The sequence below is a fragment of the Hyperoodon ampullatus genome, assembly GCF_949752795.1.
Source record: "Hyperoodon ampullatus genome assembly, chromosome: 19".
NCBI lineage: Eukaryota > Metazoa > Chordata > Mammalia > Artiodactyla > Ziphiidae > Hyperoodon > Hyperoodon ampullatus.
The window spans coordinates 33,697,147-33,985,504 of NC_136932.1; the positions used below are offsets into that span (position 1 = coordinate 33,697,147).

Below are 288,358 nucleotides of genomic sequence, written 5' to 3' on the forward strand. Positions count from 1 at the left end.
CTTAATGAACTGTGCCAGTCATTAAGGAAATGCCGCTGAAACCTTATTACTCTTGGCGATCTTTCACTCATTAGCCAGCGAGCCAAGCAAATGTCCTCATTTATCGTTGCTTCCAACCTCCAGGTCCAGCCAGGCACTTCGAGATCCCATCAGCCTTCCCATCCACCCTGCTGAGAAAACACAGTCGGGCAAATGCTCAAGAAACATAAAGAGATGTTAATATTGTACCCAATAACAGTGAGCAAACCTGCAAGACAATGATTACACATCCGTTTCCTGACTCTGGTCTCTTTCCCCGACCCTCCGTGGAATAAGTAATTAGAGGCGGGGTCACGTGATCCACAGCCAACGTGAGGGATGCTTTTGGATTTCCCAGAGGTGAACTCTTCAAAAAGTGCACACGCTGTTTTTGTTGATGCGATCAAATATCCCTTTTGAGTTGTATCTGTTTGAGTTTTGGCAGGAGGGTGGGCCGTGATCTAAAACGAAGCTGAGATCTCATTATTGCGATCCACTTGTACGAATAAGACCTCATCCTTGACACTGCACGCGGTGACCCCAGAGATAATATCAAGGCAAAGATGCAGGATGTCACAGATATCCCCCCAGGAAGCAGAAGCTAGAGACACCCTAACCACTACGACATCCAGGAAGAATCCTCTCTGAAGTGATCCAGGCGAGATAACGTCCAAATTCTTGAATTCATTTCAGCCTTTGGGGAAAAAAGATGCATTTAAAAAGAAAACCTAATTACACTCATTGCCAACAAATCAAAGTTAGATCAAGAACCAGCTAGGTTTTCCTTTTGTTCCTTCAACCACTTCTGTTGCTTCTTATGAAACCACATCAGACAAATGCAATCCCCACTGAATAAACAGAAGTGGAATTACATCAGGCAAATGAAAACAGCAAACGCTAATTCTGAAAACTCACATTAGGTCACTTTGGCTTCATTCTCTGCCTCTTTATGTAAAGCAAACAAACTCCTTCTTTTGTTTGCTCTATGCTGTGATTAGATGCTGCTGGTTTGCTGTGTCAAAAGGAACCTGGTGATCATGCACGTAAACTTTGCATTTGGGATTTAAGCTACTTTGCCATAGCAAGTCAACTATTCCCTTCTTTCCATTTGCCCAGCTGAGTCCCTACTGGCCATGAGGACCAACTAGAAAAATGAGAAAGCAATGGGGCAGGGGAGATGTACCAGAGTAACAGGTCACTGCAGTGGAGCCTTGTGGAGCCCCTCTCCTGTGGACCAGACCTTAACACGGATGATTCCAGGAAATGACACATTGCAGGGAAGCCAGGTCTATGTCAACCCAAGCCTGCGGGGGAGCCAAGGGTTGAGAGCAAAGCAGGGGGAGAGTTAGGGCTGGCATGGGCCTCTGGGGTGAAATACCCTCCATGCTTGGCTTTTCCAAGTCTTCAAACCTCCTTTCTAGAACCTCATGAACCAGCAGGATTGGTACCGCCTGGGAGTTTGTTGGAAGTGCAGACTCTTGGGCCCTACCTCCGACCTATAAGCCAGAATCTGCATTCTGAGAATATGATCCTTGTACACATTAAAGTTGAAGACACACGGTCTAGAACGTGGCTGAATAAACAAAACGCTAGCCCTGTGCCTCTAGGGGGAAAAAAAGTATAGAAAGGAAGAGATGATGGGCAAAATACGCCAATAGAGTGTGTATTAAAGAATATGTAGGGAGAGAAAAGAGATCCAAATATAGAATTCACCCCCACCTGATGGGACACTGGTTGCCTTTTCAAATCTGCTGTGTAATTGGTTTTTTTCCGATTTACAACTACAACACACACCATCAATCACCACTCGACTTTCACTTACCATCCCTGGTCCAGGTTCCTGGAAACCCCCCAGGTACCTGGCCTCCCCTCTGCAGGCTCTTCCCTCGCTAATGTCTCTAACAAACCACCTGCAACTCAGTCTTCCTTACATGTCTCTGACTGTCATCATCCCTAGGTTCTCTTCCTAGGCCTGCCGTGGCTGCCTATTAAACACGGCAGGCTGAACTCACATGTTTATCTTCTCTTGTCTCTGGAAACTTCATTTCATGGAACAGAAGGATTAAAAAAAAAAGGCACAAACCTACAAGGACAAAATAAGCACGAGAGGACACTTCAGCATAAAAAGAAAAATATTCCATAAGTTTTTGGAAGGCAGAAAGCAGAGAAAGGGTAACTGATTTAAACGTCATTCTGTTGGCTTTGGAGGGGACACCAACTCAATAAAGGCTGATGTACCCCAGTTGGGCTAAGTCTCAAATTTTTTAATATATGAAAATGGGATACCTTTGATAAACAGAAGATTAACTTGAGGAAGAGGAGGAGAGAAAGGAGGGGGGAGAGAAGAAGAATCTGTATCCTTCTGAAGAATCTGACAGAAATATTCTCTGTCCTAAGGAATGAATTCTAGGTCTGGGCCAGACAGAAAAATGATCTGGAACTTCCATCTGTGCCCTCCAGACACTCATGGAAATGCTCCACAGAACATAAAGACACAGGGAAAACACTGGTTTCCCAGGGCCAGCCATGGGAAAGAAGACTTTGTCCATATGTGATACTGCAAGAAACTCTGATGAACAAAGTACAAACAGAATAGGATAAAAGGTGTGCTACCTTCTATAGCTGGCTTCTGGGTCCTTGACATTTGAAAGAGCAATGCTTGAGAAGAAAGAGAAGGGCGAGCCTCACCCACTCATTCATGCCCGCCATGATGGCTTTCTGTTGGCGGTGTTGGCTAAACCCCCAGTATGGGGGTGCGGTCAAGCTTTCCTCCACTGCCCGAGGGGTTCCGCAGTCCTGTCAAATCCTATGTTGGAAAGGGCCTACTGTATCACACAGGGAACTCTACTCAGTATTCTGTAATAACCTATATGGGAAAAGAATCTGAAAAGGAATGAATGTACATATATGTATAACTGAATCACTTTGCTGTACACCTGAAACTAACACAACACTGTAAATCAACTATACTCCAATACAATTTTTTTTTTTAATTCCTATGTTGGAGAAGTTTCTCAATGTTTTCAACACAGGGACAACTGTGTCCCCCAGTTTCCAGCATGGATTTGGAAGGTCCCCCTGTTTGGTCATTTCTCTTACAATTTAGAAGGTGTGGTAGAGGTCAGGGGAGTGTGTTAACATCACTACCCAAAGCTGCAAGTCTTGTAGGTAACTTCCCACCCACCAAATTTGGTCAATCACCTGGGCTTTAGAGTTCAACAAAAATGTGTTGGAATCCCAGCTTCCCCACTTGCTACTCTTAGGAAGTCACCTCAGCTCTCTACACATCAGTTTCTTCTTCTGTAAAATGGGAGACATGATAATATCAACCTCCCAGGTTGTCAGGACAAAGAGAGCTAGGATGCATAAAGCACAAGAAAGGCAACCCCCAAAAAAGTATTATAACTAAAACAAGTGACATTTCATTAAAAAGAGAATCATTTATCAAGGATTCACACCAATGAATGGATAAAGAAGATGTGGTACATTATACAATGGAATACTACTCAGCCATAAAAAAGAATTAAATCATGCCATTTGCAGAAACAAGGATGGACCTAGAGATTTTCATACCAAGTGAAGTAAGTCAGACAGAGAAAGACAAATATCATAGGATATTGCTTATATGTGGAATCTAAAATAGGACACAAATGAACTCATCTATGAAACAGAAACAGACTCACGTACATAGAGAACAGACTTGTGGTTGTCAAGGGGGACGGTGGGTGGGGGAGGGATGGAGTGGGAGGTTTGGATTAGCAGATGCAAACTAGTATAGATAGAATGGATAAACAACAAGGTCTTACTGTAGAGCACAAGGAACTATATTCAATATATTGTGATAAACCATAATGGAAAAGAATATAAAAAACAATGTATGAATATATATATATATATATATATATATATATATATATATATATATATATAGTGGCATCACTTTGCTGTACAACAGAAATTAACACAACAGTGTAAATCAACTATACTTCAATTAAAAAAAAAAAGATTTCACACCTTCTGGGGCCAGGAACTCTACAACGTGCCCAGTTTTCTCTCATGCACAGTTATCCTGTCTCTGTTTGGGCAGATGTCTCTACCGACCTTTATCTCTAAATTTCTCTGAAAATGTCCCTTTTGAAATGGTTTACACCCCTTTGTCACTGGTTTACGTCCTTCTCAGCCTGCAGGATTCACCTGCACAGCATTGGTCCGAGCTTCACCGGTCAAAAAAGATGTCTCTGATAGGATTAGGAAATGCCCCACTCTGACTGAAATATCAGCCTTGGTCTACTACTCCAGCCCAGACTTAAAAAGAATTTCCCAAGGGAGAGGACCTTGAGCATCCAAGGCCAATGAGCATCTGAAAAGAGAAAAGCAAGAGCGGTCACGTGCCCAAGACCCCGTGTGGAAACCGGCACGCAGATGAAGAGCCTTGACCTTTCACCATACCGTGCCCCTGCAGGAGGGCGGTCCAACAGCCACCTTCACAAAGGATGCTGGAAACAAGACCAACCGTGCTTTCAGGCTGCGCATCTCAGGTTTCAATGCACTTTCTCATCTCATTTTCGCCTCCCACAGGCTCTGAGAAGTCATTTGGGCAGGTGCTATGCCCATTTTACTGATGAGAAATTGAGGCTGAGAAAGATCAGATGACTTGTGTAAGATCCTACAGCCAGTAAAGAGCAGAGCAGAGACTAAAAAGTAGAGGCTCTGATGCAAATCCCAGTGCCCTTTCCTGCTGTTCCCATGAAGGATGATGATGGTGGGAAAGACCAGATGCAGATGATGGGAAACTCAGCTCCGGGATTTTGATCAGCGTTGCAGTGGATGGAGAAAGGATTGCTCCTTCCCACCTGGCTGGGGCAGACTCCCCTCGTGACAAGGGCACTGGTGAGATGAACACTGTGAAGAGGGTACCCAGGCAGTGGTCCCTGGAGGCGTGTGGAGGTAGAAAGGCACCTGCCTGGCTGCAGTGGCTCACGTTGGAACTCCTTTAAATATGAGGATGGACTCAAGCACCTCAGGCCATATGGAACTCGTGATCCTAGGAGCTCATTTGAGTTGAGAATTAAGAGGTTAAGGAAGGCTTTGAATGATGATATGGTCAATTGATCCAAACTGGATGATTAAGAAGGGAGCCAGGACTAGGAGGGCTTTTCCCCTTGTATTTGGGGATGATGCCGAGAGGAGGAACTAAACACTAATCCTCAGATGGCTTGATGGGAGCTGAGCCAGAGAGAAGATCATTTTTGTGGTTTTGATAAATAATCCCCTGGGAACGACAGAAAATGCTTTGGTGTTGGGACAGTCTGACATCAGTGAGAGAACCCCAACCCTTCTTTTCTTCCATTCCTACTTTTGAGTCTTACAGCTTTTGGAACTGATTCATTTCTGACTAATTTAAAAAAAAAAAGACAAACAGAAAAATGTGGCTTCCGCGAGTCACACTTCCAACAAGCTGAGCTAACCCCAAAGCATTTATGGTTTGGGTCCTTCTCAAGGTCTTCACCTCCAATAAAGACAGTTTCATTTTTTTTTGAGATAATCTAGTATAAATTCCTTTGCACCAGGGAGATTCTTCTGCATTGATTTTTTTTTTTTAAATCAAAGGACAATTGGGAAGCAAAAGGTGGAGAGGGGATGAGATAAAGTTGCAGGAGCTGAGCAAGTAGTTATCCATGCAAGGCGAACAAAATAGGGACGGTCCTGAGAAAAGAGGCCGTCCCCCTCATTATGTGCCTCAGTGATAAAAGTGAATGGAAAGTTTCAGTTAACTCGATGGAAAATTAAAAGTGAATGGAAAGGGCTTCCCTGGTGGCCCAGTGGTTAAGAATCTGCCTGCCAGTGCAGGGGGCACTGGTTCGACCCCTGGTCCAGGATGATCCCACATGCCATGGAGCAACTAAGCCCGTGCGCCACAATGACGGAGCCTGCACTCTAAAGCCCGCGAGCCACAACTACTGAGCCCGCGTGCCACAACCACTGAAGCCCGCGTGCCTAGAGCCCGTGCTCCGCCACAAGAGAAGCCACGGCAATGAGAGGCGCGTGCACCGTAACAAAGAGTAGCCCCCGCTCACCGCAACTACAGAAAGCCCGGGTGCAGAAAGGAAGGCCCAATGCAGCAAAAGTAAATAAGTAAAATAAATAAATTTATTTTTTAAAATGTATATTCTAAAAAAAGAAAAGTGAATGGAAAGAAGGAAGCCAAACAGAGATCTAGGAGAACAGGACAAAAGGGGGAAATTAAAAGTACCTTGGAGAAGAAAGGGGTCAAAATTTGAATCATTCCAATGGGCAACACCAAAACCCACAGAGAAGGACTCTGGGTATAATTAACAGAGAAACTACCAGCAGATTAAGGAATGGGGGGGTCCTAGAGACTGGGGTTGCCAGGCACTCTCCCCCAGATAACGAAGTACACAGTGATCCAGCATGTGAATGAGTCCAGACTCACCTGCCCACCATCTCCCCCATCACCATCTTGTACATTCTTTTTCCCAAATTATCTCCCTATTAAGAATGTCTGACACACACCACGCAGGATCCCTGGATGGTCACATCTCTAAAATAAACAATGGAGAGGAAGGCTCCCACGATACCGCTCGGTGCTAATCACCACAGGTTTTCCTGGTCCTTGTTACTTGCTATCAGCAGCCACTGAGCTGAGTCCCGTTTGGCCCAGTTAATCCCTGCCTTGACAGGAGGAAGATTTCCCAAGTAAAAGCTGTAAATCTTTGCTGCTCCCCCTCCAGACTTCCAGCTCATTAGAGCAGTTAGAGATGCACGGAGCTGGTGATCACAGACCATCAGCCACATGTCCAACAGTGCGATCCAGGCACCATCTAACCACCCCCCTGGCAGGGGAGGGGTGGTGCTTCCCTTCCTGGGATTCCAAGACCCAGAGACGGTCAAGGGATGCTCTGGGTCATGTAGCTCAGGCAAGACGAAGGGTGGGTGGAACTCTGCAAAAGACAGAGACATTCTTAAGAATTCAATGGTCCACCCTCCTTCCTGATGGAAAGGGACCAAGACACAAGACATCTTTAGAGGCCCAGAAACTGATTCTGAATCCCCAAAGTGGGAGAAGAGGAAATCTCTTGTGATTTGTTGATAGAAGACACAGCTGCTTGTTTCACTGCTCTATTTCCCAGTCACCCAGGATGCAAATCTTGGAGCCCTCTCTCAACTCCTCCCGTGGCTCTTTCTCCCTTGCCAATGCCTATAAACTCTTACTTGGTGACATCAGCCACTCTCCCAACCCCAGCGTCCCAGCCTCGGTTCCACATCATCACCTCTGATTGGAACTGGTGCCACTGCTTTCTGACTGGCCTCCCTTCCACTACCCACCACCACCATCCTTCATGCTGACCTCTTCCTAAGGCAAAGCTTTCTTCCCTTCCCAGTTAATCTTGAGAGCAGTGGCTTCTCTTCACCTGTTTGTAAAATCTAAACACTTTATTCTGGCATCGAAGGCTGTCCATAATCTGGCCTCACGTATATTTCCACGATGCTGCCCATAGCTCTCCTTCAGATACACTTCACCACAGGCTGATAATCGGCCTCCGTTCCCTGCACTTACACCAGGCTTCCCTGCCCCTGTGTCTCTGCCCTGCTTTGCTCTCCACCTGGAGCTGTCTGTCCAGTCTGGTAACCCCAGGTCACATGGGGTTATCATGCCCCCAAAATGTAGTCTGAATTGAGGTGCGCTGGAAGGGAAAACACACACCAGGTCCTGGAGATGTCTTAGGAAAGAAAGAAAAGAAAATCTCTTTTATAATTGAATTGAGATGTACTATAAGATTTCAAAGGCTTAACACAAAAAATAAGAATGTGAAATACCCCACAAATCATTTTTAAATGAATTACATGTTGAAATAATAATATTTTCGATATATTGGGCTAAATAACACAAATTATTACATTTAATTTTACCTAGTTTCCTTGACTTTTTAACTCAGCTACTAGAAATGTTTAAATTCCTTACTTGGCTCTCTTGTGTGGCTCACACTGTATTTGTACTTGGCGGTGCTGATCTGGAAGGACCATCCTCCCTGGCTGCATGTGTGCATCCCACCCATTCTTCAAAGCCCAGATTGAACCTCTTATCCATTAAGTCTTGCATGACCCACAGAAGCTAGAATTGATCTTTCCTCCTCTGAAATTCCAAAAGACTTATCTGTTATCTTATCAATCTCTACCTTGTAAGTTACAATTATTTCTGTCTATAATTCCCTGTAATATACCACAAGCCCCCCAAAGGCCAGAGCCATTTCTGATTCACATCCCAGTTTCAGTGCAGCTTGGTGATTAAGAGCACATGTTTCTACATCAGACAAACTCAGGTTTGATACTGACTCTGTGATTCATCGGCTGTGTGATGTTGGCTATGTTACTTAACCTCTCTGGACCTTGTTTGCACATTAAAAAGTGAGAATACTAACAATGACTGTTTTACATGGTTGTAGTGTGGTGAGGATTAAATGAAATAATATAGATAGAGCGTTTAGCCTGGTGCCTGGCACCAAACATCTTTAAAGAAAATGGCAGTAGTTACTATTAGTAATAATTAATTATTTAATTAATAATTTACTTAATTATAATAATTAAATTAAAATAAATTTAAAAATTAAAAAACATTTAATTGATTGTTTAATTAATAATTAATTAAATATTATAATTAATTAATAATTATAATATTAATAATAACTACTAATTATTAGTAGTAGTTATTATTATTAGTAGTAGTTAGTAGTTATTATTACCCCTTGTATTAGGGTTCTCCAGAGAAATATAACCGTAGAATCAATAGGATGCATATCTGTGCATATGTATATATAAATATAAATATTTACTTATATTAATTTATATTTATATATAAATTTTTATATACAAATTTTATTTATATATTTATATATAAAATATGTATTTATATATAAATATATATAATTTATATATAATATGTATTTTATATATAAATATATATAATTATATATAAACTATGTATTTATATATAAATATATATAATTATATATAAATACATATAAATATATGTTTATATATAATTTATATATAAAATATATAAATATATGTTTATACATAATTTATATATAAATTTTGTTTATGTATACTATATATAAATATATATAAATATATGTTTATATATAATTTATATATAAATTTTATTTATATATTTACATATAATATATATATAATTTTATATATACATTTTATTTATATATTTATATATAAAAGAGAGAGAAAGAGAGAGGGTGAAAGATTTATGTTAAGGAATCAGCTCATAAGGAATCAGCTCATACAATTTTGGATATTGCCATGTGTGAAATCTGTAAGGAAGGCTGGCTGGCTGGAAATTCAAGTAAGAGTTGACATGGCAGTCTTGAGGAGAATTTCTTCTTCTTCAGGAAACCTCAGTCTTTGCTTTTAAGGCCTTCGACTGATTAGATGAGGCCCACCCACATTATAGAGGGTAATCTGCTTTACTCAAAGTCCACCAATTTAAGTATTAATCACATCTAAAAAAAAAAAAAACCCCTTCAGAACATCATCTAGATTGGTGTTTGACCAAACACCTGGGCACCGTAGCCTTGCTAAATTAACCATCATGCCCATGATAGAACACACTCTGTGCTTCTCCAAGATGTTAATGAGGGTTTGTTATTCTGGCACCTCAGACCCTTAGATCAGAGACCCAAGTCCATTAATTTGCTTCTTCCCAGTCCTCAGACAAGCTATTCAGGAGGTTAGTCAATCAACAAACACTGCATTTACTGAGCACCTACAAAGTACCGCCAACTGCTCTACATGATGGGGACAGAGAGCTGAGGCAGGCAGTGTCCTTGACCTCAAGGAGCTTACGTCCCAGGGGATGAAGGCAGATAGCACACAGGCAAACCAGCAAATGAGACACTTTCAGGTTCTGAAAAGTGCAATGACGGACATAAAACAGTGAAAGTGAACAAGTTGGGAGACTATTCAAGAGGTGGTCACTTTACTAAGTGACCAAGGAGGTTCCCTCTGAGGATGTTCTTTGACTTGAGCCTGAATGCAAAGAAGCAACACAGCACTGGGACACAGAGCCCCACGAGGCACAGGGACAGAACGGTCCCTTTGCTCCTGAGGCAGGTGTATCACGACATCCAAGAGGTCAAAATAGCTCATGACACTCCTGCCAGCTCCTGACATCTCCCCAGGGCCACCTGCTGATGCTGCAAACGCTTCCAGAGCTTCTGGGAAACTGGAACATCACCCCACATGCACAGACAGACACTCTCTTCTCTCTGCTTATCCCCATATGTGCTTCTCAATAGAAACAATCCCTTCCTGGGAAATAAACCCAAAGCGCACACACAGCAGACACCACCCAGGGAGAGGTGCTCGGAGGCAAAGCCAAAACTCTACCAGTTTGTTTCTCCCCAGTTACCAAGCTCATCCTTTTCACATAATGAGGGAGACGGCAGAAGAGACCTTGATAAGCCACTCACCTGAAAAGAATCTGAAAAAGAACAGATACACATGTATAACTGAGTCACTTTTCTGTACGCCTGAAACTAACACAACATTGTAAATCAACTATGCTCTAACGTAAAATAAAAATTAAAGAAAAAACAAAAAAACCTCACCACCCCCCCACACACACCTCCCTGCGCCCCCTGCACTCCAGGCTCCTTTCCAGCGAGGTTGTATCACCAGACTGTCTGCAAACATGCCTCCAGTTGATGAGTTCTAACGATCGAATCGGCACTTCTGCTTGCATTCTCAATTAATCCCAACAGCCTCTGAAGCCTAGGGAGCAAAATAACCCCAGCTGTCTGAATCGTTTTCCTTGGAAATGATAGAAACCCAACTTAAATTAGTGGAAACCTGAAAATATGTTGCCTCCATGCTGAAAAATCCAAAGATGGAACCTGATAGATCAGGCAAGGCTCATCTGGGGTTTCAAAGGAGGACTCCAGGAATTTGTGAATTTCTATTGCTTTCCTTTGTGTTGGCTACATTGATAGGACTATCTCCAAAAAAGTAGCAGAAGAGGTCACTGCAGCCCTAAGTTTGCATTGGCCAAACAGCTGGCAGCCCAAACAAATAATAATAATGTCTCTTTTCTTAAAAGTTCCTGCAAAATTCTTATAGCTGATTCTCATCAGGCAGGACTGGGTCCCATGACGATTCTGGAGAAAGGACAGGGTCAACCTCCCCAGGACCACACGACCTGAAAATGGGGAAGGGTGCTTTCCCCAGAGGGATACTGATAGATTTATTTTTAAATGTATTTATCATCCCCCTCAAGACAAAGAGGAAGATTGACTGGCATGATTCCCATACCAGGGACCGCAGAAAGGACTGCAGCTAATATCTTAAGACGTTTCACTACACATATTTTTTTAAACCCTCAATTCTTCCATCTGGAGCCTCTGTTGGACACACACCCTCTTGGCTTCCCATTCCCCTGGGTACCTGCACACATCTGAGTTCTGAAAATCACTACCAGCCGTAAGCAGAGGATTTTAAACGCTGGCTCCAGGGAGGGGCTGGGAGCGAGGCAGCGGGGCAAGAAGAATTAGCCTCTTTACAGGTCCTAAACTAAGGCACCCAAACTCAAACTTCTCTTATACCATTCCCAAATATTTCTTCTGCAAAACAGTATTCTTTTATGACGTGACAAGGAGAAAAGTTCCATGATCAAATAAGGTTTGAAAAAGAACACGTTATATCCTCCTTCTTGGAGACTCCCCAAAACTCTGGGAAGTTCGTCAAAGAGGAACCAGTTGAACTCTTTTGATGCAATGTTTATCAAATTACCCTGTCCTCGGGATACTTTTTATAAATGACAAATATTAACATCTTCAGAACAAAATAATACATATCGGGAAATACTGGCCTGGGGGAGTTTTACCAAGGCCATGGACTTCTATCTTGGCAAGCCATCAATCAAGTTTGAGAGTAGAATAAAGCTCTCTTGTAGATTCACGTTCTCAAAAGAATTATCTCCCAGGTACCCTTTCTCAGAAAGCCATTGGAGGGTACAAACCACTAAACAAGGGAGTAACCCTGGAAACAGGAAGACATGGACACAGGAATCAGGGAATTAAACTCATAGAAGAGGAACCCCCAGGATGACAGCTGTACATCGTCTAGACAGGGGCAGATCAGATGCTTCCTGGGGAGTGTGCTCAGGAAGATGAAATTGCTGGAATCCTTGAAGCAGTCTCCACTATCTTAGGAGGAAAGTTAGAATATTAGAAAAGTTTGAAATGGAAATAAGTACAAAGAAGTAAAATGTTATAAATATATACACTGATTAACTTCAGAGAAAGGAAACATTGTAAAGAGAAAGAGAATATTGGTCAAATTAGGATGTAGGTTTTAGATACGTATGTACGGAGAGGGGGCAGATTGTAATAAGGGCTTCATCCCTCCTGGTACCCGTGCCCTTTGCCCTGTAACTTTATAGTTGTCCCGTAACCCCATCGTGGGCCAAATGACCTGACCTGCCTCTTGATCTTGGGATCAATCAACCACATGGCTTGCTTTGGCCAGCGAGATGTTAGCAGAAGCTTCAGATGGGCTTTCTCTCTTGTACCTCTGCCATCTCCATGAGAAGATGCCCACGGTAGCCCATATGGGATGAGAGTCTAGCTGTCCCATTGGCTCAGGTCACCCAGCTGAATCCAGCCCAGATGAGCCAACGCCAGTCAACATCCAGACACACAAGAAAGCTTAGTCTAGGTTGGCCCAGCCTCCCTGACCTAATCATCTAAACCTTGCAGTTGAGAGAGAAATAGATGATTTTTGCTTTATGCCACTGAGGTTTTATGGTTGTAGGTGTATATGTGTGGTGTGTTATGTAGTATTTTGTGGCCAAAGATAAGTAACACGTGGAACATGGGTCTGGAGAAGGGGTTGTCTGATGATGGTGGTAGAAGGAAAAAGAGGGCAACAAACCTTATCTTCCAGAGTCAATCGTGGTGCCTAAAACTTTAAAGAAGAAAGAGGAGGGTGAGGAAGACGAACAGGAGAAAAGAAGTTCAGACAGCTTTGCTTTTTTTTTTTTTTTTTTTTTTTGGCAGTACACGGGCCTCTCACTGGAATCCTTGAAGTGAGAGGAAAAAAAGGAAAGAAGGAAAAGAGAGGAAGAAGATTAATTCAGGAGGCCTCCCATCCGGAAGAAAGAGGATTAAACAAATGAAATGAGGAAATTAACAGAGAAATATTAGAAGAAAATCGTGCGGATCTGAAAAGAGTACCCCAAGTCTCCGGACAGGAGGGGTTTACAGAGGTCTGAGCTGGGCTCCTCCCTCACAAGGCCCTGTACTGGGGGTGTGGGGATGGTCACTGTGCACTGTGTGTGCATTCAAGATCAGGGGATTTCACCACTGCGTTCCCATCTTCTGATCTGAGAGGGTTTCCATTCAGCAGAACAAATCACAGCACCACTGGTTGGCTGCAGTGTGGTCGGCAAAGAGGAAAAACAAACCTGCTTATTTTCCTTCAGGAGGTAAGCCTCTGTCCTTGGACAAAAACCTAAGGATGAGCAACATTTTTTACCTGACGGTGATGCTGCAGGGGGGCTGGAGGGAGGAAACCAGTGGCAAGGGAGGCATTCTCCTGCCTTCTGAGTACCCAAGAGACTGCAAGACAGGGGACAGGAGGAAGGGCGACCCCCTTTTTCCCTACTGGAGAGAGGAAACACAACTGCAGGGCAGCCGGGGTCTTCACCTCGAGAACTACCTCGTCCAAACTAGACTTTACCCCCAACGTCGCAAAAGTTTATATTTTCACTCATGAAGTGTCACTCTCATCTCTGTATGCGTGTGGCCCCCTAATTAAAATCAGACCCCAAGCTGTGTTTAAGCAGTGATGAAAATATTCCCCACTATATACAGGATTCTTGGGACCGAGAATAATTCAGGAAACCAAATATGTGTGTGAAGATGAATGAACAAGGATATTCATCGCCTCATTACTTAGAAGGAAGAAAACTGGAGGCGTCCTAAACTTTTGGCGATATGGAAACAGTTAAATAACTTATAGTATATTTGTATGATACATTATAGCCGTTTAGAATTATTGATCCTGAAGAATGTTTAATGGCATGGGAAACTGTTCATAGAATCATATTGGATGGAAAAAGTAGTATAAAAATATACACAATACAATTCCAATTTGGCAAAAAAAAAGGGAAAAATGTGTTTATATATATGCATGTGTGTGTGTGCATTTATACACACATGTATGCTCTTATATGTGTCTATAAGGAAATACTCTTAAAATGGTAACTGTATTTTTGTCTCTGTGGTGAGATTGTGGACATATTATTTATTATTTATACGTTTCCTAATCTTCTAAATTTTCTGCAAAGACTCTCTATCGTTTTTATGATTGGAGAAACAAATCATCATAAAAGATATGAAACCCCTATTCTGCCAAGGATCAGATTCTCTTCTCTTAATATGCGCTGAAAATAACAGGTCTCACCCTGAGGCTCAAGTGTCTCTGAAATATACTACCTCAGACTTCCTTCCTGCTCCCCATTCTAGGGAAAACCTAAATGAAGACAATAGGAGAAGAATCAAACAGGGCTGCCACCCCAAGGGCTCATTCCCATCCAGATGGAGCCTTGAGGGCACAGAGGGAGAACAGAGGCCATATACCTATTTCCACTGGACTTTTAAGTTTCACACACTGGGTACCTTTCTCTCACCTACCTGGATGCCCAAGATGCTGTATTCATGTTCTTCTCCTGTGGAGTCCACCTACGCAGCCCTCTGGCTAACGTTACCTGCAAGTAACAAGTGATCCTGAGAAAAAGTTACAGCATGAAAGCAACTTGGCGGTGCTGCAAGTTTCATTAATATTCTTGGGGAAAAAGGAACTTGTTCTGCAATTCACTGAAGCCTGTGGTCTTTCAGGAGGGCTGACTAGAATTTGATCACTTGAAAAGCTTTCTGCAGCTCTGCATCTCCACCCCAAAATCACATACCAGCCCCTGGCAAACATCTGTGCCCCAAGGAATGATCTAGTGGCCACCCACATGGACTTGGCTTGTCACTTTGATTGATCCCAACTGGCTACTTGGAGACAGAAAAGGGGGTGTTCCATAGCTGGGCTGTGGCCATTACCAATGATTCACGTTCACTGTCATGAAGCAGGATTGGATACTGCAGAGTGATAGCTGCGTGCATGGTAAGGAGAATCCAGGTCCAAACTCCACTCTAAGTGATGCATTACCTGGGATGGAGAAGTAGGGGTCGGCAGCATGGCTGGAACAAAGACGCAGAGCAAACAAAAAACAAGCCAACAAACAAAGAGCTTTTTGTATTGTAATGTAAGCAGCCAATCTGTCTTTATTCAAAGACAACATGATCATCTATACATAAAATTCAATGAAACGGACAAAAAGCTACTAAACTAATACATGCAGGATACAAGCTCAATATATAAAAATCAATTGTGTTTCTATATATTAGCCATGAGCAATCAAAAGTGAAATTAAAAATGCATCCTTTAAAACATCATCAAAAAATATGAAATACATCAGGATAAATCTGACAAAATAAGTGCGAGAAGTTTATACCGAAAACTGCTTGCCGAGATAAATAAAAGAAGACCTAAGTAAATGAAGAGGTGTCTTGTTAAGAGGTCAACTTTCCCCAAATGGAGCTATAGATTTAACACAATCCCAAGAAAAATCCCAGCAGATGTTTTTCTAGAAATTGACAGATTCTAAAATTCTACAGAAATACTGAGGACCTAGAGTAGCCAAAACAACTCTGAGAAAGAAGAACAAAGTCAGAGAACTACCCGATATCAAGATTTAGTATAAAACCATACTTGTCAAGACAGTGTGGTATTGACAACCAGATAGACAAATAGAATGGAGTCCAGAGGTAAGCCCATCTGTATACAGAAAATTGATTTTCAACAAAGTTGCAAAGGCAATTCAGTGGGAAAAGAATAGTCCTTACAACAAATGGTTCTGGAACAACTGGACATATGCAAAACAATTTCAATCCATTCCTTATGCCATGTGTAAAATTTTACTCAAAATGGATCACAGATCTAATTGTAATATCCCAAACTATAAAATTTCCAAAAAACAGCGTAAGAGAAAATTTTTGCAAACACGGGTTAATAATCCTACAGTGAATAACTTGGTACATAGTATTTTGTATTGTTGGGTGTGTGTCTCAAGGGTCAATTCCTAGAAGTAGTATTGCTGGATTGAAGGGTAACCAGCTATGTAGTCGTTTTGTTAGATATTTTGCTAAATTCCCCACCGTAGACATCATACCATTTTGCATTCCCACCAGCAATATATCCGAATAACTCACTTGGATTTTCCTGTTAATGCAGATGGCTGGGCTCCACCCTCAGAAACTTATTTTCAAACAGTTTGGGGTGAGGCCAAATCATCAGTAGTTATTAAAAACTCACGGGTGATTTTGTTGCACAAGCAAAATTGAACACAAAGGACTTAAGTCCAATGTGCAGAAGAGGCAGAGAAGGAAAAGGAGACCTTGAAGAGGAGACAGAGATGATACACACACAGAGAAATGATGGGAAAAGAGAGAGCAGCGTGTCAGAGAAGACCAAGGACAAGAATAGACAAGAATAGTCAGGAGATCAAATATCCGTGACATTGTGATTTATCATAAGAAATATACATTTGGTCTCAGTCCCAGTTTCTGGCACAGAGCACTTAAAACACTTGGAATTGCCTAAGATGAGAGCTATAAAGGTGTCTTTCATTATGTTAATGAGGTGACTTTTGGAAAGCACCTAAGGCTTGGGGCTGGTTGCCAAGGGAATCAACCAAGTGATTTTAGAGGGTCCGAACCTTCAGTCCCACCCACAACCTCCAGGGAGAGTGGAGCGGCTAAAGATGGAGTTCAGCCATCAATGGCGGTGATGTAATCAATTATGCCTTGCCTGTGTAATATAGCCTCCATAAAAACCCAAAAGCACAGAGTTCAGAGAGATCCTGGGCGCTCTGCATCCTTTCCCCACACCTGGCCCTGTGCACCTCTTCCATCTGGCTGTTCCTGAGTTATAGCCTTTTATAACAAACCAGTAATCCAGTAAGTAAAATGTTTCTTTGAGTTCTCTGAGCCGCTGCACAAATTAGTTACACCCAAGGAGGGCGTCACTGGAACTTCCTATCTGCGGCCTGTTGGTCAGAAGCCCAGATGACAACCTGGGTTTGTAATGGATGTCCGAAGGGGATTGGGGACAGTCCTGTGGGACTGAGCCCTTAACTGTGGAATCTGATGCTATTTCCAGGTAAGTAGGTCAGAATCGAGTTTAAATGAAGGACACCCAGCCGGTGTCCAAGAATTGCTTGGTGGTGTTGCGGGGGGAAAGCCCACACATTAGTATTGGGTGCAGAGTCTTAACGTCACTGAGAAGTTAAGTAGAATGGGTATAAAAAATTGTTCATGGGATCTAATCTCATGCGGGCTCTTACGGGTCTTGTAAGAGTTGTCCTCGTGGGGGGATGGGGATGGGAGCCAGGTTGAAGTGAGTTGAGGATTGTGTGGGAGGTTAGCCAATCGAGACAGTAAGATCAGAAAACTAATAGAATCTAGGGGTGAGAGCATCTTTTTAATAGAAGGGAACTTAAAAAAAAATGTTTACAAGGGGAGGCAACTGATGAGCTTGAGAAGAAGACACTGGCTCTTCAGGAGAAATAAAAGACAATCTATAGTATAATGTTCCCAAGAAAGAGGAAGAGGATGGGGTCTAAGACACACTTGAGTTGGTTTTCATCAGGAAAAGAAACAGCCCCTCGATGTAACAGGCAAGAAGGAAGACCAGACAGGTACAAACGCAGTTAGGTTGGTCTGGTATATAGCAGGATTTTCAAGGGTTTGATAGCAGGGTTGTTGAGGGATTCTTATTTAATAGTGTCTGTTCTCTGTGAGATACAAAATAAGGGGGTCTGCTGAGAGATTTTGGGGAGGTGGGGAAGCTGGGCAGTCGAGGAGGCTGGAGAAGGTTTGGATTAGCCCCTACAGAGAGTCAGACTATAAGCCGACCAGAGACATCTGAAAGATTGTCCGGCATTTAAGGTTAATGATCATGAATATACGATGGTACAATCCGCCCTGTTGTGTTTTTTTCCAGCTGCTCAAACACAGGAAGAGAGAAAGTGTAGAGTGGATTTCTCTGGGATTGGAGGTCAGCCAGATGGGGTATGACAGAAGCCCAAAGGGGCTGGGAGCTTAGGGGATTGGCAGTAGGGTCGCTGAAATAATGGCCCTGACATCTAAGCGGGATAGATAGCAACATGAAAGAAGGAGAGGATAGAAGGAGAGGGAAGATGGAAGATAAAGGAGCTGGAGGTCACAGTGAGATCAAGCATGACTTTAGTGGTTTTCATTAAAAAGCTGAGCTGGGAATGGTGGAAGTTGTGGTCAGAAAAGGGACCCTTGCATTAACAATATTGGAGGTGATGGTAAGATCCAGGGGGACAACAAGTCACAGAAGTCCCCGGAGAGAAGATTAAAGACCAAAGACGTCAGTGTGTTAGATGAGTAGGTTTGATACGTGGTATTTGTTTTCGCTGTCCTTTCCTTTAGTCATTTGGGAAGTATGCATCCTGTTTTTATCTCAACTAGTTCTTATTTTGAGGTTTAAAAACTACATCCCGGAACCTATATTTCACCAGTTATCTTTATTAAGAATAAAATAATATCCCCCTGGGGAACAATGAGGAAATTCTATTTTCTTCTATCATTCTATCTCTTGGCTTTTGTTTTTGTATGACAACACATTAGACCCGAATTATTATTATAATTAGAACAGGATCCTTTTTCAAGAGTTGCTTGTCACACTTCCATTCTGCTTTGTAATCAAATATAGAAAGCAATCATTGGAACTAAATTTTCTCTGTGCCTGTTTCACGGGTCACTGCCATGACTATCACGTTCTAGAGCTCTGTATTTTGATTTATTTCACCTTCAGCTAAACCAAGTCTTCGAGGAACTTTGTTCAGGTTCTGAGGGTGAGCTGCACATCTAAGAATGTTCAGTGGTTCAGTTATTATATACATACATTATATTATTATATATCTAATATATTGAATATAGTTCCCTGTGCTATACAGTAGGTCCTTGCTGTTTATCTATTTCATATACAGTAGTGTGTATCTGTTAATCCCAAATTCCCAATCCATCCCTCCTGTGGTCCTTTCCCTTTTGGTAACCACATGTTTGTTTTCTATGCCTGTGAGTCTGTTTCTGTTTTGTAAATAAGTTCATTTGTATCATTCTATTGATACTTTAACATATTGGCTTTTAAAGTCTCTACGTAGAAACATCTTAAAAATATGTTCACACTTTGGGTCGTCCCATTGCACAACTTACCCAGTGCCCAGCACCTGGGAAATGATCAATACACATGTGTTAAACAGAGTTATTGTATTAACTGTGGAAAAATTAAAGAGGAGGAATAGCTCCTCCTTGTATCCTAGACAGTTCTGCATTTTTAGAAGGAATTGATGGAATTTGTAGGAGACATTGAGTTGGAGGAACAAAATTTTTAAAAGGTAAAACACTGAGTTTTATTGAAAGAAAAATATCCATTCCCCTATTTCTTTCTTTTTTTTTTTTTGGTACCCCAGGTGGGACTAGAACCCACCATTCCCCTATTTCTTATTGAGAAGAGTATCCTTGTATTCAATTCTGAAGTTGAGAATTCAGGGAACAAAGAGAATGAGTTTGAGGGTTTTTAAGGTCAGGAAACAGCTCAGTAGACATGCCTCCCCTGCCGTCCACACAGCTCAGAGCAAGTTAACATCCCTGGATCTTTATTTCTTTATCTGTAAGTGAGGAATAACAATACCTGGATGAAAGAATGTTGGAATTTCTAATGGGATTGTGGATAAGTGTAAGAAATGGTGCACACGTCTGGGCGCCCCCAGCACTGGCCCAGCAGCTCTGGGGACACCAGCCTCTAGGACCACCGCCTCCATCTGCATCCTCCATGGCTCGTGACTCAGAGCATCATCTCCTGGGCTCTGCTCATCCCTCTCTCTTCTCACGACAGACCTGACATACCAACCACGAAGCTCTTTCTCGCAGACGCTCCAGCACACCCGTCCCTGCTGGGAACCCCTGGTAGCCTCAGCCCCTACTGACCCAGGGATGCACTGGAGCCATGACCATCTGTTTGCAATGCTCTGTCACTGGCAGAGTGACCCCAAGACTCAGACCACCGTGTTCGTGCTCACTTCTCTCACCCAATCTGTGAAAATACAAGCATCCCTGTTCTCCAACAAGCCGTCTCTGAGCAGAGGACCCAGCGAGGTGGGGAAGTCCTCTCTGGATGTGCAGAATGACTTTTCAGGCATGGAGAGAATAAACCTATGTGACCTAGAGATCACCATGCCCATTAATGTCAAATCAAGTCCAAACTCAACACAACTGCTTTGTTATTTGACCGCTATCAAAACAGCAGTATTTTATTGTCAATTACTAAAGTAATATAACATTACAAAACATTTGGAATAAAGAGAATAAAAATACTACAAATTTCAAAAAACAAACAAAACAAAAGGCAGTTGTGAAATCATCGACTCCCTGGCAGTGGTCCTTTAAGAGACATTTCCAAAAATAACCAAAGTAAACAAGGAATCCAGAAAACTGTGGTCTCTTTGCCCTCTGGCCTTCCCAGGAGACATTCTCAAATGCCTCTACTGTTGCCTTATGCCCCCAAGGGTAGGGCTATTTATTGCACCCCCACACTCAAATAGAGGTTCAATTAAAAATCAGGATCTGGCAGCAACCACCTGTTTTCTTGTCAGACACATTGTAAATTGCATAAAAACTATTTTGGTACAACTTACAAAGTTGGAAATAAAAACACACTCGTGGGGCAATTTGTCTGCTATGGCACTAGGAAGTCTGGATGCCTGGGCTCCTGGTCAGAAGCTGGAAAGTGGCCAATAAAGGGGATACATTTGCGGGTAGAACACATGTAGCAGTGACCACCAACAGCTAGGTGTGGGTGGAGAAACGCATTCTCCCTCCCCTGGGTAATGTGTCGGGATGAAATGGATAGTATATTTAAACTATTTAGCACAGAGCCTGGCACACTGTATTTTAATAGGAGGGGGGAGAGGGGTTGGGGCGATACTGACACTTGTAGTAATAATAGAAGTCATCCTCATGGCAGTCCTAATAGTAATGTCTTGAACTGGAGTCAGGAAAACGTAGAGCCATATCTCTACCACGAATAATCTGTCCAATTCCTCTTCCCAGCGTCCAGGAAGGCTCAGTAAAGACACAGAAAAGCAGATCAAAAACAGGGTAGGGTGCTCATTACTAGCAATCCAGCAATATCTGGAAGCAGCCAGAAGTAGGCAGAACCAAAGGGAAAAGTTCGATTTCAGGACCTATGGGTGGAGAAAGATGAATCCACTGTCTAGTTACGGGCCCCCTTTAAAGTTTCCCTCAGGGAAGAATAGACAAGAAAGTTCTCAAAGATAAGATGCTGGGTTTTCCAGATATTCATTTCACACATGTTACAGAAATTGAAATTTAAATGACGTGGTATCTGGACAGCAATAGACAAGCAGATAAATGAAATTAAGAGGGAAGTCTAGAAATATATCCAAATACATTTGGGAAGTTAGTATCTGATAAAGGTGGCACTTCAGATCACTGAGGAAAAAAAGGTTATAAAATAAGTCATGCTGGGAAAAAAGGAGTAGCCATCTGGAAAAAGAAATAAATGTAGGTGTCTAACTCATACCTTGTCATAAAAGTAAATTACAGATGAACAAACATATGAAATATGTAAAATGAATTCATAAGAGTACTAAAATAAAAATGAGACTCTTTTTTTTATAGAATGAATAAGCTCTTCCTAAAAATATCTCATAAAACCCAGAAGCCATTAAAAAATTACTAGTAAACTTGACTACCCCAAGAAAAGCCTGAATGACAAAATATCAAAACAAAACAGAAACATAGAAAGCCTAAAGAAAAATGTCAAACTAGGAAAAACGTATTTGCAGGTCAGAGCACAGAGGGCTGAGTTGCAGGATATATAAAAGGTTCTGGCAAAGCAATAAAAAAAAAATTTGCAAACATGTAAACAGACTCTTCACAGAATACAAAATAAAGATGCTCTGAAATATACCAGAAGAAGTTTAATGTCACTTATGATAAGAGAACTAAAATTATGAGATACCATTTTTATACCTCTCAAATTGGACATTGGAAACAAATTTAAAGGCATTTGGTTAAGTAATAAAAAAAGATATATAGTTAAGTAATAAAAGTAATAATGGAATATAAAATATTGCCACTTATAGGGAAACACACATTGATAGGCTTGTAAATTCATAAAATATTCTTGAAAGTATTAACAAGAAATGGGTGCCTTTGGCTGTCTCTCAGAAGCGGAAATGGATGGTATATAGGGGGCAGAGACGAAGAAAGACATACTTTTCATTCTATGCTCTTTTGTACCTTTGGGATGCTGTATGTGTGGGTAATGCCTATTTGTAAAATTCAGTAAAATAATATGTAAATCAGAGGGAGGGAGCTGAAAACAAAACCTTCCACCAATCCTGTCCCATCTAGTCTCAACCAATTTCTTTTAATTCCTCAGAAGCGTTAGTCTCTACATCTGTGCATCCTGGTCCTTTTTCCAGAATACCCGCTGTTCTCCCCACCATCAGTCACTCTCGTACCTCACTCCCTCCACCTCCATCCCTTCCCCACCTCCCCTGTCCGCTCTGTGCCACAGGGGTCTGACTCCTATGGCTGCATCTTCAGACCCTGTGGTCCTTGGGTTTCCCGCTGGTCGTATCAATGGAAAACACTGCCAGAGACTGAAAGGTAAAAGATGAGAGATGTTGGGATATTTTTTCCCCATCCTTCCCTGTATAGGTGTGATGGTTCTAGAAGAGTCTGTATCCGTCCTTCTAGGGCAGTTTCTTAACCTAGGATCTATGGACCCCCACCAAGAGAAACATGAATAGAATTCTCAAGGCTTGTGATCTTGGAAGGGAAAAAAATTACACCATTTTTTTCATTAACTTCGAACTGAAATTTAGCATTTCCTTCAGTTCTGAGTTTAGGTGACTGACCTTAGTCATATCAGTGGATAATATTGTTTAGTAGTCTTAATTCTGCCACCCACCTAAATTACATATATTTTTGTAGTTAATTACAGTGGTTGCAAATATCTCCAAATATTGCTAATTGTCTTCACAACCTTCAGATTATGGTGTTATTAATATGCCTCTTAATTTTATTTAACGCGGTAGTGACGAGGTTTACAATGAAGATCTGACAGATATGGTTTCTAAAATATTTTCAATAATTTTATTTCAGTATAATAGGTTTTCTTTGTAATTAGGATTATTCCTGAGGAGGGATCATCAGTTTCACCAGGCCACCTAAGGGGCACGTGATGCACAAAGGTTAAGAACTTCTGCCTAAAAGATCTGAATAGACGTTTCTCCAAAGAAGATATACAAATGTCCAATACGCTCACACACGCACACAACCTTGCCATTATTTGTCACTAGGGAAATGCAAATTAATACCACAATGAGATACCACCTCATGCTCCGTATAATCAAAAAGTTAGATAATAAGTTGTGTTATAAAGGATGTAAAGAAATTGGCATCCTCTTACATTTCTGCTGGGAATGTAGAATGGTGTAGTTCCTTTGGGAAACAGCTTAATACTTCCTCGAAAGGTTAAACACAGAGTTATCATATGAACCAGAAATTCTGCTCCTAGTTATATCCCCAGGAAAAAATGAAAACTTATGTCCACACAGGTCCTTGCATGTAAATGTGCATAACATCTTTATTCATACCAGCCCAGGGAATATTATTTAATAATAAAAAGGAATGATGGTTGCACAACAATGTGAATGTGCGTGATGCTACTGAATTACATATTTTTAAATGGTTAGTATGGTAAATTCTATGTTATGTGTATTTTCCCACAATTCAAAATATTTTTAAAAAATAAGTAAAATCAAAATCAACTTTTTTCCCAGGGAACTATATTCAATATCCTGTGATAAACCATAATGGAAAAGAAAATGAAAGAGAATGTATATATATGTATATATATATGTATAATTGAATCACTTTGCTGTACAGTAGAAATTAACACAACATCAACTATACTTCAATAAAATACATTTTTTTAAAAAATCAGCTTTTCCAAAATTAGCCTGATTCCTTAACCTGGGCTATCTGGATCCAGTCTAGAGGTTAGTTCAATATTTCCTGCCCAACTTCCTTTTTACCACTAGGAAAGGAGAGGAAATAAAAACAACATGCCTACTTTGCCCCCTACCCTTCTTCATTAAATATTCCCAGAATTCTTGGTTTAGGGGTCTTCAGAATTTATCTCCCATGGGTTCTGAAGGCCAGGACTTTCCAACATCATAGCTAAATGTATTTGGTAGTGTAAAGAAAGGTCTGAAGTTTAATTCTGAGACCCCAAGCAAAACTTGTAAGATAGACTTCCAATTCTGTCCACAAGGTAATTAGAATATAACTGTGATACATGCAAGATGAGTTACTTGGAACTCAGTTTTCACCTGGACTTTTGTTTTATTTATTTATTTTTAAATATTTATTTATTTATCTGGTTGCACTGGGTCTTAGTTACGGCAGGCGGGCTCCTTAGTTGTGGCATGCAAACTCTTAGTTGCGTCATGCCTGTGGGATGTAGTTCCCTGACCAGGGATCAAACCTGTGGCCCCTGCATCAAGAACACAGAGTCTTAACCACTGCACCACTAAGGAAGTCCCTCATCTGGACTTTTAGACAAAAGGACAAAAGCCAGAAGGAATCGTGGCAAAGCTGTGTTGAACATATTATTTTTCTAATTTTATTATTCTTGATTAAAAATTATTTATTCTCAATTAATAGGTGAGGAAACCAAGTCACAAAGAGGTTAAGGAACCTACCTCAAATCACACAGCCTAATAAGTGGCAAAGCTAGGATTTGAACCCAGGTAGTTTGGTTGTAGAATTTGTGCTCTAAACCACAGTGACACGAAGTAGCTAGACTTCAAACATTTTTATGTTGGTCTGTGAGAAGATAAGGTGTTGATATCAGGTTGTAAGTCTATTCAGTGTTTCCTTCATTGAGAAAGTCTTGCTATGCAAGCATATCAGCTGAGCTAAACAGTGTGCTTCATTTTCTAGCTGATTTACATTCTGGTGCAGGCTCTGGATCTCCTTGGGAACTAATAGCAAACAGTTCTAGACCAACACTCGTTGGCAGGTCACGAGCAAGTAGCACTGCTGAAGCACTATGCTATGCTGCCTTCCAAGCTACCTCTCCTATAAGAGCCAACATCCACATTTCTTCTGTAAGACCAGGATTGTTAGCCAGAGATGTTAGGAGAACTCAGTACAGGTCAAACACTATCAAAGGGTACCCCGATTACAAAGAAAATCTTAAAAGGATGAAAGGACTTCCAAGTCCCATCTCACCCACCCAAGCAGCATTTGATATCTGTAAGATATAGATGCCCCCATAGGAACAAATCCTTTCCAGATGGATGTACAAAGAGGCATCTTCCAGAGTGACAGCTGGAGCCCTTTGTAATTTAGCTTAGCTTTGAACCCACTCTTGTAGGATGCAAAATAAGCCAAATTATGGTTCCTATCTCAGAAAGAGATAAGACTTCAAGATTTGTCTTTTCTTTTATATGGATGACCTGCAGCTATAGCCGGAGAAGAGTGCTCAATTACAAAGCACACTTGAAACAGAATCCTGTTTCAATCGGTCAATTACTATGGAATTTGGACTGGATAAGTGCAATTTCAAGTGCCCAATGTGGAAATGTAAGGAACTGCAAACACATGCAACACTTTGATGCAACTGAAAATTGGGACCTGAAGTTCCCAGGGAGGGCCTTATAAAGGTAGAAACTGCAACAATTTCCCTAGGGAAGCACCAGAAAAATCCAGTAAGTCATCATGAAATCTTGTAAAGAATCAGGCTAATTCTGAAGATTCAACTCCCCACCTCCCAATACATGCTGAGAGGGTACAGTTTGGTGGCCAGATGTGGGCTCCAGGTTAATTTCTGGCTCTGCTGCTTATAGATCTGTGAGCAATACACTACTTATCTCTTGTGCTTCTGTTTCTTAATCTGCAGTGATGTCTGCCTAATAAAGATCTGATGAGGATTAGCTAAAATGCCAAGCAGAGGACCTAGAACAGAGTAAGCACTCCGTTAGGGCTGACCCTTATTATCAGTGCATAGATCACTCCCATTTTAGCTTTGGCACTTTAAATTTGGGCAAGTGTGCAGCTTTTGGAAGCCTCCATTTCTTCATGGTAGAATGGTGGTAATGGAATCTTCCATCCTCCACCTCCTATTGGGTTGTTGAAGGATTAAAAGAGACAATACAGGCTTCCCTGGTGGCGCAGTGGTTGAGAGTCCTCCTGCCGATGCAGGGGACACGGTTTCGTGCCCCGGTCCGGGAAGATCCCACATGCCGCGGAGCGGCTGGGCCCGTGAGCCACGGCCGCTGAGCCTGCACGTCCGCAACGGGAGAGGCCACAACAGTGAGAGGCCCGGTACAGCAAAAAAGAAAAAAAAAAAAAAAAAAAGACAATACAAGTAACCTCCATTATAATACAATACCTGGCATTTAACAAGAGCTTGGTAAGTGGTAACTGCTATAACCATTACAACAACTACCATCAACTCCACCATCACCACCATCTCTATCATCACCATCATCACCACCACCTCCATCTCCACCACCATCACCACCAACATCACTAGCACGTGATTACACAATCATTATTTTGTTATCACCACAAAGCCTAATATCTGCCCTGTGGGCAGCCCTTATTCTCATAATAGCAGTTCGCTTCCTCTCTACTCCCTTCCGGGCTCAACTTTCTGCAGAATATTTGAGAGAAAGAGATTCTTGTCTTACATCCACTGTCATGCAGATCCTTGTTGTTTTCTGCTGCACTCAACATGCACATGTAGGGGGGCACACTAGGGGGCCCCAGGCAACACTGTGTCCTCCCCAAGGCTCTGCTTATGGGTCTGTGCTTATCTCTACCTTTCACCATGAATGCCACTCCCAGGCATCTAGTTTCCTAATGCAGCATGAGGCACTAGAAAAAGCATGGTCTTTAAAGTCAGGCCAGGGTTCAGACCTTGACCTTGACTCTGGCTATATGACCTCAGGCAAGTCAGTTTACCATCCTGACTTTCAGGTTCTTCATTAGTAAAAATATGGTTTATAATATTTACTCCACAGGAGGTAGGAGTCGTGAGGGGTAGATGAGGTCATGAATATAAAGTTCTCAGGACACTATTTAGCAGCAAGTAGGTGCTGAATACATGACAGTTTCACTCCTTCCTTTCCTGTCTCTGTTACTTGCCCAGTCCATGAAGCCATGAAAACTTTAAGAAATGTCAGAACCTCCTGGAGATCTTGTTAAGATCTGGATTTCCATGTCCCACTCCCCAGAACTTCCAAGCAGATAGGCCTGGGATGAACCGTGAGAATCTGCCTTTCTAACAAGTGCTCCCCCAAGGATACTGTCTCTGTAGGTCCCAGGACCACACGTGGAAAAACACTGCTGTAAAGGAACAGCAAAAAGAAAAAATTACTAACTGAATGTTGAAGATAAAGCACGATTACACATCCATAAATTTTGTATTTTAAAAAATATATGAGACATTCAACCCACCAGCTTTTTTTTTAAAGAAAGAAAAGGTAATAAAACATCTCAATAAATGACACAAAGAGTTGTTGAACCTCAGAGCTTAGCACCACGTCTAGTGCAAAATCGGTACCAGCGTGTTGAATGGATGAATGAATGAATTCCAGTTCTGCCACCGACAAGCTATGTGACCTGGGGCAAGTTTTCTCATCCATCACATAAAATAAAAATACCTACCTTAGAGCCCTGCTGTGAGAACCAAAATTTAAAAAGGATCTATAAAAACATCAAGTATATAGTCCCCAGTACTTGATCGGCACTCAATAAATTGTGTTCTGTCGCTCTGGCAGCTTTTCTACTCTGATGTTTACACACAGCCCTGCTCACATGTACCTAGGAAATACTGAGAACCTTGGCATCCATCCTGAATGAAGTGGAATGTTAGAAAATGAACAATTCACTGAAGTCTTGCAGTAACAATCAGCCAACCAACTGATGGGTTTGGGAAGCCCACCCACACACCTCCTCCCAGGGCTACCCTTTCATCCACACCCCCAGCAGGTGGAAACCTCACCTGCTTTTCCCAGACACCAGGCCTCCTTTCCAAGAACCACTAAATCAAAGGCAAGGTGAAAATCACTGTCATTAAATGAGGGAAGAAAAAATACTTGGACTGAGGTTCTTTCAGGGGAAAACAATATTAAAATATTCTCTGAAATGTTTCCATGCTATTAATAAAAGGAAAAAACTCCCTCACCATCTTTATTACCAAAGCAAACTCCCTTTAATCTATTCCTTTGTTCATTTCTGATTTTCAGCAATTCACATCTCCCTAACGAAATCTAATTTCCATAAATGCTTTACAGAATTCAAAGAGGGCAGATCGTTGAATCTTCTTAATAGGATTAATAAATGCTGAGAGGGTGTAACACAAAATTAATGGGGAAATTTAATAATTCTCCTATTGGAATTTCCTTTGCATTTAGTTCCCGGGGGGAGAATGTTAGTATGTACTTCCTGTAGACGACTTTGTTTAATGGAAACTTTGCAGAAACGAGAATTAGGCCTTTGGTGAACAGGGATCCTTAATTTAATTTGTTTTTACTGCCAGAACATGGGGAGTGACTCATAGCGTATCGCACCAGCAGGCAGCCTGTTAGAATTCAGTTTTGTTGTGATCACTAGGGTGATGACTTCTCCAGGGCCCAGTGTTGGGAGAACAGCATGGTGTAGTTATTCCAGGAATCATAAATGTCATTTAAAAAGTCCTAGAGGAGCAGTCGCATCACAGAGCGGCCTTATAAACATGGGATGCCAGTCGCTCTTCACATACTTATGGCACATACCTTCACATACCTGTAACGTTCTGGGGGAGGGGAGGAGAGACAAGAAGGGGGGATGGGAGCCCTTGCTTTTATTTGGATTTTTTTTCCCTTAAAGTCAGTCTCCAGTTTAAAACAAAATAAAAACGCTTTGTTGCTAATTCTTGGTTTGCTTTCCCCATTTTGACTCTGTTGCTCCCACCTCCGCCATGGGTAGCCGTCTACCTAGAGAGAACCCAAAAAGGTAGGGCTTGAAAGGAAAATGCTTCTCCTAGGTATACATATGCACCCAAGGAATTGAAAACAGGGAATGGACCAGATATTCTCGTGTGCCAATATTCATAACAGCATTTACGATAGAAAAAAGGGGAAGCAACTCAAGTATCCATTGACGGATGAATGGATAAACCAAACGGGGTGGATTCGTGCCATGGAGTATTACTCAACTGTAAAAAGGAATGAAGCTCTGACACCTGCTCCCACATGGATGAACCTTGAAGACATTGTGCCCGGTGAAATAAACCAGACACACAGGGACAGGTATTATATGATGCCACTCATATGAGGTCCCCAGAATAGGCAAGTTCATCAGACAAAGAGTAGAATGGAAGTTACCAGGCACTGGGAGGGAGACAGAATGGGGAGTTATCCCTTAATGGTCACAGAGTTTCTGTTGGAGGGGGTGAAAAATTTTTGGAACTAGACAGTGGTGACAGTTGCACAACACTGTGAATTTAAATAACACCGCTGAATTAGACTCCTAAAAATGGTTAAAATGGTCAGTTTTGGGGCTTTCCTGGTGGCCCAGTGGTTGAGACTCCGCCTTCCAATGCAGGGTGTGTGGATTCGATCCCTGGTCGGGGAGCTAAGATCCCACATGCCTCGTGGCCAAAGAGCCAACACATAAAACAGAGGCAATATTGTAACAAATTCAATAACGACTTTAAAAGCGGTCCACATCACAAAAGTCTTTTTTAAAAATGGTCAATTTTATGTTATGTATTATGTTATATATTTTATGACAATAAAAAAATACCCCCCAAAATAAGGGAAACTGGACTTCAGGACTCTTTCTTCTACTTTTCCCTCTCTCTTTTCTACCCTACCCTGTTTCTCCCCTCCTCTCCAGTGTGTCTCTCACCTTCCCATACTGTCCTTAAATAAGGGGAGGGGAGGGGAAGTGCCTGCTCATAGTAGATGCTCAATAAATGGTCTTTCCTCCCATCCATCACCCTGTGTGGGGGGGTGAGAGTGGGGTGACACAGGTTTGCTGTCTGTTCCTTCTTCTATCTTGTTGATTTTATTTTTTTCATTCAAATAAAGGTGTTTAAAATTACTTTTACTGACAGGGAGCCTGGTTCTTCCAGAACCCATTCTTGGCCTACACTGAGATGTACTCATGACACAGTCAGTGTTGGGAGCAGGTTTTTAAAATAGCCACTTGTCAAGAGGATAATTTTATTGTATTTAGAACTCAGTTCACAAGAAACAGCAGCAGAAAGCCAAGAGAAAAGCGACTCATTTCATCCCCAGACCCAAAGACAGATCAATTGTCTAATTGGCAATTATCACCACAGGGGTCCTGAGACTGAGATGGGGCCTCCACCTGCCTCATGCAGACACCTGTCACAGAGATACAAGTTTCTGTAGCTCTTAAGCTTGAGGAGTTAGTGTAAACCGTTAGCAACGAAAACTACGGTTTTCCCCGCACATTTGCAAAAAGCAGCATCATATAAACTCTCACACCTAAAAGAGAGAGTTGAATCCCAGAAACGAAGGATTTTGATTTGCACATGGAGAGCTGTGAAGTTTCCCCCCTAGATTCAAGATTATAATACAATTTGTGCGAACAGTTAGGGTTAGAAAGGCACCAAATTGTACCTAGATGCTTTTTTGATAGTTTACTCTCAGTTTTCTTACAGGGAGGAAATAATCCTAAAATACAGGTTTGATTGGAGTTTTGTTTTTGCGGTTCGCGGGCCTCTCACCGTTGCGGCCTCTCCCATTGCGGAGCACAGGCTCCGGACGCGCAGGGTCAGCGGCCATGGCTCACGGGCCCAGCCGCTCCGCGGCATGTGGGATCCTCCCGGACCGGGGCACGAACCCGTGTCCCCTGCATCGGCAGGCGGACTCTCAATCACTGCGCCACCAGGGAAGCCCTGGAGTTATTTTTACCTGCCTCTTGCTCACCCCCAAAATTCAAAGTGGATCATAACATAATTTGGATAGAGGGATAGACTCGGGAGATTTTTTCTTTTCTTTCTTTTCCCAATTTGGTGTGGCTATTTTCTTTCACGATGAAAAAGCATTCCTATGATGTATAATATGTTTTTGAATGTTGCTAAGATGAGCTGTATTTAATAAAATGTTCTATTTCCAACTGTAGACTCGCAGTGAAAAAGCCAGCTCTGATCTGTTTGTCAGATCATCACGCAATGCTTATTATTTAACCACTGACAAATGGCATGGCTCCATCTTATTCCTGGTGGTAGTTTGTGCCTACATTTTAAGGAAATGAACCAAGAGTTTCTTGGGCAATGAGCTTAGGAGAGTGCACCCATAAAATAAGGACAACAAACACATACATCGCTGTTTTTACAGGGCTGACTTAAGACCTTTAGAGAGCCTAGACTCTTAAAAAGGTTACCGCAGCCTCCATCCCTTTGTGATTCAAAATACAATAAAAACAATAGTAAACTGCACTTACTGCTATTATTATTGCGGCAGATTGTTTGCATTGCCTGGGCTTTCCCGGGATTAAATGGCACACTTTGGAAGCCCACATCAGAGCTAAGCCCACCCAGGTGCTAAAATGAGGGGCTATGGTTCCCACTGCTAAGCCTGCCTTGAAAGAAAACACTAAACCAGGGGCGATTGATCCAGTATTTCGATCATCTCACATGACTAATTGGATCAACCATTTTAATGGAACTGTCTCATCCATCCAAGCAGCCAGTCAATTAAATCTAACCATCAGCTTAACTGAACCCCCTGCCCCGCCCCCATGGAACAGACCAAATATCTGAACACAGGGAATTCACAAGTTGTTTTCACGTCAGGTACACATGGCCTTAATGACAGAGTTGGACTCGTGCCACTGCTGAGTTCATCGACTATACAGCAATCACTCCCGGATATGTGGTCCCCCACCTTCTTTCAAACAAAATAACATCAGCTCAGAATCCATCGGTCCAGTGGCCAAAGAGTGCCTTGGCCTAAGGCTCCCAGCTTCTGAAATGTCTTTGTACAAATTCTGCCAAGATGTACTTTAGAGGACAGACACCTACCTACTCAGTAAATTATAGCTCCTACAAGCACTTACATGCATATCAGAGCTTGGCAATGTGACGATACATTCCAGAAAATTCACAACACCCTCAAGTAGAAATACGCCAGCCTGTTTTTCCCATAAGTATACTTGCCTGAGTCCTCATTTTTTTATTTATTTATTTTTTTTTTTTGCTTTATCACAAATTTAATCAGTTATATGTATACATATGTTCCCATATCCCCTCCCTTTTGCGTCTCCCTCCCACCCTCCCTATCCCACCCCTCCAGGCGGTCACAAAGCACCGAGCTGATCTCCCTGTGCTATGCGGCTGCTTCCCACTAGCTATGTACCTTACGTTTGGTAGTGTATATATGTCCATGCCTCTCTTTCACTTTGTCACAGCTTACCCTTCCCCCTCCCCATATCCTCAAGTCCATTCTCTAGTAGGTCTGTGTCTTTATTCCTGTCTTACCCCTATGTTCTTCATGACCTTTTTTTTTTCTTAAATTCCATATATATGTGTCAGCATACAGTATTTGTCTTTCTCTTTCTGACTTACTTCACTCTGTATGACAGACTCTAGGTCCATCCACCTCATTACAAATAGTTCAATTTCATTTCTTTTTATGGCTGAGTAATATTCCATTGTATGTATGTGCCACATCTTCTTTACCCATTCATCCGATGATGGACACTTAGGTTGTTTCCATCTCCGGGCTATTGTAAATAGGGCTGCTATGAACATTTTGGTACATGTCTCTTTTTGAATTATGGTTTTCTCAGGGTATATGCCCAGTAGTGGGATTGCAGGGTCATATGGTAGTTCTATTTGTAGTTTTTTAAGGAACCTCCATACCGTTCTCCATAGTGGCTGTACCAATTCACATTCCCACCAGCAGTGCAAGAGTGTTCCCTTTTTTCCACACCCTCTCCAGCATTTATTGTTTCTAGATTTTTTGATGATGGCCATTCTGGCCTGAGTCCTCATTTTTTATTCCCAAACTATGGTCACCTCAGTACAGAAAGGATCCAAGTCTTTGGTGCCTTTAGTAGTCCCCTCCTGGGCACATATGAGGTCCCAAGTGCCCATTAAAGGGGGTTAAAGGGCTCTCATGATTGGCTGGAGTGTGTAAATTGATATAACTTCTACAGCTGGCAACTGAGTGAAATCTTTCAGAATCACAAACACATATACCCTTTGTCCAGAAAGTTCAGTTCCCAGAATTTGTCCCACAGATACACGTACTCTCAAATTTATGGCATCACCTAGATATGTGATTAGTCATTACAGCTTTATTCAACCAGCAGAAGATTGGAAACTACCTAAATGTCCATCCATAGGTGACTGGTAAAATACATTATTGTAAGTCTATACAATATGCAGCCACAACAAACGAGTAAACTTTGTATGGATTGATAAGGAACAGTCTACCAGATATTATATGAATTTTTTAAAAGTCAAGGTGAAAGCAATATATATAGCTTGCTTCCATTCATTTACTTTTTCAAATTTTTCAAATTTTTCAAATATTTTTGTTTTTATTTTTTTTAATTAAGGTGAAAACAATATATATTGCATGCTTCCACTCATTTATTTTTTCAATTTTTTAATTTATTTTTTATTTTTTTACCCATTCATTTATTTTTTAAAGGAAAAATCTATGCATTTGCTTTTTTTTACACTTGTTTGTGTATAACATAGCTCACTTTTAGCTGAAAAAATTAATTTTCTTTCTTACTAAAAATACAACATTTTGTGATGGTATATAATATTGAATGATAGCCCTATTTCAATTACTAAAATATTAATATTTGTTTTATTCATTTATGTATTAATTTAGGTGAAATATGCAACAGCTAGTTATTTAGTGGAAAAAATTTTAAACAAGCCTCGTCAATTCTGGAAGATGTGTAGATAATCTTAAGACTAATAGGTACCAGCGGTGACTTTGGGAATGTTTCTCTGGAACTGGACAAAATTCCCTATATTTTTCTCCCTCTTCTACTCTAAAATGAATGTGATAAAGCTGAGTACACTTAGTGGATCCCTCTTCTAAGAATACACATATTTGCTTTAACATGAATACTTAATATCTGAAAGCATATCATCGTTCATTCATTCAACAAGTATTTATTAAGATCCCACTGATGCCAGATGCTGAGAAAGCAGCAGGAAACAAACAAGGTCCTGGATGCCATGAGGTCAGAGTCCATGAACACAATATACAGTCAGTCCTCTGGGTTCATGGATTCCACATTTGCAGGTTCAACCAAACTCAGATGGAAAATATTCAGAAAAAAAATTTTCCAGAAAGTTCCAAAAAGCAAAGCTTGAATTTGCCTTGTACCGGCAACTATTTACATAGCATTGTATTTACAACTATTTACACAGCATTTACATTATATTAGGTATTATAAGTAATCTAGAGATGATTTAAAGTATATGGTAGGATGTGAGTAGGTTATATGCAAATATTAAGCCATTTTTTATAAGGGACTTGAGCACCCCTGAGTTTAGGTCTCCGTTGGGGGGGTCCTGGGACCAATCACCCTCAGATAGCAAGGGGTGGCTGTAACAGTCACAAAGTGGTAAGTGCTATGAAGAAAAATAAAATGCATGCTTCTGAGTCACGGGCATCCAACGTTTTCTCCTTTCTGCCTTAGAAAGTACAAAAAGGAGAGAAGGAAACTGAGTCACTGGCCATTCAATGACACTAAAATAAACCACACTGAGCACTGGTCATGATAAATTCTTGAGGGGCTGGGGAGGAGTCTGGGTTTTCAACACAACAGACTCTTCCCAGTGGAATGTTGGGTGAATTCTGTCCATCACCTAGCTGGAGATGGACGATGGCTATCTGTGGTCCAGGACAGACATTTAGAGATGAATAAAACCAACAGAAAGTCCTTAGCAGTCTGAATATAGTCTTTGAGATTTAAACATGTACTAATTCTGACCTTCAGGAATCTGGTGAGAATGACAGTAGGAGTGAGCAGAGGCCTTCTTCCCAGACCCGGAACCTGGGACATCCAGAAGGAATAGCACTATAAAGTGTGGCTACTGGGAAATTTAACAAACAAAACAAAAACCTGGTAAAAGAGAGACCCAAAATATCACTGTCATATCTGGGTGATCTACCCTGCGGGCAGGTACAAAGAGATTGTCTGTGTCACATTGCACACAGCAACAGCCTCAGAGCAGCGCTATCGCACTCCACCACCACATCTAACCTCTGAGAGTGGTGCAAAGTTTTTCTGCACACGCTTTCCCTCTTTCCCCCTCATTTTTAGGGTCAGTCTGTACCTGCGATGTCAGGTCACAGAACCATAGGAAGCACTGCCCGTCCGCCTCTTTAGCTTTTATTTCATCTTAGTTCTATGGTAACTTGAGGTTGAAAGCTCTACTCCAGCCCTGATGTCACCACCTCCAACCATTTCAGTTCTCTTTGCTCATCTTCCAGAACATTCCGCAGTAAAGGATTGTCTTAAAGACGCTGCCCCTTTGCCTCTAGCATAAAGGCTTGCGGTCAAAGATCTGATGATAATCGAGTTCCCTTTGAGTCCCTGGCTGCTTTTACCTCTTGTCCAGAGGATCTCTTTTCTTTTTTTTAAATCCAAAACATTTACTCGAGTATGTGTTGGTGTTGCTCATCCCGGGTTGATACTCTCAGGGACACGGTCGATTTCAATATGTAGTTTCCAACCTTGTCATATTTCAGGAAAGTTCTCTTGCATTATAGTTCCCAGCTCTGTGCCACCATATTGCTTTTCTCTTTGGAGATCCCTGTTGTGCTGGTGTCAGATGCCATGGCTGCAAACCTTGAGTTTCACACCTCCAAACACAGCCCCTGCTCTCTCTCTCTGTCTCTCTGTCTCTCTCTCTCCATCTTCCAGGCTCTTATTGACTGCAGCTCTCACTTTCCAGTTTCCTCCCTCCCTCCCTGCTCTCTCTCTACTTTGGGATTTTTGTCTCCTCTTCCCTAAAAGGACCATAAACTCCTTAAAACCTCGCCCACCATCTTATCCATCTTTTCTGTAGCCCCCAAATCTGTCCTCAACCACACAGCTCTGAGATCCTTGTAGATAGCCATCAGATATTCTTGTAATTGAATCAAATAACCTCTTTGCCCTGAGGTCCCTCTGATTGGCTCCTGGGAGATTGTAATCATCTGCTTCTTGAGTGAAGTAGAGGGTGTGATAGAGATCTGAAAGCGGAAAATGCCTTTAAATTTCCAATAGGTGGTTGGGTGTCATACCACCAGCTGTCCCCTCCCTGGGGGTCTTGCCTAATCTGCTGTCAGAATCCTGGATGAAATGCATAGGCTTTTTCCACTGGGTTTGAGTGTTTGGTTGAAAAAGTAGTGCACAGCTTCATATATCATTATTAACAAGGAAGAAAGGCCATTAAAATTTTTACTTATACTTGCTGGGTTTGTGGTCATTTGGGTGCAATACACCTTGCCTCTCTTATATGCTTACTTTGTTTAATAACATTGTTCTCAGAACTGAGTGATTCCTGATTCTATTTTTTACAAAGTAAGTCATTTTCATATACTATATTGAAAACAGTCCCTTATTTTGTCTTTGACTGATATTGTGTTGGTGTACCCTAGATAATTAAAGTAATATTTAAAGTCTTGTTTTTCATCAATTAGATTTAAATAACTTTTTATCTTTTCTCATTTCTAATCAAATTAGATTATTCTTATCATCGTTTTCCAAAATCATTTGTAAACTAAACAGAGTTTTCAAATGTTTTTGCTGGCAGGGCCTCTGCCAAAACATTTTCAAAAACCATTTATTAAGAAGAACTTTCATTGTATGTTTACATAATCACAAAGAATAACACTTCCAGCTCTTTGTATTTTATGAACATTTGTAAATACAATGGTTATGTCACTCTTAAAAAGTTTTTTCTTCAATAGATCATTCTAATAAATACTCAGCAGTCTAATAAATACTAAGGTCAGGGATCATAGGATGAGCTTATTAAACCCCTAGAGTCTGGAACTTGATTGCCTGAATACCAATCCTGCTCTACAACTAACTGCAATTTTAGGAAGTTTTTAACCCCTCTATCCTCTGTTTCTTTATTTGCAAGATAGCATTTTTATAAAATGAAATTAGCTAATACACTCAATAACCGGGTGCCTTCCACAAAGCAAGCCCTCGGAAGAAATCAGAATCTACTATTAGAGTAAGCCCTCTTTGAAACAGACAGCCTTCAACCTCCACACAGTATACTCTGCAGCCCTGTGTTTGCATTCTTTAGACTTTGTTTTGTTTTGTTTTAATTTTTATTGCAGCATAGTTGATGTACAATGTTGTGCTAGTTTCAGGTGTACAGCAAAGTGAATCAGTTATACATACACATCTATCCACTCTTTTTTAGATTATTTCCCCATATAGGTCATTACATAGTATTGAGTAAAGGTCCTTGTGCTATACAGTAGGTCCTTATTAGCTATTTATTTTATGTATAGTAGTGTGTATATGTCAATCCCAATCTCCCAGTTTATGCCTCCCCCCCCCCAGGAAACCATAAGATTGTTTTCTACATCTGTGACTCTATTTCTGTTTTGTAGATAAGTTTGCATTTGTACCATTTTTTTAGATTCCACACATATGCAATATACGATATTTGTCCTTCTCTGTCTGACTGACTTCATTCTGTATGACAACCTCTAGGTCCATCCATGTTGCTGAGGACTTTGTTGATAGCTTAAATTAACTTGAATAAAGAATTGGAACGCCATTGACACGGGGCTTTGGGATGTGAATGCTTGTACTACACCTGAACTTCCACAAAGATAAACGCAACTCTGTAACATTCCATCTTGTTCCATCAGAAGAAGAACAGTAGGTCCAGACTAGTCTTCAGAATGAGGAGTCCTTCCGGTTTAGAGGAGGCATAAAGACAATGAAGTCCCATTAATTCTGAAACCTTCCTGGCCCAGGATGGTGGGCTTCTCACCACAGAAATGTCAAGAGAATACATGCCTGAAATACTGGTTTTGTTGTTTAAATCAATAGACATTCAACAAAGCCTCGTCGATAGTAATGCTGGGCTGTTTCTTCTGAAAATGCATTTAGACAAATGATCCCTCTCAAGGGCAAGAACTCCGTTTATATTTCCCCTCTCCTGATCAAATTTGCTCAGGGACGTGGAAATCCTGATGTTATCCTCTTGCAAACACACTCAAATCAAACCATCCTGGTGCTGTCAGATAGGGGCTCATAAAAGCAGGTTGTCAAAATCGGTGGGTCAGTTAAGGTGAGTGAAAGAACTCAGTGACAAAAAGACAAATACAGATGATTCCACTTATATGAGGGACCCGGAAGAGTCCAATTCACGGAGACGGCTTCCCTGGTGGCGCAGTGGTTGGGAGTCCGCCTGCTGATGCAGGGGACACGGGTTCGTGCCCCAGTCCGGGAAGATCCCACACGCCGCGGAGCGGCTGGGCCCGTGAGCCATGGCCGCTGAGCCTGCGCGTCCGGAGCCTGTGCTCCGCAACGGGAGAGGCCACAACAGTGAGAGGCCCGCGTACCGCAAAAAAAAAAAAAAAAAAAAGGTTAAAATGGTCCATTCTGTGTTATGTGAAAACACTGGAACTCCATTCTGTCTCTGCTAACATCGAATGCATTCCAAGGTTCAAGCCTGAAAATGGTAGAGGAGGTTGGTGTGGGTTTAACTTTCTTCCAGGAGGTTGAGCTCAGTTCTCCTGACCCAGTACCTTATTCCTCAGCCAGATCCCAGGTTTCACGGTGAGTGGAAGACTGGGGCCCTGGCACGTGGCGTGTGCATGTGCATGTGTGTGTGTGTGTGCATGTGCGTGTGTGTGTATTAAGGGGCTGGATGAGTGTTACACAACTGAACAGAGAAGAGATAAACACTTCAACACAGGGCCAAGGAGACTACACTGCAGGTCAGAGGTGATAGAACAGCATCGGGCAACCAGACCCGGTGGAGACAAGCTTCTGGAAGACAATTAGACAAAATCCATTATTATTTTTAAAACATGAAGATTCCATATCTACCAACTCCACCTCTAAGAATTAGTAGTCAGGAAGAAAATATAAATATGTAATATATCTAACACTTCAGGCACAAGAATGGTGGCTGGAGAATTTTTATAATAGCAAAGCCATAGGAAACCAGGTACATTTGCAACAGTTGGGTTTGGTTAAAATAAATTTTGATGTAGCCATAGGATGTGATACCAACCACCCGTTTTGCATTTGTATTTATATTTATATAAGAATGTTTAACGGTATAGAAAAATATTTATGCCATATTGTTACACAAATGAGGCAGATTATATAATAGCTTGTTTAATATAATTCCATTTTTAAAAAGGTATATAAGTAGATAATTACATAGAGAGAGATATAGGTATTTATTGGAAAGCACAAATAGCAAACTATTAATGAGTTGTTTTGTGGATGAGGAGGTTACTGGTGATTTTAATTGTCATATAGTTGCTTTAGTTAATTTTCTACTATAGGCCTGATACTTTTGAAGAGCAAAAATAATTTTTTAAACAAATAAAGGAGGTGCATACTACATATATGTGTTTAGTATGCATTTAAATTTTCGGCCAAGCAGTGTTTTATTTAACACAGTCGTTCTCAATGGACTGCTCGCACACCCGGATATCCCAGAGACAACTTTCAGGAAGTCTGTGAAATCCAAACTATTCTCCAAATCCCCAGACACTAAGCTGTTATTTGCCTTTTTCACTGTGATGACCATTGCACTGATGGTGCAAAAGCAAGGGGGGGTAAACCTGCTGGAGCCCCGGGGCAGTGGTCAAATTTGACTTAGTAAACATTGTATTGTTCACTGCCAACACAGTGAAACAAGGCAGTGTTGCTTAAGAGTGTCCTTGATAAGGGCTTCCCTGGCGGCGCAGTGGTTAAGAATCCACCTGCCAATGCAGGGGACACGGGTTTGAGCCCTGGTCCGGGAAGATCCCACATGCCGCGGAGCGACTAAGCCCGTGTGCCACAACTACTGAGCCTGAGCTCTGGAGCCCACGAGCCACAACTACTGAGCCCACGTTCCACAAGTACTGAAGCCCGCACACCTAGAGCCCGTGCTCTGCAACAAAAGAAGCCACCGAAATGAGACGCCCATGCACCGCAATGAAGAGTAGCCCCCGCTCGCTGCAACTTGAGAAAGCCTGCATGCAACAACGAAGACCCAGCACAGCCCAAAATAAATAAATTAAAAATCAAAATTTGTAAAAAAGAAAAAAGAAAAGTGTCTGTGATAAAACAGTAACAGTGATTAATTTTATTAAGTCCTGACTGATCCTTGAAAGCCTGGGTTTTTCATATTCTGTGTAACAAAATGGCAAGTACAGAAAAACACTTCTGCTGGGTCCTAAAGGACAACAGCCATCTCCAAGGAAAGTACCTGGGCAGTTGCTTGAGTTGCACACTGAACTAATTCTCTCCCCTCCCCCCGCACCTCTGTGGAATTCGTTATTACTTGAGAAATGATAAGCTATAGTGGTTCAGACTTGGGTATTTAGCAGACATGTTCTTTAAAATGAACAAAGTGAGTCTGTCACTTCAAGGAAAACAATTGACAGTGTCAGTTCCCGATGATAAAGCAAAGGTTTCAATTGAAAATTAGAATGTTAGAAGATGTGTATCTGTAACAGTGAACTTGACAGTGTTGCAATATTTTAAAGATTTTTCTGATGATGTCAGCTGTGATATTAGTTAATGCGACTGTTTTATACTGTATTAAAAATGAATTATTTTTTGGAAGATCTGCATAACTCACTGAACCAATATCTTCTGAATGACCCATGCACACTATTTTAAGAATCGTGCATTGGTTAAAGATCCATTCAAAGTGCAAGCCAGGCTAATAAATTTTAATGCAACAGGTCACAAAAAGTTCATTGATATGATTTCAGATTCCACATTGTAACTAACCATAAGAAACTACTAAACAGTATGGCAGTTCCTCAGGATATTAAAAATAGAATCACTGTACAATCCAGCAATTCTACTTCTGGGTATATACCCAAGAGAATCAAAAGCAGAGACTCGAAGATATATCTGTGCACCCATGTTCACAGCAGCATGATCCACAATAGTCAAAAGGTGGAAGCAACCCAAGTGTCCATTAACAGATGAATACATAAAGAAAATGTGGTCTAAACATACAATGGAATATTATTCAGCCTTGAAGGAGATTCTGACACCTGCTCCAACATGGATGAACCTTGAGGACACAGTGCTCAGTGTAAGCCAGACAGAGAAGGACACAGACTGTATGAGCCCACTTATGTGAGTTACCTGGAGCGGCCAAATTCATAGAGATAGAAAATAGAATGGTGGTTTCTACGGGCTGGTGGCGGAAAGGGTGGGGGGCGAAATGGGGAGTTATTATTTAATGGGGCCAAAATTTCAGTTTTCCAAGATGAAAAGAGTTACATAGAGGGATGGTTGATGGTTGCACAACCATGTGAATGTACTTAATGCCTCTGAACTGTACACTTAAAAATGGTTAAAACCTTAACAGGGAAGGAAGGAAGGAAGGAAGAAAAGGAGGGAGGGAGGGAGGGAGGAAGGGAGGAAGGGAGGGAGGGAGGGAGGGAGGGAGAAAAAAGAGAAGAAAAAATAAACTACAATTTGTCAGGTTTGAGTATTGCATCAAAGAAAACTATCCACAATTATCTGAAAGGCTATTAAAATGCTCCTCCCTTTTCAACCATATACGTGTATGAGGTCAGATTTTCTTTATACACTTCAACCAAAACAACATATTGCAACAAACTGAATGCAGAAGCAGATACGAAATGTAGCCGTCCTCTTTAACAAGCCAGACATAAACGTGAATTGCAAAAATGTAAAGTAATACCACTCTTCTCACTATATATTTTTTGTTTTGGAAACTGTAGTTATTGTCCACAAAAAATGTGTTATTTATGTTAACATGTAATGCTTGCATTGTGGCTATTATTTGAATGAGTTAATAATACATGTTTAATATGTTTCTGTTTTAACTTCTAATATGATAAATATCCATACATATAACCCACATAAATAAAAGCACTTTGTGGGCTTCGATAATTTTCAAGTGTGGTTCTGAACCCCAAAGAATCATGGGTTTAGCACACAGTAAATGCTCATTAAACATTTGTCGATCGGCACTGCCTTGTCTACTCCTTGTTGGGAATTGAGTAAGAAGTCAGGGTGTCTAGGTCTCTACACTAATGGATACAGTACATCTGGGGGGAAACCTGTGGAGCTGCTCTCACACCCAGGATCCCTTCCCCAGGCACCTGTTAGAAGTCTGCTGCGTCCTGGTGCCCATCAAACACACAGATCCTAGGCTCATAACAACCATTTGCCAAAAGTGTTATCAAACAATACTGCACATAACTGAGCGTCTGAAAGAACGTGTCCCGGGGTGTGTTTAAAAGAAACGTTACAAGTTAAGATAATAGATGATCCTGTAAAACACGAATCAACATCGTCCGAAGGTTGCTAGCCCTCAAATTACAAACTCGGCAGACAGATAACGTGTGGTTCCATGATGGTCCACTGAGTCCTCTCCTGGATTGCTTTATCCAGATTTTTGCTGCCTTAGTTGTTGTTGGAATTCGTATTGCATTGCATTATAATCCTGGAGTTGCACAAAGGGGTGATGAATACCAAAAAAAAAAAAAATCCCTCATTACTTGAGATGCATTCCTGAGTTTTACAAAAAAAACCACCCAGACAGAAGGGCTGGAAATGGGGCTGCCAGAGGAAGGGCATTCCTGCCTCTTTTGATCAATGAAATTGATGGCACGATCGTTAGGGGAGTTATAGAGATGAGGACTTTCCAGGCTGACTCTTGCCTGCCCCTGTGAGTGGAACGCTGAGTTTGCTCCATGGCTGAGCACACACACTTGGGTTTTGTACCACCCACCCTGGGAGCGCCTCCTGTGTCCCTTGGTACCCACCGTGGCCATGAGAGCTGCCTGGAATATCTCCCACTGCCTACACCCTGACTCCCTACCTTTGACCTCTGCCTGGCCATTGGGAGCCCCCTTCACCAGAGTGAGGGTGAGCCAGGGAGGTATCCGCTCCCAGGAAACCCTCAACCCCTGGCTGGCAAGACTTGCCAGGTAAATAGCTCTGTTCTCCTTCCTCTTGGGTGGGGCAACTCTGGAGTGTGCTCTGTACTGTCTCCTGGGGGTCCCCAGAGACACTGAGCACTGGTGCCCACCGTGGGAATCTGCTCAATAGTGCATCCTGACTATTGTTTTCCTTCCACATCTCAAGTGCCCTCCTCCCATCTGGTGTTTCCTAGGATCACCTCCCAAATAAATTACTTGCACAAAACTTTCGCCTGGGGAACTGCTTCTGAGAAACCCAAGCTAGGGCGCGATTTAAAGTGCACGTCATAGAGAACAGACCTGTGGTTACCAAGGGGGAGAGGGGTGTGGGAGGGCTGGACTAGGAGTTCGGGGTTAGGAGATGCAAACTATTATATATAGGATGGATAAACAACAAGGTCCTACTGTGTACCACAGGGAACTGTATTCAATATCCTGTGATAAACCATGATGGAAAAGAATGTATGTATTACTGAATCACTTTTCCATGCAGCAGAAATTAACACAACATTGTAAATCAACTATACTTCAATAAAAGAAATTTTAAAAAAAGAAGCACATGTCAAAAGTTGAGTCTTCAGTTAACTTATATTTTTCTTTCCCTGGTTCCCCTTCGATTTGGCTGAACATGGATGAGCATCTCTCACACACTGAGACCCCAGCTCCCGGCACCCGGCATCTTTTCTCAGGAAGAATCATACTGGTCCTAAAATATGGCGTGGCCTGGACAAGAAGCAGTAAAGCTCATTCTTTCCCAAATCAACCTCAGCGCCCTGCCTCTGCCCCGCATTCCTCCCTGCCAGCTGCTTTCAGTTTTCTGCACCTACAGGGTCCCCAGGCAGAACTCAGGGAGGGCTGCTTCTCACCAGGGTGGAGGGGGACAAAGTTCAGCTGGGATGGGCAGACAGTGGCCTCAGCCAGCAGCCTTCCCCATGGGGTGACTGTGTACCCAGCCGGCCCACCGGGCTCTGCAGCCCAGCCACTCTCCCGGTGACCGCGTGTTTGCATGGGCCTTGCCCCCAGCTCTCTGTGTATCCTTGATCTCAGTTTGCTTTTCTGGCCCCTGACCCCTCCGTCAGCCCAAACTTCAAGTGTTATCAGGCTCTTTTGTCCTCATCTCCGCTCTGTCCTGATCGCCTCAACTGGCTGTCAACACCACACAAACGCAGAAGGACAGGACATTTCATGTGGTCAATTGAGTGGTTAACAAGAAAAGAAGTTGCTTTTTTTATTTTTTTTTAAAGCAAGTAACTTGTTTAACTTGCATTGGTCAACCATTTGACCTAATCGACTCATTGGTTCCAACGGTCAAGCTGATAGAATTGGGTAAATAAATGGGAAAGAGCAGAAGGGTTCAAGGCCTCCGTCCTCCCCTCCTGATCTGAGAGTGAGAAAAATTGCTACCAAAGAAACGGAGTTTCCAAGATCATGTTGTCAACAGGCCATTTTTATTTCATGAAAGAGAGTCGTGTTTGGGGAAACACACCTTCGTCTTCTCTGGGGTTTTAAAAACACTCTGTAAACCTCTTCTAGAAAGCAAAAGCAAATTTCTCCTGAAGGCTTCCATGCTTTGGGTGGTATGTTAGGTCTTTAAAAATTATCTCAGTGAGGAAATAAATAGGTCATCCTGAAACCACCTCTAAAGTCGTGGTTTTAAAAAACCATCAAAGAAAAATATAATCACAGTAGAGGGCAAAAAGTGGAGGAAAAGTCCAGAATTCCATTGGCCACGTGCATATGTGCACATATGTACACACTTTCCCATATAGACTCACAAACAAGGCTTACACATCAGTGATCCAAAAAAATTGGGACTTAATCTCCAAAAAGGAAAAATAGAAGATTTTACTTTCATTGTAAAATTCCTTTTACAATGAAAGTAAAGGCATCTAAAAGCTCTGAATACACAACCAGATTGATTATTTTGACAGAACAGATTCATCAATGTAATTGAAGAGTTGAGTAATTTTTTAAAAAACTTACACCCATATTTCAATTTTTCTGGAAGGCAATTTGACAACATTTATTAGAAACCTTAAAAATATTCATTCTCTTTGACAGAGAAATTGCAAGTTTAGAAATCTATACCAAGAAATTTTCAAAAATTCAGACACAGGTTAATCCTCCAGATATTCACTGCAGTATTGATTAAAGTAACACAGACCTAGAAGCAAATTACATTCCAATAGTAAAATTGGACATAAAAGCAAATTATGATATATTCATGCTATAGAATATCATTTGGCCATCAGAATTATCATGCTGAAAAAATTGTAATAATGCTCCAAAAATAGTGTTAAATAAAAATAGGATGTTACTGCACAGTTGGTATAATTTCAACTAAATATATGAGAAATACACACACATGTGATCTTGACATTCACAGATGACACATCTATGATGTTCACAGGCACGGGAGGTCTGGAAATTTTGTGTTTCCCCAACTTTACAGAGAACAGAACATTTCTAGTAAAATGGGCCTACTCATGGGTTGGTTGGCGAGACTCATTCACTCAGTTAGTATGTGATTCAATCCTGCACTTCTGTAGTTTTACAACTCACTGCATGCAATGCATTTTCAGGAATATCCAAGGATAAGGGAAACTAAATATTAAATTGATGACTCAAGGACTTAGCAAATACATGTGAATAAAAAGGATTGGAGGGAAATTACCCTTAAACAAGGCATTTTTCTTGAGAGTGTTATTATTTATAATATATATAACATATTTAATTGCTATTATTTATGATAAATAAAATATATAAAATCACTATGCTTACTTATAATAAATATATATACTATATAATAAATATATATACTATATAAATAAATATATAGACTATATATAATAATCACTGTGCATATATACTATATATGTTTCTTTATTGTCTCTAGTAAACTTATATCATTCCTATAATTAGAAAATAAATAATGTTTTTAAACGTATCCACGTGTAAACCATTCCATCATAACTGCTCAGCCAGTCCAATCAGAGCAATCTAGCCACAATCAGGCTGCCAGAACCACCAAAAGTTCCAGCATGAGTTTCTCACCTGGTATCCTGCATAACTCTCAGGATGATGACAAAAATTGATAAGAATTACAACACCAAATTTCAAACTTTTCTTATAGTATATAAATAAATACTCAAGAAATTGTATACTCAGACTCCATTTATTTGGAATTTGAAATAATCTTCATCCCCAGATGGGGTCAGTCACCCCATGAAGCACTTATCCTAAACTCTTATAGGCATTTATTACAATTATAACCAGAATTTGTGTTTGTCTAGTGTCTGTCCTCCCCGCCCCCAAAAATGAGAGCAGAGAGTTTTGTGTTTTGTGCATTGCTGTATTCCTAGCAGGAAGACGAGGTGGCACAGCAGACACTGCCAGTGGGTGACCCCACATCACCAGGGCCCAGGTTCCTGCAAGCTGACAGCTCCCCATCTCAAGAAACTGCTTCTTTTTATTTAGGAGTTTGCTGGAGGTATGCAAACAAATTAATGCCCCCAGGGGTAACTCTCAACCAATGAGGGGTGGGGATAAAAGCCCCACCCTCCTGGCCTGTACATGGACATTTCTTTCTCGGGTGCCCACAGCATGACTGAGCCCCGCCTTTCACTGCATGCCCCTCCCCCACTCCCACTTCTGGGGGTGACCTCACAGATAAACCACCTGCACCGCATCCTTGCCTCAGGCTCTGCTCTGAAGTGAGCCCAGTGGAGACACTTGGCTCATAGTAGGCTTTCAGTAAATATTTGTTGAATAGATGGATGAGCAAATAAATTCTCACTGTGCCTGGTTTGGGATTAACAGTGTCTGGAAAATCCTTTTCTCCCAAAGAGTGTGAAATTATTAATATAAACAAGCCTGTGGCAAAAAGAATCAATACAAAGAAATTAAAGGACAAAATTGCCTCTCATTTTCATAGAATGATTTGATGCTATGTATAAGTTATTTGTATTACTAAATAACGCAGTTCCCCCCAAAATCCAGGCCATAGTATTGTAGCCATATTTTTCCTGGTGACGGAAATAACCATTTCAACCAGGAAGAAAGCCACCATTTTCAAAGGACTACAGTAGTCCAGTACATTTTTGATCTCTCTCCTTTCTGAGCAAAGAAAGGTCATGGATTAAACTAAATTTGGGGTAGAAATCACATAGGTCATTTTTGACTAGTTACACGTCATTAGGAAAATACCTTCAGCACCACTTTTCATGAGCCTCCTAGATTTCAACATCTGTGAACAGCTGGACAAGCCGGCTGAGCTGGGATCCGTTCTTATATGGCCAAATGTAAACAATCACTGGGACACTGATTAATTTCTCAAGACTCAAAAATAATTAAGGTAACAATAATCTCTCACTCACACACTCCCCCATTTTTACAACCATTTAGTGGGGAGGCGGTGGAGATCAACCATGAAATTCTGTTCCCGTTACTGCCCTGTAGCTTGTAACAGGGTGCACCCTTGAGATTCATTAGGAGAAAAGATCCTTGTGTTAGCCTGTACCTACAAGCTGGGAGCCAAACATGCATACAAACCCGGGGGGGGGGGATTTCCCTATGTGAACTTACACAGGAGAATATTTAAGGGTAGATACCCCAAAGAATTGAAAGCAGGGACTCAGATATTTCACTCCCGTGTTCATAGTGGCCAAAATGTGGAAGCTATCCTAGTGTCCACCGACAGATGAATGAATCAACAAAATGTGGTCCATACACACAATGGAATACTATTCTGCCAATGAAAGAAGAAGATTTTAACTTGCTTCAACATGGATAAACTTGGAGGATGGGTGTTAAGCGAGGTAAGCTAGTCACAAAAGGACACATACTGTATGATTCCACTTTACAAGGTCCCTAGAGGAGTCCAAACCATAGAGACAGAAAGTAGGATGGAGGTTTGCCAAGGGCCAGGGGAGAAGGGGATGGGGAATTAGTGTTTAATGGGGACAGAGTTTCAGTTTAGGAAGATGAAAAAAGTTCTGGAGATGGATGGTGGTGATGGTTGCACAACAATGTGAATGAATTTAATACCCCTGAACATACACTTTAAAATGATTAAAATGGTAAATTTTATGTACTTTTTACCACTAATTTTTTAAAAAAGAATATTTAAGCACACACCTCCACACTAGGGCTTAGAAACTCAGTGCTTCCAGGGACCAGGTAAGTGTCTCCGGTGATGCAACTGACAAGCTGTCTGGGTCCGTTTGGGCAGCTATAACAAAATACCACAGCCTGGGTAGCTTTTAAACAACAGAAATTTACTTCTCAAAGTTCTGGAGCTGGAAGTTTGAGATCAGGGTGCCAGAGTGATCAGGAGAGGGCCCTCTTCCAAGTCATGGACCTCTTGCTGTGTCCTCACCTAGTGGAAGAGCTGAGCAGCTCTGTGCCGTCTCCTTTATAAGGGCACTAATCCCACACATGCATCCTTTCCCGATGTCTTGCCCTGTGCCTCTCTTCCATCCGGCAGTTCCTATGGGAAACAATATCCTTTTATAATAAACAGGAAAATTAGGAAGTAAAATCCTTCTCTGAGTCCTGTGAGCTCCTCCAGCCATTTAAGTGAATCCAAGGAGGGGGTTCATGGGAACCTCCCATTTCTAGCCAGTTGGTCAGAAGCCCAGGGGACAACCTGGACTTGTGATTGGCATCTGGAGTGAGAGGTAGGACAGCCTAATAGGACTGAGCCCTCACCTGTGGACATGATGCCATCTACTTGGTGGTGCTGGAAAACCCACACCACACACCAGAATGGGTACAAGAATCATTTTACCTCTCAACAGAGTGTCACCTGCATGAGGTCAAGGACCACATCTCAATCCCCCACTGTCAGAATATCGTTGGTCATCAATAAATATATTCTGAATAAACTTATTAATTAAAACCTTTTAAAAGGCAGTATGCTTTAAAACTCTTTAGTAATTACATATAACTTAAGTAATTGTAATTGTACTTATAATTTAGTACTTTTCTCTTTAAAATTAAATGGTTCTGAATCATGGATTGATCTAATCCTGTCCGTGCACCCAGCTTGAGGAAAACTCATTTTAACTTAACTTGAACCTTTATTTTGACATGAATAATGTGAAGAAAACCTTAAGGCTTCAGCACTAATTGTGCATCTACTAATAAACTTCGATCGTGGAGTAATCTGTCATCAGAAGACTTTGAAGGAGAATATGATGTAAAAAAATCCACAAAACGAGTTGAGACGGAATGCCTTCTGAGGCGTGGAAAGAGGCAGGTGACTCAGGGGGGCATCATTTAGGTTAGAAGACTTGAAGAATTCATTGGCGTGCATACCTTTCATTTACAAAAATAACCATCTTGAAAAAAGAAAGAAAAAAAGTAAATCAAGAACTTAAAATAAGAGAAAGCAGTGCACGGATAGAGGTGAACACAGGGTACTATTGGTGGCCCATAAAAATATGTCATGGGGGGCGGGGGGCAGAAAGACTGTCCACAAAAAAGTTTAAAAGTCTAAAGAAGTAAATGAAATAATTCACTACTCAGAGGCAATCACTCCAATATATTCTTCTTGTATGACACATATTTTAATGTGTTTTAAATAACTGAGGTAATGATGAAGATACAATTTCACATCCTACTCTTTTCCACCTGATACTGCAGAAGAACTATTTTTCCCATATAACTATGGCTAAAAAAGAGAGAAAGCAATTCTTTGAAGTCTTTATAAAGGTCATAACCTTTGATTCTGTATTCACTTACTAATCCTGTTTATATCTAGACTAAGGAAATAATCCAAAATGGATAAGTATTTATGTACAAAATTTTCATTGAAGCGTTATTTATAATAGTAAAAAATTAGAAACAGGCACAAATTCCAATAACAGGAAAAAGGCAAATTATGATAAATCCACAAGATGGACTATCTTGAGGTCACTAAAAATTATGTTTTCTAATAATGCATATTGTTAGGAGCATGTGTAATGAGTAAAAATTTTCTGTTAAATAAATAAAGCAGGATACAAAATTATATATTTTTATCATCTTTATGTTATACACACATAAATTTATATACAACTATGCACAGAAAAAGTTGAATATATGATCCTTTAGGTTTTCACCACGCTTAACTCCAGGTGGTAGGAATCAAGTGATTTTTATGTTCTCATTATACTTTTCTATCATTTCTAAATTTCATGTAATAAGTAGGCATTAATTTCTTTATCCAGGAGGGGAAAGATAATATTTTAATAAAGCCTCTTGATTGACTTAATGCACAAAAGTCATTAGAAATTTTTTTAAAAACTTGGATAATTCTACACTATACATGAATGATAACTGTAAATAAATCATATTTGTATGACAGTCCTTAATTAGGTGGAAATAGTAGTACTTAAAAAAACTTTCTTGGGTTAAGTTTTAAAGCTTTTGATTCATAAATTCCAAGCTAAGTACTAGAGCTGTCAGGCCCTTCAAATCAATCACTGTGTATCCAGACCACTTTTTTTTTCTTTCTGACAGTTTTGAAATGTTATTTCACCAACTTAGGGACTGGAGATGATCAAGATGATAAAGAATTGGATTTTACAAACTCTTCAAGTCAAAATTTATTTTTTCAGGGATGTATTTATGTTTCTTGCCTCTAAAACAGGGCAGTCCGTTCAAAGAACACCCTGAAAGAAGGAAAGATGTTAATGGCCCATGAGGAGTTTGAAAGGATTTCCTAATCTGTAGGAGAGCTTCAAAGTAGGCCAACCCACAAGGCCATGGGCAAGAGCAGAGCCAGGAACGTGGTCTATCCTGTGAGCTGGCCACAAAGGAGGGAGTAGCTCTCGGCCCCAGGGATGCACTATTTTTGCTTTTGAGCAGGCGAGATGAGGGGAGGAGATTTAGGAAAGAGAACTAGGAAAGAGAACCTAGAGTTTAGCTGGGGGCATGTTTTTATCTGAGATGCTCAGGGAGACGTCCAAACAGGTGTCAGGTAGGCAGCCGTCTGGACGAATCTGTGGCTCTGCGACTCAGAAGTAGCTGGACTGCGGTGAACTTGCCTGCAGTACCATCGTCTGCTGGTCCCTCTGGAACTCTCTCGCCCCTCTCCCACACACTCCAGGCACGTCCCCACTGATCAGCCTGCAGTTCCCAACTGGCCGGATTCCTACCCATCTGGATCTTTGCCATGATTCTCTCCCTCTGCCTCCTGACCACCCTCCAGCCAATCACCTGGCTGCATCCTACCGGATGGATGGGTTTGACCCTTCCCTTCCCCCACCCCAAATCAGGCTGGTCCCCGCTGTCCTGCTTTCCCACAGCTCCTCCTCATGGCCCCCTTGTCACACTGCGTTGCATCTTCACCTCCCCCAGGAATTACTTGAGGCAGGACATGTGTCTTATTTAGGTTGTGACCCGAGCAGTGGTAGGCACTCAGTAAATATTTACTGAATGAATGAACTCATCTCTGCCCCCAGCTTCTTCTTGCTTCAAGTCACACGGAATAGCGTATCCCAAACAAGTCTGAACTTCCCTCCCATCAGACGACTCCCCTTCCCAAGAATTTCCGGAGTCTTCTGTTGTTGACTGCTTCCCACGGAGATGTGGTGTCCTCCATTTCTCCTTCTTCTGCTAAATATATCAAAAGAGAAAGCACGCAAGGTCTAGATGTTTTGAGGCCAGGATTCCATGGAGGAATAATAACAGCTTCATCTTTATCTTTATAAAGATATAAATGAACCTCTAGCACCTGCACAAGTATGAAGGCTGAAGGAAGGCTCATCAGTGCGTTCTACTCACCTTTCTCAGGACACTGCGCCCTGGGGACCTCAAACCCCTTTCAGTTCCCAGAAAACAGACTGTTGGATGGGAACAGACTATCCCAAGCTCTCAAAGGAGGAATGCAGGCTTGAGCCCACAGATACGTTACTGCAGCAGATCTTGTGCTATCTCGTGAGTACTTTATCATCTTTCACCCCCAGTAATAATAAACAAGAGTGGGAATGAAAAAATAAAACTAGATGCTAGTGATGGGCACCGTCACTTTAGATGAGCTTTTTGTAACTGAGAACATGACCCCCGGGAGAATCTTCCGCCTTGAATGGCCCATCAGTGCCCTTGAGGGAGTCAGTTGTGTATTCAGTTGTGAAGGATAGGAGAAATAATTCTGGATCCTATACAAAGTGCTGGAAATATATTATTGAACATTGAATCGGGAAGGGAAGTTGCATTAGGGCTTTAAAGGATTCTAGCTCTCTTTTAAAAATCCCTTATGGTATATAAGTCTATCATCCCACTTTTAGGCAGTTTCAGGAACATGTTAGCGATAATAGCTTGAGGGCTGCCCGATAAAATAGGACCCGGCGGAGTGAGGGAAGCCAGACAGCCATGGCCACTGTTTGCAATGCTGTGAGATCGACATTCCCTTAAAGGAGACCCAGAGTTATAAGGGGTGACTGCTAAGTAATGGACTTGGTAAAGAGCATGGGACAGGGGAAGAGGTACCTGATAGGAATCCAAGCTCTCCAGTTTTAAAAGGAAATGAAGTCTATGCCCTAACACGGTGGTTCTCAACCTTTAGTAGGAATCAGAATCATCTGGAAATCTTCTGAAATGCGGAGTTTCTGACTCAGTAGGTCTGAGATGGGGCCTGAGGATTTACATGTCTGTCAACTTCCCAGGGGATGCTGACATGGTCCAGGACGCACACTTGGAGAACCAAGGCTCTCAATCTTGGCTACATGTTAGAATCACTTGGGGAGCTTTCTGTTTAATTTCATTTTGTTTTTTAATTTTTTCAGCTTTACTGAAATATAAATGACACATAACATTGTGTAAGTTTAAGGTGTACAACATCTTGATTGGATATGTTTATAAATTGCAAATTAGAGACTTCCCTGGAATTCCAGTGGTTAGGACGCTGCACTTCCACTGCAGGGGGCACAGGTTCAATCCCTGGTCGGGGAACTAAGATCCTGAATGTCATGCAGTGTGGCACGGCCAAAAAATAAATAAATAAAAATTAATAAAATAAAATAAATTGCAAATTGATGACCACCATTGTATTAGCTATCGCCTCTACCTTGTGCCATAATTACCATTTCTTTCTCTGCGGTAAGAACCTTTAAGATCTGCTTTCTTAGCAACATTCAAATACACAGTACAGTATTATAAGCTATAATCACTGTGCTATATGTTAGATACCCAAACTTCTTTTTTTTTTCTATTTTTTGGCCACACCGCAGGATCTTAGTTCCCCTGACCAGGGATTAAACCCGTGCCCCCTGCAGTGGAAGCATGGTGTCTTAACCGCTGGACCGCCAGGGAAGTCCCCTATACCCAGACTTTTCACTTATAACTGTACCCTTTGACCAATATCTCCCCATTTCCACCAGCCCCTGGCAACCAGCATTCTGCTCTGTTCCTCTGCGTTTTCCATTTTTAGATTCCGCATATATGTGAGATGACACAATATTTGTCTTTCTCTGTCTGACTTATTTCACTAAGCATAATGCCCTCAAGGTCCATGCTTGGGGAGCTTTTTAAATACACCGGTGTCGGGGCCTCATCCCCTAGGGATTCTAACGTAATTGGTCTAAGGTGTGTTAGAGCTTCAGTAATGTTTAAGACCTTTCTCAGTCATTCGAGTATTTGCCCAAGCTTGAGAAATACTGCTCTAAAGTGTGCCATCAGGTTAATGAGTAGATTTTAGGTCCATTTTATTACCTTTCTGTAGAAAAAGCAAAAAACTGATGGGATGAGGTACAAAGTCAAGTCAGCACTCAAGGCCCACACATATATCACCTAGTGGCATACTCCTAGGTTTGAAAGAACAAGTTCTATAAACTGCAGGCTTTTGAAAGCCAGGTGTTAACAGGAGACTTGTCTCTAGACTGACCAGCAGGGATCTTCCTATTTGGAGGGGCATTCTTTTCACTACCTTTCCAAAATGCTAGGCTGGACTCAACACCAAAAGGCATGAGCAATCATTTCCTCTTCAAGTCTCTTCCAGCCTTCATGGCAGGATGTACATCTCAGGTGAGTGCCAGTCTTCAACAGGAGTGACATTTTCCGGGAGCAGTGGATAGCTTATGGCCAACGTGGCTTGAGTTATATATAACTAGAAATTACTAGCGTCTCTTTGTTTTCACTGTATTTATGTTTTTTATTATTACCTCCTCTTTACGGCAAGAGATAATGGCTATTTACCTAAAACTGTAATATGTTTCCTTTTTAAACTGAATAAAAGTTTCAGTTACATAAAATGAATGAGTCTTAGACACCTACTATACACCACAGCGTCTATAGTTAACAATACTATGTTGAATACTTAAAATTTTGCTGAGTGGGTGGATCTTGTGTAAAATGTTCTTACCACAAAAAAAGTAAATAAAAATGGTGGGAGGAAACTTTTGAAGGTGATGCATATGTTTATGGCATTGATGGTGGCATTGGTTTCATGGGTGTATAATTATTACCAAACTCATCCAGTGGTATACACTAAATATGTATATACACTTTTTGTATGCCAATCTCACCTCAACAAAGTGGTTTATAAAAAAGAAAAAAAAGAAGTCAGAACTTAGTGTCGGCTACTTTAAAACGCAACCAGAGGTGTACCAAATGAAAATGAATCTCAATTGAAAATTGAAAAAAATATTAGGTAAAAGAATTAATCATATGTTTAAAGTATTAAATAATAATCCATAACAGTGTAGGTGGTGTGTTATGTCAAGAGAAAACATATATGGAAATGCCCTCTTGTCCAAACCCTTTTCCACTCCATCCCAAAGACAAGGAACTCCAAATGACTGATGTGAGAACACACTGAAAATGTGAGAAGGGAATGCTACCTTTCCCCAAATCACCCAGGCAACAGTGCCCTGCTACATGGCACCCAGAGTGCGACACATGTCCACGCATGACAGCCCCTCACACCCACCCTGGTCAGACCCTGAGGCACTGAAGTTGTAGCACTTGGTGTTCTTGAGGTCCCATGGACAGTCTCCAGCGGGCAGGAGCCCGCTCACTGATCTTGCAGCCTTCAGAGTCATTTACAAAAAATCTACTCCAAATACTTGCAGACTATTTGGATTTTGGATCAAATCTTTTAAAATATGAAAGATCGGCATGCCTTTGGAATACCTTTGTGTGTGTGTGCATGCATGTGATTAGTTATTCAATCAAATACCATCTCCTTGCCCATCCACAACATATATAATAAGACACAGAATTACCCACAAGTTGGTAAAATATATTTTATTTGTTCATAAAAAGAAATAGTATGAATTACCAGAATTTCATTTTCCTAGAAACATCTTTCTCTGTGTAAAATTAATTTGTGTTATACATAGGACAAAATACTTGATTTAATTTTTTTTCTTTTTGTACATATTGGTTATTCTAACATCCAGGTTATAGAGGACACACTGCTATAATCTGCAGTATTCCAGATTACTGGGCTGAAAGAAATTCAGTCATAAATTAATGTTACAAAAGTGAAAAAAAAAATCTAACCACACCTTGAAGTTTTACTGACCATCTTTCTTGATCAACTGAAAAGAAAAAGGACATTGAGTTCCATGTCAGCATTTTAGACACTATGTGTTTCTAGCTTAGCGGAACCTTCCATTTTCCTTTCTCATGAAAGTATCCTGGTAGGATCTGAAACTGTGTTTCTCCAAAGGCCTATAATGTACCTGTCCTCAAAATGACTTCGTAGGAGGATCCCATGAAGAAGACAACTTCTCTTCCTTCATCTTCCAATTAAACGTTTATGATGCAGTTACTACACCTAAACACCCTTCCAGATACCACTTACCAAGTACGAACACCTCAAAGACAGCGTGGGCTCGACAGGAGCAATAACAACCTCCAAATTTTTTGTTAACCTTTTTGTTTGTTTTTAAACAAACTGAGCAGAATAAAGTACCCCATGAATATCAGAGCTTTTCCTGTAATGCGGAAGAAAACCAAAACGTGTTAGGACAAATTGCCAAACCAGAAATGGTGTTTGTCTTCTAGCAGCTAAAAGGTTAAGTCGGTGGCCGTGCAGATGGCTAGAACAGGAAGAAAGTCAAGGCCTAATTTTATGTATTGCCCAACTTCTCCAGGAGGAAGACACGTGTGCCCTGTAATAAGTATCACGCGATGGGGTGTAACCTTGGGGCCGATGCTGAGTCAGGAGCCGTCAGGAACTGTAAGCCGTCAGGCTCCTCGGAAGAGATGCACAGGAAGTCTGATTGATTTGTCTTCCACAGAAAACCTTGCTCTAGTCCTTCAGTGCTAATTATCGACATCTGTTTGGATTCAAGGATTTGACCCAGAATAGAATCTTGACTCACTTCAGTGTTCATGACTAAATGACCCTCCTTCTCTCTGAGGATTTCCTGTTTCAGTTTTAAGGCAGGGAATAAACAACTTAATCGAAAGTGGTCCAGCTTAGAAAGACAAGCAGGGACCTGGAGGGGAAGGAAAAGTTCACGTGCATTTCCCCACTGCTTTGTGGCAAACCCTTCTCTGAACTTTTTTGCAAGTTGACATCACGCACCATGTCAGAGCACGAGAGGGGACAGAAAGCGGACAGGGCAGGATCAGGTGGCAGATGTGGGCTGGCTTTGACCTTAAGCGATGTTATGCTGTAATGGAAAAGAGGTGTTCCCAGTTTTATTTCTAATGAGCCTTCTGATTGGAGAAATGCACGATCAATTAGCACCCTTATGAAGATGTCTTTGACACCCAAGCAGCAAGAGGGAACAGCCATGCCATGATCATGGGCATTCCCCTAAGTGCAGGTTCTACACGGCTTGGTAGAGGCAGTAACAAAGCTATGAAATGCACACAGCTCCCGCCTCCATGTCCCCGTGCGCCCATCCTCCTATACCTTAGCTTTGCAGCTAAGCACGAACTAGCTACGTCTGGGCTAAAACTTGTGGGCAAAGACAGACCAGATTATCAGTAAGACATCCCTTAAAGACCAGTGTTTTGTTTCACTGGCAAGCGAGTTATCCCACAGAACATACCAAAGTGTCCTTTGTAAATATCACAACCCGACCATTGTGACAATATCCTCCCATATATTCCTTAGTGAAAGTATAACACAAATGACAATTCTTTGATATTGCTATACGGTTACCCAACTGCCACTAGCTGGTCATCACAAATGACCCCTCCACTGCCCCCTCCACGAAGAGGTAGGGGAGAGCATTCTGCATCAGCAGCAACAGTGCTGGCACCCCTTCTGCCAGGGCCTGGCTAAAACAAGGGACAGGCACAGGCTCGAGCGCTTATAGGCAACACGGGCCAGCGTTCCTAGTCTCTTTTTACAAGAGCCTCTCCTGGTTCTCGCTATTTGGCTCTTGGCTACAGATCGTGTTGTCTGAGATGAGCTAGGAATTCCAGGGAAGGGAGTTCCAGACACCAAACAGGGGCTGGCTCTGCACCTAGTGGCACCTTGGTAGACTCAGATGGCGTGGGATGAACCTGACCTCTTCAGGTCTCGACACCCGGCACCCTTGGTTCGATCCGGTGGTTCTGCTAGCCTAGGGGATTCTTTGGTGTGTCAAAGCAGAGCCGTCTGCCTGGAGAACGGAACACGATGCACTCGCATGCAAATTAGAAGGGATCGCCTTTATTTCTAAAGCAGCAGCCGAGCATCTCACACACCGGACCTGCAGAAGTGGGGACTGATATGCGCATACACTTCACGCCAGTTATTGAACCAGGGATGGAGCAGAAGATGAGGCAGGGGCATCCTTCAGAATCAAAAGGTAAAGTCAAGGGCCCTGACAGGCAGACTCTAAAAGGGTGTGGATGTCCCTGCCAAGGTAGTGATTCCCCCGTGTGCTGAGCGGACTTGGGGGGAAAACCTAGCGCTGTGGTTTGGCGTCTACACCCTTGGATGTGTCAGCACGTCAGCGAGGAAGCTGCTATGTGAAGGTCTGGCAGCTCAGAGCTCCCAGAGGTGCCCAGGCAGGAAGGGAGATGGAAGCTTCCGTATGAGGAAGTGGGCAAGTGCATCCAGACAGCGATCAAAGGCTGCATACCCGTAACAACAAAAATCTCAAGTTGTGCTTTTCTTCTTTTTTAAATACAATGGGTAGAAAGAAAGAAAAGAAAAAAAAAATGAAGCACCATCCACTGTGAAGACAAGAAGAAAATATTAGAAACACTTTGGAATGTTAACAGATTATGTGACTCTCTCTAAAGAGTGTGGCTAGGCAGCTTAGTGAATTAATTGCTTATGAATTAAAAATAAATTATTATAAAATAGATTTCTGTACATTTTACATACATATAATCTCTCTCAATATTTCCTAAGCCCCGGGGTGGGGGGGGTGGGGAGGGTTTGATCAGTCCCAGCCGAAGTCGTGGCCCGTCATCTGGTAGAACTTGCGGTTGAAGGGTCGGTAGAAATCACGCAGCCGCCGCAGCACCTGGCCGTCGATCTCGGGGTGGGGTCTGCCCTTGGTCTTGCCCAGGCAGTGAGGGCGGCCGCTGCCCTCGGCCTTCTTGAGGCAGGGGAAGCCCTTGGTCTGGTTGAAGTAGAAGTGCTTGTCGGAGATGATGCGCTTGAGGCCCAGGAAGTCCTGCACGCGGCCCAGCTCGCCGGCCGGGTCGCGCACCAGCCGCTCGCCGCTCACGAAGAGCAGCTGGCGGGCGGGGAAGTGGCGCAGCCAGCGCTCCAGGTGCTCGGCGTACAGGCCGATCTGGATGGCGCTCCACGCCCGGTCCACGAGGCCCGCCGTCCGGTTCCTGAAGGCCAGGCTCTCGAAGCTGGGGATGTCGGGCCGCTTGGACAGCGTCTGCGTGTAGTCCGAGACGGCCCTGGTCACCGGGTCCCGCACCACCACCAGGAGCTTGGTGTCCTTGGACATGGCCGAGATGCGCGCGGGCGCCTCGCGCGTCACGAAGTAGCTGGGCGTCTTCTCCATGGTGATCTGCCCCTCCAGGGTCCTCGGCATCAGGTCCCTGAGCGGAGCAGAAAGGGACGTTAGGGCCTGAAAACTGAGCGCCTCCCCCTGATTGCCACCGCGAGCTCCTTCCCAGCAGGGGGGGGGGCGGGTCTTACAGACCCGGAGCCTGAGTTGAGGTACCAACTGCTCTCCTTGCTAGATGTGTGACCGTGATCGCGGAGAAGTCGCACAGACGCAAGGCTGTGCACCCCTGGTTCCTCGCGGATGTACTTCATGGGAAATAATAACACGACCGATCTCCTACGGTTGTTGTGATGATTAAACGTATTAATATACCTCAACAGCTTAGAAAAGTGCCTGGCATAGGCAGGGAGACTTGTATATCTTTCTTAGCATAATTTAAACATAACTACGTAGGCAAAACTGCTATAACCAAAGGAAAGATAGGACATGATATTTGGACCAAAAAGCAGTTCTGTGTGGTGATTAGCACTAAAAATCACAGGAATCAGTGATGTAAGACCGCGCCTGATTTGCTCCTTGAGTTTCAGCATCCGAATATGTGAAACCGGAATGATTTCCACCCACTGCATCCGGTTGTTGCGGGGTTTGTAAAATGGAAGCATTTAGCTTAACATTTAAGCACTGTGGGCTTGGACGTCAGACTGCCTGGGTTCAAATCCCAGCTCGGTCACTTATAAGCTGTCTCATTTTCAGCAACTTACTTTCTGGCCTTCTCTCCTGAGCTGTAAGAATAAAGATGATAATACCAACCTTATGGGAGTTTAATGAGGATTAAGACAATTAATGATCATAAGATGCTTTGAACGTGCCTGGCATACGTTATATATTCAATATTCACTAGCTGAGGCTACTACTCCATTCTTATGACCATTATGACGTGTTCAGTACACAGTTTATAGCACACAGTAGGACCATGCTGAGCATGCATGTGTACACGTTGGTGTGTGTACATCAGAAGGAGATGTGTTACCTAATCGGACACTAAGTAGTGGTCACAGATGTACAATCTTCCATTTGCTATGGGATAGAGATTTCTGATTGATTCCAACCTGGGCCCAGGAATTGGAAAAAAGACAATTTCCACATCATTTTGGACCAAATATTTACCTCTCAGTAGGACATTCTGAACTTCCAGCTTCAAGCCATCCCTAATCTACTGAGACCAAAATCCCTCTAGGAGACATTTATAGAAATGACGATATAAACTCTATTGTAAGAGGCAGAAAGGGCAACGGGCTCCTCCTTCATAGCTAGTTAGAGGAAGCAGGCTTCTCCCCGAAGGACTGCCTTGCAGCCCTGCAGCTACCCCCGGCTTAAGCTAAAGCTGGATTGACCCACTTTGCCCATTAACCACTTAGACGAACGTAGCCGTGTCATCAGGCTAACACGATGAAGGATTAAAGAGGGGCCCGGCTCTCAACTTATTTTGCACTTCACTCAAAAGCAGGTCGAGGGCTTCCCTGGTGGCGCAGTGGTTGAGAGTCCACCTGCCGATGCAGGGGACACGGGTTCGTGCCCGGGTCCGGGAAGATCCCACATGCCACGGAGTGGCTGGGCCTGTGAGCCATGGCCACTGAGCCTGCGTGTCTGGAGCCTGTGCTCTGCAATGGGAGAGGCCACAACAGTAAGAGGCCCGCATAACGCAAAAAAAAAAAAAAAAAAAAAAATTGAAAAGCAGGTCGAGTTTGATCAAGTCCGAGTTGTTTCCAGTGTTCAGCCATGTGTACCTAGACTGAATCTACAAGAAAGGGTTTAATATTCAGAATCCAAGTGCTATACCACTATGACTGAAGGAAACCCAACCCGCCAAGTTCTCCAGGGCCAGGGCAGATGGAGTGGGTTTGGGGTATGTCTTCAGAAGGTCCGTCTGACCTGGCATGGGCGCTTTAGTCCAGCCTCCGGTCTGAGTCTCAGCACCCCCTTGATTGAGGGATGTGCCCCTCACCTGTCCATGCCTCAGTTTTCTCATTTGATCTGTGAGAAAAAGGATGATGCCCACCACCCAGGGTTTCTGGGAGACTGTGACACTCCTTGGGACCAAGCCTGGGTGCCAAGGAAATGTTGTCAATTCCCTTCTGTTGACAGCGTCCGGGAAAGGGTGTAAGGAAGCAAGGTCTGCACACGGAGACTCGTCACTCCCTCGGGTCTACCCCACAGAGGGGCCGTGGGGACGGCCCCCGGGAGCGGCAAAGCTGCAGGAACAGCGGACGTGGCTCTCAGCCTGCCTGGGCTCCAGAACCATCTCTGAACTTTTGCTGCCTGCATCCCCTCAACGTCCTAAAACAAGGGCCTGGTGGTCATGGGACAAAATGGCCAAATAAGAAAGCACGTACCAGGACTAGCAGGAAAGGAATGGGAAATCCTCACCGTCCTCCGGTCCAAAGGCACAGCCTCCTCGGCCATAAATAAAGGATCCCTGAACTGTGGGCAGATTCTTGGGTTGGACCACCCACTGGTCACCCTCGCCATCCTGGGGTACCAGCTCCAAGGGACCCCGTCTCCCCAGGATTGTCCAGAGTTTGCACACATATGTCAGAAAGCACTCAGACTTTCTCTGATTATCAAATAACAGCCGGAGAAATTGCTGACACCAAGCCTCAGCCCCCGACCACTGCAGGTTCCACGGTCACTCTCCTTGGGGCGTACTTGGTGCAGAGACCAAGGAGCTGATGGGTGAGTGCACCACGGGGTTCTCCATCATTTTGGCAGGTGCCTTCTGAACCCCTTCTGCTGGTTTCCGGGGGCACTTCCGTGGCGGGGGGGAAGGGAGCAGAATATGCCACCCGAAATATGTCTCTTTGGCATAAGGGTTATTTTAGGCTGATTATTTTTAAGAAACAAAAGACGTAGAAAAGCTCTGAAAACCAGTCAAAGTTACCCTTTAGTAAGAGAAATTTACATTTATAAAGGAAATGTAAGGTGTCTTCCTCTGTGTACCAGGAAGAGAAGTACAGGTACATCTCTAGAAACTCATATCCATGGAGTTAAATCTGCCTAACAACTGTACCCTTATCTACTGGGCTTTTCCCCACCACCTCCCAGAACTGGCCTCCCCCCTCCAAAATCTTGATTTGTCTTCAGCTGGAGATGGTGTTTAAGATGGCAGCTTGGGCCATTTCTAAGCGTTGCTCAGGTTTCCTGGGTATCTCCCACATACACAGGAGGTACACATGTTATTAAACTTGTTTGTTCTTCTTGTGTTGACTGTCTTTTATTACAGGGAGTGAGGGGTCTCAGCTCTAGAAGGGTGGAGGGAAAATTATTTTTCCTCCCCTACCCAGGCCCTGGGCTCAGACAGAGCTGGGCATCTCCCCAGCACAGCCCTGTGGGTCCATCCAGTGGGGAACAAAGCATGGCCCGAGAAGTGTGCGGAGAGCTCCTGGCAGAACCTTCCGGGCAGTTACAGGCAAGTCCCTTTCTCGCCTTATCAGCTCTTCTCCCACCCCCGCCACCTAGTCCCGGAGCAAAGCCCTTATCATTCACTTCCTGGGCCCAGCTTCCGCCTCCCCGCCCTTCACTGGCCGGGCTCTCCTGTCCCAACACTCAGGACCTCTCGGAGCAGAGCAGTGGCTCGGAGAAGAAAGGACGTGGCCGAGGGTGACCCCCTCACGTGGACCCTGCGCGCCCATCCCTCCAGAGGCGGCTCCAGCCCCAGGCTGGTCTCCTGAGCCAGCAGGGAGGCTGCAGCTTAACTGAGCAGCTCACCAGGAAAGCCAGTTTCCCAAACTGATAGTCACAGCTAATAATTATTAGCTGGGGCACTCTGGGGCTCCCAGAGAAACTCTCACACACACCAGCTGATCTAATCCCTCGCACAAGTCTTTGAGGAGGCATTGCCAGGCCCCAACTTACTGAGGAAGGAACTGGGGCTGACGGGGAGGGTCACCGGCCTCCAGGCCGAGAGCTGAGACCCAGAGTCAGGTCCTCTGATGCCCCTCATCACAACCGCCGCCCCAGCCTTCTTTGTTTTTCTTACTGTGATGAAATTTACAAAGAGCCACACACCTGTCCCTTCTCTAAAGAGATAACCTGCATTTCTTCTTCCCATTCAGAGATTAACATCTTTTTTAATTTTTTTATTTTTTATTTTTTATTTTTTTGCGGTACGCGGGCCTCTCACTGCTATGACCTCTCCCGCTGTGGAGCACAGGCTCCGGACGCGCAGGCTCAGCGGCCATGGCTCACGGGCCCAGCCACTCCGCGGCATGTGGGATCCTCCCGGACCGGGGCACGAACCCGTGTCCCCTGCATCGGCAGGCGGACTCTCAACCACTGCGCCACCAGGGAAGCCCCAGAGATTAGCATCTTAATAATAGGTAGTCCAGGGCCAGAATCACAAGACTGCCATCATGATTGTTCAAAGATCAGTCAGATTTCGAAACAATGGATATCTCAGGGTAACACACGCCCGATGATAACTGCATTGGAAGGGGTTGGGAGGTCAGGACAGTGGCAGCAGGTCCTCCTGCCAGCGCCGTCCCCCAGCCCCCTCCTCCCCTCTTCCACCACGTGGGCGGGAAGGGACACCTCTTCAACACCTGGCACGTCCCCCATGGGTGCTTGTGAAGACAGTGGGGTGCAAGTCTCAAGAAGACGCATGCTCACACCCACCAGAAGCTTCCCTTGGGGCAAGCCGAGGAGGTACTGAGCAGAGGTGTCGGGTGACCCTCACGACATTCAGGCCTGGGGATGACCAGCCCGGTGACCTTCCGGGAGCACCAGGGCCCTCAAAGAGCTGGGCCACGGAGCAGGAACTTGGGAAACTGGTGGGTTTGCAGGGGGCGTTTCAGGCTTTCAACGTGTTTCATGAAATTCACAGGAGAGTGACGTGCCTCTCAGTGGCGGCCAGATTCACGCTGGATGCCAAGGGTGCTAGGAATTGGATGCCTGGGCCCAGCCCCAGACCCGCCGAATCAGGCCCGTGTGGGTGGGGCCCTGTCACGGGAATCTCTCCAATGATGCCAACCTGCAGTCAGACTGGAAATCGTCCCCTGGGGCACCTGTGGACCTGGCAGCTGTCGTGCACTTCAGCCACTTCTTCTGCTGATGCCATGTGCACCTACTAGGGGTGTCGGGTGGGGATAGAGACCCCCATGGTGAAAAATAATCGAAAAAACAATACTGTGAACAGAACAAAAGTTGTTCCGCTAATCCAAGCCATGATTTGACTCAAAGGCCTGCAGTGAAGTCTAGAGAACTCGGGGTCATACCCTCCCCGCTGAAAGCAGACCAGGCCCCAGAGTGAGTGACGGTGATGCCCCGGGATCTACAAACTGCAGAGAAGGAATGTAACAAACAGAACAAACAAAATACAGTCAGGTTCAATGCAAATAAAGAAAAGGATGTTTGTTGCCCCTAAATACATGCATGTGTGCATACACATAGAGATACACACACACACACACACACACCACACACATACACACTACAGAGTTAATTATCGAACACAAATTGGGCTCCCAGTAAAACAAACTGAGGCAAATTGAAGGAACTAGAAGAAACATAAGGTTGACTCTACTCGTGTGCATAAGAGACTAAAAGATGCATCTAACTCTTTCATTGTCCAAAGTTAGATAATATCAACATAAACAGAAGAAAGAAAAAAAAACAGGTGAAGAATAGTACAAGTCCCAAATTATCTGATTTATGCTTTTGCCAAATTCAGGGCTTAAAACAAAACTAAGTTCTCTTTATTTTTAAAAAACTCCAATGAAACTAAGATGAATTGATGCCAAAATGACCACTGGGCCATTTTCCTCTTTCCTAATGCTGTGGCAGGTTGACATGGAGGATGTCCAGAGTCAGGTCTGAGGATTTAGAATCTCAGTCCCAGGTCCGGGCGCTGACCTGTACCGGGGCTTCGCCAGACTCAGGAGCGGCTGAGAGATGACCTGTGGAGTCAGCCTCCCACAGGGGACTGGCTGTCACAGGCTTTGCAGAAGCCCAGCCTTTACAGCTGATCACCCCAAGTCTCGATGGGGCTCTGATGTGTTACTGCTGGGAGCAGACTCTTAAAAACAAACCTTCGGGGCTTCCCTGGTGGCGCAGTGGTTGGGAGTCCGCCTGCCGATGCAGGGGACACAGGTTCGTGCCCCGGTCGGGGAACATCCCACGTGCCGCGGAGCGGCTGGGCCCGTGAGCCATGGCCGCTGGGCCTGCGCGTCCGGAGGCTGTGCTCCGCGATGGGAGAGGCCACAGCAGGGAGAGGCCCGCGTACCGCCAAAAAAAAAAAAAAAAAAAAAAAAAAAACCTTCGGGCCTAAATGCGTAGGAACTTTGAATGAACCAGAGAAGTTCTAAAAGCCTTATAATTCTGATGTTCTCCAGTAGCAAAGGTTGCCCTAATTTTCTTTTCCTGCTTTTCTTTTTTCAGATGGCACGCCTGATGTGCCAGTGTAAGCTCATCGTAACCAGTGGACCATTCTGATGGGGGAAGGTTGTGCTTCAGGCAGAGCAAGAGGCCTATGGGAATGTGGTTGAACCCCAAATTCATGCGCCGGTGCTCGGTTTCTGGAACTTTGAGTTTTCTGCTTGATCTTGCTGTGACCCTAAAACTGCTCTAAAAAAATAAATAAATAAAATCTGCTTAAAAACAAAAAACGGCAACCCCGAACAACCCTGAGATCCCATCTCTCCTTGGCTTCCTGTCTGTGAAGGATGGTTTCCTCCTTGGGAAGAATGGGGTCGCACCCCCTTGCACCCTCAGCCCGGGCCTCAAGCACAGGTGCAGCACGCTCATCGGGGTCCTTTCCTAACCCTCACCTTCCTCTGCGGCTCCCATTGAGGGCTCTCCCTGGGATGCTGGGATCACGGCACCTGTGCCTTCGTCACCTGTGACCACTCAGGAAAAAAGAAAACCCTTTCCTCCCAGGGAACACTGAGGGCTGTCAAAGGCAGCACATCTTAACCCATGACAGGCAAGACCAGGGACTAAACAGCCAACGTCCTGCCTTGAAAATACATGCCAGGAAAACTCAGAAAACGAACAAAAAAACAACAAGTCTTCTTTTAGGAAAGGATGCCCTTGGGTTACTGGGATCTGACTGCTCGGCCGCCCAGGCCCCTCCCTCATCCCTTCCGCCTCCAGAGGCCTGGCCCACCCTGCCTGGTCCCCAGGGAAGGCAGTTAGGCTGAGGTTAGCTGAGTGCCTCAATCTCCCCATCACAGCACTCAGCTGGCTAACTTGAAAAGGGCAGACGGGCAGCTGGGGGGTCGCGGGGAGGGGACATTGCCAAGGAGCAAACTGCAAAGCTGCCGACAGTCCCGAAGGTGACAGACACTGGCAGGGTCGGGGGCGAGGAGAGGGCACATGTCCCCAGAAGCTAGCGGGTGCTCTGGAGTCCCCAGGGTCATTAGAGACCTAATCAGAGGGGTTTCTGTAGTGACAAGTGTGCGGGAAGCTGGTGTCACCTCTTCTGAAGGCGGCCGTGCTCACCGCGATACCACCGATGCCACACGGCTGTCACCTCTTCTGAAGGCCCATCTACCGGCACTGAACATCCACCCCAAACTCTTCCCCGGGGCGGTGCCTTTCTACCTTGTGACCTTATAAATTAGAGTGGACTTTGGGGGGCGGGGAGGGGGGCAAAGACAAAGGTCCAGCCTTGTAGCTTCCATCCCGACAGAAAGATGAGACACCCAGGGATGAGAAAGGAACTCTTCCTGTAAACTTGACTGTGGACAAGGAGACACCGGCAGCTCCTGAGACCTGTAACTCGAGCTGTAAGTTGTAACCCTGGGAAGTTTCTTCTTTAAAGCACTTTTCTTCCCAGGGGAGGAGTGGGGGGGGAGGGAGGAAGATGGGGATCAGCTCAGCCCCTTCTTATCTGGAACCTTCTTCCTTTGTAGGAAGTCTCTGAACCCACCAGATCCGAGCTCCCCTTCAAAGGGCCACATCTCCATAAATAATTATCTCCATTTGGGTGAGATGTTTGCATATCAAAGAACTCCTCTGGGAGGGTTTCAAATAATTTAAAATGAAATTGTAAATAGTCTGTTGCTCTCCGTGTCTCTCTGGTCCCCAGGAGCAGCTGGGCTCCCGGAAGTGATGTCACTATTCATTATAAAGTTTACTGGGTCTTTTTACTTTCTTTCTTCTTTCCTTTTTTTAAGGTAATGGGTAGGAAAGAAGAAAAATAACAAAGGATGGACTCCCCCGTGCCCCCTCCTTGGCCAACCCTCTCTCCTTTCTCCCCGCCCAGCCCCCAACCCCACTGCAAGGATTTGGCTTCCATTGTCCTAGAATTTCAATACTGCTCAGAAAATGAAAAGCCTTTGAATGCCATAAGGGGGTGGGGCTCAAAAGAGCATCTCACTCCTCTGGGTCAACTCAAGATTCCTTTCATTTTGGCACAGTCCTCTGTTATAGACCCTGCTTCACAAAGGCCTGAGTTCCTGTTCCTGGAAGGGGATGGGGGGATGGGGGGGTGGAGGGAGGGTTTCAATTAAAAGCTAATAGCCTTTTGTGTCTGCGCTCCGTGGGGCGCTGCTCGTGTTTATTGGACCTCACTGTGTGCGGGCACAAATCATGTGAAATCAGACTAATCTGTGTCCCGTTTCCTGAAAAAAAAAAAAAAGAAAAAAAAATTTTTTCATCAATAGAAAGAAAGAGAAGTTTTCTGAGAAGCACACTCTCTCCAAAGTAAAATCAGCCCTGCCATTGGGCAGAGGCAGGGCAGAGCGGAGGACCCAGAAAGCGGAGAGTAGGGAAGCAGATGCGGAGGCGGAAAGGCTGCCGCTGAAGCAGTTCTGCTCTTTCCTGCTTTGGCAGATTCTTCTCTATGTAGACCTGACCTGCTCATCAGAGATGGACTCTGATCAGTGCGGGCTTCCCGTCTGGAACCGGCTCCTTTTCCCTGGGGCGGTAGGAGCCCCAGCTCTGCCTGAGTTACCTCCCAGGCAACAAAGGGCCAGCCCTCAGGCTGTTACACTGGCTGGTATGTGTCACAGGCTCCGGTAAATCCTCTCCCAGCTCCCTGCTTCATCCCAAGAAAGGCTGCCTACCCTGTGCCCTTGGCAACGAGGTGCAAATGTTTGTAAACGGGCCCTTACTCCAGAGCTTCTGAGCCATTCCACACAGCCCGTCCACACAGCGTGGATGAAAATCACTTCCCCACCAGGGAAGCGCCGCCCCCCGCTCCCCGCTTCTCCCAGGGCAAGGAGAGGAGACTTCCTGGCCCAGCGAAAGCCCAGTGGGCACTGGGCACACGAAGTCCTGGGCTCTGGTTCCTGCCCTGCCACTGACAAGAGCCTAAGACCTCGGACGAGGCACTCAAAGCTTTGGGCTCAGTTTCCTGTGTATAAAAATTAATGGATGGGGGACTTCCCTGGTGGTGCAGTGGTAAAGAATCCGCCTTCCAATGCAGAGGACACGGGTACAATCCCTGGTCGGGGAACTAAGATCCCACGTGCCACGGGGCAACTGAGCCCATGCGCCACAACTACTGAGCTCTCACGCCTCAACTAGAGAGCCCGAGTGCCGCAAACTACAGAGCCCACGTGCATATCACAACTAAGACCCGACGCAGCCAAAAAATAAAAAATAATAAACAAAATAAATATTTTTTAAAAATAATGGATTGGTTTAAAAGGGTGTTTTTAGGCTCTAAAATTCTGTACGGGGACCCTTACAATCTCCATCTCTCCCTCTCCACCCTCATGCCACCCCCTCCTCCTCCAGCCAGCCATAGGTTGGCACAAGTTGGTAAAGGAGAACCTATATAAATATTTGATGATCGAATTGGTACAAAGTGTACTTCAAAGTGTACCTTGGGGGTACAGATCAACCCCAAGAGTGAAATTCTGGTGGAAGTCAATGTCAAGGGTATCCTAAAACTAGGCACTCACTCGTTAGGCAACCTGGTGCCTGGTGGAATAGAAAGGAAAGTAGGGTTCAAGGTCAGGCTATGTGTCTTCAGGCAAGTTGCCTAACATCTCTGAGCTGTCTCTCTGCATTTGTAAAATGGAGATATTTGTCCTGCTTTAAAAAAAAAATGAGACTCAAATGTAGTTCATATGTGAATAAGCTCTTAAAGCAGCAAAACCTTTCCTATGGGTAAGGTGGAATGAACCCCACTTACGTCCCCTCTTTATTATCTCCTTTGACTTATCACTTTAAATAGTAGGGATATTTCTAGGGAAATATTGCTAAGGAAAAAGAAATTCCACATTGGTTCTTAAATTCAAAGTCTCCTGTAAAACAAATATTTGAAAGAGTCTCCGTTTCCTGAAATTCTTGACTTGTGCGAGGAAGGATCCCATGTTTGGACCTTCCTTCTTAGTTCCCTGGTAGGACCTTGGACACCAAGAAAAACCAAACTCCCCTTCTTGGGTTGACATCACTGAACGGATGTGATGATCCAAGCCAAAGGGGAGCAGGAAATGAGGCAGTCTTTCATATGAACACATCCTACTTTGGAGGGTTCTTTCTTTCTCTCTCTCTCTTTCTTTGCTTCCTTCCTTCTTTCCCTCTTTCCTTCTTTCCTTCTCTCTTTCCTTCTTTCCTTCTCTCCTTCCTTCCTTCCTTCCTCTCTCTCTCTCTCTCTCTCTCTCTCTCTCTTTCTTTCTTACTTTCTTTCCATGGCAGAGAATGAGGTTTACATGAAGTAAAACAGCCCGTTTAGGGGCAGGGGTCCATCTCTGGCTGATGAAAAGAAACAACCCAACTGCTGAAACCAGATTCACAGAATGAAGAGTTGATATCATCCATTACCTTCCTGCCTCCTGACTGCAGGGACAGTAGGAGTTTGGGATGAGAGAGAATTCCCAGTCAATCCTCGACTTAAGTCCAAGACAACGGCTCCATCCCTCTCCCTGCTCCCCTTCTATTTTACAAACAGAACTCCATTTTATGGTTATCAACAGAAAAGTTGATATAAAGTATAAAGTAAATTAGGTCAATAAAAACCCCAGACGTAAGTTTGAGTTAAGCTGAACTGAAGGGAAATGAGAGCAAATAAACTTCCCTTATCACAGGCTTTAAATAGCTCGAGAACATTTTAGAGAAGAAAAGAGGCACTTTCTAGAGAACATCCTTGGGAGTGTATAAACCTGGAGACACTGCTGACAAAGAAAACCCTGCAGTTTCTTATTTGCACGCCGATAATCAGCAGCAATCATTTCTTCCAAGTTGGTCTGACCTAGTGCTTGAAGCTGATCGGAAGGTGTCTAGAGAAAGGAAGTGACATGGCAAGGCCGATGGAAACTCTGAAGACACCCATCAGGACTTCCCTGGTGGCACAGTGGTTTAGAATCCGCCTCCCAATGCAGGGAACACAGGTTCAAGCCCTGGTCCGGGAAGATCCCACATGCCGCGTAGCAACTAAGCCCGTGTGCCACAACTACTGAAGCCCATGCGTCTAGAGCCCGTGCTCCACAACAAGAGAAGCCACCGCAATGAGAAGCCCGCGGACCGCAAGGAAGAGTAGCCTGCGCCCACTGCAACTAGAGAAAGCCTGTGCGCAGCAACGAAGACCCAACGCAGCCAAAATAAATAAGTAAATAAATAAAATTATTTAAAAAATAAAATAAAGACACCCATCAAAGTGCCCTCTCTCCTACCCTTTTGGGGATTCTCAGCTTGTGAATTACGGAAGCTTTCCAGAGCCAGTTTTCAAGAGGAGAAAGTCGCATCCATTCATTATCACGGTCACCATTTTTTATAAAAACTCAGTGCATCTGTAACAGATTACTGTATAAAGTCCAACTTGCTTGTGTGTTTCACGTCCAAAGATAGGACAGATGGAAAGTCTTGGAGGCTGAGGCTCTGCTCAAGTGTTCTGTATTACTTGAGCACGTCTCATCAAGATTGTTCAAATTCTATGAGAACTTCCTGATAGACGGTGAGTCTTAAAATTTCCAGCGATTCTTCTGTGCTTGAGACAAAGCGTTCCCTCCCCCCCCTCCACAACTCGCGCAAGGGAACAAAACTGTAAGCGCCAGGGAGATCAAATAACCAAATGGGTAGTGAGAGGGCTGCTAAGAATTACAAGCAAGATTAGCCTTTTACCCTGCATTAGCCCCAGTGAAAAACTAACCCTGTAACTATTTTTAAGCCCTAATGACGATTTCTAAGAACAAAATGTTTGGTTGAATCTTATGGCCCGCCATGTTTTGTTTTGTATTTATATGGACGGTGAATTGTAAAGATTTTTATCTTCAAAAGAAATACAAGAACAAAACCCAGCAAAACACCCAGCATAGGAAGCACTGGAAAATAATCTGCTGAATGAACACATAAATGAATGAATGAAAGGAAATGAACTAGAAGTGCTTAAAGCTAATGACTAGAGGTCACAATGCAAATATGTAAAGAGAATTGGGGGCAATCTGGGATAATAAATTACCATTTGGGCCAGGTTTGAAAATGGTGACCATCTCAGGATCCCAATGCTCAAAGTAGCTAATTCTAGAGCAACATTTATGTATCATCTTACCCATTATATTATGTGACACAATTACATTATGAGGCCGTACACATAAAGAAGGTCTTGACCTTGAGTGCTAAGCTACAGCAAAGAACAAGTTCCTTATTTCACCTGTGGAACAGAAGCCAGCCATGAGCGCCCCTCACTTTCGAACTTTGGATGCACCACCTCTCAGGGCCGGTAATAAACCACCTTCTCTCAAAATGATAAGTGGTCGCTGTTAACAACAGTAAGAAAAAAAAATGACTCTAATGAGCTGATGTCTATTCATTGTCATTTTACTTATTATTTTGCTTAAATTATTAAAATTCATTTGCATTCATCAAATGATGGTGGGGTGAGATACCCCAAATGTCTCTCCCCTGGGTCTCAAAAAGAAAACAGACCAGGAATGTGGACGTAGTCTCTCTCATAGATGGTTAAGGAATCAGTGAAATGGCGCGTAGCTATCATTCACGGGGATGATTCTTGCCGTCCAGGGGCTTACTGTGTATTTAGAGAGAAATTCCACATCCAGGAAGTTTGCCAATACATATTGCATTGAAATGTGGAAAAGAAGCACCCAGAAGTCATGTCCTTTGGGACATCTAAAGCTCCCTTGAGCTGGTCCCAAGGGCAGGTGGAAGTGAAGATATCAAGAACATAAGATACCCGAGTGTAAGAACATAAGACAGTGATTGAAAATTGGGCTTGGACTGAAGTTTGTTTGTTTGTTTGTGGGACGGTGAGAAGTAAGGCAAGAAAGATTGGAAAGCAGGCTGAAGTGGTCCCCTTTCCACTCTGCTCAGCCCTCCACCCCTGCTTCCCCGACATCTTCCCAAAAGCCAAATCTAGAAACCTTCACAGCTTCTCATGATGTTGAACATGACATTCAAGCTCCCTGCCCAGGTGTTTCCCTGCTTTTCCCTAAGGACATGCTATGTCCCCTACCTTCCTTTTTCACCCTTCACCCCAGCCATGGGCAAGCAGAGCCCTCCTGCTTCTAGTACATTCCTATGGCACTCATTCCTTCCCCAGGCTGGGCTAGCAATTCTGCTCCCCTCTTAGGACCACCACCCTCCCTGCAAAAACACATATGCGTGTGCACACGCACACACACAAACATTAGCATAACCTTTCTCTAGCTGCTATTATAGACTTCGAGGGGGCTGAAGACTGGGCTCTGCCTTATTTGCACTGTGGCCAAAATATATGGCTCTTAGAAAAATGAAGGGTAAATGAATAAACAAACAAATGCCAGACAGAATTTGGATTTGATCTCAGAGGCAAGGAGAAGCCACATCAAACGTGGGAGGTGAGAGGTTTCAAGACGTATCAGGAGTGGGGGAAACTGTGCTTCCCAGCAGCATATTTTAAACAGATCTGGGCTTTTAGCTGATGATAAATTCCATGAGGCTACTGAGGACTGATACAAGAAGATGTAAAGAAATTTGGAATAGGCAGAAAAGATTACTGAATATCTCCAGTGGAAAACTGTGCCATGTGTTATCTGGTGCTAGCCTTTTTATTGCCTTTGAGATATTCTGCAACTCTGTAAATTATAGGCAACAACATAGCAAGGCAATGTAAGTCTTGACCATAGGCATGCAAATAAGTGCTTTCTGGTGGAACTTCTGTGGGTTTCCTTCTCCACCTCCCACTACACGGAAAAAGCCAGTTTCCACCTATTTGTAATTCATCTCAATGCTCCTTTATGTCAAGGAAACTTAAGTTCTTTTGACTTCTCCTTTGGACCAATGGTAACATCTGTCTGGTTCTCATTAATATTGGGTTGGCCAAAAAGTTCATTCCGTTTTTTCTGTAACATCGTATGGAAAAACCCGAACCAACTTTTTGGCCAACCCAATAATAAGTAAAATAAAATCCTTAACATGCTTATTAAAGAAATATAATCCTTAACATCATAACTGGATGAGAGTCCTGATTTTACCTTTTGCTTTTAGAAAATTACCCTTTACGAAAAAGGCTGGATTAGCCATATGCTTTTTATGAGTGCTATCCAAAAGAAGATGTGGTACATAATAGACAATGGACTCAGCCATAAAAAAAGTCATTTGCAGCAACATGGATGGACCTAGGGATTATCATACTAAGTGAAGTAAGGCAGAAAGAAAGACAAATACCATATGATATCACTAATCTGTGGAATCTGAAATATGACACAAATGAACTTATCTACGAAACAGAAACAGACTCACAGACATAGAGAACAGATTTGTGGTTGCCAAGGGGGAGGGGGTGGGAGGGGGATGGAGTGGGAGGTTGGGATTAGCAGATGCAAACTACTATATATAGAATGGATAAACAACGAGGTCCTACTGTATAGCACAGGGACCTATATTCCATATCCTGTGATAAACCATAATGGAAAAGAATATGAAAAAGAATGTATAGATATGTATAACTGAGTCACTTTGTTATACTGCAGAAATTAACACAACATTGTACATCAACTATACTTCAGTAAAATAAATTTTTTTTTTTTTTTTTTTTTTTTTTTTTTTTTTTTTTTTTTTTTTGTGGTACGCGGGCCTCTCACTGTTGTGGCCTCTCCCGTTGCGGAGCACAGGCTCCGGATGCACAGGCTCAGCAGCCATGGCTCACGGGCCCAGCCGCTCCGCGGCATATGGGATCCTCCCAGACCGGGGCACGAACCCGTATCCCCTGCATCGGCAGGCGGACTCTCAACCACTGCGCCACCAGGGAGGCCCCAGTAAAATAAATTTTAAAAAAAATAAGAGTGCTATCCACGCCAGTGGCTGTTACCCCACAGCATCCTCTTTATATAACCCCCTCCCCAGCTTAGTACCAAGAACAGTCATGCTTTCTTTTGAGCAAACAGCTTGTTTGAGTGATTTGTGTAACTGAGGTTTGTCTGTCTGTGAAGGCTGCCATGGAGCTGAGGGTCATGTCCCCTGTCATTTGAGAAACATTTCTTAGGCCAGTTCCTGGCTCCATTTTATGGCCCCGCTATCGATTCTCCTGTCTTACTCTCACATTTTATGTGTTTGTGGCCCTTTCGGTATCATTCAAAAGCCACCTGGAGTATATGTTCAAGAAGGGTAGATAGGGCTTCCCTGGTGGCACAGTGGTTGAGAGTCCGCCTGCCGATGCAGGGGACGCGGGTTCGTGCCCCGGTCCGGGAAGATCCCACATGCCGCGGAGCGGCTGGGCCCGTGAGCCATGGCCGCCGAGCCTGGGTGTCCGGAGCCTGTGCTCCGCAACGGGAGAGGCCACAGCAGTGAGAGGCCCGCGTACCGCAAAAAAAAAAAAAAAAAAGGGCAGATACACAACAAATACAATTCCGCAGATCTGAGTGGGAAAGCGGTGTTGGGGTGAAAACGACAGAACGGCTGATTCGAAGACACGCAGATGGAAGGAAAAAAGAAAAGCTGGTAACAGCTTTGAGACGAGGAAAGACCTTCAGTTTTTAAGCAAGATGTACTGAGGGCGGGGTCCTTCTGCGTTCTGAGTTCACCCACAGAAACTGTAGCTTCCCACACAGTGTTCAGGGTGAGAATCAGAACACAAGGTCAGTGTTCATCCCAGAAATGTTATAAACAAACGAGGGTTTAGGTTTTTGTGTCCGTATGTAAAAAGCAGAAATGGAGAGAAGGTGAGCATCACCCCAGTTTCTGAGCTAGAAAAGGTTTTCTGGGTCCAGGCAGGTCAGCCTGGGGTGGGGTAGGAGCTTTCCTGGGAGGCCAGCCGGAGGCCGGGGGCCGCGAACAATGGCCACCTCTCCCTGAGATGCTCAGCGCTGTTCTCCATTCACCCACAAAACCAAATAAAGACCTTTAAGCTGCTACTTTCCCAAATGAATCCACTTCCAAATCCGGGGCTGGGAACATGCAGCACTAAGCCGGTGAGCAAACACCCGCTAAAGGAGAGAACAAGAGACACTCTCTCGGCTGCCCCATTAGCACGTTTGGGAAATTAATCAACCCCCCAACCCCTCCAAGGACATTGTTTCCCTGGGCTGGCTGAGTGCACATCGATTAACTTCTCACGTAGCAGCAGGTAGGACGACCAGGTAACAAAAAGAGGCGTGGCATCAACTCACTGTATAAAGGTGCCCAGAGCTGATGCCCCAACCATCTTCTTTAATTCTTTTTCTTTTTTTTTAAAATGGAAGTATAGTTGATTTATAATATTATATAAGTTATAGGTGTACAACATAGTGGTTTAGTATTTTCATAGATTATACTCCACTTAAAGTTATTATAAAATATTGGCTAGATTCCCTGTGTTGTACAGTGTATCCTTGTAGATGATTTTATACATAGCAGCTTGCACCTCTTCATCCCCTTCTCCTATCTTGCCCCTTCCCCCTCCCCTCTTCCCACTGGGAACCACTAGTTTGTTCTCTGTGTCTGTGGGTCTGCTTCTGTTTTGTTATACTCACTAGTTTATTTTTTAGATTCCACATATAAGTGATACCATAAGTATTTGTCTTTCTCTCTCTGATTTATTTCACTCAGCATAACGCCCTCTAGGTCCATCCATGTTGTTGCAAATGGCAGAATTTCATTCTTCTTTATGGCTGAGTAATATTCCATTGTATATATACTGCATCTCCTTAAGCTGTCTTCATGAATCTGGAATTCCAAGAGATTTCTTTATGAGACAAACAGTGTCTGTCAAAGGAAGGACCCCCTTTCCCGGGGCCCCGCTTCCTCTGAAGAGAGAGGGTTTTCCTCTTAACTCAGAACAGAAATAGGGCTTGTTAATGATCATGACAGAATGTTACCCTCACTGACAGGAGTCAAGTCCCAGAGCTGTGCCCTCAGAGCAGGGCGCTTCCACTTTTAGGGGTTACAGAGAATTTGGGAAAAGGGCTGGGTGCTAGAGTACACGCGTGTGACATGCATATGAGCCTCAGCACCCAGGTTCAGGGGGATTACAGACCCGCGGGGGCCATCCATGGGCCCAGGTGGAGAGACCCGAGATGGCTCATCAGCAATGCGCCAGCCACCAGCCAGCTGCTTGACCATCAGAAGCCCAGACGAGGTGATGTGTTAGGCAGTCAGCATACTCAGCATGGTGGACACGTGTTCTCCAGCCACCTGTGAGGTCAGCTTCACAGTTAGGACACCCAAGCTTCACTCACCCCCCAATGCTTTGCCTGAACTACCTCCAAATGGGATATGCCTCTGTGTTTTAGTGACATCGATATGATGAGCTGGCATGACAGTGGTCTGCACGTGGTCCTGTAAAGCCACGGAGACACTGCCCGCTGTGATACTCAACAGGAAAGCCAGTCTGCCTCCAGGCAAGAGTGACTAGGCCTCCTGTGATCAGAAGATGTGTCTCTCTCTTCCTTGGCCGTTATGAGGTCAACTCTAAGACCTGCACGTGGCACTTTATCCACCAGAAAGGACTGGGCACCCAGGCTCTCCGAGGGGTGTTTGCTCCACTTTAGAGCCAGGAGAGTGAGGCTGAGGGCTGTTAGATGGAGTTGCCCCAAGTATCCAGCCACGGCAAAGCAGGGACTCGGGCTTCAGAAGGTTCAACTCCGAATGTCACGTTCATCCCGACTCTCAGCAGTTCTAAGAACCTCCAGGATTAAAATGCTCAAATACAGCAACCATCTCCCCAGACCCATCTGACCCATCTATTATCACCTACCCCTTTTCTAAAGAGGCGTCCATCTCCCCTCTTTTTCAGACAATTAAAAAAAAAATAGGGGCTTCCCTGGTGGCGCAGTGGTTGAGAGCCTGCGGATGCAGGGGACGTGGGTTCATGCCCCGGTCCGGGAAGATCCCACGTGCCGCGGAGTGGCTGGGCCCGTGAGCCATGGCCGCTGAGCCTGCACGGGCCTCTCACTGTTGTGGCCTCTCCCGTTGCGGAGCACAGGCTCCGGACCGCAGGCTCAGCGGCCATGGCTCACGAGCCCAGCCGCTCTGCGGCACGTGGGATACTCCCGGACCGGGGCACGAACCCACGTCCCCTGCATCGGCAGGCGGACTCCCAACCACTGCGCCACCAGGGAAGCCCTAGCGCTGGGTTTTTCCAACAGTAGTTGTCTCGTAAAGAAATCTCTCGAAACTCCAGTGTCCTGCAGGAGAAAAAGCACTCGCCCTCCAATCCTATAGGACCAACATCACAGACCAGGGCGGCTCTATACGGCTCGCCCAAAAGGCTTTGCTACCACCCTGCTGGGGTCAGGGAAAGAATCAAAATTTCTCACAAGGTGTTTTCAGGTATCGCGGACAGAGGAGCTGACCTGAGGCTATACCCGCTCTGCCCTCCTTCTTCCCTTTAAACAAACCAGGTGTGTAGAAGGCAAAGCGAGCTGGTTCTCAACGTCCAGAGGGCAGAAGTCACACCTCAATCCATCTTTAGAAGCAGTGAGACACAAAAGCTGTGCCAGGCTGAACAATCCACTCCAACCAAGAAAAACAGGCTGATAAATTAGTCTTGGGAAGCCACCGAGCAGAGGCCCCAAGAATCAACTCAATAGGCTGCCTCCTGTTCTAGCCCATTAACTATTTGAGATTACCATCATGCGGGGAGTCGCCTGTCAGCTGGAAATTAAATTAGCCTGGCTACAAACCAGGAATGTCAAGTGGAAAATATCTGATGAGCGATCCTGGGGAAAAACTCCGCCACCAAACCCCACCCCGCCAAGCAGCATCCTTCCATCCTCCGAGCTGGGCCCTTCTGTGCAGTGGCTCTTGATAAGAAGCACGACACAGCCAAAGGGGTGAGACTTTCCTGGTTCTGGTTTTCAGAGAAAAGCACAGTCCACTGGGGTCACTCCTAGTAAAACAGCCAAAGAGGTGGCCTCATGAGACAAAATGGTCAGAAATGTGGCACTCAGAAAGAGACAGAATAAGAAATGTCCAGATTAGAAAGAAAGGACGGGGGAGGGTGAAGAGACAGAATGGGGGCAGGGGATAAACACACATGTGCACCCAGCATCCCTGGGGATGGTCTGTGCAGAGGCAGACGCTCCAGTGAGGGGAGAGCAGGCCCTACCTGCACCTTCAGAACAGGTGTGTGCTTGCAAAGCTACCTTGTAATTACCAGGTTTGGCATTTGGCTGTGGCAGCCAAGCCCTGAGCACCTTCTAAGATTGTTGGAACCCAGCAACCAAGGGGCTGTTGCTGCGCAGGTCCTCGAGCTGAGAAGTGAAATTTCTAATTACACGGCATTGGGCTCTACCCTAATGACGGGCTCCATCCAGGCAAGCAAAAAGCACCCAGCTTAGAGGATGTGGGTCCCTGAGCACATCCCAAGAGGATCCCAGCCTTTGCCTATTTTTCTGGGGGGGTGGGGCACATTCTCTGATCACCAGCAAAAGCAATTCCTATTTCACACTATTCAGTGGCACTTTGTAAATCCCACTTCCAAGTTGAAATGCTTGAGAGAGAGAGAGGAAAGATGCATAATGAACCATACTAGTTACCCTTTGAAGTCATGATGTTAAAGGCTCACTCACCAAAGCCCTCAGTCCCCCTGAAGCTATCCCACTCTCCTTCCTTTCTCCCCTGCTGGTCATTCCCTGCGTCCACGACACTTTTTCACATAAACCTCCTTGGCTTTTCACATGTGTTCCTTCTGCCAAGACTCCCCTTTCCTCACTTGGTCTGTACACGAACTCCTATTCATCCGTCAAAACCTTGCTCTGCGTTACCTCTTCTCTGAAGCCTTTCCAGGAAAGATCCTTCCCCACTTCGACAGATTTAATCACTCCTTCCTCTGCAATATTTCTTTGCCTTGAGCATCCTTCTCTTTTTGCCTGCATCACGCACCGCACGACTGTATTTAGCCATCTCAACCCCCGACTTTACTCACGAGCTCTGTAGTCAATATCGATGGTGTAGGCCAGGCCCTGTCCCCACCCTCATTTATGGAACCCCCTTACACTAAGAACTGGCACCCCTTTACACTAAGAACACACTAAGAACACAAAGAGCTTCTTCTCTGCCCCTAACCTGCCCTCTTTCTTTGATCTCTGATCACAGTGACTTCTCACAGGGACGTGATCCCATCCCCAGGCCCCCCAGAGGCCCTTTCTCTTCCTTCCGGCCTCTACCCAACATCACCTCTTTAAAAAGGCCTAAAGTAGCCCTTTTCTCCCATCATCCTCTCTCCCACAACTCTCCATCCCCCTCTCTGTTTTATTTCTCTTCGTGGTTCCGATCACTGCAGGAGACCTTCTATTTTTATTAGTTTGTTTGTGTATCAGTCTCCTGCCCATCTCCCTAGTAGAATGTAAGTGTCAGGAGGGCAGGATCAGTGTTCATAAAATAGGCACTCAATAATAATTGTGAAATGAATAAATCTCTGCATCCCCAGAGCCTGGCACAGAGTAGCTGCTCAATTAAATGACAAAATCAATATGTAACTATAAGAAGCAAAACTGACATCAGTGGCCATTGTAATCCAGGGACACCACGAGCTGAGTGAAATCAACTGGATTCGTCTCCGATTCTCTGTCCCCGCTGCTGGTTTCCAATGGACACAATCCCCAGGGGTGTCCATAATGTCTCTTTCCCCCAGGTTCTCCTCTTGATAGACTCCACTGACTAGAGAAAAGACAAAGGATTTTACTATGAAGACAAAACGTCAAATCTAAATTGGAATGTAACTGGTAAGCAACCAGCAGCTGGAAAATTCTCTACGGAGGTCACGTGCAATAAAAATAACTGGGACTGACTAACCCAAGCACACCGCTGAACCTGAATGGTGCAGTCACGTGGGGAGCATCTTTACCTGCAGCCCAGAGTGCTGGGTCCACTAGTGCTGGGTCCACAGCTCCAGCTCCTGGGACCCGTCCCCAACACAGCTGGGGGCTGAGCAACCACAGAGGACACACACCCATAGGTGCCATGCCCTTGCACTTCCCATCCCCCCCAACCAACATCTCCCAAAGACACCATCTGGGGTAAGATGAGGTGGCTTTGATCAGAGGCCTCAAAATGAATGCAAGCTTAAGTCTCGAAGAAGCTGGCACACATTTCTCCCTGGCAAATGTTCCTTTAACAGAACACAAAAAAGCCACGAGCCTGTTCCGTACTTCTGTTTCCAGCTGGGGCTGGAAGAAAACAACCCTAGAATTGTGAGTGACAGAACATTCCACCAGAGGGGACAGATGGGGAGAGACAGGGCCAGTGCACAGGGCCCACCCCCGCTCACAGTGGCAGCCCCCTAACCAGGAGCCCTTAGTCGGGCTCTCCTGAGCTCACCCCTCGGCCTCTCGGATCTGTTTCTTCTAAACAGAAGTAGCCCCTGGATCTAAGGGAAATGCAGTTCTAAGCCAGGATTGATCAGTAAATGCCACCTCTTCTATAAGCTAACATGGGAGGCTCCCAAGCTTAACTGAGCTCCTCCACGGTGGGTGATGGGACTAGAACTAAACCGCTCTGGGGATGCTGGCAACCAGGAACCCAGTGTGCTTCTCTCAACTTGCCCAGGATTCTGAGACAGCGGCCAGGGTCAGCCCCAGGGAGTGGGGGCCACGTGGCATCTTTCTCCCCTGGCTTCCTCTGCTCGCTCAGAAGTACCCCCCAGAGGAATGACAGGGCTCTCCCCGACCCCCGGCAGAACTAGGGACCAGAGGAGGAGGTGGGCGGCCCTGCCTGCAGGCTGTGGCCATTTGGTTCTTACCGGCATCCGGAGCCCAGTTGGGACCTGGGAAGAAGGGCTCTCTTTCCCCCAGAGCCCTGTGGGACAGTCATTCAAGTCACCCAGAGAGGCAACAGGGAAGAGGGGTGTGTGGGTTCTGTCACGAGTGAGGAGGCGTGGCCTGTCCCTTCTCCTGAGCACCACGGGGACACATGCTTGTCCTGGAATTCCAAGAGCCTCATAGAAACCATCCAGTGGGGCTGGGTGTTGATCAACCCAGAAAACCATCTATACATTTTCTTGCTTTCTCTGCCTTGGAAAGACCGAATCATTTCCTTTTCCTCAAAAATACATTCATATGATTCAAATGCATAATTCATGTCACGTCTGAATTTCTTCAGTATGGGAGGCTCTGCTGCCCCAAAAATCTTCCAGTGAGCTGAAGACCCATCCTCAACATAACATTCCATCTCTGAGCTGGCCTCCTGGGCCCACTCCCCATCCCCCCGCATGTCCCCAATCACTTGGCCAGGCCTTGCTCTGGGCCTTTCCCACAGAGCTGCTCTGCCCTGAATTCTTTTATCAGCTTTCTGGGACAATCAGCCAGCCAACTCCTATCCATACGTCAAAGCCCAGCTCAACAGTGACCTCTCCTTTGGGCCCGCTTCTCTCTGCGCCCATGGCATTTCTCACTTTGTTCTATATTATCTCTCACTATGGCCCCTTGAGCAAGATCGTGAGCCCTTGGAGGCGTCTGATAATGGGTTAACATCTGATTCTCCCAAGTGCTTTCATACTGCTTGGCCCATCCTAGTTGTTCCAAACTGTCTGGTGGATGAAATTAAATCACGGAGGAAGGAACGGTAGACTCCACCGTATCCCATTAGGACCGCCATCTAGACGCTCTGGTCACGACTTGGCGAGAAGGCTGCGTCGTTACTGCCTGATGTTCACAGGCCCCGTAGGAAGAGAAGGTGGGTATTAAGTGTCCTGGTAAAAGCTACGTAACTTTATAGGAGAGGAAGTGTGATAAGAATGAAAAACTAGTCGAGAGTACACCATCCAGGACCCCACTCTGGTGTGAAACCGTTCACCTCCAGACCGTGGGAAACACCTTAGCCAGACACACCCCCAGACCCAGAAGCGAGGTGACGGGGCCACACAAACAGGAGTTCGGATTTCGCCAAATACGAGGAAGGGTCCTTGCTAAGTGTGTCAGGAGATAACAAGATCGTTCGAGCAAGCAGAGTGCGTGGAGGGGAAATCCAGATCCTCCTGTAACTTAAGTTTTGTACAAACAGGTAAACTAATCCCCCATCTCTCTCTGTAAAAGGTTCCACCATCTCCTTTCCCAGCGACACCTAATCTGAAAGTTTCCTTCGTTTCCGGTGCTGTAAAACTAAAGAACACTTTTAAGTGTCCCCCCTTGGCCCTGACACAAAGAGGGGGAAATGCATGTTTTAAAGAAAACAAAAAGCGATTGGCTTTGTTTGCAGCTCAAGGCTGCCAACGTTTCTTCGTGGCCCTGCTGTTACTTCTCAGGATTCCGTGCAGGGCCAGCAGTCAGCCTGGTGTGATGATAACAGGCATGCAGACCACGGGGGCGACCCTGGACCAGGCAGGGTGCAAAACAGCTTTGCCCCTTTATCCAGCATCATCAGACATCCTGCTCCATATAAACAGCACAGAGACGAGTGCTTACTTTTGAAAAGAGACATAATAATCTTCTTGCAAACCTGAACCGGCAATTAGCCTGCTGAGGGAGCTGCGGTGGAAGCCCAGCTAAAGAAGCTTGTAGCAAGACCCAGCTTGAAATTCTCACCCATCATCCCAGGAGCAAAGGGGGTGCAGACACAATACATTTGAGATGATGTCCCAGTGGCACAAGTATGGAATCTAACTCCCAATAAGAAGGGGCAGCTGGGACTTCCCTGGCGGTCCAGTGGTTAAGACTCTGCGCTTCCACTGCAGGGGGTGAGAATTCAGTCCCTGGTCCAGGAACTAAGATTCCACATGCCTAGCAGCCAAAAAAAAAAAAAAAAAAAAAGAAGGGGCGGCCTGTTCCAAGGGGTAAAGGTGGACAGACAGAGCCCAGGGTCAGGGGTCAAACTCTTGAACTGCAAGTGACCTTGGAGACCTGTTCTGATAACGTGCCCCACACCAGCATTCGACAAACACCCTTCCTCGGGTTATCAGTTGGCACTGAATGAAAAGAGGATTCTGTACTGGGGGAAACGCTAGGTTCAACACAGTTAAACAGATTTGGGGGTTTTTCTTTGGTTACAGTACTTATCAGGGCCTTTAATGTGCTAACATGGAACCATTTTTTCTACATCACCTATTAATCTTTCAGAGCTTTCTTTCACTGAAGAAACTTGAGACAGTGCTTCTCAAAGTGTGATCTGTGGACCACCTGCCAAGGGTCCTCGAGGAGATAAAGACAAGGCCTGAGAGTAAGCGTTTAAAGCTATTATAAGTCCTTTGACGTAGCTACAAAATTCAAGGCCCTGATCGATGAACTCACTGGGCAGGGGATAGATCAGTGTGGGTGTTGACACCAAAGAGATAAAGTGACTTGCTCGAGGTCACAGAGTGTCCGTAGCAAGGAGCTTACCCTAAGGGTTGCCGAAGAGAGGCCACAAGGAAGAAGAGTCTGTTAAAGAACTAAAAAACATTTTAAATAGGAGAAGCATCCATTAAAAATCTTTGATGATGGTGATTCTGATTCTAAATGGCACCCAGCCAACAGACCTCCGTGCATCCTCTCCCAGGATCCCTACAGAGGTGTAAAATGAAAACTAAGTGGAAAAAAGGCTAATGCCAACATCGGACGAGAATGTCCATGAGGGAATTCAAACCTGAAACAGCACATACCTGAAGGAAGGGGGGACAGGTTGCAGCTCCCCACTGTCTGGCATTGAGCTGGACCAAGCAGGTGACAAATGAGTGAAGCAGGCCAAGTGTGAGACAATAAGGAACAGTGGAAACTGTGTCCCAGGAAGAGAAGATGCCTCTGGTCACAGACACAGCTGTTCTCCAGCTCCAGCCAGCTGCTGCTATGAGAAAGGCAGGCCTAGAACTGTCAGATCCCTTATCAAAAAAAGAAAATCGGGGTGGCGAGTGGGTGGCAGGGAGGAGGGATAGTTAGGGAGTTTGGGATTGACATGTACCCCCTGCTATATTTAAAATCCAAGGACCTACTATAGAGCACAGGGAACTCTGCTCAATACTCTGTAATAACTTAAATGGGGAAAGAATTTTTAAAAGAATAGATACATGTATATAACCGAATCACTTTGCTGTACACCTGAAACTAACACAACATTGTTAATCAACTTCTCCAAATCTGTCAATATTGGCAATGAATTTGCAGTTTTTAACACCCTAAAAATATTCAGTCAAGGATTTCATTTATATTAAGTCCAACAACAGGCAAACCAATCCATGGTGGTAAAAGGTAGGACAGTGGTTATCCTTGGGACAGGGACGGTATTTGGAAGGGATCTTAGGCGTGGCTCTGGGGACTCTGGAACGCCTGTTACATGGGGATGTGGGCTGTGAAACTTCATCAGGGTGCACACTTCTGATTGGTACACTTTTTTATAGGCATGTGAATAAAATTTTACTAAAAAGTATATATATAGGCCAGATATATAGGTAAAATAATATGATGTCTGTATTTTCTGCAAATAATATAGAAAAGAGAGAATACAGCACTTCCCGGAAATGATGGAGGGAAGTCTTGGGCAAAGTAGAAATTAAGGCCACACGGAGAGGTGATTGAACCAGTGGAAGTCCTACAGATGCTGCGATTTCTCTGGAGTTTCCCCCTGTGTGTGGAGAGACATGTTAACCGATGCCTGAAGTTAGAGGACATCATTCATAAGGGCCAGAGCACACGGGGCTCCTGGCATGGGTCAGGGCTGGTGACCAGCAGGGCTGGCGAGCTATAAGATCCAAGTTCTGGGCGAGGGTAGGAACTCAGTGGGCCAGGGCTGCTCTGGGATAAGACCTTCTCCTGCCAGCTGCTGGGGACACTACCAAAGTGGGTGTCTGCACAGTGCGGGGAGAGGGTGTTTAGGGTGTCAGATGACACAGCAGATGAAGAGACCATACGAAATGAGTGCAGAGGGTTTCAGTATCATCTTGAGAACTAAGAATCTGAGTGCCCTGCTCATGGCGGGGCGGCTTCCAGGGACAGGTGAGAGGAGAGATGGGCTGGCAGACGAGGAGATGGAAGGAGCTGAGGTCAGAAAAGGGGCATCAAATATACAGATCTCATCGCGGGAGGAAGGGCTCCAGGGATGATGCCAGAGCCCCGGGTCGGTGCAGGGGTGACGGGCATGAAAACTACCAGCCTCAATGCAGACATCCTTGCAACAGAGACGGGGCAGAGAGTGAGTGTAAGCTGGGACAGAAAAAGAGAGAAAAAAATATAATCTTGGGGATATTTTATATGGAAAAGTCTGTGTTTGAGGGGAGGAAAGAAACAACAAAAGACATGGCTTAAACTGGTCCAGAAGGAACATCATGTCACATTTCAGCCACGGAGAGAAGCTCCATGTTGTAGAGTTTGAAGGGCCCTCAGGGAGGAACTGGGTTCAGGACGCTAAGCCACCTACAGATACAGCTGTATGACCTTGGCCATCTCTGTGAGGTCCCCTTTCCTCCTCTGCAGAATGTGGAAAATCACACAGGAAGTATCACTGCTAAGATGAAATGCACGCTGGCCACTGGCCTGAGCACAACAGGCCTCAATCGCTAAGACGGAGCTATCTTTTTTCCTATTACATCACCTAGTAACTGACATTGCCTCTCCTTCCTTCTTCTCCTTAGCTCCCTCTGGAAGGTTCCCGGAAAATAAAATACAAAATCACATTTCTTAATTTTGACTATTGAATATTTTATCACACGTACTCTCATCTCCTTAAAATGGTTTTTAGATGTATTAGTGGTTCAGCAGGTTATTAGTTATAACTAATGGTTATTTTTAGCCAGTGCCGAACTTGCTTTGAGAACTCTTTGAGCCTGTAGAGTTTAGTTCACCGACTAACGGGGCACCTCAAGGACAAGTTCACATCTCTTGAACCTCCTTGGGACCTCAAGTGCTGCCCGGGAGAGCCCTTGCTAAAAGTAAGTGCTCAAACACAGCATTTTTAGGGCAATGATACTTTCCATACGACACTATAATGATGGATATGTGTCATTATATATTCGTCAAAAGCCATAAAATGTGTAACATCAAGCGTGAACCCTGATGTAAACTATGGATTTTGGATGACAGTGATGAGCAGTGTAGGTTCATCAATGGTAACAAATGTGTGGCTCTGGGGCTTTAGGTTGAGAGCAGGGAAGCTGTGTCTGTGAGAAGCAGGACGTATATGGGAACTCTGTCTTTTCAATTTTGCTGTGAATCTAAAAGTGCTCTCAAAAAATAAACTTTATATATTTTTAAAAGCTAAGTGCTCAACAAATCCTTGCTGGAATAGGTTAAAAAAAATGGTCAACACGATTTATAAGAATGACTTTGACTACAGAAAGAGACTTAAAATGGTCACATTTCCCTTCCTCCATTAAGTATTTCAAATCAATGACAAAGTGATGAGACCTCCCTACCTTGCTCTCCCACCCCCTACCACACACATTTGGGCATCTATCTGTAAAAGCTCTTCGTTGGGACAGGATGTTTATTTCTTTGTGTATCTGTGTTAACTGGCATCACCAACATATACTAAGTGTCTGGAGGCTGGAACAGTCAGATGGAGGGCACCAGGGACCCAAGGACCAGCACACGTGAGAGGAATGGTTGGGCTGAGCCAGGACGCGTTTCCAGCCAGAGGGGTGAGGATGGGGAGGGAGACGCCTTTACGCTGGGCAGGCACCAGGAGTGATCTGGAGGTTACCGTTCTCTAATTGTTGGCTGGGTGTGTCGTCTCCCCCAGGGAGACTACTTTAATGAACATGTGGACCAAATCCTGCATTTCTTCAACATCTCCTGCAGCAATAAGCAATATCCTAAGTGAGCTTCCTGCCCTTTTAAGACAGGTCATCTCCTGCACCTCCGAAAAAACTTCCGGAGGACAAGGCTGCCTCATCCAAATCCACAGCAGAATTCTGAACGCCACCCTGTAAAGCCCACCCCGAGAAGAGGCATTTTCGGGCTGGGATTCTGCCTGGTCAGTGCCCCTCCCCCAAGCTGGGGGAGCAGAAAGGCGGCTTCCAGGCTGCCCGGGGAGCCATGCGTTACCACTCTGGGTAGGGGCAGAGGGAAGGAGGGCGGGCGCCCCGGGAGTGCGTGTCTTCGAGGACCCTAGGGGAGCAGCGGGGATAGGCTGCGGAGGGACGGGCCACTGGTCTCAGTCGAGCGGAGATTCAGGAATCGGAAGGGGGCTGAGAATTATTTGCTTTTCCTTTCCCTCCTCTCCGATCCGTAGGACTTTTCCCCACTTTTTCTCTTCATCCCGTCACTTAACGGGTCACATTATGGGAACTAACTTATTTTTGGTTATCTATTGAATTTGCTGAATCGCATTTTAAGTACCCTTTATAGAAGTGGGTGAATTGAGGATTATATATTTCTTTCCCCAAAAGAGAAAAAGGTGAGGAGGGGGGCTAAGGGGCGGAAGGAGAGAAAGAAAAGAAACGTGCCGGTTGAAAACTGACCCCACCCTCTTCCGCGCCCAAAATATGGCCCTAAAAAGACAAAGCTTCCAAGTCCGGCTCTGAAGAATTCATTCATTCAGACCCGCGTCCGACGCCACGGTTGCAGGGACGGGAGAGTCTGCCTCCGTCCTCACTGCTCCACCCAGCAGAGGCAAACGTTCAGAGAAGAGACACAGAGATCAGCAGATAAGCCGGCCTTGGAGAGCGGCTCAGCAACCGCTCGCCTCCCGGACAGGACGCGCAGCAGCTGGGAAGCCCGGCCTGGCCCGGGCGGGGCGCGCCCCTCTGTCCGCCCCTCTGGGCGGGGCCATCGTGCAGACGGGCTGCCATTGGTCTCCTGACAGCTGCTAGGGCCAATCAGCGCGGGGCCGGGCCCGCTGGCATCACCCTCTGCGAGCGCGGGATGCTAGGCCCAGCTGCGCCCAACAGGTGAGGCGGGAGCGCGGGGCTCGGCTGGTCACGTGGTCGCGGCTGGCGACCCGCGGAGCGGAGGGGCAGCCAGGCCGCTGGCCCCGCCCCCGACACGAGGCGGCACCGCCATCTGCCTCCTCGGACCGGATGCGGGGGTCCCACGCGACCCAGGGGCCGTGCTGAGTGGTCCCCGAGGCATGCCCGCCGCGGAGCATGTCCCGAGCCCTCGGCTGCGCGCCGCCCACCCTTCCAGAGCCGGGAGTCCGAGCGGACGCCCCTCTGGCTGCCAGAGAGCAGACACGTGGCCCGTTGCGCCTGCTGGGCCACGTTGGACGCTTCTGTCACCAGTGCCTCCCTCCTGCCCCCATTCATTAAATCGAGTGTGCGTGAAAAATCTGCTTCTTCTACTTCTCTTCCCCCTGTGTATGTGCGGTTTTCTTTTCACTTTCCATTTGTTGCCCCAAGCTTCGTATTGCCCAGAACCATCTTTCAGCATTTTGTGGGTTTCTAAGTAAGTGTAACCCTGTTAAGTATTGTGGGGCAAAGATCTGGGGAAAAAAACAGGGATTCTCAATCATGTGCCCCCAAGTTGCTTGCTGAACGCACATGGAATCATTCACAATCTAGTCAAAGGGGTTTAAAAGTGACCCCTTGGCACAAAACAGTCTAGCTTGGGCTGAAACGCAATTTACAAAACCAGAGTCTTATTTTAACACATTTGTTATAGGTACTTAGGGACAAAAATATTTTATGCCAAGAGTTTATCTGTTCTGTAACAAATGTATCAACTTAAAGTCACAGTGAATACGTATGTGTATACACACATACATACTTTTAAAATGCAGGTAGAAAATATAAATACCTTGCTGGCAGTACTCTTTATACCAGCTCCCTCTCCCCAGATCTGGACTCGTAATTTTTAAAAGCAGCCTCTTTGGGAGGCAACAAACTGCATTCCAACTTTGCTATTTTAAAATGCTTCATCCATGACAAAATGAAGCACATTTTCTTAATGCCCCAGTAACAGGCTATTTTTAATATTTTTCAAGTCACAGAAATGTGTATTTAAAGGAATACTTTCAGATATAAAGGAAGCCAATGTCACCCTTATCTATGTACAGAGAAAATTAATGGGGGATATTATTAGCACTAGCAGTATTTTCACACAGTCTCTTGGCTGGAATGAAAAATATTTATTATCATATTAGTAGGCTAGTAATTGCTCCTCGAATCCTAAACTTTTCCCCAAATCTAAAATCAGAAAGGAACATATGCTAATACCAGTTTTATTTGATGTTAGTTTTATTTTGGTATAGTTTGAGAGGAATAGGAGAGCTCTAACAAGGTAATCTTTTAAATATATATATATTTTTTAATGTTTCATGCTCCTCTCCCGAATAGTTTTCAAAGATATCAGTATCTTATTTCTTTTCGGTCATGGTAAATGTTTTCATTTGAGGTAGGTAGCATATTGTACTCATTACCCTTGAAAATATGCCACATACTTGGGGAATTCATTTTGCTGGGATTCCTATCCCGACAGCCTAGCACTGAAATTTCCCTTACTGTCTGAAATCACTGACTGTTAAAAGAGAGAGGTAGCACCCTATCTGGAAACTAAGTCTATTCACAGCAAAGGAAGTGCTCATTATGCTGTGCCTTTAGAGTGGACTTTTTGTGTTTCTGTCAATCAACTTAATTTCCATGTTCATAGAATTGAGAGCATAAAGTATTGAAAAACTACTGACATAGAAAGCGGTGAGCAGGCAGCCTTGGTCACGTATTTCAGTCCTGAAGCTTTAAATAAATGCCACTTCCCTGATTCATAACACTAACCGACTGGTGAATCTTTTTTTGTTGTTGTTAATTCCTGGTGTGCTTTTAATTCTAAATAATTTTAGTGATTCAAAGGCTTATCTTATATAATCAGAAAACCTTATGTTCTACAATGTTTTCAACAAAAAGGTACATCAGCATAGATATTTGAAATGAGGTTTTTTGTGACATATTGATTTTTCAAACTATCTAAAAGCTTTTCTTCAGACAAAAAATAAACACACCGAACCAGAAAAAAATAGAAGCTGTGACAGCTCACTTTAAAATGGCAAGTAATACAACTTTAGCTGGGAAAAATATCCTTTATATCCTTTATAAATATTAGTCTAAATTTTCAATAATCAGGCTCCATTAAAAATGCAAAATCTAGTTTAGTAGCTTATTCAAATTGCAGTATTCTATTTTGATATATATTTTTTAAGACATGGGCTGCAACCTGATTTTTTGAGACCTGTTCAATAATAGCATATCATCTAGAAGATAAGTGTAATTTAATTCATGCACTTCAGCATTTTATTCACCTAAAACAAATAGGTTGCTATTTAATATTGACTATTTTATTAACTCAGAGCATCTGGGAAAACACTTGTGATTAGGTTAATTTATGTTATATTTTCCCCTCAACTTGTAAAAGATTAATCAACCATTTTATGGTCTAATTTAGGTGCCTAATTGAAAACAGAGTCCAACACATGCTACACTGTCTTGCTAATAAATCTTGACAGCTTTGTAACATGATGGTTTGTATTTCAAATTGTTGCATATAAATGTAGATTTTTGATCTTCACCCAGCAGCCTGAAGTGAGCTGCATACTTGATTTAAACTCCTGGACTGAAAAAATGCAATTACTTCAAAAAGGATTATCCCCAATCAGATCTTATCTTAAATTTCCCTTAGGGAAGACTGAAACAGTCTTTGCCACCAAGTTTTTAGAAATAGAGTAAGAAAAGGGGGGAGAAATTAGTTTTCTCAGCATTTGTTAAATTTAAAATGTAGGGAAAGTTCTCTTTTGAGACAGAGATTTCTAAAGTTACTGGGTTTTAGATTCTAATTCTAAAGAGCTCTATCCAAGTGTTAGTTGTAATTTTTGTTAATTGTCTCCTGGTTAATAAATACAAGTTTTCAGTCTTGATGTGAAGCACTGTACTTTTTTAAATGAATAAATTCATTCCAAGAGCTTTTGGAACATCTCATTTAACCCTGTATTCTCCCATGTCTCCCAGCCTTAAAAAGGACAAATAGAAGAGAATAAATTTACTCTCGGTGGGGACCCTTGCCATGTTTTCTCAGCCTTTATACTTGAGGATATTTTTGTCATTTTAATGACTCCATTGATTCTCACTGTCCTGTGCAGGCAGAGAAAGGAAACTGCCATGGTGATGTAATTATCCTCACTCTGGTTATAAACTAACTTTGGATGCCCTCACTATCCTGTTCTGGAGCTGGTCTTCTTTTAAAGTAAATGACAAAGTGAGCAACCTTCACTGAGGTCACTGGAGGTGCAATAGAAAACTCAAAAAACAAAAACAAAAAACCCCCAACAACTCAGCTTTGAATTCATCATACATGACCAACATCACATTCTGTCATTTAAGCAAGGGAGAATGGCCCAGAGTGACCTCTGGAGCAGGACTGCCTGGGTTGGTGTATCAGCTTTGCCACTTTCTAGCTGTGAGATCCTGGGCCAGTAGCTTAACCTCTCTGGGCCTGTGCTTCTTCATCTGTAAAAGTACCTACTTCACAGGATGGTAATGAGGATTAAATCTGCTAATCCTGTAAAACTTGAAACAGTGCCTGGCACATAAGGAAAACATTCAGTAAGTGTTAGCTACCAAGATGATTAAACCACACACACACACAGCACTTTTTTTCCATGTGGCCACAGCATTAAAGTGTCAGCTTAGTTTGTACAACCAAAAATGGAAAGGAGAGTCGAGGTGGGAAAGGAGTTTCTGCCACTGTAAAGTCTAAGGAATATTTCTATATAAAAAAAAGTAATTACACAATATTTGGCTAACTTAAATCTCAAACTGAGGTCATTAAATTTGTGAAAATCTACCAAACTTAAGCCAAATCAAAAAGAGAAACTTATTAAAGAATGTATATACTTAATTTTAGACCATTCAGAGTTTAAATCAATGTTGAAAGCCTAAATGTAGCGGGTGGGTGTTTCTCCATCTTGGTATGTGTGAGCTTCTCCTGAACCAATGGCGTCTGTTTCTCAGACACCATCACCCCCTGCAACAGAAGGTAAGGGCCAGTTTAAACGGAAGTCCTCATAAGCTACTCCGTGGGGTCCTCATAAGTACCTGCTCAGTTTGGGAGGCCTGATTCAAGAGTGAGCTGGGTGATGAACTGGAAAAGTAAACCCAGAAGAGTTTTCATCCCAGACTAAAACAAACTCGGGTTCCAGGGCAGATGGACCGTCTGATTTTTGCAGCGGGGGAAGGCAGCGGCAAACCGCCCACCCTCTGGCCAGTGGCGGGTCAGCTCCGTGTGGCCACCACGATGGGCTCCATCCCACCGCAATCTGTCCCGTTGGGGCTGATGGCGTCTAGTTCTGCCACATGGAAGGAACTACAATCAACTTGGGAGACTTCAAGCAAATCTGCCCAGGCCCTGGGTTACTGGTTAGGCCCGGAGCCGGGCTGTATATCAGTCGATGAAATTTACTAACCACTCCTTCAGACATAGGCAAGATCTCATTCTCCAACCGACTACGAGGCTGACCCTCGGATTCAACCATCTGTGCCCGAAGTTGTTTAACGCCTTCAAGATGTCTCTCCTGTCTCCTATTTTCTAGCGTTGAAGACTTGGTTTAACTACGTGTTTCTGAACTGCAACTCTGGCTAATTATTATTTATACTCTTCTCCAATCTGCTGCCTGATTGCACAGATGAAGCCGAGCAGCGCACCTCTGGCGAGCAGCTGGGCTGGGCCCCGCGGACTGAACTCTGGGGGGAGGGGGGAGGAGGGCGAAGGGTGCTCCCTGGACACCGGATTTTAGGAAAAGCCTTCTGGGTCAGGCTTCTTCTCCGGTGTTTCTGTTTTTCAAGTTAAAACAGCCGCCTTCAAAATAATTAAGTCCACACATTTGCCCAGACGTCCAGAATATTCTAAATTAATTTAAAAGTTGTAATTAAGAAGATGGAATTGAAAAGATTCTTTTATTCTTTTTTCCTTAAAACAAAAACAAAAACAAAAACAAAAAAACCCACTAACCCTGCGGCCACGCCCGGCGCGGCTGGAGCAGCCCGGGATCGCAGCTCTGCGGGCGAGCCGCTGCGTTTGCAGTTCGCTCCTCCAGCCGCGCGCTCCGCGGGGTCACCGCCGCGGGCCCTGGGCCTGCGGGCCCTGGGCCTCCGGGCCCAGACAGTCCGGATCATCAGGGTAAGGAGGCGGCTCGGGAGGAGGATGCACTTCCCGCTCCCCGCGGCCCGGCCAAGCCCCAGCGCCCCCCAAGCCCAGACGCCCCACGGGCCGCAATGCGAGCGGCCCCGGGCGCCTGTCCCGCCAGCCCGAAGCTCCCGGGCTGCGCTCCCCGCTGCAGGCGCGCCGCCAGCCTTTCCAGGGCGACTTCGTTTTTTATTCTGCGTTGAGTCAATCAGAAGGAACGTGGCAGGTGGAGGGCGGCCGCCTAAGAAACTGCGCGAATCTGCCTGTGGTGACTTCCACTGCCCAACCCAGGTGCTTCTAGAACCGCCCGACATTAAGGATTCAGTTCTTTTCCTGCCAGTTCCTCCCAGCCCGGCCCCCACTACGTCTGATCTCAGAAAATCCCCGGCTGCCTCCGGCCTCCGGTAGGTTCTACCTGGATGGGCGCTAGTTACAGCCTGACGTCCCGGCCCCCAGCATCGCCATCCGAGGAGGAGGAGCAGTGGTGGCAGAAATGACAACAATACGATCGATGAAAATAGCTGGCAATTAGAGAGGCCCCCATCTGCCAGCCAGGCACCTGACCCGCGCGTCGGAGAACCGGGCCGCCCATTGCACAGGTGAGAGCAGTGAGGCCCGCGCGACAAGCCAGCTGCCAGGGCCGGGACGTGGACCCACGCTCGGGCTCCAGAGCCCCCATTCGCAACAACCGGTGTCGAGGGCCCGGGGACAGTGGGAAGGGTGTCTGTCACGGCTGGCTAAACCTCGAGACTTGGGCAACTCCTGACAATAATAAAAACATTAGGACAAAAGGGAGGGGGGAGGGCGAGGCTGGGAAGAGAGCGGTTTTAATCCGCTCGGTCAGCCCCCTTTTATCCTCCAAGCTCTCCCGGTCCCCGAAGAGGGGCTGCGGGCAGGGAATGGGGTTTGGTTCGACTCTCCCCTTTTGTTTTCCGAAGTCTCCACCCTCTTGGAGGCTAACTGGGCCTGGAGGGGTGCCGGGGGCTAGAGGAAGTCATGTTTGCGGGGCTCGGAGATGGTGAACCGGGGAGAAGGGTGGGGGCCGGTGGCCTGGCCCCTGGTTGGCGACGAGATTTCCCAAGGCCCGAGTCTGGACCGCGGGCCCACCCGCGCCTCACCGGAAACTCGAGCAACCCCACAGCTCACCCCAAAGACTGCAGGAAGCCTTGAGCAGGGGTCGTGATTATGACCCCGAGGGGCCGCTGTCCCTTTGGAACCGAACCCACAACCCTACCGGAGAACCGACTTTACAGAAGCCCCGACCTCTGGGCAACCCGCATTTCTCAATCAACGGGCCCCGAATATTCTTTGCACCCCTTAGTGTCAAGGGCCCGCGGAGACACGCCTCCCTGCCCTGGCTCTCTCAGCACCCCGGCCCGGGAGGCGGAAACGGCAGGGTCGAGCCCCAGGCGCCGCTAAGCCTTCAAAGCCGCGCGCCTCCCGCCGGCTGCAGTGCGCGCCTTTGCCCGACAGGGACCAGCACCGCTCCACGCGCCGCGCGCCCGCCGGCTCACCCTCCCGAGACCAGGCTGCCAGGCCGCGAGCCGGTCTGACCCCCTTCGGAAAGTGAACAGACTCCCCGCGGCCTCCGCCGGACCCATCCCCATCTGGGCAGCAGAAGCTGCTCTAGAAGTTGGTCTGGGGCGGAGACGGCGACCGGCGGGGCGCAGACCGTCCCGGATCCGAGAGGAAAAATAAAATGCGAGTGACGCTGGCTGGATTCGTCTGGGCCACGGCCACAGTTAGAGGGTCGCGCGCTTCCCTGAGCACCGTCGCAGTCACTGCCCTCCTTCTTTTAGGAGAGATCGACCGATTAATCTTAGGGCACCGTGGGCCGCTGAGCCCCCAGAGCTCCTCGAGAAGTTTCTCCGGACTGTGGCGAGAGCGGAGCCCAGCGCGCCCCGTACGTACCGCGCTGCGGGCCAGCACCGCGCGGTCGTTGCTCGGCCCCTCCCGGACCCCGGTGGTCCGAAGCTGTACCCTTGTCACTTCCACCGGCACATGCCACGTCTCCCTCCTCTCCCCGTCGGGATCGCGGCTGGCGCCCCAGGCCCCAGCCCTGGCCCTGCCGGGGAAACTCACCGGTACCAGGCGAGGCCCTTGTCGTAGCTGCGGTCGAAGAAGTGGGGCTCGGCGCCCACGGCGCGCACGTCGGGGTGCACGCGCAGGAACTCGAGCAGCGCCCGCGTGCCGCCCTTCTTCACGCCGATGATGATGGCCTGCGGCAGCTGCTTGCTGCCGAACCCGCTGAAGAAGCTAGAGATGGGGCTGGGGGAGTCCGGCGCCTCGGGACTCTGCTCTTCCTGGCTCGCGACGCCCTCGGCCGTCTCCCCGCCGGGAGCCAACTGGGTGGCTGGCGCCGCCGGGAACGGCAGCCTCGAGGGAGGTCCGTCGCGACCTGAGGCCAGGGCCGGCGGGGAGTGGGCGGCGCGGGACCCCGAGCCCAGCAGCAGCAGCCCGGGCGCGGCGGCGCACGAGCCGGAGCACGAGTACAGGAACATGTAAAGCCAGATGCAGAGCATGGCGAAGAGCAGCGCGAGCTTCCTTCTCACCGGTGGCGGGGGCGGCGGCGGCTGCGGCAGAAGCCGGCCGGGGACATCGAGGCAGGATCGGCTGCCGCTCAGGCGCTGCCCCATGCGCTGCCCGCGGGCTCGGCGAGGGGCATGGCTCAGCACATGGCGCGGGTCCCGCCGGAGCCGTGAGCGCGGAGAGAGTACCCTGGACGCCGAGTGGTTCGGCTTATTGCCCCCGCGCGCCCGCGGCCGCCGCTGCTGCTGCTGCTGCTGCTGCTCTTCCCCAGGTGGCGGCGGCAGCTGTAGCGGCGGCGGCTTTTGACATGCTGCCCGGAGGAGCCGCAACTGGAACGAAAGTCGGGTGGCGGCAACTGCTGGTCGGGGGCTGCGACGCCGTGCTCGGGGCCCGCTGAGCGCCTCACTCCCGCGCCCGGGCCCCTCCAAACGGTGCGCGCCGCACGGCCGCTCGCCGGGGCTGCCTCCCCGCGGTCCTGCGAACCAAGCCTTGACTGCAGCCCCGGCGCTTCCCTGCGGAGGCTGCGAAGTAGAACTGCGCAGGAAGAGAGCCGGGGACCCAGGCAGAGTGGGCGGGCCCGGCCACCGGGAGTGACGGGTCGCTCCACCTACCAGAAACACGGAGCACCATGCAAATCCAGCCGCTCCGCTGAGGGTTCGACAGCCAACCGGCTCACGGAACGTGGGGGTGTGGAAAGGGTTTGGAGCGGTGGAGAGCAGTCGGGGGTTGCTATTGGCTGAGAGACAAGGGGCGGGCTCCGAGGGGCGGAGCCAGGGGCTGGTGACAGGAGCAGCTGGAAGGAAGGATGCTGGACAGACTTAGCGCTGCGCCCCGGCTCCCGCGCGCACTTCCGCACTTGCTCCCCAGGAGCCAGCCTTGGCTGCAGTTGTCCATGTGTGGGGACGCGAGTCCCCATCCAGATGTTTCGCGGGCGGGATCGTGGTGTGTGTGTGTGTTAGAAATAGGGAGGGGGGTGGAGGAGCGAGAGTCAGGCCGGAGATGCCCGCCCACCCCACGCCGGGATTCGGGGTGGGGGGGCCCTTCCGGGACTGGCACCGGTTTAGGAAGTTTAAGTGGAAATCGCTGTCAAACTTTTTTTTTTTTTTTTTAAGTCTCTCCTTCTTATTCTTTGCCAGGAGTTGATCTCTCTCCAGCTGCCGGTTAACTGGGGTCGGTGTAAACCATCCTCAGGAAAAATCCTTCCCTCGCTTCCCAAAGTGCCGAGGAAAGAAAAGTCGGGAGAAAGAAGGGAGAAATTAAGAGGGAGTTAAAGGCTGGGGGAAATTTTCCTGGTCGAAAAGTGAGTGTGAAAGTCACGTGTAGAAAGTTTTGTCCGGATATGAGGGTGCTGAGGACGTTAGGTGAAGAAAATGTTCTCCCTTCCCATGAATAAATATCAAAGCCAACATTCGCCTTCATTTAGGATACGGTTCGGTTTGCTGACCTGTTACACGAATTATTAGGTGTTGTTTTTTTTTTTTACCACCTATGTTTTTTTCTAAGTCAAACGTCAACTCGGAGCAAATCGATCCCCGAGTTGCACTTCAAGTCCACTCCAAGCCTCTCTCCCGGGTTTTCCTCCGCAAAGTCACCCTCCCGGGCGGGGCGGGGATCGCCCTCTGCTGCATTCTTGCCCCGCGTTCCGGTTGGAAGCTCGGGTGCTCCAGTCACCACGGTGGCACTCAGGAAGTTCTGGATGCCGGCGACCCGGAGGGGCCTGCGGGCCTCCCACGCCTGGCCCCGCGCGGTTCCGGGACAGAACGTTCCTTCCGATCCCGACCCTCACGCGGCCCCCGGCTGAGCGCTGCCCCCGCTACCTTCCCGGTCCGCGCGGGCGGCGGAACCACCAAGCCCCGGGCCCCCTGCTGCGCTGTCCCCTCGCTGTCCCCTCTCGAGGTAGTGTCCTGAGTCCCGCAGTCCCGCCCCGGGCCCGGTTCCCCTCCGTCGGGAGCACACAGAGGAAGCCCGTGAGCAGAGGCCGTGAGCATCTCTGATCGAGAGAGGGGGCGGCGACCCGGGAGGGTTCGGGTAACCCTGCGGCCCCCCACCGGGCCCCCGCGCCCAGCTGTGCTCTGCGCGACCCCCTGGTAACTCTCAAGCCCAAGACATCTTCTTATAGAATGGCTGAGGGGAAAATAATTTAGGAGGATTTCCTCCTCCTTTTATATTCGCAGGGAAATTTTCTTTACCCTCTCCTTCTTCGGAAGTGATTTATCTACCCTTAGTTTTTTAAATTACATTAACTTATTATAAGTTTATTTTAAACTTCTAAAACATGAGAATATATTTGAGCGTTAGCTTAGCCGGGCTTTTTTTTTTTTCTTTCTTTTCTTTTTAAGCGACAGGGAAAATGTTAGTGTCTCCGAAGGGTTTCTTCAAATTCACATTATTTCGGGGGGAAATGAAGTCCCTCCTATCCTGAGGCGGCTTAGAGTTTGTGAACTTCTGTGGATTTGGGGGGAGGGGAATAGTGGTTTATGATTTGTGCGTGTTCAGGCGAATTGTAGCTCCCACATGGCTAACTTCAGGCCTGGTTGGGTGTGAATGCAATGGTTAAATTTTTTTTTTTCTGTTTTTTTGATAATCCTAACAAAAATGGTCCCTGTCCTGCGGGTTAGCAAAGTCCAGTGTAAAAGAAAAAAGAGTGAGCGAGTCCGCCGGCTATATTTAGGACTTTTTTTCCGGGGGTGAAAGGAAGGAGAGAGAGGAAGCAAAGACATGGGCATCCGAAATTGCCCGGAGAGTTCCGCGGAGCCCAGCGCCCCCCGGGCCAAGTCGCCGCCGAGGCCACCCGAGCGCGTTCGGCCCCGACCGCCGAGCAATCGGCAACGCGCAGAGCTGGGATCCGCGGCCTGATGCGCCCGGTGATCCGGACCTGAGCAGCGCCCGGAGGACCGTTACGTGGGGCGGGGCGGAGCGGACCTGCACTGTGACCCTGCGCTCTGACCCTTCCGCCCACTCGCCTGGTCCGCTGGCTGCGCTCTGGAGCCCAGAGACGCGCCCCGAAATCTCCAGGCGTGGGGGCCGCTGCACGTTCTGCGGAGGCACAACCCGAGGCCAGCCTGTGCGGAGCTGGTGGCGAGGCTGACCGTGAACCCAGCTGGAGCCTCTGCCCGCAATCATGGCTCAGCAGTCAGGGGTGCCCCACGCCCGAACCTGGCCGTCAGCAAAACGCGGCCACCCAGACCCGGAGAAAGTGTTCCCTTGGATAAACTTATTCAGAAGTTTTGCCCTCGGGAAACCCGCAAAGGAGCGAATTGAATTTGAGCACAACTTTAGGGTTTATGTTTTCTTTCTGTTGGTTTGTTGCGCTTACCTAATGGGGTGCTCGCCTCGGGCCTCGGTCGGGCTAACGTGGCAGGCAGCCCCTCTCCCTCAGAAATGCACAGGCCGCCCCAGGGGCCACCCCCTGTCCCTCTTCCCCCAGGTCCTGCTGCCCACGACCCCCGTCGGGTCACTCTCTGGCCCTAAAATTCCCCGCCTGTAGAGTAGGATACTTGAACCAAAAGATGCCCACGATATCTTCCGCCTGAAGGTTCTCTGGTTCTGGGCTCGAGCCCCCGCCGCTCCGCCTACCGATCCTCCAGCACCCCCGGGGGCCGGGCCCCCCAGCTGCCCGCCGCAAGGGTCGCACTTCCTGGGCTGCCTGAGCTGATGGCCCGGAGCCCGGTTCCCTTCACCGAAACCCGTGTTCCCCCACCCCCACCCCCCACGACTCCGCAGCGAGGCGGGCCCCGGGTTGGCGACTGCAGGCTCGCTCCGCCCTGTGCCCCACTGCGCCCAGATGCCCGCCCGCAGGGGTCGTTCCGACGGCTGCGGTGGTGGGGAGAGGGTCGCGGCACCCCAGCGCCCAGAGGAGGGAACCTGTCCCCGGCGCGCCCCGGACCCGCCCTCTCCTTGCGGGGAGCTGCCGGCCAGAGGCGGGCCTTTGCCCGGGCCCGCAGCTCCGGCTGGCCAGGCAGACGCGGGATCTGACACCGCGTGGCCTGAGGGCTCCACCGAGAGGAAACCCTTTCCCAGGCTGCACTCCAGCTGCACCTCGGGGACCGTGTGCCCACCGGGCTTAGTTGGACACATCGCTTCGCGACGTCGCAGGAGCGCGGCCGTCTAAGAGGAGCCCTCTGCACATCACAGAAGAGGGATGATGGCTCTTGTCTTATGGATAAAAGAAGTTTGGTGCCCGGATTGCATTGGTGGCTGGTGTCCAGAGGAGTCAAGGTCGTGTGCTGATTCCGGCTCCCTGGCCCTCATGGTCCCCTGCTCTGGGCCCACAGCTTCCCTTGCCCTCGGCCAAGGGGCAGGGCGTGGTGGGGAAACTGCAGAACAGGTATTTATGCCCCAGGCTCCCTCTCCGCTGGGTCATCAAAGGCCGGTGGCTTCCTGTCCTGCAAGACACAGCTCCTGTTGGGAAGCCCTCCCACACAGCCTTGCTGTCACCAGGTTCTGGAATGGCTGTCCACCTGGCCTCTGCGGGCCTAGGGTGGCGAGACACCTCCCCTTTCCAGCGTCAAGGCACGTGCCCTCCCTGTGTTCTCCCCTCCAGCATCTTTTAAGTAGTTGCCACATTTCCCAGCAGGAGTGTGCCTTGTCTTCCTGCCAGGCCCCTGACTTTGGTACGCCAGGGCTGCATTACTTTCTCTCATCTGGTTCCCAACCACTTACCGGCTGTGTGACTTTGAATAAGTTCCACACCTCTCCTGAGCCTGAGCTCCTCTCCTACAGAAGCCTCCAGCCCCCTCTTCCTCCCTTAAGCTCTCAGGGCTGTGGAAATCCAAGGCCAGTCCTGCCTTCAACCTTCTGGGCCTGCGCTGCTGAGGTGCGGGAAGAGATCGTGCCTTAGGGATGATTTGTCCTGCTTCAACTTCCCCACCACAGCCTTCCACAGGCACATAAGGGCGCAACTCTCCTCAATGTCCCCAGGAGGCCCACTTCCCAGCTCCTGAGACAGCGTTTCTTACCTTTGATCCCTCCAGCATTTCTCAAAGCCTCTTTGAGGACGCAGATGCTGACTGGGATTGTCTACACCTTCCTACCACCAGACGTCCACGCACATTAGCACTCACCCAACTCCTCCCTACCCCTCCTTCTTCCCTCTCGTTGCAGTGGAAGAAGCTGCGGGCCAGCGTGACCCACACTGACCCCCAGTACTGCTCTGGACCTCAGCCCTTCTCCCCTCCCATCTCCTTGTCCCTGACACCAGTCTCTGCGGTGTGGACACGGATGTGCCAGCCAGACCCCGTTAGTGAAGGACACGTTGCCCCAGCTGCGGGAGTGCTGTCAGCACATGGCCTCCGGCTGTCAGCACCTCCAGACTGAGGGCCGGAAGTCACGCCCCTTTCCAGGAGGGCCCCATCCAATGACGGAGCAGGGAGAAAAGGTCTGGTCGTCCCAGCAGGCTCCCGGCATCTCTGAGGGCTTCCTGCCCAGTTGGCAGAGGACGTGGGGCCCGTGTCACAGCTGGGATCGGACCCTGCCCAAGCCTTCCCCCTCCTCTTCCTTCTACAGGTGTTGGTCCCAAGGGCATCGCCCAGGAACCCGACCTGACCTGTGTCCCTCCCTCTCTATGGTATGGTTCAAATCAGTATCCAAACACACTCCTATATATGTATATACACAGTGTATATATATATATTTGTTTGTTTTTTTGTTCCTTTTCAGAGCCAAACACACGTGCAGGTCCTACTTTCTCACCTCTTATTTCCTCTTTATAATGCCAGTTATTCTTTTCTAAAAATATTTATTTATTTATTTATTTATTTGTGTCAGGTCTTAGTTGTGGCATGTGAACTCTTAATTGTGGCATGCATGTGGGATCTAGTTCCCTGACCAGGGATGGAACCTGGGCCCCCTGCATTGGGAGCACAGAGTCTTACCCACTGGACCACCAGGGAAGTCCCATCTTTTTTTTTCTAAACAATGAACAGCTTATGCATACACTGAAAAATCTGTAAGAAATACAGAGTAGAGTATGACTCTCTAACCCAGATCCTCAAGTTTCTCTCTCCAAAGGCAACCACTGTTGCTAAACATTTTATGCAAATAGAAGTAAACGAGTATATATTACTGTGTCTTTTTTTTTTTCAAATGGGAGCATTAAGTAAATAGTAATGCCATGATATGGGTGATCATTCCATGTCAGTGTGTGTGTGTGTGTGTGTGTGTGTGTGTGTGAGTTTTTAAAAATGCTAACTATAGATAACTTCCATTTGAAAATGAAGGAATTATTGAAGTAATAAATGTCTCTTTATCCCTGGGAGTACGGTTTCCTAAAAGATTCTGCTAAAGTTAAGAAGAAAATAAAAAGAAAATAACTTTCTAAACTACATATCTTACTTCTAGACAGTATTTATTGACTCCTTGCTTTGAGAAATAACACACTTATATTTGCTTTCACCCTTTCTAAGTTAAAAAAAAAATAACTAGTGCATACTTTATTTCATGTTGCCAAGAAGAACAGACACCAGAGGGCTCACACACACTCCCCCTTTCCTCCTTCCCACCCCCACTCCCACCAAGTGAGGACATGGCAGCAGGTGGCCGTCTGCAAGGCAGGAAGAGAATCTTCACCAGCCACTGAATCGCCCGTCATCTTGATCTTGGACTTCCCGGCCTGTTCCAGAACTCTCACAGTTCCAGGATGGTGAGAAAACAATGTCTGTCGTTGAAGCCAACCAGTGTATAGGATTCTGTTACAGCAGCTTGAGCTGACGAAGACACCCTGCTTCCCCCGGAAGTCAAATCCAGTGGACATGCTTCTGTCTGAATTTTCCATGAGGTCTAAGCAGCATTAGATTCGGATGACAATTGGGTCTTCCTTGACACTGCTCACAAGCCACTAGTGTTTCCCCAATATGTGTATAAAATCCTCACCCTTTACCCCAGCTTACAAACCCCACCTGCTGCAGCTCTACTGACCTTCCCAGCTCATCTTGTTCTACACTCCAATGACCATGACAGCCCAGCCACACTGGCCTTTATCAACTTCTTAAATATCCCAAGTCCCCCCTCCCACACCCATCACATGCCCTTTGCACATGCTGATTCCTCTCCTTTTAATTGCTCTTTCCCTCCATTTTGCATGACTGGCTCTTTCTAATCCCTAGTTTTCAGTTTAAATATCACACCTTCAGAGCCCTTGTCTGATCATTTTATCAAAAGTAGGTCTTCTCTGAGCTCAGCTCCACTTTGTTTCCTCCCAGCGCTTTCAGTAATTTATAACTGTTGTCGTTATTTTGTTTGTTCATTCACTGTATCACTGTACACCCCACCGCCCTTGGCTAGGAACATACTTGCTTTGTTTATCACTGAACGAACACCTGGCATAGGGCCCTGGGTAGGCTTTCAATGCGTATTTGTTGAATAAATGAATTAGTCTGTAAGGACTGAATTAAAATGCATATAAGGTGTCTAATAACGTGCCTGACACATTGTACAAGTTTGGCGACGATTAAATTCCACCTCATTGAGACTGAGCTTATTTCTACAAAGGTGCTAGGTGTTATTGGTGAAAATTTCAGCAAATTCCCATTGTTTTTGGAAGAAAAAATAGATACACTTTATGGAACCCTTGGAGCAGTGGTTCTCAAAGTGTGGTCCTTGGACCAGCAGCAGTAGCATCACCTGGGAATTCGTTAGAAAAGAAACCCAAAACTCTGGAGGCGGGGCCCAGTAGTCTGTGTTGTAGCAAGACTCCCCAGGGTAGCTTCTGATGTGTGCCTGAGTTTGAGAACCACTGCCTTAGGGTATTTTTTTTTGTTTTGTTCTCTTTTTATTTTGAATTGTGGTAAAAATACATAACATAAGCTTTACATCTTAACTATTTCTTTTTTTTGTTTGTTTTTTTTCGTTTATTTTTGCGATACGTGGGCCTCTCACTGTTGTGGCCTCTCCCGTTGCGGAGCACAGGCTCTGGACACGCAGGCTCAGCGGCCATGGCGCACGGGCCCAGCCGCTCGGCGGCATGTGGGATCTTCCCGGACCGGGGCACGAACTTGTGTCACCTGCATCGGCAGGCGGACTCTCAACCACTGCGCCACCAGGGAAGCCCCACATCTTAACCATTTCTTAATGTACAGTTCAGTAGTGTTAGCTACACTGACACTGCTATGCAGCCAATCTCCTGAAATCGTTTCATCTTGCAAAACCAAAACTCTGCTTCATTAAATAATAACTCTCTCTTCCCCCTCCCCCGGCCCCTGGCAACCACCATTCTACTTTCTCTTTCTATGAATTTGACTACTGTAGGTACCTATTTAAGCAGAATCGTGCAGTATTTGACCTTTTGTGTCTGGCTTATTTAACTCAGATTGTGTCTTCAAGGGTCATCCATGTTGTACCATGTGTCAGAATTTCTTTCTTTTTTAAGGATGGATAATATTCCATTGTATAAACCACATTTTGTTCATCTGTTTATCCATCAATGGACAGTGGAGTTGCTTCCACCTTTGGGCTATTATGAATGATGCTGCTACGAGCAAGGGTGTACCCATACTTCCTCAAGACCCTCCTTTCAATTATTCTGGATATCTACCCAGAAGAGGAATTGCTGGATCCTACGGTAATTCTCTTGTTTCACTTTTTGAGGAACTGCCATACCGTTTTCCATGGCAGCTACTCCATTTTACCTTACTACCAGCAGAGCACAAGAGTTCCACTTTTTCCACACCCTCACTAACACTTGTTATTTTATTTTTTCTGATAGCGGCCATCCTAATGGGTGAGTTCACTGTGTTTTTTTCTTTTTAATTCACATTTCTCTAATAATTAGTGTGCTTTAGAGTACTTTTACACATTTCTAGGATAACCTTTTTGTAGTTTATAGGCCCTGTTTATAGGATGGCAGAGTACCTGCAGCAACACAGATGGGGAATTTTCAGTCATTTCAACGTTTACTATTAAATGTAGAACCCAAATCCAGATTCCTTATCAATGTCCTTAAAATCCTGACCTATCTGTATTTTTCAGCCATCAAAATACGACCTTTTTTTTTTTTTTGTCCCACTTCCACATCACAGCCGTAAAGGCTGACAAATATCCATCAGGTCTGTACTGAAGCCCACCTTCACAGACTGCTCCTTCCTTCAGGCAGAGAGAGACAGCATGGGACTTCCTTGGTGGCGCAGTGGTTGAGAGTCCGTCTGCCGATGCAGGAGATATGGGTTCGTGCCCCGGTCCGGGAAGATCCCACATGCCACGGAGAGGCTAGGCCCGTGAGCCATGGCCGCTGAGCCTGAGCGTCCGGAGCCTGTGCTCCGCAACGGGAGAGGCCACAGCAGTGAGAGGCCCGCATACTGCAAAAAAAAAAAAAAAAAGAGAGAGACAGCATGTCTAGAAAATGGTAGAAACTGCACCCAGGAGTGCAAATGTCCTATAGTCAATCGCTCAGGGGATTGAAAGCGCTTTTGAAGTAGCAGGTGGCAGCCTGAGAGCCTTTGAACCAGATCCTCCTTACTTATTGGCTAGAGAGGAATCCTGTTTTAATCGAAGAGAAAATCTTCAGAGGTACCTGGGGGCACCAGTGCTTCTTATAACTTATCTCCCAAAGGTCTGTGTACAGCTCTCAGGTATTTCAAGCCAGTCCCTCTTCAAGTGGCGGGAAGTAACTGAGTACAGTGTCGTGTGGACTCTAATGTCACATCCACTTCACTATGGACGCGTTCTCCTCTTCCATTTCTGACCCTTCTTTTCCACTTTTCACTTTCTCCCTCTGGAGATCACCTTCATAACCTATGCCTCATCTCCGATTCCCAACAGTCCACAAAGAGGCTGAAGTAACAGATAAGTGAGTTTCCCCGTTGTCATAAACGCCGCCGGCCATTTCCCTGGCTTTGCTAAGTGCATTACTGGAAAAACTGGCCTTAGGAGGAAGATGGGTTTCCTGTTGACTTCCATTAGCGCTTGATGAATTTCTTAACTTTGAGCCTTTGGGAAACCCGTTTGAAATAGGAACGCCTGGTACTTTTTGTGAAGTAAGAGTATGAGTATAAAATAGTGAGGCTGACTTCCATCGGCCACCCATGACAATTAGTTATGACATTGAAGGTGGGCTTTGTCTCCATAGCGGTCTGCCCACCTCTCAAAATTCCAGGGGCCAGTATCAGACTTTCAATCCCGTATCCATCTGAAAGGTGCAACCGCACAAAGGTGAATCTACCTAAAAAATGAGGTTGGTCTGTAAAACCCAGAGCTCCCTGTTACTTGGTTTCCCTAAGACTGTGTCCCGAGGAGGTTACCAGTATGTTGAAAGTAACACACTGTTCTGGAGTAAAAGCTCTTTGTGGAAATTGTTTGACCATCAGTTCAATGAGTGTTTAAACTGCAGGCTCTGCTCTGCCCGCCTTGATTAACTGCGCTCACCAACACCGATTTCTACCTGTCACTCTTCCACTCGAAGACTTTCCGTGGTTCTTGGTTGTGGGCACCTGTGGTTCTCAACTCTGATTTCATCTGGACAAGGCTGTCTGGTTCTGTCACCTGCCATCCTAGGGCTCTTTGAAAAGTTACTAATGTCTCTGTGCCTCAGTTTCCGTCTGTAAAATGGGTTGGTAATGCTGTCAGGGCTGAGAGCAATGCCAGACCCGTGCTGGCATTCAAGGGATGCTAGCTCTCCTCATCACACGTAAATAAATGACTGTCACAGCCCTCTGCCTTGCCCCAGTGCTCTCCTCTGTTCCGTAGCTCATGATGGCCCGTGATTCTCAGATGAGGAAGTGGAGAGGGGGCACCTTCGGGACCTCTGGGGCTGAAAACACACTCAGATGTTCTGATCTAACTCACTAGAGGGGCACTCTCCCGCCCTCCACCCCCACGGGCATTCGCTCATGAGAATCACGTGAACGCCTCCTGTTCAGATACCCATCCTGAAACTTGGCAGACGGTTTAGACCAAGCCTGGCCAGGTTAGAAATGACTGAGAGGCTGAGTGAACGGGAAAGCAGCAGATGCCACTCTGGGCTAGTGGGTCGCTGTTGCCAGATCTCCCGATTTTTCCCAGCAAAGCTAGAAAACTGGATCTTTATGTGAAATTGCCTGCATTTTATATGTGAGGAGATTTTAAAAGTTACATGTTTGAAATAAAATTTAAGAACAGCCTTGGGGGTCATTAATATCTGAGCCAAACACAGGTAGATCAGACGGAGGAAATCCAACTGCCAACCTCTGACCTTTACAAACCCCTGTTCCTTCCAGAGAGCTCCTGAGAGCAAGAGGACTTCTGACTCTTGTTTACAGACGCGAGCACTGATTTTCAGCAAAGCGAAGGTTATCTAAACCGCAGCAAAAGGGGCCAGACAGAGCTTGATCCCCACTGCCTCCTCCCCACCACGCAAGAGCCTCCCAATCCAGCCGCCTTTGGGGAGACGCCCAGACCGCTTGTGCACGGTTCACGTTCCCCTATTTGTACACATCACCATCCATACACCAACTATCCCACTTCGTGTAAACCCTCCTCCAGCCCTGCCCTGGCGCCAGGCACCGTCCCAGACTGATAGTCGGTGGCCAACAAATTGTTGGTGCTCGAAGTAATTAAAGTAATTAAGCACGTTGGGTTACTGCATTAGAGTAATAGCTTACTTAATGGCCACTTAAATACTCTGTAATGTCAGTCTGTGGTCTGCTTTGGAGCCCCTAGATTATAAAGTAAGTGAGTTTCTGGATTTTTCACTAGATCAAAGCCTTAGCTGATTCATCTATTCATTCATTTATTTGTCCTTTCTTGAGTTACCCCTGTGGCTAGGCCCTGTGCTAGTAACAGAAATGCAGTCCATGCCTTCATACAGCTCACAATCTCCAGGACCATCTTGTTAGCTTTAACTGTAGATATTATAAAGGTATCTATTCATTATAAAAGTGAAAAGGACAGATTAGTTTAAAACATGGATACACAGGGGGAATTCGGTTGGAAACGGAGACAGCTGTACACAAGGAATCTCTTCCCCCTCCCCAGGCCTCCTATCTGGTGGCTCAGAAACAAATAGTTATTTCCTAAAGCAACCGAGGAAGCCTGAATGATTCCTGAACAGAGTTGGCACCAGAGGAGCAAAGATCCAGAAGAGACCTTGGTGAGACTTTGCCCCATCCAGGAAGGAATTATTGACCTTTGAAGGCAGCTTTTCATGACCTTTCATCTGTCTTTGGCCTCAAGGACTCCTGAGTATAAACACAGGTATTACCTAAGTAATGATTCAAGCAATTAGATCTCATTGGGTAATTCCAGAGAAAGTTTGTTTTGGTGAATTCAGGCTTGCCCTACAAGAAATAATAAAGGGACTCTTTCAGGCTGAAATGAGAGGATGCTGGAGAGCCACTTAAAGCTGGATAAACAAATAAAGATCTTTGATAAAAGTAAATACATGGGCAAATATAAAAGCCAGTATTATTGTTATTTTTATTTTCTACATGTTTTAAAAGACAAATGCATAAAAATCAACGTAATATGATGTTGGACACACAGTGTATAAAGATGTAGTTTGTAACAACAACAACATTGAAGAGGTGGGTAAGGAATTGTATAAAAGCAGAGTATGTGCTACTGAAGTTAAGTTGATAGCAATTAAAATTAGATTGTTATAACTTTAAGATTTTAAATGTATCATAGTAACCATGAAGAAAAAATCTATAAATATACACAAAAGGAAGTGAGAAGGAAATCAAAGTGTGTCACTACGAAAAAATCAACTAAATATAAAAGAAGGTAGCAATGGAGGAAATGAGGGACCAAAAAATCTATAAGACATACAGAACACAAATAGCAAAATGGCAGATGTCCTTCCTTATAAGTAATTACATTAAATGTAAATGGATTAGACCTTCAAAAAGCAGATATTGGCAGAGTGGATAAAGAAAACATTATCCAACTATGTGTTGTCCAGAAGAGCCTCACTTTAGATCTAAAGACACAAATGGGTTGACAGTGAAAGAATGAAGATATTCTATGCAAATAGTTAAACCAAAAGAGATAGTGATATACTATCACCAGACAAAATAGACTTTAAATTTAAAAATTGTTATAAGAGACAAAGGAGGACATTATATATTGATAAAAGGGTCAATTCATCAAGATGATATAACAATTAAAATTATATGTGCATTGAACGACACCCTCCCCCCAAAATTTATAAAGCAAATATCGACAGAAGTAAAGAGAGTTATATAGTGATAGTTGGAGACTTAAATACCCCACTTTCAATAATGGATAGAATCATCAGACAGATGATCAATAAATATGGAAACAGAGGATTTGAAAAACATTATAAACCAACTGGACTTAATAGACATACAGAATACCCTACCCAACAGCAGCAGAATACACATTTTTCTCAAGAGCATGTGGAACATTCTTAGGATAGACTGTATGTTAGGTCACAAAACAAATCTTTATAAATTTTAAAAGACTGAAATCATGCAAAGTATCTTTTCTGGACAAAATGGAATGAAACTAGAAATCAACGGTAGACGTAAAATAGGAAATTTCACAAATAGAAATTAAACAGCACATTCTCAAACAACAAATGGGTCAAAGATTAAATCATAAGGGAAACTTAAAAATACCTTGAAACAAATGAAAAAAAAAACCCAAAATGTACAGGATGCAGTAAAATTATCCCTTATTAATACTGATACAAAAATCCTCAATAAAATAATAGCAAGTGAATTTAGCAGTATATTAAAAGGATTATACACCATGACCAAGCAGCATTTATTCCTGAAATGCAAGGGTGGTTCAAAATATGAAAATTAATCAGTGTAACACATTCCATTAATATAATGAAGGAAAACTAAAAATAGAACTACCATACGACCCAGTAATCCCACTGCTGGGCATATACTCTGAGAAAACCATAATTCAAAAAGAGTCATGTACCACAATGTTCACTGCAGCTCTATTTACAATAGCCAGGACATGGAAGCAACCTAAGTGTCCATCGACAGATGAATGGATAAAGAAGATGTGGCACATATATATAATGGAATATTACTCAGCCATAAAAAGAAACGAAATTGAGTTATTTCTAGTGAGGTGGATGGACCTAGAGTCTGTCATACAGAGTGAAGTAAGTCAGAAAGAGAAAAACAAATACCATATGCTGACACATATATATGGAATCCCCCCCGCAAAAAAAATTGGTCATGAAGAACCTAGGGGCAGGATGGGAATAAAGACGCAGACCTACTAGAGAATGGATTTGAGGATATGGGGAGGGGGAAGGGTAAGCTGGGACAAAGTGAGAGAGTGGCATGGACATATATACACCACCAAATGTAAAATAGATAGCAGTGGGAAGCAGCCGCATAGCACAGGGAGATCAGGTCGGTGGTTTGTGACCACCTAGAGGGGTGGGATAGGGAGGGTGGGAGGGAGGGAGATGCAAGAGGGAAGAGATGTGGGGATATATGTATATGTATAGCTGATTTACTTTGTTATATAGCAGAAACTAACACACCATTGTAAAGCAATTATACTCCAATAAAGATGTTAAATATATATATTTATATATTAATTATTAATCATTAATTAATAATTATATATATAATGAAGGAAAAATTTTAAATTTATTTTATTTTTTTTCTTTTTGTGGTACGCGGGCCTCTCACTGTTGTGGCCTCTCCCGTTGCGGAGCACAGGCTCCGGACGCGCAGGCTCAGCGGCCATGGCTCACGGGCCCAGCCGCTCCGCGGCATGTGGGATCTTCCTGGACTGGGGCACGAACCCACGTCCCCTGCATTGGCAGGCGGACTCTCAACCATTGCGCCACCAGGGAAGCCCGGAAAAATTTTAAAAAAACACTCATGATCATCGCAATTGATGCAGAAAAAACATTTGACAGAATTCCACACACTTTCATGATAAAAAGCACACAATAAACTAAGAATAGAAAGGAGCTTCTTTAACATGATAGAGGCTATATACATAAAGCCCACAGCTAACATCATAACCCTAGCCCCTTCGAAGGGAACTCAGGGCACAGCTGTACAGAGTCGCAGCTTGATTCCTCTGGAAGACAAGGCTTGAGGCGAGCAGCAACATGCTAACAATCTCCTGGAGAGGCACAAGCCCACGGGGTGCGGACCAGTGGCCACGGGAAATGAGGCCAGGGAAGGAGAGAGGAGAGGCTGTACTTTGTGGGCGACTCGGAGAAGAGCTTGGAAGAGGTAGGCAGGCTAGCTCATTAGCCTTCTTTATTTTTATTTTATTTTATCTTTTTTTTTTTTCCACTAGCCTTCTTCAGAAGAGTGGAAGGAGGTCCACAGGATGGGACGGGGGTTTATCTACCACTGGAGGGGGTTTCCTCCTTCTCTTGTCCCCCATTGGTCAAGGTCCATCCGTTGGGAGTTATTTCCTCAGGATTCCCAGACTGCATCACCTGGCCCTTTGTTGGCTGCAGCAAGCAGCTCCCACACCCTGCAGCATGCTGTGTTTTTCAGATTTGGAAGTTGGAGAGGTGCAGGGGTCTGAATGGCGGTCTCCCAAAAGGTATGTCCATCCGGAACTTGTGAATGCAACTCTATTTGAATAAAGGGTCTCTACAGATGTAATTAAGGTAAGGATTCTGAGCTGAGATCATCTTGGATCAGGGCGGGCCCTAAATCCAATGACAAGTGTCCTTAGAAGAGGATGACATGGAAGAGAGGCCAGTGAAGACAGAGGCAGAGCCTGGAGTTTTGCTGCCACGAGCCGAGGGATCCCCAGAAGCTGAAGGAGGCCAGGGGCCCATCCTCCACCGGAGGCTCGGGAGCCAGCCAGGCCTGCCCACGCTGGGACCTCCAAGACTGCGAGAGGATAAACTTCGCTGCTTTAAGCCACCAAGTCTGTGGTCATTTGTTACAGCAGCTCTAGGAAACACATACCAACGAATACACCGATGGGGCTGTCCACAAAAAGACCGGGAAAGGAAGAGGGCAGATGCGGAGATTCGAGGTGAGCAACCGTGTGTCCCATCCAGCGCCTGCTGCAGACCCGTGTGGAGGGAACAGGGGACCTAGGGACGCAGGCCTGCTGGCAGGTGGAGGTGGGGTGTGAGGCTGGAGCTCAAGTCGGTGGGGAGGCTGAGGGCTGTCAGATCAAAGGGAGTCACCAGTTCATTAAAAATGGATGCTGTTGTCCAGGAGGATGACGGCAGGGGATGTGAAGAGAAAAAGAGGGATAAACACAGGGTTGAGATGGTCTCGGGAGGGATCTGAGCTCTCGTGGGGAGGGGCTGTGGGCAGGGATTATCTGGCAAGTATTGAACAGATGAATGGCTGGAGTTTTAGGTGCTGATAATGACATTGAAAAATGTCCCCCAAAGATATCAGGCCGTACTCCCCAGAGACTGTGACTATTACATAGCAAAAGATGTGACTAAATTAAGGATGTTGAGATGGGTGGGCTAACCTGGATTATCTGGGTGGGATCTGGCTAAGGATGTATACATGTCCTTCTAGGAGAGAGGGCGGGGCTGGGGGAGATGTCACACACACACACACACGCACACACACACACACACACACACACACACACACACACACGGGACAGGGCTGCGTGAGAAAGGAGGCCGAGACTGGAGTGTGATGGTCATGAAGCCATAAACCAACGAACACCAGCAGCCACAAGAAGCTGGAGGAAGCAAGGAAGGATTCTCCCCTAGAAGCTTCGGAGGGAGGTTACTCCTGTTGACACCCTGATTTCAGCCCTTGATACCAACCGGCTTCAGACTTCAGACCTTTAGAACCACGAGAGAACACATCTCTGTTGTTTTTAAGGCCCCCAGCATGTGGCAATTCGTTACAGCAGCCCTAGGAAGCTAATACAAATGGGGAGGAAGTCAGGGCTGATTTGGCCCTGAGTCATAGCTCCTGCAGGAAGGAGGGACCGGGAGAACTCAGGGGCACGTGTAGAGGAAAGGAAAGTGGAACGGACGACGATTCAACTCCATACACAAGTTCTGTAGCAGATGCTGTCTGACACCGTGAACCATACACGCTCACCCTTGAAAAACAAGAACAGAAGTACGATGTCTTGAACGCCCAGTACAGATTTTAGGAGGAAGCAGGGTGAGTAGAAGACCAGGGTCCCCTATAGGAGGCACTGTTGGGTGAAGATGAACTCAGGCGTCGAAACAGAAACAGAAAGGACCTGCGAGGAGGGGGGCGGTGGGAAAACAGAGCCAGACCCCCTGCAGGGCAAACCGCACGCCCCGCCTGTACCCCACACGCGGAAGCATCACCGTTCTGTTTCCAATCTTGCTCTACTTCAGAGCCGCGGGCTGTGTCTGCTCGGGGCCAGAACAGCTGGCAATTCAGGAAAATCATTCGTCAGACAGTTCAGTGCGGCAGCACAGTACAGAGCAAAGCACGTGAATTACTTACTCCAGTCCCATCCCGAGCCTCCCTCACCAACTTCTGAAATGGCAGGAATTGTACCGCATTACAGATGGAAACTCGTAGAGATGGGAACAGAGCCCTGCCCAGGGTCAGAGCCGAATTCAAACTCGGATCTGTCTGCCTCCTAAATGCATGATTTCTCCATCGGTGTGTGGGGGGAACGGGTATATATGCTCTTTGAAATTTCTGAAGCAGTTGGCCTGAGATAAGACATGTGTCAGCGTGACTAAGGCACTTGAAAAGAGCGAGGGAAAATCTGTTGAGAGCCACCTCCCCATATTAGAGACCAGGGGGATCCATGGACCCTCTGAAATGGTTTGCAAAATTGTACAGGCATGTGTCCATTTGCTAGGTGGCAAGGGCCTCAACTCCTACACCTTAAAATACGTTAATCTTGGGCTTCCCTGGTGGCGCAGTGGTTGAGAGTCCGCCTGCCGATGCAGGGGACACGGGTTCATGCCCCGGTCCGGGAGGATCCCACATGCCGCGGAGCAGCTGGGCCCGTGAGCCATGGCCGCTGGGCCTGCGCTTCCGGAGCCTGTGCTCCGCAGCGGGAGAGGCCACAACAGTGAGAGGCCCGCGTACCGCAAAAAAAAAAACCAAACCAAACCAAAACAAAACAAAAAACGTTAATCTTGCTGCTCTAGACATAGGGCACCATGCCAGGCTCTATGAGTAACCATCAGTCTTTCTAAATCTAATGCTAGTTGGCTGCCCATAATCCACAGACAAAGACAGTGCTTTGGGAAGAGGCTATAAAACTGACATATAAATATGTTTTACTTCTCAGCCCAGGCAACATCTGTCTGGGTAGTTCTGGTCACATGTATGTATGATATAAAGATATAAAAGGTGCCCCCCAAAAGGAAACCCAGAAGTTACCAAGTCGTTCACGACTACATAAAGACTCTATCAAAATTCTTTAAAGCCTTGTGTCTACATGCCCTACTCATCTCCCTGAGACTTTCTAAACTGCTAGGAGCCCTTCTCAGTGAGGTGACAAAGGTTAATTAACAGGGCGGCCCCCTCTACATCAGAGAAGCATAGACAAGGAAGGGAGAGAAAGCTTGAGTCAGCGTGGGCAGAGATTTCATCCTTACACATTTGTTCTGACAAAACCCATCTGGATGAGCCTGGGTTCTCCAGAGGAACAGAAACAAGAGGACTGAGGGATCGGCTGGTTGATAGGAATTGGCTCCTGCAGTTATGGAGACAAAGTCCCAAGACCTGCAGTCGGCAAGCTGTTGACCCAAGAGAGCCGATGACACGGTCCAGTCTGAGTCTGGGAGCTGTGACCGGTGTCGTCCAAAAAGAGAAAAAGATTTCTGTCCGTGTCTGCTGAGACTGTTCACGTCCCTGCAGCTTAAGAACACCTTGTTGGCACTTCAAGGTGGGCAAGAGGCCCTGGGTCCATCCTGCTTCCTTCAACTCTCCTGGAAATGGAGCCAACCTTCCAGCCGCATCCATCTGGGAATCAGGAATTATAATCACTGAAGGGACCATATCATATCTCAAGTAATTAGGTGGGAAAATCCTAGTGGCCACCCTATAAATCTAGATCACAGGCGATAGTTGAATACACCAGATGGTGGGCACTGGTCTGTGCTCAAGTGGCTCAGCTCTAACCTGTGGTGTTTGCAGGAAGATGTCCATCCATCTGTGTTCACTGTCCTTTTGTCCATATGGGCACCAGGGTCAGGGCTCCTGGAGCACATTCCTTGGGGCTCCCAATGGTACCCCTGTGTAAAAGAGAAGCTGGGGGAAGACAAAGTGGATGCAAGAGTAAGTAAAGGGACGGGGCTGTGGGACAGGCCCGGGGGTGGCCCAGGGTGGTGAGAGCAGCCTGAGACCCAGGGAGCCCCGGGCTGGCTTGGGACCCTCCGCAGAGGGGGCTGGCCACCTGGCCTCCTGCTGTGCCCAACAGCCAAGGTATTTTCAGTTTTTCGATGCTGGGGGCTGCGGGTCTACCCCTGGTCACGTTTGTCTCCAAGTGAAGTGGGCTCAGGAAGCAAATGCACCACCGTCCCAAGCAAGAGCCTGAAGGGGGTGGCCCTCCGCCTCTCCTGCCGCAGCCAGCCCAGAACTCAGCCGTAACACCCTCCTACTTCTCCCGAGACCCAGCTGATCACAGATCAGAACTGGCTAATCCTTTCCTCCCCAGCCGGCCCAGCCTCGTTGTGTCAGAGCTGCTGCCGGAACGCCGGATGCATGAGTACAGACGTTAGCGCCTTTGATCTCCGAGCACGACGACATAGACTTATCAGATGTTTGCCTCTTTCTGTCTCTTCGAAAGGCTGATTTATAGGACACAGCCTTAGCCTCCCTTCCTTTCTTGAAATATGAAGTGTTCGTGAATACCCAGGGTAATATTTAACATCCTGCCAAGGAGGCTTTCGCACTAACAAATGCACTACATCCCCGCCAAATGGACCACATCTGTTTGGGCTCCTCTTTTTGGACTAAACAAATTAGCATTAAAATGCTTCGCGGAGAATGCCAAGTGTCCCTTTCTAGATGAGGGGGCAGGGACAATTCCGGGGGAGCCCGGCTCGCGGCTGATGCTTTCCTGTCCTGTGTGTCTGGGCAGGAGCCGGGTGGTTGGCGGGGAGCCAGGGAGCACAGGGACCCCAGTGCCCACAGAAGCTTAGGGTTGGGGCTACTGGAAAACGGACCTGCCTGGCTCATCCCCGGCTTTTTGATCCAAAGTTTAGGGTCCCTAAACGATTCTTGAGAAAATGGAAGTGTCTTCCAAGAAGCACTTTACTTGGAGAAGAAAGCAGCTGACTTTAAAGGTGCTGAGGCAAATGCTCTTGACAGGAACTGACTTAGCTCTGAGGGTGGCCCTGCCGCCCTGAAGAGGGCGCCGGCCTGGGAAGTTCCGGGGGTGCGGCTGACTTGGTGTATAGAGCAGGTAGTAAAACGCCCTGGGTTTTCACCTTGTTAATGGTCTTGTAATAAGTGGACCTTCACCCGGGTCTCTATATAAAGGAGGTCCTTCCTTACGATGAGTCGGGGACAACAGGTGTCAGGCGGTCAGGACAGGCTTGCATCGTGGTGATGGGCGGTGGCATCTGAGGGTCCGCATAGCCGCTGGGCACTGCCTTCGCTGGGACCCCTTTCCCGGGGCCTCTCCTGGGGCCCACTTCCTCACGGCCCTGACCCCAAGGCCTCTCCGAGGACCAAACTATGGGGTGGCCAGAAAGCTCATTCGGGGCTTGCCAGAAAATGTGACGAAACCCCCGAACGAACTTTCTGGCCAAGCCAGTACAGTGTGATTCCCCTTTGTCCACCCTCGTCTCACCGAGTTCCTCAAACCTTCACGGTGGGAGGGGACGGCTGCATCCTGCATGTGGGCTGATCGATGTGAACCAGGCTGAGTGGGTCAGGAATCAGCACAAACCCTACATCAGGCCAAACAGGGCCAGCATCTCAATGTCCACTTTCTTTTTCTTTAGGTTTGAACAAGCAGCTGGCTCCAGTCACTCAGTGGCCCACTGAGGAGGCAACCACAGTTACCGGGGGCTTTTGTTTTCTTCTCGAGATATCCCAGGCGGGAAGACAGGGGGGTCTGTTTTCTTCACTTCTGCACCCCAGCACCTCACCCGAGGTAAGTAGTAAACAAGTATTTGTGAATAAAGGAATGAATACTTGTTTAAGGGGTGTCTGCTTCTTAAGGGGAGACAGCCTGCCAAGAGTGGTGACAGCAAGTGGAGAGACATTCTGCCGCCTGGATCGAGCTGTGCCTGGTCTCACCTGGCTGCAAGGTGCTAGCCTTTCTCCAGCCAGTGACGTTATAGATGGTTTTCTGGAGCTGACGGGTGACGATGCTTTGCCCCCAGAGTTGGTTTCTTATTTTGAAACACACTGCATTGGAGGGGAAAGAGGCCGAGGGCCTCGAAGGTACAGAGCTGGACCCCCATTTCCTGTAGGACGTCGGAACGTCGGTCAGAGGACACGTGACAATGTGTCCAGGGCACCAAGTGGGGAGGGGCTTTCACGGCGCGAGACAGCTCGGGTGCAAGCTGGGCCCCCACCGTCTGGAAACGGATACCTCTCTTAATGAAGGAAGAGATTTTAGCAAAACATAAAAAGCGTGATGCCAAACGAGGAGATGAACCACCAAGCAAAAAAAAAAAAAAAAAAAAAAAAAAGTTAATACTATGAATGAAGGATTTGGAAGACAAGCGCTGAGGTCCAACCCACAAAATAAAAGAAGTTATTGGCACAGTACTGCTATGAATCTATACACCTTTTCATTTTTTAAAATCTTTAAAATTTTTATTTATTTATTTAAAAAATTTTTGGCCATTCTGCACAGCTTGCGGGATCTTAGTCCTCCCCCAGGGATTGAACACAGGCCCCTCGGCAGTAAGAGCCTGGAGTCCCAACCACTGGCGCCAGGGAATTCCCTACACACCTTTTAAATGTATTCAGATATTTTGATTTTGCAATAGTCTTTCTAATTTTGTTATTCGTTTCTCATGTACCATCATGACCTTTTTAACGTCCCTCTTTTATTTTTTGTTATTTTATCGTTTCAGCAGAGTTGCCTCCCGGCCAATTAGTTTGGTGGCCAAAGTACCTAGAACCGGAGGACTTTGGGGAAGAAGCTGGAATGCACCTTCCACTCCCTCCCTGAGAACTCTCCAGAGACTAAGCTCCTGGGGGTCGTGGCCGAAGCTGGGTTCGTCCCTTTGTCCCACACCAGGCCCGGCTCACGGCACGTGGACGGTCACTTGCTCAGTGGATGACAGAGAGGCAGGTGCCTCTCCCCTCACTGATGCTTTGTTTGGTTTGTGTTTATCTGTTTGTTGAGGGTGGGAAGGGTGGAGGGCAGTGTTTGTGTTAGCCCAGCTAATGCTCCCGGGATTGTTCGTCTTGTCACCTGGCCCCTCTTCAGGTGTTCGGGGTAGGGTTACTCAGCCAAGCACCCTGCTCTGCCTTCTCCAAAGTTTCCTCTGCTCCCCTCCCCTCCCCCCTCCTGCTCATCCCCAGCTCTGTTCTGGGCTTTGCTTTAGAGAGAGGAGCTGTCGGGTAGGATCTGTCTGCTGAGGACAGCTGAGGCTTTTACCAAGACCCTGGCACTCCATCTTCACCCCTGGCCTGGCCGACCTGCCGTCTTGCACTTGGGGTCCTCCCTCTCTTGGCTTCCACTTCCTAGGTAGCCCCCCAGCTTATGCGCCAGGTCGGGGTCCCATTCCTTTAAGCTGACCTGGATGCATAGGCTGGCTCTCACCCGCCGGAGGTGGGTGACGATTAAGGAAGAAGATGGAGCTAGACACTAGATTCTCTGCTAACGTATTTGCAAAAGCAAAAAGAGAGAGCAAGGAAAATCGTGGCCAAGAAGCCGACCTGACTAAGAACTCCTTGCTGCTACGTCATTGAGCCAAGACAGCCCTGAAGACACAGGAAAGAGCGCAAATGTACCACACTTTGGAAAACAAAGACTGAGTAACATCAGGAAGGCTGATAGTAACCATCTTGGCTCGACTCTGGCTGTTTTCTTCACAAGACAGGTCGAGAGCTGCGTCTGCCCTGGATTCAGTCACATGGGGCGTGTGCCCTACTCACCCCCCCCCCAACCCCGTGCTGGTCCCAGTGGAGCCGAGACAAGTGTTCCTCCAGCCCCAGCACCTGCCCTAAAGCCACCCATTCATTCCTTTGCTCACTGACGGAGCACCCGCCTCGTGGTCACTCCCAAGTCCCTTCTATTCTGGGTGCCCGTGGATCCAGCAATGAGAAGCAGATGCTTCTGCCTTACTGGGCTTAGGATCTGATGGTGGGGCAGGGAGATGGTGCATGGACAGGTGAGCAACACCTGCAGGCTGCACACTGACAGGTGCCCCGGGAGACACAGCAGGAATGGTTGGGGGGATAGTCTGAAGTCAGAGAAGGGAGATTCCAGAAACAAGAGAAGCTGTGGGTGCTGGTCTGGAAGCGGGGGAGGGCCCTCTGGTCGGTGCAGCCCTGGACTGTCCTGCGGGTGGGGTGGGAACGGGGACTGTCCCAGCAGTGGGATAAGGATGGTTTACAAGCCATTTTCTCTCACGAATCCGCCTGTTATGAACAGCTTTCCGAATCAGTTCCTTCTTGATCCCGGGCTAACAGACCCTGTCCTTCTGACCACAGGGGCCTCTCGTAGCCCAGATGGGGTTATTCACTCAAAAAGCACTTACTGAGGGGCTTCCCTGGTGGCACAGTGGTTAAGCATCTGCCTGCCAATGCAGGAGACATGGGTTCGAGCCCTGGTCCGGGAAGATCCCACATGCCACGGAGCAACTAAGCCCGCGAGCCACAACTACTGAGCCCATGTGCCACAACTACTGAAGCCTGCACACCTAGAGCCCGTGCTCCACAACAAGAGAAGCCACCACAATGAGAAGCCTGTGCACTGCAGCGAAGAGTAGCCCCCTCTAGCCCCAACTAGAGAAAGACTGCGTGCAGCAGTGAAGACCCAATGCAGCCAAAAATAAAAAAAATAATAATAATTTCAAAAAAGCACTTACTGAGCACCTACTCTGGGCCAAGCATTGCTCTAGACACCTGGGAAAAAGTGCCGTGGAGCAGCAGTCAAGTCGATTGCTGGACCCTGTTTGTTTTCCACTTGCTTTTTATTTAGTTGCCTGTCAGTTGACACCACTGATCTTACAAGACGGATGGAGAAAACGTGCCCCGGACACGAAGAGCTTTGTGGATGATCGCTAGCTGGCCAATGATTCCAGAGAAAAAGCAAGGCAACATCCCAACCCAGTTCTTCTTTAAGTCAAAATCTCTTGGGCTGTGAGCATGTCATTAGAAAGGTCAAGAGGGCATTTCCCGAAACCCTTTCTCCCCTGAGTCCCTCCTGCCGTCAGTTACAAGTGTCCTGCTGTAACAGGAGTGTGCTGGGAAAGGGGGGTGGGTGGGTGGAGGTCAGAGGACGGAGACCCTGACTCCAACCGAACTCAGAGAAGTGAGACCCCCATCACACCTGAGTCAGCAAGCAGCAAAAGCTTTGCTCTGGTCCCAGCATTGCCATGGGGCAGAGGAGTGCTGAGTCCTAGCTATTTTCTTATCAAAGCAAAAGGAGTGAGGATGGACCGAGAAAAAATAAACGGTCAGAGGGAAATTCAACTCTGTACATCCGCAGAGCAAAGCAGTTTCCGACAGCCTTGTTTTTTCCCTCTAGCATCAGGGCGTGGGGCACTCAAAGTGTATTTAAAGTGCAATAAAGGTGTTTTGACTGGGCAAGACAGACCCTATTTTTATGTTTGAAAACACAAACCAATCCTGGGAAGAGGCAACGATCAGCATCCCCCTCACGGTTGGCCTACAGAGACGGACCCTTTGGTAAAATTTGGTTTTATCCTCAACGGATACAGTGGTTTTACTAAAAGGAAGTTGGTACAATTTTCCCAGAGTCAGAAGGAATACTGTGTTAAGAATCATGTTTCTTAAAAAGCTAAATAAGGAAACTGGACATGACCCCTTTCCTTGTCATTTGTTTGCCATATTATGAAATAAAGTCCAAGTGCGATCCCGTTTCAAAGTACAGGCTTCTGCTCCTACCCATGTGGCCCCCCACCGCCTGAGTCAGGGCCCCCAGCTTGAGTCCTGTCCTTGCAGCCACTGGCCTGACAGGCTGAGTGAAACTCTGCAGATCAGGTCCAGACAGGGCGTCCCAGGCTGGGCTCCTGACATGGCCAGGGAATCACCAGGATGAGCAAACTCAGACCCTCCTGTCTGTAACCTTGGGTCCCTGGGAGGTCCTCTGCATGTGCTCGTGCCTCCCCAGTGGGGTGACAGGATTTCCCAGAGACCTGCCGAGGGATGCTTGGAACACACGGGCTGCACCGTGCGGGAAGCGCTACTGGTCATCAGTCAGGGTCAGAACACCGGGCTGTGGAGGTGAAGCCCCGGGACGTCAGGAGCCCAGGTGACCGAGCAGCTGTCTGGGCTCTAGGGCTGAGGGGGTTATGGGAGCGTGAATTCCACGTTCCTGCAGGGATGAAGGGACAGGGGTCTGGGAAGGTGGTGGTCTGAGCACAGGGTAGCCCCAGGGAGGTGTGAGAAGCAGCATGGCGGCGGGATGGGGGTGGGGGTGGCAGTGAGGGGTTCCCGTGGAAGGTTCTCATCCTGGGGTCTGAGCACCAAGGAGCTGAGACATCATTTGTTGTGCAGACTGCGCACTGGGCACTGTATTTTCTGAGCCGGGGAACGACAAGTCAGGAGGTCAGAGAGGCCCCAAGGACCATTTCTAGGGCGATGGTTTTGAAGGGAGGGGAAGGGAGAGACTGGGTGACCCAGAGTGGAGGGTGGGTGTCAGGCAGATTCTTTCAGGAGCACAGGCTGCTTGCTTCCACCCCCTCAATAAGAAACATCCCCGGCTGGGGCGTTCTGCTCTCCTCCCAGCTCATGAAAGTGAGGCAAGTGTTATCGGTTCCACCAGGAACCGGAGATGGAGTGGAACGACGCCACACGCACTATGGTTTGAGCTGCTGGTTTATTGCAGCAGGAAGACAACCGACTCGCTTTACAAATCTGAGGGCTGTGGATGTCCCCACCAGACACACTCATGCCAGTTCCCACAGTGCGACCTGGATGCAGCCAAGAGGTGATGTTTCAGGTAAGCAGAGACAGAAATCAGATGCTACCTGCAGTCGCTTTGGAAAGTTTTGAGAGAACAGGCTTATTGCAGGCACTGTTTAAGTGTTGCATAAATTCCCAAATGGATTCCTTCCAGGGCAGTGAATAACTAAAGTATCCTTTTAAGCTTCAAGACCTTTGGGCAACTGGGACAGTGGACAAGCAGGTGGATGTGAGGGCCGAGGAGACTGCTGGTGACGGAGGCCGCCCCTGTCTGCGGGGACCCATGCGCCTCCCAGGCCCACTAAGCACCCCGATCCGGAGTCCAGCTCCCGCTTCCGGCTCTCCAAGCCACCGGACGTGCGGAGGCTAATTTCTGAATTTAGAAGATAGCAGGATGGAAATGTGTTCCTCCCTAAAGGGACAAGAATGTGAGCTATGTGGGCCAGCCGGCCCCTTTCTGATTTCCCTTCTCACTCAGCCTTGAGCCGAGCTGATGACCGCAGCAGTGACTAAAGAGGACGAGATGGATCAGGGCCGGAGGGATTTCTAGTTAAGTCTAGCATGACCCTTCCAGAAAGAAACGCTCTGACACCTCGGATATTTTAAAGTGAACTTTAAAGATGCCTTTGATTCCCTGGAGTTTCTGAAATGCTGATACATGATAGGGTGGGCGGTGGGTGGTCCAGTCTGAGATTCCCCAGACAACCGTTTGGAATTCCTCCCGCAGAGGCTGGGCAGCAGCATGTCCTTGGTGTTGTTATCCTCTGAGGGAAGATGAGGCTGAGGATGTGTGTGGAACAGAGGAAGCTGGACCCGGGGGCCCTGGCTCATTCACAGGAAGGGGGGCTGCGACTGGCAGCCTGCATTTCTTCTGACAGCCGGCGAGGGACCAGAGGCCACGGAACCACAGATACCAGAGTGCGAGTGTGCACCTCGTCCGGCCACCCCGGTCGGCAGCTGGGAAGTGTGTGTGGACGGGCTAAGAAAGGAAGGTGAGCTTGCACTTCTACCCGAGGGGGAGGACGAAGTGGGTGGGGTTAGAGGAAGAGCTCTGTAAAGACCCTCAAAGAGAAATGCTCTCCTTACCTAAACCTGCAGAGCCAACCCAATTCTTATTTGGGGAGCATCTGGATATCACCGTGTAAAGAGTTGTCGAGTGATCACCGAGCACCAAATTAGTTTACAATCTTGTTCTCAACGCAGCGACTTCTCTCCTGGTGCTTTGGAATTACCAAAATATCCTTGCCTAACAGCAAAGGGGGAAAAAAAAAACCCCTGTGCGTCTCCCTGGATGTTTTTTGCTTCTCCCCACGCGCCGCTCTGCCGTCAACTCTGCGGCCCGCCCGCGTCGCCCTGCGCAGCCGGCCGCTTGCAGGTCAGCATCAGCAGCAGGAACAGGGGCAGATGCCAGAGGCTGCAGAAGAACAGCTTCCGGGAGCTCTTCCGGTCTGCGTCCCTGTAGAACCGAAAGCTGAGGTAGGAAATGTACAGGTTGATGGGGAGGGCGATGACGGGGAAGGTCCACGTGGTGACGTCCAGGGCGGGGGCCGCGGCGGACATTGCGACCAAGGCCAGGCAGTGGCGCAGGGCGACGCGCCGGCACAGGTCCGGGTGGGTGACCGACATCATGCAGTAGCCGCCCCGGGAGTAGTCTTCGCGGAGGCCCCAGCTCAGCGCGTTGAAATGAGGAAACTGCCAGGAGTAGAGGATTCCTCCCAGAAGACACGCTCCTGCACAGAGGTTTGGGGAAGCAAGACACGCCGTCGTCAGAGATCTACAGAGGCACCCCTTCCGACAGCTGCCGGCCCTGGCGGCGCGCTCCCACCCCGCAAGCCGGACTGCCTCGGGTCCTCGCGTCTGCGCTCCCCTCTCTGCTCAGAGATGGAGGTGGGCGGGGGCGGGAGGCTTCCCACAAGGCTGAGCACCTGTGGCACCTGACCGCCCCCCGCCCCCTGCGGTGCCAACACCGCGACAACAAAGGAGGTCACACGTTCAGGGGCGGCCCAGTCCCAGACGGCCTTCTGGGCCGGGCTTTTAGCTCAGTTTCCACCAGCCGGCTCACGAGTGAGGGGCTTGGGCAGCGAGCTGGAAGGCCGCTCCGGGCAGGTGGCAGCTCCCCGCTCAGCACTGACAGAACCGCAGTCCTTTTGGGCGGCACCGGGGACGCGGGGGCAGCAGGCGGGGCGCAGGGCCCTCACCGCAGGGAGGGCGGGGGACTCCCCAGCGCAACCTGAATACGCAGAGCGGAACAGGGGCAGAGGCTCTGCGGTTTCTCAGGACAGGTGAACGAACACCTGAGCACCCTTTCTCCGGAACTGGATCTTCCCCCCAACTCGGTGGGGTGAAGGCTGCCAGTTACTGAGTGCCTCCTTCTAACAAAGACTTCTACAGTCACCTCACTTAATCCGACTGCAGGACTTGAGGTAGGTTTTATACTCCTCATTAAGCAAACGAATCAGATGATGCTAAGTTCTCCAACAAGAGGTGAAGGAGGAACTCAGCGGGAGCCCGTCTGATTTCAACCCCGGCTCCCCCGCGGCACTGAGCCCGGTCTCCGGAAGGGGCTGCAGCTATTCCTGAGCGGAAGGTTCATTCCTCCTCTCCTCACACAGGGCGCGTTCCCCGAGCGTCCACTGAGAGGCGAGCGCGGCCTAGGCACCGCGGATGCAGCGTGAGCGCCAAGCCACGTGGGCCGAGTTCCCCCAGAGCCGCGCATCCAGAGGCCCGCGGCGGCTATGCGGAAGCATGTGCAAGGGGGGCGCAGCGCACGGGGCGCAGCACGTGGAGCGGAGCAGACGTCTAGAGGAGGATGTCTGCGCCAGGGAAGAGTGACCAGGCCAGTGCGGTAGGTAATCAAGGCCCCGAGGCGCGGCAGTCAAGGCATGACAAGAAGACTAGGGCGTGTGTTAGGATCCACAGAGCTGTACATCAAAACAACACGGTCGATTTTACTGTATGATAATTTAAAAAGTAAATTAAAATAAAGAAGGCAGGCATGTGTCTGGAGTGCAGAGAGCAGCGGGGCCCGGCTCCAGGATCACCCAGAGGGACGGGCAGGGCCACCCGCCCCCGCTCTGCAGGTGGCGCCAAGGACTGTTCCATCCTAGAAGCAGCAGAAAGCCGTGGAGGGGTCTTAACGCGTGAGAGTGCACGTGTGCCTGTGGCGAGAGGGGCTGAGGAGAGGGGCCCTGGTGAAAGGACACACTGGAGGGGCCCAGGCAGCTCCGGACGGATCACTCAGGAGAGGAGAGGAGAGGAGAGATGAGGGGAGTGAGGATCGGGGCGGTGACAGTGCAGCAGGAGAGATGGGCCTGAGAGGGACCAAGGAGGCAAAGGTGACAGGACGTGAGTGCAGAGAAGGGAGGGAGGCGTCGGGAGCGATTCCTGGGCCCAGCGGTGCCCGGAGACCCCGCGCCCTAGAGGACACACCTGGAAGCCGTGCAGGGCAGCTCCTGAGGGTAACTCCGGTGTGTTCGGTCTGACACACCCTTGGGACATCCACATGGCAAGTCGTGAGGAGGGTCTGGGCTGTGATGCGTCCCCCACGGAGTGAGCCACCTGTCCCGTCATTACCTGTTTCCTTTTCCCTCCGGGATGTGAACTCGGTGAGGGTTTGTTCCTCTTTCTTTCATCTCCAGAGAGAAGCGCTGCATACCATGGGGCAAAGGGTCCTCCAGCCCAGCCCCGGAGCCCATGTGCACAGAGAACTGCTCCACAAAAACCATTCCCAAGACCCCCGTTTCCAGCACTGATGTGTGAACCTTAGGACCGCCAACTGCCCCTGCTTCCTTCCTCCTCGGAGGGTCCCGGACACGCTGACGCACTCGGGGTTCCCTGTGTCTCAGACCCTCACCTGCCTCTGGGGCCCCTGATCCGAGAACTGGGAGCTTGAGGACCCACTGGAACCCACCCTGGGAAGCACTGTCCTGCAGGGGGCTTGAGCATGTGCACCCGCTGTCCTATCTTAGATGGTGATGCAGATCTTCTGAGCCCCTCGTCTGTGGGAATGTGCAGAAAAACAGGGCGAGGTCCGGGGCGGCGACTGCTAACACAGGACCCTCACCAGGAGAGAACACAGTCAAATCATTGAGAGTCCTCCAGAAAGTAAGTGTGGGCTCCAAGTCCTGCCATGCACCTGCCAGAGAGGATCAGAGGAAGGAACCCGCTCTTCATTTTGGATCTTTATTTGTGAGTCAACCAACTCCTCGTCAGCCTTCCAATCCAGGAGGCAAAGACTTGCCCTTAGGGTCCCTATTTTGGTAGGGTGGCTTTCAAATCCCCTCCAGACCATTTTAACCCTATCTATAACTAGCATATATATATATCTTCATTCATGTAGACACACTCCAATTTGAACAGCAAAAGAAGCAGCTACTGGGACTTCCCTGGTGGTCCAGTGGTTAAGACTCTGCGCTTCCACTGCAGGGGATGCAGGGTCGATCCCTGGCTGGGGACCTAAGATCCCGCATGCTGCGGGGCCAGGAAAAAAAAAAAAAAGCAGCAGCCACTATTTGTTGAATCTGGTGGCAAACAGAGGATGGCGTCAGCCACCCACCAAGTACGACCCTGGAGGCCAGAGAGGCAGCAGCCAAAGCGACAGAGCCCTGCACGGGGTCCAGGGGGAGACGCACACGATGCAGGTGACACTGACGGCTGCTACTCAGAGAATCAAAAGAGGGTGGCAGGGCGGGCGACCTGGGAGTGGCTGCTCAGGGAAGGCGTCCCCAAAGGTGGTGTGTGAGCCACGTCTCAACTGCACTGATCCTGGGAAGAGGCACTCGTCATGTCTCTGGGAGACGTGCAGGCTGCGGGGGAGGCATGGGGAGTGAGGAGACAGCCAGCAAGGGCGGGGCCGGGTCTCAGGGTACCTGCACACCCGATGGGGAGGGGCATCTCCCCCAGAGCAGCGGAGAGCAGGGAGGAGGGACACGCGGCAGAGACCACCGAGGGGACAGGTGGTTGGGGGGCACTGGAGTGGCACACACTGATGCCTTTTCCTCCGGGGGGGACCCTCACGATTCATGGTGGAGACGTGAAGGTTCTCTCTGTGGCCGTTTTAGGTTTGCCCGGCAGACATCCGTCCCCACGAAGGCCTGGAGGCTTGTACGCAGGCCCGCGGAGGGGAATCACGGCCATGCTCTCCTGTTCCCGGCACCTTCCTACAGGCACAGCTGTTCTCACCTCATAGATGAGAGATTAAGTAACTGGCCCAAGGCTATTCAGCACCCCTGGCACCACGTACCAGCACCTTCTCCTAGAAAGCTGTTGCCAAACAGCAATTGAAAACGGTAACAAGGGACTGCCAGGTGGTCATCAGAATGCCAGTGAGCAGAGCAGAGGAAGGCTCGCTAGAAGGAGAAATCCCATTTATTAAGATACGAGTGCTGGTGCCTTAAAAAACAAAACAAAACAAGGTGGTTCAATTACAAACACACAGCTAATATTTTTCTTGACGGTGAGCACCCTTGGGGAATTAGCCAAGACAGAAGGGAAGGGGGCACCACCCAGGTACAAGTGAAGTGGAAAACAGAGCGACAGAAGGCGACTTCTCCTTCGTATGCCGATGGCAAAAGAGAGCCATCTCTGGATGTCAGAGGGGCCAGCACAGAGGAGGCAGTGTGACTGATTCTCGGGGCACCGGGCCACTCGGAGGCTTTGAGCGCAGCCCTAGCCCAGGGGGCCGACAAGACCAAGCTGTGTCCCCACAGGAATGGCATCAGGGATCACGTAGAGATGGGGGAGGGGACAGGTAAGTCAGGGCTCAGGAGCTGTTTTGCTCTTGCAATAGACGAGAAAGAGCCAATTCGGCCAGGAAACCAGGCTTGAAACGGTTAAGACATCAGGCTCCCACGTAGAATCTTGCTTGTCTTTCTCAAAAGCCCTCTTTTTTTCTGTGCCAATTGGAGTATTCTGTTTTGCTCAATACACGTTTTTAGTTACGCTTCTCCTTCAAATAACATAATTTTTAAAAAATCACTTTCGTAAGAGTGGCATGCTGCTTTCTCTGGGAGAGGAAATTGGGTAGGGGTTTGGGTCATGTCACAGATGAAAGAGCTTTAGAAATCACAGCTTAGCCTTCAAGGAGTGTAATCAGAAAACCCCACCCCACACAGCTCTCCTCGATGGGCTGCAAGGCCTCGGCTCCCTAAAAGATGTAAAACAAATGACTGTCTCCATCAAGATAAGGCGAGCTAGAACAGGAAGGCTGGAATTAGTCCAGGGGCCTTGGGGGATCCCACCTTCCTCGTGGGAGGAACATAAAGCCCTCGGTTTCCTGACTCAAAGGCTTCACCTCAGCCTCACCCCCACAAAGCAGTCTGTTTTTACTGGGCCCATGGTCTGTGACAACAAATATTTACTGTTTGCCCACTATAGGGCAGGCAGGGTTTACTCTCAAGGCCTCTGCTGGAGTCTGGCCAGGGACAGAGACAACACACAAGGGATCACAGCCCAGGAATGTCACCTTCGGTGCAGGGCTTCAGGGGAGCACACAGGAGCAAGACTTCAGTTGGCCCTGGAGAGGTCAGGGAAGGCTTCCTGGAAGAAGTGATATGTAAACAGATTCAAAGATGGTCTCTGAGGTTCAATCCATTCACACAAGCCATGTGTTTTCTCCTTCTTTTCAATGTGTTTTCTCATTTTCCTACCAGTCTGCAGAATCTTCATACATACTTGGTTTAATCGTATCCAGAAGAAATGTCTGCTTCCTCTCCTTTAATCAAATATCTGTTGGTCTATAAATACACAGGATACGGAAACTTGTGAGATAGCTGGCGTATCTGTGCAAACGGACTCTCCAGAGGACAGCAACTTCCTGAGATCGTGACGCCATGATTCCAGCTTGGAGGCAACTCCAGAGAAGGGCCAGGTGTCTGTGGCCTTACTTCCTTCCCTCCATACACAGAAAACAGAGGTGAGCTCGTCGACTGTGCTGTGTGTGACCAGCTGAGGGGAACCCTTATCTCCTGGCACCCTCTCCGATTAGGGGGGCTCCTTAGGTGAGGCAAGGCCAGCCAGTGTCTTCCCAGTGACTCTTGGAAAATACTCTCGGAACATCTCCCAAGCATCTCTACGCCACACTGGCAGGCGGAGACCCTCACCCTTGTCCCCTCTGCTCAGGTCCGTAGCGTACTTCCATCATTTTGTTGGCAAACAAAGCCAAGGCAATCCCAGCCAAATGGCTTCCCAACAGAGTGGAGACAAAACTCTCCAAGTTGGAGCTCTGACTCTGTATGGGCTCTTCCAAAACACACTCCTCTGGAATGGAGCTCAGTGGTTTCAGCTCGCTTTCTCTGCTGCCTGGTGGGCTTACGTTCAACCCTTCCCACCCCGACCCCAACCATTCACTGCCCTTCGCTGCCCATGCAGGGACTTGAAAAGGAGGAGAGACGCAGGTCCAGCGAAGCCTGGGCTGGGCTCGGGCAGTCCTCCCTCCGTGGACGGTGGGCTCCCTCTCTCCATGTGGCCCTCAGCAGCTTTGGGGTGTCGTGCTCATGTAAACTGGGGCTGGCTGGGGGAGCACAGCCAAGTCCAAAGCTTCATGGTCAGCAGTTTCAAAGCCCTTCTTTTGAGGGTGAACACAGAGGCGCCTGTGGGACAGGTCAGCCTCCCCCATGTGATGAACTTCCAGGGCGCCGCAGAGAAAGGGAAGAGGATGGGGGCCAGTTCATCAACTGCATGGCGACAAAGGGGAGATGAAAAGTCCCCTGGAAATAGGAAATAGAGTCGGCAATGGCCGCCTGCCCTTGAAGAATGCCCTGGCAGTGACTGGGGAATGATGAAGAGGCGCGGCGAGGAGAAGGGATGCTCTCCCTGCCTCCCTCCATGGTCCACTCCCCACGGTCCCTGCCCCGCTGTCCATGCCCCACCGTCCATGCGGAGCCACCCGAGGTTTCATTTGAAGCACAGTCGGGGGCAGAGGCCACACAAAGCCCTGACTCTGAGGAAGGTGACCCCTCCCCTCCTTCTCCCCCCGCTTCCCTGGGGGCTCCGAGCCTCTGTGGGTGCTCTAGGAAACTCACCTGCCCCCCACTCCTCAGCTCACCGTCGAAGGTCTGTCCCTTTATCACCCGAGCATGAATCTGTTTGTTGAACAGAACTGACTAAATGTGCACTGCGGGCCAGGCCTCATCTACTGTGTTCCAGCTCCTGTGATCCTGCCCGACTACGCGACCCAGGGGTGACAAGGCCGGGCGCGTTTTGTGCCAAACGGTCGCCAATTACACCGCCGACCTCCGGCTCACTGCGTGTTTCTCATACGGTCCTTCTCAGACTTTTGTTTCTTCGTCTTTGAAGAGGAGAGGGCTCTAAATATCGTTTGGTTTGCTAATGTTCCTGTAATGTCTCTTGGTCACTCTGTCTTTAGAAATGTCATTTATCTTAATCAATCTCAAGCTCTAAGACTAGTTATGGAAAAATCTCACACAAAAGGAATTTACTTGTTTTCGAGTTTGATTTCAAAGTGAGGCAGTGTTTTAAAGGAAATCTTCAAAAGGGCTTGGGTTAAACAGTGCCTGGTACTTGTAAGCCCTCAATAAATATTTGTGGAATGAATGAGTGAGTAAATTCTATTCTACCTTCTCATCCCAGAATAAAGGAGGTAAATAAAGTGAAACAGTATTTAACATTTTGTAGTTTACCAGCTGAGGCTAAAAAACTCATTCTCTTTTTGTTACTAGAACCATCCATCTGTCAAATGTCACTTCCTGATAAGAGTCCGTCTCTCCGAGTCCTCATTTGTAACATTCAACTGAATGTTGGCTGACATAATTAATGTTGACCACACAACAACATCTGAATTACAAACCAAAGGCCATTTACAAATCTCCTCAAGGCAGTCACCAGAAGCATGCCATAAACACCCAAGACCGGGGATTTATTCAAATATAGGAAAATAACAAAACAGAACCTGAGCCTTTTTAAGAAATGGGGGTGATGGGAAGAGAGGTGGCTTTGGCATGGGGAAGGGGGAAGGGACTTTAACCCGAAGCCTTCGGGATAAACTAGACCATCTCTGGAGGCGAATGCTGTTGAGAGGCTACCATGTGCGGCTCCAGGCCGGGCCAAGCAGGAGCATCTGCTGTCGGGCACTTATCCGCGGTGCACCCCCCACCCCAGACCCCTCCCCAGGGCGTGCAGGTCACTTGTCTCCTTGCTGGCCACTGCCTGCAGAATCAAAGCAAGCATTTCCGTTCATAAGGCAGCGAGCTGGCTGCACCATGAGCCAGCCCTCTTATTGGGCCTTCCTGAGTTTTAGTTGCTAAGCATTTTTAATGTTTTCTGCTAACAGCAGTTAAGCACCCCCCACCCTCAAAAAGCAAAGTAATTAGGCAGGTGGGAGGAAAGGTCTAAGCCTGGGTCTCAGAGGAGAATGGACACAGGAGAAAATTCCACTGTAATGATCACCTCTATTGACACAAAGAGCACTTTCAGGGCTGGGCCCTGGCTGGGGCTGGCACCCTCTGAAACAAAAATTCCACTGGGAGAGAAGAGCTAGCTGTTCACAGTTCTTTGTGCAGCTACAAAGCAGCAAACACCAAGAACACCTAATGTTTGTTTAGCTTTTACAGTTTCCATCCGTTAGTCTGTTTGTCTTCACCTCACCCCCTCCCCCTGCCCACCAATCCAGCCTCACTCGCCCACCCACACTGAGCTGGATTCTGAAGGGTCACATCAAGCACAGGCTTTGGACCCACACCACTGGGGCATCTAGAACAGCGAGAAATTCTTTTCCACTAGTGGTAAAAACAAACAAACAAAACCAACAACAACAATGCTGTTGTGGGGAAAAGAAATCAGAACCCCATGGCTGTCTTATGTTTCACATCTTTACTGGAGGCGGGAAGGCAGCACCATCTCTTCCGTGCTCGGTGCCCTGGAGGTCTTGATTGGCCCCGTAGCCACTACAAAAACCACAGAAAGATCTAGATGCTAAGAAGGGTGCTTCTGAACACTGCATTTCTTCACTCTGTCGGCCGTCTGGGAAGCACGTGGTTTTCTGTAGCTACAGATCTGGTATCTTTCCTCCCGACCAGAGTCAGGTCCTTCGAGGCAGGACCCTGAAGGTGAGGCTTCAGGATCCCCATCACACACGGTCCCGAGCTGCTGCCCCTCCAATCATAACCAATGTCTACCAAGCCCCAGGAAAGGGCTTCAGCCCAAGTCCACCTGGTCAGGGGGACGGCGACTGAAATGAATGCCGGGGCTGGTATGCGGCATCCTGGGACGGAGGCACGGATTTCGGTCTCTGTAGACTCGCATGCCTACCAACCCCTGTGCACACACTTTCCGTTTCTTGGAAAGCACTTTCCCTCCTCAACTAAACGGGCCGTGACTTAACTCAGAAGTCACTCGGCTCCGAAGTCTTCCTGGACTGATTTGGGGGCCAATTTAGGAGAGCCCGGAGCCCCCGCTAAAGCTCTCTGCTCAGGGAAATACTTGATCACCGGCCTGCCTCTTCCTGAAGACTCTGAGACATGAGACACAAGTGAGAACTGGGACTGGGTTTCAGTGACCCTGTATCTCTCAGGACCCCGCATGCAGTGGCGGTTGGGGGGACGGTTCGGGAAGGCGCGAGACGAGCGGGCCTCTGTCACCCACCTCCCCCTCCCTCCCCAGCAGCAAGCTCAACAGAGTTTTCCAAACACTTCTCTCCTCATGGCTGCACCACAGTGACCGGTTTTTGGAGGTTTAACGACAAGATGGTTTGGAGATACCACAGAAGAAAGGAAACATTGCTGGCTGTTTTTTCTCAGAAGGGCTCCTTCAAACAAACACGTCCCCTAAGATAAGAACCCAGAAGAGATACAACAACCTCGGTGAATAATACAGATGACACTGTTAGCGCATCTCTGATAATACCATCTGCCACGCCCTTGACCCAAATCCCTCGGTATTTCCAGGGCATTCTAACAGCAAGAGTGCTCGCTGGTTCTGCCTTTTCAGATTGGCGGTTCTCAAATGTGGTCCCTGGACCAGGGGTATCAGCATCATGTGGGAACTTGTTAGAAATGCAGACTCTCAGGCACCTCCCCAGACCCACTGAGTCAGAAACTTTGGGGGAAGGGCCCAGGATCCTGAGTTTTAACAAGCCCTCCATCCAGGTGACTGATATGCACTAAAGTTTGAGCACCATCGTGTTGGACTTTGGCTAGCGGCTGCCATAGCACAAAGTGCAGTTCTAGAAGATGATAAAACTATATAAAATCATAGCCGACTTAGTCCCTAAAATCCAGGAATAAAAATCTTTCAACTACATTCTCTCAGATTCTGCCTTATTTCTTTGTGTCATTTCCTTCTGTACTCATAGGTGATGCTCAATATATATCTGGCGATTGACCTTGGAATACCTTAGTTTTTTCATCTTTAAAACGGAAGCTACTTATTCACTGTTTCATTCATCCATTATTTCATTTACTCAATTCATTCAAAGATCTACTGCTTAGCTGAAGTTGGCTCTACCTATCAAATTAATATTTTGAAACTTTTGAAGCAACTGCAAGCATTATTTAAAGTAGCATTCCTCTTTCTATATACACCTCACAAGGCTTTGGGTGTGTGATTTGATCTGTGGTAATTAAGGATTCTGGGGGCAGTAGACCATGTTGTCATGTGTGCCCCACAATGCACCTTCAAGATTTATACAAAAGGGATATAATAGAAGTCAATCACAAAAACTGCAAAAGGACCTTCTTTTTGCGGCTATACAGACCTTTCAGGCTGCTCTGCTTTACACCAAGGTCAGTTCAGGTAGATGAAGGGTCTCGTTTCTCAAGACAAATGTGCATTTTCAGGCCGCTACCTATAAAAGGTACAGCCTGGCCCTGAGCTGTTCCTCATTAATGAGTTTGTATACAAATGATTAACTTTGGATTGCAGAAACACTATACCTCAAATTAAAAAAAAAAAAAATTTAAATATGCCCATTAGCAGTTTAGCCAGATCCGGACTGTGGCTGAACAAATAAGGGCTCCACCTGGATGTGCGTCCTAAGTGGGAGGACCTGAAAAGCTCCTTCTCTCTCTGGCCTCCGGGGGAGGCAGCTCGAACACATGCTGAAGCCCAAGCTCTACGCAGGAAACTGCCAGGGGCCTCCAGCCTTCAGCAAGAACCTGGGTCCGAGGACCCTGCATGACAAAGGTGACTGAGTTCTCCACGGCCCTGGACTGGACAACCCTCACATACCTCCAAGCGATACCTGGGGCTGTCACACTTGGCCCTGACACTGGCCCTGGCTGGGATTCCCTGGACAGAAAAGGTAGTTTTTGGTGCCTTGTTCCTTGTGACAGGTTTGAGGAAACTGAACAGGGTCTGGGCTGTGTCCATCAGGCAGGCAGGTGGCTTGGAGCAGGCATCCCGAGGGCTTAGGCAGGAGGCCATGGATGGGAACAGAGCACACAGTGCGGGGCGGGGGGCGGGGAGGCAGAGCCTGGGAGTGACTTGCTTGCTTTCCAGTGTCTGGGCGATGACTGGAAAGGCCTGGAGGGCACAGCAGGGGGCGGCTAGCTGGGCCAAGGGTGGGGATCCAGGCTGAACTGAACAGCAGGAATCTGACCAGGGGGTTTGGCTGTGCCCAGGTGGCTCTTTAAATTTACAACTGAAAACGGGGGTGGGGGCGGTAGCTCATGAGTCCTCCCGTCCAGGAATGCCAGAGCCCTGCTTTCCCTCCCACTTCCCTCACCCAAGACACAGATCGCTGATGGACCCAGTGCTCTTTCCCCCTAAGCCGGGAGGCATCTGCCTGTCCCAAAACAACGGCCAGGGAACAAGCGGGAACCGCTCAGACTCTGCCAGTGAATCAAATCTCACGACCTTCCTTCATCTGTACTAATTAACACCAGCTTTATGATTGAGGGAGATTTAATAGCAAGTCAGCAAATCCTCACAACAGCTCCATGAGAAGGGGCTTTCCAGTCCCAGGTGGGAGGCGAGGAGACACCGCGTAAGGAGGTCAGGTTTGGTTCTGAAGGGCAGCCAGCTAAGGGCGGGGGCGCCCCAAACCCAAGCCCCCTCCCCCAGGGCCGAGCCCTTCACGGAGGGGCTGACGCCGTCTCCCGCTTGCAGGAGACTGGTTTCAGGCTCATCACAGAACAAACGAGCACATGCGTTTCAGAATATTATATTCGCAGATTCATGAAACTGCCAACATTTACAGGATATTAAAGCCATCGTAAGAGACAATCCTGGTAAAGGTGCAATCCCCTTTGTCAGCTTCCAAATGGGAGCGTAAGAGCTTTTACGAAAACGTTTCAGAAACGTGGCTTCTAGGGCAACGGTTTATGGTCAACAGCCTTTTGATCGCTTATGTGAAAAATATGTACTTACATATATTGCAGGAAACCTCACCACTTCCTTCCTAAGCCTCGGTGAAAAACACTAATTACTTGACTAATTAGACTGTGAAACTTCCCTTACAGATGGTAAAAAGGAGCTATTTTCACCCCACAAATTTACTTGTGACATCCCAGCCAAAAAACTGGAGGAATGTTTCAATGGTTTTATTGTAGACAGCATGAAAAATGTAAGCAAATCATATAAAAATAAATTAGAAACTAATGAAAATAGTCTGTCCTCTCCTAAGAGGGGAAAATAGTCTGGTTCTGGGAGAGCGAAGAGTCGGTGCAGGAGGCCTGCTGACGAGGCAGCATCGCTGTGCCCGGGCTGGCCCGGACACCTCCTCCAGCATCGGGACCCACCCCACACGGCACCAGGCCCGCCTTGGCTCCGGACTTTCAGGTGCTTTCTTCTCATTCTACCTGTTGCCCTTTGCTTTCTCTCAGCCCTTCCCTACTGGTGAGAGCATCTGTTCACCCGGAAGCCACGCTGACACGGTCCCCCTGCAGCTCCGCACTCGATACTTCCAATGGCCACAACCGCACACTTGCCAAAGGATTGGTACCGAATAGAATGGCATCTACCACCAAGTACCGCAGCTCAGGGAAGGAAGTGGCCTCTGACCAGCGGTGTTAGCGCATGCAAGAGCCCCTGAGCTCGCGGGGCCAGCACCCAGGCCCCGGGTCTGTGGAGAGACGCTGAGACACTCACCAGCATCCAGGCTGCCCGTGGCCGCAGTCCAGCCCATGAGGGGAGGGATGGCCCCCACGACGGCTCCCACCCACGTGTTGGCAATGCTGATCCTCTTGAGCGGGGTGTAGCAGCAGGTGTACAGGAAAATGTTGAAGAGCCCCAGAGCTCCCGTGAGTGGATTTACGCCCCAGGTCAGAAGGGCAACTCCCGGAACTGCACAGCAAGCAGCAAAGGACACAGCTAGCAACGGGCTGGAAGAGAGCAGGGGACACAGAACCGTCACTTTCAGCTCCAGACAATCACGACGTGGGGCACAGGTACAGGGAAGCGAGCTGGGGGGTGGTGCTGGCCTGGCTTCTGCCCTGAACCAGGACATCCTCTGGATGACATTTAAAACGAGGAGGGACTGGCTTGCAGGAGCTCGGGCTGCTCCTCCTGGCTTTGCCAGCCGGGACTAACGAAGTGAAGAGAGTGGAGGCCGCCGAGGCCCGGATTCGACAGGAGGCCCTGCCCCACCTCCCAGGCCGCGGGATGTCCCGGCCTCCGTCCTCACCTGAGCAGCCGTGACCGCCCCCTCCTCCCAGGGCTGACGCGAGGGCTGCCCGACACGGCACCTGCTTTGCACACGGTTCTGCTGCACAGCTGGTGGGAAGTTAAGTGATCGTGACAGATGAACCCTTCGGAACCCAGGATTTAGGGTTTGGGCAAAAACCAGTATCTTACTTCTGGAAGCAGTTCTGTCCATTTACTTATTCTTTATTTAAAAACATCACCCAGTTAGTACTAATGCGTAAGGACAGTGTGTCTGAGTACCACTATGTGTAATAAATTACAGGCTCAGCACGGCACCAACTCTGTGCCAGCCATGAGACACCAGGGGCCGCCCGTGGTGATCGCGCTGCCCAGCCGGACCGTGGTTTATGGACACACAGCTTTCGAAAGAGGTGGCACAACGCCCTATACGTAAATTGTCAGATAAAAGTCTACAGCGCCAAAGATGACCACAAGCCTGGTTCTCAACAGAGCCTGCTTTATACAGTGGACTTCCTGGGGCCTCTTGTGAAAGGCTTTTCGAAGCCTTTCGAAGCCTTTTCGAAGCCTTTTCGAAGCCTGCGGACAAACTGCATCTACTAGTCCCTGCCCATCTGCATGTTTCTTTACTCCCCTGAAGAAACCTAAGGAGGGCGCTTGAGCCTGTCTCCTCCTTGGAGAAGCCACGGCTCACTCGCAGGCCCCAGCACATGCCCACGGGGACGCAGGCGTCACGGGTGCAGCTCCGAGGAGGCTCTGGTTTTAGGGAGGCCGGCTCGCGTCCCTGCAGGCACGCGTGTGGGTGCGGCCATGTCCCTGACACTGCCTGCCTGTCCCTCGAGGAAAAAGTCGAGCTGCGAGGGGGGCCGGGGAGCCCACGGGCTGGAGACCAGGGGACCTCGGGGTGGGGGCCTGTGAAGGGGGAAGGGCCCTTGCAGAATCCTGGCTCCCACTCTGATGGGGACCGGCACTGACCCCTTCCTCCCAGGCTGTGACCGCCTGGGCCTGCAGGTGGAACCCAGCAAAATGGGAGTCTTGATGGAAAGAGAGACCATACCAGGGGTCTGCTGTTGTCAAGGCGCCGCGGATGAAGAACCAGGAACCACTGCTGAGACTCGGCGCGTGTTCAGCCCCGGGGGTGAATCTCCATCCTGTTCCGCCACCTCTTCTACATCGTGTATGCGTGGCGCCTCCCACAGGCCCTCGAGCTGCTCTGGCACCCCTCCAACACTCCCACCCGACGGCCCACCGCGCTGGGGCTCAGCCAGGGCTCTTCTCCCTTCCTGGTCCTCAGCGTGATGGTGGCAACTCCTCTGCTGCTTCTCAGGGCCCCAGACCCCCTCCAGCCCCCAACCCCTCAACAGACATCCTTCCCTCTTACTAAGAGTGATGGATACCTTCATCTTGACTTCTTCCTCCCATTTTCCCTCTCATTTTTAAAGGCAAACGCTCCAGGTTTGCTCCTGTGTAATCCCCTTCCTGTCTGTCTTTCACCTTCTCCCTCCACTGAGCCACATCCTCACGTCAAGGGCCTTGTTCACATTTCTCCAAGTTCTGACCATCCCCTCCAAACCCAAACTGGCCTTGACTTCCCCATCCCTCCCTCTCCTATCGGCCCCAACTCTCTCCCTCACACCTACTGAAGCAGATTTCTCCCTGCTGTGACCTGGATAAACACCATGTGATACACACCATGTGACCTGGACCACCTAGCTTCCCTGTAGAGCAGACACAGTTTTCCAGGGGCACGGGGAGGAAGACGCCTGGGGTCACCTTGCACATTGGTCCAGAAAGTAGAACTGAAATGGCTGAGAAGCAGTGCAAAAATTGTAACTGCTGTTCTTCTTTCAATCAGGTACTTTATAGCTTAAAAGAACAGATTTTTTTTTTTTTTTCCCTGTGGGACTCTGAAAAGCTAGTTTTATTTGAGTGGAAGAAAAATGTGGCTCATAAACATTTTTATTTTTCCTGAATTGGACCTTGTGGGAAAAAAAAAAGGCTGTTCACTCCTTCTCCAAGGACTGTAGAAGCCAGATGGATTCAAATTTATTAGTGTTATAAAAAGCCCTTTTACAAAAGTGAGCGTGAATTTAATTTATTGAGATAGGCGATTTTACGTGGAAGTTTAGTTTCTGACCTTTGTCGGAATCACAGAAAATCATGAGACTCAAGTTTGGTGTTTAAATCCGTGCTCAGAGGCACGAATGAAAATTGGGTAGGTTGACAAACCATGTAAACAAAAATGAGGACATCCACCCAGGTAGGGATGATCATTCTCAGCGCCCAGATACTCAGGGAACCCATTTCCTTCCTGGTCCAAGGAGCCTGGGGTCGGCTCATGTTGTGGGTAAAAGTGCCCCATTGACTAATTCTGTGAAGTTTATACTCATGTGCTTTATTTTTCATAAACATATACGTTTATCAACAGAGGAATGGATAAAGATGTGGTACTTATATACAATGGAATGTTACTCAGCCATAAAAAAGAACAAAATAATGCCCTTTGCAGCAACATGGACGGACCTAGAGATTGTCATACTGACAGAGAAAGACAAATATCATATGATATCACTTATATGTGGAATCTAAAAAAAGGGTACAAATGAACTTATTTACAAAACAGAAGTACAGTCACAGATGTAGAAAACAAACTTATAGTTACCAGGGGATAAGGGGGGGAGGGATAAATCAGGAGTCTGGGATTGACATATACACACGACTATACATAAGATAGATAACTAATAAGAACCTACCGTATAGCACAGGGACCTCTACTCAATACTCTGTAATGGCCTAGATGGGAAAAGAACCTAAAAAAAGAGTGGATAGTTGTATATGTATAACTGATTCACTTTGCTGTATACCTGAAGCTAACACAGCATTGTAAATCAACTATACTCCGATAAAATTTTTTTAAAAATAAAATAAAATTTTAAAAAATGAAAAAAGAAGTACTTACTCTCCCCGCTACATTTGAGGAAAGGAGGGAGAGAGGGAGAGAGGGAGGAAAAAAACCCCATAAAAGTAACATATGTTCATTTCCAAAAATTTGGAAGGACAGAAAATCACACAAAAGATTCTAAATTAGCTTTTCAAAGAAACATTGGTTTATAGCTTTCTAGCCTTTTCCCAATGATACATCTACTTTAAAAATAACTGAGAACAGGGACTCCCTTGGTGGCGCAGTGGTTAAGAATCTGCCTGCCAATGCAGGGGACACGGGTTTGAGCCCTGGTCCGGGAAGATCCCACATGTCGCGGAGCAACTAAGCCCGTGCGTCACAACTACTGAGCCTGTGCTCTAGAGCCCGCGTGCCACAAATACTGAAGCCCACACGCCACAACTACTGAAGCCTGCGTGCCTAGAGCCCGTGCTCCGCAACAAGAGAAGCCATTGCAATGAGAAGCTCCGCGCACCGCAATGAAGAGCAGCCCCTGCTCGCCGCAACTAGAGAAAGCCCGCGTGCAGCAACAAAGACCCAATGCAGCCAAAAATGAAAAAAGAAAGAAAGAATTGCTTTGCTTGGTTCTTTAAAAAAAGAAAAAAAAAAACTGAGAACACAGTGAATTGTGGTTTTGTTGCTTATTCTATTTTCAATATATCTTAATAATTTCCCTATGCAGTTAAGAATTATTTCACACCATTATCATTAATAGTTACATAGTGGCCTATTCCGTGGATATACTGCAATTAATTCAATCAATATGTCTTTTTGGACACAGCATTTTTCCAGTTTTTAATTAGAAATAATGTTGGGATGAATATCTCATAGACAGGTCGTTGTTCACAGCTCTGATTATGATACATTCTGAGGATAAGTTCCCAGATCACTGAGTCAGATGACATGAACATTTTTAGGGGTTTTGACTTGTACCCCAGCCTGTACTCGGGAGTTTATACTAGCTTACACTCCCACCAGCAGTATATGAGAAAGCCTATTCCCAGAACCTGTATCAACACTGGGCACGGCGGCATTGAAAACAAAACAAAAATGAATAAAGTCAGACAAGTTTACTGAGATATATAGTATTATCTCCATTTTACAGATGAGAAACTGAGACTCGGAACGAGGACCTGTACTCGGGTTTCCTTGCGGGCTCATTCAGGTAACCCGGGGTTCACCCTCTAACTGGTACGTGGGGGGTACTGGTCTAATACCACTTACTGATGCTCTCACTTCTGGGGGCTGCAGGGGGCTGGGGGATTGGGGTCTTCCGCTGGGAGCAGCCTCCTGTGGGCTCACAGCTCCTTCAGTTCACCCCACTGCCCACGTGGCCTAACTTCCTACTGCATTCCCTGACGTGGAAACGGCTGGGAAGCACTCCATTTCTTTGAAACAAAGGACAGACCTGGGATGTAATACGGTGAGCAAGACAGACATAGTCCTCATCCTGGGGGTGCTTATCCCAGAGTGGGAGACAGTGAAACAGGTGGAACAGTCAAGTGAGGGGCGAGCCTTCCGGGAGCAGGAACCCAGTGTGAGCGGAGGTGTGGAGCAGACACGGGAAGTTCGGGGGATGTTGAAGCCAAACCCTGATGGACGGATGGGAGGCGGGCAAAGGGTGGGGCAGCGTGTTTTGGGGGCCGGAGGGGTCAGAGAGCAGAGGTAGGCAGGGCCATGGGGAGGTCTCTGGGCAGATGCAGAGTCCACGTAGCTCCCTCTGCTTCTTAAATCAGGGAAGGAAACGATAAGATCTGCTTTTGAGAAGGAGCCCTCTGCCTGCCAGCAGGGCCAGCATTCACTCCCCTCATGAGAGAGGTCCCTATTAGGCGTTTTTTTGAGGAAAATGAATCGCGATCACCCCACTGCACTATTTTTATCAAATGCTCAGTTGAGAGAAACAGCACTCAGGTAGCCAGTAGCCGTAATCTACCTTCCAGACCCCCAAACCCACGGTGGGTAAAACAGGGCAGCAGGGCCGGGCCCCCTCCTCCGGGCGGCCTTCGGTGGCTGACCCCAGGGCGATCGCGCCGCCGTTTCATTAGCTCCTGCTTTTGCCTCTCCTTGTCGCTCCCATGTCTCCTTTTTGTTGACTTTTTTGATCACTTTTGTTACATTTTACATGCCTTTGGAAGTTAACAGAAGCCTTGTTTCAAATAAGGCAGAATAAAAGAGTTAAGTAAACGAAGGGTGACCCACAGGGTTTTGGTTAGAATCTTTGCACACAGTGAAAATACATCAGTAAAAGAAGCGAAGGGTTCTTTTTGAAGCCAGAAGTAGGAAGAGGACGAGCAAGAATAAAGAGGAAATACATCAAGTGGTATCTGGGTTATTTTTTCAAGTTGGATTTACCGTGAAATCCTTAAATATCATAGCGATATTAAAGTTGCTTAAGTTTAGCTGTTTTAATAAAGAGATCTATTTTTGATACAGAAAAAGATTAGGAAAGTGCACTCCTTTCTCATCTCGGTTATACACCTATGATTTCCTGCCTTAGTCTCATAAAATGTGCTCAGAATTAAATCTCAAAGACCTGAAAGGCAATATTGTCAAAGACTGATTTCTTGTTGTTTTAGGTCAATTACTCAGTGTACTCTTCCTACTAATCATACTGCTCAGCCCTTGATCAAAAAACCCACCTAGTCTCCCTGTTCATGGGTTTTGGAAAGTATCCCAAACCTGGGGAGAGACACCCCCCCGCCCCCCATTATTTCTCCCTTTATTTATTCTTTATTTAAAATTTTTGTTGACATCTTTTTTTCCTCACTTAAATTCCTTAGCAGTTCATCCACACTTCAAGTGGTACTCGGAGGCCTGATTTCTAGAGGTAAGACCAGAAAGAAGGCGAACAGGAGGCTTCCTTGGGTTTCCCTGGGCTGGGGTGACCCAAGGGAGAAGGTCTCGCTGGGACCTGCTGGCAGACCCCTTGCACCTGTGGTTCTGTCGTGAGCGTGGCCTTTGGACCAGTCACAGCAGCATCACCTGGGAACTTGTTAGGAACCCAGGTGATCTGGAGACCCACCGCGACACTATCACCAACGTGACGCTGGTCCTACCTGGCCTGCGTCTGGCCAAGCTGACGCAGGCTGAGCCGACAGAACCCTGCACCCTTGTTCTGCTTCCAGTGCTGACTGTGCTGGCCTGGTAAGTCACCCACTTTCACTTGTCTTTACATAAACGTCACTGCAGTGGAAAGCACTCAGCGCTGTGAACTAGATCTGCCATCAGCGAACGCAGGAACTCAGCGGTATCCCTCGACCCCTCTGTTCCAAAGACCTTGAATCTAAGCTAGTCATGTGGCTTAACGTGTTTTGGCCACTGAAAGGGCGGGATGAAGCAAGGGTGGCAAAGTCTTGATAACTGTTGATTCTGGGTGATGGGTGTCCTGGGGTTCAGTGTGCTCTACCATTGTGTCCCATGGAACGTTTCCACAACAAAAATGTTTCTGAAAATGCTTTGATACCCTTTATTCATATTATCATTCTGGTTTCTGTATATGGCATAACTAAGCATGCTGTACAGGAATCAGGTAGTTCTGAGTTCTCTCATGAGAACTCTGATGTTAACTATCTATATAAAAGTGGGTGAATTATTTAACCTCTCTGGTCCTTAGTTTCCTCAACTGTAAAGTAAGGGTTGTATTAGGACTCTTTTGATGGCAAGATTGCAACCAGAGTCAAACTGGCTTACACATAAGGCTCGGTAACAGGACCATGGGGAAGGCAGGGGTTTTACCCCATGGAGCTATGTGACCTGGAGCAAATTACTTAACCTGCTGGCCTCAGTTCCTTCATCTGTGAAATGGGAGACACTTATGCCATAGAATTGCTTATGAATTAAATGCAATAATGTAAATAAAGCACTTAAGAGTGCTCACTCAAGGTGTTCATTCATTATTCATTCAAATCTCTCACTGCCTACACAGCCAGCCGCTACACTAGGTGTGGGTACAGCAGCCGTGAACAAGACAGAGAGCAGAGTTTAGTCTAGAAAGGAAGACAGACGTTAAACAAACACAAGTACTATGAACTCTCAAGTTGCAACATCAGCTGCACGAAAAAGAACAGGTGATACGAGACAGAGTTATTAAATAGAGGGCTTATTTAAATAGAGCTGGAGGTAGGGGCTGATAAACTTGCAATAAATTGTTTCCCCTGATTTATTTTTTCAAAATTATAAAGACGTAACGGATATATACTAGAATATGAAAACTCATGTATATATACTCAAGAATGTCAGTTCTTAATCATAAATTATAAATGTATGATGGCTGTGAAGCATGTTTCTAATAATAACAATTAAAAATGGCAGAATATTTCTATCTCCAATTATAACTTTAAATTAAGAATTTAATTTTATTACAGCAAATTACAAAAAAATAAACCAGAACCAGGAGAAACTAGGTTGATCACCTGCAAAACATTTTTAAAATAAATTTATTTATTTTTGGCTGCGTTGCGTCTTCGTTGCTGTGTGCGGGCTTTCTCTAGTTGCGGCGAGCGGGCTTCTCATTGTGGTGGCTTCTCTTGTCGCGGAGCACAGGCTCTAGGTGCGTGGGCTTCAGGAGTTGTGGCGCACGGGCTTAGTTGCTCCGTGGCATGTGGGATCTTCCCGGACCAGGGCTCGAACCCGTGTCCCCTGCATTGGCAGGCAGATTCTTAACCACTGCACCACCAGGGAAGCCCCCAAACATTTTTTTTTTAAATGTGCGCTTACACGTCTACCACAGTAGCTGTGATGGCTTTTATTAAGAACCGAGGAGTTAATATCTCTGTGAGTGGATGTTGCTGGAGTGAATTTATAAAGGAAAGATCAGAAAAGCAGGGGAATGGGGTGTGACGATGCTGCAAAACATTCCTCATTGTCAATAAAACAGAAAAAAAAATGTGTGAATAAGGAAAACAGCACTACTTGATGGGGGCAGGGAATGGTGGCAGAAAAAGATCTAGCAATTTTCTTGAGCTAAAAAAAATTCTTTTGTATCCCTTCACTCACTCATGCAAATAGGTTCACAGTTCATGCTGAGGGTGGAATGGTGATTTATTTCCAAACTCACATCCAAAACTGAATTACATTTTAAATTGAGAGATCTTTCTACTGAGCATCAGCGTGAGGTCTTTCTACTTGTGCCTTTCCTGGCCAAGGCTACCATGGAAAAGAAACTAAGAGATACGAGTGGGAGGGGAATGTGTCAACACATTTCTATGAATTATTTATTCCTCCCATAAAATCTAGTATTTCTTTGTTTACTAAAGACCAATCCTTAGTAGCTCTATCAAAGTGGAATCTATAGAAATTAGGAACAAATGAAAAAATACAAGCTTTAATATGATACCTACTTATTACACTTAAATGTAATTTAAATTACCTGACTTTTAAATAATTTACTGGAGAAATGTGGCCTTTCTGTTTAAGTAATGTGTCAGAGAGGTCTATGAAATGTTATATTAAATCAAGAAGGCTTTATATTTTAAGCAGCTCTGCAGGTAATTGGTTTAGACAAAAATGAATCTCATATTTCTTGGTCATTTTTCCAGAATAAATGATTTTTAAATTGTAAAACAAAATTCCCTTTCTTCAAAAACAAAAGAAAACTCAAAACCTTAATCAAAGCAAGCCAATTTAACTTTAATTTCCTACATAAATCCCACATTTGAGCTTTGACCTGAGTTTTTGGGAAAAGTGTTCACAAATAACTGTTTTGAAAATATCTTCCCAGAACCTTATTTAGGAATTTTTTATTTCTGAACAAGTCTCAAGTTATAGATACTGGAAGGCAGCAGGGGACTGATGTAAATTTAGAATTTAAGGAATATGTGAAGACAATGAGGACACAAAACATACTTTAAAAGGAAATTAGTTACAGCAATTTTTGAAAGACTATCAGTTATATATAAAATGATGGTAACCTGCTTCAAGAAAAAATTAAATTTTACGACATGTTTAAGAGAAATGCAAGAATAAGTATGTATTTCCGGCATGATTATATTCAAAATATAGGGACTGTGGTACTACATTAAGTAAAACTTTAAGGAGGAAAACAAAGCAGGTCTGAGCTGAATGAGTTTTTGAAAACTGACTGAAGAATCTTATTAATCTAGAAAGATAGGTTAGGGAAAAAAAAAAAAAATCAAAGGAACACTGGCCCGCTGTTTACCTCTCAGATTCAGCCTTCTAACTCAGGGAGGAAGTGAATAGTTACCTCTTGAATGACGCTACATCGATTCAGCTCAAATTAAGAATACGTTATTTGTACGAAGACTCTGGAATTTTCAAGGAGAAGATTCCTATTGTTTGATCTCCTCCATGAAAACCAAGTTTCTAGTGTAGTGGTCCAATCTCAATGTTTTCTCACATCCTTGAGGGCAGAACCACCTACGGAATTCCTCCATTACCCCTAGGCCCCAGGGAGGAACACCTAGGCCTGCCTAGGTGGGAGACACATACTTTTCCTTTTTCCTGGTTGAGCCAGATGGTTTAATTCTCTGACCCCCTCCCTTTTTAATTTATAGGAATCTATAAAAAAAAAAAGCAGCTTTGTTCGCCTACATAAACTTAGGGTCAATGAATTGTTAGGAGTCTTTGAAAAGCTTTAATAAAACACAATTTATAAAAAATGAAGCTAGGAAATAAAACTATCCATCCCTACAGCTCTGGAGACTCCTGGGAGCTGCATGCACGTGCAGCTACTTGGATATGAGGGTGCAGATGTGGGAGACTGCATCTCCTGCACCGCCTGGGACCCGGGCCTTTGGTCCAGGACAGTGTTTGCAAACATGGACATGTGTAGGGACCAGGCTGGCAATGTGAAGCGTAAAGTGGGCGGACTTAGGAAAAAAACAGGAGGCGTGAGGACTGTGGGAACCGCTAGTCAGGTTGCGCTGGCAGATTCCACGTGGGAGCGAGCCAAAGAAGCCTAGAAATCTGTGGTTTTATGTTCAAATTTTCTATTTTTAAACGCTGGCAACTGCAGAAAAGCAGTGTACCAAACAAAAAAGTGCCTCCTCGGGATCTGGTCTGGTGGCTGCTGTTTTGCAGTCTGTGGTCTAGGTGGAAGGTCTCTGCTGTCGAGTGCATGCGGCTCCTCTGCCCGAGGACGACCCCACACCCTGCCCCCGACGACACTTCTCTTATCTTTGGTGTGGCCGTTTCTTACTCATCCTCCAAGTTCAGCCTTGACATCAAAACACGTCCTCCAAGAACATCTTCCCTCACCCCTCTCTCCTCCCTGTCGGCCCCCCATGGGTGGTCCACGTGCCCTCTGCTGTCACAGCACTTCTTGGTCTCACGCTGACCTCCTCTGCTGCCTTGTCTACCCATCCCCGACGTACACTTTTTCAGTGCGACTCTGTACCATTCATCTTCACATGCCCTGTACCTAAGGCTGGGGCCCAAAATGTTGGCGGAAACAAACCTTTACAAACCAGGCAAAAGAGAGAACACGATCTTAAGACTACTGCTCCCGTAACAGCAGTCAATGGGAGTAGCATTTGATGGTGTCGAATCTTTTCACATCATCATCTTATTTGAAAAGGGAGGAAATAAAGTGATAGGACATTAGACCAAATGACTCCAGGTTATTAGTGAAAGGTGTTTGCTCCTATGACTTATTTCCCACGTGACTGCAAGGTATTGGCTATGTCGCTACGATACGATAGTTACTCTGTATATTCATGTTTCTTAGAATATCTAAGTATTGTCTGGTTATAAAAAGGGGCCTGGGGGCTGAAGGATTCCCCCATCCCCAGGACTGCTGTCAACAAATGCTCACAACTCACGATGCTTTCATAAATGCTTTCTTTCTTTTTTCTTACGACAATGAGAGAAAAGCATGTTAACTTTCAGAAAACTTCCGTGTTCCTCTCATAGAGCCACTGTGATGACTTGTCACAATGACGTGCACACAGGCCTGTTGCTGGTTCTTCCTAGTATGTTTCATACGTTGAATGATTTTATTTTAAGGATGAAGTTCTGTCCGTTAGCACCACTGTTATTAAGTTGAGACCAAATCTGTTCTTCCTGCCACTCCAAATGATTGGTTAACGCTAAAAAAAAGAAATTTCTACACTTATAAAATGTTTATGTTCTTATTACATTCCCATTACATACACAACGAGAGACTAATCGTAACCACCCAGAAGCTCTGCAGAGCTTCACCCGGGCCGGCTACGTGTCTACTAGACCAGCGTGATGGGGGGGAATGAATAACACTCCCAGGTCCCCTGCAGCCCGCAAGATGTTTACATTTGCTTAACTGCTTACTGGTAAAACCTTCAGTAAATGTGAAAAATGTCTCCTGTAAATCCCTATAATACTTCAGCTAAACCCTGCTCTTTAAGTTAATAATGCCAACTAAACAATCCATTCATTTCACTCCGAAAACTCCATCTTCATCATTCATTTCAAAACCAGGTATGGGCTGCCCCCAACTCCAAGTGCTTTGATTTATCCTCTCTGAATAGCCTTCCACTCTGCTCTTATCGCTCTGTCTCCGGCTCACAGCCCACACCTCAAGCTTACAAGTTATGGATCACTCTCATCGGAGCCATTAAGTTGGGAAAACTAACGCTGACATGTAGTCTTTCCCTGTCAACATGACCGAGCTGGAAAATGGATAATTCAAAGGAGACGGAATCAAAATAACAAAGAAGGCCCAGCCCACGCCTGACTTCTTCAGGAAGCTTTCACTGCACAGCTGGTCCTTATCCGAATCTTCCCTTTCTGACCTCCCGGAGACCTTCTTGTTTGTACCAATTCATTTATTTCCGTCAACACATGTTTATAGGCTGCCCCGTCTTGTCTGCTAAGCATTTTATGCATTTGGCTAATTTTTCCACCCAGATTATAAGCCTTTTGAGCATGATAGCAATAAAACTGACAGTGCTGGTTCCCTTCTAGGTAATCAATAAAATTTGATGAATTAAACAAGGAGATTATGTAACTCTAAAATATAGAGAAGATACATTTGTCCTTGACATTCTTAAAAAAGATTAATTTTAATTAGGGTAGACCAGGAAAAAAGGCTATTACTTAAAAAATATATATAAGCTATATTAGAAATTTAAATCTGAAGGACTTCAACTCAGAGAAAGATGTATGCCTCTGTCCTCTTTGAAAACAAACAGGAGCGTGAACAGAAGACAGAAAGCTCCAACTCTGACAGAACCAGGAAACCCTCCTACAGAAGAGCAGCCAGATACAGGAGGACAGTGAGAGGACACACAGGTCTGTGCATCGAGGCAAACGGTGAACGTCTAACCTCAGAAGGTCTTCCGGAGGCTCTGACTACAGGTCACAGAAGGGATCTGACGTCAAGCGGGTGCTCTGGGGTTGGCGGAGGTGGGCCCCAGTTAGAAGGTGACCAAGTAGATTAGAATCAGGCCGAGGGTGGCTCAAGCTGTTGGAAAGCAGCGCCGGAGGAGTGGCCTTGGGTGCTCTCTGTGTCCTGTATCCCCGCCCCCGCCCCGCTTAACTGCCCCCACAAGCCTTGCCCTTGGCCCAGGGCACTGGACCAGAACTCGGGCCAGCAAGTCTTCTCACACTGGGCCTGGGAACTGGGACAGAGGACTCGGCCGGAAGACCTGGGGGCCAAGGCTGAGGGTTCCATGTCTATGATGAGTCAGTTTAAGTGGAATTGGGACCTGAAGACCCAACAGGCAGAGACGAATGAGGTGGAAGTGCAGAGAGCAGCAGCCTCGACACTGGGGTGGGAGCGGGGAGGGGTGCCATGCTTTCCGGAAGTCTGGCTGTAAAAAGAGAAGAAGAAAAACCAGATGGAGGGGCTGATTTAACACTCTTCTCTATGACAGAAGGACCACTTGTCCAAATATTAAGTCAGAAGGAAAGGACCCGACGGGGCAGAGGGCCTGGGAGGCCCAGGGAGCCTCTAAGCCGGGCACCTGTGCTCTGCAAGCTGTCCTCTAGGGCTGGAGCTTGGGGACCAGAAGGCAGAAACGGGAACCCAGCCGCCAAAAATAAGTGTTACATGCTGACAGCGAAAACCTGTGGAAAAGCACCTGGTCTCATCCTCCTCGGAAGAAACGAGGGCTGTCTCAGGAGGAACTACTGAGGACATTCACTTTGAACCCACTCATCATCTACCCTCCCCTAGGCCACCCGAAAACTACGAAATCCATTTTATCCAATTAGGACCAATGTTGCAAGTAAATACAGAGCTTCATCACACGGAGGGCATTCAAGGACACTGGATACGCGTGTGACATGTAAGCGGCAGGAAGGAAGTTACTCGTGAGAATACAAAACAGCAGAAAAACGGGGGGCCCAGAGGTCTCAAATTCCTTCTTGATTTTTGCCTCGCTCAACCCCGAGTCATCCAGGCTCCCAGAGCCGTGGTCCCCTGGGCGGTGCTGCGGCGGTGCCGACAGCCTCAGGGGCACAGATGCAGGGGTGTGGCCCCCAGTTAAAAGAGGTCAAGTCTGCAGGGAGGAGCCAGTCCTGGAGGTAAGACAGCGCCATCTGACCCCTGCAGCCCCTCTCCAGACGTCCTCAGATGCAGACGCTGAGCTCTTTACCAAATGCACCGAGACTCCGCGACCAGCGGTGTGTGTAAGGGATGCACCTAGGGCTTCCCTGGTGGCGCAGTGGTTGAGAGTCCGCCTGCCGATGCAGGGGACACGGGTTCGTGCCCCGGTCTGGGAAGATCCCACATGCCGCGGAGCGGCTGGGCCCGTGAGCCATGGCCGCTGAGCCTGCGCGTCCGGAGACTGTGCTCCGCAAGGGGAGAGGCCACAACAGTGAGAGGCCCGCGTACCGCAAAAAAAAAAAAAAAAAAAATGGATGCACCTAAGTGACGTGGGGACAACGTACTCAAGTTCACCAAGTGGCCCCAGAGCCATTAAAGACTCTGATAAATAATTCCACCATAAAGGCCCCGGAGCTGGAGTAGAAAGCAGAAAGCCATGGGGTCAAGTGTTCCCACAGGAAACAGAAGCTGCAAAGGATGTCTCTAGCAACCACCTGCAATTACTATGAGTCGCAGTGCCCGCAAGACGAGACCACCGGAGTAACTCATAACTGGGTCCCTGAAAGAGTTAAGATGAATTCAAACATGGCATCTAAATATAAAAATGCCTTTTCTTTCCACTAGTGAGAAAGACATAAGAAGCAGTCCCAAATGGTTGACACTTCTTTTTTTCAACTGTAAAAATTTCAGACACACAGAATTGGTATTTTATGTAGGTAACCAACAGATAATTAAAAGTGCTGTCCTCTGTATCCTCCTTGGGAAAATGAAGTAAATAATGGAATTTCATAGATTTTTATGGTTATCAAATGGCATTTTAGCTGTAAAGATTTTTTCCTTTGATCCTCAAAAAAATTAGAGAAAATTTCTATGGCCTAAGATGTAAGAGGTATGTTTTTACTGTAATTGACTATTTCAAAAATAGCCAATTATCTTACTATGCCTTGTTTATTTTATTTTTTTAATTCATTTTTTTAATATTTATTTTTGGCTGCGTTGGGTCTTTGTTGCTGCGTGCGGACTTTCTTTAGTTGCGGCGAGCGGGGGCTACTCTTCGTTGCGGTGCATGGGCTTCTCATTGCAGTGGCTTCTCTTGCTGCGGAGCACGGGCTCTAAGCACCCGGGCTTCAGTGGTTGTGGCACGTGGGCTCAGTAGTTGTGGCTCGCGGGCTCTAGAGCGCAGGCTCAGTAGTTGTGGCGCACGGGCTTAGTTGCTCCGCGGCATGTGGGATCTTCCTGGACCAAGGCTCGAACCCGTGTCCCCTGCGTTGGCAGGCGGATTCTTACACTGCACCACCAGGGAAGTCCTGCCTTGTTTATTAAATATGTATTCAGTGTCACCTTCTCCAATATCTGAAGCGACAGAGACAAACAGCACTCAGCAAAAAGAAAGGCAACAGCATGAAGCCTGGCGAGTGACACCTTGGGAGGACTGGGTGTGTTTCCCTTTCTTGAGACACAACTGAGCTGCAGTTCATTCAGCCTATGTCGGTCAGCCCTAAGGTGGAAATATATTCTACTCAAAATCATCCTTCATGACCCGCCGGAGTCAACCATAAAGTACATGCAAGCTTATATATGTACAAATCCGGAAAATAATGACTAAGTCCACTGAAGTTTGAGAAGCGCTGAGTTAAATTAAAAGAGAGAAGAAAAGAAAAGTCTATATTTAGGTGGCCGGGTGCTCAGAGCATCTGCCTTTGAGACGACGCTCGGCAGAGGGAAGGTGGAGAATTCTACAGAGTTCTGCTTCCCTGTAGGGCGTATGCCCTTCTGTCTTAACGTCGACTGAATAGGCATGGATTTCTGCTGTGGTCGTGAGGCTGTGAGGCCACACCTTCTCTGGGGGTTGTGTCCTAATGCCAGCTTTGCTTCTCTACCTTATAATGAATCTGTGGTACTGGCACAGAGGGCTGCAGAATTTAAGAAAAGTGAGAGGTCGAGAGCAGACGGGTTACAGCTCAGGGAAGGGGTGTTAAGATCTCAGACTTCTTTGCCTGGCCTGGTCTCACTGGGGATGGGTCTGCAGGGCAGCTCAAGCTGTCACCCCAGAAGTGCAACTCCTAGAGTTGGTTTTTGTCTATTGACCTTGTATCTCCTGCACTTGCTAAATTCACTTACTAGTTCTAGCAGCTTTTTTGTCAATTCCTTTGAACTTTCCAGGTAAACAATCGTATCTGTCTGCTTCATTTCTTCCTTCCCAACAGGGATGACCTCTGCTTCTTCCTGCCTTGCGGACCAGCAAGTCAGGAGCTCCAGAACTAGTGGACAGCGCTCCACTTCCTCCGGGAGGCCCTCACAGCTCAGCCGGCAGGCACATTTGCCTCGCCCTCCTCCCCAGCTTTCCTTCCTTGCTGTTCTCCTCCAGGAGCCCTTCACACTAAGCCCAGCCAGGACATATGTTTTCATCCTGAAACACGTATTTGCACTCCACTCTGCTCCTCTGCTGGCCATGCCCACCCTGCCTGGCAGGTCCTGGCTTGCTTCTCCACCCACCAAAGTCAAGTTGTCCTCCAAGGTCTGCAAGCTCCCTCTAACCTTTGGCCTCACTTTCTCTCATTAATTCTCCACTCCCGTCCTTCTCGTCACCTGATGTCACATGTCATTCACTCCTCGGTGTCTGTACTTCCCTCGCCTGGAGGTCATTTCCACTTCTCTAATGTCTGTCTGTCCATCCACCCACCTACCCACTCCTCATTCAGCACCAAGAGATCTGCCACTGCCACATGTGATGGCGAGCAAGAATGCTCCATGACGTTCGGGGTTTTTGTCTGTTCTGTTGTCTGCTGTGTCACAGCATTAAAAATCATGCCTGGTGCATATAAGGCCCTCAGGATATTCGTGTTATATAAATAATCCTATGCACTGGATATAAACAGATGGAAGACTCAGTCTTTGTCTTGGAAGAGCTCACAACATGGTAGTGGAAGACGCCCAAGGACAGGTGTGTAGTGTGCTGAGTGGTGCAGGGGCAGACACAAGCACAAAGAACAAGAAAGGCACCAAGACCAAACCCCAGCACCCCGTTACTGGAGTGTGGACAGAGAGATCCATCTGGGGGCAGCCCCGCTTGGCTGAAGACCTACCCGGGCATGGAAGGGCAAGGCTAGCACAGCTGGCAGGGGTCAGAGAAAGCAGGGCACTTTGGTGGAAAACGCAGCAATTCCACTTAGTGACAATACAACATAAAAGCGTGAATAAAAAGGAGAACAGAGGGATGAGGCTGGAAGGACTAGAAAGGATCAGACTCTGAAAGGCCTTGTATGACACAGTAAAGAATTTAAAACACATTTTTTCCCCAAATATGTTTGGAAGACCCCCAAAAGTTTTAAGCCAGACACCAGTGTGATGCTTATCTGCCAGCTGAGTGGAAGATGGATGGAGGGGGTGAGCGAGAAGGCAGAGAAGGCGGCTGGGACACTGCTGTAATCACCCGCACAAAACGGAGGCTGGTCAAAGGGCAGACGCCAGGGCGATCCAGGTGGCGGAAAAGACACAATGTGTTGAATAGTCAGATGAAGGGGATAAGAGAAAGAGAAAGTCTAGAATGAGTTCCAGGTGCCTGACTTTAGAATGTAAATTAACAAGCATAGAAGGAAAAAGACAGACTTGGGAGAGAAAATGATGAGCTTATGGAATGTGAGATGCCTCAGGGCATACAGAAGAGAATTTCAAAGGGTCCAGGCTCGGCAGAGGAGTCTGGCCTGTGGGCACAGCAGTGTGGAGGCAGCACCTCAGGGGAGTGAGATGGGAAGAGGACCAGCGACAGGGCCCCATGCCTATTCACCCTTCGGTCCTCAGCTCCAAGACCCCACTCCCTGATGGTCGCCCTGACCTCCTCGGTCTGGGTCAGGTTCTCTGTGCTCCCACCTCCCCTGGGCACCCCCCAGCACAGGTTCTACCACTACCCCTCCAGTGTCTGGAGTGGGGCCTGTCTGGTTGGCAGGTGTATTCAAATATTACATTTGTTGAGTGAGCTGTATCTTGGACGGCACTTAGGGTCCTCATGCTTGTGTGCCCCTCTCTCCAACGGGATTCTGAGAATGGAGCCCATGTCATTTGCCTCTTCGTCACTCTAGCAACCAGCACATCCCCTAAGGGACGACATCCTCCATAAACGCGTCCTGATAATGACAGGATGAACGAAGCATTCACTAACCTGCCACTGGCTGGACCAACTTAACCATGAAAATGGAAACATGCTCTTTCATTTTCTGAGTTCCCTTATCTGCCAAGTGTTTTGCTTCCTTTCCCCCATCCCTTGAAAGAAATCTGAATTTTTTTTTATGTTATTGCCTGATAAGTATGAAAATATTTGTATTTCAAAGCAGATGTGGAAAAAGATGAAAGTTCTGCAAACAACTCTACGTTCCTCTGGAGTGTCAAACCCGCTCCCCAACAATGCACTTCAGTTTACATGGTTTTATCGATCTTACATTGTCCCCCCAACAACGCTACGAGATGAACAAGGTAGGAGGTACGATCTCACCCTGCACATGAGGAAGTGGTGGTGTGGGAAGAAGAGCCATTCACTGACCTGCCCAGGCTCAGTGAGTGAGATAACGTTTTTCCTAGACTGCAATGACCACACGAAGAAGATCTGAAGACTGAGATGTTTTCTATTACATACAGTTTTTAAAGATTGCTAATTCACTTTTTCCGATCATCAAGTTAAAACTGGATTATACCAAATCTGCCTTTTTTCTGAAAAACTGAATGAGTCTTTAAATTCTATAGTGCTTTACAATTTTCAAAAGTTTCACACAGATGTTTTCATGATTTCCTAATAGTATGGGATTATATGACCTTCTTGAGAAGAACGTCAGCTCCTCTGACGTCTACCTTCACTACTTGCCTTTGAGTCTGCAGATTCAACCTCCTCAGTGGGTTTCCTCACCAGCAAGGTGAGTTCTCGGGTATGTTCTTTGTCTGAGAATGAAAGGGAGCTCTAAGCCCAAGTCCCCCCCCTGCACAGCGATGACCAGAGCCATGACAGTCTGGCTAGGAATGTCCAAACAAGTCAGCTGACCTTATTTATCTTTTCCAATTTAAAAGACATAAAGATATTGAGAGTCATTGAATACAAAGCTATTTAAAGGGGTCGGTGTGACAATGTCGACCCGCAACTGATTTAGGTACAGCGTACTTTCCATTTATGCTCTTTCTTCTCTTCGAGGCAAAATAAACAATTGGAATTTGTACAAAACAGCCTTAAAAGTAAGGGAATTCTGTGAACATCACAATTGTCGCCGTCACTCCCTTCATGTAGGTGGCATTTGGTCACCACTCAAACTGGACACTGTTGACAGGGAGAGGGGACACCTCCCACAATTCTGCTGGGACAACGGGTATAAAGCAGGCCCGTCCTGGGTAAGCTGGGAGGAAGGGGCCCTCGACTTCAGCCCACATGACGGTCACACTCGTGGCAGAGTGCTGTCCCCGAGCATCTCTGGTCATGGTCCTCACCTGGGACGTGCTCACACAGGCAGCTGCTCTCCTCTTTCTTTTCACCATGTCGGTTTAACCCTGGGTCAGGCTGAAGGGGCCAGTGAGTCCATTCCCCTCCCCACTCGTGTTGAGGCCACGCACGCACTCGCCGTGGGTCCTACTGGGAGCTGGTGCTCGGTGTCCTGTCTCTGGTTTGTACCCAGCGACGCCTTCGAAATCCATGATTTGCCACCTCTACAGGAGTCACTGAGGCCGCTCCTCTAATATCATCCAAGTGCCCCTTCTTTCTTACTTTTTAAGAACTAAGAGGCTGAAGTTTGGTCTCCCTGGAGTGGTGTTTTCTTCTCATGGGCAGAGAGACTTTTACAGAGAGTTCTGTGCAGCTGTTAGGATCTCAGGGTGTGGAGTCAAGTGGACGAGGCCAAGTTTATTCATTGTACTTGGATCCCCAGTTTTCTCACGTGAGTACTGGGAGGAATTTAAAAGCATCTACCTCACGGTGCTATAGTGAGAATTAAATATAAATAACGCGTATAATGCTTTTCATTACGATGTAAGTGCGGTTTCACCAGGAAATGTAGAATGACATTTACAGTTCAACCTTATTAACTATGTGAATTTGATAAGCTTTTCTTGTGATCTCACCATTTATCCCCATTCTATTTTCTGTAACCCTGACTTTCTTTACATATTTCTCTACTTTACTAATAGTCTTATGAAGCCTCTAATCCTTTCTGGAATAAAGAATAAAATAAGTAAGCAAGAAGGCACTATTTTCTCTGCCAGCTCTGAACCCTCCCTGTCGTGTTTTTCTAGAAGGGAAGCCACCTAGGAGTGCAGAGAAGGCAGCCAGGCACATGCAAACTGCACCGACGGTCCACACAAGCAAAGCGCTCCTTCAGGGAACTCCCCCAGGTCCTCGAGAACTCTCAGAACGACCAGTCCAGGCATGTGCTTCTTTCCTTTAGGATTGCTATATTACTTTAACTCCTTAGAATAGAATTTAGTTCACTTAAACAAAAATTTTCAAAAAAAACTACAATCACTTGAAAAAGATAATGAAAATAAATGTCTGCGGTATGTCTGTCAAATGGATACAACCAAGCTATGGACAAAGGCTGTCATCAGCGAAAGACCTTTAAGAATTTCTTCCCCAGACTCACTTCACCGCTGCCCATCAACAATGACAGGGATCACACTTTACCTGACAAATTGTGGACTAAGTCTACGAGGTTGTACAGGTTCATACTGGCCCAAATCAAATGGGACAGTAAACACCAAGAGAATTTCAGAGTAAACTGGCTACGCTTTGGACTTAAGGCCCAATAGCCGTTATGAATGGGAGAGCCACCAAAGCCGAGAGAGAAATGTTAATGGTCGTCTACAAGACTTTCTACTATACCCCTATGGCCACTCATTTATAAAATATCTGTGTAGAAGAAAATAATTTACTGAATTATAGTAAACACTAAGTGGCAAGATATTAAGTCTTCAGTTTTAAAACTATGATTCTCAATGCAAGATTTTGCCCCAGACTCATAATAGCTCCTTGTACCTATTTAATAAAATACATCCTAGCTAGAAAAATAAGTCTGAGTCTAGCTTTTTCAGGCCTATAATTTGCCCTCTAGAAGAGCAGTTACGGTTTATTATCATAAATGAGATTCTGCCTCGGTCATCTTGCAAACAAAAGATAAGTTACAAGTCTATCAAGACTAATAATCGTACTGCAGCCTCTTCCTTTAACGGAAGGGCACTGCCAACACCAGCCACCAAGGCCGTGATGCTCCTCCCTCCTGGATGTACTGAGAGACTGTGCTTTCCTGGGCGTGAGGAAATGAGCACACTGGGCGAAGTAAGACGAGCTACTAGAAGAATGACGGCCTTTATCGGATGACCATTCCATGCCTAATGGCTGTTTGCTGGGCTTATCCCATTTCCCTTGGTCCTAAAGGAGTACGATTTCACTGAGGAAAAAAGCCTGGACAGAAATTCCAAACAAGTAGGAACGCACCTGTGACTTCAGCAGTGGCAGGAGCATCGTTTAGCTTTTGAGATGGGTTACAGGGCTGACGTGTGCCCTCTAAGGCGACTTTACTCAAATCAAAGTGCTCCTGACACTTTCTAAACATAAAGACAGCAGAGAGCTGCATCAGATCTCAAAAAGGGAAAGTCAGATATGAGCTTTCTGTTCTTAGGTATTTTCATCTGGATCTACTGCCCTTTTCAATATTTAGACTCATTTAAGAACTGAATGGCTGAAAGCAGCAAATACTAAAAATTATTTTTACACAGACATCTGACTGCATCTGAATTTGTCTCCTTTATTGTTTTGCTTGATATGTATGATTATTTGATCCACAAGTGTTACACCAATAAATCGGAAGCTCCATGAGGGCTCCGCCGGGACAGGTGGACAGAGGTTTCTCTGACTTAGAACAGTCATGCAGTATGAACCACTGGCTCTTTCTATTCTTCTCAGCCTGTACTGGCTATTAGACTTTAAAAAATATTTTAAAATGCCGGTTTCGAGGTCTCCAGGAAGTAAAATGTTTAATTATTAACCATTAGTGGTATTAAAATATTTATATGCCTTTTAGCTCTACTTAGTTGAATTTGGTGGAGAGGAAAGGACGCAGTGCTTTACCTGGGGTCTAACAGTGCTCTCAGTTCATCTGAAAAGGATTCAGACATAGCTTTCTGCTGAGACCCTATATGGACCTGTCTGAAATCACCTGTGTTAATGGAATGTTTTTACCTTTAGCCACTACGAGCAAAACAAGCCCACGTCTCAAAACCGAGTCTAATAAGGAAAACTATCGCGTCAGTTATTCCCACAGCAAAACTGCCCATCTCAGCTCCTTTCTGAGCTCTGAGCCCTGCATTTTGGTTAGAGTTGGAGAGCACTACATATCTCCCTCCCCGTATGTCCCTTTGGGGGTGGGGTGTTCTTTTCACTTTACAACTCAAGGCAGAATACTGGGAAATGATTCAGGATGGACAAGCAAATGAATGTTCTGTAACATGGAGGAGACGGACATTCATGATTTTACCTGATCTGTCCACGAACCAGAGGTCTGTTCTTTGTCCTATTCATGTTTGAATCAAATGGGACCTCAAAAAACTGCAAAAAGATTGAAAACAAAACAAAACATTAAATACAGTGTGAAACAATTATTCTCTTCTGCTTTAATTCTGCAGTTTTTTTTCCACAGTAAATTTCATTTTAATTTTGATACTACAAACTCATACTCTTGGTACTCCTTAGAGAAAAATTCTCTGGGAGGAACACATTTTAAAAAATATATGCACTAATTGTCAGGAACATGCACAGTTCTACTTTTACCTGCTTTGAAAACCACGTGTTAAACACACAGTTGCATTCCTCAAAGCCAATGTTTCAGGTTTAGAGCATTAGTGTTGTCCATGATTTCAGAACTTTTCACACATCCCAAAGCCTGTGAATCAACCAAGAACCAGGTGACCACGGGAAATGGGCTACTAGAGCCAAAGCCAGGTCTGAAGGGAATAAGGTGCCAGATGAAACCATACACACACAAGTGATGAGGTTACACCGAGACTAGGGCCACATGCCCCTCTGCCTGGGACAGCTCTCCTGTACACCTGAGACCAGGGTGTCACACCTGTCACTGTCTTATGAACACAGCAAAGTGCCCGTGGGGATGGAGACTTAGGTGGCTTCTAGGTCTGAGGCTGCAGGAAATATTTAGTGTCTGGAGCCTTAGTTTCCTCAGCAGCAAATGAGAACAGTTGCTCTTGCCTACCGACGTCGGGCAGTGTGTGACGACACTGCTGCCACGCAGGCCGAGAGCTGCCGCTTCTCCCCCACGCCTGCACCCGCCCACAAGACTCCCAGCCCCTCACAAACCCGACCCTTCCTTCAACACTGAGGTCCGGTTTAACTGAAGCCTGAACCTCTGACCTGATGTGATCCCCACCTCCTTTCAATCCCCATGGCACCTGCCTGAACCACCTGGAAATGTGGCTGCACCTGAGGTGAAATCGAAATGCTGCAAATACAACAATCACTTGTCAAGAATTACAGAATTTAAAAGGTGATAAGTCTGTTTCTGATTTCACATGATAGCAGTGTCACTCTAGTTGGTAAATGAAAATACAAACTGTCCGTTTTTTGGTTCAATCTTTTTTTTTTAACTTTACTGAGGTCCACTTGATATACAATAAACTACATGTATTTAAAATATATGATTTGGTTAAGTTTTGACATCTGTACACACCCCTGAAGCTATCACCACATGAAGACACCGCACGCATCCATCTTCCCAAAAGCTCGGTCATGCCCCCTTGCAGTCCCTCTCCCCCACCCTCCTGTCCACACCTCATCCTTAGGCAGACATGGAACCACTCTGTGCCCCTATAGACTATTTGCATTTTCTAGACTTTTACGTAAATGGAATCAAATAATATGCCCTCTCTTTGTCTGGATTTTTTTTCACGTGGCGTAATTATTTTGAGATTCATCCTATCACTGAGTGTATCAATAGGTCATTCCTTTTCACTGTTAATATTCCATGACATGGTAATACCACAATCTGTACATCCATTCACTTGTTGCATATTTGGGTTGTTTCCGGGTTTTGCCTATTATGAAAAAGCTGCGATGAACATCTGTGTGTAAGTCGCTACATGAACACATGCTTTTATTTCTCATAGGTAAACACACTAGTGTGAGTCATCGAGGAGATGCATGTTGAAACTACTCAGGAAACTGTTCCACGAAGTGGATTGCCACGTTACCTTCCTGCCACCAGAGTATAAGAGGTCCAGTCCCAGAGCCTCCAAGAACTAAGCTTTGCGTCATATCTTGGGGCAAGGAACTACAGCCGTCCAAGGACAAAGGGCACGCGGACTGGCCAGCAGAAGAAGGTAAAAGAACACCAGCTACTACCCTGCGACCAGTTGCAGAAACAAGGAATGTAATAGTTCTGAGTATTTTCTCCTTGTTTTACTATAAATGTTTGTATATATAAACCACATTTTTTATTTGTCTCCCATTCTCCTACCACTGAATATATGCTAATAGTATTTACTCTCATGCCTCAGTATAGAAGTTACACAGGATCAGCTGGAAGAGAAGTGAACATTCCCCCAGAGAGGAATAAAGGGACTTTGCCTCCTCTTTCAGGGAGTGCATCAGTGAACTGTTGGTTGTAAGAAGGAGAATTTCATCATGTTCAGTGTACACACAACTTTTTGCTATCACCTTATCTGGAAGTACGACTGAAGGATGTATCCGAGCGCCAGGCTGACAACGGCGAGCTGTGATGGGTCTGTGCCGTGTTGACTCAGCTCACCGGGAACCAGGCTGCCCGGAACGCCCTCTCCCCACAGCTGTAGCTTAGGGGCAGCCACGGAAGCACGCATGAGATATGGAAGGTGGGAATGCAGGAGCGGCCACGTTTACACTTGCAAAACTGGTGTGAGGTCAGGCTCTACTGTGGCTCACACATGGTTGCTGGGATCCGTTGGCTCGCCTTGCTGGCCCGGGGCCCGCAGCTGCCCCCCGAGCTCGTCCACGTCTCGTGATCCTGGGCCAAGTCTGTGTGCTGTTCCATGGTCAAGTGCATGCTCTCCTGCAGGTCAATCTGCATCATCAAAGGTGCAGGCTTGGAAGCGGCAGGAAACAGACACGTGGTCCAGTTTGTTCTCATGCACTTCTGCTCCTCCTTGCGGATTCCAGGTCACTCCTGCTCTCCTCTGCTTTCCTCAGGCCTGGCACCAGGCACAGGGGCAAGAGGCTTACAGGGCTGCATCACATCCATGGTCCCACCAGGCCTAATCCCTTATACCTCTCAAGCGGTTCCGACATCCTGATCAAACCTTAACTGATACAGGCCTCTTCTCTAATACTTTCAACAGGGCCGCTGTTTAAAAGTAGTTAACTGTCCAGTATGTCCATCTTATGATCTCAGTGACAGGCTTCCTGAGATACGTGAATTTCCCATCCTTAATGTTAAAGAGAACTATGCAAATAGGCACTCAATAAATAATTTATTAAATAAACCATCACTGCAAATAAGTATATTTGTAGACTGCATTACATGTTGAAACGATTTACAATTTATAAGTGTTAAAAAATTCTTTGAATGTGTTCAAGTTACACATAATTAAAATGTTCCGTCTGTCACATTCCCCCCTTCCCCAATATTCAAACACATTCCATAAGTATTTGAAATAATCTTTGATTCATGACCTATTAATTTAATTTCACAGGACAAATGAGGATTCCAATTACAAATCATGTTATTTAAATGCTGATGAGGTGTTATCCAATATAACACAGAAACTCTTGTATAAATAACTATCTTGGCAGTTCTCAAGTCTGTGCGCGTGCACACACACACACACACACACATTTAGTTCAGGAATTCTAATGAATGGTTTCATCTGGATGAAAAAAGATGTTACATTTTCTCTGTTTCTGGCAAGTCAGCCATCCAAAGATGGGAACTGAGGTCTAGAACACAGCAACTGAACTGCAGGGTGCCAAAACTTGGCAGTAGCTTCTGACTCCCACGAACGCTCGAATTTATCAGGACAAGCGACATCTGGGTAGAAATACCACGCTGACCAAGACTTCTGGTTCATTCCAGCGAGGGCTAGACAATTCCTCCGAGCGCGTTATGCTGCTTTACGCTGTTTTTCATGCGTTTCCTATAATGCCTTTCAGTGAGGTTCACTGCTTTGGTTTAGCTATTGAAACCACATTCCCAAAATGTAAAGCGGCAGTGATACAGATGAGAAATTTAAACACTTTAGAACATATAGCTGGTTTGATAATCTACTCACATTTTTCCCCTGTGCTTTGCAATTTTTTCATAATGTTATTATCATTTCAGTTGGCTCCAACTACGTCCGAAGCGGAGAAGTAAAACTCCTACAACTTGTGTTGAAAATAAAATACAAATGTTGTCTTACCAACCCTTAGAACACACTGTTCGGCCCGCCTTTTCATATACCCTCGCTGCTTTGAATAACACCCCCAGTGATACGCTTTGGTGAGCACACTTGGACAGCCGCTCAACCCAGGCCTGTCCTCTCGGGCCCTTCCTTTAGAAGGCTCTAGTCATTAGGTCTCAAATGGCCATGTCACCCAGTAATTTACCCCACACCTGGACACAGTGACTGGTTTACTGAGTGGGTATCTGATTCAAACAGAGTCTTTCCTTGGGATTTTACAAACCAAAAGCCCAGGAAGGTATGTCCTCCCTTCTCTTGGGTTGCCTGTGGCCATGGAACAGGACAAAGGGAAGTGGAGGAGAGGCCCAACACTGATTCTTTGGGTCAAGTTACCTCCAAGGCTCCACCTCCGCCCTTTCCAGTTGAAGCCAACACCATATGGGTCCCACCCTCTTAGTTCCAACGTCCCAATACAGGAAAGGCTGTAAGAACTTCAAACATCAGAGCAGTGCATTGCCCAGGAGTGAATAATACTTGCTTTTTCCTTCAGCAAACAACTTATTTTCTGTCTATGTTCATTTCCAAAAGAAGTTTTTCTCAGTCTCTTTCCCTCATAAAAATCCGTCGTTCTTCTGGAATTCTTTTCATTTAAAATTTCCCCTTTAATCCCGGTTTCCCACCCCACCAGCCTCCACCGGTCGACACTCCTCCTAGGTTCTTGTTCCCCAGCTATCCTATGAGCTGTTATATGAGTCAGGCTCTTGGGGCTGCAAATGGCAGAAACACAACCCAAACAGCTCAAAGAAAAAATGGGGCTTAATTTCTTACTACAGGGCTGTGCCTGCTTTTAGGAATTACTGGGTCCAGTGCCAAATGTGCTGTCATGATTCTGGCTCTTTCCGTTTCTTGCATCTGCCCCAAGTACTCCTGCATGCAGGCGCCTTCCAGGAAGCAGGCAAAATGGCACACGGGCAGCCCTAGACTCTCATCCTCCTGGTGACCCTAGCAGAAAGTTTATTTCCTGATACCTCCAAAAGAAAAGTCCAGACCCACCATGGCCATGAATCCTCACAGCTAGGTGATGATGCGACTAGCCTGTGACCACGGGGAGGGTGCAGGTGGAGAGACACAGTGACACTGCATCGCCCTCAAATCGTAAGTGTTGTTTTCTCGATAGGAAAGGACAATTCTATTACCAGAAAAAAATGGGAAGATGTTAGGCAGACGGATGCAGTGAAATTATTTCTAACTCACTGTAAAGCTAACGGCCCCAAATCATTTCATCTCACGTCATACCTATAAAATAACTTGCCTACATTACTCCTAGTTTAAGTATCTGAAAGGCATTAATCATTACAAACATAGTAAATAATTTATATTAATCTTTGTCTCATAATCAGTTTGGGGATCAATAGTTCTATCTATTTAATAGAGTAGTAAATGGATTACTTTTTCCTCCTTGTAATCACATTAAGATACAGGTCACTATTACACCAATGGGTAAATATTTACTAGATTCCTAATATCAGATTTGTGCTTTTCTATTATACCATGCTTTTATATTAGTAGATGATTATTATTACTCCAGAGAGATGCTGCTCAGATATAAAATATACTTATTAACCCTTCTAACAGATAACAACATACTTACAACACTACTGAATTTTGTGAGCTAAAATGACAGACACCAAAAGCAGGTCGAAATATAACTTGGCCCAAGTGATGAACTTCCTATTCCTATTTTGATTAATTACATGCTATGCAAAAAGTAGATGTGTTCTAGAGATGTCTGCAAGTCAGGCTCAGAAAATATTGACTTTGATAACGAGGTGCAACTTTTTCTTCCCCTACGCTAAATAATAGGGGCAACTTTCTTCTAAAGCCTCAAAGGAAAAACAAACGTGTGAACCCTGTCGGAGTTTGTTTTTCCATCCATCTTCTCAAAGCTGTCAACAAGTGTTTGTCATTCCAGTATGGCTCACAGCCTCCCAGGTCCAAGATAATGTCTCAATCGGTCTCAGACCAAGTTAAAAGGGATGTTAACAAAAATAAATAAATAAAGCAACGGGAGAGGCACCTTATCCAGCAGGGTTCCACATACCATTACTTTCAGCTTACAAATCAGTTAAGATAGGCGGTCAGCCGTGGCTCTTTGGTTGTTACCAGTGTTCCATCGCCATACCAAGAATAAACAAATTAAGTGAGACTGGCTGTTCCCATTGATTTTTCCCCACGAGGTATCTGAAATAAGGTGTGTGTGCGCTCACGTGGTGCTGGGGTAATGTTCTCCTCCAAACATGCTACTCAGGCCATCGCTCATTAAGCTGTATTTTGAGGCTTTGCCCTAAAAGGTCACCCAGCACTTATCAGAGGCCTGAAGTACCACATCCTGTAAGTAAAAGAAAACTCAGAAAGTTGCACTGGTTTTGACGAGCTTCAGAAATGGTGTTATAGGTCACCCTTTCTCCTGCCAGAGGGAACTCAAATTTGTAACACTGCTTTCTGAAAAGAGATGGAAGGAAAACACAGCAAAATATTTACAAGATCTGGGTAGAGAGATGTGGGGTGAGTATTATTTTTGTATTTTACAATTGTCTATAAAGACCATGTATGTTCTACTTAGGGGAAAAAAAACGTAATAAAAATTTTTACCTAAATGATACAAATATAAAATCTGGACAGACCTTCGTTAGGTTAACTAATAAAGAATAACTAAAGTTATCTAGTAGAAAGCCGATATCAATGGAGCCTTAGTCAATTAGAACCCTTTTTTTCCCCAGAAAGAACCACAGGATAAAATGTTGACCCTAATATTTCTCAAGGACACCCACTTCCCTCCATCCTTGGAGCCACTCCTTTAACCCAGGCGACCATTTTATTTTGCCTAGGTTACAGCAGCCTCCTAACACTTCCTATCTGCAGCACTGATTACCCCTATCAATTTCTCACACAGCAGCCAACACGATCTTTTCAGGTACAAACCTGATCATGTTAGTTCCCAGCCTAAAACTCCATGGCCACCCGCTGCCCAAGGAATAGAGTCCAGGCACTCACGTGGCACAGAAAGCCCTTCACAGAGGCTCCGGCCCCTTCACCTCCCAGGGCCTCATCTTCTCTCGCCCCTGACTGCTCCCCTCTAAGGGTCCGAACCTCCTGTCCGGTCCTCAGGGGCGGTCTGCCCTGCCCGCAGGGACCCTTCGCGGTAGCTGTGCCGCAGCCAGCACTAGCGCAGAGCTGACTTACTGGTCTGCCCTACATTCTGCTTCTCGTGCGTGCCTCGGCAGTGGAGCTCTGCCCGAACAACCACCGACAGGACAAGAGGATCCTTCACTTCAAGTTCAGAGTCACCAGTTTCAAAGGGGGCTCGTACCGCTCCCTGGCGAGCCCCCTGGACCTCTCTAGCCCACTGGCTCTGCTCCTCTTCACGCGAGGGTGGGGGGCGAGTTTAATCTGGTCTGCTCTCAGCCGATGGGTGCAGCCTCCTCCCTCCCTCCACCTGGGCTGGCGACCCTGTTCCCTCCCACCTCCTACGAAACCTAGTCCATCAAGCACCTCTTTTCTCCACAGCATGGTGTCTCTTAGCTGGATCTTTCCCACCCCTACCTCAACATGCTTAGTTTTCCCCCAAGCCTACACGTCTCCCCGTGTCGTCAGCGGACTTGAGCACAAGGTTAGCGTCTGGAAAGGAGAGGACGTGGTCTCTGCTCCTACCGCACATGGAGTTCAGGGCCCTCATCTCAGCCAGCACGGTCAACAGCAGGTGGTGTCCAGGGCGAGGTTAAGAACCCTCCAGAGATCTCTCAATAAGCTCCAAGGGATTTCTATTCTAACAGCTGCCAGGGACCATAATTCCATCTTTGCAAAAATATTTTTTAAAATAGGTAATTCTGAAGGCCAGTTTTGAAGAACAATAAATAATGCATTAAAGTCCACTAAAGGCAACTAATATGAACAGACTATTTAGATTGAGAATTTTTTTTTTAAACCCAACTTTTTAAAACTTGGGGCTCACAGATTAAAGGAACCTTTCCTCAGCTAGTGCTACTTCATCCTAATCTAATGGGGACAAAAGACTAGCAAATTAATAAAGTCTTGTGGATCCCTCCACAACTATAAAAAAACAGGCATACTTCCTGAAACCATTAATGGTGATAAACTATCAATAATATGACAAGTCTAACCTCTGAAACAGTTCCCTAAAATACTACAAAGAATTTAAATGCCAGCATTAAAAAAAAAAATAGAACATGAACATTTTAAACGGCAAGAAATAAGTAAAATCACCTTTATCTAGGATCCATGGCAGAAGAACGATACGATACTCAAAAAGAAAAGGTTATACCACAAAGTGAGCAATAAAACTGGCAAATCTACAGAGATTCAGCTGCTGCTCCGATATACATCTGGTCCCATCGGGGCGGGGGTGGGAGCTACAGAAATAATTAAGCCATCGGAGACGTTCCAAACAAAGAAACTGTAAAATTCTGAGCTATAAAGCAAAGGAAACACACTTAATCCCTCAGGGGTTGCAGTATGTATTTCAACTGGGTGATCCCCTCCCTCGTGAGGACACGGCGATACACCAAAACCTGGAGTGACACAAAACCTCCCCTGTCCGCATGTGACCCGGAGCCAGCCTTGCGCTGGCACCCCAGCCCCTGTTGGTTTAATCGTCGCGTTACTCTACACACCCAGGAGGGGGCGGCAGAGAGAATGAGGCTGGGGGAGTGGGGGGGGATGTGTCTCACTCATTCTGCCGATCAGAGAATATATACCTTAAAAATATAGTTACGCAGGCCTTCTGTAAATGTTCAATAAGGTGTTGGAAGATTAACACATTTCTTCTAAGATTACGGTTTATTTTTTAACTTCAGATCCTATACCGCTGCAAAGGGAAATGATTCGGCTTCTGAGGAGACACCAACTACCTACTTACTTACTATGTTATCTTAAGCAAAGTGACTCGAAACCGCTCTTTAATGACCCCACTCCCTTCTGTCTCTGAGATTCTGTGATGGGGGTACAATTATAGTGCATTTCAACTTTAGTAAAATTTTTCTGCTGCCTATTTTCCCCTAAAATCCTCAGTCTCTTGCCAATTACCTAAAATTATTTTTAAATAACCTTTTGAAAGTTTTTGTGCTGAAAGCAGGTATATTACAAAATGAGCTTCTTTAGGAACTTAAGTGAAAAAGAAAAAAAATTGGAATGGTGAATAATAACAATGACTATTACATCAAAATAATAAATAAATAATAATGGAAATAATACTTGAATCAAAAAATAAAATAGCACATAAAATATATTGGGGCATTTTCAAAGGCTTAAGAAGGGAACACAGGTGTTATATAAGTGGTCATTAAGTGGAATACTTCTGACAGCCTTTTATAATTGTTTCTGTTCCTATATTCCCACTGCTTTCCTTTCAACCTGATTACTGGACATGCCTTGATTCTGTGTCTCATGTATTCAGAATATATATCTGAGCATAGAGTTGGGCCTACAGTTCCTTCACTGAAACACAGGAAACGGCAGAAAATTCTTTTGGTAGGGCAAGACATATGTCATGGGCAAGGGAAGGATACTGGGAAACTTCCCAGAACCGAGAAAAATTTAAGTACATAACTTCTTTCCTGAGAAGCCAAACAAAAACCTGTGACATGTTATAAGCATAGTTACCGTGTTCTGAGAGTGTAACACGTGCATTGACCACCTGACAAAATGATGCCAAAATAACATAGTGGTTGATCCACGGAAGAAAAGCTTTCCATCCACACACAAAATATTTTCAGTCTTCCTGTTAAAAACAAACCGGGAAGAAATGCTTCCTTTTCTAAGATATGTGGATAAAAATTCCAAATTACTTGGAGTTTCTAGGGGAGAAAAGATATAATAGGGTTCTGATGTTCACTTTGAGTTTTTCAATGGGAACTTTTTTAAAGTTTTAAATTTAATTAATTAAAAATGGCATAAAGAGAACTTAAATATTTCTAACTTTTCTGTCAAATATCAATATAATCACAGAAAGCAGGCAAACATTTTAAAATGCCTATGAATTACAGTAATTGATATGTGACTGTGAACTTATTAGTATGATTTTGCAGCTTAGGTGAATGGTTACGCTATTTATTTGGTCATCAAATCCCAATACTTAAAGAATTGCAACCGATTACATGTCCATGTAGTTTCTGTCAGCATCACAGTTTTTTGCCTCAGAGGCAATCCTTAGAATATATACGATTTCTGTTTGCACAACTATCCGTGTAAAGTAGCAATCTAGTTTTCTAATAAATATGAGTTAAACAGACAGCATTAATGTCTTAATGAAATGCTTCCAAACAGAAAAGGTTTTAATTTTAACGACCACCTTTCTTACCAGTTTTTTTTTTTTTTTTTTTTTTTAATATTTTTGGCCGCGCCTCACGGCTTGCAGGATCTCAGTTCCCCGACCAGGGATCAAACCCGAGCCCCCAGCAGTGGAAGCCCGGGAGTCCTAACCACTGGACCGCCAGGGAATTCCCCTCCAGTTTCCTTTTAAATACATGCTAATGGGAGGGCAGGCTTTCTAAGAGATGCAAGCACTCCCTTTCTTACTGTTGGTGACAGGAGACAGTGAAAGCAGCAGAAGGAAGCCTCCACACTGAGGATGGGTAAAAAAGCAAATGAGGAGGAGCTGGCACCAGGTTAAACTCTAAACGGTACCCAGAGTCAGATTTTACAGATAAAACATGTAAGAACTTATTTGAGTGCACGTCTAATCAGAGATTTTATTTTAGAAATACCAAGTGGACCACCGTTCTCCTATATTTTAAAAAAGGCTTCCAGGGGCTTCCCTGGTGGCACAGTGGTTGAGAGTCTGCCTGCCGATGCAGGGGACAAGGGTTTGTGCCCCGGTCCGGGAAGATCCCACATGCCGCGGAGCGGCTGGGCCCGTGAGCCATGGCCGCTGAGCCTGCGCGTCCGGAGCCTGTGCTCCACCACGGGAGAGGCCACAACAGTGAGAGGCCCGCGTACCTCAAAAAAAGAAAAAAAAAAGCCTTCCAGATCATGTACTAGTCTCTCTTCCGTGAAGCAGAGAAACTCTGAATTTATGTGCCAGGAAAACAGTAAGTAACTACCACTCCCACAAGCAGCCACAGCAAACAGAAAGGCAAATAGACTTTTATAAGTAAATCTGTAATGATGAAAAACAATGTTGCATAATGAATGTCTTTATAAAAACACAGTCTGGCGAACTACCTAACTATTAAGACATTTATTTCAGTTTATCCGTTGACAGTGACTTTTATTCCATAACAAGACGTGACTAAAATATTTCTCATTCTTTAAAAGGCAGTCTTTACAGGTATAATACAAATTAATAAGACAAGTCACACTGGGAAGAGGGGGTTGGGACTTTGTCAACTGATCTTTAACAGATAAATTAGCACTATAACTTATAATTAGGCTTAAAAATCCCAGACAATATCCACATATGAATTCTTGAAAGAATATCTGAGGAACAGCAATAAAGCAGAGTCTAGTTTATACTAGTATAATTTTTCAAAATGATAGCTCTTATAATTAAATATATTTGAGAGAATATGTACCTTAAAAATATATAAATGAGAATATATACCTCATTTTATTTATCATTTATCATAATGTGATGACTTAAAAATTAATTCTATTAAAAGTTTTTTTAGAAAGAAAACTACCGGGCTTCCCTGGTGGTGCAGTGGTTGAGAGTCCGCCTGCCGATGCAGGGGACATGGGTTCGTGCCCCGGTCTGGGAAGATCCCACATGCCGCGGAGTGGCTGGGCCTGTGAGCCATGGCCGCTGAGCCTGCGCGTCCGGAGCCCGTGCTCCGCAACGGGAGAGGCCACAACAGTGAGAGGCCCGCGTACCGCAAAAAAAAAAAAATCCCACAAATCAAGATTTTGAAAGCTATGCAACCAAAAAATCAGATGTAACATTGCAATTAAATGAACAGGCTCGCTGAAGATTTACTGACCACATATATTACACGATATTTAATAATCTAAATTTTGTATTGCTTCATAACAAGTCAATGAGATTACTATTAAGAATATAAAATGCCTGAAAGTAAAAACAAAAACAGGAATATGAAAATAAGAATATATTATTTCAATATCATTTACAAAAGAAAAAGAAAACGTTCTTATGAAGGGCAGTAAGGAACTCTAAATTTAATGAGTTTAGTTCGTTTCTAATAAATTCCACTTCTGGAACTACATATCAAGGAAATGATATAGAAGTATAGGAGAAAACTACATGATAAAAATTTAAAACGTCTGTTGCAGGGTTGCTTTTAACAGATAAACACTGGAAGAGCACTAAAGGAATGGTTACAATGTGGTAAGACACCTTGATGGAACATCAGGCAGTCATTAAAGATGATAATTAAGACTAATAATCTGGGAAAATGCTTCCAACACTAATAATATAGTTTATAGTTTATAATTTGTTCAGAGTGGTGGGTCTATGGATTTTTGCTCTCTTTTCCAAATTTTGTATTATAATAATGAGAAAAATAATAAGCACAAAGAATAAATTATACAGATAGATGTGGCTACATTTAAAGAAAGATTTGCAGATGGTTTGGGAATATTTTAAAAAATTAAATGTTACATTTTCCAAACCACATTAAATCTTTTAGGTTTTCCAAAACACATTAGAAATGTAAAAGTTTCATCACAAACGCTTTTGAAGGTTAGTCTGAGGGAGAAGGGCCCTTATAAACATGGCAGGTCAAGCAGACTTAGAGGCTTCTTTTAGAAAAGGTTTGTTCACTTTTAAGAAATCCTCAAACCTATATTTTCCATAGCTTTGTTTATTCATGGCTGTAGCTCGCTAAGGCCATATTTCTCAGAAGTTTTATTTTTACTATTATAGCATACTCTGATTTGCTCAAGAATTTACAGACATTTAGTCCAGCAAGCTTAGGACTACCAGCTGAAACCATTTCTGATACTAAATACTGGAGGCGACAGAGGGATTCTTCCACATAGAAGGCCTGAAGTGTGCACATCTGTAGTTTTTCCACTTTGAGCTGTGATGCTGATGAACAAAATACCTAAGTGTGCAATCACTATGCAATTTTATTTTATTTTCCTGCCAAAAAATCCACTGACTTAATTAGACATTACAAAAATATATAGCTAGGTTATTTCATTTGAAACTGTCTTATGAAAGCTTAAATAATAAAATTGTAAAACCTTTTATTTTGATCAGCTTTTTACTTGAAAAACAGTGCACATTCTCAGCTATGGATTTAGTAATGAAGGAAATATATTTCCCATGAGGTGACCAGCAAATCTGCTATGCATAAAATAATTGATGGATCCTGGCTAATATTGTGAGGGTTCATTCAAATGTTAGCTTCTCAGGATAACCAGTCACAACTTGAAGCAGGTGAAAATCTATAGTTAGTTTCATGACTAAATGAATGTAACGGACAAGCAAACACAGAAGAGCAATGGGAAAATGCCTTCTTAATACTGATGAGGCTACAGAAATGCACTGACTTATTCTGAACAAATCAGGAATAAGTACCGCTATTAGCTATTACTCACCGAGGGTTTACTATTCCCACGCCTGGGCTCAGTGTTTTGTGTATTAAGCCTTATCTCCTGTAGGTAGGTATTACCATTATCTTCATTTGAAAGTCGAGATAACTGAGACCCAGACAAGTAATTAACCAGGGTCGTAAGGCTTGGATTTGAACCTGGGCTGCCTGAGTCCCTGTGCTCAATCATGGCCCTACACGCCACCCAGCACAGGAGGCTTGAGCGTGAGACACGGCTGGGATGAGGATGCTCTGAGGGGCTGTGAGACGGAGACCCTGGCCCCAGATCACAGTCCAGCTCGGGAGATAAGATACTTAATTTATAAAATAATAAGAGGCAGCATGATGAGATTGACAGAGATGCAGACGATAACTGCCAAAAATAAGGTTCGGAGGAAGGAAAGGTTATGAGTCTCAAAACTGGTACATTTAAAATCTGGCCCACCAGGCACTGGGGTACAAGACTCCTGAGAACTTTTAGCAAAAGTCTGTGTTTACTTGTGCAGCTAGCACTTAAGAACTGGTAGGGCTAACCCTTCACAAGTAAGAAATACAAACTTAAAAACCACTTCCTGCCACCAATATAGCAGTTACCATTAGGGGTATAATAATATAAAGAATATGTTTCAAATGATTTTATTCTTTTCCAAAAGAACCACTGACATGCTTAACTGCAGTGGAAATACAAAGTATTGGACACAATTCCAATAACCAACAATATGGGCTTAGTTAATGTAAATTTTGCTTTATTTGTATAATGGCATAATATACAAAATGTTTAAAGCCTTTTAAAAGCAAATGATATTGAGTGACTTGGGAAGTTCATGATTCGGTATTAAGAGAAAAAAATAAAATTATGACATGCCATATACAGTATAGTGCCTATCTGTGTACGTGTATTGAAAAAGATTGGACAAGAGCTATAAATCAATATATTATAACTGAGGGATGCTATTCCCTCTCTAAGGAAATTTTATTCATGTGTGTCCCTTTAATGATCATCACTGTATGAAATATTTGAAAGAATACTTCAAGAACATTTTGGTATTAAAGAGCTCTGATAACAATCACAAAACTGTAATTGTAAATCTGCATAGAGAAAAAAAACATAGAAATATAAGCAATTTGTCTAAGGGCATGCCGATGAATCTCGATATAAATTGCATTTGACTACTGAAAATAGCAGTGATTTCCCAATAGCGAATTGAAGAGATCCCCACTCCACCCCAGCCCCCGGAATGTCAGGACTCAAATCCCTCTGTCCTTTTGACACCCCAGAGACTGTCCTTTCCAGTCTACCTTAATGCTCTTTATTTTTTCTCCGTTCACCCATTTATTTTAAAGTGATTTGTTTTAGAAAGTTCTTACAGTCTGTAGATAATCATGCGTCAGAATCCTAACCACAGTCTTTTAACACTACCCTTAAGATTTTCTGTATTAAAACATTAAATATATAATAACTCGTAGGGAGAATTATTTTTATTCTCCTTATCTTTGTTCAGTGTTTTAAAAGAAGTGTAAATATTTGTTTACTTTCACTTTATATACATTCATTTCCAAAAGGAAAATTACTAGGTTAAAAGCTATAAATACTTTTGGATCTACCACTCAGACATATACATATTGTATTCACTATAAAAATCTAATATTTGTTTCATAACACTCACAAACTTACCGTGTCATTAAATGCTATTTGGAAATGTGACTTTTATGATATTCATAGTATGCCATTATATGGATAAAACATAATTTAACGGAGCCCTTTTTTTTTTTTTTTTTTTGCGGTACACGGGCCTCTCACTGTTGTGGCCTCTCCCGTGGTGGAGCACAGGCTCCGGACGCGCAGGCTCAGCGGCCATGGCTCACGGGCCCAGCTGCTCCGCGGCATATGGGATCTTCCCGGACCGGGGCACGAACCCGCATCCCCTGCATCGGCAGGCGGACTCTCAACCACTGCGACACCAGGGAAGCCCTGGAGCCCATTTTTGTATGTTGAAATTATGTCTAACGAATTTTAATACATAAAATACATGCACGTATTTTGATAATTTAAAACATTTCTAGAAATGGAATTGCTGGGTTGAGGGGAATGTACATTTTTAACAATTTTAAACTATACTTCCAAAATTTCCCTCCAGAAAGATTGACCCAATTTACATTCTCAACAGCCTGAGGGCCTGCCTTCCAGCATCCTCGCCAGCATTAGGTAAAACAATTAAAAAAAAAAAAAAAAAAACTAAAACACCTTTACTCATTTAATTTCTCATTGATTTAAAAAAAGATTTCTCATTGACTTAAAAAAAAGATTTCAACATAGGATGTAAACTAAACCTTACAACTTTACAAAAAGTCTTAAGTTAATAAAGCGTTGATTGTTAAAATGAAGTCATCAGCACATGCAAATATCTGTATGAACAGACTACAGTCATGCATGTTTTTCTCTCCTTTCACTATAATTAATTCCTAACACTGTGAGTCAAGGTAGAGTTCTTGTTCTGCTAACCTCATAAATAAGATAATCACAAAAAAGAACACCCCAGCAAAAAATGTCTTTTGAAGGAGGAGATTCACTCTAAGTTTTGATATGCACATATCAAGAAAACAAACAAGTACAGCATTCAAACAACAAAAGTCTCAACTGGGCTTTATGGTGAGAAATCTCCTATAACATCAGTATGGTGCAGCCAAGCCAACAGCAAAAAAGGGGGTTAAGCAAACTGGTAATGAATGAAAGCAAATCTAGACTTTTGGGTTAGTAGCAAGAAAAACATCTAAAAAAAGGTATATATAATTACCCAGCTTTTCCTTAAAAGGATGCTTATTACTCAGAGGTCAAGTGAATAAGTCACACCTCATCTTTCTGTCATCTCTGAGAAAGAAAATGAGGCACACAAATTAATTTTCTAGATTAATGAAGTAACTTTCTATTTTGAATAGCCAAATATTTATAAAATTAAAATCAGTTTTTGATGGAAATGTTTCTAAAATTTCTCCTATTTCTGAGCTTTCAGAACAATTTACTGAGCCTCATCTGACCTTGTTTGCAATGACTCAGGATGCTTGCTTTCACAGGAGATTGCTCGAACTCCTAAGCTTTTAAAAATAAATCACCTTTATTTTTCTTTGTTTTGTTTTACGCCAGCATTTTCTTCCTCTTTACCTTCATCTCTAATCCTTATTACTTTTAATTTTCTGTCATTACTTAAAAAAAAAAAAGAAAAAAAAAAGGCTAGACGGGGGCGGGGGTGGGGGGTGGTAGGAGAGGACAACCAACCAAACTACTTGATTAAATGCAATCATCAAAGGCAGCGCTTTTAGGGTGTTTGTTCCTCAATCTCTATTCCAAGCCCTTTACTGTGCAAATGCCTTTGCTTCTCTAGGTTTGAAAAAGGATTTCAACTGGAGGACAGAGGTGTGACTGACTTGCAATACTGAAATCTAACCGTTTCAAAATGGTTGAAATGGGTGAAGGTGGTCATATGGTACAAATGTCCAGTTATAAAAAAAATAAATCTGGTGATGTGGTATACAGCATGGTGACTATAGTTAATAACACTGTATGTATATTTAACAGTTGCTAAGAGAGTAGATCTTAAAAATTCTCATCACAAGAATAACAAATTTGTAACTGTATGGTGATCATTTCATAATATATATAAATAGCAAATCGTTATGCTGTACACCTGAAACTAATATAATGTTAGTTTCAATTACAACACTAAAACATTAAATATATAATAAATTTTAGATTATAATAATTTTTAGATTTTAAAAAAATCTAAAAATTCTAACAGATTCAGTAATAAGACTATGAAAAACAGTAATTCCATATTTGAACAAAAATCTAGAAAATGAAGATGATGTTCTCTATATACATTTAGAGAAAAATTTAAACATTCTATTGCTTCTACAATATAATGCTAGAAAGGCTCCATGTCTAATACAGTGTTTTTCAAAGTGCAGTTCAGGGGCCGAGTGCATCAGAATTCTCTGCGGTACTTAATTACAAATGCAGATCCCTGGGCCCCGCCCCTGATCTTCTAAAACAGAAGAACATCTAGGAGTGGGGACTGGAGCCTGCCTTCTCCATCAGTTCTGCAGGTGAGTCTTTATATCCATAAAATTTCAGAACTACTAATCTAGAACCTAAAGCCGGTGGTGTGCTTGCGACATGCTAACACACTTTTGTTCCCAACAAAATAGCTGCATGAGCTCCAAAGAAATTTTATCATTACGATAATGGTTAATTACCAAAACTATTCAAAGATTTCAACTTCTGATTTTTAAAAAAATCAAAGTAAAATGTGTCAACAGAACCAATAAACTAAACTGTGCAGGAAAACAAAGACCACTCCACATAAAATCTGTAAGAGTCAACTATTCCCAAATGAACAGCTTTACAGTACGGATCTTTGTGCCCACAAGGTAATAACAGAGATCTCATCATATATATATTAGGTTAATTTTAAAGATAATTTTTATATGTATAGTTATGCACAGTTGCTCTTTATTCAGAATGAAAGAAAAAACACAGTGCTATGTTTTGGCCTTGTGGACAGACTCAAAAAGCATTTTGAAAACACGAAGGCGAGTTGGTATCCTGGCTGTGATGTCATGTGATGTTTCTGCAAGACGCTACCACAGAGGGGAACTGGGTGGAGGGTATATGAGATCCCTCTGTATCATTTCTCACAACTGCATGTGAGTCTATGATGATCTCAAAATAAAGAGTTTAATTAAAAAAAAAAAACCCTCCAAGGGCACTGATTTTACCCAGGTCTGGTCAAAGAACTACCGCTTTGGAAGGCATACTTTCTGCTACTGAAGTTAAGTGGCATTGCTGGCTTTTTTTAGCTTATTAAGCTAGCTGATTTCAAAATTCTCTCTGAAAGTGTACTACACCACACATATTCCTTGGGAACAGGTTTAATTTCCTTTTTATGTGCTTGTGATCCCTTTTTAGAGGTGAAACCATCTGTGTCCCACATACAAAGCAAAATTAGGCATCTTACAGTCATTCTGTGCCTCTGAAACCCTATCTGACAGAGGCGATGCTTTTCATCTTCCAATATGAGCAACCATTAAGGTAATTCTAAGACCCAGTTAATATTTTCCAGAAAACAGACATTTTCTAACGCGTAAGTTGTTTACTAAAGCCAACAGATACTGTAACTTTGTATTTTTATCTCGATTTTCTTTAACAGCACGTTAACAAGCATGTAAGCATATCATCAATAATATTCCCAAAGGTCACAAGTGTCAGAGACAACTCGATGAAACGTGAAAAACTATACTCTTTAAAGATCTAGATGGAATGGATTGTGAAGAATCATTGTTTTCCTTCAGACACTAACATTTGTTGAATTTGAAGACATTGTGCAGTCTACATCATGAAGCCTTTTAGTTACAAGTAACTGAAAAACTGTTATTAATATTTATTGTGTAGGAAGGAATTCTTTAACACCAAAGAACCGAAGAGAGCTCAGAGACACTGGCTCAAAGAACCGCAGTGAACAACAGGGTTCCTCTCTGTAAAAGTCACGTCATTCAGCATCTAGGTTATTAACATGTTCACAACAAGAAAAGATTTCTGTATGGTAACACAGAGTCTCACTTACGCCCCATAAAGTCAATGCAGACTAAAACTTCCCTAATTAAGACTGTACTAGAATTAATGAAAAATCTGAATTAAAGACTAATTTTTCTTAAAAAGGATGTTTCCTTCCTTGATTTCAATTATGATAAAGGTTTCATGAATTTAAAACTTTACTTAATTAGTCATTTTTTTCATCACCCATACTAGAATCAGGATGAAACTGATTTCCGTTTAGAAAACTCTTTCATTCTACAGAATACCATTTCGTAGTTTTAACAATATTTGGTGTTGGTAGTGACAGCAGGCATTTAAAATGCTTGATAACCGACTGTTTAAGTATCTTCAAATATATTTTGTCAAGTACTCTGTATTACACAATGAGTATAATTACAAATCATGTTTGTTAATTCAATGAATTACACCATTAGCTACAATGGGGGCATATAAACAAAGACACAGTGCCCACACTCAAAGATTACTCTTAATAAGAAGAAACTCTTCAAGAACTTTATTATTCTGATTTAATTTGAAAAATAATACTGGATTTCTTCAGAAATACTCCATAATTTGAACCTTTCACAAATCCAGCTAGTACAAATTAGTGTAATTTAACTGCAGCTACAGTAATACAGATTAATGGATAACCAGAGGTCCCCTTAAAGCTTCCTTTAGTGTATGAGTCACAAAAGTAATTTATTAACAATTCCTTTATTTAGTCCTAAATATGCATTTGTAAAATACTTCCAATTATATTTAAAAATACATTCAACAAACTACAGTTATTACATTTTTGATTTTTTGTTTTCACGGAAAGTACAAAAGTAAACTGCAGCCCAATCCAACTAAATGAATACAGTCTAATTACTGAAATACTAAGTTTTAAAGTTTTACTCCATCATTTCTAATAAAGAAAACTAGTGAATAAGTGGCTTATTTTAAATAAATTGCAGGAAAATTCTAGGAAAGTTTTTCAAATTCACATTAACCCAAGCTTCATCCGGTCCCTTTGTAAAGAACTTCACAAGCATCACACATCCCCTCAATAAAGAAGCTATAAGAGTTACCACATTACAAATTTTTAACTTAAAATGTTCAACAAAATCTCCAACTGACTGAACTGTACTGTTTTCTTTAGGAATTAAATCAATCTAAAAGGAACTAAACTCAAAATCAGAACGGTTAAAATGTTCTAATGACACAATTCTTTCAACATTAGATTATTAAATTTCTATAGTAACAGTGCATAATTTTTCTCTAATACTACCCAAAGATTTTTTATGCTATGATTTAGCATCAGCATAGGCACAGAATAAGTAAAAATAAACAGGATTATTCTTTGATATAGTTTCTTAGCACAAATTTCTTTTTCTTCTTCTCAAATAATTTAATAGGTTAGAGGTTAAAATACATGCATATCCCACAGAAAATTTAACACTTTATCAAAAACTGTTCTACAATAGGCCAATATAATTGTCAGATGGGAAAAAATACATAAAATTTTATTTTTTAAGATTAGGAGAACGTTATGGTTAGAAAATTTTTTAAAAACAAACTTTTATGCTCAGATACTATGACCACCATTCATTAAAGTGCTTATAAACTCAAAGTGAGAGAAAGCAGAGAATCAAGCTAACGCATATTTAGTAATACAAGGATCATACCTCCATGTTGTTTAAAATTGATACATCAGTTGTTTTACTTCATATAGAACTTTTTCAGGTGAATGGATTTGACCATCTACACTTATCCTCCTTCGGAATTTAAAATAACAAAATTACAGAACCTGGTTTCATATACGCATCTTAGGCACAAGTGATTGAACAGCTGTGGAAATCTACGTCTCAAATATCAAAAATTCCTGATATAATAAAATGGTGTAAACTTAAACCATCCATTTCTAATCCAATTACTTTATCTCCTCATCTCATCTGCAATGATTTCATGATGTTTGGATAAAGAATGATGTGGCATTTTGTTCATGATTAAATTCTAACGTAGAATGTAGAAATATTATGGAAAGGGAAACCCAAACAAAAGCAAGTTCAAGTATTTTTAACATAACTATAAATGATGAAAATGTATAGATCACTAAGGAAATGTCTATTTAGAAGGAAGTCATAAACAATTCGTTTGTTCATCATTTTATCATTTAATCCCCCAATTTTTTTAGTTGGGAAATCCTCTGAATGAAAGGGAATTTGTCAAAAAGCTACTGGCTTTGGTTTCAGAATCTCCTTCCTAATTACTCTACCCGCCTGGTGAATGCCATGATTGCAACACACAAATCAGCATTCTTTATTAGACTGAGTCTGTCCGTCTAACACTCCTGTGCATTTGCTACTATCACATGGTAACAATATAGGCTGTCGTATAATAATTTTAAGGGAAATCTGTTTCATAATTTTTTACTACTACTGTTTTCTAAATTACTACCATTAGAGTATTTGAAATGGAATGTTATCTGTTTTAGTTGCTGCATCCAGCTTATTTTATGGTATAATGTGATCACCAGATCACATTCAGTGACCTAAAACTATCCCACTGAGCAAAGCAGGGGCCAGGACAGAGCCCTTCCCTCAGTGAAAAGGAGCTGAGAATTGGAGCTTTCCCCTCCTACTCCCTTGATTTTTGCTAAGGGGTCCTGCCAGACATGGTGGCAGTTTTAACGTCTCCCTAGCGCCCCAAGAGGGGAGGAAAGGCAGAGGCAGAGGACCTCCCGTGGATGGAGGAAATCAGGCCGGGGAACAGAAAGGAAACACAAGCTAAGGCAGGGCTTTTTGCATCTCTTCTAACTGATCCCCAGGCTCTATGACAGGCTACCCATACCCGCCTCCCAGAGCTTCTGTATGGGTTATGGAACCGCGTGGGTGCAGCATCTTTGTCTGGCATGTGCTATGTGCTTCTTTATTCCCACCCTGCAACTGGCATTCAACAGTTTCTTAGTTTGAATCAACCTATTCCCACAGAACGTTTGAAATTTCTCCGTCTCACAGACTTATGAATAAATTACCTTTAGACAGCGTTTCACAGCTTACATAATGTTTTCACATATGTTATTTCATTTGAAAGTGTTTTTTCATAGACACAACCTCAGGTAAAATGAGATGGGTAGGTCTGTGCCACTTTTTGCCTCTGTGTATCATATCCTGTTTGGTTGCTTCTAGATTTTCTCTTGGGCTAAGATTTAACTGCATGAAACTTGAGGTCTTTTGGCTACAAAGACTGTTGATGCAAATTTCTAACCACAACATGTAAGTGATACATAGCAGGGGCCATTCAAAATATTTAACCACCAATAGAGCATGGGCCTGGGGCTAATCCAAAGGGACACTGGCCGCCCTGCTCTCACCCCTGCTCTGATGTCTATGGAGCCCTGGGTGCCAGGTGGGTGGCTGCCTGACTTACCAACCCATAGGTTAACAGCCAGCGTCTCCTGACTGGCAGCCCTGCACATAGGTTTTTATCCCCATGTTTAAAGTGGGCCATTTGGGTCCAGTGGTATAGACTCCGCACTTCCACTGCATGGGGTGTGGGTTCGATCCCTGGTCAGGGAACTAAGATCCCACATGCTGTGTGGCACGGCCAAAACATTTTTAAAATAAATAAATAAATAAAGTGGACCGTTGGGCTATATGGGGGGATGCTAGAATGGGCCCCGAGAACTCATTCTTCTAATCTCATATACAGTCTTCAACTCCCTGGATGTCCCTTCTTGTACATTATACATGTTCGATGCCCCTAAAAATGGTCTTCTGTGATATAAACATTTGTACATCAGCTGACAAATAAAATATCTGAGCTATTACAAAGTGTGGTTTTCTACCTCCTCACATTTGAGTTTAGTTGCGCTGCTATTTTTGTCTCAACCATAGTATTAGGGAAATTATTTAAATATTTTATTGAGTCTTCTCTCATATTTACAAAATGAGTAGAAAACAGAAAATGGAAAGCATAGGGACTAGTGGTCAGAGAAACTGAAGAGGAAAACCTGCACCTAAAGCTTGTGCCCTCTGGCTTTTATTTATTGGATTAAGCCGGGAGATGGTGTATTTGACGGTGAAGAAGATGTTCAAAATTTTAAAGCACTGAGAAAATTCTGGATATAGAGTACTGAAGATCGTGTTTAATTAGAAACTGGAACTAAGACTTCAAAGATAATCTTAAGCTGGACGGGAATATTCAGAATCCCTAACAACAAGGAAATTGATCTGTTTACACCTTTATATTTAATATATAAAGCAGCTTTCTTAGGCTTTAAAAACCAGTTTCACACTTTGTTTTCTAATTATAAAATCAGAAAAAAATAGAATAAAAGATAAACCATAGTACTGATACTCACATACAAAGTTAATATATTTTTATCTCTATCTCCCTATATATTGCTCTGAATATGCTCTTTCACTTAACATTATAGAGTGAACATCATTTGTGTTAAAAAAATTATATACACACACACACACATACATACACAAATAGATCTACCTCATCACCTATAATGACTGCAGAGTATTTCTTTCACTGGACAAATCAAGATGTATTTAAACAATCTCCTTTTAGTTTTTCTTGAGCAGCTTTTTGGTTATTCTTCTAAATTACAGTAACTACTCAGAAATGCCTTTTGACTTTCTCTTCAATAAACTGCCCTTTTAAGATGTCTATAAATCAATGGCCATTTGGCCCTTCATTTAAATGACTTGAATATATCCAAGCTACACATCACAATGAAAATCCAGTCGTTCATTTACTTGAGAAGAATTTTATTAAGAATCTATTATGTGCTGCTGGGGATACAGTAGGGAACTAGGTTCCTGATCTAGGGGAACCACTAGTTAATGAGGGCACAACCAGAGACCAGCCACTGTGTGAGGGCTTTTCAAACACAGCCTAATTCAGGGGTTTTCACACAGTGTTTGAAGAACCCCAAAGCTCTATGAAGGTCCCTGCAAAGTCTTCTGTTGCAGGAAATGCTGGGGGAGAAGAGGAGCAAAGGAGGAGGGAAAGATGGGGGACAGGAAGAGGAGGAGGAAGGAAAGCTGCGAAGGAGAGAGAGGAGAGTGAAGGTGAGGATGACAGTCAGGAAGATGGCCCAGAGGGTGCGAGATGGCGAGACGGTGAGGACCACAGAGACGACGGCCAGGAAGACAAACGCGATGGTGAGGAAGACGGCAAAGGAGGAAGTTCTAAAACCAACTGACCTAACTGAACCCTTAGGGAAAATTCTACAGGGTAGATGTTACAGGCCTCAGTTCCTATGTGAGAAAGCTGGGGTTCAGTGAGATCGCCTGGTGACAAAAATAATACACCTAGTAAGTGAAGCGGGAATTTGACTCTGGGCCTGTTCTGCTCCCAAACTTCTGACCTTCACCAGGACATTATTGGATGGACTTTGTCTATTACAGATCAGTTGATCATTACAGAGGCAGTGACTGGGCTTCAAATCTTCCAATCACTGATGGACATTACTCAGATTTTATCTTAAAGAGGCAAATCTACTCAATAACAGTAATATATCTAGTGTCTTTACTTGCAGAAATATTTTACAATTATGGGAGCAATGTCTTCCTAGGAAGGGAGGAATAATCCTGAAGGGGGCACAACACATTCACCCACAGGATTCTTACTTCTTCCGTGTAATTTAATTGGGGACTAAAATCTCTCCATTTACGTCCAAAGGCTTTTTACTTCCCTGACTTTTGCTGAAGCCGCAGACTGGCAGAGGCTGACTTCAGCACGTCCACTCCAGCCCCCCAGAGGAAGAGATGTGAGAAGATGCTGGGCTCACAGGTGTACACACCTGGGGTTAAGGAGTATCACAAGCTAACTTATGCATGCTTCTTAATATGCCACTATAGTGTCTCCTGGACAAGTTGATCCTCAGGCTGAAAAAGGAGAAGGAGGCTTACAACCTTTATTCTTCAATAAATAAAGAAAAAAATGCCAAGTATATCTGGCTGTATTTTACGCATACTCTTCCCGACCTTTTGCTTTCACGGCTCTGCAAAAGTGGGCTTTTCTGCAGGTGTGCTTCCCAAGTAAGGAGGTTTGTTTTTGTGGCGCACAAAGAACCTACATCTTCACATCTTTTGCTAAAGGGACGCATGGCTTACAGTGCGATGAAGAGAATGATTGAGGTGATTATGAGTAGTTTTCTCAAGGGGCCTTAAAGAAACAGAGTAAAGGTAAACAAAAATATAGGAGGCTGAAAGAGCTGGTCTACCCACATAAGCCTAAATAAAAATAGCTCTCCTACATAACCACTGAGAGTAAGATCCTGGTAAAGATTATAAAAGATGCAGATACTCACAGGAAGTTTTAAGCTGATTCAGACAGTATGTGTATAACTGGAAATCAAACAATGGAATTCAGGTAGGAGAAACTGAGAACTTGAGTTAATAGTTCTTCATGGCAAGGGGCTCATCAGCTGAGGAAAGGTTACATTATTTATACACCAATGCAGAAATATAAAGTACTATTTCATCAAAGGGAAGAAATTTCATTTCTGAAAACTACAACTGAAGCATAATGGACCTGGCAATCTCTTAAATCTAAAGAAAAAGATTTATTTTTACTAATGCAAAACGGGTGTTTTAAAAAAAATAAATGTAGAAATACAGATTTTAGAAATGTACCTTGAGATGTACTCTTCTTGAACACTTTTGTTTGGGTTCTGTACTCCTGCTGTAACTCGGCCCAGCTGTACAATCATAAATCCATCCATAATGTACTTAACCGCCCCCTCTCAAAGCACCCTCTCCCCTCCTCCACAAACCTTTTTATTTAATTATCTAAATATCTGAGGTGAAAGCATTTTTACAAGAATTCACGCATGCATGCAAAAAAAAAAAAAAAAAAAAAGAGAATCCCTACTATATGCACACCCTATTTGGAGAATTCATGATTTGTATCATAAGTCTTTCAATTTTAATGGTTTATTCTGACCAAAAGAATATTTGCAAAGAGTTACTTTCTATCCAGAAATATAAAATAGCATAAAAAGAACACAAGTATTATAATCAAGTCATAACTGAAAAAAAAGATATCTGATACTTAGTATTTTTTTAAATTAATGACTGCAGGAACAGTTTTTTGTCAAATAAGCATGTTCACAGCTAACATGTTGTCACATAAGTATAGGACAAACTAAAAAAAAAAAGATTACAGCTGAAAATGCAAATGTTCAAAACTGCAGCATTAAAATGTAGATGAAACAACACAATTTATAATCCTTTCATGTTTTAATCTACTCAAAAGCATATGAGTAGTTTGTTTTTCATATCATTTTTTTAACTAAAAATTCAGTTCAGCGAAATTGCTTATTAAACTATTAGAGGTACCAAAAGAGCAAAATTAAACAGAAAATGTCTACACTGTAAAAAAAAAAAAAAAAAAAAAAAAAAGAACAAAAAAAGATAAATCAGATTTATACACAGCATCTGCAACAAATTTGAGGTACTGGCTAGGGCTTCAAGATTCCATGCTATAATTTAAAAACCACACACACACATACACACACACACAAGATTCAAATTACTATTAAAAATGCAACTTTTGAAAAAATTAAAAACACTTCTGAAGGTGGTGCTAACTTTGATGTGGCTGTGTTACCAGACTGTTTTGGTACCTGAGGGCAAAACAGTAACTTCTCAATAGCGTGTAATTAATAGAATAACAGCTAAGTGTGCAAAAAAAAAAATTATTTTTAAGTACAGAATGACAGTAACAATATTAACAGTCTAAACATAGGGCAAATGCCTAAATTCTCAATGAAGCACACTCACACACATACAGTTTTTATTTAATAGAAGTCACTAGCTCAAATGACTAGTTCTTAGTTTTGACCTACCCGAATATAATAAGTAGAATGCATTTACTGCATTTGAATTTTTGTTCAATAATCTTAAAACTTCCTCTAGGGAGAGAAAATTTAAAGTGAGTATGGCTTATTTTTATTTATAAATGTTAATGCTTTACATCAGAATATATCTTACCTCTCCCTCCTCACCACCAGTATGTAAATACATGAGAAAACTGAGGTAAGAATAATAAGGAGCTGAAATACGCTTATTATGGCAGAGCTGTCGCCAACCCCACTATAATGTCTCAGTGGTATAACTTTACCTAGTGGTAGCACCAGGAAAGTAGATACAGGAAGAACAGTCTTCAGAAAATAATCTATTCAAAACATTAAATTTATGAAAACATACACCTACAGTAGAGAAGTTGGTTTAGTAAAGAACGCAAATAGCTTAAATTTACACATTGCTCCATCATCTACTTTAAAACCAACTCTCTTTAAAAGAGCTGAAGTTAATTCAAAAGTTATACCATAGTCTTGGTCAAATTAAACTATTTTCTTTCAAGATTATATTTCAAAGATTTAAATATGAAGCCTCGCACTTTCAGTCCTCTGCGCCAAACATACGATTCTATTATTCAAGGAGAGACGAATTATAGTTATAACAATCTATCTCTTCTAAAGTTAAAAACAAGTCAGAAACCAAATCAATATGATTCAGTGTATTTCAGTAATGCTCATACTGATTAATACTTAAATATTTCCTTGTAATTTTAAACACTAATAAAACATTGCAGAGAACAAAAAATATAGAGATGTTAATACTGCAAGAGCTTGAGAGAATTAAACACCGAGTCACCAGAGGAACACTAGCAAGTTCACCCCATGGAATTACACCCCATAGCATGTCTCCACCCAACGACACTCCCCTACTCACACACACTCGCATACCAGTGAGCTTAACAAAGTCGATTTTCCTCAAAACAGTAAGACAGAACTGTAACCACTTTCACCATTAAACACACTTGGTTCAATTAAATGGCTTGAAAAATGTATACTAATAAAAGTGTAGAATACCCTATTAATATATAAACACATCTATATAAAGTCTGAAAGTTGCAAAGAGAAAAAGAGTTACTTTCCGCTAATTAGCTGTGGTAACAGGATGTTTATTAAAGCTGGATTTATTTTTAAAATATACATTATACATCTTTAAAACGAGGAAGAGGATTATAGAAATCAAAAACTTTTAAAAGTGTGTTTGAATGCCCTAATTCAAGAGTTTATACTGAACCTTTTATTCAATGGGCTGACTAAAGGAATTTAAGTTAGTGGGACCCAAATGGCTTAAGTTTAAATGGATATTGATGGAGAAGTAAACATTTGGGTACATTTTAAAATAAAGATGAAATGGTAAAGTGCCTTCAAGCTAAACATATTTAAAATAATAAATAGAAAGTAATGAAAGGTGCATCCTTATAAGGAATCAGAGGGGAAAAAAATCCCAGCAATGAATCAACACAAGTACCCCTTTATTAATCGCAGTGTTTTTTGTTAGAAGCATTTTTCTAATTGACACTGAATTAGCATTTACTACCCCAGAGAGAGTTCTCCGTGGCAAGCACTTTAATGGGGGTTGTCTGGTGGCTTCCGCTCGTATTAGAGGTGTAACAAAATAGATTTCGTGCGCCGAGTTCGCTGCAGTGGTGCAGGCGGCCCGGGAATGGCTTTCCTCCTCACCCGCAGGACACGCTGGGCGTGGAGCTCTTGCCCTTGACTAATACATCAGGTCCTTTAAAACAATGCATTAATTATGCATTCGCTGCAAGTTCAGACACTGCGCTTAATATGATTAGTGCTGCTGTCTACCCGACTTAAGTACTGACATGTATTTTAAAGACTGAAAGTGAACTGGATGCCTTCAACTACCCAGAACATTCGCTGTGAAGTATTCTCAGAGGCCTTACAATAAAGATGGAGACACACAGGCCTCAACTCCTAACACCAGCAGGAGCCCTGGTTCAGTTCTTTAAACTCACAGGCATCCCTGTTTGTAATCCGTGATCCAATTTGTTTACCTCCCCGGAGAGCTGCATTTTGTCCTCTGTCTCTGAACGCTGGCATATGAATATGTTTTAAATTTTACAGCGTGGTTTTCGGTATGGAAATAAAACTCTGTTTTTCAATAGCCCAAATGTTTTTCTTTCAATGAACCTCTTTGGTCCAAGGTTAATTCAGCAAAGAATGGCTTGAACACTGCGAAAATTACCAGTAGCACCTGAAATCCCATTCTCGGCGGTTTCAGGACTTTATTACATTTTTATTAATAAGATGACAATGTGGTACAAGAAGGGCATGCTGTCACCTCCTATCAGCTGTAGGAGTTGCGCCTTCTATTTTCAGCGCATGTTGAAAACTACGGCCTCCGTGAAACGTCTCAACTGGAGGTGACAGGATAAAAACATCCCTGTAGTTACTTTACTGATGTGCATTCATCAGTGACAACCTGTGTAAATACATCTAAAGATGAAGTTCACGTTTCATTGTTCACATTTCAGGGCGGAAGAAACCCAACCAGCATCTCCTAAATCAATTTGTCACCTGCTTTAACTGGCTATTTTCTATTGGATTTCAAACCAAAGTGAAAACTGATAACGCAATAGGAAGAAAAAATGAGATTTAAATAATTCTACAAGAAAAGGAACATTTCTAAAATTAAGAACACTTGTTTCAAGTATAACTTATAAACTGGTTCTGATTCAACATTAAACAAATAATCTCCAGCACTGGCCACAGTCACATAATGAAAACACCCAACCCTCAGGAGCCTCCTAAGAGTGGGAAAAGAGACTCCATGTTTTGACAGATAAAGAAACCAAAGCAGAGACAGGGGAGCCAGGGAGCGGAGCGGCACCCAGGGCACAGAGGGTGCTCGGCACTGGACCACTGACGGAAAGACCGCGACAGGCCTTCCCCTGCAGCCACCCCTGTACGTATTCCCACAAGTAATCATCTAACAAGCGGGTGCTATGAAATGAATACACCATCCTAATTATCAAGAGGCCCATTAACAAATTACATGTGCAACACAGACCGTGAGGGCAAATGTCCACCAACAAAGGACAGCGGGACTGGCGGCAGCATCTAAACTCACGTTCTGAACGGAATGAGGAAAAATAATCAACTCTGGATTGTCCTATGGAAGCCTTAACTTCATACTTCTATGTTCATTGAAATTAGGGAAAACAACAACGGGAAACTGCTTGCGGAATATTCTTAGGATATGGCTCACTTCACTAAAACTATCCCTCACGTCTCAATCCTCGAAGGAATGGCAATGGCGTGTAATAAACTCTGAACACTAGTCTCTCTAAAGGGGTTGCCCCCCAATTCACAAATTTTGTGCCAAGTTCAAGAGATGAAGCGATTCTTTCTATGGCTACATAGCTGTCCGAGTCTAACAGAGTGGTCACCCTGCAATATTTGATGCAACAACTAACCTATTCACAGCTGAACTGAGCAGAAGACAAGAATCAGGTACCTGATTTATTCTTTAGAGACCCACTGTCACAGTGACAGGAGAGAGAGACGTGAAACCAACAGCATGCAATCGACTGTAACTGTTGTAAATACTGTATCTGCTTTTCAGTAACACTAACCAAGCCTAGTTTCACAGCTGGGTACCACTGATACACGGGCACCAAAAGAGAAGAAAAGGGAAAAGCACTTGATACTGAAGGGAAAATGGTCCAAGTCTACACATCACATGGTGTGACTTAAAACAGACAGATTAAAGATACTTAAACGGCTCTGAACATACACTGCAGGCACCTGTTGCTCTCAGGCTGGCTGCCCGGCCTCAGCCCCGTGAGCATGAGAATGCTGCTCCCGCAGAGAAAGCCCTGCTCACACCATCTCACGTTGCCTAACTCGGAGGAGAGCGGATTTATTCCTCAATTTCACAGTTTCTTTGGGATACATGATTTACATTAAAATGTAATACCAAATAGACCACATAAATAACATTTACATTCTCTATCAAATGCCTTTCATTATAAACTGCCTTCCTAATTTTATGATTTGTAAAAATTTTTCTCTTTAATCAGACAAATTAGTTTCGTATGCTTCCATCATGCTCTGGGCTACTTTACCCACACTAGGAAAAAAGCCTGAGTTCTAAAAAAAGTTTTAATTTTCACAACTCGTGCATCAATAATATTACCTATGTGAATCCATTCTATACTCAAATAGTCTTACGAAAATTACTGACTTAAGGCAGCTGAGAAGAGATCTATAATTTGGGGATCCAGATTAATTATGATGAATTGTGAGCCTGCCGTGTAAAGAAAAGTTCAGAAGCCATCACTTCCCCAGATCAAAGGTTTACTGCATGAGCTGGTAGAAGAACCAATAGGTTCCGTGACAGAAGAAAAACTAGAATTCTGAGTTTGAGCTCTGGCACCCAAGGCAGGGTGATTTTTTAACTCTGAGCCTCAGTGTCCCGAGCAGTAGAGCGGTACTCATATGGTGACCCCTGTTCCATGCACCTCAGGGAACTGTGGGGAAGATCAAAGACCTGGCTCAGGAAAGAGCTCTGTAAACTGTGAGGTACCCTCAAAACGCAAGGCACCGCAGTATCGTCCTCACTCCCAGTCTTCTCTCCACATCTGTCCCCCTGCACATCCTCTCCATGGTCTGAATGGGCTTGGCTTCTGCTCTCAAGCCCTTTTGGAAGCAGGCAGACCCCGTGTAGAGGCAACTCCCCCAGAGGCAAGCGCTGGAAACCTTACCTCGGTTTCTTCAGATTCAGGGAGGATTTAGCTGGTTTCTGGCAGATGCATACTTAGGAAAGATCTTAATTCAACGCAGTTTACTGAAGCAGTGGTCTCCTGGCCAGTGGACTGTCCAGCACTTGGCTTTCATGAAGACTGAGAGGCTGGTCTCAGTCATCCCAGCACCGCCTGCCACTTGGCAGGACTTCCCTCAGTTGGTCAAGGGCATTCTTCTTCCTCAGAGCATCCCCACAGCCACTGCCACCAATCAGGACTGCAGTCAGCCCTGCGCCTAGAAAATCTCCGACTGTGGGGTGAGGAGTGGGAAGCTAGAGCAGAGAGAGGTACGGCAAGGCTTAAGGTCAACACGCAGAAAACATCAGAGGAGCAGGTGGTGAAAGGGCAGCAAGAATCTGGGAACAGGTGCCTTGTGTGTTGATGTTTGGTCAAAGCAAGGTTAGGAATCTGGTGGGTAAGTCAGGGTCAAGAGAGAAAGGGCTCCAGAGTCAGATAAAACTGGAAGGACTTCCAGCTCTGCCATTTGGCCAAATAACCGGGGGCAACTCACTTAACTTCTCTGAGCAACCATTTTCTCATCTGTCCGATGGGGAAAGCAAGACCCAGCTAACAGTGTTGCTGCGAAGATAAAATCAGATGATGGACGTACAGTGATGCTATTATTAGCATCATTATCATTACGGTTCGGGAGGCCCCGCAGGCCGCAAGCAGAGAAAAATATATATTTAATATATATATTTGAATACGTATTTATTCAAAGTATAACCCATTTCACTGGGAACCAGGGGACACAAGCACTTAGGGGTGGAGGGACGCCTGGGCAGACACAGGGGCACAATCAGGGTGATCCCTGGCCTGGGGCGTACGGCATTAATAACGTTCCAGTAGAGGCAGGAACAACCCAACACAATCAATCCAGTAACAGATTAGACAGAAGATGGAAGCAGATTACTGGGAACACACCCGAATGGACAGAATCATGCGGAGTGAGGAAAGGAGCAGCCTCTAGCAGGCAACTTTTAGCCCTGTATTTACAACTCTGATGATGGTGAGGTTCCTACTGGGAGATGAGTTTCAGAACAGTCCAAGGATACCCACACGCACACACTTCCCCTTACAGAAGCAGGCCTCTTACCATCTTACCCCATCCTTCCCTCATCAAATTGGACAACTGCCAATAAAAAATGTCTACAGAAAGAAAAATCAGCCAAAAAGAAGGATGTCAGCAGGCTAGGTTTATTCCCCACTGACAAGGCCCACTGTCATCGGGTCAGCAACTAACAAGTTCATAGTCCCATAACCACCATAATGGAACTTCAAATGAGAACAAGAATGTGTAAGAAATGATCTTTAGGCAAGCAAATCTGTTTCATTTGTAATATAACCTAATTTTAACATTTGTGCAATTTCCATGTAGCAGAAGTTAGGGAACTAACTACTCAAAGAGATTTAAAGAGAAAATTTGGCATTTCTTATAATTTTCTTTCAATTTCATGAAAAAGCACTGCTAATCATTTACTCACAGTTAAAAGTTCAGAAAACACATTTTCTCTGGATCACAGTCTTATTTATAATTGTATTACACTTCTCTTGATTCTCACTGGTTTTAAAACTTTAACCAAAGAAATTATGATAAAACTATGATAAACTACAAACAGTAGGCTAGCATGGACTTGGAAAGATCACAGATGGCAGATACCAACTGGTTCAACGGGGTGACGGCGACTTCATTCCGGTGGCTGTCAGAGCACGCCAAAGGCTTGGCGGTCTCGCATGTCCTAGGAGGAAGGGGACCCTGTCACAGAGTGGTGGCTGCCACCCAGGCCAGCGGACACACTTGCACGCTAACAGAGTCAAGCTCAAGGTAAATTAATTTCTCAGAACAAAGGCCCCTTTTTTCTCAAATCCATTTCCGTATTATCACCATTATTTCTGAGTTCCTGTGTCCTACAGTCTTGCTGGGGCGGTGGTAACAACACCCTCACTGGCCACATGCCTCTAGGCTTTTCCCACATCAGCGACTCTCTTACTGAATCAGACCTGGACTCCCTCGCCTGGCGATTATGACACCTGACGTACTGCTCCTGTCTGTGGCCAATGACTTCCTCCCGGCCACCTGCCACCGGAGGCCCCTCCACACCACACACGTGCATGTCTGCCTGATGCCCTCCAGCTGCCCTGCTCAGGCTCAGCTTATTTCTTCCAACTGGATCCATCCTCTCCTCAACTTCAAATCCTGCATGGTTTACCAAGCTAAATGTTCTCCCTCCTCTAGAAGCTGGAGATAATCTTTCTTCTATGATATCCTATACAACTTTATTTCTCTTACTTATTTTCTACCTTCAACTGCAGTTACTTGTGTATATATCTATTTCCCACTAGGTTGTAAGAACAGAAATAATGTTTCATTTGCCTTTCTCGAATGCCAGCACATGACACAGGCAGATACTATCATTACCATCTGCATTTCACCACGAAGAAATCAAAACATTAGGAAGGTAAAGTAATCTGCTCCACGTCACACCACTACTAACAGGGAAGACTCATACCTGTGTCCTTAGCCATCATACTACATAGCCTCCCTACTGGATTATTTTCTCTTTCATGTTGATTACTAAGCTGAAGTGCCTAAGTTTAAGATATGCATCCCTAAGCATTAACCTTGCTTTTGGCTTAAGTTTTTCAACTGGTCACTCTTTCTTCCTTGTCATGGTTCTCAGAAAGTGCCTGGGAATAAATACATAATTTTTAAAATGGACGTTGACTATCCACTTATAATAAAATTCAGATCATAAAGCCTGAAATCAAAGGTGAGATGAAATACAACTGGCTGAGGCAGACAAGATATAAAAAGAGAGCTGCAAAACAGGAACAAATAAATTTAAAATATAATTACAGAATTAAAATCAGCCTTAGCAATATTAAAGAACAAAATCCACCCTGAAGGAAATTAAGCCAGTCCCAGGCAGAGCGAGCAGGACACATTCACCCAGATCACAGAAGGAAAGGACAAAGGGATGAAAGCATGGAGGAAGGAAATTCATGGTGCGGAGGGCAGACAACGGAGAAGGAAAACACAACCGACGCCTGCAGGGGAAGACCAAGCTGTTCCAAAGGTATGGATTCTCCGCATCATAATGTCTGTACTTCTAAGGATCTAAGCTGCGGAGATACAAAGCCATCGGGTGGAAAGACCAGGCCTGGACAAGCCTTGGGACGCTGCGTCCCAGAGGGCGTGGCCGTCACTCACCATTTCCGTGTGACGTTTCCCACACCCGCTGCCGCCATTTCATCCTCTTCTATGGCTAGTCCTCTTTCCACCCCGGCCACCACGAACGCCACGCCACGCGACTCCCGCAAGCACCGTGTGCTTCTATTCCGTGGGAACGGCATCTTCTGGAATCCTGCCTCACTGTGGGCCCATGGCTTCCTGCCCAGCGACCGTGGGAACAACTCTTCCTGAACCCATCCCCCACGACCCCTCCCCACTCCCCCAGCAGACTGCCTTAGGATTCGGCCCGCATGGCCTCCGGCAGCTTTCTACACCGCTGACCACTCCCTCCCTCTTCATTATGCCCTCTGCTCCCTGGTACCCTTGTTTTCTCCTCCTCTGTCTCCCCAGGGTCCTCGGCAAGGGCATCCCCCTCCTCGTGCCATGAAACAGCGCAGCTCCTCAAGGCTGGGCTCATTCGTGTCCACAGCTACTACCACCATCTCTGGGATGACTCTCAAATTTCCGTCTGCAACACGTTCTTCTATTCTGACTTCCAGACCCATATATCCATCTGTCCACTTGTTGTCTCCTCTTGGCTATAATGAAGGTACCTCAAACTCAACATGTCCAAAACTGAACTCATGATTCTTCCATCAAACCTAGGTCCTCTTTGAGTGAATGGTATCACCATCCATCTAATCTCACAAGTTACACCCTAGGAGTCATCCTTGACAACTTCTCTCCCTCTTTCCTCGAGTGTGAATCAATCTGTAGGTGCTGTTCATTTTCTCTCTTAAATATCTCTCCAACTCACCCCCTCCGGCATCAGTCTGGTCTAAGCCACCACCAGCTTTTCCCTAGAGAATGGCAAAGCCTCTTGACGGTTCTCGCCGTATCCATTCTGGCTTAAATACCAAATCTGATCAGGTGATCCCTCTAGAGATGCTAGAGCGTGACAATGGCTTCCAAATGCTCTTAGAAACCTTGCCGTGGCATGCACACCATCCGTGGCCTGCCCTCTGCCCTCCTCCCACGCCGCCTCCCTGCACTCATCAGCCCCCTTCCCACCTCTCTCCAGTGACAGCGCTCCCAGCTGTCCTCAGCCACGCTCCCTTCTGCCGTGGGGCCTGTGCACGAATTAGCCACTCTGCCTAGAACGCTCTTCCCTCCCCCATTTCCCTGGGAAACTCTCACTCATCTTTCTCAGCTTGGGCATCGTTTCCATCCCTCTCACAAACTCAAATAGTACCAGGCACCTCTCATCTGCAGAACTCACTAAAGCAATCCTGTAATTTTTCAAATACAATTTGTGATCACTGAATTACTGTCTGCCTCCTCACTCCCCAGGTATCAGGGAGTTTCTTGGGAACTCCGTTGCCTAGTGATGGGTATATACAATAGACGCTCAGAGTAAGACAAAATAGTTGAAAACAAGTTGAATACCTGAACCAGTTGCTTCAATAAAGGCATAAATTACAAACTTACACAAAATATAGGAAGTGGGACCAGGAGATATTACCTCGGGGCAGATGAAGAACCCAGAACTATCAGAGTTCGGTGGAAGGGAGACCCATACCAATTGTGGCAAAGCACAATGGCAGAGAGGAGGACTAGCATCCATGCCTGTAGTTTCAAGCAAATACTGCACACCCTGCACCAGTGCAGATACTGTGGCTGGAGAGACCTCTGTGAGTTGAGTGGTGAATAAATGGGGAATAACAGTGGGACCATCAAAACTTTCCCACAGAAACAGTGGAAACAGTACTGAGAGGCAGTAGAACGTATGTTCGAAAAAACCCTACTAGTAAAAATAAAAGTAAGCTTTGGAAAGCATTTGCTTTTTACTCTCAAAACCATAAAAGAAGAACTAAAGGAAGACATAACAGCATACTTGTATGGGAAAAAAGAAAAAGCTTCCTGAGTATAGGCAGATATAACAGAAAAATAGGTGAGAAATGGGACCTGATTTTAAAGAAACTAAAAATCTAAGAGCTAAGAAAACCTAGGAATGAACATTCAAAAAAGGGAGAAGGTCTAAATTTTAGAAATTACATTTACTAAGAATATAAAGTGTGAGCAAAAACCGGAAAAAAAATCAGTGTATTTCCTTGATTCTTCTATGTGCTCTTCTCCCCTATATTTTAACCTTTCTGAAGCTGGGATTCATCTGCAGATTGGCTGGTCTATCTAGTGCTGTCTCCTGTTATATTTGCACCTTCCTGCCCTCAAGAGTTAGCAAATAGTCTTTAGGAGCTAGGAAATGCTTTTGGATAAGAAGACTGAATAGTGCAAAGACGTCTGTTTTCCACAAGTAAATTCACAGGTACAATGTAGTTCTAATGACAAGCCAATGGGTTTTTTTCTTTTAAGAACTTCAAAACAAAGATTCTCAACTTCACCTGAAACAATAAACTGATGAGAAGCACCAAAAAAAGTCTTGAAGAAGTGCACTGCAGGAGACATGCAACCTCAGACATCAAAGTACATTACAGAGATCAACTTCTTAAAAGGGTGTGGTTCTAGAAACAACAGAATGAACAGATTAGTGAAACAGAAATAATCCAAATATAACAGAATGGTAGCTATTTTAAGAGTGGCAGTTCAAAATAATCCTGGGATGACAAGCTAACAATTCAGGACCATATTAAGTTAAATTACCACCTCATAACCTTTTTTTTTTTTTTAAGAATCCAAATATAGGTAGAAGGTAGGAGGTCTTTCTAATTATCCTTCCCAAGGGAGAAACTGCATAAAACAACAGATTTGAGTATTTAAAAAATGTAAGGCTTCCCTATACTCCAAAATAACATAAATAAACATAAATAAAGGGCAATGTCAAGGAAAGGTTCGGAAAAATATTTGCAACAAATTATTAAACACACATAAAGCTCTTACATATCATTTGAAAAGAAAATGTCTTCACGCTAAAATAGACAAAAGACATGACAGAACAATCATGGCAATTAACCAACAGGAAAGTACAATGACTAATAAATACTTGTAATTAACACATTATGAACATAAGACTGGCTTCCTTTTCTCAAGACCTAAGATGAGCGAGATGAGAAAATGTGTTGACCAATGTGAAGAAACTGAACTTGAGGGGAGAGAGGCAGGATGTTCACAGGGGTCTGGGGAGTCCCTGGCGGGTTCTGAGCAGAGGAGGGATGTGATCTCACTTAACATTTTAGAATGTCACTCTGGATGTCGTGTTGAGAACAGGCTGAAGAAGCAGCAACCCCAGTGAGAGGTTATTCATAACCCAGGCAAGACACACCAGTGGTGGTGATGTGACGGTCCAACCATCCTCCTGTCACTCCTCATAACCTCTACAGCTAAGTGTGTGTGTGTGTGTGTGTGTGTGTGTGTGTGTGTGTGTGTGTGTGTGTGTGTCCAATCAGCATAATTTCCTGATGGACTGAATCTGGGGTTTGAGAGAAAACCAGGGGTCGTGGATGACTCCAAAGTCTCTGGTCTGAACAACCATCACACTGGATTGATTGACAGCAACTGAGATGGGCAGTCAGAGCAGGTTTACGGGGAAAGATGAGAAGTTCAGCTTTAGACATTACCTTTCCGGCATCTTACAGAAATCCAAGCAGAGCTGTTGAGTACACAGCAGGATATGCGAAGAGTCTGGGCTTCTGTATCTCCTACCTAATTTTTTCCTCTGGTAATGAAGTTTCTGTGAGGAAATGAATCACTGGAATATGTTTTCACTAACAGCTATTAGTTGTAAGCACAGAGAACACATAACTCATTACATCCACACATTTTGCAATACCAATTAATGAAGAATAATTTTTTAAAGTCTTCAAATGACAAAGATGAAATTAATAAACACTCTCATTTAGTACTGTATGAAAAAACCTACTGTGCTGTTATAAATAACTTTTACATTGTCATTAACTTAAGCTTGATTCTATCTGCTCCCTTCGTATTATTCAATTTTAATTCAACTTGTTTTATTATAATCTTAATGCTAATCCTTTCAAAGATGGCTAATAAGTTTCCAAGAGAATCTGTACAAACAACACGATTATCCTGCTCTTTACCTTGTAAAATGTGATTTTTTTTAAATAACAGCTGTGATGAGGTTAGAATAACAAAGGCCCAGAGCAACAATGCTGATTTAGGCCCCTATGACCACTGAGCTACCTCATCACTTGAGGGCTCATTTTCTTATTCAACAGCCATTCAGTGAGTGCCAGGTGCCAGGAATTAAGATAAACAAAATATGCCCTTGCAGCCAGAAAGGGGCCCAGAGGCTAGTGCACATTCAGATATGCAAAACATAAAATGCAATCTAATAAACGGTGTCGCAGAAAGCTACAGGGAATTATGAGATCAGGACAGAATGCATCAAAATCCAGAAAAGGTTAAATTAAGCCCTAACATACAAGTTTATGGAAAACACATACTAAACAAATATTGATTAAAATGACCTGAGTGTAAAAGGTTAAATATAACTTAATAGGGGAATGTTTTTGTGCTACCACATACTAATCTCTAATGGCCATACTTAAGAATATCCACTTAAAGTGTTTTCTATCGAATAACTAAGAATTATATATGCTTATGACTGTAATTCTTTGATTGAATTACTTAACTCTGACATATGCCTCAAACACCTAGAGTGAACCTCTGTTAAATTCAATAAACAAGGAGCCCTTTAGACTGAGATGTCCCTAATGTCTCAGCAGCCTGCGTATGCAAAACAAAACCTAAGCCTGTAAATATCTCGAGGTGAAGGAGTCAAAACCTAAGGACAGCCAAACACAAACAGCCAACCAGGTTCCCAAATAAGGCTCAAGCTACAGCCAATCAAATCATTTCCTGGCTTTGCTAGCCTCCTCTCTAGGAAGAGCCTTTTCCTTGGCTCCTGTCCTGGGAGCACCCCTAACCACTTCTGGTTTGGTGCTGCCCAGGCTGGATTGATTTTTGCTCAAAGAAACTCTTGAAAAATTTAAGATGCCTCAGTTTATCTTTTAACACCTCTTTACAGAGGATTACAGTGTTAATGTCACTTGCTGAGAGCTTGAGACACTTTGTTGTAAAACATCAGTGGCATATCCAGAAACATGTCTTTGATCAATGAACTTTAAAAATGAATGCTGAATTTTTTACTATTACACTCTCCTATGTAGACATTTAGAAAGCAAATTAAGAATTCTACATTCAGTTACTATTTAGGCTTCAATGTGACAGAAATGATAAAAGTAAGGATGCAAACAAGCATGACAATTAAAGTAAGAATGACATGTTTACATTGATTTGACTTTCTCTTCTTGCAAAAGCAACGCTGGATTAATTGGTTAATTCAAGTGATTTTGTTAAAAGTTCGGGTAAATCGTTTAAAGCTATGCTTAGAAAGTAATAAAGATATTTAGAGTACCATACTTAATTTGTATGTGGACATTTGTGGGGGAAAAAATGGGCTAATGAGGGAAAGGATGACTAAGACATGTGGATAACTATTTAAATACTTAAGCCAAGAAATGTACTAATATGGAATGGCATGAAATGTAAATTAACACAGGATCTGGTCTTTTAATTTGACAGCTGTTTGACAACTGCAAAATGGAAAACTGACCTCAGACAACTGCAAATAAATGAGAGACCATTAAGGCAAAGAATTTCACATGGAATGATACAATATCCATTGTAGTAACTCCTCACAGGGGGATAGATAAATGCAGGCTGGAATTTTTATTGTCTTTGAAGGTGCGGACACTCAACGGACTTAAATTTCACAGAGAGCTGTCTGTTACTTCGTTACAATTAATGGCACTTTCTGAAATGTAACGCCATCACCGTTGGTGGTAAAATAATTGTAAATACATTTGAAATTTCCAGGTGTTTCTTGAAGCAATTTTCAGTTGACCCTCCTTGACTTTACCTTTTGGATGCTACAACAGTACCATACCCCCTTTTTTAAATTGGGAAATAATGAGCTCTTCTATGGCACAGCTTGCGAAGACACGTGTCCAAGAAAGGCATCCGCTTAATCTCCAACCTGAGATTCACTGGCTTGATTCTATCTAACTTACTGAGTGAGATATTCTGTGCTTCACTTTTCTTGGCATGATGAAAGTAAGGGGAGAAAAGTACATTCCACCACTTAGTTGTGAAGAATTCTGTTTTCAGAAGGAAGATTTTTCTATGCTTTCTTCTTCTTAAAAAAATTTTGGTAAATGATAATATATAAATTGTGTGTCCTACTTCAAAGGCTAGACTTGGGGGTGGAGTCCTCAAGGAAAATTCAATCCACTGACAGGTTTTGTTTGGAATACACAGGGTTTCAAAAAATTGAGCTAACACTTCACACTGAAAACTCAGGAAATTTCACAGGAAAACCCAAGTGTCTAGCTTGTATTGAAAAACCGGAGGTTCCAGCTGCACGGGTTCTGCATTGATCTGGGCTGAGAACAGCAGCTGCTCCCTGGCCAGGGCACTCACCCTCGAGTTCATCAGGGCCACCACACAGCCCTCAAATGGCAAATAAAACATGGAAGGAAGAGACCCCAAAGCATTTGTCTCTGAAGTGGAAAAAATCACTGTGGGTAACTGAGACGAATTCCCTGTGATCACGGAAAAGGTTTAAAAAAAAAAATCTCACTTCTGAGGCTTGTCTATAATCACTTTCCAGCAAGACTGTTTCCTACAAACACAATTATGGTCCCAGGAACTAGGTAGCCTAAGGGGCTGGGGGGTGCACAGCTGGATCTGCCCCCAGGTAAGTCCCTCCTCATCCCAAGATGCAATCCACAGGAAGACCGGGGTGAACAACGAGGCCAAGCACAGGTTTCCAGTTTGCTTCTCCGGCATCAACCCACTGACTGTCTTCCTCACGGACGGGTTAGGCGTCCCCCTCTGTGTGCCCTGAACGCCTTAACCACTCACCACAGTTGTGATTTTACATTTATCTGTGTCATTTTTTGATTGACGTCCATTTCTCCCACCAAACGATAAGCAACATTCATCACTGACTCATTCACACGCTGAGCTCCTACTATGTGTCGGACCGTTTTCTAGGCCCTGGGGGAAGCGCAATAGATAAAACCAAGGCTCTGTTCTCATGGTGCCGACATTCTAGTGGGGGAAACAGACAACGAACCAAAAAACAGGTCAGAGGAGAGGGACAGGAGTGCAGAGTGTGGACCTGCCCTTGGCTCAGGGCGGGAGACACCTGAGCGGAAGCTGGAGAGAAGCCACGTGGACACTTGTGAGGAGGCAGTGGGCACAGGACCCCCGAACTCTCGCCAGGAGCGTTACTGATGGGCTGGGGTGAGGGCAAGGAAGCCGCGTGGCTGGAGCTGGATGAGCAAGGCTGCCAGAGGGAGGAGAGCAGCACCCAGTGCGGGGACTTGGGGTTTTATTCTGAGTCGATCTATCCACACGCCTCTGACATAACTTCCCTCTGTTTGTCCAAGATCTTTGTTTTCCCAACACAGAAAACACCCAAAATGTTCACACCAGTCCCAGCCCACAGAGTGCAGCCTCTCTACTGTCCTCAAGTCCAGGCTGCCCTCTGCCCCCAGCCCCCATTCACTCTCACCTGGATGCCCACCGCCAGTTTTCTGGTACCAGCTCTCCACATTTTCGTTCTCTCTGTCTCCTGCTCGGATGCTGGCCCTACCCATCTCTACCTGGAGACACCAAAAGCGCGGCAAACATTACCTGCCACCACCACCCCGGCCGCCAAGTCCAGACTGCATTGTTATTTCTTTGCCAAGACCTGCTCCTTCTTCTGTGTTCCCCACCTGGGCATCGTGGGTGGATGGCACTCTATCCACCCACTCCCCCATGTCAGAAATCTACCAGGTGTGTACACACCTTTCTTTACCGCACTAGGACATCAAATTAATGATCAAGTCCTCTAACTTGGCATCTCTCCTAATGACGCCCCTTCAAGCTCTCATGAGCTCTACTTGTTATCTGAACCGGTCTGTCCTCAAGCTTGGCGTCACAGAAAAGCTGAATCAATTTTTATAGAAAGAAAATCTCCCCATCTCCTTTCCTCATTCAATAAATTCCTGTTAATAAGAAGTCATAATAATTAACATTGCCTGCCTGCCTTCTAAGTACCAGGCCCTTCTCTAAGAACTAACTGCGTCATTTACTTTCTCAACAACCTCCTCTGCTGAGACAGGTTCGGTCAACCGCCCGAGTCACAGGGCTCACGGGTGGCAGATACCGAACCTCCATCAGCAGGCTGGTCAGCGAGCCTGGGCTCGACCCTCAGCCTTCCTGGCCTCTCTGAGCGGCTCCCTTTCGCCAGAGAAACAGACAAGGTCACTGCCCGCGCTGAGCTTACGATCAATCAACCACCCAAACGCATCCTTACAATCGTGAAAAGCACCATGAAGGCACGCTGCCCAGGTGATGCAGGTGGGACCTGACGCTGCTGCACTGCCTGCTTATACGTTCATCACGTCCTCGTCCCTGCCTGGTGTTTTCTTGTTAAAATATTTATCGCCCACCTTTTGCTTTTCCACTTAAACTCCAACAGAGGAGCGACCTTCCTGCTGCCAGCACCAAGCACAGTGCCTGGCAGGACACAGGCCTGTAGGAAGCGTCTGCTGAATGAATGACACTTCAGCTGTGATCCCGGCAGACGCCACGATCTAAGACGGGGACGTGGAAGGAGGTGGGGCTGGAGAGGAAACAGACCACGCAGCGTCCGTGGGTCAAAGTCAGCGTCTTCTTCTCCACCCTTAGAGTGCTCGAGAGCCGTTACAGGGGTGATGGCTTTATGACCACCTACCATGGTTGCCCAGCACCTACAGGGTAGTCCGGATGCTTGAGCATGGCAGGCCGGCTGCGATGGCCCACCCCTGCTGAGTCCTTCAGCGAATCTCAAAGCACAGCCCCACCTGGGGCCTCAGTCTCTGGGTCTTTACTCATGACCTTCTCTCTGCCTGGAAAGTTCCCCTCTCACACACATCTAGCTGGTAAATACCCACCTGACCTTTGGAGGCTCTGGTCCCTTCTTGGGGAAGCTCTCCTGCCCTCCAAAGGGGGCAATGACCACTCCCGGCCCCTTCCCTGTACACTGCCTGTATTCTTCCCCTATACTAGTGCACTTTATTGTTCCACTGTACTTATTTACACAATTGTCTTCCCTACCAGACTAGGAGCTACTTCAGAGCAGGGACTGACCTTTTGATCACTGGCAAAAGGAGCCGATGACTGTGCGAGGATCCTTCCCGAAAATGACTTTCAGGAAGAGACGACCACCGGGTACTAGCATTTCCTACTACGTAACGGCACCCTGCTTTTTTGGTCACGGGCATATCGGAGCCTCTCTCCAACAGGCGGGGGATGCCGGGGAGACTCCGACAGCCTCCCCACTCCCCACCTCAGCGATTTTGACTTGAACTCCGCAGAACAAACAAAACTCTGCGCGAGTGAAAGCCAGCTCAGTCACATCCTCCTGACCTTCAAAGGCATTAAAGCAAAGTCCTGAGGCCTGATTGTTCACCACGTACTTAAGGAAAGCGTCATTTTTTAATGCGACCTGACTTTACTTAAGCCAGAGGCATTTGGGATGGCTAAATATCTCTCTGCTGAAAAACTTAAGAACGACTTTTCTTCTGCGAAAACATGTTAGACTTTGAATCCGGGGACTGTCTAATTGTTCCAGGTTAACCACATGCTTATTTAAATAAGCTATTTTGCCATTCCGTCATTTACTCAAGAGCAAGTGAAAATCAAGGAGGGAATCCAGGCTCAGTCAAAAGTGTCCTTTACTAATACCCTAATTTACAAAATCCCTGAATATTCTGATAAGAACTGAGAATCTGGTCTTAAGATATTTTTAAATTCTTAACATCCCACGTCTTGTTTAATCCCCATTATTTTAAATTAGGAGTTGACAGCATTAACTTTAGGAGAGAGATCTTTAGTCACATATCTTGAGCAAGCTGTTTAAGGAAATTATACACAGCACCGTTTAACCCTTCGTATTAGTTCACCTAATAACAGCAATATGGACAGTAGCAATTTTCTAGATCATCAACCATATTTTTGCTAAAAGCGGTATCAGAATAACGTAATTTTACTCAGATACATTAATGAAAATGTTAGGATAATACACTAGACTTTTATTTCAGCTGTAGTTTTCTTTTTTATAAGCTAGCAGGTAAATATCTTCTAGGGTTAAAGAAATCTCCGTTGGAATAAAAGCTAAAACTGCGTATTTTCTTAGTATTGTAAGGTTACACAGTATTATTTTCAGGTATAAGGATACTCTATATTACAAGTATACATAAATCTTATTAACTACCAAATTTTCTCTTTTGTTTCATCCTATCTTTACATTCTATCATTCAAATCCTTTAGAATTTCTTTGTTCCCCCTGTGATCACTGCTTCCAAGAGAAATCTGGCATAGGATCTGAAGGAAATGCCAGAGTGAAATTTTCCTTAAGATTAATCACACAGGTAAGTAATTTCCCTTTCTTGCCAAACAATATTTTCTAAAACTTCTTGGAACATCGATAAGACAGGACTGGGTGGTCGTGAAAATGTGAATTTTAGGATTTACTTAATTACTTACATACAAATTTTAAAGGTCTAATACCTTGCTGAAAGCAGTATGGAGCTCCTTTACTGGTTAGAAATAGCAACAAACAAAGGATCCTCAAAGGTCGGTCTGGATTCAAGAGCATAGGTCTAACAAATCTGTTCCACTGTCCATCGCCGACACCCTGATTCCTATTCCTATTCCTTCCAAGTGTCTGGAAGTTCAGTATGGAATTCAGAGTCATCAAATGACTCCGATTTTAAAGTGAAAATACTAAAACATTGAAATTTTTCATGTGTTAAACCCTAAAAGCAGCGACTAAGACAAAGAGAGTGAGTATGAGATGGCTTCCCAGGGTCAGTCCTCACGGTCAAGTTTGACATCAGTGTCATCAGTCAACCAAGAGTCAACCTAACCTAGAAAACAGCGGGGCAGGGAGGCTGGTTCTGAGCAGAGAACAAACAAGCTGAAGGGATTCAGATGAACAAGCTATCAGGAAAGGCAAAACATAACTGAAGACTTGGGGGAAAAAAAAAAAAAAAGAAAGATAATTTGGGAAAAACTCAGCCTGACTCCTGCTGGGTTAAGACAGGGAGCCGTCCAGGCAGCAAGCAAGTTTCTAAACCTCCCACATCACAGTCAATCACAACCTGCTGCCCAGAGACATAAGCCAAGAACCACAACTCCAAAAACCTACATTAGTATCACTTCCATTAATTCCATTATGTATCAATTAAATATCTGCTTTTGTGATTTATCAACCATTTTCACCAGTATTTCTTAGATTTACCAGCACTGACTACACAACTCCACATGGCTATGAAGTGGCAGAGGACGAATAATGCCTGCTGAGCCCAAGTCACCACATATTCCAATACCACGTGCAGGTATTACACGCTTGAAATAAATATATAGGCATATTCACGCACACACATGTTACAGTTTGCAAGGCTAACCCAAGGCTCTTAGTACACTGAGGAAAATATCCCATTCTCTATATTATGACCCTAACTGGAGATAACTGGATGGTAACCAGATTCTGAAAGTGGGCCAGAAACAGACCACACTTTTATATCAATAACAATAATAACAGCTAACATTAATGGAGCACTTGGCTTCTACAGGGTGCAAGTGCTTCAAATCCTCCCTGTCTCACTAGAGACAGACATTGCCGGCCCATGACAGTTCCTTCACCTCCAGGGCTCTGCGGCAAGGATGCCAGTCAGCCGGGGGAAGGTGACTCATTCAGTGGGAACAGCCCTATTCCAAGTGGTGCCCGGACTAACACAGTTCAAGCGAGGGGAAGAAGCAGTGAACTGAGGGCCCACGGCCCACAAATTCTGCTCTCAATTTGACCAGGTTCAGATGTGTGATCAAGTTTTTTCTTCTACAGCACTGGGATGATGCCACCTCAGAGCTGTTGTAAGAAGCAAATAAAACAATGGCCAGTTAAGGTGGCATGTAAATTATAAAATACTGTCTACAAATATATGTTCAAATTATCGTCATCTCTACATTTGCTGGCCAAACTTCACCTAGAGTTATGTGGTTATGAATTCCAATGCCAAGCTCACTCTACTTAGATGGATCATGCTGGAGTAGCGAACCAAATGTAATTTAGGAACTATTTGGGGTTATATCAATGCAGGGAAAGAGACTCTGCATTGAAAACGCATTTTCTTTCTGACGTTGCTCAGTAATGCTCATCATTTGCCTTATATAAAAAACATATTTAGTTGGAGACTTTTTCCCACATGCTATTCAAAGACTCTGCAAAACGGATCTAGAGCAGTAGCTAATCTGAGTCATCTGAATAAGCCACAAGTTGCGGACTTCAGAAGCCTCGGAGTGAAAGCAAGTGCCCACCAGTTAAAACATCAAAGTCAAACAAATCACAACATTCAGAAGAAAAATACATTTCTCATATTGATTTTTCTTACACAGACGATATGTTCTATACATCACATTGCCAGTGTTCGCTGACATCAGCCTTCCTCTCCCAGAATACAACACTGAGTTTCCTAACCACTTCTGTTCAACATGGAAGATGAAAGTCAACTCCTATTGCTCAAGGCAGACTGCAGAGTCAAAACAAAAAAAAAATCAGAGAAAGGGAAAACAGAGAAAGATGCTTTAGATATTAATCTCATATTCACTGGGAGAACAGGAAAATCTTTATCTGTCTCTCCTCTCACAGTTTAAAAGGCTGTGAATTTTCTTTTGCCCTACCCACCCTATAATTCAGAGCTCTTTATCCAAAGCTCTTCCTTTTTACCTTACTTCAGCCATGAAAAGTCTCTCAAGTATTGTCAGTATCAAACAAAAAACAGGTCTCTTCTTGACCCTATTTTATTCACACCTCTTGATCTCTTTCATTTCCTTTCATAAAAATTCTTCAACATTCTGATACACTAGATCCCAAAGATAACATGACCTTATCTCCTTTACCTCTCTAATTATAACCTACCTCTCAGATCTGAAACTCTACTTACGTTTTGTGCCTTTCTTGTAATTTTCTCCAAAATAAAGTATCTGAGAACATCAATAGTTCTTCTTAGAGCTAAGTCTAGGTTATGAATTCATTCATCATTTATTTCATCTTTCAAAGGAGCCATTTTTTGAAATCCCATGAACCTAGATTTCAACAAACAAGCTAATACTTGCAAAATGCTTAGAACCTTACTTGGCATCTGGTTAAGTGTGAAGTAAGTGTCAGCTGCGACTACTGTTATTATGGAAATTTCTTACTACTTTCCCTCGCTTCCCCCATAAATATTCCTTTTTTTCCCAACATGACTTCCTTTGGAATTTCACTCTCCTGGTCAGCTATATGCTGTGGGAAGAGGTGATGGTTAGACAAGATCAGTAAATCATAATCACTGGTCTCAAGGAGTTCAGCGTTCCCTAGGGATGAGCTACAGATGAATAATTTCACTGCAACACCACAAGAGCCTATTAACCACAGTTAGGAAGTGATAGACTGAGAGCACGGTCACAAGGAAGAAGGGACACTGAACTGTAACAGACAGGAGAACAATGACCCATAGTCTGGAGGGATAAGGAGGCCGACTTTGGCTCAATAGGAGGAAGACATTTCAAATCATCAGGCTGCCCATCAATAGAGCCAGTTACCCTGAAAGTAAATGGCAACTGTAGTATTCAGTATGCCAGGGATATTACAAAAACTAGAGAGATCCAACACAAAACAAGTCACCAAACTTCTTGAACAACCTACCAACAGCAGAGTAATTACGGAGGAAAATATTCTTGGTCTTATTTGCAGGCACACACACAGCACCACAAATTAGCCTGACAGTAGATCCAACACGTAACTACAGAGAGGGTGAAGGTGAGGCAAGCCAGGTGACCTGGGCACTTGGGAGTAGAAAAGCCAGAACCCAAGCCCAAATCATTTGATACAAAGATGCTTTTACCACACCACATTTATAGTGAAAGATGGAAGGCGTAGGTGGGCTATGAAGAGAGAGACATAGGATTTCTTGTCTAAACTGAGTTAAAAGGGGCGTTGTTAGTAACTACACGAGAAACACCAGCATAAAACAGGCCACGTGGTCACCCTAGCCATCAGTGGGCAGTTACGTAAGAAGAAAGGTGAGCCAGAGACTGCCCGAGGCAGGAGATGTAGCCAGGATCTAGAGTGAAACCAAAAGTAGAAATCATCAAAGCCGTGGTTCTCAACCAAGGGACTGTGGTCCCCAAGCAACATTTGGCAACGTCTGAAGACATTTTCAGGTGTCACAACTAGGGGGTTGGTGCTAACAGCATCCAGTGGGCAAAGACCAGGGACCATGGGAAACACCCCAGGATGCACAGGACAAAGTTTTCCAGCCCAAACAGTCAAGAGTGCCAAGACTAAGAAACCCTGTATTAAAAATTAAAAGATCTGACTGTATAAAGATATGAAACATCTGCCCTTCAAAAAAAACCCCAAAAAACTGCAGAAAGGGCTTCCCTGGTGGCGCAGTGGTTGAGAGTCCACCTGCCGATGCAGGGGACACAGGTTCGTGCCCCGGTCTGGGAGGAACCCACATGCCGCGGAGCGGCTGGGCCCGTGAGCCATGGCCGCTGGGCCTGCGCGTCCGGAGCCTGTGCTCCGCAATGGGAGAGGCCACAGCAGTGAGAGGCCTGCGTACCGCAAAAAAAAAAAAAAACTGCAGAAAATATTCCGACCTTACGTGAGAAAAAGTTAATCCAATCTACGTACTTCGAGACTTCTTAAACAAAGGCAAGCATCGGACAGCAAAATGGGCAAACAGAAATGGCAAATAAGCATTTAAACAGTCTCCCCAAATAAAAAACCACTCTACCTCCTGAGGAATCAAAACACTTTGAATTAAAAGAACACATCTAAGGTCACCTATAAACCCAGCATAGCTTTTCTAATACGCAGCATCAGTGATGAGCTGTCACACACTGCCAAATGGAAGCATAAGCTGATTTGAAGCAAACAAACAAAAAACGACCTTCAGGGAAGAAATTAAGTTGTACTTAAAATACATATCTTTTTTAATTTTAACTTTTTATTTTGAAAACTATATATCTTTTAATACAGTGGCACAATTCCAGGAATCTACCTAAAGAAATAGTTGTGGACATGTTCAAAGATTCAGCTACAAGAATCTCAGCTCAGCATTAATTTGGGCAAAAATTGAAAATCCCTAAAATGTCAAATAAGGAGAAACCGATTAAACAAATCATGGTATATCTATATAGGACTCTTAAAATCATGCTATATAGCAAATATCGACATGGAAAGACATTCATGACATACTACTTAAAAGAAAAAATATATAGAAAATATACATATTATATATATATCATTTCTTTGAGAAATTAATATGAATTAAATTAATTAAATTAAATTAATATGATGGTATGTGCATGAAAAAAGCCTGTACAGTAATAACATAAATAACAAATAACATAAATGGTAGCGGTGGATCTATTTGGGTGCTGGGATACAAGCTACGAGAGCAGTGGATCTATTTGGGTGCTGGGATACAAGATACAAGGGCAGGGATTTTTGCTTTTTCTCTGCTGTGACTCTCACACACAAAACAGTGCCTGGCACAAGGGGACATAAAATAAAAAATGTTACTGTTATTTTTTTTTTTTTTTTTTTTTTTTTTTTTTTTTTTGTGGTACGCGGGCCTCTCACTGTTGTGGCCTCTCCCGTTGCGGAGCACAGGCTCCGGATGCGCAGGCTCAGCAGCCATGGCTCACGGGCCCAGCCGCTCCGCGGCATATGGGATCCTCCCAGACCGGGGCACGAACCCGTATCCCCTGCATCGGCAGGCGGACTCTCAACCACTGCGCCACCAGGGAGGCCCTGTTATTTTTACTTACTTACAGTTTCTCACTGATGTGCAATAAACACTTTATTTTCATAATTTTTAAATGTTGCTTTTAAAAAGAATAATTCAACTGCAAAACAAAACGTTTTACAAATAGAAATGGAAATAATGCCACCTACCCCACAGGGCTGTACGGCTTAAATAATAAGTTATGTAAATACGCTTTGTAAACTCTAAAGCATTGTATGAATATTAGAAATTAATTATTCTGCTAAGATCATACATTCCAGCATTAAATCATTTTCATATATGCTTTGGCTGGTAGCCTTTCTCTCAGCAATTTCACTTCCAGTATTTTGTCCTTTAAAAACAGAGGTGTGTGTGGCATTACTCGTAGAAGCAAAAAGTTGCAACCGTAGAGGACTGGCTGGGAAAGTTGTGGCACATCCATAAAATGGAATCACTGTTCAAATTCATCCTGTAGAAATGCACTTACTGACATACACTCTTGATCTTTATTAAAAAAATTCATGTATGTGTAACATAAGTAAAATAATCCCCAATACAGCTTATTACAACAATATCTGTTATGTCAAATAGCCAAGAGTTGTGATGATAATTTTCTGATAATTCTTATCTTTCAACTTGTTAATTCATTCTAATTGAATTTATTCAGCTTCTTCCTTTTGGTCTCTCTGTTTTACAAGATTCGATCAGTCAAAGCCATCTATAACATTTTATCTTCCAGTCGCTGAATTTTATGGATTGCTTTCATCCTTGGAAGGCATTCCCACTTTCAAGCTGCCCTATGGCTTTAAATGAAGTATGCATATGGTTTACAAAACATGGGTGTAATTCCTTTTTATATTGTCATGTTAGTGGTTTCTTACATATACATGAATCTCTTTCTGCATTAGTCAGGACTTCATAAATCAGAAGCTAAACCTCATTTTCTCTCCTTAAAAGAAATGTAATAACTGTTTTCCAATGCTTTATTTTTCCTACTTTCACAAAGAGAGATCACAGAAGCAGGGTACGAAGAAGAAATCCTCAGAACTAAATGAATAACAGCTAAGAGAAGTATTTGAAAAATGTGAAATGTTACTTGAATCCTATTATAAACATGATGGAAGGACATTTTCTCCCTATAGAGCTCTATCAGAAGCTGGAGAACGTTCGTGCACACCAACCACACATCTGCATTCTTTCAGTTAAACACCAGCTCCCTTAAAAAGGCAGGAAGGGACTTCCCTGGCAGCCCAGTGGTTAAGACTCCGTGCTTCCAATGCAGAGGGTGTAGGTTCGACGTCTGGTCGGGAAACTAAGATCCTACATGCTGAGGGGCGCGGATAAAAAAAAGCAGGAAGCGCTTCCTTTTTGCCAAGGACTATTTCTTTCTTTATCTGCTGCTCAAAAACTCAGGCAAATTCTTGTGGCCTTGTGCTCTTCGTTCTGCTTACACTAAAGAAAAGCACTAATGAAAATCGCCTCACATTCCCTTATTTTAATTTTATGAGACTGCTTAACAACACTAGAACTAAAATATTTCCAACGTTATTTAGAAAATACTGTAATTTAAGAAGCTAATTGATACCATAATAACCATGAAATTCGACAGCAGTGGAAATCATTGAGATTTTTTAAGTATTACAAGGCTTCCCAATGAAATCACAGTCCAAGGCAAGTGGAAGGAAACAATGTGATGAATACAGTAAGATGAAGAAATTATTCACGCGTCCAACAGCACTGATGAAGGGCGGACGCCACGCCCAGCGCTGCTGCAGGGGTGTGAGAAAGTTCCAGAAGAAGAGCAGGACAGCTGTGTGCGTGAGAGGTGGGCCGGGCAAGGAAACCAGCCTACGGAGGCAACGAACGGAAGTGACAGGCACTGCCACTTGTCAGCACAGAAAGAACCCCACCAGTTTAAAACCGACAGAACCCAACTCACCCCCTGCAGCAAACGTACTTCCTACAGACTGCGAACTAACATAGCCATCTAAGCTCATTTAAACTTCTAAAATTTCTAAAACCTTGGTTTATGTTCAGCTTCCACAAATTTCTGCCTAAACGTAAATCATTTATTTCCTCCAGATATTTCTTTGCTACAACTGAAGGGTTTTTCCCTGTGATGAATTCTTGAACCACCTTTTTCTTTCTGGTGGTGGTGGGAGCGGAGGCAGGCAGCTCCAACTCAAGGCCATTCTGTATTATCTTTTATAATATTGGGGCATTTCTGAACCATTTGATGCTTATTCATTCCTTGTTGTTTTCTGAGTCTCCACACTTTTGTCTGAAGCCTCTATTTAAAATCCGTGTAATTGAAACAGAAGACAGCAGTTAATATCCCAAGGATAAATGCAGTTCTTCAATTTTTAAAAGGAGCCTGAAAACTAGAATGTTTTCCTGGCTTAATCTTATGACCCAGATTTATAATTACATAAAAGTAATAATTTAAAAAATATTTTGAAACCTAGACCCCAAAATAGCCATATAAATCCATTTTGCTTGTACTGCTTTTTATTCCAATTTTCATTAAAAACATGTCCATTGTGAAACCATGATCATTCTCTTAGCCAGGGAATATGGGAGGGCAGCAAAGGGTCGGAGCAACTTGGAAGAGATGGCGTCATGGTTTACAGGAGGGACACAGGAGCAGGGCTGTTGGAACCTCACTGTAAGACTGTGTTGATGTTTAAAATTGTAACAGAAAATTCACTTTATTTGAAATAGATTGATCCTTCTCCAAAAAGCTGGTAACACATTGTAAAAAACACAATGATGTTAGGCATTACCGAATGAAAACGCTCATGGTTTACAGACTACCAACTCACGCATCCACTCAGCCAAGCTGTTTTCCTGCTGGTAACTTGAATTCCAGTTTTAAAACCGTGCCAACTCCTCTTGGGTGTTCTGGTGATGAAAATGACTTTCTTTACGTTTTAGCCAAGACTTTTCCACCACAGCATCTTATGAGAAAGCCACAAGGCTGGGGCACCCCACAATGACCAGGTTGGGGGAAAAAACTATTTTAGAGAATCACTTTGATGTTTAAAATAATACATAATAGGGAGGGGAAGATGCATTAAAAATAATGTGCTAATTAATTTTTTGATATATTCTGATTCCACATACCAAGTTTACTGAATACTGAATTTTTGATTTTTTTTTTTAAGCTGGATATGCTTGTTTAAAATACACTATTTTGCATAGTGGTGGTTTAAAATGCAAACAAGTCAAACCAAAGAAAGAACAGCACATAATAATGTAAGCTCAGGGGAATGTACCTGAAGTGGGTAAGAGGAGAAAGTCTGACGGCCCTAAAATACTTCCTAACCCTGAATCCTGGTCATTTGAGGCAGATACTTTAACACTCTCTCTCCTGAAAATATTTGAAAACCTTTCACCTCAAAAGAAAAGACAAATTGATTCTGTGCCCCAGACCTTGTAGGACACAGGTTCCCAGGACCTTCCCAGCTACAGGTGCAATTTTGGAAGGTTTTTTTTTTTAATGTGACAATATCATCATCTAAGAAGTAACAAAATCATGATCCAGCTGAAAGGTGACACACTGACCTGATTGATGGAGTTGGCAGCGCAGGAAGCCAGGCCAGTTCCGATAAAGGTCAGCAGGAAGCAGGGCCAGTCAAAAGGTGCTGGGGCCAAGGCAAATCCGGCTGAGGTGGTGCTGACCACGAGGGCTGCAACACAGAAACAGAGCAGAGCTCGTCACCATGCAGGGCCAGACGGTAATGGCCAAGCAAGCCCCCTCCATGTGAAACAATCCACTATAACAACATGACCTGTAGGCTGATCTTTCATTAAAAAAAAAGTTTTACAAAACATTTTTCTGGGGCCTCCCTGGTGGCGCAGTGGTTGAGAGTCCGCCTGCCGATGCAGGGGATACGGGTTCGTGCCCCGGTCTGGGAGGATCCCATATGCCGCGGAGCGGCTGGGCCCGTGAGCCATGGCTGCTGAGCCTGCGCATCCGGAGCCTGTGCTCCGCAACGGGAGAGGCCACAACAGTGAGAGGCCCGCATACCACAAAAAAAAAAAAAAAAAAAAACATTTTTCTGATTATAAAAACTATATGTGTTCACTATAGAAAAATGCCAATTTTCCTTTAACTCCATTATACTCAAGAGTGAAAAATAAGATAGGCATTTCAGATCGTCATTCACTTATTCATTCAACAAACATTTACGGCACACCTAGCCCACGATCAGTACCGTGCTGGACATTAGGCGTTGTTCTGAGCAGGTCAGGCTCTTTTTTGCCTCAAGGTCCTTGTACTTTTTGTTCCCTCTGCCTCTTCCCATGACTGGATCCTTCTCGTCCTTCAGATCTTGTCTTAAATATCACGTCTTAGGGAGAACTTCCCTGACCATCTCACATGCGGGAGGCCCTCCCCAGGTACATCACCCTTCAATTTCCTTCCCGGTACTTGTCACACTCCAGCACCTCCATGGAATATAAGCCCGTGGAGGCAGGAGCCCTAGCCATACCTACCTAGCAAGAGATGCGCAAAACTCAAGCAGCACCCTCCTTTGCGGAGGCTTGTCACTCTTTCCAGACATCACAACATCAACCGCCAAGCCTCACAACAGGCCGTGTTCCTGGATCAGTCATCTTGTTTTGCACAACTCAGCAGCCCTGAACATGCGTTCAGTGGCTCCTCACGTGTCGCCCCATGTGTGGTGACAGCCAGGACTGGGAGAAGAGTCCTCAACACCCAGGCTCCTTCCCAGCGGTACCCGAAGAACAAAGGGTCCATGGTGTCAATGTGGGAATTCGAAGGAAAACAGCCAGCAGGGTTCTCCCTCTCAAAGTGGAACTCAGTAAATTGCTTCTCTCCATAGAGTAAATCAGTTGAAATAATTCTTGACTCTATTTTGAGACCTTGAATCTTAGACCAAAAGTAGACTACTGGGCTTCCCTGGTGGCTCAGTGGTTAAGGATCCGCCTGCCAATGCAGGGGACATGGGTTCGAATCCTGGTCTGGGAAGTTCCCACATGCCACGGAGTGGCTAAACCCATGCGCCACAACTACTGAGCCTGTGCTCTAGAGCCCGTGAGCCACAACGACTGAGCTCGTGTGCCTAGAGCCCGTGCTCCTCAACAAGAGAAGCCACTGCAATGAGAAGCCCGTGCACTGCAACAAAGAGTAGCCGCCGCTCGCCACAACTAGAGAAAGCCTGCATGCGGCAATGAAGACCCAACGCAGCCAAAAATAAATAAATAATGTAGACTACTTATAAACATCTATGGTAGTTAAAAGAGTGTAGAAAATCCATGATAACTTTCTCAATATATAATTAGTAAAATCTAGAGTCACCAAAATAAAAAACAACTTTAGATGTCTCTAAATATCCAGGTCAATATTTTGTATTGTGATTTATAAATAAGTTTTAAAAATCAATTACCACCATAGTGGAAAAGATAGCAACACAGTCACTGAACTGTCAAGCTAAAAATACTGTAAAAAGAAAATTCACTTTGTTTAAAATTGAAAAGGGTATGGAGACACACAAAAGCAGTGTTTTTCTTTTTATCTGCCCCCAGAGCATGACTGGGTAATGGACAATAAGCACAGAAAGCACATCAAATTTTTGACTGATGGGTCAAGTGGTAAGTTGAGAAGAGATAGAAAGCAGTTTACAAAACAATGACAGAGAGAAAAGGACAATGTTTTAGTAAGACTTAGCAATGATTAAATTTACAAAATGGAAATATTGCCTCATTTAAAAATATACAAATTGTAAACGGTAATACACATAAAGAATGTGTATTATTTTTTTATAATACAGGGGCCATTATTTTTTATAATACAGGGGCCAGTATTACTACAAAGGAAGAAATCTGAATTTTGTAACACATTTCCAAAAAAAAAGATCAAAAGCTAACAAAGAATGTATTTATACTTACTTCATCAAAGCAATTAATTTAAAGAAAGAGAAAGGAAAAGAAAATTGATAAATTGTAAAACTGACCAAAGCAATACTCTCACACAGCACTGCCACAATGGTAATTAAACTGTTCATTGATTTCCTGGGATTCATTACATGGAATCATTTTGCAGCACCAGGATCTCATTAACAGTGAATGTAATATATTCTTTCATTCACGGCACTTGAAATTATATTTTATTTGGTAATCTCATATTGTCCCTTCACAAATAAACATAAAATCAATGTTGCCAATGAAGTATGACCCATCCAACAGAAGCCCGGAAGCGCTGTCCTGCAGGCCCAGGGGTGACTCTGGAGGTCCAAGGAAGAGGGATACCCCTACCCCGATGCACCCACTCCCACCTGCCCCTGGCTCGCGGGTGGAGGTCCAGCCCAGTCACAATCACCGCCATGCAGAGACTCAGCAGCCACCTAGGGAGATGCGTGGTGACAAAGGCAGCCCTGACACCTAGCAAAGCTGCAGCTCTACCCACGACTCTTTTTGGAACCATCAGGCTGGACCTAAGACTGGTCAGGGCCACGTCCTCCCAGATGCCGTCGTTGACAAGGAGTGACCAGATGCAGTCTCTGGTCTGCCTGCCTCATCCAGGGAGAAGCTCTCTATAATTAAAAACAGGTTGTTATATTTTCAAACGGTCACAAGCAGGCACACCCTGGCTGGCCCAGAAGAAAGCAAGCCTCCCCGTGTGAGCTACCTGAGGACCACATGGCAAAGAAGCCCAGGCGGCCGCTAGGAGCAGAGTGGTCCAGGGACCTCAGACACAGAGATGCAAAGGTATGAGTTCTGCCAGCGGCCCCCGAGCCCCAGGGGAGAAGCACAGCCCCGGCCCACAGTGATTTCAGCCCAGGGGGGCCCTGAGTGGAGGATCCGGCCAGGCCACACTTGGACTTCCGACCTTTAGGAACTACGAAGTAAGAACCTCGTGCTGTTTTAACCTGCAAAGTTTGTGGTAACATGGTTTGCAGTAAGAGAAAACGTGTGATACTGCAACAAGGGTGGCATTTAAGGAAGACTAGACTTCAGGACACAGAGGACTGACCAGAGTGGAGGAAAGCTCGCTCAGGAACCATGGAAAGGCCACTGCAGGGAACTGGCTGGGCAGGGAGAGGACCTGGCAAGGGTGGCAATGGTGCAAACACAGGTGGAGTGAGGGATCTTAAGGCAGTGACACGGGCCTTCAATATGGAATAAGCCGAATGGGTACAGCAGAGGAGAGAAACGCAATTCAGTGACTCCAGGAATAATAAAGCCCTAAAAGGTCAGAGGGAACTTAGGGTCAACTAGTCTCATCTCTGTCCTGATGGAGGAATGGACACTATCCCTGGATCTGGCGACAGGAAGCGGTTTCTCCCCGGACAACCCTGCACAGAAGGGCTTCAGCTGTGGGACGGATCTCTCTCTCTCTCCCCCAGACCAAGTCAGGATGACTCCCTCGAAACACCTCCCTCTGGATAGAACCCTTGTCTCTGGAGCAGCACCGAGTTAACCCCTCTTAGTACAACCTTCAATCATGCAAATGCCACTACCCACAGCCTCTGTCTCTCCAGGCGTACTGTGCACGGGACCAGCCATGCGGCGCCTCCATGCTCCTGTCCACACTGAGTGACACCTTTTAGAGAAACACTAGTTTCTAGAATAACAAAAGCACTCAGCACAGTGCCTGGCAAGTAATAAGGGCTTAATAAGCAGTGCTCTTGGTAATTATTAAAATGTGCTTCAAGATGATGTATTTTTCCAGCCACTATGCTTAGACTTAATATTTCAAAGCGGTGTCTTAAGGAACTCTGAGAAACAGCAAAACACTTCACAGAAGCTCCACGCGCCTCTGTCTTAGAACATCCAGGGGAGTGCCCGGAGTGCAGTCCTTAAGAAATGTGGACTAACCATGATAGTGATAAAAACAAGACTTAACAATTGTGAAGCACTTTGCAATGCCAAAGTGCCTTTACATTTATTTTAAGTCCCGGAAACACTGCACTTCAAAGCAGTGTGTGGATACCTCAGGGTCATGGGAAGCAAACATGAGAACTTTCACTTATATTTGACTTCTCAACTCTCTCTTTTAAAACACACACTTTGTATATCTTAAAATGAATATAATACATTGGTGTAAGAATACATGAATTTTACTTACAAGTAATTACATTTTTGTTATATATGACATATTTATATACAATAGCATAAATATTTTATAAATATACACACGTGCACTTAAAACTTTTTTACTGATAAAGTACACGACTAACAAACTTTGCAGAAGCTTGCTCTAAAATGAACAGCAAGGCAAGCATTGGTAGGTATTACGTCTGATTTTATACACGGAGATCCAGGCGTCAACCAGTGGCAGTGAACTCAATCTACCATCTAACCCAGAGTCATACGCTTTAGGCATAATATCTGGCTCTCTGCTTTATGGGATGTACTGTAGCAAGTACTCCAAAGACTCATTTTCAGAAGAAAATTCCACTAAAGGAAGGGAAGATACACACACGCACCACCCAGCAGATTACAAAACCACCACTAGGCCAGCAGGGCTCGCAGGACACCGCGTCCCTGTGCATAACCCACGATGCCCCTGCAGCACGGGTCTCAAGGGGGATGGCCACAAGTCCCAGAGGAGGGAGCCCCGCGCTGAGGGGACGCGCCCTGCACGTCCTGGGCACACGTGTAGCCAGGCTCCCCAGCTCCAGCTCACAGTGTGCTTTCCAGGGCAGCCAGGAACCACTGAAGGGGTTCGCCTTTTCCAATAAGCAATAGGTTTTCTCGGAGCAGCAGCTTTATCAGGAATGATTTTTTTCTTTTTTTTTTTTTTTGGTAAAGGCTCAATGCTCTGAGAACTGTTGGTCTCTGAGCATAAGCATAATGGAGGCGCTTTCTTTTCTGAGATCGTCAGTTAGAAATAACTCTAATGATTATATTAAAACACTGGTCATCTACATCCTGCTTCATCTCTGTCTTTCAAGGCCTCGCTATTTTTCAGCCCTGGCCCCAAAAGAATTAAGTGAAAAACAAAACTCCAATAAGTCAATTTGGATAGTTATCAACTCTGATAAAAGATCTGCTCAAAAGATTGAAACCACTGGCTAAATGAGAGTTTGAGATTCTCTATAGATTTCAAATTATCCTTGTGATCTATTACATCTCATTATCCTTGATAGCAGATACTATGCAATATTATAACCCAAATCCTACAAGCCTGTGATGAATCTCTTGAAAGCTCTTTTATGTACAAAGCTGCGCAAGAACAGGCAGTTAATGAATTTGTATGTGGTTTTGTTCACCAGTGGCTCCAAGCAATGGAATGTTTTTGTTAGCAGATCTCAAAAGTTCAAAATTATACAACTTAATTAAGAGGCAAGAATTAAGTTTTTTTCTGATTTTCAAATGAGCATGTATTTTTATTTGGTAGTTAGTTGTACTTAATGATTTCTTCCTCTCTCTTCATTTCTGTTAACACCATAAGCTTCAAATGGTTCAGTTTCTAATTTAAGTGAGTTTTTTAGCCTTCACAGCTTGGCCATGTTCTGTGAACGCCCTGACGGTTATCTTACCCACACATGTACGGAGGAAGGTGGCAATTTTTATGCTTATTGTTGTGTTCAGATGAAAAGTCAATTGATGAGAGACAGGGTACTTTTTTCTCAGCAACATTAAAGCCTGTCAATCAGGGGGTAACTGATTACAAACCATAACCACTTCTGGTTAAAAGATAAAGACTTTTTAGTGGAGATTTTTAATAACACAGCTGCAAAACTAAGAACTTGCCGGGCGTTCCAGTTTTCCCCTTTCTTTTTTTCATACTCAGTGACCAGAGCTGGTCTTAAAAATCCTAAAATCAAATAACTTCAAATTTACTGAGCAACACTGTTACCAAAATGAAACATTTAAGTACAGTCCCCAGGAAGCGTTGGGTTTGCACTCAAACAGCATTCAGAAAAGGAAGATGAAATTGCTATCAGGTCGGTGTAAATAAACACATAAATAAAAGCTGTTTATATCCAAGTTAATTATGCAACACCGAGCGAGACCTAAGAGTGTTCTTTCAATCACAGTTTTTCCTTGAACCATCAAAGATTTTCTACTTTGTCGTCCTATTTTTAGTTTTCCTTTTCAATAAAGAAATTTTTCTTTTCAATATACTTAATAACCAATACTCTGTAACCAACCTTTGTAACTAACTAAAAAACGTTTCCATAAAACTGATGCTTACCAAGCTTTTAAGAAGTAAAAACGTTTCTTTTGAAAAATGAGTTTGGCAAAAAGACACTGTTAGTTGAGCGCTTTTCATTAAAATAATGAAGATTTTTCTCAGTTTCGTATCAATGACAACACGTGAAGGTGACACTATACAAAGCAGACAGAGGAAATCTAGTGGCCCCAGGTCATCTAGTTCAAGTACAATACTTTTCAGTCACCACTAAACATTTCAACTATTATATAACAGTAAAATAATTATTTGTAATTAAAAGGCTAAGCTGTTCCAAATTCTACAAACGGTGGCAACAGAGTTCATTACAGTTTTCTTTTTTTCCCATCGAGCTTCTGTTTTTTGAGCACCTATCATGGGCAGGGCAGGAGCGAGGCCCTGGCAATGCAACAAGCCAGGAAGATGGATGTGGTCCCAGGCCTCCTGGTGCCCACAGGCTGGTGAAGATTCAGACAAGCCAACAGGCATGACCACAGAGCGTGGGAGCATGTCAGAGGGGTGCAGTCGCAGAGGAACGCTGTGAGGGGTGTGAAGGGCTCCCGGCCGAGTGCCCACTCACACTGAGGTCAGAGGTGTGACCGAAGGCTGAGGAGGAGCTGGCCTGCGAACGGGGAAGCAGGGAGACGTGACCGCGAGAGGCAGGGCGACAGCAAGGACAAGGCCGCAGGGTGAGGGAGCGCCAGACAGACCTACCCTCCTGAGGCATCTACGTGGCCCACTCCTACCAGAAACCAAATGAAATGATGGAATAAAAATGAAAACTGGAGAAAAACCTACATCAGCAATAAATTAGGTAAAGAGAGGATACTAAAACCCTCAAGAAATGTTTGTTAAATACAGTGCAGATGAGATGAAATTGAAGACAGTTGCTGAGAGCTGACTTATTACTTTCACTATTTGAATAGCAGAAAATTAGACTACCTTAATACCAAGTGGGAAGAAAATGGATAAATATGGGAAATAAAGGCTATCTGACGGGACCCTGTCTTCCTGGCTGGTGTGGAGGGTGAGTGGCCAGAAGCAGAGGCCAGGGTGGACCACGGCGACACGGACCCACTTCATGCAACAGCAGGACTGTCTGGAGGCAGCTGCATCACAGCTGGAGGGAGAGAAGAGCAGTCACACCAGAAAGCAGGGCCTGGCCCAGACGTACTCCTCACCAAGCCGAGGCAGAGATGAATCTGAGGATTTTAACCCAAAGAGCAAGCCCCGCACCAACACTGCCCCTGCACAGCGGGTATGCCCGGCAGGCAGGGGCACTGGGGCAAAAGCTGGGCACAGACACATTGTGTGCTGAGCATGGAAGCGGATGGCACGAGAAACCAGACTTGGGAAAAAGTAGGATGCTGGCTCTGTGGTTTCAAAAACACGTTGGAAAAACCTTTTCAGAGAAAAAGTTCCCTTGCTGGTTGCCTCTGTGTCTCCTTTGGGCCACAGGAATGTTTTACCAGTAATGGAAACCGAGAGCTGCTATCCTCAAGCTTAAAACGCAAGAGAAGTCCAACAATACCATGTCAAACTGGGTGGTATGTTATCATGTGCTTTTGTATCTTAAGACAACACTACTTATTAAAAGAGAAGGTCATCAAAAACAGGGTAAGCACAGGGACACAAAAAGATATGCACAGAATTAGAATTTTTAAAAAAGTACAGAAAGCATTTACATTATGATCTTACTTTTGTTTAAAAAGCAAAAATATCTGAATGGCATGTATAGAAAAACATTCTAGAATACACCAAAATCATCAAAATGGTTATCATTTTGAGAGGGTAGACTTATAAGGAGATTCCATTCGTCTCATTTTTGCTTATCTATATTTTCTATTTGTTCTAAAAGTAAACACTAATAAAAATACTGCTTTAACATTTAACAAGCATATAAATATTAAGGTATTTATTTCAAAATATACATTAAAATTAAAAAAATTAAAATTCTACTCAACTAATATTTTTATGAAAATGAGAAAAATCCTTTATGCAGTATCTGAGAGCTGATGATTACAGTACGTTGACTTAAAAACTACAAGCAATCTAAAATAAAATTGCATCCTCGATTCTTGGGGGTTTTTTTTTCCCTTTTAATAAAAAGCAGCATTCTAGGTTCTAGGGGAAAAAAAATCTATACACTGACAGACTGTAGTTTATATCAGTTCCATGGACAGCCTAATCTATTGGTTCCAATAAACAATCTATTTTAGTGTTCTGGTCTCAGAAAATGTGTCGTAGCTTTTCAGCACAGACATTATTCAGGAAAAAATTTCTGCTTTTTATTGACACATATTAAGTATAAACTCAGCTGAGTCACCAAAGCTTCTTATGATCCTAATCCAAATAAAATTTCTTCACCCCAGTGTGGTCCTTGCAACAAACTCCAAAAACATATTGTAAATAGCTCAGCTGGCAAGAGAAACTCAAGGGAGACATATCATTACTTCTTTATAAACTCAGTCTTACTTCCTTTCACAGAAAAAAAATATCTTAAATGGCATTATCTCCTGCAAACTTTGGCCCAGATCCTGGCATAAATGCCAAAGCATCATCCCACTGCCACCCTCCTATCCTACAAAGGAAATGTAAAGACGTCACTGTGTGGCTCTTCACTTAGTCTACAGTTAGTTATCCTCAGCGTATTACAGCTATAAACAGAAGGAGGCAAAGAAAGGAAGACGAGTTCTCTAAAAGTGATCATTGACTCCCAGGTATTTCTGTCTCAGCTATCATTAGCTATAAACGAATTGCCCAAGATGTTAAGAGTCCAAAAGAAATCAATTTATAGATACCAGGGATTTTCTTTAAAAAAAAAATCCTGCTGACTCCAAGACATGTGTGAATTCAAGTAATAAAATAAACAGGGAGGTAAGAGGTCAAATAAGAGGGTCGGGGTCACCCAAAGGGTGCTGCCTCTTTAAATGGAATAAGCAGAAGGAAATGACTTTAATTCAATTAGCTCATCCAGAAGCCTGGGGCATGGAATATATAAAATGCTCCGAGGAGAAATTTACTGCCCAGGGCTTTTCCATCTGTGGCTGCAGGGGAGGCTGCTGCTCTCTGCTCCCTCCCTGTACCTCGCCTGTGCACATCTCTCCTGTGTGGTCCAGAGCCCCCAGCTGGCTGCTCCCGTGCCAGTGGTGGCAAGGGCTGCTCTGGCTCACGGAAAGGAAGGGGCGAGCTCTCCCACATCCTCCAGGCCACTGGGGCTGGCCCTGGCCCTCTGCCTGTGCAACCCTTCCTTCACTTTCTCGAAGGGTGGTCCAGGACCACCTGCATCACATCATCTGCAGGCGTGCCAAAATGCAGAGCTTTGGGTCCGGTCCCAGGCCTCTGGGAGTTGATCTCAGGGGACAGCAGAAGCCCCATTTGAACACACGTGCCACGTATGCTCCTTAGCAAACTGACACCTGGGGACCGGTAAGTCGACAAGCAAGATAAATAGAGCACAACATGTACCATTAAAGAAGGGATTTAGTCATTGCTTTAGATTTCAGACACCATGTTTTAAATACCAAACCCTGCATCTGGAATGCCTATTCAGATATACAGCAGTATAAGGTACAGAAAAGGAAAACCAATACATCTGGTATGAAGGGAAGGAAAATGTGCCCCCAGCACCCCCAAATGATCCTAAACCAGTTATCATCCTTTCCTATCTGTCCCTAAAGAAATAAGCATTATGAAAACAAACTTTGAGATGTTATTTTAAATTAATTATTTAAAGTACCTTGTTTGAGACTCTAAGAAGAAACATTGATAATTAGTTCCTGACTTTGCAGTCTGTCAACGCTGGCTTCCTGAGTGCCAAATAAAATAACTTCATAGCCAGGCGTCTTAGGAGACCTCTACCATTTAAGTGTTGATCACTTCCTTTATGGACTGGCTTTCTTTTGGCTTCCGTGACAAAGCCATTTCCTCTTTCCCTTCCTCTGACCATTTATTTCCTTGAAGACTCCATTATACACTCTGTCCAATCCGTAAAAGGGGACATGCCCCAAAGTCCTGTCCTTGGCCTTCTGCTCTGGTCACTCTACACTTGACCTCTGGTAACCCTGCTCACCACCACGGCTTCACAGTCAACCCTACACTGAAGACCGCTTGCTCTTCTGGCCCAGTGGTCTAGCTGAGCTCCTGTCCTTCACAGCCAGTGCCCGCTGGACCTCTCCACCTGGATATGCCAGCAGCAACTCGAATTCTGTGTGTCCGAAACTGTTCTCCCCCAAACCTGGTTCTCCCTTCATTGTTCACATTCTTAAGTCTCAACACAACCATTCATCCAGTCTTCCACAGCAGAAGGCCCCAAGTTGCCCTAGAGCAGGGGCAGCAAACTCAAGTGCCTGCAGGGGCACCCAGGTGACGAAGTTATTTTTTTAGTTTAAGGAACAAGTGTATAGGTCTTAACATGGTCTCTTCTACACAGTTTGCAGATGTCACCCCATTTAAAACTCAGTATTGACCTAGGAAGTAGGTATCATTATTATCCCTACTTTACAGATGGGTAAACTGAGGCACAGAGATGTATGGAACTTGCTCAAGGTCACTCAACCAGTGAGAGTGAGGATGTGAGGGCAGGGACTCCAGCCCAGAGGTCACTACTGTATGTTCTCTCTCAGAACTGGGCTAGGTGGAGGACAGCAAGGAGCACAGTGCCCAGGACCGGGGAAGGCTTGCTACAGCTAACAGCAGTCAAGACTCCTTGCAAGTCCGTGTCCTAAACCTTCTACCTTATGGCCCCCAGCACTCCACCACGTCTACCTGAGGTTCTGTTCATTCCACTTCCTTAATATTTCTCTCTCTCTCCGCCCCCTTTTCTCCTTAACTCAGCCCCAAGTCATTTCGCAGTTGACCACCACTGATGTGTTTGTCACCATCCTTGCCTCTCACTAGTCCATGCTCTATAGCTGGGGTCAGCAAACTTTTTCTCTAAAGGGCCAGACAGGAAATATTCCAGGCTTTCCAGGACATAAGTTTTCTGTGGCAATGACTCAGTTCTGCTGAGGTAGCATGACACCAGCACAGAACCAACAGCTGTGGCTGTGTTCCAATAAAACTTTATTTACAAAATCAGACAAGCTTTGCTCAACAGTGTAGTCATTAGCTTTCTTCGCAGAGAAACACTCTACATTCCCGCACATGTGGGACAATCCCAGAGGCCCTACAAGAAGCAAAGCACAGCAGTGAGCTGGGAGTCCCAGTGCCCGTGGGTTCACTGCCCATCAAACCCAGCAGTGCAGTCCTTTTTGTTTCCAGAACTGAAACAGAACACATTATCTTACTGCATTGTTACAGGGCAGTAGGTGTGAACACACAAAAGACAAGGAAATAAGCAGGATAAATATTCTGTGTTAACTGCAAATAAAAGAGAGACTATTTTTAGTACAATATGTTTAGGGTAATACTATTTACTATTCTGCGTAAACAGAATTCCAAAAATTTGATTTCAAATCCCAATTAAGTTGAAGAGAGGAAAAATACTAAGAGGGGACCTGTAGTTTCAAAATCATTCCTTTTGGGGCAATAACAAAATTAGCATTTTGTTTAACCAAAAAAAAAAAAACAAAAAAACACTCTCAAGTAAGAATCTGACTAGACTGGAAAAACAAAGTACCTGTGAGTTTGATCTTGGACAGCCGAGCCAAAATTCCTGGCAAATCATCCACACGCAGCTTCATCTCTTTCCACTGCTTTTCTTCTTTTGTCTCTGTTCCCACAGCTATAGAGCCTTCAATTACTGGGGTGGGTTCTAGTTCTATCAATTCTTTTTCATTTGGCTTTCTGGACAGAGACAGGCTTGGGGGTGAAAGAGGTCTCATCTCGTAAATTTCGGCTTTGGCCTCATCCAAAGATGCTTTTTCAAGGAAAGGAGATGCCACTGGTTCCGGCTTTGGTTTTATTTGCTGGCTGAAGCTTCTGTTCAGTTGTGTGACATACTGAATAAAAAAGGTACACGTTACTAGGAAACCAAGGCCCAAAATGCTCTTAAATGGTTGTTCAGTAGCTCCTTCCATCAGTCCAACTTGTAAAATACCTAAAAGATTTTCCTATACCTTTAAAAATACTCACTGAAGTAACTCGTGTTAGAGGGTATTACATGGGAATCACTCTACTAAGAAATATGGAGAATACAATTAACTGGTTTTTCAAATTCTGCGGCTTAGAAAATCCTAGGAATTTTCAGTCCCTTGAAAGAAAGATAAATTTATTTCATATTCATCTCCCCCAGAATTTCCCTCCATGTAGTACCAGAAACTGGAGGTTTCATATTCCAAATACAAAGAAAAAGTTTTCTATAATCAAGAGCCAAGGCAACCTGCTGACTTTCCATGTTTCCAGGTGAACAGTGCAGGCGGACATACTCAGTGGGGGACACAACCCAGGGCTCAGTGACCTTAGAGCAGTGGGTGTGGGGAAAGAATTGGATTTCAGAGTCAGATAATCTCTATTACTTACTAGCAAAAAGGAGTAACTATGACTAATATCCTTGAGGCACTTTACAGTTTTATGTAACATATATCTTTAGAGTTTATCGAATACATATCTCATCCAATGTTCTCAAAAGTTGTTAAAAAAGATGGATCATTATTATCTCTCGCTTTAGTTTTCAGATGAGGAAACCAAGGCTCGGAAATAAACTGACAGAGACAAGAATCAACAACTAGTTACTTATAGATGCTCCTGGGACTTGGAGCAACCTATCCTGATAACCAGTTAAGCAATTTTTCATTACATCACAAAGACCTGAAATTACATATACTCATCTTAGAAAGGAGTTACAAACTCATGAATGAATTCAGAGTTCTGTTTACGTAAAAAAAGGCACTAAACATATTTGAGTTTCTGTTCTAAACATCCATTATCCTCGATCCCCAACTTTAAGTCTGAACATTTCTGGAAATTAAAATCTCTCACCAAAACAATGAGTTTCATTAAGATTTTAAAAGTTAAAGTGGGCATTTTAAGTTAAAAAAAAAAAAGGTGAGAGAAATGTCAAATAGGACTTCAGAGTATGAATTTGCTTTTCTTTCCTGCTTGCACTGAAATCATGAGTTTTTAGCTGTCGTTTCTTCATCCTATGATCCTTTGCCATTTGAGAAAGTGGCAAATATAAGTTACCACACTGCCGATACCACGAAGTCGACCTGGACAAAAGCCTACAAGAGGACTGAGCTATATTACCAACGCCCACTGTAAAATGCCCAGCAAATCACAAACTCAATTTGTTTGAATCTGCCCAGAAGGGCATGTGTTTAAAAGACTTTTGAATACACTGCTGATGTTAGAAAACAGGAAGGTCACATGGTTAAAGCAATTATTTCTGTATTACTGATGTATTCACAGAACTTTAAAGAATTTAAAAAGATGCATCATAACAGTTCAGCTTTTCCCAATTGTGGCCTAGTCAAAACATGCCAGCAGTTTTCAATCTTTTCCCAAACTTAATCAATAAGTTCAAGATCATACTTTAAAACTCAGACACCAGAATTATTCTGGTTTCAGTTAAGCATAAACAGAACAAGGGATTAAAGTTGTGGATAAACTTCAGACCACATGAAATAAAAGTCCTTTTCAAAGAGACTTCTTAAAACTCTTCTTACAGTCCCCTCATAGAGGGAAAGTAAAGGCAGGGAGCACAAAGTGAGGATGGTCTTCTGAACGTACCATGTGCCTGAGGAAGTTAAAGTGCTGAAATGTAACCCACTGTTGATTGACGTTCCTGAGAAGATGCAGGAACCTACGAGGTGACTCCTGCAAGGCTCTCCTTTCTAGATACCAGAAACATCCTCCTACCCAGCCTGTAATAGAGAGGAAGGGGGAAAAATGTTAAAATCGTTAATACTTCTCACCAAGTGATGACTGGACCTACCCAGAAGCAGAGCCCGCACCACAGTAAGCAACACATGAGTGATGGGTCAGAACTCTGAAATGACCTGATACAGACCTGTGAATGAACGGTACTGAACAGCCCTGCTCACTGTTTAAGTGAGTGTAATTCTCCAGCAGGGCTAGGGAATTTTTTCATCTCAGGATCATTAGGCTTTTATTATATCAAATGCTGAAATGACCAAACCATAGATCTTTTTAAGAATAAAATATAAGGCTTCCCTGGTGGCTCAGTGGTTAAGAATCTACCTGCCAATGCAGGGGACACGGGTTCGATCCCTGGTTCGGGAAGATCCCACATGCCGCGGAGCAACTAAGCCCATGTGCTACAACTACTGAGCCAGCGCTCCAGGGCCTGCGAGCCACAACTCCTGAGCTCACGAGCCACAACTCCCGAAGCCTGGGTGCCTAGAGCCTGTGCTCTGCAACAAGAGAAGCCACCACAATGAGAAGCCCGCACACCGCAACGAAGAGTAGCTCCCACTCGCCACAACTGGAGAAAGCCCACGCACAGCAACGAAGACCCAATGCAGCAAAAAATAAATTAATTAAATAAATTAATTAAAAATTTTTTTTAATTAAAAAAAGAATAAAATATAAAACAATCAGTTCAGTCACTTTTTACAAAGTATAAAATAAGAAGCAGAATTTTTCACAATAAATAACAGTAAACTGGAAGATATGTTTCAGATTAATATTTTGGTGATGTCAGGTAAGCCAAGGAAAAGGGAGAGGAAATAGCTCTCAATAAAGTATGAGTCTACGAACCTAGTTAGGAAGAAGCTATTTTTGTTGTATCCGAATTTGGCTTTTAATCATTTCTCTCTAAACCTTCTCTCAAACATCAACAAATCCAATGCTTCCATGTAAGGCCTCATCCTGGGCAAGCCTTCAACAGGAGCACAGCACAGACACCACCCACCCCCCTTTCTTTTAAGTCTCTCCTTCCATGGCTTCCATGACCCTAAGGACCCCTGGTTCTCCGCCACCCGCAACTTATCACTTCTTGGGTTCCCGCGGTGGCTCCTCTTGCTGTGTCAGCCACGTGAAGGCAGTTGTGTCACTGCTGTTCTGAGCACTACATACTGTCCCTGAACAAATGTAATTCCAGGGTAATTGTTCATCTTCAACCCACTTCTAGAGTCACTACGCCTCTTTCCATCTGCTGTGTATCTCCACGTGGATGGGTTCTAGTACATCTCTGAGAACATTACTCTCACCCTTATCTCTACTCTGTTCCTTACTGCTGATAGAACCATCGCCTACTTGAGATTCCAGGACCACCTTGAACTCTTCCTTCATCACCTAATAATCATCAACTCCAGTCAACTCTGAAACACTGGTCAAATCTGTCCACTTCTTTCCCTGCCACTGAGAGATACAGACCCTTGTCATCTCACACTTGGATTACAGTACAGGTGTGGGATTCAAGCCACTCACCCTGACTTCGGTTAACTCTCTTTCCTCTCCAACCCAAGTCCCATAGAGCCAACGGTTTCCTTCTGAAGCCCGGAATACACATCACCTGCCCAAACCTGTACCTATGACTCGCTGTCTCGTGCTCTGCACTGCACGCGCCACCATTCCAGCTCGTGCATCTTTGCTGACGCTGCTTCCTTGCTGGCACGGTCCTGCCTCCACCCACTGCCTGTAAAATGTCGAAGTCTCCTTCAACTACTCTATCACTTCACACTCTTTTTGTATGGCACTTCTTTCTTTCTTTCTCTTTTAATATTTTTTTTGATGTGACCATTTTTGAAGTCTTTATTGAATATGTTACAATATTGCCTCTGTTTTATGTGTTGGCTCTTTGGCCAAGAGGCATGTGGGATCTTAGCTCCCCGACCAGGGATGGAACCCACAACCCCTGCATTGGAAGGCGGAGTCCCAACCACTGGACCGCCAGGGAAGTCCCTTGTGGCACTTCTTAATGCAAATATTTCCATTTGTTTCTGCATCATATTTTTCAGTTCCTCAGGGGTAGGGACTCTCCTTTCCTCACCTCTGTTACAACGGCAAGCAGAGTGCCTTCCATATAAGAATGAGATGATGTCTGATGACTGGGTCACCCACATCGCTCACCTGGACTGTGGGAAGGAGAGCTATCACCACCCCTCAGTAAACATGGCAATTATCTCAGACTGGAGATAAGTCCCTTCTTCACTGGAATCATATTCTCAACCCTCAGGTAAGTATGAAATGTTTATTTTCCACATACATGAATATGTGTTGTCTGTATATGGGTACAAGAAGGAACGGTACTGTTGAAATCAGGCCACTTATTGAAATTTCCTTTGAATTCAGTCCTCTGATAGTAAAGGTCTGTTATCTATTTATTTGATGCTGTGTGTTTTTCATTTTTTGCCTTGACATTGTTCTTTGGGATAATACAATTTGAATATTAAAAGAGTATGTCGAGGGCTTCCTTGGTGGCGCAGTGGTTGGGAGTCCGCCTGCCGATGCAGGGGGCGCAGGTTTGTGCCCCGGTCCGGGAGGATCCCGCGTGCCACGGAGCGGCTGGGCCTGTGAGCTGTGGCCGCTGGGCCTGCACGTCCGGAGCCTGTGCTCCGCAGCGGGAGAGGCCGCAGCAGTGAGGGGCCCGCGTACCGCAAAAAAAAAAAAAAAGATTATGTTGAGAAGACATCAAGTTTTCTTGTTCTGGGTCTTAATTTCAAAATGAGTTTTGAGTTCCATTGGTCCAGTGAGAAATGCATGTTCCTGTGAGGAAAAGAACCACTTTGGAAAATATCTCTCAAGATTATGTGGTTAAAACCGAGATTTTATGGGGGGGAAAAAAAAAACAACAGCTAGGAAACTGTACTTTTATATGATGAAAAAAACCACTTCATTTAGGCAAAACACGTCATATCTCTATGAATCAGTGCCCAGAAATTTAAAGACATTTTGGTCCCATGTAAACAACTGTAGGTTTGAAGATACACATGGCTTATAATAGATGCATTAAAAATCTGGAAACATATGATCATATCCACTATTCACCATCAACACTGAGCCATGATTGTAGGGCTTTTAAAATGAAGTGCACACGACTTCCCTGGTGGTGCAGTGGCTAAGAATCCGCCTGCCAATGCAGGGCACACGGGTTCGAGCCCTGGTCCGGGAAGATCCCACATGCCACGGAGCAACAAAGCCCGTGCGCCACAACTACTGAGCCCGCGTGCCACAACTACTGAAGCCCGCGCGCCTTAGAGCCTGTGCTCCGCAACAAGAGAAGCCACCGCAATAAGAAGCCCGCACACTGCAACGAAGAGTAGCCCCCGCTCACTACAACTAGAGAAAGCCCGTGCGCAGCAACGAAGACCCAACGCAGCCAAAAATAAATAAATAAATAAATTAATTAATTTTTTTAAAAAATGAAGTGCACAGATAAGAAGCTGAAAGGTCCTGAAAAGTTTTTAATGGCTATAAAATTCTTTGAAGCTTTAGAAGAACAGTCAGGCATGACCACTAGATACCTGATACAGTCCCTATATACCCTTCTGCCACCTTCCCCCCATGCTGCTTCCATATCAAGCTCTTACAGTGGATCTTCCAAGTGGATCACAGCAGGTTGCACAGACCACTTACTAGCAGACCTTTTGGCGATTATGTTCATAGCTTCAGGAAGCTAAGCTGTCTGTTAATTCCCCCCATACCTGCATCAAAAAGACGGGTCCAGGGTTTCCCTGGTGGCGCAGTGGTTGGGAGTTCACCTGCCGATGCAGGGGACGCGGGTTCGTGCCCCGGTCCGGGAAGATCCCACGTGCCGCGGAGCGGCTGGGCCCGTGAGCCATGGCCGCTGGGCCTGCGCGTCCGGACCCTGTGCTCCACAACGGGAGAGGCCACAGCAGTGAGAGGCCCACGTACCGCAAAAAAAAAAAAAGACGGGTCCAGCAACAAACCATGTGGACCATATGCAGCCCACTTACTGAACTGGGGAATTCTAAATAGTCAGGCAGACTTGTCCTATAGGAAGCTGAAAATACAGAACTGAAGGCAGAAAAGCAGCCAATCTTGAGGAATGCACATTGGAAAAACCTCCCTACAGAGGTGATAATTCAAGCACTAAGAAAGGATGAGCTCTCTGAGAATGAGTGTCTAGGGTAAGGATCAAACATGCACAGTCAGGGATGGGAGAAGGCAACAAAGAAATTCAAAAAGAACTACAGACCCTTTAAGTAAAATATATCATTATGGAAAATCCCAGTCATACGCAATACCAGAAGAACACAATGAGCCCCCAGCTTCAACAACTACCAAACCTCTGCCAATCTTGTTTCATCTATACACACTCCCACTTCTCACCCTGCTGCCCTCCTTTTGAACCAGAAGAGACCTTTGAGATCATCTAGTTGAACTGCCTCATTTTATAGGCCCAAAGGGAGTCCACCTCCAACATGGGCCACCAGCAACACATTCGTCACCCATGAGTTATCATCCTAAACTACAGGGGAGGGGGGCAAAACAGTTCCCAACCTCCAGCTTAATAACTCCATGAGGAGAAATTTCATTCATTCACACGTAATTATTCAGCACCAACAATGTACCCCCGGTACTGTGTCGGGCACTGGGGACACAGAGGTGAACCAGAGAGATACTGTCCCTGCCTGCACAAGGTTCAATCTTCTGGTTCGGAGAAACACGTAATACACCGGTTATAAACAAACAACTACAGACTGTGCTAACCATCATGAAAGAAACAGGGTGATGCAAGAAGAGAGGGGCGGGGGGCTCCCCTTAGATAGGGTGGTCAGGCCTCTCTAAACAGGTAACATTTGAGCTGAGACCGAGCCAAGAGGCAGGCAAGTGCATCCCACTTTCAACATATAGCTGTGACAGGTCCTTGGCGTGGAGGGGTTATATCAGGGACCACGCTAACGAAGAAAGACAAAAGTCTGGGGGTCAGGGGGTGGTTATGGCCCGCTGTCCGAGGTGGTCATCATCTTTATCATCGCCATGATGACGCTTTATCCTGGAACAACGCTTCCGGGGTGGGGGGTGGGGGAGAAAAGCACTTGCCCGGTCCTTACAAGCGGGACGTACGAGTAACTTACAAATGGCTAGGACCTAAGACTCTAATAAGCCAAGAGGCTAGTGGAGCCCCCAGGTTCTACTCCGTCCTGTCTCCCGCAGCCTCCAGTCTCTGAAAACTGAAAGAAGCACCAGACATCGCGCCCACCGCCCCGGGGCGGGGGGAGGAGATGGAGACGGTGCAGACCACCGGGGCCCCAGTGCAAGACTAGACCCTAGCTCCGTGGCCTCTTCACGTCAGGCTACTCCAAAAGTCACTTCCCGCACTGGTGCCCCGCCGACCTCGCCAAGGGCTCCCAAGGTTGCAGGCAAGCGGAACCACGGCGTCACACGTGGCAAAGCAAAGAAAATTCCCCCAAAGTGGTGCCCGAGAACGGGCGCAGTACCTGTCATGACGCGCGAAGAGAGAGTATGCGGGGATGCGGCCATCACGCACGAGTCCGGCGGCGCCCCGGGGTCCCCGCGTCCTCTCTTCTCACCGGCTGCTGGGTGCCGCCATCTTCTTTCCCCGCCCCCCGTGAGAGGGGCGGGAGCTTCCTGTTCGTCACTTCCGGCGGGCGGGACGCGGAAGTGGAGGCCTGTGGCCTGAGGGGCGTTGAGCGGCCGCCCGGCCGGAGCGCGCTGGGCCGGAGCCTAGGGCCCGGAACCTGAGGTACCTTCGCGGGGCGCGAGGAGCGCGGGGCGGCGGAGGCTTCCGAGGAAAGGCCGCGCGCGACGGCGGACTCGCGCCTCCCGCCCCGAGGCCGGCATCCCAGGCCGGACACGAGGGGCCTGGCGCTTGGGCAGGGCCGGCCGCGGGCTGCTTGCGGGCCGCTTGCAGTTACCTCCGGGATCCTTTTGGGCCGCCGAGGCGCCGGGAGGAAATGGTTCTGGGGACTGTGCCCCCAGCTTCCAGCCCCATCAGTTACAGCTTTATCATATTCGCTGTCAGATGCGGGGAGCGACGCACGCGGGCTCCTGGCCCCTGAACCACGCCGAGGAGTCGTCAGGAGCATCTCGGGACGAGGAAGGTGCGTGCAGAGTTTAAGATTCCGGGCTCTGGAGTGACCTCTGTATTCCTGGCTCCACCTCCTGGTCTCCTGACCTGTTGAGCAAATGACCTAAGTCCCCTGAACCTCGGTTATGTCGCTGTGCGACGGGGATCATAATAGCATATGTCCCATAAGATGGCTGAGAGAATTAAATGATGTCTCTGCAGTGGGTACCCAGCCAGACTCCTGTCACGGCTAAGAACTGATAAGTTATCATTCGTGTCTGATTAAGAGGGCAGGTTTCAGCGCTCCTCCTTTTTTCCGGTTTTGGTGTTGGAGTTCCGCAACTAGCAGTGCACTGAAGGAAAAAGATTCGGCTTTTGAAAGAGAAGAAATAGGTAACTGGGTTCTAGGAGGGTAATTTGTCTGTCTTCAGTGATAAGGTGATAGGTGGTCATGTGGGTCATCTCGGCTAGCATTGCCGGGCACGGGGGTACCGAAAAGAATGAGGCCCCCTGTCTGTGTGAGAGCTGACACGGTACTAGTGGGGCGAGTGGGGTTGTCAGTTAGCAAGGTCAATGTGATGGGGGTGATGTAGACAGTGCTGCAGAAACCCAGGCGAGGTAGCAGTTCTGTGTGGTTGGTCAGGGAAGGCTTCGGAGATTTAAACTTGGTACTCAGTTGGAGGAGCAGTGGATTTTTCCTGCCTACAAGGAAGGGAAAGGATATTCCCTGAAGAGGTAAACAGCGTTAAATACTATGTTAAAAGTTTTCAAAACGCCTTGTAATTTTCCATGTGCTTTTTAGAAACGTTTGGTGTTGACATCCACAGGAAAAGATAACCTCTTCTTCTTTTTTTTTTTTTTCGGAACGTGGGCCTCTCAATGCCGTGGCCTCTCCCGTTGCGGAGCACAGGCTCCGGACGCGCAGGCTCAGCGGCCGTGGCTCACGGGCCCAGCCGCTCCGCGGCACGCGGGATCCTCCCCCACCGGGGCACGAACCCGTGTCCCCTGCACCGGCAGGCGGACTCTCAACCACTGCGCCACCAGGGAAGCCCCAAGGTAACCTCTTTTGAATAACAAGTTAAGGCTCAAAGAGTTTTATCTGCCCAAAGTCACCTAGCTGCTGAGTTCCAGACCAAGACCAGAACCCCTGATATCTGTTACCACGTGATTTCCACCGTGCCTTACGGCCTTATTCACCCAAGCGTCTTGAAGAGTCACAGCCTCTGTGATTTGTAAAACACAGAGAATTTCAGCCTTGGCTGCCTGTCAGCATCACCCGTAGGGCTTTAAAAATTACAGATGCCTGAGCCACCTCCAGACCTATTAAATTAGAAAGGGTGGGGAATGGATGGAACGGACGTAATTTTCTTTTTAAAGCATCACAGGTGGGCTTCCCTGGTGGCGCAGTGGTTGAGAGTCTGCCTGCCGGTGCAGGGGACGTGGGTTCGTGCCCCGGTCCGGGAAGATCCCACATGCCGCGGAGCGGCTGGGCCCGCGAGCCATGGCCGCTGAGCCTGCGCATCTGGAGCCTGTGCTCCGCAACGGGAGACGCCACAGCAGTGAGAGGCCTGCGTACGGCAAAAAAAAAAAGAAAAAAAACTAATGTTATCACGATTTGCCTAGATAATGGCTTAGCACTCAGTTAAAAACCAAGCTGCCCTCAACTCCCACTTTTTCCTGTAGTGGATTTGCTTCAGAATTTGAAAGCAGAATCTCAAATAAAGTTTCTCCTTGGAGAGTCTGTACAGAATCCAATCTGCATTTTATTCTGTCTGATGTGACTTCTGAGTGGATGCTAACTCTCTCAAAGCCTTGATGAATTTACTGCAATAGATACAGACATAGCTTCCTGTAGGCAAAATCCCAGCCTAGTATGCAGGATGTAATCAGTTAGCACAGAATTATCCATCTAAAAGCAAAATAGATTTCAGAGCCCAAGGATAGGCAAAGGATCTGAATAGAGTTTTTCCAAAGAAGATATACAAATGGCCAATAAGTACATGAAAAGGTGGTCAACAGCATTAGCATTCAGAGAAATAAGACTTAAAATCAAATTGGAACCCTGATGTGCTACTGGTGGGAATGTAAAATGGTGCAGCCGCCTTTGAAAACAGTTTGGCAGTTTTTCAAAAAGTTAAATAAAGGGCTGTCATATGACCCAGCAGTTCCACTCCTAGATGGAGAAATGAAGACATACTTACTCAACAATAAAAAGACAGGGTTCTTCCCCTGGTCCCATGATGTTGGGGGTAGGTGGTGACAAGACAAGCCTGGTTTGCGTCTTGCTTGAGGGAGGCCTCCCTCCTGCTGTGAAAAGGCCGATGCTCAGGCTCCTTCCAGTGAGCTGGGCTCCCACTAGATGTAGCTCTGCTCACCAGCGTCGGGGCTCTCACATAAGTGTGTGTGTCCAGAGCCTCAGTGTGATAATAAACTGGCTTTTACCCATGCTTGCCCTCCTCTGGAGGCTTAGCAAAGGTGACCACTGCTACAGTAGGCAACTCAGGTGTGGGAAGCGTGGAGTATTTCAGGACCCTGCCTTTGGCCATGGCTTCATGGTGGTGATGCTGGGTCAAGTCAGGTCAGGAGACTGGTGTTAATTAGGCAGTCGAAAGGGTTAAAAAGAACTCTTACGTGTCACAGAGGTAGCAGCTTCAGAAAGCAGCTACCACCTCTGTAACTGGATGATGGGGAATGAGGTCAGGATTATTACAGTGTGGAAACCGAGAGGAACAGGCACTGCTCTACTGATGCTGTAATCTCTGCGGGGGACCTGACCAAGCTGGATCTTAAGGTGTTAGAAAAGCTGTACGTGGCCTCAGCCGCTGCTGCTGGGGTGAAGGAGCACTGGAGTGAGGTGCCCAGGGGCCGCAGGCAGACGGGAAGCAGGTGGGAGGAGGGACCCCTGCCCTCTCCGTCCTGCAGCATCGCTGTCCCATCTTGGCAGAGCTGAGCGGTGAGAGAGCCTGCAGGAGTGTGGTTTGCAGACTCCCAGCTCCAGCACCACCAAGCACCGGATACAGGGTAAGTTTGGAGCCAGGACAGATAACTGCTGGGAGTTCTTAGGTGAATAGACATTCCACTGTAAGTGTACAGATTAGGGTTTGCAAATCAGCCTCCTATGAGCTTGAATAACCTAAACCAATTCCTCAGATCTCTTAATAGTTCCTCCAAGGTGACCGGTAAGGATCCTGGTCCAAGGACACTCCAGTCAGACATTACCCCTCAGCTGTAACCTTTTCTAGCTCTACACCCCAGGGCTGATTCCATACAGGAGCTTGGTGACATCGTAAGTGGAAGGCGAAGTTCAGGAATGCAGGAAAATGAAACAGCCGCAGGGAAATGCACTTGAGCAAATTCTGTTCACTGCTGCGCCCTTTCACCTTCATTAATCAACAGGCCACGATTTTAAGGGAAGCAGTACCTGCAGCCCAGGAGGTGAGTCACGATGGCCTCCAGTCAAACAGAGGGATCTCAGCCACACTTGCCCAGAGTTCCTGACAGCCGGGGAGGCCATGTGACCCAGTTCTGACTAGAGAGAGAGAAGGAGAAACCTGCAGACAAGTTTGCTAGGAAAAACCTCATTCACTACTGAAGGTGTGTAAAGGGTGGTGCTCTGGGCCTTTCCCTTCCTTTCATTCTCAGGAAGCAGGGCTGAAAGTGGAATGAATTCCTGGCACTGAGGCAGCCGTCTCGCAATTGTGAAGTGATGAAGAAACATGCCAGGGAAGGTGGAGTAGGAAAAAGAGAGCCCAGATTCTAGATGAACTTGTTGGGCCCCTGCTCCAAGCCTGGAACATCTGTCTGCAAACTTACTGCTATAAGCATACTGTTCTGCTTAAGCTACTTTCTGGGTTTCTGGTTCATTGCGTCCCTGATGGGACATTGAGGGGTGGGGCCAGGGAGCCGAGTGACCTGCACCAGAGGTGCTGAGGAAGACGGCATGGAGAAGCAACCCAGATCACGCCAGACCGCTGAAACGCAGGCCGTGTCTAACAAGAATAACACAAACTTGACATGGTGGCTGTTTCCAATAGGATACAAACCCACAACGGTTTAAATAAAACAAATACAAGATGCAGTTTTGTGCAGACTAGCTTCTTGTCTTGTTGCTTGGCTGCTTACTGTGCACCCAGTTCCTTTGCTGATGTCAAAATGTCCTGCTTCCCCACATCAGGAAAGTATCCCTTTTCTGGTTTCCTCCTCCTTGGAATCTTGAAGCCTCGTGAAGAGTATGGTGGAATGCTCCAAGTGTAGCAGGAAACAAATCCTGTTGGCCACTACTGGTTGAGAAAATCATAACCCATAAAGAACATCCCTAAACACCTAAACACACATTTTTCTATTAGCTACCAGGAACTCTTAAAAATGGTTCTTATATATTCTGGTAAATGACCTGTCAGTGTTATACAACTAGAGAATTCCAAGGTACAAGGAGATTTGCTAAATGCAAATTAATAAGAAGAATCCCAGCAAGGTTATTCTCAGAACAAAAATAATTAGCAAGCTACTAGGAAAGCATAAACATCAGATCTTTTCTAAAATTAGTTATTAGTTCTCATCTATGGATCTTCTTTCTCCCTGCATTTGTACCTTTAAGACAATTGATAACAGGAAATGAAGATGTTGATTTCTTTTTTGAAATAAGTATCAATGCATATTTGCAAAAAATGCCATTTCTTTAGCATTTACGGTGCATTAAGTGCTTTATCATGACATCATTTACTTTTCTCCAGAACCCAGATGTGTGTCATTCCCATTTTCAGATGAAGAGCTTGAGACCGTAAAAGATTTTAAAAGATTAAATAATTTTTCCAAGTTCACATAGCTAGAAAGTAAGTACCACAACTAGAATTTAAACCTGCCTGATTTACAAGAGATGTGTTCTTAATCCTAATATTGGGCCGTCTCCCATATTTTATGTATTATAGAGTCCTCATTATCTGGCATTTTTTCATGCTAGTCTAGAGTTTCACATTTCATCAAACAAGTGAAGTTATTGTAGTCCAGCCTCAAAAAATTACTTGATTTTGCGTTTTCTGACTTGGGTTCAATTTCCTTTGACCTCAGTTTCTGGGTATATAGAACAGGAATACTAATACCAGGTCCACCACTTCAATTACATTGCACTTTCAATACTTAATGAGAGTTCATGTCTGGACACCTTCAAATAATACTCATTCTGGAGAGCTACTGAATCAAAAATCTTTGCAGGTGGGCCTGGGAATCCAGAGTTAAGCAAAATGACTTTATTATTTTTAAAAAATCACATAAGCTTTGTGTAAAATGTCAAGAGTACAGAAAAAGAAAGAAAGCATTCCCAGGAGAAAGGGTCCCCAAGGAAGATGATGATGGTGATGTCAGCCATGATGATGATAACAGCACAGACACCCCCTCTATTTCTTAGATTCTTCCTGTGTCCCAGAATTTATGTACCTTGTCTCATCTAATCACATTTCACCTTTGCAACAACCTTACAGCTAACAGACGATTATCCACATTTATAGATAAAGTAATCGAAGCTCATAGTCTGAGAAATCTGTATTAGGTTCCTAGGGCTGCAATAACAAAGTACCACAAACTGGGTGGCTTAAGACAACAGTTGTGTAGCGTCCCCCAGTTATGGAGCCTGATGTCTGAAATGAAGGTATCAGCAAGGCCATGGTCCCTCGGAAGCCTCTATGGAGCATCCTTCCTGCCTTTTTCCAGCTTCTGAGAGACTCAGGCATTCAGTTCCCAGGCTGTGTCAGCCAAACTCCCATCTCTCCCTCAGTCTTCACATGGCAGTCTTCCTTCTGTGTCTGTCTTCACAAAGCATTCTATGCTCTGTGTGTGTCTCTGTCCAAATTTCTCTCTTTTAAGGACATGAGTCTAATTGGATGAGTGCCCACCCTAAGGACTTCATCTTAATTTGATTACATCTGCAGAGATCCTATTTCCAAAGCTGACATTCCCAGATCCTGGGGTACTTCAACATGTCTTTCTAGGGGACAGAATTCAACCCATAACACTATCCAAGGATACAATGGCTAGTAAACTGCAGGACTGGATTTGAACCTGGGTGATGCTAGAATCTGGCCCCGTGGCCATCAGCCACCACATATCCTGTCTCAGGAAGGCACTCGGGGACGTTGTGCTGCAGTGCCTCAAGCAGGGGGAGGTGAAATAAGTGGGGAGAAAAATCTTGCAACTGTTCAGTAACAATTTATTTACAAGAGAACAAAACTCGGTGAGTCTCCGACATTTCCTCTGCAACAGTTAGAGATGCCAAGTGACTCCACACAGTGTTCTGAGGGGGAAAAAGTTACGAGCTAAGAACCTTTTATACCCAGCAATTTCTCTTTAAGTGGGACAGGCGGGCGTTCTCAGAAATGCAAGGGCTCAGAAAATATTCCACGTGTTGAAAAACTACTTGAAGATACATTCCAGTGGTTCAGAGGGTTTGAGATTATACAGACCAGAAAAAAATCTCAAAAATAATTTAGAAACCAGCATAGGGATTGCCAGCTTTTAACTGAGTAAAGGCATTTATAACAAATCAAACTACCATCTAGTGTTCATGTAATGGCTTCATAAAAAATTGATCATTTTAATGCCAAAAATATTAAAAGAATATAATCTGATAGCTACTTAAATGGAATAGTTTAGCTTTATGGAAAAAATATTTGTATTTAATATATTTTACCCCAGAGGAGCGAAGAACTTTTTCTGTAGATAAGATCTCACCCATGAATGGGTGTTTGAGAATCAGGAGCTCACAGGAACCTAAAGAAGGACAAGTGAAAATGTGTTCTGGCTAGCATTCAGGATTTATGCCACTGGGGGGGAAATATGATTTGAAACTGACCATAATCATTTCCATCTTCTCAGGAAAGTTTCAGTGGGAAAATCAGTCTTTGCAGTTGCTACTCCCTTCCACATACAGAGGGTAGAAGGAAGGAGATAACTTATTCCCTCTGCTGACATCTGGGTTTCCACTTAGTCTTTCCAAGTTCTCATGAAAATATCCATGAAAGGACCACTAGTTTAAAATAATGGTTTGCATTCGCACATTTAATTACTTCTCCCTCCCCAATTCTCTATAAAAAGAACATGTCTGCCTTTCAAACTGAGGGTTTGCCCATTTGGCTATAATTTCTGAGAATTTCTGCAAATTAGAGTACAGGTGAGGCCAGAGTGAGAAAAGAACCCATCAGTCTACGATTCATGACATATAAAGGGTGAGACTCATGTATGGAGAAAGAGGAGGGGCCGCCTAGCAAAATTCAACCAGTACCTCCCTCCCCAAACTCAGAGCCAGAGGGGCTGGGAGCCAGGACAAACAGAATCTGGAAGCCAGTGTATCAGGTACAGACACAGAGGCTGCTTGAAGCGTTCAATCACACTTATACTTGGAATGAGTTCCGGGACTAAGTAAAGAAGGGCAGCTGTGAAGCTGGCTTAAAACTGAGGAAGTGGGTGTGAGTTGGGAAATGCTGCCCTGGAGCCTTTGCCCTAGAGCCCTAGCTAAGGGTAAGCTAGAATGACAATCAGGTACAGAGACTTTGAGGCACCATGGTGAAGTTCTTCCCCCATATCTGTTCCCTTCCTCACCTGCTAGGTACATGGACCTTCTATATGGTATGAAGTAATACTATGGTAAATCAAATCACAATTTCACAGTAACTACAGAGATATCAATCCGAAGACACACTGAATAAGAAATTTGCAACCTTTCCTAAGGGACTATACAATGGTAACAAGTCCTCAAATCTAAATGACACCAACAAAAGGGTTTACTTCTTGCTCACTTAAAGCTTGATGCAAGCTGGGTGACTCGTCAAGGCTGCCATCCTCCGAGCACAAAGATCCAGGCTGCTTCTGTGTTGTGGCTCCACCATTCTCAATATGTCCTGTATGGTCACCACCTTATCAAAGAAAGAGACTCGCGTGTAGGCATCAAAAATGGCAAATGTCTTTTATACTCCCAATCCATTGCTCAGAACTAATCAAATGTCCCCGACATAACTGCAATTCAAGGGCATCTGAGAAATGTAGGTAAGCAATGAAACATACGGGTATTACTCTGCCACAGGGACATAAAAGAAGACTTGGATAAAATGAAAGGCATACCATGCTTCTGTATCAGGAGAGATAATATTGTAATGATGTTAATTCTCTCCAGTATAATATAGGGCTGTAACATAATCCTGACACAGTACTTAATAAAATAACCCCAGAGTTCTTCAGGAAGAATAAATGAGCAAGAATAACCAAGAAAAGTTAGAAAGTAAAGTAGAATAAGGCAGGGCTCTCCACCAAGGTGTTAAATGTATTGTGAAGCTCCAGTTAAAATAATTTGGTGGTGCTTGCCCAAGAATAGATAACAAGATCATTGGAACAAAATGACAAGTCTAAGAACAGACCAAAGGGTATATACACATTTAGCATATTTAGATAAGAGCAGCATCCTTAATAAGTATGGAAAAGAATATTTAGCTGAAACATTTAGCATAGGGGCCACCGAATCAACACTTGGGAGGAATGTTAAGTCTGTACCTCACACTGAACTCCAAAATCTATTTCAGACGGATTGAAAAGTTTAAATGAGTTAATAGAGGGAAATAAAAGCTTGGGAAGGACTGTCTCAGCGTGACTTAGGTCAAAGGATCCATAAAGATGCATGCGTTTTTCTTTTAACCTAAAAATTTTAAACTTCTCTGTCCCAAACAACAGATCAAGCTAAAAGGCAATCAAAAGTGAGGAAATCAACTGCATCACATATGACAGACAAGGGAGTACCACTATTAACATGTGAACAGCTCTAGAGATAAATGATAAATGCACAAAATTATATGAATGAATAGACATGGTTTTTTTTGATAAACATAAAAATTTCAATATCATTAGGATCAAAGTACAAATTCAGAAAAACTGGTATAGTCTTCTACCTACTGAATTGGCAAAGATTTTAAAAAGTGATAATTGGTGCTGTTAGGGTGCAGGGTGACGGGGAGTATACATTTATATCCAGTCGGCCCTCCATATCCACAGGTTCCACATCCGTGGATCCAACCAACTTCAAATCGAAAATATATTTGTTTAAATTCCAGAAAGTTCCTAAAAGCAAAACTTGAATTTGCTACACACCAGCAACTATTTACATAGCATTTACCTTGTATTAGAAGTAATCTAGAGATGATTTAAAGTATATGGTAAGATGTGCATAGGTCATATGCAAATACTACACCATTTTATATAAGGGACTTGAGCATCCATGGATTTTGGAAACTGTGGAGGTTCTGGAATCAGGCCAATGTGGATACTGACAACTGCACTCTCTCTGGAGGGCAGTTTGTTAAAGTCTCCAAAAGTTTCTACCTGGGCATTCTACTTGTAGGAATTTATTCTAAGGAAATAATAATACATTTGTAGAAATAATTATTTATTAAAATCATCATCCAATCTCAGTTTTAGGAGCAAAAGTTTGAAAACAACCTAAATGTTCAGTAATAATTCTTGGTAAATATCCAGTATGTTTTGACTGAATAAATTGTTTTATGTCCATATGCACAGGCATTGTAAATATTGTTGTAAAGTTTGTTTATAGGCATTAAAATGTTCATAGGCTATATTTGAATGAACAAAGCAAACTACCTACAGTATGTTCCTATTTTAATTTTTCAGAGTTTATATATGCCTTAAAAAAATTCTAGAAACATATGTTCAAAATTAACAGCAGTCACCTCTGGTTGATAGAATTAAGGCAATTTAAAATATTCTTTTTCATTCTCTGTATTTAAAAATATATGTATTCTACAATAAGTGTGTCTCACTAAATTAAAAAATGGAGAAGGTGGAGGGAAAAAAAAAACTGTGAGACTCCCAGAGTGGCCACTGCCAGGATCTGACGTGTGGATCAAAAAAAGAGAATGACTGTTGTGCCCTCATGGCTGCCTGAAAACACATATTTCAGAGTTGGCTGCATACTTTCTGGTAGCTTTATTCCAAGGGCTGAGGTTTGCAAACAAGCTAAGCCAAGTACAGCGTGTGCCCCATCAGGTGGTTTTTGGAGCTCACCAGGGATGAGTAACGCTCGCTCATTTACCTTTGGAGGAGTCCGTGCGGGGCGCCGAGGTGTTGACAGAACCTGCACTGAGAGCAATGTTTATTTATATCTCCTCACCATGATTCACGGCTAAATCGAGGGCTTTCTCCGAATTTGCTCACAGTTTGCATTTGCAGTTCTCTCCACTGGTGATCCCTGGTTGGGTTTGGCTGGGCTTGAGCAAATGAAGAGGAACTGAGACGGTGAATGGGGCTGAGTGCTGTGATTCACGCGTGCTAGAGGCTCGGTTGCTTACACCGTACGTGTTGGAGATGCTAAGGTCTCCAGACTTCTGCTTTGCACCTTGAGGACTAATTCACATCTGCACTGCTCATGCTAGAAGATGTTTTAAAGTGTGTGACTCTGTGTGTGTGTGTGTAGCCAGTTGGGATGGGGGGAGCCCTCATAATGTCCCAGTTAGGGGTGAGCCGTTTGTATCCATTGAATGTCTTTATGGAACATAAACAGTCCTATAAGCCTCTGTTTATTATGGAAAACCTCAAATATATAAAAAGCAGAGAGTTGACCCTCCCCAAATAGGGGTACATATAATTGCATCAGCAATCATCAACGCATGGCCAATCTTATTTTCTTTAGAATCCCACCACTGTCCTACCCCAACTATTAGACACTGCAAATGCTAGCAGCTATGGAGTTCAAGTTGGAAGTCTTAGAAACTCTTCTATGTAATTTGTGAATTGTGGGGTGAGAGAGAATAGAGCAAAAGATTAGGGAGCCAGATAGACCTGACCTGAAGCAGGCTTGACCATTACAATTTGCTGCTTGGTTGATCTTAGGCCACTTAAACTTTCTGATCCTCATCTGTGAAATGGGAACATAGTACATAGCTTTTAGGACAACTGCATTAAACCCATGGTGCAGTTAAAGTACCAAGCACCATTCTCTGTATCTAGCAGGTCCTTAATTGTTATTTTATTACTATTTCTACTCCTCTATCTAGAGTAGAAAACCTAAAGTATAGAAAGAGAAAGTCCTTCACAATATCAAAATTTCCGAACAGGCTGATAAATAACCGTTGTCCACTTGCTGAAGTCACCACTTAGGAATGAGTACCTTTTGAGAGTAAAATCTGTAACTGGCCATTGTCATTAGTGTGAGCTGCTGCCTTCTCACTGTAAAGGATAAATACGTACCAATTTTGTCCAAAATTTCACCAACATGGGCATGAACAAATGTTTTTAAATTCCCCCATTACTTGACCCCTTGTTTGGGTTCAGTGCTAGAGACGCAAACAAGGTGATTGGTGTGCTTTCATGAGTCAGTGTTGATTAGCTTTTCAGCCTAAGTCATCACCCTTCTACCAAGGAAACGAAAACAGAGCAGGTCCGTTGTGATGGGAAGCTAGGGTGTTAGGGAAACGTGATGTCTGAGGAGCTACTTCTCAGGTGGTTGGACCTACAAAGTGAAACAAGTTGGAGTGAGTCAGGGGAGGTGGGGTGCTGGGAGGACAGGACCTGGAGTAGCCGGGAAAACGTGAGCGCATGAATCATCTGGATGGTGTGTGCGGAACAGGAAGAAAAGTCACCGAACTTGGAACTGGGGAGCACTGTGGACAGATGTCAATAGGCTCTCCAACCTGGTTCAGGTCTGTGTGAACTCAGCAAGGCCTTCCAGCTCAAATCAAGAGCAGTGAGTTTCGGAAAGTCAATTAATTTCTTAACTGCTCTTTCCAATTAATTTCTGACCTGAGGCAAGTCACTCTGCCCTAATAAGTATTCTCCTTATCAGCTGGGCTTTGAGAAGTGGGTTCCTCTATCATATCGAAAGGGTGTGTCTATTAGTAACTGTGCTTTTGCAGTGGACACAGAAGTGGGCAGCTCAGGTCCCACTTCAAGGGAGCTCACAGCCCCTGACTCTAGCACCTTCCAGATCCAACTCAGCTTTTGAGCCAAGACCACATTCTTTCTAGAAGGCCCCCAACCAATGACTGAGCATGAGATGAATCTAGGGCTTGGCCATCTCTGCCCAATGTGGGGCTCTTCCAGGGCTCCCTATTGGATTAGCCTAAACCTTCTCAAATCCACATGACAATCTGAGGCTCCCCCTGGGAGAGCATCCTGCCTGCTCCAATAATCTGCCCTGAAGCTTAACTCAGTCCCTGAAGATCCACCTGACACATGTGGTATGGAAATAATTCAGAAGTTACAAGGAACAACTATTAACAGGATGATAGCAGACTTAAATCATAGATGCTCAAGTTGCAAAAGTTTATGCCATACACAAAACAGCCGTATTTTTAAAAAAGACTTGGCACTGTGATAGTATTCTTTCATCCTGGAACTAACATTTCAGAGTTTTGGTTACAAACCTGTATTTCCCTTAGCCAGGAGTTTCATGACCAGTTAGATAACCACATCCCTTCCCAGCCTTCCTTCTGTTCTTTTCTGTCAGGTCCATGACCTTTTAATTTTTCTTTTTTGAAGTGTGCTTTTCTTTTTTTAAATTGAGGTATAGTTGATTTACAGTGTTTCATGTGTACAACAAAGTGATTCAGTAAAGTATGGTTTTCTTTAAGATTTTCAGAAAAAAGTTTTTTGTTTTTTTGTTTTTTAAAGTGATGTCTTACATATTATCAAGACAAGAAAAGTCTCTGTTGAAGTCATCTGGATCCACACATCTTATTCATTATCCAGTTCAACTATTGGTCATCGTTTACTTACAGGGGTCCAGTATTGGCTAGGAATTACATTTTGGTTGCTGATAATGGTGTCCCAAATAAGGTGGTATAGACAAGAGAAAGTGTAAAGAAATCCAAAACATGATGGCTTTCTATCAACCAGGCTGTGTTAAACTACAAATCCCAGAATGACCTTTCCTGTGTATCTCCAGGTCAAGTGGGTCGCAGAGAGGTTCTCTGGGAGATTTGGAGATAGAAGGGCCATCGCAGCCATTGTGTAGCTCACACATGTTGTCATTACCTGCTGACTCACCTTATCACACAACGAGGTGAGCCAGCACCTGGGCCCACAGCTGCTCCATCTTTTCTTGGATCCGCCTTCAGCTTCTCTGACACCTGCACCTGGGCCAGGTGTACCCATTTAGCTCGGTGACGAAGGTGCCCAGTTTCTAAAGGATATTCACATCACTAAGGTCAGAGGCAGTGAGATCTGACACTGGTTCAGTCTGTCCCCAGGGACTCTGGGTTGTGCTTGTGGGTCCCGCTTGTTCTCTTCCTCCTCATTTCCATCTTCCTCTCTCCACTGCCTGCAGCCTCCAGCCCAGCATCGGGTGCAAGGACAACAGCCTTACAGATTCTGCTTAAGCTGCTCCTGCGATAGCCTAAGGTCCAGACTCTGTAACAGAACACACCCATCTAGGGATTCTGCTTCTCTGATGGAACCTTAGCTGATACACAGAAGTGGACAGCCCAGTGTTGGAATGGAGGACGCACCTTGTCTTTCAGTTCAGCCATCCTTACCACAAGTGCTTCCATCCTCAGGGTCACAAGGTATAGCCACCATACTCTGGTCACTATTTCCTGTTCCTGGCAAAGAGGGGAAGAAGAGAAAGCCAAAAGGGGGTTTTCCTGGAAGCTCCATGTGTAGCCCTAACCTTGGGAACGTGAAGTCCTGACATCTAAACTACCTCTGTGCCTTCAAGGAATATGTGACTGAATAGAGTAGAACATTGGGTGTAGCATGGACTCCATGTAAATTGCAGATGAAATTCAGTGTCTTAACAGTGATGTGGAGGATGACAAATAACTTAAGCTGAGCTTTTTGTAAAGGGGAGGGTACACTTATATGGGGAAAGTTTTCTGGAAGAGGTCACTTTACACTGATTTCAAGAAGGTAAAGGATGTGGCATAGTGGAAAGGATAGAGGGAATTATACAAATATGGTGGAGTGAGAGGTGGGAGAAGTAAGAAAGTAAAAATAAAACATTTCTGATTTGAAACAGATTATGCATTTGGTGTTAATGACTGATTTGACTCAGGTACTTTAGATTTCAGGGTATATGTCTGAATATGTGCACATATGAGATGTGCATTTATGTGAAAGAGAAACTTAAATAATGTGTATTTTCCTTGTTTACCAGAAAGTTTTCTTTGTTTAGTAGAGGCTTTTAAGTACAGAAAACATAAGAAAAAAAATCGATATTAGAAAAAAATGTGTCTCAATTAGGAAACGAACTTGATGACACTTCTTAGGACTTTTCCATGACTGTCCCCTTCAAATTATAACTAGGGTGAATTTGGTACAAATGCTGGAAAGATGAAGAGAGTTTAGAAAAAGCCAAATAGGAAAATTTTTTTTCATTCATCACTTCCATCCATTGCATTATAGAGAAGGTAGTTGGAGACCTTTATTTACCATGCCTGCCTTTATTTACTAGGCTGCTGCTTATAAAATGGGTCAAATGTCCTATTTTGTTTTAATTTTGTCCTATTTTCATTTGAACTCAAACTAATTTGTTCCTTAAAAACGAGAAGACAAACACACTGAGCTTAGGTACCTTAAGGTATTTTAAGAATTGACAGAAAAATCAGTACTTAATACAGATTATTATTTTATCAAGAAATTATGAAATATTTGTACTATTAGAAAACTTTGTCCAGAATGTACGACTTCAGTATATATCCATCATTTAGTGTCAGGAAAGTTTGAATTTGCTTAAGAACTCCTTAAAGATTGCTGTTGAGAATTATGCCATGAAAAAAATAATCAAACCAATAGCCCCACCTTTTTCTAATGAACCACCTCATTTGCCAAGTTAAGAAATATAGAAATATGCACTTAGTTCTGATTTAACGCATGATGTTACATGGTATTAGAAATCTCTGTCTCAGAAATAAGTAATGGTACACAACTGGTCAGAAAGTGTAGCAGGTATGATTCTCAGGCCACAGATACAGGGAAGCAAGAAATGTATCTTCTTTGGTGTACTTTATTCCATTTTTTTTCATAACCATTTATCTTCTAATCCAAACTTCTATTCTACAATGATGGAGGTAACTTAGCCAATTGTGGGTTCATGGCCCTTTTCACTGTGACTTAAAGGAAAAGTTCAACAAGTTCAAGAACTAACAGGATAAATTGAAAAAAATTACTTGAAAATATATATAAGAAATGTTGCTGACACAACTGGACATCCACATGGGAAAAAACGAATCTAGACACAGAATTTCCACCTTTCAAAAAATTAACTCAGAATGGATCATAGAACTAAATGTAAAATGTACAGCTACACAACTCCTGGAAGATAACATAGGAGAAAATCTAGGTGATCTCGGGTTTGATGATAACTTCTTAGATACAACATCATTTAAAAGCTTCTGCTCTGCAAAAAAGACACTATGAAGAGAATAAAAAGACAAACCACAATCTAGGAGAAAATCTTTGCAAAACACAAATCAGATAAAGGACCAGTATCCAACATGTATAAAGAACTCTTAAAATTGAAAAATCAGAAAACAACCCATTAAAAATGGGCAAGAGATCTGAACAGGTACCTTGCCAGAGATGATATATAGATAGCAAATAATCATGAGAAAAGATGTTCAACTTCATATGTCACAGGGGAAATGTAAATTAAAACAATGAGATGCCACTACACACCTATTAGAATGGCCCCAAATCCAGAACACTGACGATACCAAGTGCTGGTGAGGATGAGGAGCGACAGGGACCCTTATTCTTTGCTACTGGGAATGTAAAATGATAGAGCCACATTGGAAGACAGTTCCAAAGTGGAACTGACGATTTCTTACAAAACTAAATATATTCTTACCAGATGATCCAGCGATTGTGCCTGTTGGTATTTATACAAATGAGTTGAAAATTCATGTCCACATAAAAACCTGTTCACAGGTGCTTACAGAAACCTTATTCATAATTGCCAAAACTTGGAAGCAACCAGGATGTCCTTTAGTAGGTTAACTGTGGTCCATCCAGACAATGGAATGTTATTCAGTACTAAAAAGAAGTGAGCTATCACCCATGCAAGACATGGAGGAGCCTTAAATGTGTATTACTAAGTGAAGAAACCAGTCTGAAGAGGCGACATACTGTATGATCCCAACTATATGACATTTTCGAAAAGTAAAACTATGGAGACAATAAAAAGATTAAAGTTGCCAAAGGTTTGGGGAGTACAAGGAAAGAATAATAAGTAGAGAACAGAGAGTTTTTAGGGAAATGAATCTATTATTCTGCAGGTTACCATAATGGTGACCTACATGTCATTATACATTATACATTTATCAAAATCTATAGAATGTGTACCACTGAGAGACGGCCCTAATGTAAACTGTAGACTTCAGTTAATGATAATATATTGATATTGGCTCTTTTTTTTTTTTCCCTATCTGCATTTCCCTGTCTGCATTCCTGTCGCTCCTCATCCTCACCAGCACTTGGATTTCGTTGCTGCGTGCATGCTTTCTCTAGTTGCAGCGAGCAGGGACTACTCTTCGTTGTGGTGCACAGGCTTCTCGTTGCAGTGGCTTCTCTTGTTGCGGAGCACGGGCCCTGGAGTGCGAGGGCTTCAGTGGTTGTGGAACGTGGGCTTAGTTGCTCCGCGGCATGTGGGACCTTCCTGGACCAGGGATCGAACCCATGTCCCCTGCATTGGCAGGCGGATTCTTAACCACTGCACCACCAGGGAAGTCCCAATATTGGCTCATTGATTGTCACAAATGACCACAGTAACTCAGGATGTTAATAATGGTAACTGGGGTAATTAGGAGAAGTGTGAGGAGCACATGTGAACTCTACTTTCTCTCAGTTTTTTCTGAAAACGTAAAGCTGCCCCACAAAAGCATATTAATTAAAAATATACCTAACAGTTATAGAAGAGAGATTCTGAAGAGAAAATCGCGAGATCTCATATACACACAAAAATATTTCCAACAGGAAAGAAGGAGCAATAAAGAAGAGCAATAATGAAAAAAATTATGCACGAATTTTTTATGGGAGAAAGATTTACATATTTAAATCAAAGGACAAAATTAATGTTAGGCAAATTTAATAAAAGTATGCATAGATTATCTGAATTAAAATTCTAATTTCAAGGAATTTAAATATAATGGGAAAAAATTAGGCATATTTTCCCCCCACAAACAGAAACACCAAAATAAAAAGAAGCAATTAAAACATAATTCTGCTGGGAAAAATGTAGCTCAAGTGTTTTAGATCAAGCCAGTATTTTGTATGGGCAAATGTGACAGAGACTTTCTTAGGTATATTTGAGGATGCAGAAAATATGCCTCATATATGCCAGTCCTAAAAAAAAAAATGACCAGAAATGTCCTGCTCACTAGAAATGAGCCATAGCAGAGAACTGAAGAATAAGAGACTAATGCATATAAGAATGGTGATGCATAATGAAAGCATTAAAATGTCGACATTTAAGCGATCATTCTTACTAAGTTCAAAAAGCAATGTAAATTTAAAAAAAACATATTCTTGAAAGAGACTACATCATATGTCATGAAGTATTTACAAGTACCAATCAGATTAGAGGACACAAACATTTTAATAAATTCCAAATCATAGGAATTATACAGGCACAAAATGCAGCAATAACACTTTAAAATGTGTTAACACTAGTATAAACACACACACAAAAATAAACATCGTGGCCCTTTACAACTTTCCTAAATAACCCAGGGCAAGGAAGAAATCAAAACAGCAATTTTAGACTATTTAGAAAATAATGGTTCCTGAACCAAGATGGTGGAGTAAAAGGACGTGCTTTCACTCCCTCTTGCGAGAACACCAGAATCACAACTAACTGCTGAACAGTCATTGACAGGAAGACACTGGAACTCACCAAAAAAGATACCCCACATCCAAAGACAAAAGAGAAGCCACATTGAGATGGTAGGAGGGGTGCAATCACAATAAAATCAAATCCCATAACTGCTGGGTGGGTGACTCACAAACTGGAGAACACTTATACCACAGAAGTCCACCCACTGGAGTGAAGTTTCTGAGCCCCACGTCAGGCTTCCGAACCTGGGGGTCTGGCAACAGGAGGAGGAATTCCTAGAGAATCAGACTTCGAAGGCTAGTGGGATTTGATTGCAGCACTCTGACAGGACTGGGGGAAACAGAGACTCCAATCTTGGAGGTCACACACAAAGTAGTGTGCACATCGGGACCCAGGGGAAGGAGCAGTGACCCCAGGGGAGACTGAACCAGAGCTACCTGCTAGTGTTCGAGGATCTCCTACAGAGGTGGGGGGCAGCTGTGGCTCACTGTGACGACAAGGACACTGGCAGCAGAAGTTCTGGGAAGTACTCCTTGGCGTGAGCCCTCTCAGAGTCCGCCATTAACCCCACCAAAGAGCCGGGGTAGGCTCCAGTGTTGGGTTGCCTCAGGCCAAACAACCAACAGGGAGGGAACCGAGCCCCACCCATCAGCAGTCAAGCGGGATTAAAGTTTTACTGAGCTCTGCCCACCAGAGCAACAGCCAGCTCTACCCACCACCAGTCCCTCCCATCAGGAAACTTGCACAAGCCTCTTAGATAGCCTCATCCACCAGAGGGCAGACAGCAGAAAGAAGAACTACAATCCTGCAGCCTGTGGAACAAAAACCACATTCACAGAAAGGTAAGCAATATGAAAAGGCAGAGGGCTATGTAGCAGATGAAGGAACAAGATAAAACCCCAGAAAAACAACTTAATGAAGTGGAGATAGGCAACCTTCCAGAAAAATAATTCAGAGTAATGATGGTGAAGATGATCCAGGACCTTGGAAAAAGAATGGAGGCAAAGATCAAGAAGATGCAAGGAATGTTTAACAAAGACCTAGAAGAATTACAGAACAAACAAACAGAGATGAACAATACAATAACTTAAATGAAAACTATACTAGAAGGAATCAATAGCAGAATAACTGAGGCAGAAGAACGGATAAGTGACCTGGAAGACAGCATGGTGGAATTCACTGCTGCAGAACAGAATAAAGAAAAAAGAATGAAAAGAAATGCAGACAGCCTAAGAGACCTCTGGGACAACATTAAATGCAACAAAAATCACATTATAGGGGTCCCAGAAAGAGAAGAGAGAGAGAAAGGACCCGAGAAAATAGTTGAAGAGATTATAGTCAAAAACTTCCCTAACATGGGAAAGGAAATAGCCACCCAGTCCAGAAAGTGCAGAGAGTCCCATACAGGATAAACCTAAGGAGAAACACGCCAAGACACATAGTAATCAAATTGTCAAAAATTAAAAGCAAAGAAAAATTATTGAAAGCATCAAGGGAAAAATGACAAATAACATACAAGGGAACTCCCACAAGGTTAACGGCTGTTTTCTCAGCAGAAACTCTACAAGCCGGAAAGGAGTGGCACGATATATTTAAAGTAATGAAAGGGAAGAACCTACAACCAAGATTACTCTGCCCGGCAAGGACCTCATTCAGATTCAATGGAGAAATCAAAAGGTTTACAGAGTAGCAAAAGCTAAGAGAATTCAGCACCACCAAACCAGCTCTACAACAAATGCTAAAGGAACTTCTTTAAGTGGGAAACACAAGAGAAGAAAAGGACCTACAAAAACAAACCCAAAACAATTAATAAAATGGCAATAGGAACATACATATTGATAATTACCTTAAAAGTGAATAGATTAAATGCTCCAACCAAAATACACAGGCTCACTGAATGGATACAGAAACAACACCCATACATATGCTGTCTACAAGAGACCCACTTCAGACCTAGAGACACATTCAGACTGAAAGTGAGCGGATGGAAAAAGATATTCCATGCAAGTAGAAATCAAAAGAAAGCTGGAGTAGCAATACTCATACCAGATAAAATAGACTTTAAAACAAAGAATGTTACAAGAGACAAGGAAGGACACTACGTAATGATCAAGGGATCAATCCAAGAAGAAGATATAACAATTATATATGCACCCAACATAGGAACACCTCAATACATAAGGCAACTGCTAACAGCTATAAAAGAGGAAATCGACAGTAACACAATAATAGTGGGGGACTTTAACACCTCACTTACACCAATGGACAGATCATCCAAAGAGAAAATAAATAAGGAAATATAAGCTTTAAATGACACAATAGACAAGATAGATTTAATTGATATTTATAGGACATTCCATCCAAAAACATCAGATTACACTTTCTTCTCAAGTACACACGGAACATTCTCCAGGATAGATCACATCCTGGGTCACAAATCAAGCCTCAGTAAATTTAAGAAAATTGAAATCATATCAAGCATCTTTTCTGACCACAACGCTCTGAGATTAGAAATGAATTAGAGGGGAAAAAAACGTAAAAAACACAAACACATTGGAGGCTAAACAATACGTTACTAAATAACCAAGAGATCACTGAAGAATCAAAGAGGAAATCAAAAAATACCTAGAGACAAGTGACAATGAAAACACGACGATCCAAAACCTATGGGATGCAGCAAAAGCAGTTCTAAGTGGGAAGTTTATAGCTCTACAAGCCTACATCAAGAAACAAGAAAAATCTCAAATAAACAATCTAACCTTACACCTAGAGGAACTAGAGAAAGAACAAACAAAACCCAAAGTTAGCAGAAGGAAAGCATTCATAAAGATCAGAACAGAAATAAATGAAATAGAAAAAAAGAAAACATATCAAAGATCAATAAAACTAAAAGCTGGTTCTTTGAGAAGATAAACAAAATTGATAAACCATTAGCCAGACTCATCACGAAAAAGAGGGAGAGGACTCAAATCAATAAAACTAGAAATGAAAAAGGAGAAGTTACAACAGACACTGCAGAAATACAAAGCATCCAAAGAGACTACTACAAGCAACTCTATGCCAATAAAATGGACAACCTGGAAGAAGTGGACAAATTCTTAGAAAGGTATAACCTTCCAAGACTGAACCAGGAAGAAATAGTAAGTATGAACAGACCAATCACAAGTAATGAAATTGAAACTGTGATTAAAAATCTTCCAACAAACAAAAGTCCAGGACCAGATGGCTTCACAGGTGAATTCTATCAAACATTTAGAGAAGAGCTAACCCCCATCCTTCTCAAACTCTTCCAAAAAATTGCAGAGGAAGAAACACTCCCAACCTCATTGTATGAGGCCACCATCACCCTGATACAAAAACCAGACAAAGATACTACAAAAAAAGAAAATTACAGACCAATGTCACTGATGAAAATAGATGCAAAAATCCTCAACAAAATACTAGCAAACAGAATCCAACAACACATTAAAAGGATCATACACCATGATCAAGTGGGATTTATCTCAGGGATTCAAGGATTATTCAATATATGCAAATCAATCAATGTGATACACCATATTAACAAGTTGAAGAATAAAACCCATATGATCATCTCAATAGATGCAGAAAAAAATTTCAACAAAATTCAACACCCATTTATGATAAAAACTCTCCAGAAAGTGGGCATAGAGGGAACTTACCTCAATATAATAAAGGCCATATACAACAAACCCACAGCAAACATCATTCTCAATGGTGAAAAACTGAAAGCATTTCCTCTAAGATCAGGAACAAGACAAGGATGTCCACCCTCACCACTATTACTCAACATAGTTTTGGAAGTCCTAGCCATGGCAATCAGAGAAGAGAAAGAAATAAAAGGAATACAAATTGGAAAAGAAGAAGTAAAACTGTCACTGTTTGCAGATGACATGATACTGTATATAGAGATTCCTAAAGATGTCACCAGAAAACTACTAGAGCTAATCAATGAATTTGGTAAAGTTGCAGGATACAAAATTAACACACAGAAATCTCTTGCATTCCTATATACTAATGATGAAAAATCTGAAAGAGAAATTAAGGAAACACTCCCATTTACCATTGCAACAAAGAGAATAAAGTACCTAGGAATAAACCTACCTAGCGAGACAAAAGACCTGTATGCAGAAAACTATAAGACACTGATGAAAGAAATTAGAGATGATACCAACAGATGGAGAGATATACCATGTTCTTGGATTAGAAGAATCAATATTGTGAAAATGACTATACTACCCAAAGCAATCTACAGATTCAGTGCAATCCCTAGCAAATTACCAATGGCATTTTTTACAGAACTACAACAAAAAATCTTAAAATTTGTATGGAGACACAAAAGACCCCGAATAGCCAAAGCAGTCTTGCAGGAAAAAAGTGGAGCTGGAGGAATCAGACTCCCTGACTTCAGACTATCCTACAAAGCTACAGTAATCAAGACAATATGGTACTGGCACAAAAACAGAAATATAGATCAATGGAACAAGATAGAAAACCCAGAGATAAACTCACACACCTATGGTCAACTAATCTATGACAAAGGAGGCACGGATATACAATGGAGAAAAGACAGTCTCTTCAATAAGTGGTGCTGGGAAAACTGGGCAGCTACATGTAAAAGAATGAGATTAGAACACTCCCTAACACCATACACAAAAATAAACTCAAAATGGATTAGAGACCTAAATGTAAGACCAGACACTATAAAACTCTTAGAGGAAAACATAGGAAGAACACTCTTTGACATACATCACAGCAAGATCTTTTTTGATCCACCTCCTAGAGTAATGGAAATAAAAACAAAAATAAACAAATGGGACCTAATGAAACTTCAAAGCTTTTGCACAGCAAAGGAAACCATAAACAGATGAAAAGACAACCCTCAGAATGGGAGAAAATATTTGCAAATGAATCAACTGACAAAGGATTAATCTCCAAAATATATAAACAGCTCATGCAACTCAATATTAAAGAAACAAACAACCCAATCCAAAAATGGGCAGAAGGCCTAGATAGACATTTCTCCAAAGAAGACCTACAGATGACCAAGAAGCACTTGAAAAGCTGCTCAACATCACTAATTATTAGAGAAATGCAAATCAAAACTACAATGAGGTATCACCTCACACCAGTTAGAATGGGCATCATCAGAAAATCTACAAACAACAAATGCTGGAGAGGGTGTGGAGAAAAGGGAGCCCTCTTGCACTGTTGGTGGGAATGTAAATTGATACAGCCACTATGGAGAACAGTATGGACGTTCCTTAAGAAACTAAAACTATAATTACCATATGACCCTGCAATCCCTCTGGCATATACCCCGAGAAAATCCTAATTCAGAAAGACACATGCACCCCAATGTTCATTGCAACACTATTTACAATAGCCAGGTCATGGAATCAACCTAAATGCCCATCAACAGATGAATGGATAAAGAAGATGTGGTACATGTATACAATGGAATATTACTCAGCCATCAAACGGAATGAAATTGGGTCATGTGTAGAGACATGGATGGATCTAGAGACTGTCATACAGAGTGAAGTCAGTTAGAAGGAGAAAAACAACTATCGTATATTAACGCATATATGTTGAACGTAGAAAAATCGTACAGATGAACCAGTTTGCAGGACAGGAATTGAGACACAGATGTAGAGAACAAACGTATGGACACCAAGGGGGGAAAGCCGCGGGGGGGGTGGGGATGGTGGTGTGCTGAATTGGGCGATTGGGATTGACATGTATACACCGATGTGTATAAAATTGATGACTAATAAGAACCTGCTGTATAAAAAATAAAATAAAATAAAATTCAAAAAATAAAAATAAAGTATAAAAGTTTCATACATTAAAAAAAGGAAAAGAATGGCAATTTCAAAATTACATATCACAATTAATAGGCCTTCATCAAGTTGTACTCAGAGATGAATTTATCACCTTAAGTACAATTGGAATAACTGAACTAAGATTTCAACTCAACTCATAATTTAGGATGCAGTCAGGCTCTGCTGTTTACGTGGTTATGACGAATTACTGACAGCAAGCCTGCTTTACGTTTTCTTATTTGCCACTAGCCTTTCCCACGATGCTAGGACATTTATGGCTGTTCTTGTTATTGCTCCAGCTAAGAATGGAAAGGACCTTGCCTAGATGATGGTTTTCAAGTGCTGATTGGCCAGTGCACACTGAAGGCATTTGTCATCACTAGATGGGGTTACTTACAGATGTGTTATTTGAAACTGGGGCTTCATGGGGGATTTTAGGTTTGTTTCTCCTGGTTCTCCTGGTAGCATTCTTAAGGTGTATGCATTGTAACAGTAGGGAGAGAGGGATGAGCAAAGAGGCTGGTGAAGGATGTTTCTTCTTGATGGGACTTAATAACCTACATAAACTTTCAATGTTTACTGCATGGAATTGGGTTTGAAAAATCACATCATCATCTCCCAAGATGGCAGAGGTCATCGTAAGGTCACTATCGTTTTTCTAATCTCTACAAATAAGAGTGGTTTCTCTTAAATTACCCTGACCTGCAGAGAGGCCACAGTGGGGGTGGTGGGAGGACTCTCACTGTAGGTCAGTCATCAAAGAACCAGAATTTCATAGTCATGTCCATGACAAGTCAAAAGAGGATTGGAGCCTGTCTGTTAAAAGAGTGCAAACATTACAAGTATGGACATTCTTGTTAGGTACTAAAATAGCTTTTTTCATGTGCACTGCTAGCTTTAAAAAGAGTCACATCATGTTTTGTTTCATACAGAGAAATGCATTATAAGTAGCCATGGAAACACCACATTAGTAGGACTATCCTGCAAAGAGGAGAACATTACACATTTTTGGTATGTTGAAAGAAAAGAATCTAATATCTCATCTGATTTTTTAAACTCAGATTGTTTCTAGAATGTCCTCGAGCTCTCTAATCTCCTGTTTAATCTCTTTAATCTCGCAATCGTTATCAACTCTCAGAAGCCTGCTATGCCCTGTGTTCTAACTTCATCATTTATCTGGAAAATGTTCTGAAGGTAATTTTCCTTTGCTACATTAAAAAAGAAAAAAAAAGCCTTATCAAGCAAGATAAAGGGAATAACAGATTGTGCTGAATAATCTAAGTCATAGTAAAAGACTAAAAGACTTCTGTTGCTAGAAATTTCTGAAAATCAATTATCTAGCTTGCCTTTGGTATGTTTGGACCATTTACAAGAGCATTTTCACTCACTGGTTAATTGATTCATTCATTTATTCCTTCACTCCTTAATCAGTTCAGTTAGTTAAGTGCCTGCTATGTGCTAAGCATCTGTCAGGTCCTGAGCATATAAAAAGCATGTAAAAGACATGATCTTAAGGAGATTTTGTGTAGTGAGAGATACAGACAGTGCTCTTAGGGCTAAATCTGGGGCCTATGAGGGCCTAGGAGGAACAACCAACACCATCTATGGGGGTCACAGCGAGGGGGACTGGAGGAACCTAACTGCAGGAATCCAAGCACAAGTCGGGCTGAGCAGGTGGGGGGAAAGAGTGTGAGGGCAACAGCGAGACACACTAGAGCCTAGAGGCACATCTAGAGATTCAGAAGGAGCCCTTGATGACAGGGGTGCTTCAGCGTGAGGCTCTGCAGGAAGTAGGGGGGAAGTGAGCCTCCCAAGGTAAGGAGGGTCCAGATCCTGAAGAGCCTTCCCGGTTTAACAGTTTGGATTTTATCCTTAGGGCGATGGAGAGCCACTGAAGGGTTCTAACTAGCAAAGCAATGTGATCAGATCTGTTGTAGAAAGATGATTTTAAATGCCAAATGAAAAAGTAATTTGAAATATGACAGGACAACCAGTTAGGGGATATTCAGCAATGGAGAGGAGATACTAGATAACATCCAGATGAGGGACACCTGTGGCATGAACTGAGGTGGTGACACTGACGATGGTCAGAAGTGGACGCATTAGATGGTTCAGGTAGGATTGAGAGGATGGGGTAGAGGAGGTGAAGGAGAGGGAGTACTCCAATATGGCGCCCCCATTTGTGACTTTGACCTCTGTGCAGACTGTGCTTCCAAATTCACCGAGGAGAAGGGACACTGGAGGGCTGGAAGTTTGGTAGAAGGAGGGAGAGAAGACAATAAACTCTGTTTTGGACAAGCTCACTGAGATTGGAGGTCAAGGTTTCCACTAGGCAGCTGGGTGTGTGGGTCTCAAGTGGGCCGGAATAAAGCCATAGCGATGAATGTGAGCCCTGCTTGGGAGTGTTCCCCATCACAGGCTCCAGAACAGAAGCTGGTGTGGAAGAGGATGTTTAAGGGAGGGTGAGCAGAAGGAAAGCCTCTAGCTCAAAGTGTGTGTCAAATGACACCGCAAATGATGCAATCAACAAAACCCAGAAAATGAAAAGTTCTGCAGATCTTTAGATTCTGTGGCAATTAAGAGACATAAAAACCAAAAGCAAAGCATGGATCTTGTTGAAACAAACTAACTGTAAAAAACTTATGAGTTATTGGGAAAATTTAAACACTTCCTGGATATTTGATGAGGCATTATTATTAATTTTTTCCAGTATGATAAGACTATTATAGTTTTTTAATAGTATTTTTGCTCTATTCTTTTTTTTGTTCTATTCTTTTTTGTTGTTCTTGGCTGGAATTATTTTTATTATAATGATACTTTCACAAAAGTAAGTATAAATATCTCATGCTTATCCAATGATAAAAAAAATTAAACATAAAACTAAAACAGCCAAATTCAATTTAACAGTATTGATGTAACATGTCAGATGATGTGGATTTTTTTTATTAGTTTCTGCTTTATAACAAAGTGAATCAGTCATACATATACATCTGTTTCCCCATCCCTTCCCTCTTGCGTCTCCCTCCCTCCCACCCTCCCTATCCCATCCCTCCAGGCGGTCACAAAGCACCGAGCTGATCTCCCTGTGCTATGCGGCTGCTTCCCACTATCTATCTACCTTACGTTTGGTACTGTATATATGTCCATGCCTCTCTTTCACTTTGTCACAGCTTACACTTCCCCCTCCCCGTATCCTCAAGTCCATTCTCAAGTAGGTCTGTGTCTTTATTCCTGTTTTACCCCTAGGTTCTTCATGACATTTTTTTTTTCTTAAATTCCATATATATGTGTTAGCATATGGTAATTGTCTTTCTCTTTCTGAGTTATTTCACTCTGTATGACAGACTCTAGGTCTATCCACCTCATTACAAATAGCTCAGTTTTGTTTCTTTTTATGGCTGAGTAATATTCCATTGTATATATGTGCCACATCTTCTTTATCCATTCATCCGATGATGGACACTTAGGTTGTTTCCATCTCCGGGCTATTGTGAATAGAGCTGCAATGAACGTTTTGGTACATGTCTCTTTTTGAATTATGGTTTTCTCAGGGTATATGCCTAGTAGTGGGATTGCTGGGTCATATGGTAGTTCTATTTTTAGTTTTTTAAGGAACCTCTATACTGTTCTCCATAGTGGCTGTACCAATTCACATTCCCACCAGCAGTGAAAGAGTGTTCCCTTTTCTCCACACCCTCTCCAGCATTTATTGTTTCTAGATTTCTTGATCATGGCCATTCTGACTGGTGTGAGATGATATCTCATTGTAGTTTTGATTTGCATTTCTCTAATGATTAATGATGTTGAGCATTCTTTCATGAGTTTGTTGGCAGTCTGTATATCTTCTTTGGAGAAATGCCTATTTAAGTCTTCTGCCCATTTTTGGATTGGGTTGTTTGTTTTTTTGCTATTGAGCTGCATGAGCTGCTTATAAATTTTGCAGATTAATCCTTTGTCAGTTGCTTCATTTGCAAATATTTTCTCCCATTCTGAGGGTTGTCTTTTGGTCTTGTTTATGGTTTCCTTTGCTGTGTAAAAGCTTTGAAGTTTCATTAGGTCCCATTTGTTTATCTTTGTTTTTATTTCCATTTCTCTAGGAGGTGGGTCCAAAAGGATCTTGCTGTGATTTATGTCATAGAGTGTTCTGCCTATGTTTTCCTCTAAGAGTTTGATAGTTTCTGGCCTTACATTTAGGTCTTTAATCCATTTTGAGCTTATTTTTGTGTATGGTGTTAGGGAATGATCTAATCTCATACTTTTACATGTCCCTGTCCAGTTTTCCCCGCACCACTTATTGAAGAGGCTGTCCTTTCTCCACTGTACATTCCTGCCTCCTTTATCAAAGATAAGTTGACCATATGTGCGTGGGTTTATCTCTGGGCTTTCTATCCTGTTCCATTGATCTATCTTTCTGTTTTTGTGCCAGTACCACACTGTCTTGATTACTGTAGCTTTGTAGTATAGTCTGAAGTCAGGGAGCCTGATTCCTCCAACTCTGTTTTTCGTTCTCAAGATTGCTTTGGCTATTCGGGGTCTTTTGTTTTTCCAAACAAATTTTGAAATTTTTTGTTCTAGTTCTGTGAAAAATGCCAGTGGTAGTTTGATAGAGATTGCATTGAATCTGTAGATTGCTTTCGGTAGTAGAGTCATTTTCACAATATTGATTCTTCCAATCCAGGAGCATGGTATATCTCTCCATCTATTTGTATCGTCTTTAATTTCTTTCATCAGTGTCTTATAATTTTCTGCATACAGGTCTTTTGTCTCCTTAGGTAGGTTTATTCCTAGATATTTTATTCTTTTTGTTGCAATGGTAAATGGGAGTGTTTCCTTGATTTCTCTTTCAGATTTTTCATCATTAGTGTACAGGAATGCCAGAGATTTCTGTGCATTAATTTTGTATCCTGTTACTTTACCAAATTCATTGATTCGCTCTAGAAGTTTTCTGGTAGCATCTTTAGGATTCTCTATGTATAGTATCATGTCATCTGCAAACAGTGACAGCTTTACTTCTTCTTTTCCAATTTGGATTCCTTTTATTTCCTTTTCTTCTCTGATTGCTGTGGCTAAAACTTCCAAAACTAAGTTGAATAAGAGTGGTGAGAGTGGGCAGCCTTGTCTTGTTCCTGATCTTAGTGGAAATGGTTTCAGTTTTTCACCATTGAGGACGATGTTGGCTGTGGGTTTGTCATATATGGCCTTTATTATGTTGAGGAAAGTTCCCTCTATGCCTACTTTCTGCAGGGTTTTTATATAAATGGGTGTTGAATTTTGTCAAACACTTTCTCTGCATCTATTGAGATGATCATATGGTTTTTCTTCTTCAACTTGTTAATATGGTGTATCACATTGATTGATTTGCGTATATTGAAGAATCCTTGCATTCCTGGAATAAACCCCACTTGATCATGGTGTATGATCCTTTTAATGTGCTGTTGGATTCTGTTTGCTAGTATTTTGTTGAGGATTTTTGCATCTATGTTCATCAGTGATATTGGCCTGTAGTTTTCTTTCTTTGTGACATCCTTGTCTGGTTTTGGTATCAAGGTGATGGTGGCCTCGTAGAATGAGTTTGGGAGTGTTCCTCCCTCTGCTATATTTTGGAAGAGTTTGAGAAGGATAGGTGTTAGCTCTTCTCTAAATGTTTGATAGAATTCGCCTTGAAGCCATCTGGTCCTGGGCTATTGTTTGTTGGAAGATTTTTAATCACAGTTTCAATTTCAGTGCTTGTGATTGGTCTATTCATATTTTCTATTTCTTCCTGATTCAGTCTTGGCAGGTTGTGCATTTCTAAGAATTTGTCCATTTCTTCCAGGTTGTCCATTTTATTGGCATAGAGTTTCTTGTAGTAATCTCTCATGATCTTTTGTATTTCTGCAGTGTCAGTTGTTACTTCTCCTTTTTCATTTCTAATTCTACTGATTTGAGTCTTCTCCCTTTTTTTCTTGATGAGTCTGGCTAATGGTTTATCAATTTTGTTTACCTTCTCAAAGAACCAGCTTTTAGTTTTATTGATCTTTGCTATCGTTTCCTTCATTTCCTTTTCATTTATTTCTGATCTGATCTTTATGATTTCTTTCCTTCTGCTAACTTTGGGGTTTTTTTGTTCTTCTTTCTCTAATTGCTTTAGGTGCAGGGTCAGGTTGTTTACTCGAGATGTTTCCTGTTTCTTAAGGTGGGATTGTATTGCTATAAACTTCCCCCTTAGAACTGCTTTTGCTGCATCCTATAGGTTTTGGGTCGTTGTGTCTCCATTGTCATTTGTTTCTAGGTATTTTTTGATTTCCTCTTTGATTTCTTCAGTGATCATTTTGTTATTGAGTAGTGTATTTTTTAGCCTCCATGTGTTTGTATTTTTTACAGATCTTTTCCTGTAATTGATGTCTAGTCTCACAGCATTGTGGTCGGAAAAGATACTTGATACAATTTCAATTTTCTTAAATTTACCAAGGCTTGATTTGTGACCCAAGATATGATCTATCCTGGAGAATGTTCCATGAGCACTTGAGAAAAATGTGTATTCTGTTGTTTTGGGATGGAATGTCCTATAAATATCAATTAAGTCCATCTTGTTTAATGTATCATTTAAAGCTTGTGTTTCCTTATTTATTTTCATTTTGGATGATCTGTCCATTGGTGAAAGTGGGGTGTTAAAGTCCCCTACCATGAGTGTGTTACTGTCGATTTCCCCTTTTATGGCTGTTAGTATTTGCCTTATGTATTGAGGTGCTCCTATGTTGGGTGCATAAATATTTACAATTGTTATATCTTCTTCTTGGATCAATCCCTTGATCATTATGTAGTGTCCTTCTTTGTCTCTTTATTTTAAAGTCTATTTTGCCTGATATGAGAATTGCTACTCCAGCTTTCTTTTCATTTCCATTTGCATGGAATATCTTTTTCCAGCCCCTTACTTTCAATCTGTATGTGTCTCTAGGTCTGAAGTGGGTCTCTTGTAGACAGCATATATATGGGTCTTGTTTTTGTATCCATTCAGCCAATCTGTGTCTTTTGGTGGGAGCATTTAGTCCATTTACATTTAAGGTAATTATTGATATGTATGTTCCTATTTCCATTTCCTTAATTGTTTTGGGTTCATTATTGTAGGTCTTGTCCTTCTGTTGTGTTTCTTGCCTAGAGAAGTTCCTTTAGCATTTGTTGTAAAGCTGGTTTGGTGGTGCTGAACTCTCTCAGCTTTTGCTTGTCTGTAAACGTTTTAATTTCTCCATCAAATCTGAATGAGATCCTTGCTGGGTAGAGTAATCTTGGTTGCAGGTTCTTCTCCTTCATCACTTTAATTATGTCCTGCCACTCCCTTCTGGCTTGTAGAGTTTCTGCTGAGAGATCAGCTGTTAACCTGATGGGGATTCCCTTGTGTGTTATCTGTTGTTTTTCCCTTGCTGCTTTTAATATGATTTCTTTGTGTTTAATTTTTGACAGTTTGATTAATATGTGTCTTGGCGTATTTCTCCTTGGATTTATTCTGTATGGGACTCTCTGTGCCTCCTGGACTTGATTAACTATTTCCTTTCCCATATTAGGGAAGTTTTCAACTATAATCTCTTTAAATATTTTCTCAGTCCCTTTCTTTTTCTCTTCTTCTTCTGGAACCCCTATAATTCGAATGTTGGTGCGTTTAATGTTGTCCCAGAGGTCTCTGAGACTGTCCTCTGTTCTTTTCATTCTTTTTTCTTTATTTTGCTCTGCATCAGTTATTTCCACTATTTTATCTTCCACCTCACTTATCCGTTCTTCTGCCTCAGTTATTCTGCTATTGATCCCATCTAGAGTATTTTTCATTTCATTTATTGTGTTTTTAATCGATGCTTGATCATTTTTAGTTCTTCTAGGTCCTTGTTAACTGTTTCTTGCATTTTGTCTATTCTATTTCCAAGATTTTGGATCTTGGAAATAGAATCTTGGATCATCTTTACTATCATTATTCTGAATTCTTTTTCAGGTAGACTGCCTATTTCCTCTTCATTTGTTAGGTCTGGTGGGTTTTTATCTTGCTCCTTCTCCTGCTGTGTGTTTTTCTGTCTTCTCATTTTGCTTATGTTACTGTGTTTGGGGTCTCCTTTTTGCAGGCTGCAGGTTCGTAGTTCCCGTTGTTTTTGGTGTCTGTCCCCAGTGGCTAAGGTTGGTTTAGTGGGTTGTGTAGGCTTCCTGGTGGAGGGGACTAGTGCCTGTGTTCTGGTGGATGAGGCTGGATCTTGTCTTTCTGGTGGACAGGTCCACGTCTGGTGGTGTATTTTGGGGTGTCTGTGGACTTTTTATGATTTTAGGCAGCCTCTTTGCTAATGGGTGGCATTGTGTTCCTGTCTTGCTAGTTGTTTGGCATAGGGTGTCCAGCACTGTAGCTTGCTGGTCATTGAGTGAAGCTGGGTGCTGGTGTTGAGATGGAGATCTCTGGAAGATTTTCGCCGTTTGATATTATGTGGAGCTGGGAGGTCTCTTGTGGACCAGTGTCCTGAAGTTGGCTCTCCCACCTCAGAGGCACAGCACTGACTCCTGGCTCCTCAATTTGGGATGATTCGTTGTCTATTCATGTATTCCACAGATGCAGGGTACATCAAGTTGATTGTGGAGCTTTAATCCGCTGCTTCTGAGGCTGCTGGGAGAGGTTTCCCTTTCTCTTCTTTGTTCTCACAGCTCCCGGGTCTCAGCTTTGGATTTGGCCCCACCTCTCCGTGTAGGTCGCCGGAGGGCATCTGTTCTTTGCTCAGACAGGACAGGGTTAAAGGAGCAGCCGCTTCGGGGACTCTGGCTCACTCAGGCCGGGGGCAGGGAGGGGCACGGAGTGTGGGTCGAGCCTGCAACGGCAGAGGCCGGCGTGACGTTGCACCAGCCCGAGGCGCACCGTGCATTCTCCCAGGGAAGCCGTCCCTGGATCCCGGGACCCCGGTAGTGACGGGCTGCACAGGCTCCCCGGAAGGGTGGCGTGGACAGTGACCTGCACTCGCACACAGGCCTCGCGGTGGTGGCAGCAGCCCCAGCGTCCCACGCCCGTCTCTGGGGTCCGCGCTTTCAGCCGTGGCTCGTGCCCGTCTCTGGAGCTCCTCCAAGCAGCGCTCTTAATCCCCTCTCCTCGCGCACCAGGAAACAAAGAGGGAAGAAAAAGTCTCTTGCCTCTTTGGCAGGTCCAAACTTTTTCCCGGACTCCCTCCCGGCTAGCTGTGGCGCATTAGCCCCTTCAGGCTGTGTTCACGCTGCCAACCCCAGTCCTTTCCCTGCGCTCCGACTGAAGCCCGAGCCTCAGCTCCCAGAGCCGCCCGCCCCGGTGGGCGAGCAGACAAGCCTCTCGAGCTGGTGAGTGCCGGTTGGCACCGATCCTCTGTGCGGGAATCTCTCCGCTTTGCCCTACCCAGGTATGTGGGGAGTTTCTTGCCTTTTGGGAGGTCTGAGGTCTTCTGCCAGCGTACAGTAGGTGTTCTGTAGGAGTTGTTCCACATGTAGCTGTATTTCTGGTGTATCTGTGGGGAGGAAGGTGATCTCCGTGTCTTACTCTTCCGCCCTTTTTTTTTTTTTTTGCAGTATGCGGGCCTCTCACTGCTGTGGCCCCTTCCATGGCGGAGCACAGGTTCCGGACGTGCAGGCCCAGCGGCCATGGCTCACGGGCCCAGCCGCTCCGCAGCATGTGGGATCTTCCCGGACCAGGGCACGAACCCACGTCCCCTGCATCGGCAGGCGGACTCTCAACCACTGCGCCACCAGGGAAGCCCTATTCTTTTCTATTGTGGTAAAATACACATAAAATTTGGTATCTCCGTCATTTCTAAGTGTACGGTTTAGCGGCAATAAATGCATCATAATGTTGTGCAACCATCACCATCCATCTGCATAGCCCTTTTCCTCTTGTAAAACTGAAACTCTGTCCTCATTAAACACTAACTCCCCATTGCCCTTCCCCCCAGCCCCTGGTGACCACCATTCTACTTTCTGTCTTTATTTTGACCTATCTAAGCATCTCTAGGAATCATACAGTATTTGTCTTTTTGTGACTGGCATATTTCACTTAGCATAACGTTGTGGTTATGTTTGATAATACAAAAAAACTTTTAGAGATACATATAGTATTGTTGACAGATAAAAATGATGTGAAAGGGCTTCCCTGGTGGCACAGTGGTTGAGAGTCCGCCTGCTGATGCAGGGGACACGGGTTCGTGCCCCGGTCCGGGAAGATCCCACGTGCCGCGGAGCGGCTGGGCCCGTGAGCCATGGCCCCTGAGCCTGCGCATCCGGAGCCTGTGCTCCACAATGGGAGAGGCCATAACAGTGAGAGGCCAGCGTACTGCAAAAACAAACAAAAAGAAAAAAAGAAAAAAGAAAAACTAAGAACATAATAGGGTACAGTGCTATTCACTGAACTACAGACTTCACTTGGATTTCCTGTCTATCTACTGGAAATAGATAGACAGGAAATCCTGGAAAAAACAGAAATGCTTTTTCTGCTCTAGGATTCAATCCAATATCCACATTGTCTTTAGTTATCACGTCTCCTCCTTCTCCTCCAACATGTGATGGTTCTCCATCCTTCCTGTCTTTCATGACCTTGACAGTGAAGTGTGCTCATTTGAAAATTAATGTACAGTCATACCATCCTTCAGGACTGCAGGATTCCATGAAAAGCAGGGGGCAGCTAGCCTTACAGACAACAACTGGTAATTGGGCTGATGAAGAAGTTTTAGAAGCTGAAACACCCTCTTATTCTTTAAAACTTCTTCCATCCTCCACTTGCCTTTCTCTCCTTTCCAATCTAGTGAAACTCTTCCAGTTGGGAATCAGCCAAAATGACCATCCTCTATGAAGGAAGAGATTCTATTTACAGGCCAAGTTGGTACTTGCTGGTTTCTGAAGAGGAAAATGCAACACAGCCATAGTGAAAACCTCTCAAATGCTTTTACAGGGAAGGTGATGGCTTGTCCATTCTGCATCGAGCAGAGCCCGCTCTACTACAGCCAGTCATGGTGCTGGCCCTTGAGATACTCCTTTTAAAGCCAGGGTTGCTCAACCACTCACATTTTCATAAAAAAACTACTGCAACAAAACACAAGACAAACCTGACTTAGCTTAGTGAGAGCTGCTGCTTTATTGATGCATTTGCTTTATGGTCTAAAATGGGGTTTTAATAAATTTCTGCTCTGGTGGACACTTTCAGAGCTGATGTATTTTATATCTGGGTTGCTCCTTCCTGCCAGGGCTTAGCATTCTTCATCTCCCTCTGGGTCTCTAGGAAAGCAAAATGCACACTTACCACTACTTAGAATCCTACTTGCCTTGGGCACTCCCAAATCCCAAAATGTATTACATCAAGTGTGAACAGGTCAACTTGCCCTCACCATCTCTGCGGTAGCTTTATTTTCATCAATAAATTTAAAGATAAACTATCAAATCAGAAATCATGCACAAATGCAAACACAGCAAAGACTCACGAATCTAGACTCCACTAACTCCAAGTCTGTCATGATTATTCATAAGTGGTAAGACGCTTTAAGTAAAAAAATTGGACATTATGTCTTTCTCTATGAATTTTCAGTTTGCTCAGGGATAAAGTAGATCTATTCAGATGTCAGTTGTTATTTCAAAAGAAGGATTGATCTTATGAAATTAAAGTTTTTTCTAATATACTTCAGGATCTAGAGATTTTTCTGTGGTAAGTGATCCCGATATTTGATATATTATGGCGTGACGTGATGGTACAATTCATTACTTGGTTGATAATAGATACCATCCTTGAACTAATGGGACCACTTCTTTAAAAGGGATGTACAGTTTAGAATTTTTACTGTCAACTGATTTTCTCCTCGGTTGTATTATGACCTCCTTGAATTTAAGGATTATGCATGTTATATCTTTTGTGTCCCTAACTCACTGTCTCAGTCGCAGCCTCACTTTGGGGCTCAGAAAAATGCCTTACATATAGGAAATACTTAGTAAAGCGTTTTCCTGCAGTATCGTGAAACTTGATTATTCTGAACATATGGATTTGAACCAGTTTAAAGCAGCCAGATGTGCTCTTGTTAGTTTCTTATCTACCTACATGTTTTAAATCCCTCATTAAATTATTTGCTTTATATTTTTCAGTGCAAGTATAATATCAAGATGATTTGACTGTAAGCAACAAAGAATCAAACAAAAATGGCCTGAACAAAAAAGACAATTTGTTACCCCATATTACAAGAAATTTGGGGGTTGAGTGGTTGAAAGGCTGATTGATTTAGAAACTTGACAATAGTTCCCACTTTCCCTATGGTGGCTACAGCCCCTCATCCTTCAGACTTGCTAGATGGCTGCAGCATTGCCACAAAGATGCCCCCACACAGCAGTGCTTCAAGACTGCAGAGAGGGCCTCCTTCCTCTGTCCCTTTCCCGAGGCTCCGCAGAAGACTCACCTTCATGTCACATTCCACTCCTGTACTGGTCACTTGGCAGGGGGAACGGATTTACCATGGTGGCCAAAAGCCAATTAAGAGTCACCCCTAGACCATAAAGAGGCCCAATCTCTGGAGAGCATTTGGATGCTCACTACCAAGCAAATCTGGTACCCCTGAAAAGAAAGAGGTGAGTAATACCTACTGCGGGGCAATATGTCCTACTGGGGAATACTGAGGGGATGCTGCTTATTTAGGTCTGTGTTTTCTCTGTTGTTTGCCTTTGTTTTTCTCATTAGGCAAGAATCGCCCACCCTCATAGATCCTCTTTGTAGCTTTCCTCCTTGATAACATAACCCAAGTTTTGTTTGGATACAATGGGTAATATACTAAGAGAGGAAAGTCCCAGTCCCAGGTGACGGATTAGTGGTGGGTCTAACAGTCGTGGTCATCCCAATTCTATTGGCCAATGAACAGTTTAGGAACATCCATGTCACCCTGTTCTGGTCACTGAGATGGAAGTCAAATTCTCCTGAGGGGCTTCTGGGAAAGATTTTTCTACCCTATAAAATAGGAGATGGGCAAGAGGTCCGCTACTTAACGCGCTTTCCGCCTTTGAGCAGCTGCCATGTCGTCACCTTGAGTGGAAGCAATGCTGACACACAGGATGACAGAGCAGAGAGGCAGAGAGGGCCCAGGTCTTGTGGATAATGGGGAGCAGTTGTATCCACACAGGATGGCTCACCTTCCGGCTTCTCAGGTGAGAGAGCAGCAAACCCCTACTGGTTCTGCCATTTGTAGGTGGCATTTGCTTCTTGTTGCCAAAAACATCTAGATGGGTAACCTTTCTAGATATATAACCCCAAAACTCTTTATTGTGACAGATGCACTTAAAGGATGTAAAGTTTTCTTTCTTTTTCTTATTCTTTTTTAATAGCTGGTAAGTATGCCTCAGGCAAAAAGGCAAACTGAAAATATATATGTGTGCATAATTGAAGCTCAATAAATACTCATTTGAAAAGTGAACGAATGTTCTACAGGTTACTATAATTGTTTTCTCAGGGAATCATTTTTTTGGATACTTATATCAAAAAACAGTATTTCTTTGGCATTTCCAGGAGCTCAGTTTTTATGTCCTTCCCAGAAATGGCACATATTTCTGCTGCTTCAGGATCTCAGATGTTCCTGGAAAAAATTACTTTTCACTTCCCTGGCTGAGAGGGAAACCTCTCACAATTAACTTGTAACTTGCAGTTGCCTAGCAGCTAGTTAGGCATCAAGCATTTGTCCAAAAGTATGTTTCTACAATACCTTCCTCTCACAGTGATACAATACACAAGGCAGTTTAAACATTTCTCCATAATATTGCACAGGTCATTTGTCCTTTTACTTAAAAAAAAAACTTTTAATATGAACTATTTGAAACACACAGCAAAGTCTAGAAATTTCTATGACAAGTAATCCTGTAGTTGGTACCCTCAGCCACATACTCACATTAAACTCAGGTTTACTGTGTGTTTGCATGTAGCCATATGTCCTCATGGATAAAGCTATAGATTTATCTCCATGCCTCCCCGCCCCCCCCATCCCACTGTCTTGATGATGGAATAATGACAACAGTGAGGATGATTATGATAATGATGGCAATAGAAGCAGCACATTTACTGTATACTGGCCATTATCTGAGCACTTTACATACATTAGCTCCTTTAAAGCCTTCAGTAGACAAGTGACATACATACTATTTTTATCCCCCCTTTTCTAGATGAGGGGCTGAGGAAACATTGGTTAAGTAACTTAACCAAGGCCACACAGTGGTAACCAGAGAAGCCAGGATTCCAACCCAGGCAATCTGGGTGTCCCATATCCCACCACTATCCCGATGTTGCTGGGGATCATTATATACTTTCTCTAAATATATATGCATCCATGATAAATATACATCAGATTTACTTGTATGTTTTTTAAGGTATATGATTCGATAACATTTGTGGTTTTCTCCTATTGTGAACCATGTCACAATGAACAGTCACGCACGTATTTCCTTGTGCATGTGTTGCTCTATGGCAAACATCGAGGAGTCTAATTTCTGGTTGGTAGATTTTGCACATCATCAATTGTTTTTTTTAGTTATTCCAGAATTGCTCTTCAAAGTAGTAGTACCAATTTGTAGCCATGCCAGTACTGTATGAGACTTCCCAATTCCCAGTAGCGCCACCCATTCTTGTTAGCATTGGATTTATTGATTGATGATTGATTATTGATTTTTGACAGTTGATAAGTATGGGTTTGTATTTTATTGTTCTAGTGTGAATTTTGCTTTGATTACCAGAGAGGTTGAAGCGTCTTCCATTTGTTTATTTGTGCTTCCTTTTTGCTTGTATTGTTTGCCTGGTTTTTAAGGAATTCTATTATATTCCGATTATATAAAGCTAGTTATATGGGTTGTATACAACTTATAGTAGCTACTGATATTCTTTTCTTTTCTTTTTTCTTTTTTGACATTCTTTTCATTGTTGTCCTGATACACAGAAGTTCTTAGTTTGATATAGTTATATTCTCATTATTTTCTTGTCTCAATATGGTTTATGCTTTTGGCATCTTAAATAGGAATGACAGTACTCAGATGTCATCAAGATAGCCTCCTATATTTTCTTTTAAATTTTAGTTTCACATTTAGATGATTTGGGGCTGTGACGAAGAGGTAGATATCCAATTTTACCCTCTTTCACATGAATAGTTGGGCCTATCTTTTCCTATACGGTGATGTCCCAGCATCATTTATTGAATACTCTCATCCTTTGCCCAGTGACCTAAAATTCCATCTCTGCCATAGTTCAAATTTCTATATCTAAGTGATTCTATTTCTAAGGTTCCCCGTGGCAATATCACATTGTTCAAATTATTACTAACACTTTATAGTGGGTACCAATATGCAAAAGGATAGTCCCCTTTTCTTTTTCTTCCTCCGCCTCTCCTCCTCCCTCTTCTTTGCAATTTTTTAGCATTTTCTTGCCAAGTTCTTTGAAAAACTCTACAGTGATTTTTATTGAAATTGTATTGAATTTATAGGTTAATTTGGGGGAAATTGCAGTCTTTAAAATACCGAACCCTTCCATCCATGAATATAGTAAATCCTTTATTTCTTTCCTGCTCCCATAAGGTTTTGTTGCTTTCTCCATAAAAATCTGACACACCATTTGTTAGATTTACTTCTGGACACCTTAAAAGTTTTATTGCTGTGGTTAATAATGTCCTTTAACAATAACTATTGATTTTTGTATATTGATTTCTAGCAAACTTACTGAACTTTCTTATTAGTACTAATATTTATTTGCAGATTCTCCTGGGTATTCTATGTAGGCATGTATTCTTTGTACTAATTACGTTATACCTTTTCTGCAATCTTTAGCTTTTCGTGTCTATTGTGCTTTTTAAAACTGAGATATAATTATCAACCAATAAAATGCATAGGTCCTAATTATTTAGTTCAATTAGTTCTGACAACTATACACACTTGTGTAATGAACACCCCAATCAAGATATAGAGCATTTTCATCACTCCAAGACATTCCTTTGCAGTCAGTTCCCACCTCCCAGCCCTAGGCAACCAACCGTCTGCTTTTCTGTGGCTATCAATCAGTGTTTCCTGTTCTTGAACTTTATAGAAATGGAATCACACAGGATATTTTATTTGGGTACTTGCTGCTTTTGCACGGCACAGTGTTGTCTTAAATTTCATTTATATTGTTGCCTGCATCAGTAATCCATCCTTGTATGACTGAATAATATTCCATTGTTCGGATCTCCCACAGTTTGTTATCCCATCTCCACGTCAATAGAATTGGGTTGTTTTGAATTTGGGGCCATTATGAATAAGGCTGCTATAAACATTTCAATCTTTTAACTTTTTCTTTTATTTTCTCATTATCTTAGCTAGGACCTGTAGTCTGACATTTAATGTCAGTATTTGCAATGGGCTTTTGAAGACATACTTCATCGAGTTGAGAGAGTTCCCACTTATTCCTAGTTTACTTGAGAGGATTTATTTATTTGAGGGAGGTATCTTTGTTTAATCAAGAATGATTACTGGATTGTATTAAATGTCTTTTCTGCATCTATTGAAATGATCTTTCTCCTTTCATCTGTTAATGTGATGATGATATTAATCTACCTTCTAAGGCGTCTTCACATTCTTGGATTAATCTTAATTAGCAACGAGTTAAGAGATTGCTTTGCCAGATTTAAAAAATAATGGGTGATTTCTTACATTTGTCTCTTTGTGCATGTATGAAAGGAGCCTAATGTTTTCAGTTTTGTCCCAAGGCTTAATGGCCCCATAAAATGAGCTGGGTGGATTTTTTTTTCTATTTTTCTGAAGCAATTTTACAATATTAAAATTATCCATCTCTTGAAGACAGAAGTTACCTGTAAAACCAACCAGGCTTGGCGATCGTGCCTGTGTATGTCTCGGGGAGAGCAGCAGGGGGCAGGTGGGCTGATTCAGTTTCTCTGATAGCAACGTGTATGCTCACATTTCATATCTTGTCTTGAGTCAGTTTTGTTGTTATATTTTTCCAGAAAATTGCCCTTTTCATCTGCGTTTTCACGTTTATTGGCATTGTTCATAGTATTTATCTTTTATTTTTCTACTGCATCTCTATTATGTTCTTTCTGTTCAGAGTATTGTTTATTTTTGCTTTAATTTCTCTTCTTCTGATCATGTTAGCCAGATGTTTGCCTATTTAATTTGCCTTCCAAAAGAGCCATTTTTTTCCTTTTGTTACTCCTCTTGACTGTGTCTTTGTTTGTAATGTTATCGACTTCTGCTCTTATCTTTATTATTTCCTTCCTTCTAATTCCTTTGGGTTTACCCTGCTGCTCTGTTCTTTTTCTAACCTTTGATTTACACGCTAAGTACAGTCTTTTCCAACCCTTCTTCTTTGTTTCTTATGTGCATTTAAAGATAGATTTCAGTTGTTTACAGTGGTGTACTGGAACCAAGGGTAGCCTGCTCATTTTGGGCTGTGGGAGTTCATTTTGTGTATTTCTTCCCAATTCCACCTCCACCCTTGGTTGGTAGCTTGAAACAGACCTGGTGGGATACTTACAGTATGGATGGGCAAATGCTATGAATCGTACCTTCCTTGCCCTCCGCAACCCCCGCTCCCCCCCACATACCCCACCCAACACTGAGAGCCTCTTGGAAAACATTTACCCACACAACACTTGCTGTTTTCCAGACTTCGTATTTAATGTTTGTATTATGATTTGGTTCTAAAATTCCCTTATTTCTTCTTTACTCATTGGTTGCTTAGAAATACATTAAAAAAAAATTCCAATCATATTAAATCATTTTGTTGTTGATTTTTAATTTTATTGTGATGTAGGCTGTAGGATATCAATTCTTTGGCATTGGTTTGGACTTGGTTAGTAGCATACTATATGGTCAACTTATTTAAAATATTCCATGTATACTTGAAAACATGAGTATTCTTTAATTCTCAGGGTTCTACACACCACCCTTTGATCAGCTGGTTAATTGTAGTCGTCCAAATAGTCTCTATCGTTACTAACTTTTTGTCTGCTTGATCTGTCAATTCTGGGAAAGGAATATTAAAATCTTCCACTATACTGGTTTGTAAATTTCTTTTTGTTTTCCACCAATTTTTGCTTTATATAATTTGAAGCTAAATTGTTAGGTACGGTATATGATTAATACAGCTTTCTGATAAAGTTTCCCTTTTATTAATGTGTAGTGTCCTTTTTATCCTTAACAGCATATTTTGCCTTAATTATTCTTTTATCTGTTACTTATGTCAACACAGTGGCTTTTTCCAGTTAATATTTGCCTGGTATATAATAGCTTTCAATCCTTTATCACTCACCTTTTCATTGTATTTTCGGTATGTTTCTTATGAACAGCATATAGCTAATTTTTTCCCATCATCTTTACTCTTCTGATAACGGAATTCTAAGTTGCTGTTATTTTCCCTCACTGCTTTGAAGCTATTACTCCATTTCTTCCAGCCTCTGATAATACTGTTAGAAATTCTGCTGCCGTTTAAGTTGTTGTTCTATTATTGATAATTTATTTTTTCTTCCTGAATATTTTGGTTTCCTCATTTCACTGCAATGAGTCTAAGTGTGAATTTATTTGTATTTCTTATGCTTAGGTTTCCTGTGTTTCTTTAATCTGAAGATTTTTTTTTATCAAGTCGGGATAATTGTCAACTATTATCATATGAACATCATTTCTACCCCACTAACTTTATTCCCTCTTTTTGGAATTCTTGTTAGATATACAGTTGACCCTTGAACAAGTGGGGTTTAGGGATGCCCACCCTCCATGCTGTTGAAAACCTGCATATGACTTTACAGTCAGCCCTCCAGACCCACGGCTCTGCATCCAAGGATTCAAGGAATTCTATTCAAGGAATTTAGATTGTGCAGTACTGCAGTATATATTTATTGAAAAAAACCCATGTAAAAGTGGACTGCTCAGTTCAAACCTGTGTTGTTCAAGGGCCAACTGTATGTTGAATTTTTTCTATCTATATTCCATGTCTTCTAAATTTCCTGTCTTCTAGTATCTTCCCATCTGTGTTCTGGGCAGTATACCTAGACAGGCTTCCAGTTCATCAATTCTCTTTCCACATTTTATTTTTTCATACTCTTTAATACCTTTCTTTCTTCTTCATGTCACATTGGGTTCTCCTCCAGATTATTTTTCAATTACATTTTTGGGCTGTAGTTTTCATGTTTCCTTTTTCTGTTGACTTCATTCTCCATGAATCATTTCCCTGTGCATTTTGTAATATGGGATTACAAGAGGGACTTTATTTTCCTTTGGGACTCCTGGCAGCCTGAGTTGTCAAGAGTCCCTCCAGTGTGTTCTGTTTGCTTCTTCTGAACACCCCAGAGCCAGCACAGCCCAAGAGTGATTTTATTACGTTACCCTTCAGCGCAGGGATTTCCCACACCACAAACACAGCATGGAGCAAACTCTGAACACACAGGCCCGAGATGCTGAGTTTTCATGGGAGAATTATTTATTGATTTAGTCTCCTGATTTCCCAGCGAGGGTCATGGCTGAGACAACTTCCATCTTGTGTCTCTGGTCCGGGTGGGGGTGGGGGTGGGGGGTTGGGGGGGTAGAGTTTATTAGTCCCAGTTTTCATTGAGTTAGCAGTCCATCAGTGGTCGAATTCCTAGCTAACCAGATTAGATAACTTCCCCCTGACACCACCCTGCACCACCCTGGCTGGGGCATGAGGTCATACACCTACCTCAGCGGCCCACAGCCCCCTCCCAACTTCTGACTTGTATGCTTTCCCGTTTTGCTCTTGAGCACAGCCATAGATTTTTTGTGTTATGATAAAATATTCATAACATACAATTTACTATTTAAACCATTTTAAGCGTACAATTCAGTGGCACTTAGTACTTTCACACTGTTGTGCAACCATTACTACCTTCCATCTCCAGAACATTTTTTCATCTTCCCAAACTTGAACTCCATAGCTACTTAACACTAACTCGCCACTGTCCCCCTCCCCCCACCCCCAGAACCACCATCCTACTTTCTGTCTCAATGAACTTGATGACTCTAGGTAACTCACATAAGGAGAATCATACAGTGTTTGTCCTCTTCCTTCTCAGTTATTTCACTTAGCATACTATCCACAAGCTTCATCCGTGCTGTAGCAGGTGTCAGAATTTCCTTCCTTTTTACGGTTGAATAATATTCCGTTGTATGTATAGACCATGTTTTGTTTTTCCATTCATCCATAGATGGACACTTGGGCTTCTACCACCTTTTTGTTATTGTGAATAATACTGCTACGAACATGGGTGTACAAACATCTCTCCAAGTCCCTGTTTTCAATTCTTCTGGGCACAGATATATACCTAAAAGTGGAGTTCCTGGATCATATGGTAATTTTATGTTTAATTTTGGGGGGAACTACCATACCATTTTCTACCGCAACAGCCACAGATTTTTTTAAAAGCTGTATATTTTATCCTGCATTTCTATATGTTATTAGTGGGAGGCTATACATGGGATCCAAGGCTCCTATCTTCCCAGAACCAAAAATCCTGCCTCCTTTAGCTGATATAATTCTTTTTCCCCATATTACTTTTCTTACTCAAGTTCTGGGTCTTTCTGTGACTATTCCAGGTCCCAGATACTCATTTCAGAATAGCTAAGCTAAAACAAGTCTGTGTAGGTGTATATAAAGTATACATATACCATATATATGGTACATATATATGGTATATATATATATATATATATGGTATATATATATATGGTATATATGTATGTATACCATATATATTGATTTATTTGTGGCACCTGCAGCTGAATGAAGCAGGGGGTACTCCTCTTCCTAATTTGGAAGTACAATGTCTGTCCAGGGGAATGTCTGCTTTGAGTGGATTTGTGTTCACGTAAAGATTTTGGGGTTCTTACCATGTAAGAATATATTTGATCACTAAACTCTGGGTTGTTTTTTCCACTTAAATTATGTGTCCATTCCAAGTGTATTTCCTAACCATGAGTTTGCTAAGCCTCCTTTATTAAAAAAATAACCAGGGTTTAATATAGGGTACTATCTAATGACTGAGGCAAAATGAAATTCCAGTTCTTTTTTCTGGAGGTTTATAACATCATGAAGTTTCTCTGAGCTTGCTAAATTCTTCTATACTATCCTCTTTCCTCCAGATTTTGTCTTGAATGTACTGCCACCTTACCTTAAAACTTTTTTCTCTTCCCAAGAAAAGAGTGAGCAAGTTGTAGCACAAGTCATTTTCTGCTAATGAAAAAACTTCAAGAACATGACTCATTAAATTTCTAGTTATCAAAGAAAATAAAAGTGTATCCCTTTGAAGGGGTGCTTTATCAAAATTGTATTCACTCATAATTTTAATCAGCGAACCCTTACTGAGCTCCTCACACAGGGACAGGTGATGCATAAACAGGACGTGGTCCCTTGTTCACAAATAGTTCAATATCAGGGGAGGCAATTGGGAAAACAAATAATTTCAGACAGTTATTTCCAACAGGGTGGCAGACTTGCAGCTCTTATCCATTGTTCCTCTGAAAACAATAAAAGTCAGGCTAAAATGCAATCAAAAATTTAAAAGCCTGTACTGATAAGCTGTTATAAAAATAAGGATTCATTAGAGGCCAAAATCAAGTGAAAGTAGAAATGTGCAGGGATGAGCAGAGTACTAAAGAATATTTGCTGGACGTTGGTGACCTAAAGCTTCTGTTTTCACAGCTTCAAGGGGCAGAAGACATGGCTTAGGAGCTGCCCAAGGTGCAGTGTTCAATAGGAGACCCCGTCATTAAAGCTGGGACTACCCCTTCCCCCAAAGGCTACCCATGTAAAATTTAGTTAGAATTTATCTTGACACCCAGTGGACACTAAAGAAAATTACCTGATTGAAACTGAATGCTGAGTAAAGGAAAGAAAGTGTCCCCTTTGAAACCATGTCTATACCCATCTCTTCCTCACACTGTTTTGCAGGCAAAATTTAGACTAACTGAAATCTTTGAAAAATTCTCAAGCCTATAATTTGATTTAAAGTGATCTTGGGTTGGTCGTACCCGCTGGCATCTGGCAAACAGAAACCCAAACCCTTTTTGGAGGATTTCTCTGAAGGAACCCACCTTCAAACTAAACCTCAAAAAATTCCTTTGGAAAAACTTCCAGAAGATACTAATTTATATAAGAAATACCAAAATAATAATGAAGCAAGTGACCATGACTGAGAGGCAGCAGAAACTAAGGACATCAGTATGAAACATGAAAAGATTTCAGATACTGGAATTGTCAAAGACAGACTGTAAAAGAGTCATATCTAAAGAAATAAATAAGAGATTAAACTTATGAGCAAGGGAAAAGAAACCGTGAAAATGATCAAGCACATTTGAAAAAGTCAAATAAAACTTCCTCTAGAAATAAAAAATATCATAAATGAAATTTAAAAACTCACTGTCTGAATTTAACAGCAAATAAGACCCAGCAGAAGAGAATTAGTGAGCTAGAAAATAGATATAAATAAATGCTGGACTACATTACGGAGGCTTAAAAGAGATGGACAATCTTTAATCAGAGACCGAGAAGAAGAGAAAATGAAGAGGGAGACAGGAGAGTCGATGTTTGAAGGGATGGATGGTGGATAAGAAAATGACCAGAATTGATGAAAGATACCAGTGCTGAGATTCAGGAAGTCACAGTTCCTAAAAGGATGTGGAAGAAGGAATACCTACCAGGACTCATCATGAAAATGTAGAACACTTAAAGTCAAGATCTTAAATGGAGCTGTAGAGAAAAGACAGATCACCTAGAAAGAAGCTGCTGTTCAGACGGATGCCTAACTTCTCACCAGCAGCAGTAGAAGCCAGAAGTCAGTGAAATCATATCTTCGATATGTTAAGGAAAAATATTAGTTAATTTAGATGATGAACTGGGTCTTGAAGAAGGAATGGGTAGCTTAGGTCTCATGTTTTCTCAGGGGCTCAGTCTCCCCTGGGCTGCTGCTCCTTCAAAGCAATCATATTTCAGTGAGTGCCCCTGGCCCAGACGGTTCTTATCAAAGGTTCGATGAGGGGTGTGCCCCTCTGCTGGTTTCCCTGGTAACCGATGAGCCAACCCCTGTAACTGGTAACCTCCTGCTCCCCCAGGAACAAAGACTGCTGCCACGTCCTGCCCACAGTCCGCTACACACAGTGGGGTGTACTTCCAGGACCTTGCTTCGGGCATGTAACCTCCTCCATCCATTAAACCATCGATGTCTCTGTCGCTGACTCCGGGCTCTTCCTTCCGTCTTGAGGCTGGGCAGCCCTGCGGGGTGCAGCCCAACATGAGGGAAAAGCCTTATTGATCCTGGTCTGATTCATTAGGAGCCATTTGGGTCCACAAGGGTGGGGAAGCACTTGCTTCTTACTGCATTTTTACCTTTGTAAACATAGCCATAGAACACCAGTTCACACACTGATAGGTAAATGCTGTGGACTGAATGTTTTGTGTGTCCCCTCCCCAAATTCATGTGTTGAATTCCCAGTGCCCAATGTGATGGCATTAGTATGTGGGGCCTTTGGGAGATGCTTAGGTCATGAGGGTGGAGCCCTCATGAGTGGAATTACTGCCCTTATAAGGAGACCCCATAGAGTACCCTTGCCCATTCCACCATGTGAAGACACAGGGAGCAGATGTGGGCTGTGAACCAGCATGAGGGCCGTCACCAGCATGAGACCACACAGGCAGCTTGATCTTGGACTTCCCACCCTCCAGAACTGTGAGAAATAAATTTCTGTTGTTCATAAGCTATGCAATCTGTGGCATTTTGTTACGGCAGCCTGAACGGACTAAGACAGTAAGTAAGAAAGAACTTAATATTTGTTTGATTTGATGCAATAAATTTGGAAGCTGATTGTTTGTTGTTGTTTGTTTTAAATGCAAAGTAAAACCTGGTATGTGACTGAATTCAGGTTAAATAGAAAATCAAAATAATTTCTTTCAAAATCTCAACTCTCATTTCCATTTGAAACTTTTTATCAAGTCAATCTAGGCACATGTTTATGGAAAAGTTTAATAGTAGTTATACTGAAAACTGCCACGTCCCACCTCTAAGCCACACTACTTGCTTTCAATCTCATTATTATTTATTCTGGTATATGTCTCTAAATATATCACTATACTGCTACTCATTGATTCTTATTTGGGATGTCATCTATTGGTTTTCTTCTGCAGGGGATGGAGTTTAGCTGTCTTATGTCACCCCACATATACACTGCCCCTCCCATTTTCTGCAGCTAGAGCAACAAGGTTCGATCACACTCTTTGTTGTGTTTAGCGTATGCATTATTAAGGCACGCAGATATCATACAGTATTTGTCTTTCTCTGCCTGGCTTATGTCACTTAGCATAACGCCCTCCAAGTTCATCCACGTTGCTGCAAATGGCAAAATTTCACTCTTTTTTTATGGCTGAGTAGTATAATACTGTATGACATCACTTATATGTGGAATCTAAAAAATACAGCAGACTAGTGAGTATAACAAAAAGAAGCAGACTCACAGATATAGAGAACAAACTAGCGGTTACCAGTGGGGAGATGGGGGAGGGGCAATATAGGGGTGGGTAAGTAGGAGGTACAAACTGTTGGGTGTAAGACAGACTACAAGGATGAATTGTGCAGCACAGGGAATATAGCCAATATTTTGTAATAACTGTAAATGTAAAGTAACCTTTAAAATTGTATAAAAAATAAAAATTTTTAATAAAATAAAATTTTAAAATGGTTTTAAAAAAGGCATGCAGATATTAGTCACAGCTGAGGCACGTTGCACCTTAAAGCAATTGTTCCTTTATCATACAATTTGTTTCCCCTAGAATTAATAATCATTGCATATTGTTGTTTGCTTAGTTTTCTTTAGACCTATCACTAATTGCACTAAACTTTCTCATTGAACTATGTAAACTTCATTTCATTTGGCAGATATGGCAGGTAATTATTGACCAGCTTGGTCCTGAAGGTTCAGTTTATTTTCAGTACGTAAATTTTATTTTTGTTTTGTCTTTATGGATTTGGGATCATGCCATATATACACTGTTTATAAGTGACTCTTTTACTAAGTGAAACCTCATGAACATTTTTGATGACCGAAGCATCCTGTTTAATGAATGCATAATATTCTACATCATGAACAAACCCTAATCCATTCCATGAATTGCTCACTGCGACATGTTTATGCAGTTTTCAATTTTTCACTTTTATATACAATCCTGAGATTCATTCTTTTTTTTTTTTTTTTTGCGGTACGCGGGCCTCTCACTGTCGTGGGCTCTCCCATTGCGGAGCACAGGCTCCGGACGTGCAGGCTCAGCGGCCATGGCCCACGGGCCCAGCCGCTCCGCGGCATGTGGGATCCTCCCGGACCGGGGCACGAACCCGCATCCCCCGCATCAGCAGGCGGACTCCCAACCACTGCGCCACCAGGGAAGCCCCCTGAGATTCATTCCTGAAGCTCAATTTTGGCTATTATTTCCTGAGATAAATTCTAAGAGTAGAACTGCTGGGTCCATTGACATATTGGATGTATGGTTTTTTCTAGAAATAGTGCTGAATTTGAGAAATGATGTCAACTCTGGGCTTTATCATCTTAAACATTTTGGTCAGTTTTAAGTGGTGTCTGTTCTAATGCTAATTATTTTCTGCATCATTTCTTTAATAGCCAATGAAGCTGTGTGTGTCTTGTATGCTTATTTGATATTTTGATCTTATATTTTGTGTATTGCCTGTTTATATCCATTGTTTGTTTCACTACTAGGCAATCTCATCCCCGCCACTCCTTGTGTAACCTCTCCATTTGAGTTTGGAATTGTCGCCTATCAGTCTTATTCTTTGCACTCTACCTCTTCCAGGTCTTTCCTCACACTGTTTTCATGATTCATTTAACCATCCACCCACTCGTGCATCTCTACTGTTTACTGAGCACTACTGCAATCTTTAAGGAACTCTGGACGCAGTCGCACAAAACAATGTCCCGGCTCTTATGGAACATACCTTTTAGAAGGAAGACAGGTAGGAAACAAATAAGCAAAAACAATTAAAAATATCAGATAGTAAGTGTTAGAGAGAGGTTTAAAACTAGGTGCTATACTTGGGTGCAAAAGGGGGGCTCCATTAGATGCAGCAGTTAAGGAAGATGTCCCTGAGGAGGTGACACTGAGTCTAGGACCTCGGAATGACACCAGGGAGCCAGCCATTGATAGAGCAACGTTCCAGGAAGAGGAAACAACAAGGCAAAGCTCTACCTCTTGCTGATTTGAAATATAATCATTCCTGAAGGTAAAGTCTCAGTTCTGTGAAGCTTTTTTGGACCAGTTTTGCCCATATAAAACTCTCTTTTCTTTTCATATAATCCTCATTGTCTGAATTACTGGTCACTTAGAATTCACAATCTTACATAATCAGTTTATCTTAGGTTTATCATATTTTCTTTCTCAGATAAATCTAAGAGTTTCTTAGGGTTAAGGGTCTTGCATCTAATATTTATATGTAGTGCCTACATTAGTTGGCATACCCTAATGCTCAATAGCTATGTTTACAATTAATGTATGAAGTTATAATCTTTCTTGCTTGCCACAGGGCTTTGTCTAATTCAGTCATCAAAATCCTAGGAAACAGCCATGGCACACATAGTCTTTGGTTCCAGTATGCTAGAAGTAAAGCTGTTTATTGAAGAATGTTAGCTTATACAGGAAGCTAAGTCACTTACTTTCTTCTTTTTTTAATATATTTTTTAATTGAAGTATAGTTGATTTACAATGTTGTGTTAATTTCTGCTGTACAGCAGAGTGACTCAGTTATACATATATATACATTCTTTTTTATATTCTTTTCCATTATGGTTTATCCCAGGATATTGAATATAGTTCCCTGTGCTACACAGTAGGACCTTGTTGTTTATCCATTCTATATATAGTAGTTTGCATCTGCTAATCCCAACCTCCCAGTCCATTCCTCCCCCATCCCCATCCCCCTTGGTTACCACAAGTCTGTTCTCTCTATCTGTGAGTGTGTTTCTGTTTCGTAGATAAGTTCATTTGAGGCACTTACTTTCTTCTTGATGAAATTTTTACAGGAGAGTCAGTCAACAAAGGAGAAAAAACCAGGTCCAAAATACAACTTAGATAACTGGTGTTTGAAAGAGAGCAGGTTGCTACCATGTGTGTGCGTGTGTGCACGTGACATGTGTGTGTATATGTGTGGGTGCATGTGTGCTTGTGTGTGTGCACAGAGAATTTATTTAGCATCCTCTATACACTCCAGCACACACTGAGGGAAAATGGAAGAGAAATTGTTATATGAAAGAAACCTGCTTCTCATCTTCAAGGATTGTAACATCTATTGGGGAAGAATAAATACCAAATACCTAGAACTCATGAAAACCCCTAGAAACTTAAAAACAAAAACTTATGCAATAGTGTAATCAATCCTATACTTAAGGACTCAGAGTGCTAAGCATACAGTCAGGGGTAAGGGAACAGATGGTTTATCATAAAGGCAATGGCAGAGTAATTACAGATAGAGATTAGTTGTGTGTGTGTGTGTGTGTGTGTGTGTGTTGTATGTTGAACACATAGGAACTGGAATTCTAACCAGTTTCCTCTCAATCACCTTTTTATGATCCAATCCATCTGTTATTTGTGTCTTGATGAATGATTTTCTGGTTCTCATAACTCTAGGTGTAATAACCAAGATACCCAGAAACAAAGGTGTAGAGAAAAGGGCACCAAACCCAAAACGTTTTCAGTGCACGGAACTGTGAAAATATGTTGAATACGCCTAACCAGAGAATGAAGATACTTCACATCACTGAGCTCTAGAAACATTTCGGAAATTTTTGGATGATGTGACTCCTAAACTGATAAGAATTGATAAATACCAAGCTAGGCCAATGAAAAGAGTTGATAAATGAGAGATTGGCTAGATGAAGGTGAATAAGAACATCTTTGAAAGAGATAAACAATTATGATAAGAATTGTGATAAGAATGCAGGAATTTCATGTTTGAGATGGAAGCCCAGCTCCAGAATTTAGAGTGATGTGACCTTGAGGAACTTATATAACCTCTGCATGCTTTTGTTTTCTCATCTGTAAAATGGGATTCACTTAACAAATATTTTTCAGGCACTGATGATAGAATGAGCTGTTTTAGGTGCTGGGTCATGACTCTAGGCATTGGAAGCAGTTACCTTCCTCAGACGGCTGTTATTAAGTTAGTCCATGAATGTGAAGAGCTGAGACCACTACTATCCTCATGAGGTGGAGAAATCAATTCTAGAACAGAAAACGGGATGGAAGATATGGCAGACTGAAATGAACAGACTGCTAATGGAATTAAAGCAATGAGGAAAGGAAATGAGGACGCCAAAATAGAATTTTCAATGGCGTGGAAAGTAAATTGATGTAAAGAGAACACGACCTCGTACATAAATGTTAAACGAAAGCCCTCATCCAGGACTTACTTGGCTTTCCTTTCTTCAGTATTCCCTCATTTGGAATATTTACTTGTTTACTTTGAGGCTATATTCATTTCCCAAACATTGCTTAGAGTTGCGTTCACCCTCAAACGCTTGATGACTCCCAGGGTCTTCAAACCAAACTATACATTTCGAATTTGGGCATTCAAGATACTTCATCAAATTACTTCTAACCACCTTTTCCAGCCTTATTTCTCTTCCTACCCCTACAGTTTGGGTCACAGACTACAGATAATGCCTTTGAATGAGCTGACACTCTTTTAAACCGTGTTCGATTGTGGTATCATCTATTATCTTACCACTTCCTGCTTTATGCAGTTCTGATACCAGAGCTATTTAAGACTATAAACCTTCCCTTTCCAAATAATTGAACAATCTGCTCTGATGAAACTTGCTGTCCTTTTTTTTCCCCCATGAGAGGTAGTATAATGCCTCGTATACATGATGTGCTTAATAAATATTAATTCACCCCCCTTGCTCCTTAGCTGCACTCATGTTGCTTGCTCGTCTTAAAATGATCTTCACATTTTCTCTGCTTTCCAAAATAATAAGCATTCTTCCAGGACCCACTCAGAAGTCAGTTTCTTCAAAGCCCTCCGGTCCGTCTCATCACTGGAGAGATGGATCTCTTCCCCTTCAGAGTGTGACTTTATCCAGACACCTTTCAGACCGTAGTTCTCAAATGCTGCCACAGTTCATACTATTTGTGTGGGTGTCTTATGGCTGTGCATGCAGTCCTTAAAGACAATGACTGTTCTCTCGAGTTGTGTACCTTTACTATGCCCACCTAACACCTTGCACATAGTGAATAGTCAAGAGATTAAAAAGAAATCTATGGACTCACTGGAAGGACTGGTGAACTTGTGGTTAGAGATGGACCGTAGGAGGTTTGTTTAAGGTCTGAGTGGCTGGGGAGAGGCTGTGGAGGGCTCCTTCAAGGCTTTTCTCTAGGCATCCCCTGCCGTCCACCCACCCTCAGCGTGCTCAAAGAGTGAGTCTGTGTTTAGAGCAATGTGACTTAAAGGTCACATTTATGAGCAAATAGCTGTGTTTATAAACTTAGTTTGACAAATAAGGGAGGCTTTGAAATGGATACTGTTTGCTGAAGCCAGAACCAAGTTCCACCAACGGCACACTCTGACTCTGGTTGTGGAAATGTCCCCCCAACGTGGCCTTCACAGCCCTAACTCCTCACCCACTCCTTTCATGTTTTGAAATGTAATTAGTTAAAAGCTCGATGGCATTTTTAGGCATTAGGAACTTTTAGGGGTTTATCTATTTTGCGTCAACCTGCCGTTGTCATGATATTCTGCTCTGTGTAGGGGGAGATGGAGCCTCGGGACCTGGCTTGATCTCACCCCGTTCAGATCAGCCACACTCCCAGGCGCTGGTTTACTTTCTCATCAAGAGAGTCAGACACAGAAAGACAAATATCATGGGATATCACTTATATGTGGAATCTAGAAGAAGGGTACAAATGAACTTATCTACAAAACACAAGTAAGGTCACAGATGTAGAAAACAAACTTATGGTTACCAGGGGGTGAGGTGGGGGAGGGATAAATTGGGAGATTGGGAGTGATATATACACACTACTGTATATAGAATGGATAAGTAATAAGGACCTACTGCATAGCCCAGGGAACTCTACTCAATACTCTGTAATGGCTTATATGGGAAAAGAATCTAAAAAAGAGGGGATATATGTATATGTATAACTGATTGACTTTGCTGTATACCTGAAACTAACACAACATTGTAAATCAACTATACTCCAATAAAAATTTTTAAAAGAGGGTGCCCAGAAGATTGTGGGATCAGGGCTATTGGTCCCCCTGCAGCCTCAGAGTGTCCTGTTGGAAAGGTTACACTGACATGGGGGTGGCCTGGGTTTGTGATACAGAAGAAACAGCTCAGAGTCTAAAGCTGGAAAGGGGCACCTTCTGACATGAATTGCACTGGCCCTCAGGTTCCAGCTGCACAGAGAGAAGACTCCAGGTAGAAAATGACCCCAGGAGCAAACAAACAGTCATCCTAGGAAAGGAGGAACCCAACCCAGAGACTGCTACAGGTCCTTCGGGTTGGTTGTAGTGAACAAGAGGTAATTACTCCTTAGTTGCCGAGACAGGGATTCAGAGAATGGAATATGTTGGAATAATTGGCTAGTGATTCTGTCCAGAGAGATCAGGATGCCCAACCCCAACATTTTAATTTTAAGGAAGTGTGGAAGAGTTGACCATTATGGATGATTGTACTCAATTCCATGAGGCGAGGACAGCATTTCAAACCACTTTCTAGAATGGGGGAGGGCACATGGGTGTGCCAGGTGAGGGGGTCCCCTTCGGGGAGATTAGTGATGGTCCCAGGATATATGGGGGCTGAGACTGTTATGTCCTCATTTGGTGAGAGAAATGGAGAGGGGATGATGATAAATGACTGTTCTTTCACAATACTCTCTTGAGGGGGCTCTACATTTCTTTCCTCACAAAACTGCCTCAAAACGCTTAAAGAATTCCACTTTGGAATGACATCTGAGCTAGTTTATGTTTTATATCTCATCACTCTACAATTGCACCTCATTTTTAACCAAAAAAAAAAAAAAATTTCCTGCTCGATCAACCACCTTATTCATCAGACTTGGCTCTGGGTGATTTTTGGTTGTTTCCAAAAATGAAGTTCACCCTCGAAGCTGAAAGATTTATGTTACCAAAACTCCTGAAGAAATGTAACTTGAACTCCGAAGAACTCAAGAGGAGTTCCAGATACATTTTGGTACTGAAAAAAAAAAATTCAAGTCTCATTATTTCACAGTCCAACCACATACATTTTCATATTCTCTTCTCTTCCACTGTGTCAGAAATGAAACTCTGATCCGAATGAAGTATTCCAAGTGCATTAATCAAAGAGTTGTGCTCCATCTAGGC

General features: G+C 44.2%; 2 protein-coding genes across 3 annotated transcripts; both read right to left on the reverse strand.

Moving 5' to 3' along the window:
- Positions 1–58,761: 58,761 nt before the first annotated feature.
- Positions 58,762–96,289, reverse strand: HS3ST3B1 (heparan sulfate-glucosamine 3-sulfotransferase 3B1; the record flags this gene model as incomplete). Its single annotated transcript, XM_079724570.1, has 2 exons — positions 58,762–59,380; positions 95,736–96,289. 2 exons carry the CDS (start codon positions 96,287–96,289, stop codon positions 58,762–58,764), a joined length of 1,173 nt encoding a protein of 390 aa, XP_079580696.1.
- Positions 96,290–123,291: 27,002 nt separating this feature from the next.
- COX10 (cytochrome c oxidase assembly factor heme A:farnesyltransferase COX10) lies at positions 123,292–232,800 on the reverse strand (the record flags this gene model as incomplete). 2 transcript variants are annotated; one of them, XM_079724568.1, is made up of 7 exons in its annotated part: positions 123,292–123,840; positions 136,154–136,386; positions 158,592–158,662; positions 212,860–212,984; positions 225,060–225,381; positions 227,111–227,244; positions 232,750–232,800. In XM_079724568.1, 7 exons carry the CDS (start codon positions 232,790–232,792, stop codon positions 123,437–123,439), a joined length of 1,332 nt encoding a protein of 443 aa, XP_079580694.1. In that variant the 3' UTR covers positions 123,292–123,436. The 2 variants fall into 2 exon arrangements, with proteins under 2 accessions (XP_079580694.1, XP_079580695.1); XM_079724569.1 differs by having other exon boundaries at positions 227,111–227,232; positions 232,750–232,792.
- Between the last annotated feature and the right edge of the window lie 55,558 nt (positions 232,801–288,358).